The sequence below is a fragment of the Hippocampus guttulatus genome, chromosome 5 (genome assembly GCF_054856545.1).
Source record: "Hippocampus guttulatus isolate MCC_2025c chromosome 5, RoL_Hgut_1.0, whole genome shotgun sequence".
Classification (NCBI taxonomy): Eukaryota; Metazoa; Chordata; class Actinopteri; order Syngnathiformes; family Syngnathidae; genus Hippocampus; species Hippocampus guttulatus.
This window is the reverse complement of record NC_141265.1, coordinates 22,425,825-22,714,182: the sequence shown is the minus strand read 5'-3', so window position 1 is coordinate 22,714,182 and position 288,358 is coordinate 22,425,825. Positions and strand designations below refer to the sequence as shown.

The following is a 288,358-nucleotide window of genomic DNA, read 5'->3' as shown; positions in this document are numbered from 1 at the left end:
GCCGTTGTTTTTTTTTTTTTTAATGCAGGGCCTCCTGAGGGATTAAATGTCATGGGCATTTAATGGGGGGTTATTTTCGGCCTTTCCTCTTACATTTTCTTCAGATTCTGTGAACTTTTTGATGACATTATGAGCCATAGATGATGAAATCCGTATATTCCTTGCAATTGTATGCGGAGGAATATTGTCGTGAAACTCTTTTTTCTTTGCTACCTCTCCCAGCTTTTTCGGTTAATAATTATTTGCTAGGGCAGTTAGGAAAAATCGTGTGTTGGTTCATCCAATACAACAGCAGGTCTCGACTGCGTACAATATTCCCCTCTGCCAGGTACCGCTGGACCTCAGATAGAGCATCTGCTGTTGCACTTCTTCCCAGTCTCCCCACCTCATCATCCAAATGCTGCCACAGGTCATCGAAAAAACAAAACCCAACAAAATTGGCATTTAGTACAATTTCCAAAAACAAACTAATAATGAGTAACATGCCAGATGTAGTTGCAGAGGGCTGCGATGATGGTGCGGGCTGTGCCTCAATTGTGCACCCAATGACACACGCAGTCAGACCGTAGTCTGGATATGGCCTCCGTGCACCTGGGGGGAGCTGCGGAATCCAAGTGATTTGAATCTGGGGTCTAGAACTAATAAACTCCAGCCTGGAAGCAGTGTCTGTGACTCGACGCTTTCAGTGTTTGTGGAGTTGTATGGCCGCCTGTGTGTGCAAGGTTGAAGCGTGGAGCTCAAGTGCATGTTAAAGCATTTTCATCATCGGGATGACCTTTGAACCAGACACTCGCCTCTCTTCAGACAACTCCGCTGTAGCTTGATGGAATGGAGAAAGCACCAGTTTCTCTTATGATGGTGAACTCATCAGCTGTTAGTGGAGTCAAATCTATCTTTAAGGAGGCCAAAGATACCCACACTGGTTCCCTCTCATCATGCGGCCTTGACAGCATTTCTTAAGTACTGCTCCAGCGTGTTGGCACCTTGTTGAGGAGTTTCAGGGTTGGCCGTCCCATCTGTTGCTGCACCTGAGCGAGCTTCTCCTCGGCTGTAGTGCTTGAATGGAAATATGTGACAAGGTGTCGAGCTTTTCTTCATATGTCTGTAAGTGCAGGGACCTGATCGCATGATTTTCTAACTAATAAATTAAGACTGCGTGCAATGCAAATTGAGTGGCGAATTTGGAGGTGTCTAATGGATGCGATCATTATTTGGTGCTGCGTCACTCACAAGACACTTTACTTGTTGGTTATAGCCCAGTCCTCCATCATGCCCCTTTTGACCTGGGCCAAATTGTCAGCAGGGTGATTCTGTGGAAAGTATTGTACTCCCAACACTGATGAACACAACTGCAGATTCGCATTAATGTAGTGACAGGTAAATGCCAAGTAAGCCTCCATGTTCACAGAGGTCCACGTCAGTTGTTATACTCACTGCCACAGCTTGCTGTACTTCCATTTTCACTTTTTCCCATTCCTCTGGGTATTTGTTGGACACCATTTTTTGATGGTCTGAAAATTAAACCAAAAGCAAATAATACATTTAAATTATAGGCGATTCAGCTCATCTACATCAACTACAACTTTATGGAACTTTCACACAGACCTTTCTTGTTGGCAAAACATATGAGCAAGCTTTCTGCTGTCTCCAGTTCAAGCAACTGATTCAGGTCCTTGAACCCTTCACTCTCCACAATGCTGAGGGGCTGGCATTCCTTGACAATGAAGTTCAGCAGTGCCTGATCGAGCAACTGCTTCCTGGAAGCTTGATTGTCAAACATGAAGTGGAGAGTAAACCAACAATAATTATTGATTGCCAATTAATCATCATCAAAGCAAATGTGAAAAGGTAAGAGAATGGCTCTATACCTGAAATTGTCCTGGGTGTAACGGGAACTTCATTCTCATGCTTGGCAAGATAATGCCTCACCATGGAGGAGGTGCTTTTGTTGGTAAATGATAATTCTGTATGGCAAATTCAACATTTCACCTTTAATAAAATATGTGAATAGTAATCTAAAAGTGACCTTGAAATTGATTTTACCGTAATTAGAATGGAACAAGGCATGTCAAAAATCTGAGAGGCACTTTGTGAGACAAGGAGATTTGAATAAATACGTTATTCTACAAAAGCAGATCAAAATGGTCCCACACAGCGGACAATTTGCGTTTCCCCGGGAGCTGCTCCATGATATGTATGTACTTCCACAAGCAAGGGTGAGGTTTGGATCGCGTCGACAGACGCACTTCCTTACAAACACAGTTTGGCGGGCTTTTGCGGCGCCAACGCCCCCTGGACTGTATCGACGCAGTTCATGCATCGGTCATGTGATTGTCTTGAAGCAGTAAGCGCAACGATGCGGGGATTGCTCTGTGAGCTCGACACCGGCGTCGACGCATCGGTGTTGCTGGACCCATCACTAATATATATATATACACTGTATATACATACAGTACATATAACTATATTTGAAAAGTTAATTCAACAAAATGTCAGTATCATAAGCCTCTGAATGTATTCTTTTAAATAATTTTGTTGTAATACTCACCATTAATGTGAATGTTTTTCAGTTCCTCACGATTGCTAAAGATCCAGCAAAGCGAGAAGGATAGTCAGCTTGCCGGATCCATACGCGGAATTGCTGCTGGCTAGCTTGCACCCTGCTCAGTAGCTTGCACGCTTCCTTTCTGCTGTCTCCAGCAGGGTATTTTGATGCAAAAGTAGCATAGCGCGTGTCAAAGTGCCGCTTTACATTCGACCGTTTCATCGATGGTATTTTGTCATTGCAAATTAGACACCACAGAACCTGTTCTCTCCACAAAGACGAATGCTTCGGATTAGCTTTGAAATGACCGAGGGGACTGATTCAAAAGGGGGCGTTGACCTGTTACAGACCTTTGTTACAGCTGCAGCTGTTGTGAAAATACTATATAAATCAGGATGTATTATATTTTTCATGGAGGCCAGTGCTTCTGCCCAGCATGGAAGGCCTTGACTGCATGCCATTGGTCTAATTCTAAAAATCATTGTGCCAGAATGAAAATGTTTATGTAGTTTTGGCTTCATAATTGGGAAAAAATATAAGATGCTCTCACAAACTATTGTTTTATATTCTATTTGAAATTTACATACAGGTTTATTCATTTTTCTAAAACACACGCAAATGAGGTTCACACCAAAGAATCACACTGTTAGCATTTTTTCTGTTCCCAGGTGTCCTAATAAAGTGACTATAACATGCATCAGGCAATACATAGCAAGGCTCAAGAATTAGTTAACAGAAGATCCTCATTTGAAAGACCCGTGTTACTTTTTTCAATCAGCGTGATCAGCTCCGAACTGCAGTTCGTGGCGAACTGCGAACTTGATCCAGTGACTTCAAACAGATGAAATAAATGGGACATAGTCTTGCTCATTCAAACTGGGGCTTTATTTTTCCTTCTGAGCAGCAAACCGTTTTCAGTGACACTTCAAGTACTCATTGCGTCAGAACCTTTTCTACTCTTATGGACTTTTCACACCACCGGCCTACTCACATCGGTTGGAGGTCACACATCAACAAATAGATGTCTCAGCCGATGCCGGCAATATATGTTTGTGGGGATTTACCTGGCTACCCTTGCTGATGTAAAGTGAGTCGCTGCTCATCTACCCATCTCCACTTCTTGGTGTGTCAACGTAATCATGACTTTGCGACCAGGGCGACCGGAGGCGTAGCTAGGGGGTGGACACCTGTTCTCAATCGTCAAGTCTGTTGTACTTTCTAAGAAAAACATGAAAAAAAACCCGTCAATTTAATTTTCATGGATCCTTGCATGTAGCATATACAGCGGCCACATCACCGAAAATGTCAAAATGTATCGCTTTTGGATAACCCATCTCTACGAATGATCCCCACCTACAACTAATTCCTTGAGAAAACAGACAAAAAGATATCAATCATCACTCAAATGAAATAATTTACCAAGGCACAGCCATGGACAAGTTCACTGCTTTTGATTTCAGAGTTCAGTGTGATGAGCTGATTGGTGGAGTGGATCCTGGCTTGGCTGGATGAAGACACCTTCCATCACCTGCCACCAGTTATGCTGGTTTGGTGAGGTCATGCCGTGTACTTCCCATTGGCCACGGATGGGAGGGCCATACTGCTCACCCGTCACACTCAGGAAAACATTGGTACCGACATGCTTGAATCGCACGGCGTCATTGCGCTCCCAGTGGACACCATCACACTGCACTGTCCAAACGTCCAGGTCATCACCCTCGCCATTCTCTCCGAATGCACTGACCTCCTGCAGAGAGAGCAGTTACAAGAATTATCTAGCACAAAATGCAAATACTTATCAGTTAGCTACTTCACCACATTATAATGCCATTCGTAGCATATTTGCTACATGCATATTTATTAACTAACTCATTCTTTATATTACAATTAAATCGTCTGTATCAAATTTGATATGGCAGGTTTAAAATATGATTTCCCCAAATTGTCATTTCACATGTAATCTACATAATGCTTACTAAAATGCGACACCAAAAAAATCTCATAAACAACATGATATAGCAAAAATATTTTTGTGGATTTTGTTAGAAGGGTTAATAAACATCTCAGTTTCCAAAAATCGGAACTTTCTGGCTATTCTTTGATGGGTCAGGTCTTACAGAAAATCTCACGCTCTGAATATGCATGACTTTGTGAGTTTTTGTGTCGAAAAAGTAATGAGATGCTCTTTACATTGGACGCGACGATGACATTGTATCTACAGTGAATGAAGGTCTACAATACTGCAGCATGCGTACTTGAATTTGAATTAGACAACCAGATATTTTGAATACAGTCAAACCTCAACTTTTGGAACATCTCTGTTCCCGACCAAATCGGTTTTCGACCAAAAATTATAGATTTTTTATGCCTCGGATGACGACCGAATTTCGATTGTCGAACAAATTGAGCGCACTTGAATGCGTCACTTGACTCCTCTCGTCTTCCTTACACGAGGAAGTGACGCTTCCTCGGGTAGACGAGGAAGTGACGCTTCCTCATGTCGCGTTCCATTGTGAACAGACGTGTTCAATAAAGATTTATTTTTTAATAAAGAACGTGGTTTCGGTTTTCGAACAAATCGGTATTCGAACAGCCTTCTGGAACGGATTATGGTAGAAAACCGAGGTATGACTGTATTATTTTTCCACTGGTGATATATATATATATATATATATATAATTAGAGCTGTCAAACGATTAAAATATTTAATCTAATTAAAAATGCAACTGTCATAATTAACTCAAATTCACTACAAATTAATCGTGATTACTCACGCATTTTTTATCGTTTCTGAATTTCCTTTTATATTTTTTTACCTATTTCCCCCCCATTTTAATGCTCTCATCAATATGGAATCATGAATCAGTTTTCTATGTGCAAAATGCAAATATTTACTGAAATAACAATTTCGATTTTCAATTTTACATGAACATTTTTCACTTGGAGCAGTTATTCACACATAATCTCTCACACAATATTACTGTACATCAACAACAGTGAAAAAAATATTTTGTCACACAACAGCTGCTTTAACATCTCTTTATGGAATCAAAACAGAGCAATATAAAATTATAAAGTGCACATCTAAGGTAAACTAGTACTCAGCCTATAGTGGATTTAAGCCATGGTTGCATACTTCGTTTTTCTCAAGTTTGCTTTGAACACAGCAGTCAGGCTACGTTGATTGTGTTGGTCCTTCTTGCGCAGAAGTCTCTCTACGGTTTTGTGTAGACATCATTTCGGATGACTACACTTGGTTTGATGACAACACTGAAGACGTTTTATTTTCGCTAGGTCGCTACCACTGCCCCACTGAACTTCACCGTCACTGTCAGACGAACACAGGGAAGCTCCACCCGCTCTATTTATATGGACACGGAACACCGTAACCTTCCACACAAAATAGTTCCAAAGAAGTAACAATCGCGTCAGTGGCATACATCGTATACCGGTATGATCCAGGTAACTTTGGTCGTTAGTGGAACAATCTGGCAACTTTTTAAAAGTAAACTTTCCATTCATAAACTCCTTAAGTATCAGTTTTCGGTGTCTCGCGCTGCCGTGGCTGGCAAAACAAACGTACGTGGACCTATTCAGCGCGCTTGTTGTTTTGTTTCTGGTGTATTTATAGAGCAACGTAACAATTTATCCCGTTAAAATTCATTTAAATTAATGCCAATAAAAACGCGCTAAACTGACAGCTCTAATATAAATATATATACAGGTAAAAAAAAAAAATTCCTCGTCTCACCCCCCCCTCGGGTGGTGTCCGTCCCTCATTCAGCTCGGGTCCTCTACCAGAGGCCAGGAAGCTTGAGGGTTCTGCGCAGTATCCTTGCTGTTCCCAGCACTGCACATTTCTGGACTGAGATGTCCGATGTTGTTCCCGGGATCTGTTGCAACCACTCATCTAGTTTGGGGGTCACTGCCCCGAGTGCTCCGACCACCACAGGCACGACTGTCACCTTTACCTTCCAGGCTCTCTCCAGCTCCTCTCTGAGCCCTTGGTATTTCTCGAGTTTCTCGTGTTCCTTCTTTCTGATGTTTCCATCACTTGGGACCGCTACATCCACTACAACGGCTTTCCTCTGCCCTTTATCTATGATCACGATATCTGGTTGGTTCGCCATTACCATCTTGTCAGTCTGGATCTGGAAGTCCCACAGGATCTTCGCTCTGTCATTCTCCACCACCTTCGGAGGTGTTTCCCATTTTGACCTTGGGGTTTCCAGTCCATACTCCGCACAGATGTTTCGGTAGACAATGCCACCCACCTGGTTATGGCGTTCCATGTAGGCTTTCCCTGCCAGCATCTTACACCCTGTGTTGGATCGTCTCAGGTGCCTCTTTGCACAACCTACACCTTGGGTCTTGTCTGGTGTGGTATATCTGGGCCTCAATGGCTCTGGTGCTCAGGCCCTGCTCCTGAGCAGCCCGGATGAGTGCCTCTGTGCTGTCCTTCAGGCCAGCCCTCTCTAGCCACTGATAGGACTTCTTGAGATCAGCCACTTCAGTTATGGTCCGGTGGTACATCCCATGTAGGGGCTTGTCCTCCCATGATGGTCCCTCTTCCAGCGCCTCATCTTCTGTTCCCCATTGTCTGAGACATTCTCTGAGTACGTCATCCGTTGGAGCCTTCTCCTTGATGTATTCATGGAGCTTGGATGTTTCATCCTGGACAGTGGCTCTCACACTCACTAGTCCCCGGCCTCCTTCCTTTCGGCTTGCGTACAGTCTCAGGGTGCTGGATTTGGGATGGCACCCTCCATGCATGGTTAGGAGCTTTCGGGTCTTAACGTCCGTGGTCTGAATCTCTTCCTTTGGGCACCTTATTATTCCTGCAGGGTATCTGATCACTGGCAGGGCATAGCTGTTTATTGCCCGGGTCTTATTCTTGCCATTGAGCTGGCTTCTTAGGACTTGCCTCACTCGCTGGAGGTATTTGGCCGTAGCCGCTTTCCTTGTTGCCAGTTCGAGGTTGCCATTGGCTTGTGGTATACCGAGGTACTTGTAGCTGTCCTCAATGTCTGCTATTGTTCCTTCAGGGAGTGAGACCCCTTCAGTGCGGACAACCTTTCCTCTCTTAGTCACCATCCGACTACATTTCTCAAGCCCGAATGACATCCCGATGTCGCTGCTGTAGATCCTGGTTGTGTGGATCAGGTAGTCTATGTCCCTTTCGCTCTTAGCATACAGCTTTATGTCATCCATGTAGAGGAGGTGACTGATTGTAGCTCCATTTCTGAGGCGGTATCCATAGCCTGTCTTGGTGATTCCTTGGCTTAGGGGGTTCAGTCCTATGCAGAACAGCAGTGGGGAGAGTGCATCACCTTGGTATATGCCACATTTGATGGACACTTGGGTAAGTGGCTTGCCATATATATAGGTAATATAATATATATATATATATACATATATGTATATATATATATTAGAGCTGTGAGTTTAACGCGTTTTTATTGGCATTATATCAGAAACGATAAAAAATGTGTGAGTAATCACGATTAATTTTTTAGTTCATTTGAATTAATTATGAGGGTTGCATTTTTAATTAGATTAAATATTTTAATCGTTTGACAGCTCTAATATATATATATATATATATATATATATATATATATATATATATATATATATATAGCTAGATATAGATAGCTTGAAAAGACAAGATATACACACACACAAGACAGGGTGGCTTGGTTTGCATGTTCTCCCCGTGCCTGTGTGGGTTTTCTCCGGATACTCCAGTTTCCTCCCACATTCCAAAAACGTTTGGCAGTTTGATGGAACGTTCCAACTTTTGTCCCTCGGTGTGAGTGTGAGCGCGGCTGGTTGTTCGTCTATGTGTGCCCTGTGATTGGTTGGCCACCAGTTCAGGGTGTCCCCCTGCCTACTGCCCGAAGTCAGCTGGGATAAACTACAGCATACCCACGACCTTTGTGAGGGTAAGCGGATCAGAAAATGGATTGATGGATGGATATATATCTCACAGAGCACTGCTACTGACTTTGTGCACATTTTACAAACCTGATTATTAGATAAGGGGGAGCTGAAGTGGTGTGTGTGAAGGTTTCGGCCAGTCTTCATGTGTGTGAAGCGTATAGGCTGACCACACTTAATTGCTGTCCCACGCTGACACGGATGGTTGGCCTTTCCTCGTATCTGCCAATAACTGTTGCCATCATCTGCGTTCTCGACTCCAGTGACAGACTGCTGTCCGCTTCCTACACACACACACACACACACACACACACACACACACACACACACACACACACACACACACACACACACACACACACACACAAGCACAACTGTAATGACCATGGTGCAACACAAACTTCTACCAGAACTATGAAGCTACAGCATGTACTGGGGTCAGGCCAATCTCGAGTCCCACAAAGATTGTCAATTTAAAATTAAATGCCTAAACCATAAATATTTAGACATAAACACATTGGATTCAAAAGTATATCAATCATACTCCTGTTGTCAAGCAACCATTGCACTTCCGGGAGAAACTAAATTATCCCAGGATTGTACGCAGGAAGTTTCGTTCAAACCTGATATTAAATTTAAAAACAATGGATGGGTTAACATCTGATTAAAAAAAAAAAAGAACCCAAATAATCCACCATTGCACAACCAGTGTTATTTCGAGACTATCTCAGATTCCACCCATGAAGTTTCATAAAGAACCACAGTTGAACTTCAAAATGAAAGTTATTTGAAATCTGCTCATTTCATTGTCGTTACATTTACTGTCATTTCAAGAACAAAATTGAAACATAATATAAATAAGCCCTTATCTTTATTCACACAACCAGTCCATGTCTGGCAGACACTACATACACTATCCCAGTTTTGCACCTATGAGGTTTCATGAAGATGTGATGTTGCATTTCAAAATAACGGCCCTCTAAAATGTGCTTAATTGATTATTTTTTACACTTCATAAAAAAAAAAAAAAATCACAAAAAATAATACCTTTCTTATCACACAGTCTTTCAATCCCTTAGAGAAACTTGTCTACTGCAGGACACCACATGGGACGTTTCATTCAAATCTTATCTTGCATTTCAAAATGAAAACACTTTAAAATTGTTGTACTTCGAACTGGTATCATTCCATCAACGTGCAGATAGTCCAGTCATTTCCACTGTATAGCTTCAAATTGTAATATCACCATTCACCACTAGACAGTAGTCATGATTATGGCTTAGTTGTGATTGCAACGGGTTTTATATTTCCCTATACTACTGTACATTATAAGTAAGCCTAAATTTTTTTTTGGCAGATGTAGAGGTTTGGAACGACATTCAGGACCTCTTTTACCTTGTACCACAATAATATAATTTTGAGTGAGCTCATTTTTGTAAGAGAAAAATGAAACACAAAATGAGTTCTGACACTTAAATGGTTTGCTGTTCAGCAGTTTTGTGCCAACCTTGAACTGTAATTGTTGTTAATAAGAGCCCTTTGCATTGGACGTTAAAAAAAATCCACAGTATGTGGCCACTTTTGCTTGTTTAAACCCCTTTCTATTATGCACGCATTGAGAAATTGATACCCTGCCTACTGCCCAAAGACAGCTGGGATAGCACTCCAGCAAACCTTAGTGAGGATGGGCAGATTGGGAAATGGATGGATGGATGACACATGCATTATGAATATTGAAATATATCAAGAACACATATTTGCATATATTTTACACACATTTTTAAAATGGCATTTGTCTCATACATTTAGTTAGGAAGTCCATGGTCCGATGTAGAGGCCCACCCATCCCCTTACCCGCATTCTAAGCATCGATGTTTAAGTTGTGTGTGTGTATGCATGCATACATATATATATATATATATATATATCAGTGGCGTTCCGTCAGGGCCAGAATAACATAAATTTAATTTGTTATTTTATTTTCATAAATGTCAACAAAACTATTCTCCGTGTTCTTTACGTCATATTATTTCCACTTAGTCGAGTGGCTTTCAATGTTATTTAAAATAACATTGAAAGCCACTCGGATAAATTACTTATTTATTATGGTAGAGTTTTTAACCAATCATATTTCAGATAGCTTGTGTTGCTAGGTAAACTAAACTTGCTCGGGGCCTTCAGATTAAACAGAGCAGGCCCCTGTGCGCTGTAAATGAACGGGCGCAGTCAGCTTGCAATAGCCAATCAGATCACGAGTCTGCGTACCAGGGCCAGCTAGAAGGCCTTACATTGACACTGGATGTGCGCGTTCGGTGATTGGATTAGCGCCTGCTAGAGGGAGCTGTTGCTGCATTTTGACCCAAAATGGCCGAAGGAGAAGACGTTGATCTGGTTGCAGGACTACTTTCCACATAATTTTCATTTTTCAAGACGGACCTTCCACTGGATTTACCAATTTAAGTTGTTTTACCAAGGCAGCAAGGAATCATCAGAGCACGGCTGGGCACTTCCAAGCTACGGTGCGTTTAAAAACGTTTGGGGACACTCGCGTAGATCTGCAGCTCAGTGAACAGGCACTACATTGGTGAGTAAATGAATTTTATTTTACATTTCTTCTTATTTTATTTCGTTAGTATTCATGGTCACGAAATAAAATGACAAAGATACAAAAATGTATCAAATAAATCAGCTCACCTGCAATTTATAATGGCGCATTGTAGTCAGCTTCGTGCACTAAAATTCGTTCAATCTCAGCTGCTCAACATTTTCAGTTATTTGCCGTTGTATAGCCTATTCTCAAAATGCAAATGATCTGTTAATTTTATTTTCAAAGAATAGTTTGTTTTGTTATTGTGTGGTTGGTGTCTTATATGAAACTGCAACATTGCGCAATTTATTAGACAGACTTGTTTATGATCACACAGCGTAATTTGGGTGCCATTTTATTTAATATTTTTTAAATCTTTTTATTTTTGACAATATCTGTAAATTTAGTTTCCTGCTCTTCATTGTGAATGCATACTTGATGGTTTTAAATGCTCCTGAAATTAAGTGCTGACTGACGAGCCTATATTGTGTTAATGTATGTGCATGTTAAATTGCTCCATGTACAGCACTTTGTATGCAGCGATGGCTGTTTGAAAGTGCTCTATAAATACTGTTGACTTGACTTGAATGTATGTGACGTCACTGAAGGCCTAAGATTGAAATGCACGGCCCGCCACTGGTATATATACACACACACACACACACACACTCACACACACACACATTCGAAAAGAGTCAAGCCAGCGTCAGCAAAGGTTTTTAATAACTCTATACTGTGTGTGAGTAGATAGATGGATAGACAGATAGATATAGTTTTATGCCATTCACCGCCAAATTATGCATTTGCGCCGTGTTACAGTAATACAGGGGGAGAGATATCAACCTTTGCTGAGCCTGGCTTGACTCTTTTCGAGTGGACGGCTGGCCTAACTGCAGGAAGTAGGCTATGATATATCGTATTTTCTTCCAGCGTCATATGTAACATTCAATACACCTCGTCAATGTACCTATTTATGATCTCCACTCGTGACACTGAACGTAGAATGGGTGGTGGATGTAATTCTATTATCGATACATTGTAGAATTGATACGGTACGGAAGAGTTGATATACACAACATAATCTTGGTTACACTGATCATGAACTATCGTAATCTTAAAATGACAACCGGTCATTTAAATAATAAAAAAACATGTTAAACGCAGGGTTAACTGCAATTCAACCATATACTTTCACGTGTAATATGTTTTAATTTTTAAATTTACTTTAACTCAATAAAGAAGAACAATTACCTGACCCGTATTTGACATCGTGGGAATGGAGACGAACGCTATGTCTGGTGTTCATCAGTTTTACCAGTGAACCGCAGGTGACATCTTTATACTCAGTCTCTCTTCCCTCAAAATGTGACCACAACACAAAAAATACCAGTAGTTTAAGAAGAACTGCGTAACTACTCTCCATCTTCATGCGACAGTCGAATGCCCAATGCCAAGAAAGCGTAAACCAACCAAGTTAAAACATCATAGCTCGGTTTAGCCAATCCTGGCGTGACATGCAACAACAAGGAAGTAAGCGCTACATTACAGCAACACAGGACGCCTTCGGAAATTCTGGCCCAATCCCAATACTCTGCCCACCTCACAATTACGTGTTCCCGTCGAAGCTGTGACGAGAGGTGTCCCAATTCTCCGAAGTGTTTGTCGCCCAGCCCCTTTGAGCCCATGTTCCACACTTGGGCTGTGTCCAAATTCACAAGATTAGTCGTGTGAAGGCGGCAGTTCAACCAGATGATGTCACTTCTGTAGCGACTCGACCGCACATGGTGTCCAAATTCACATTAATTCGCCACGGTTTATGCGATGTATGGAGGCTACACGATAAGGAGCCATTTTAGGTATGGAAGGACCCCGCGTCGCGCGGCCGAAAATGTGGCCTGCGGAGGACACATCCGGTGAATTTTGGACGTCCTCATTCACGATTCCTTCAAACGCAGTGTTTTACCCACAACTCAATGCGGATTTGACCCAAATATAGGGAAACTGACGACGTTTGGTGGAATTCCTTTAAATGCACCAAACGCCTTTTCGAATAAATAGCAAATTTAACATACTTTTTATTTTTTTAAATATTTTTTTTATAAAATATTATATAAAATATAATATAAAATATTTTTAATTGCAATTCCAGCTTTGTTTTCAAGTCTCCTGCATAATTAACCTGGTGTAATTGCCTTGCGAAGTGAACCTATGCGCATATGACACAGAATGTGCACGGGATGCAAATAATGGGGCAAGAAGCCGGAGTGGGGATCATAGGCTGTCTGTGTGGGTATTTGGATTATTTCATCAAACTCTGACGCCCGTGCATTTCGTGTGTGTGTGTGTCTGGGGTGGGTCGCTGTTCGGAGAGGCAGAGTGGGTTCCCAGTAATTTCCGAGCGCAGGCTATGGTCTCAACCAGTCAGCAGCTCTTGCTTAAAATGGTTCCATCTTCTTGACGCACTGGCGCAACATGTCCGGGGTCGAAGCGCCTAGTGCGCGCACAGGCACTATGAATTTCCGAACGGCAAATTTGAGCAATACACTGACTTTCCTCACGGTCGGAGTGAACCTGGAGCGTAATTTCGAATGCAGCCAGATGATGGACGTTTTGAGAGTTCGTGGATGGAAATTCTGCTAAAACACTCCAATTGAAATTGTTATTGCTAGGTGAAAGGATTGTTTTAATAACTCCTAGGTGCATGGGGTTGAATTGCTCCTCGTAAATAATCAATACATCACGACAGATGGACATTTGTTATAATTATTTTCAGTATTATTTTTCGATGATGATAATAATAATAATAATAACAAGAATGTACCATACTTCCAGACCACCAGATGGAAGTAATGCATCTTTAAGGAAACTGCCAACTGCCAGTGAAGTTAGAGGAAGAACCGGACGAAGAAGAGCCGTCAATTCAATGTAATGACTTGTAACCAGTAACTATTTGTATCGCACTTATTTTAATTTGTGCTGAGTACAACAAAATGAAGACGGTTTTGATGGTGGCAGAAAAACCTTCCCTGGCTCAGTCAATTGCCAAAATTCTTTCTAAAGGTCGGTACGTATTCATAATTTGTCCCCTACTACAAAGTTAGACGTTTCATATTGAGTGAACACAAGTGTACAATTCTGTACCATGCGCCTTATCGCCATGTGACAAAAATCTGAAAATACGGGTTTTCTGTTCTCTCGACACTTAATTTCAAACGTACGATTGTAACGTGTTCTCGATCGAAGACTTCATTTTGAAGCATCAACGTTATCTATCATACTTGCATCATCCACCGAATCAGAGGGGTTTTGTTTATGGTGCAATTGTGTTCATGGTGCAAGTGCACTTGCATGCATCACATTTAGTCGCAAACCTGCCTTCCGAGCTTTTGTACCAAGTTGTTTTTTGCAGGAATGGCTTCATTTTTTTCCAGGCGTGGGCCTACATATTTTAATCACGTGTAACATACCTTAAAAGGACACTAGAATGGACTGAACATTGGCATTTAAAATCGGTCTGTGTGTAAAAATTATGTCAACACTAAAATTCAACCCCCTACAACAATCCGTCATGATTTCAGAGCTTTTTTGTGATGACACCCCTTCCCCCCAATCTCGGCTCACTCACTGTCTGAAATGGTCATTCATTGCCACCAAAATTCATCTGCACATTCCTCTTCTTGTTCTTTTAAACCTGTGAAAATATAAATGGGATCTGCACAATATTTTGGATTTTAAATGTGAGCTCGACCCTGGCCAAGCTTTGTGACATTTCTTTGACATCAGCTTTGTGACAGGACATTTCTCTCTTGAATACTTTGATATTTTTTAGATTTCATTGTACCCTGGGCAGATAAAAGACACAATGTGCCAGATTTAGCAAAGCAGCCCCAGAACATGACAGAGCCTCTTTCATGTTTCACTGTTGGAACCGTGCTCTTTTCTTGATAAGTATGAAACGTATGCCTCATTTTTATGTCTGTGAAAATGTGTTTTGCCAAATAGTTCTAGTTTTGGCTCATCAATAAGACATTATCCCAAAGGATTTGTGTCTTGTCAACATGGGGAACATGCAGATTGTAATATATTTTTTTAAATATAACTTATTTTCAACATTCATCATTCATCTCCCATAATCTCCTCTTTGGCTCGAATGACAAATGGTGCAATCTGATACTGATGTACCTTGATTTCATAGTTTACCTTTAATATATTTGGAGGTTCTTCTGGGATCTTTGTTAATATTCACATTTTCGGTCTCTTCAATTTTGTTACGTTCAAGGATGTTGGCTCCATTCATGAGAATCCTACATTTCTGAATAATATGTGCAACTGCAGTCACAGGAACATAATGCTGCCTGGAGATTGTCATGTAGTATTTACTTTTAAGGCCTCTGTCTATACTTTTCTTTTGATCTACCGAGACAACCGTCTCCTTTGCGCCCCGTGGTCATAAATACGCTATCTAATTGCTTACAATTTTGAAGAAACCTGTGATGCTAATTAGAAGACACACCTTTGTTGAATTCTTTTCAATCTTTTCTCAGAGTACCAACCTTTTTTTATCCAGGTTGTTTAAAAAAAAAAATCAATTGAACCACAATTAATGAATTTTCATTATATTTTTATTAATTATTATGTTGTCAGATTCATGTTATTTCTGTGGGGTTTTCTTCCATTAGGTAAGGGGACAATAATTTTGCCCCAGTGTGCAATAAGAACCAAGTATACACAGATTTTTGCTATTTGCAGACTAGCCCAGCAGGGGTCCACTGTGCTTGGAGCGCTCTCTCTCTCTCTCCCCCCCCCCCCCCTCCCAACATGCAGTGATACAGTAATTTTGTCTTTGTTAATCGATTATGGTATTATAATTGTATAATTTTATTGATTAATTGTGATAATGTACCAGTGTCATGAAATGTTTCATCCATTTTCTATACTTCTCGGCGCTTATCCTGTTCAGGGTTGTGAGCCTGTCCTAGTTGATTTTAGGGCGGAAGCCACGCCGTACCGTGGATTAGGCACCTGTCAATCACAGGTCACAGAGACAGACAACCATTCACACACACTCACATTCACATCGTCACTGAGTGAGAACTGAACCTGCGTGGCCTGCACAGAAGTTGGGTGAATCTACTGTACCACTACACCATCAGCGACCGGGAGATTGTTGTTTTCGTAATGACTGAATCAAGATTTTAAACACTATCACCATGTTTATTGTGCCTTGACCAAGGCTGTAATGTGACCATGTTAATTTATGTGTATTTCACAAATAGCTCCGTAATGACAGTTTTTCGCAAACGGATTCCAAGATGCAAACTCTCCCAATTTTGCCAGGAGCATCCATGATAACTCAAGACATCACAGGGATCTGTGAGGTCATTGTGATCCTCCAGAACAAATGTACCATGGCCCACCATGTGATGAATTACTGAGCCTTAAAATTAATGTTGAACGATGTTTTAAAAAATGGTTGCTCGGGGATTAGCCAAAGTTAAATACTGGATCGAAAAAATGATTGACAGCAGGAATAATGACATTTGCCGCAACCCATTGCGGAATCATTGTTTTGAGGGAGAGAAAAGTGAGACGTTTGAGCGAGATTTTTATTTCTTTTTGTGGTTGACACCAGACATTAGGCATGGACTAAAGTGTGAGAAAATGATGAAGAACTTACAGTAATTGATATTTTCAGTGTCAATTGGAATGTCTTAATGAATATAAATTCAATCTAAGTCAATTTCATACCTTGCATGTGTCCTCTCAGCAGACACATGCGTCACAATACAATATCGTTAGATGACAATGGCACTTCCATCCCTGTTTAGCTGTGCCTGGAAATAGCACATATACATGCTATGGTGATGAGTTCAAATTCTAAGGAGTAGCTTGCCGTCGGGAAACAGTTGGGGTTCTTCTTGAGGACGGGCATTCTCAGGGCTACGGGTATGGTCTCAAGACCAAAAGCGTTGTCCAGCCCTCTGCAGGAGTGGCTCGTGTGGCAACTGGCTTCATGTATCACTTGAGGTACCCGGTTCAAGTCAATGTTTTCACTATGTATAGGGAGCAGAGTAAGACCAGAAATAGGTAGTGAGCATTCGCATACTCACAGGCATGCCTCTGTCAGCCACTTAATTAGGCACACCCGCAAAGCCAAAAATTAAATACAGGTGTGTTTACTTATGCAACACGACAGACCTCTAAGTAAGAACGAAGAGACTAACACTGAAACCAGAACAAAAGTAAGCATCTTCTTTGGCAGGGTTCTAGATGCAAATGCCACATCACATCTCATTCGATTGTGTTGCTGTATACCATTGCATGTTGCACACACTGTCGTTAATTACACTGGTCAACAGCAAAATTGAATCAGTTGGCTTTGTGCGTCTTTAATGGCTTTCAATGTATTTTTGACGCTGATTTAAAATAACTGTCTTGACGAGCGCCCATTCGGAATTTGCGCAAAAACAGAGGAAAAAAAAAAGTTTGTTGACCAATGTTAGAAATCAGTTTAGTCTTTCATGCTGAGACCAATACTCACATATAATTCCAGGGGGCAAGACTGCGCTCATTGATGTGACTGGGCATATTGACCAACTGGCTGTGGTAATCATGTAAGCTATATGTGCAGAATGATTCATCGATACATTGGCTCTGCAGTGGCATAGCCAGGCACCAGTGGACAGACAGCAGGCAGAGCAAAAATGCTCGCAGCAGCTGGACACAGAAAAAAATAGAAGCGAGATTTGGTTTTGCCGTTTGTCGATTAGTAATACGGTATTAGCTGTAGTGTCCGACAAGCCTGCACAGAATAAAATTTATAGATGAAAACATGAATGTAAACGTCACATACCTGAATCCTTTCCATTTGTGTTTTCCAGGGGCAGGACAGGGCACTCTAAGATTAAGCCTTGTTGAAGATGTTGAAAACTGCTTTTATTTTGTTCCTTATGCTGTTGTTTCTTTGGTCTTCACTGCATCCTTTGGCTGGAGTTTTGACAACCGTTCTTGTTGTTGCCCTTTTTATTTGTCTGTGTGTGTGCGTGCGTGCGCACATGTGTGCAACCCGCACGAATTTTTAAAACGTATTTGTCTTCAGTAAGTTAGAAATTGCGGTGAAGTGGACACGTAGGCCACTCTATTTTATCTTCGCTTCCTTTGTCAATTAATAGTCAACCTTGAGGGAATAATTTGATTCGCAGAGGATGCAACAATTCAGCAAATGAAAGAGCACTTTCAACTGCTCCCTCACAACCCAGGAAACGAGTATACGCGCATGCAGTATCTATTGAATAACTTCTAAAACAGCCTTGGTTCATCATAATGAGGGACGATGGAGTCACTTCATTTGTGTATGTGTGCGTGTGTGTATCTCAGGGTTTCTCCTGGCATCAGCAAATCTAATACTTCTTAATGCAATTTAAAATTAATGACCACGTCATGCTGCGCACACACACACACACACACACACACACACACACACACACAATGAATCACCCATTTTATATCTGTTCTTAATATACAGGTACAATAAAATATTTTTTTCATTCCGTTGTTAAAAGTCAACAAATGTTTACCAAATAGAAATGTGGTTGTGTCGTTTAGTTCATAGATTTCTATTGAGGTAATTTTTCTGTGACGAGGTGGCAGTTACTTTTCATGTTGGATGATGATTTAAATTGAAAGCCAATCCGTGTTGATGGGAAGATTGATACTTGGAACCTGAAACAACTTCTGGACTGTGGACTCTATCTATCCATCCACCCATCTATCTTTTTCTTGCTAAATTGTGTTATGGCGACTCCTTTACAGTGTTGTATGACAGGGCTGTCAAACTCATTTTTGTCACGGCCCACTTTGGATTTACATCTTCCCTTGGAGGCCCGTTACAACAGTGAAACCGAATAAATGTTTAATTATCTTATCACATTATTTCTTGTACACAACAATTTGACGGGTTACTCGTTTTGAAATCACTCAAGTCAACTGTTTGTTGTTTGCTCAATTGTTGTTCAAGTGTGTGGAAATCACAAAATGATTGCAGAAATCCAACATAATTTTTTTTACACATGACAATTTTAGCTTTCGGGACAGATTTTAACTAGATCATAGAGGTTGACACGCATGATTTGCTTTGTGTGTTTGCTCAAATCTAAAGGCCATAAAAATGTCACATTGAGAATGCATGTTTCAGATGATAGATGATCAAGAATGTGCAATGTGAATCAAACAACACCTCAATGCATGCCCGTCCATAAAATGAGGATGCTTATGCTACATACATTGCAAATTTTTGCGACCAAATAGAATCCCGACACTGTATGAATGTAATTCGTAAAAACAATAGCCTGTAGTTGCCCTTTAACTTCATTTACTGTCCTGTCTGAAACGGGGGTTTTAAGTGCACCATGTCAATATACTTTATATGGTCGTCATTATAAAATCATGCATTTTTTGATTAATAGACCAACGCCTGTTCTTTCTCTTTTTCTCTATTCAGGTACTTGTACAAGCCGAAAGGGGCTCAATGCATCATGCTTTGTGCATGAGTTCACTGGCAGCTTCCAAGGCCAAACAGCACGTTATAAGATGACTTCTGTTTGTGGACACGTGATGAGTCTGGATTTCATTGGTGGGTAATTATTCTTATTGTATCGTGCCAAATCCGTTTATTATTTCAAATTGATGCCTTTTATTTATTGTTAGTGGATAATCAATGAACAAATTTAAACACCCATCTGTTTCAAACACGTTTGTGAGTGTACATGTATCACTGACTCATTCATTAGAGGCATAAGCAACATTGTCGAGTCCAGCATCAGAAGAGACGCTATACTTTTATTTATGTCAAACAGTTAGAGACACCGTTAAGTTGTGCCCTTTGACCTGATAATCTTCTTGTAGAAGTGTTAAGGGCACACTTTGGGACAGTGTTTACAGAGTCCCAGTTACTGGAGCCTAAAAATTGCCATTATTGACTCAACATTGGTAGCATCAGATGGCTCCTACCAACTACAAAAGTCATGCTGGCATTTGACAAGAAGTCTGGAAAAATGAAGGTGAAATATGGATGCTGGTCACTGATGTTGCTACTTCATCAAACGTTTAAAAAAAAAAAAAAGCTATTCGTTGTGATATCATCACAAATCTGTCATTATTTTGCACGTTGAATGTTTTAAATTTTATTAGTTACCGTCTATTTTAATGGAGACGATTTCAATCTAGTTGACATTTTCTTTTTGTCACCACAGAAGAAAACAAAATGGCATCATTTTGGAATGGTACAATAACTCCAAATGGTAGCAGGTGACTCCCATTCAGTGTGTAGAAATGTAATTGTTTGATTATAAAGACACAGCTACATCCCCATTTAGAAGCTGGGAGGGATTGCACCCTTGGGCGACCACATTTTTGAAGTTGTTTATTTTTACTTTCCCTCTCGAAAAGGTGTCCCTTTTCTTCCCATTTGAAGTTGTCCAAGTGTAGATCGCAAAAATGATGAAAGACGTGTTCAAATAATTTATCTCTATTGTTTTATACTACAACAATGTGGCTCCTGGAGAGGGGTTTTCTGACTTTTTATATCAACTCTCTAAAATAAACCGCAAAGTGACAAAGTTCAAAACTAAAAATTTAGTTGTCACTGAGACTCAACTTGGGTTGACTCTGATTCAAACATTCTGTATTTGGCAGGAGTGCCGCACATAGAGCCATTTTTCTCCCAGGACGTAAGATCAGTCATTGTCATAGTTACACAAACCCATGCTCATATTGGGATCACATGGGTGATGCATTTGCTGCAATTTGTGATCTCGGCTGTATTTTGACGTTTTAATGCAGCATCTGCAAACTCTGTTTTGGACTGCTGCGCCCAACTTTGAGTGTCAGATGAAAGACTTCTTTACCATCTCAGCCGTGTTTCTGGAGAAGAGTGCAGCTCTATCCGGCATCGTCACAACGCATTCAATTGAGCAGACTTGCAACATGTATTCTCATTGTAATGAAGACTCTCTTTATTTTATTTCCAAGTAGTGAGAATACGTTCCCTCTTTTCAAATAGCTCCAATTTGTTTGAAGGTCATGGTGCTTCCCAAGTATGTTTTGCTTCTGGCAATGCATTGGATTTTACAAGTTTGCCTAATACATTATGATTGACAGGCCCTAGTATGAAAGATTATAGGTTTAACTCCTTCGGTCAGCTCTTTAGCGTGCAGTTAATGCATGGGTGCTCAAACTATGTATGGCTCAGGAGCAGCCCGTGGCATATACTATGATTGACATTTGACGTGCCCCGCAAGACTAGATAAGAAATTAAATGTCGGGAGATGGTCAAAGTGAGAAAGGAGCGTGTCAATGGATGTCAATGCAAGGGTGGATCTAGTCTCGTGGGGTCCCCCAGAATCGTGGGGAAACTATTCGCCTTATAACCTTCAACAGAAGGCTGTTGTGTGGCACTTTATCAAATTAACATAAAATACACACTTGCATGATTGATTAATAAATTAAAGGTGAATAATATGAAAGTGGGACAGCCCAGTGGTCCAGTGGTTAGCACGTCGACTTCACAGTGCAGAGGTCGTGGATTCGATCCCGGCTCCGGCCTTCCTGTGTGAAGTTTTCATGTTCTCCCCATGCCTGCTTGGGTTTTCTTCGAATATTCCGGTTTCCTCCCACATTCCCAAAAACATGCATGGTAGGCTGATTGAACACTCCAAATTGTCTCTAGGTGTGAGTGTGAGCGTGGATGGTTGTTCGTCCTGTGTGCCCTGCGATTGGCTGACAACCGGTTCAGGGTGTCCCCCGCATACTGCTTGAAGACAGCTGGGATAGGCTCCAGCACCCCCCGCAACCCTTGTGAGAATCAAGCGGATCGGAAAATGAATGAATGAATAACATTAAAGTGGTCTTTGTGTCCATCCACTTTTGTGCATGTGGCCCTCAAACGAAAACATTTGGACACCGCTGGGTTAACAGGAATGACCGTGTTTTAGGGAGAAGGATAACATCTACTGAAAATAAAATCCTTGTTTTTACAGCTAAATACAACAACTGGGATAAAGTGGACCCCGCAGAACTTTTCAGCAAAGCCCCAACAGAAAAAAAGGAGGTCAACCCCAAGCTCAACATGGTGAAATTCCTCCAGGTATGTTCAATGTGGGATCCTGCTCTTAAACTCGAGAGTGTGTATTGCACTTTGTGTCTTTGACGCTTTGCCATATTCTCCTGTTGTTAGGTTGAGGCCAGAGGCTGTGACTACTTGGTTTTATGGCTGGACTGCGATAAAGAAGGCGAGAACATCTGTTTTGAGGTCAGAACATCTTCATCCCACAACCTCTTTTGCGACAGTTCAGTTTTTGTGTGCTCTTTCACATCGTATGCTCGGAGCGGTAGAGAAAAACATATGCGTTCGTGGCTGACACAAGGACAGGGGTCACCAATCTGTTTGAAAATGAGAGCTACTTCTTGGGGACGATTAATGCAAAGGGCTACCAGTTCGATGAACAAATTTGCTCAAATTACCTTTATTAATGTTATTGTGCGATAATGTTAAATATGAATGACATTCGTTCATGTGAAGACACTATCAGAACGCTAGGAAACAGACAACACAACACTTCGTTTCTATAAACCTCTGCCAGTGTTTACATTATCAAATAATCCATTCTAAAACATTCCTACACAGTCACTGTCCGACTACCTTTACCTGCAGTCAGTATACGGGTCAGTTCTGATTTCTGACACATTCGCATAAACGAGCAGACGGAGTTACTCCCGCATTTGAATAAATTTGAACGGCGACGTACGAGGGTCGTGACGCATATGGACGCCATTTCCGCTTGCTACTTTCTGTGGCAAGGATGACGCGTGAACATGTTTGCATTTTCATATTCCAATATTCGGGTTTGAAAAGGGGTAATCCGGGTGTCTTATTCAGGTTTTCAGAAACCATAATAAGAGCATATTTGGGTTTTGCACGCATTTACATGGCCTTTATGCCTGAATACTGCCAGTATTATAGTTTTAAAAGGGTTATCGACTGCATGTAAAGTAATCACTGATAAGATAGTTTAGAATGGGCTACCCATGCGGTCCCTGGAGCCTGCAGCCGTGGTGATGGTAACCTCTGTACTAGATGAACCTCAGCCCTGTTCAAAAGTGAATTTTTAATATTCTACTCAATGTAGATTTGCATTTAGAATTTTAGGTACGGGAATAATGCGTCTCAACTGGCGACAGTACCGTATTGGCCCGAATATAAGACGTCCCTGATTATAAGATGACCCCCTCTTTTTCAAGACTCAAGTTTGAAGAAAGACTTTTTGAACACCAAATCAATTTTTATACAGAAAATAATTACAGAACATCTGAAACAAATGATTATAACAATATATTGGAGAGAAAACGCATGTTATTTTGCCTCATTCAAATCTAAAGTGCAATCACATTCGTAAATGAATAGCTTCTGGTTTTTGAAATGTAAATTACATCATAACATCTCCTCAGCTGCCGGTTAACCTGGCCGATCTTCGACCCACTTTTCTCCAGATTGTTGCTACGTTTCTCCATTTTCTGTTAACTCTTCTATTACCGCTATTTTTGTATTTTTCTTCTTTGTGCTACCGCTAGTTTTATTTTTATTCTTCGTGACAGGGGTTCGCTTTGGCCTGGGGAGTCAAGTTCAGCATTGGCTTCATTGATATCTGGCGCCATCTAGCGTCGTCAATGGGTATAATGTCTAGACCCCGAATACAAGACGACCCCCACTTTTTCAGTCTTATTTCAATGCAAAAAAACACAGTCTTATATTCGGGCCAGTACGGTAAATGCACACTTTTGTTGCAGACACTTTCTTAAGTTGATGGGATCAAGTGGCACTGACTCCGGAGCCTTGTTGTCTGCTATTCATACATGAACGAAATTGTTGGTACCCCTCTGCTAAGGAAGGGGGGGGGAAAACACTACAAAAGCAAAACTTTAAAAAAACTAATGTGATGAATATTAATCTCTGAAAACCAAACTTGTTTTTTTAAATTGTGGATGAACAGAATTATTATGCAAAAACAAACAAACAAATGGCGTCACAGAATGAATTAAGTTGGTAACCTGGACAAAAATGCTTGTTGCATATCCTTTTGAGATCACTGCAATCAAATGATTTTTTTTAAACTTTCATTGATATTAATGGAACCTCTCAGCAGGTATTTTGGCCGACCCTTCATGAGCTAGCTGCTCCTGTTATCTCGGGTTTGAAGGTTCCTTCTCCAGTTGGCATGTGTTTCAGCTCCTCCGACAGATGTTCAATAGAATTTAGATCAAGGCTCACACTTTGTAGAAGGCCGCATTAGAATAGGCCAATGTTTTGCTTGAGCCACTCCCGAGGTGTGTTTTTATTCTGTTGTAAAACCATGACCCGTGACTGAGACCGCACACATAGTTTTCTGTCATTGTTGAATAACTTGAACAAAGTTAACTTTTGAAAATCTATTTCAAGGTTATGGAGGCTGTACAGTCAGTGATGAAGGGGGTCGTTCGGGAGCAGACCGTTTACCGTGCCAAATTCAGTTCCATTACTGACACTGATATCTGGAAAGCTATGAATCACCTTGGAGAGCCCAACCGCAATGAAGCCCTTTCAGTGGATGCACGCCAGGAACTGGATTTACGCATTGGTTGCGCCTTCACTCGGTACACTTTTCCAATAGAGCTTTGCTTTGTGTGCCTCCATCTTCTGTTTAAACAAATCATCAGTCGTAAACGCATGTTGTCCACCTTAGTGGACGTGGCATAAACTGCTCGAAAAATATATGGTGAAGAATTTTGTTGTTCAACATTTTTTTTCGCCATGCCTGAAGAGTGACAATAACAAAAATCCTGACCTACACTGTCTTATTTCATGCATGAAAGGGTTAACACATGAACTATAACACAAATCTGACATGAAATTTGTTTTAACTACATGACTTATTATGCATTTAAAAACACTATGTGCTGATGAATGCAGCTGTTTTTGTGCTTTCACTCTTTTGAGGATAGTAATTGAATATATGAGGCTTAAGCCTACCTTCTGCATACCAAATTGTTTTTAGGTTCCAAACCAAATATTTCCAAGGAAAGTATGGAAATCTGGACTCTTCTTTAGTATCATTTGGACCCTGCCAAACCCCAACTCTTGGCTTCTGTGTGGAACGTCATGACAAAATCCAGTCCTTCAAACCAGAGAACTACTGGGTTATACATGCAAAGGTACAGCACCTGCAAACGTTGAACATTATTAAATGTGGTGGTGGTATATTGAGAAGCATTTTCTGTTGTCAGGTGTTCAAAGGGAAGGACAACCCATTGACCCTTGATTGGAATCGGGTAAAGGTCTTCGACAAAGAGGTGGCCCAAATGTTTGTGAACCTGGCCAAAACATCCAAGGAAGCCCGGGCAAGTATAAACACACATAGTCCATTTAAATTTGGCGCTTTATGGTCACTGTTTGCCACTTTTCTAAACCTACAACATATTCTAGGTGATTTATAATTTATGTTTCCTGTAATAGTATGCATTATATTGTGTTTCTTGCTCTCAATGTACCTCTTAAGGTTGAGCTAAATTATGGTAGAACTTTGTACAGGTCTGCATACCTCCTTTGAAACACCATAATCTTCACTCCCAATACAGGTGGAGTCAGTGACTAAGAAGGAGAAGACTAAGCAGAGACCTCTGGCTTTAAATACCGTCGAGATGTTGAGAGTGGCAAGCTCTTCCCTAGGTATGTTTACACTTTTTTAGAGGGTTCCCACTGGTCCTTAAAGTTCATAAAAATCCATAGAAAAAGAAGCTGTAAAATTATGTTCTTAATTTTCAGGGAAAGCTTTTCTAAAATCAATAAAAATCCTTAAATTACTTTATTCGAAAATAAATTGAAGTTTTGTATTTTCTAAATTAAATTTTTTCTTAGTGTACTTTATTTGAGAATGAATTCAGTTTTTTTTTCCATTTTCCTACCTGTGGTACAGTTAGGAAAATGAAAATTTGACATACAGTATGTCAAATAAAGGGTTAGCTGATTGCCCCTAAAAATAAAGATGTTTATTGCTACCTTTGGTAGCAATGATTTGAACACCAGCTCAGTGATATATGCTTTCTGTTCAGCCCGCATATTGCTGAGCGTGCATTAAATCCACCGTGAATCCCCTGTTGAATGGAGAAAAGTCCTTATAAAAATGGCTAAATTAGCCCTCAAAAGTCCTTAAAAGGTCCAGAAATAAAAAGCAAGTGAAAGAGTGGGAACCCTGATTTAGCTCAGAATCAGAATACCGTATTTTCACAACCATTCGACGCACCGTATGGTTGGGCGCAGTCTCATTAATGGGTGCTATTTCTGTATTTTACACATAGACAAAACGCACTGTATTATTGGGCGCAATTTTAAAGTGGTAAAACATACGCCAGCTTAAACATACGGCATGCATGCGCGCACGCTAAAAACACGTTAGCTTGTAGCATACGGTAGCATGCCAAGACATACAGATACAAGCTACAAACACGTTTTTAAAAAGGCAACGGAAAACTGAGTTCCGTTGTATTTTATTTAGCCATCGTACAATGTACTCACGTTTTTCGATCAATCATCACCCAGAAATCCATCAAAGTCCTCATCCTCTGTATCAGAATTGAACAATTGTGCAAGTACCGGTAATCCATCAAAAACGCCGTGTTCCCTCTCGTTGTCAGTCACTCTCATTGCCATGTGGCTCCACAGAAATGATGCCGGCCGGCTTTGCCAAAAACTCGAACAACAGTGCAAGCAGACACGTTCGTCCAAGCAGCCACAATCCATTCGCAAATTGTGGCGTAACTCGCTGCCTCTCACTCTTTGTAAAGTTGTGTTTGCCATCGATCATTCATTGTTCCCATGCCGTTCGCAACTTTACTTTGAACGCCCGGTTGATGCCGATGTCCAGCGGTTGGAGTTCTTTAGTCAAGCCTCTGGGAATAACGGCAAGCTCAGAGTTCATTTGCTTGACTTGGTTTTTCACTGCTGCTGTGAGATGGGCACGCATGCCAAAAGCATAACCGATGGCTTGAAGTTTGAACTGAGCTTCGTAGGCGTGTCTCTTTGTAGAATTTATTTTCGGGGGTTCTTAGAAACCAAAACCGAAGTTGTTTTGCAACAATGCACATAGCCACACTCTATACAGGTGTTGGTACCTGCTTGTGGCGTCCCTTTAGCGTCCACTTACACGCCCACCCTTCACTGATTGGCGGACTTCTTCCCCGCATGCCTGTCACTCACGTCTGCCTTTTCTCGCTCTTTCTCTCCATATATGTATATATACACGCCCACCCTTCACTGATTGGCCGACTTCTTTGCCGCATGCCTGTCCACAGTCACTTCCGCCTTTTCTCTATATAAACAGCGTGTCGGCTGTCAGTCAGGTTTTGGAACTCAGCGCATAGACAAGACGCTCCGCATCATAAGGCGTCCTGTCCATTTTGGAGAAAATTTTAGACTTTTAATGGTGCCTTATAGTCGTGAAAATACGGTAATCTTTATTGGCCAAGTATGTAGAACACACAAGGAATTTGGCACCGGTATAACACGCTGCATTATTATCATCATAAACAAGGACATGACAAATAGGTATGGAAGGACATTTCGTAATATAAGTGAACCGTAGTGCGGTGGTACCACCCAGTGACAACTGTGAGACAGCTTGTAAACAAAGTAGCTTGGTTTAAAAGAAAAAAAGTGAAGATGTATGGTCTTAGATACATATACTGTATATCTTTCTTTTTAATTTCTCAGGCATGGGTCCTCAGTACACGATGCAGATTGCTGAGCGTTTATACACACAGGGCTACATCAGCTATCCTCGGACGGAAACGACCCACTATCCAGAAAACTTTGACCTGAAGGAAACCCTTAAGCAGCAGACCAACTGTCGTTTATGGGGAGAGGAGGTGAAAGATCAAGTTTGTCCGACTACAAGGGTTTCTAAACATGTTCATTTCAAGGCCACATACAGACAGAGGTGGGCATTCCGTCAGTACTGGCAGAAGGTCCGTCAGTCCGTCATTGACGGATGGCCATTTTGCTGATGAATGACAATTGAAGACAAACTTCCAAGCAATGATGGAAGTGAATTTTCGGCCGTTGGTGTAATTGTCACTAACCCAGTCAAGTATTGACAGACCTCTCTGTCTGTCACTGACGGATGCCTGTTTCGTTGACGACTGATGGAAACATGCATAGTGTGTCTCCAGCGTGTTTGTTGGTGGAGGGGAATAAACAGCCCCCAAAATACCTATAGTAACAAAGTACTGTAAATTCCGGATTACGAGCCGCTACTTTTTTTCCACACTTTCAACACTGCGGCGTGTAATATGAAGCGGCTTTTTAATATTTTTTTTCCATCATGGGAAAAACATGGACCAATAAAATGAATGAGTCTTTCACTGAGGTCCAATGAGATTGTATGACGAATCATACTTCCGGTCTTTTTGCCATAGCGGGGGAAAAATGCGTTACAATGCAACAGTCGACCAATAAAATGAATGAGTAGAACACAGGGGTCCAATGAAATTGCATGATTACCGGTAATCACAACTTCCTTTTTTCAATCTTTCTTCTAACCCTGATCAACATGGAGAATACTAGACGAAAAGCATATGATGCAGCTTTTAAACTAAAAGCGATCACTCTGGCAGTTAAAGAAGGAAATCGAGCTGCTGCCCGTAATCTTGGCAAAGACGAGTCGATGGTGCGAAGGTGGAGGCTCCGGCATGAAGAACTGAGCCAGTGTAAAAAGACACCCAAAGCTTTGAAAGGTTTTAAAGGTGGGCCGTCATGGTGTTATAGATTCATGAAATGGAAGCCTGTCTATTAGGGCACGCACGACGTTGTGTCAGCAGCTCCCTCCCAATTACGAGGACAAACTTGCTTCGTTCCGCACATTCACACAAACAAAGATAGCGGAGAATTCCATCAGCCCAGATGAAATAATAAATATGGACGAAGACCCTCTGACATTTGATTTGCCTCTCACTCGGACTGTAAATAAAAAAGGTGACTCCCCCGTCATACTGAAAACAAGCGGCCACAAGAGAACACATTTTACCTGTGTTTTGAGCCGTGCAGCATCGGGCCAAAAGCTGCCAACGATGATCATTTTTAAGCGGCTGACTATAGAAATAATTTCATACATCTTTTCCCATTTATATGATTTGCATTATTCTATTTAAAGCCTAGTGGGCTGCAGTATTTCTCCTCGTAATTACGCAAATGCACATCAAGTTCTCTCTTTGTCTGGCCTCTTATTATGTGTCTCAGCGTAATTTCGTTGTGCAAATGCATTTATCATGCTCATAAAAATATGGAGATTATTTTAACCTCAAGAAATTTTGCGTTTTTTTCCTGCGGGGGACCGCGTCAGCCGCCTCACCCGGAGGTGCTCCACGGCGCCAGGGACGCAGAAGCGAACCGCCGCCTTCTCATTGGCCAGCGGTTTATAGTACGGTGCGGCGCATATAATGACAAAATTGATTTTTCTTCATAAATCTGAGCATGCGGCTCTTAACTCATTCAGTACCAGCCAATTCTAGACCAAGTCTGAAAAGACGTTTAAAAACGTCTTTGGGAGTGAATGAGTTAATCAGGTGCGGTCTGTAGCCCGGAATTTACGGTAATAAGTACTCCATTCTCGAATGAAAGCAAAGATCAAAACTTTTTTTCAGGCTGAAATATTTATGTATGAAATTAAACTATGTCCAGTAATCCATTTTTTCAGCTTTATCTGGGCTGGGTATCAATGTTTTCCTATAAAACAAACAAAAAATATGTATATGAGAGCTTTTTAGAAATAAATGTAATTTTAATGATCAATCTACAAGTATGCATATACGCAACTCAAACGAGATAGCGTAAGAAGCTCAGTCATTCAGAAGTAGAGCCGCTGCTTCGTCTGATTAGGATGCCCCTGGACGGAGGTGTCCAGGGGCATCCTGGGGAAGTTTTCCGGGCACATCTCATTAGTAGGAAGCTCTGGGGACAATGCTGGGCACGCCGGAGAGACAACTGTATATCTTCCGGCTGACCAAGAAGTGTCTTGGGATTTTCACAGAAGAGCTGGATGAAGTGGCTGGGGAGAGGAAGTCTGCTGCCTCGCGACCCAACTGAGCGGAAGAAAATCTGTTTTTAGTGTTTGTTCCAAATACGTTTGCTCAGCTAAAATGCTTTGAACTGTTCTGTCTCAGATCCACACACAAAGACCTAAATATCGCATTGCATAGCTGTCATGTCTCGATCATTTGTGTCAAATAAAAATGTCTACAGAAAATATAAAGGAATTACCTATGCTTCTGGCGGGAATGTGAAATGTGTATGTTATTTTTCATATGACTGTACATGATAACTGTGTCATCCAAATTGATTGAGGCTGCGTTTTTAATCACCAGGTGAAAAGTCTTCTATCAAATGGAATAAACCATCCCAAGAAAGGAGTTGATGTTGGCGATCATCCACCTATAACTCCCATGCGTGCTGCCTCAGAAGAAGAATTGGGTGAGTCTCAGAGCTAATGAAAATATGTGGGACCCACATACCCATTCGAACCAAAATTTAAACTCAAATCAATTCATGCACTTAATTGTTTGATTGATTTACAGGTTTTTAAATTCTTAAAAAGCTACAGAATATTGTGGTATTTTTGGATCAATATACAAAACAATTACTTATTGGAGTCTTTCTGGGTACTCAGGGACACTGGACAAAGCATAAAAAACAAAATAATAATAATAATAATAATAATAATACATTTTATTTGTGGGCGCCTTTCTAGAAACTCAAGGACACCTTACAACAAGCAGTTAAAATCACAAACACAATGTTAAAAACAGCATCAAATAAAATAAGAAAAAATACAACAAAAAATAAATGAATAAAAATAATGGCTTTATGGTCCGAGTGAGTAGGCTTGTCTAAACAGATGTGTTTTGAGGCTGGATTTGAAATGTGTTAATGAGTCCGTATTACGAAGGTCAGCGGGGAGTGTGTTCCAGAGTTGGGGAGCAGAGCGACTGAAGGCTCTGTTTCCCATGGTGACGAGGCGAGCAGGGGGGACAGAGAGGAGGAGAGAGGAGGAAGAACGAAGAGAGCGGACAGGTGTAGGAATATGGATGAGGTCAGATAGGTATGGAGGGGCTAGGTTATGGATGGATTTGAATGTGAGGAGCAGGATTTTATATTGAATGCGGTGTAAAATGGGAAGCCAGTGGAGATGTTGGAGGACAGGTGTAATATGGTTTATGTATGGTGTGAGTGTGATAATGCGGGCGGCTGAATTTTGGACCAGCTGAAGCTTATGGAGGGTTTTTTGAGGGAGACCGAGCAGGAGGGAATTACAGTAATCGAGTCGCGAGGTGACGAGGGTATGAACAAGTATAGCAGTGGACTGAGGAGTGAGAGAAGAGCGGAGCCGGTGGATGTTTCTAAGATGATAATATGCAGAACGAGTGATGTGGTTGATATGTGAAGTGAAGGAGAGGGTGCTATCAAGGATGACACCCAGACTATTGACCTGAGGGGAGGGGGAGATGGAGGAGCTGTGAAAGGGAATGGAGAAATTGTTTATTTTGTTTAGGGTGGATTTGGTGCCAACTAGGAGGAGTTCAGTTTTATTGCTGTTCAGTTTGAGGAAGTTTGAGGTGAACCATGACTTTAATTTCTGCAGACAGTTGGTTAGGGAGGATGGTGGGAGTATGGTATTAGGTTTGGTAGAGATGTAGAGCTGGGTGTCATCCGCGTAGCAGTGAAAGTGAATGTGATGTTTCCTGAAGATATTACCAAGGGGGAGAAGATAGATTAGAAACAGCAAGGGACCAAGGACAGAACCCTGAGGAACACCTGAAGTGAGGGGAAAGGGGTGAGATCTAAAACATTTGAGCTGGATAAGCTGGGTGCGGTCAGAAAGATAGGAGCGGAACCAGGAGAGGGGGATGCTGGTGATGCCAATGGAGGAGAGTCTGTCGAGGAGGATGGAGTGAGAGATGGTGTCAAAGGCTGCACTGAGGTCAAGCAGGAGGAGGATGGCGAGTGAACCAGAGTCGACAGAGAGAAGAAGGTCATTGCATATTTTGAGGAGGGCAGTTTCGGTACTATGGAGGGGACGGAAGCCAGATTGAAATTGTTCGTAGAGGTTATTGGAGGAAAGATGGGTGTGAAGTTGAGCAGCTACTGTTTTTTCTAGAAGTTTGGAGATGAACGGGAGGTTTGATATGGGACGAAAGTTATTCAAGTCGGAGGGATCAGAGCCAGGTTTCTTCAGTATGGGAGTGACAGCAGCAGTTTTGAGATGGGAGGGTACAATGCCAGTAGAGAGGGAAGTTTGAATAATGTTAGTGATGAGAGGGGAGAGGGCCGGGATAGAAGCTTTGACTAGAACAGTAGGGAGAGGGTCAAGTTGACAAGTAGAGGATTTGGACTTCTGGATTAAGATGGAGATTTGGTGGACAGATGGGGAGGTGAATGCAGAGAACAGGTGTGTAGGAACCGGGGAGAATGGAGAAGGAGGGTTGGGAGCAGATGAAGGGATGGATAAATTGGATTTTGGATGTAAAAAATGAGGCCAGAGTATTACAAAAGTCAGTGGAATAGAGATGTGAGGGAAGAGTGTCAGCAGGTTTGGTGAGTTTAGAAATGAGTGAAAAGAGTGATAAATGCCTGTGAAAAAGATAAAATTAGCAATAGGATGAAGTGAGCAAAGCTAAGCTACAATAAACGGATGAGGTAAAATGGACTAAACTTTTCTCAATAGTAGGTATTGGGTCTGCATCTGTAAAGAGTAATTCACATTGCTTACATTAGGTGGTAAGGGTTCCATCGGCGGTGGCAGATCACCCGAGAGCTCTGTCCCCCATGTTCGGCTTTCAACAGTTTCCCCCCCGCGAATCAGCTCTGTTCTTTTTTTTTTTTCTTCTCCAAAGGAAGTGATGGCTGGCGCCTTTATGAGTACATCACAAGACATTTTATTGCCACAGTCAGCCAGGACTGCAAGTATTTGCAGACAACCATTGTTTTCAGCATTGGAACTGAAGGTTTCACCTGTAGTGGAAAAACCCTGATCTCACCAGGTAACTGATTCAACACAGACAATTGTTTTCACCAATGACAGCTTGACTCTTGGACTCTCAAACACTTGGCATTTGGGTCTCTTAGTTTGAAAAATCTACCGGAAACACAAAAATTGTTTTATCCCCAGGTTACACAGCTTTGATGCCATGGCAGGGCATCCCCCTTGAAGAAGCCCTGCCCGTCTGTGAAAGTGGAGACATTTTTACAGTCGATGAGATCAAGTTGGTAGAAAAGCAGACGAGTCCTCCAGACTACTTGACCGAGGCTGAACTCATCACTCTTATGGAGAAACACGGCATTGGTACATCCCAGAACCACCTGTGTGCGATAAATGTTGTTTTCATTCATTTGTGTGACGTTGCTAATAATTACAATTTGTTGCAGAAGCATGACAATAATCTAGTCGCAAAAAGCCAACAAATATTACCACTGGGATACTTATTTGACAATCTATTGAACTGTGGAGCATGCAGGTGGCTGCCTGCCACCGTTTTAACTCCTAAAATGCAGACAAGTTTACTTTAAAGTTTTGTTTACCTTAACCATAATCCCGTATTGCATTGTTGCCAACGGGACAATCCTGGTGGTTTAAAGTGCATCCTAAATCATTGCGCAAACCGAAACCAAGTTGCCATGACAGTGCTTTTTCTCTGATGTCTTTGTGGTCTTCTTTTTGGCCGTCGGCAAATAACGTTTGGTGCCTTACCGCCACCTCGTGAAACGGAGTGTGGGTCGAGCAATCCATACATTTTCTGATCCGCTTATCCTCATAAGGGTCGCGGGGCATGCTGGAGCCTATCCCAGCTGTTTTTGGGTAGTAGGCGCGGTACACCCTGAACTGGTTGCCAGCCAATCGTAGAGCACACATAGACAACCTTTCGCCATCACAATTGAATTTTTTTTTTTTTTGTATGCGTGTGTGTGTACTCACCTCACTAAAATTGAGTCGTTGTAAATGAAGGCGTGACAAGTGACTCCCCTTTTTTGCTCTTGCAGGTACGGATGCCAGTATTCCTGTCCACATAAACAACATCTGTCAAAGAAACTATGTGACAGTCGAGAATGGACGCAAGTTGAAGCCGACCAGCCTGGGAATTGTCCTCGTACATGGCTATTACAAGATAGGTATCTGGCCTCAGTTTATTGAGAGCCTTTTCATGATTGGTTGTCTCATTGCATGGGCTCTGCGTTGAATTTTTAATGAATGTTGTAGTTTATTTTGAAAACCAAATACAAAAGTAGGTGAAAAATTACAGCTGCTCGCAGCTGGCAAGGGCCCTTGCAGTCCTAGCAACATTGGAGTACTGGCACATTAGGATACTGGCACACTGGAATTGGAATGTTTCGAAAATGTACGTCAAAAAGTACATCCGATTAAAAGCCACTTCGCTAAGAAATTACCTTTTATAAAAGACCAGAATTGAATCAAAATTTGGAAGGCAATTAAAAATCTCTGACTTCTTATGGTGAAATAATCAACCAGGGCTGTTTCGTTAAAAATTTGTCGTGGACACAAAAGATTGATTGGTGTGCCAAGTTACGTATGTTTTCACAAATGTTAAGGCCACCAAATCGGCATAATTTTTCTGAGCTCAAATCACCACTGCAGCAGAAATAAAAGGATTTGCTTTTATTTCATATCTTGAACGTCTTCTGACAAAGAACCCACAGTTTCAAGACCAACCAATGAAATCACTAGAAGGAGTGCGTTAAAATGTGAAAAATGTATTAAAGGCCAAAAATGGGGCAAAATTTGGTGGTGCTACAGAGCCATTTTGTTTTTACTTTAAAATATCACATTTTTCACCACCGACAATAAATGTGGAGAAGTTTATTGAGTTTTCATGCATGTTTAGGGTCTCAAAAATGTGATCCATTGCAGAGAAAAAAAAATTATACAATTTAAAAAAAACAATAGGAACTTGGCAGCAGTCGTTGTTTGGGCTCTAGCAAATACTAAAATTACCCAAGTAGCAGTGGTCAAAAAGGAGGAGAAAGAAGTAGCTTGTTTATTCCTACTTCCATTTAACATTTTTTCAAATAAGCAATTTATTGCATTACAATTTTTAGCGGCACTGTATTTTTTGTTGTTTGTTTTGTTTTTTGAAGTCTCTTTCGCAGATTAAGAGTCTAGTCAAATATTGTCACTCATCATTACATACCATTCAAACTGCACAGAGGCTCATATCCATCATGATAGACGTGAAACATTGCATCTATGTCGTTCATTGAATAGTTCAAAACAGCAACTGTGACGGTCGTCATTCATTTGCATCTCATTCATAGATGCGGAGCTAGTACTACCAACCATTCGCAGTGCTGTTGAAAAGCAACTCAGTCTAATCGCACTTGGTAAAGCCCACTTCCAGCAAGTGCTCCAGCATGCATTGGATATCTTCAAGAGGAAGTTTCACTATTTTGTGGATTCCATCTGTGGTAAGTTTGCCACAATGAACACCCTGTATTAACGAGCAGAACCAGAGGTTTTGGTGCTCCCTAATGTCATGCCAGTGGTCTCCCTTTTTGGGCCATTAGTCCAAACTGACGACATTTAGCACACGCAAGACACAAGCGTGTTTAAGTGCTTTTCTGCAGAAGTGAATGATATTGTGGCAATTTCAAATGGCCGGCGCAAACATGATGCTGTCACTCACATTTGTAGAAACCAGGTTAAGTAAACCGATGCGGTTGTTCAATTAGGAATTTAACCAGTACTGATTTGACATAACATAAAACTTTTCACGGTAGAAAATTGCTCTCAGATTCCAGACTTCGGGCAGTTGATGAGTGCAAAGAATTGTCATTCACGTGTTAAAAATGATGGTGCTTCCATACATGTGGTCTGATCTGAACAAAATATACAGCAAGTGTAAAAATCAGTATCCATTCATGTACTCATTCTTGGTAGAGCGCTTTTGTTTAACGCTTAATTTAATACTCAAAATCCAAATTTAAAAGGAACCGTGACTGTTGTTTTTTTGCTCTCTATATGATTTGTTTGGTTGTAACTATATGATCACATTTTGTCAAATCATTTCCATATAGACAACCATCCGTGCTCATTTTGAAGTGTGTGTGTGTGTGTGTGTGTGTGTGTGTGTGTGTGTGTGTGTGTGCGTGTGTGTGTGCACACGCAGTCGACGAGTTTGCACATCCGCCTCACAGTACAGAGGTGCAGGGTTCAATTCCTCCACATTCCTATGCGACGTTTGCATGTTCTCCCTGTGGCTGCATGAATTTTCTCCGGGTACTCTGGTTTCCTCCCACATGCCAAAAACAACGTGTATGGCATATTAATGGAATGCTCTCAATTGTCCCGAGGTGTGAGTGTGAGCGCAAATGGTCGTTTGTCTATCTGTGCTCTGCAATTGGCTGGCAACCACTTCAGGGTGTCCCCCGCCTACTGCCTAAAGACAGCTGGGATAGGCTCCAGCATGCCCGCGACCCTTGTGAGGCTAAGCGGATCAGAAAATGGATGGATAGTTATGTTATCAACAACCAAATAGATCATACAGAACAAACATGTCATTCCCATCAGGGATGCTTTTTAGTCACGTCTTGATTTAATTTAAAATCCATTGTAGTTGCACATGGAAGCAAAAAAAAAAAAGTCCAAATTTTTGAACCAACCATGACTGACTTTACATGAAAAAAATGATCCACATTGTATTGTTTTCTCATTGTCATTTAATCAATAGTATGATAAATTTTTGCTCATGGGATGAGAACTTTTACTGTATCTGTCACCTATCTATCGAGTGACAAATGTCATAAAGTGAAATGCTTAAAGCCATTGGTGACAATTCATCTTCGTGTTATGGCTTTTTTATTAAATTTGAGACTTGCTGTGTTAAAGTGTTTCCCTAAGCCCGCATCCAAAATATTTATAATAGTCTATGGATGCCACAATGTGGCAAAGCACTACTTTTGGCTCAGTGAAACTCCTCACAGCACCTCAATAATGTTTATTGACTCCAAGATGCCACAAGCGCCAAAATACAATAAATCGTTTTTGTCATCTTGCCTCTGCTATGGCCGGGTCACAAAAACAGCACAGAAACAACCAGGAGGTGATTTTAATGGACGATCGTTTTAAAGGAAAGTCAGTGATTGGCAAATTCACGCATCCCGAATCATGACTGTCTTGGTTCACTGTATTATTTAATGTTAACAGTGGTTAACTTAATTTGTACACTTTTATCATAGATATTAATATGCCATGAAGTTCATTTATTTTGTATCCATTGGAGTTTGAAACTTTTTAAAAATTTATTTATATTCTTTATGGGTGGAAAACGTAACAAATGTGAACAAGAGCAACGGAGAGAGGAGAATACAAGAATTCATGTTTTTTTTTATCCCCTTAAGTACAAGTTTTGTATAATAATTAGAGCTGTCAAACGATTAAAATATTTAATCTAATTAAAAATGCAACTGTCATAATTAACTCAAATTCACGAAAAATTAATCATGATTACTCACGCATTTTTTATCGTTTCTGAATTTGCTTTTATATTTTTTGTCCTATTTTTCCCCATTTTAATGCTCTCATCAATATGGAATCATGAAACAGTTTTCTATGTGCAAAATGCAAATATTTACTGAAATAACAATTTCGATTTTCAATTTTCAATGAACATTTTTCACTTGGAGCAGTTATTCACACATAATCTCTCACACAATATTCCTGTCCATCAACAACAGTGAAAAAAATATTTTAAGATATCCTTTATTTGTCCCGCAATGGGGAAATTACGGGACAAATTATTGTTTGTCACACAACAGCTGCTTTAACAGCTCTTTTTATGGAACCAAAACAGAGCAATATAAATTGCATTACAATATAAATACATTATAAAGTGCACATCTAAGGTAAACTAGTACTTAGCCTATAGTGGATTTAAGCCATTGTTGCATCCTTCGTTTTTCTCAAGTTTGCTTTGAGCACAGCAGTCAGGCTATGTTGATTCTGTTGGTCCTTCTTGCGCGGAAGTCTCTACGGTTTTGTGTAGACATCATTTCGGATGACTACACTTGCTTCGATGACAACACTGAAGACGTTTTATTTTCGCTAGGTCGCTACCACTGCACCGCTGAACTTCACCGTCACTGTCAGTCGAACACAGAGAAGCCCCACCCGCTCTATTTATATAGACACGGAACACTGTAACCTTCCACACAAAATAGTTCCAAACAAGTAACAATCGCGTCAGTGGCATACATCGTATAGCTGTATGATCCAGGTAACTTTGGTCTTGTCAGTGGAACAATCTGGCAACTTTTTAAAAGTAAACTTTTTTAAAAAATTTAATCCCGTTAAAATTCATTTAAATTAATGCCAATAAAAACGCGCTAAACTGACAGCTCTAATAATAATCTATGTTTATACTTGAAGAAAAATACGCAAAAAGCCAATTATTTACCATGCAACAAACTGTAAGGTGATGGGATATTGGTGGTATTTAAAGGTTTGGCCATGCCAAAGATTAGCAACAAGATTGTTTGAACTAAATTCATGTTATTTCAATGTGGTTCCAAATACTCCCTCTTGGACACCTTCGTAGCCAAAAATGCTACATTGACTGCCATGAAACCACAGTTTCTATTGCTATATAAAACCACGCATTTCATTAAAAAAAAAAAAAAACAAACAGTGATATTGGAATTTTTTTGTGCTTTTCATCAAATTCAAACATTTTGTCACTGTAGACAGGCTCATGAAGGCGACTGACGCAGAATAATTTTATTGCAATTTGTGTGTTCACATTTGCACTGATGTACCAAGGCAAACTCCTATTTCTAAATCAATAAAGTCCTCTTGATTTGCAGGCATGGATGAATTGATGGAAGTCTCCTTTTCACCAATCGCGGACGCAGGCAAGCCAATGTCTCGCTGTGGCAAGTGCCGTCGATTCATGAAATTCATCCAGGTAAGCAAAATACAGTGAGCCCTAGCTATATTGCATTTCATTTATCATGGCTTCACTACATCGCATTTTTTCCCCAAAAAGTACTACAGTGAAACTCCTCTAGAACGAAACCTACATGGGCGAAAATACCCCTAATGTGAAAAAATCTTCATGCATTAACACCATTCGCATTCTACTGCCCCCCATACGACGAAAAAATCCAACAGCGACCTCTACTGCTTCGTTCGGAAACAGCAACAGCAACCACCACACTGGTTTACATAGTGAACGATGTTTATTTCGGTCACAGCTGCAAGTTTCCTGAACGCAACATACTCATTGCTGCTCTGCCATTGGCTTACCGAGCATCATCCTGGCCTCCGATTGGCCAAGAGGGACCTCACTGTCTATGTGTGTAGATACTGAAGCTAGATCCGTAGAAGATAGAGTGGAATGCATCCGATTCGCTGCTCAGAGTGAATTACTTATGGCTCGACGGACATTCAAATAAACGAACGTTTCCTCGTATTACAAGTAAAGCATTTTCCCCAAAAATGCTTTATTTGTTATCATGCTAAAAACCTTTCGCTAACTGGAGCGCTAATGAGAGAGAAGCGCTCCAGTTAGCGTAAGGTTTTTAGCCTTCGAGAGCTAACTATGGCCATCGAGGACTACGAAGCGTCCCGTGGCTGGCTTAAAAGTTCATTGCATGACATCAGCTGAGCAACGCTGTCTTGGGTGCCGATCGAGGGTCAGTCGAGTTAGAGACAGTGAGATGGTGGAAAGAAAAGCCACCGGGTCCAGGAAGTATTTGTTATTGTTCGATTCAGACGAGTATGGACGTTGCATTGCTAAAATGGCTACAAAACGGACCTTTGGATGTCAAGCGGCTAAGACAAGAAGCGCTCCTACGCTGGAAGAGAGGGTAAAAGTGATTAAAAGGAAAGACGGAGCAAGCAAAATAAAAGACATCCAAGAAATTGATGTAAGTGAAAGTGAATACTGATCGTATATTTCGCAATTTCTTTCCCTTTTTTCTTTCTACACTGACAATATGAAGTGTCAAATAAGTGTGTGCTCATACTTATGCACTATTGAAATAAAAATAAAGAGTACACATACGTGTGTGTGTGTGTTTACATCTGAGGTCAAATTTGCTACAGTGAAAAACCCCGTTGTAAAAAAATTTCTTGCTGCAAACATGATTTCACTGTATATTCAGAAAAAAATGCAGAATGACTCAGAGGTTTTGTACATGACTGTACCCATGATTGGTTCCCGGTGCAACGTCGACCAATGACAGCACGAGTGGATTCATCCCGTGAGCTGATTGGCTGCGCATCTTTGCAGCCCCATCCAGCACATTCCCTTGTGTCTCGTCACGTTGTTGACTCTCTGATCAATGTCTCGTCACGCTGTTGTTTGCTACATGCGCGGCGGGGAGAGAGAGGCTGAGCGCGAGCACACGTGCACGCGCGAGCGAGAGAAAGAGAGGGTGATTGGGTTTGTCTGAAAAAGGCAGCACATCTCTCTTCTCTTCCTCCTCATCAATGCTGATTAATAGTCTTATCATAAACACATAGGCTGTGCGGGGATAGCTGGCCAGGAGCTAACTGGACGCTAACAGCGGCTCCACCGTCAGAGCGCACCTTTGGCGCCACAAACACAAGCCTCTTTGTCTCTCTCAGACGGCCATGCTGTTGAATGTTAATTTCTGTATCAGGTTTTATAATTAAAAATTGAAGTAAATATGTAACTGCTGTAGTCTTTGTCTAAAATGTGTAAAATATAAAGACTGTTTACATATTTTAAACATGCTGGTACCCGCATACACTTAGACCAAAATTCATCGGGGGGGGGGGGCAACCCTCCTTCGCAGTTTTTCACTTATTGCAGCAGATCCCAGTCCCCAACAACCGTGATAAGTGAGGGAACACTGTGTATGTGTTTTATAGATAGATAGATACTGTACGCGCAGATTGATACTATACCGCAAGGGTGCCCATTACGTCAATCGCGATCGACCGGTAGCTTGCGAACTGGAAAATACAGTATATGTATATAGGCATTACCAAAAAAAAACAACAACAACAACAACAAAACACAGATCAATCTCTATTTTGATCTGTGATAGAACCATTGTAAGACAAATTTATTCAATCAAATTCCATACTTTTCTGTACTTTCCATACTTGCATACACAAACCATGTCAAATCAAATGTGGGACCTCTGACAGTAATTTTAACTGAGAGCTATTTCAAAACATAAATTCATGGTCATTTATTTATTTCAAACACAACTGGACATTTGACTGAGTTTGTGTCCCTGACCTGGTTAGAGATTGATTCTGTGCCACTTGCATTTGAATTTAAAGTACCTTTAGTCCTTATTGACTGACTAGGACATGTCCGGTCTGAATAGTCATTTGTAGTCATTGTCAAGTACCTTAAAAGCTTCGTGAAAGACATGGGGGAAAAAAAACTGGAACTGACTCAGTCATTTATTTACGTATTTTTGGCACATTGCACAAGCAAATGAAACAAATATTTCTGATACTAAATTGTTGATTTGAATGTGCTTTTTAGTGGGAGTTTGACGACTTGCTTTCATTGTGAGAAATAGTTTGTATATTAGACATGCTTGCATGCCAAGAGGATGCTGTCTCTCTTATTTGTAGGGACCAGGTAAAGTGAGAAGCCCACTAATGTTTTTAATTCCACAGAAATGTAATTCAGGAACCAGTGTTATTTCTTGAAGTAACAATTTCACCAGGTTAAATACTTAGAAAGTAGTGTTTGATTCACATTAATCCAGAGTAATTTGTACTGGTAGTTCTTTTAATCATCTTCTGATCATATTGTGGTGATATAAATATATATATATATATAAACAATTTGGTATCAGAAATATTTGTTTAATTTGCTTGTGCAATGTGCCGACAATACGTAAATAAGTGACTGTGAGTCACTTTCAGTTTTTTTATTCTGGATTTAATCTGCTGTTTAGGATTATCACCAACAAACTGTAAAACCGATCTCCACCCATACACAGATCATCTATTGCTTTCATTCAATGTTAACCTGTCCTTTTTCAAATCCAACCCACAACGCATTATACATTTCCATAAAATCAAGGATATTAACCCAGACAATTTAGTATCACTTATCAACATCCTTCCCAGTACTGATTGTCTTTCTACAACAGATGAGTTTTTGACATACTACAATTCAAACCTCCATAAAATTTTCAATACCCTGGACCCACTCAAAACCCGAACTGTCTCCTTCAACCAAACAGCACCCTGGTTTACCCCTGCCCTCAGACAACTTAAATCAAAAGGCCGTCAACTTGAAAGATTATACAGAAAAACCGGACTCGCTATTCATAAAGAAATGTACACTACCCACTTCCTCCATTACAAGGACTCAATTTCCAAAGCCAAATCAGTCTTCTACTCTGGTTTGATCAGTTCCAATGAAGGTAACACCAAAACACTCTATTCACTCATTTCTAAATTCACTAAACCTACTGACACTCTTCCATCACATCTCCATTCCAGCGATTTCTGTAATACTCTGGCCTCATTTTTTTACATCCAAAATCCAATTTATCCACCAGCAACTCACCCCCTCACCTGCTCCCAACCCTCCTTCTCCACTCTCCCTGGCTCCTACCCAGCTGTTCTCTGCATTCACCTCCCCATCTGTCCACCACATCTCCATCTTAATTCAGAAGTCCAAAACCTCTACTTGTCAACTTGACCCTCTCCCGACTGTTCTCGTCAAAGCCTCTATCCCGGCCCTCTCCCCTCTCATCATTAACATTATTCAAACTTCCCTTCCTACCGGCAATGTACCCTCCCATCTCAAAACTGCTGCTGTCACTCCCATACTTAAGAAACCTGGCTCTGATCCCTCCGACCTGAACAATTTCTGTCCCATATCAAACCTCCCCTTCATTTCCAAACCTCTAGAAAAAACAGTGGCTGCTCAACTTCACACCCATCTTTCCTCCAATAACCTCTATGAACAATTTCAATCTGGCTTCCGTCCCCTCCATAGTACTGAAACTGCCCTCCTCAAAATATCCAATGACCTTCTCTCTGCTGACTCCGGTTCACTTGCCATCCTCCTCCTGCTTGACCTCAGTGCAGCCTTTGACACCATCTCTCACTCCATCCTCCTCGACAGACTCTCCTCCATTGGCATCACCAGCATCCCCCTCTCCTGGTTCCGCTCCTATCTCTCTGACCGCACCCAGTTTATCCAGCTCAAATGTTTTAGATCTCACTCCTTTCCCCTCACTTCAGGTGTTCCTCAGGGTTCTGTCCTTGGCCCCTTGCTGTTTCTAATCTATCTTCTCCCCCTGGGTAATATCTTCAGGAAACATCACATTCACTTTAACTGCTACGCGGATGACACCAGCTCTACATTCCTACCAAACCAAATACCATACTTCCACCATCCTCCATAACCAACTGTCTGCAGGAATTAAAGTCATGGTTCACCTCAAACTTCCTCAAACTGAACAGCAATAAAACTGAACTCCTCCTAGTTGGCACCAAATCCACCCTAAACAAAATAAACAATTTCTCCATTCCCTTTCACAGCTCCTCCATCTCCCCCTCCCCTCAGGTCAATAGTCTGGGTGTCATCCTTGATAGCACCCTCTCCTTCACCTCACATATCAACCACATCACTCGTTCTGCATATTATCATCTTAGAAACATTCACCGGCTCCGCTCTTCTCTCACCCCTCACTCCACTGCTATACTTGTTCATACCCTCGTCACCTCCCGACTTGACTACTGTAACTCCCTCCTGCTCGGTCTCCCTCAAAAAACCCTCCATAAGCTTCAGCTGGTCCAAAATTCAGCCGCTCGCATTATCACGCTCACACCATCCACAAACCATATTACACCTGTCCTCCAACATCTCCACTGGCTTCCCATTTTACACCGCATTCAATATAAAATCCTGCTCCTTACATTCAAAGCCATCCATAACCTTGCCCCTCCATACCTGTCTGACCTCATCCATATTCCTACACCTGTCCTCTCTTTGCTCTTCCTCCTCACTGTCCCCCCTGCTCGCCTCGTAACCATGGGAAACAGAGCCTTCAGTCGCTCTGCTCCCCAACTCTGGAACACACTCTCCGCTGACCTTCGTAACACAGACTCATGAACACATTTCAAATCCAGCCTCAAAACACATCTGTTTAGACAAGCTTATTCACTCTAACCATAAATCCATTGTCTCTATTTTGTTTTATTTTATCTTAACTGCTTGTTCTAAGGCAGGGGTGTCAAACTCATTTCACATGGTGGGCCATGTACGGCCTCGGGAGATGTCAAGTGGGCCGGACCATTAAAATGATACCGCACTTTGCTATAAGTAACCAAAACAATATGTCTTTGTTTTGGTATAAAGAAGCACAAGAGCATTAGGAAAATGTTGAAATTTAATGAACATATCTTTTACAAAACATTTCATGAAGCACCTTGCAATTCCTTCGACAATTTACTTTTATCGTTCACGTATATGCATTGCAACTGATTGTACAAACTTTAACAAGTAATTGGTATTGGAAAATATAGTCATGCACTTGAAGATTAAACGAGATTTATAAAGAAAGGAAGTTTTAAACCATTTACACGTGCATATAAAATCGAAATGCAATCCCTGCCTACACCTTGCAAACTAAGGAGAGTGCTATTAAATGTGTAAATGTGAGAGTGCTATTGATAGCGTCTGCTGCCATGGGTCTGTCTCAGTGACGGACTGAGGCTGCTGTTGTCTTCTTCTCTGATCAAAACCGTGTCCCCTAGCGGATACTCAATGAATTGCACCTTATTAAAAATATTAATTCAGTGTTTTATGCTTTTTTTCCCACTTTTAAATGATCCCGCGGGCCCGATTGAACCCCCTTGCGGGCCGGTTCCGGCCCGCGGGCCGTACGTTTGACACCCCCGTTCTAAGGTGTCCTTGAGTTCTTAGAAAGGCGCCCACAAATAAAATGTATTATTATTATTATTTTATTATTATTTGATCCTCTCCTCTTTCATCTATAACTGCTTCAGAGAACAAAGTGTATGCAGAAAAGTGGTGAAGATTGCACGACTGTCTGTGTCCTATGTGTTGTGTTGTGTTATTTTGACTTCAAAATGGCGCCGCATGAGTGGCTGCCTTTCCAGCAGCTCCTATATTTTGTTGTTCTACTTCTTCCTTTCATAACTTTGCTGCTGTGAATCTGGAATTTCTCCATTGCGAGACTAATAAAGGTTTATCTTATCTTATCTTATTATATCTGATTTTGTTTCTGAATTGTATAGGTTAACCATGATAAGACTGAACTCTAAAAAGCTCATAATGCTCAATTTTGATTGACACTGTTCAAGAGGTAGTCATTTAAAAATGTTTGTTGAGGTTGTACGAATCCCAATTTCTGTTAAAGACGTGTTTAACATAAAAACATGAATCAAGGATTTGCAAATCCTTTTCAACCTATATCCAAGTGAATGCACTACAAAGACAAATTACTTAATGTTCAAATTGATGACTGTTGTTTTATTTATTTGCAAATATACTTCATTTTGTTGATTCTTGCAACACATTTCCAAAAAGCTAGGGCTGTGGCAAAGGCTCAGTTGCAGAGGTTTATGTTTCCAATTCCAACACTCGTCCATGAGTGAGATTGACCAATATCAATGGTATGGATTAGCCACACATTTGAATAATCTATTGATCTGTCGCTTATTTTTTTCATTCATTGATGAATCAGATTACAAAAACATTCGATCCGAACTTAATTGTTATTATTATTGTTACTTTTATTCACCTCCCAGAAGACCCTTCCCAATACAGTGCTGAAGGCAACTAGTTACACAGTAGCATCCCAGAACCTTTCTCAATCTCTCAGACGAGCTTGTACAGTCTTCTTCACTTGTCTTCTTTGTTACGTATTTGGATGTCACTCTGTGGCCGTAGTTGCTGTCCCCCTGGAGATAGCATGTCCGTTGCCAGCAAGGTTGGGAGTCGTTCACCAAACAAACAACAGAGAGATGGGTGTTGCAGTGCAGAGATGGCTGTATTTATAGCACTCATTCCCGATGCTCATGAAACTAAACTCAAGATGATTCTCTTTGCTATCAATTGCTCCTTACGCAGCCGCGTACCGCTTCGCACAAGCACTTCTGCATTTCTCTGACAGGCAGCTTGCCCCTACCTTACGCGTGTGCACTCCAACCACAAATGGTGGATGACTATTCAATGTCAGGGCGGACTCGGACGCTTTCATTGGTCAGCTGTGACAAGCCACAGGGTTCATAGCGTGGGAAAAGTAGCGGTTTATACTTCAGAGAGTATAGCAAATCCCTGGTTGCGAAGACATTGCCCATTTTGCTCCAACGGTCATAAGTGAGCTGGTATGATCATGATCATGAACATCATGATGCTATAACAACTGCAAAGGTCACAGCTTTGCTGGGAATATCTGTAATTTGTGTAATTTGAATATGTGGTGAATTATTTAGACCAGGCGTGGTCAACTTAAATGATGCAGGGTGCCACATAGGACTCGGCACTTCCTAAACAGACATAAGACAATAAAAATGCCATTTTAAATAAATATATGTGTGTCAACAGAATTGTAGATACACCTATTTTATTGAGAAAAAATCCAGTAATATGTGTGTGTGTGTGTGTGTGTGTGTGTGCGTGCGCGCGCGCGTGCACATGCACATGTGTGTGTAAAAACTGCATGCTCCGTTTTTAGGCACACCAGTGTCATCTTGATGATGATGACAGAAGTGTTGAGGCGACTAGCGAAAGTCATGATATAAGTAAAATGTATTATGATTGATTATTGCTCTAACATGTTTGCAGGCCAAGCCCAGTCGACTGCACTGCTCCCACTGTGATGAGACATATAGTCTACCTCAGAATGGAGCCATCAAGCTCTACAAGGAGCTTCGCTGTCCGCTGGATGACTTTGAGCTCGTACTGTGGACCTCTGGCACCCGAGGCAAAAGTTACCCTCTGTGCCCCTACTGCTTTAGCAACCCGCCTTTCAGGGACATGAAAAAAAGTAAGAATACTGCATTGCTTATTCTGTGGAGTTAATGAAGTTGATTGTTTTCCTTTTCTATAAGTAATAGCTGTCCTTCTCCGGGTCGATAGCTCCAGACATGGACATACATGTTATTTATGGCTAAAATTGGAATCAATTTCATATTGGGTTGAATCACTTTTTTCTCGCTCTTGTACCAAATCACGCAACAGGATAACAACTTTACAAATCCTCCATGAAATACCCCTTGGCACATGGGAGAAGAATGATGTCTCCACGCCGGGCGGCCCCAAAACAAATTGGAGCCCCGAGCAAGATTTTATTTGGAGCCCACTCCCATGCTGCCCCACCTTTCCTTATTCCTAATGAATCATAGATACAAGACCAGACTACAACATGCCATTTGACAATCTTTATGCGCAGTAAACAGTTAACAGCTATAACAAAAATATATATATAGAAATAATAGGAATAAAAATCATCCTGAATTATATAAATACTCAACAAAGGTAACTTCAAAACCGAACACAATAAAAAATTTAATAAAATCTAATCTGACATAGCCTTGTCTGACCACTTTATGTATTTTGTTTGAATTACTGATCTCTCTGAGTATTCAAACAGCCTCTTCCCTGCTGGTTAAGAAGTACTGTACATTAATGAGGGAACAAGTGCTCAGTTTAAAGAAGCTATTGGTTACGTCACCAACAGTGAGTGCGGACTCACTTGATGGACTCCTGTATCATTTCAGTTTGTAATGGATGCTGTTGCGCTGCAAAAATCAAAAGCACTTTGACCCAACACAAAACACCATTACAGTAGCACTGGTCTTTCTCAAATTATGTTCACCGTGTACACCCCTGACATCCATCACGGTATAGATCATGACACCTGAAGAATTTTCTGAGGGCTTAGGTCAGGGGTGGCCAACCCGCGGCTCACGAGCCACATGCGGCTCTTTGGCTGGTTCAATGCGGCTCCCGGGCTCTCACACGACAAGCGTCGAAAACGCCTCAGCAGCGGCGATGCCATTCAAACAAGGCGCCAACTTCACAGAACGTACTCGGTCAGCCTATCATCAATCCCGTTACTTGATTGACATAGAGAGCAACCAATCAGATGAGTGCATCATCGCTCATGCGTAAACAACGGCGCGAAGTGCGAAGCTATTCAGCATATCATCAATCCCGTTACTTGATTGACATAGAGAGCAACCAATCAGATGACTGCATCACCGCTCATGCGCAAACAACGGCGCTAAGTGCTAAGCTAGTCAGCGAATTACCTCTGATTTTAAGGCAGCGCTGCCCAATACGTCGATCAGAATCGCCCGGGAGCCAGCGAACTGGTCCCAAGTCGACCGCAAGGGGTGGGAGGAGGAAATGCGTGGGGGGAAAAAAAAGATTAAAATAAAAAAAGTCTGACATGGCATCTAACATCGGTAACACACACTTCCGGGTTGAGTGAACGCTGGCGCGTCTGGCTGCCGCTGCTCGCCCGCAATTATTCTTTTTTTTTTAGCCTTTTATTTATTTATTTTTTGTTGCAATTATTCATTTTTAGCGTTTTTTAGCGGTTTGCTGTCGCTTCTGCGGTTTGCTCTCGTCATGGGGGAGTCACTCCTGTCGCGGTTCGTTGTGGTTTTGGACCGTCGGTCGTCGCACGGTTGTCCTCGATCGGGCTCCTCGCCTGCGCTGCACCGCTTCCCGGGCATCGCTCCTCGTCCTTTTGGTCGTGTATGTGTGTACACACACGCACACACACACACACGCACGCACACACCTGGCTGATCACGCATTAATTAGTTTACAAAAACGCTATTCAAATACTCAACATTCAATGATTAATCTTCCTTTTGTGTACACACGTGCACCCTTTGTGGCTTCCGTTCTCGCCGAAATCTTCGAGATATGGCGAGGCCATGAGAATGTGAGGCGAGGGTATTACTGTTGTGGCGACGCCGCTCGAGCGAAGCGCGCCTCAGCAGTAGATAGTCCGCTGCTCTCTGTTGTGCGTGCGTCAGCGCGAACATGTACGCAAGCGCGTCTTTTGATTTCAACCAATCAGCGCCGACGCAACCGACGACACACACGACAACAGCTAAGCTAAGCTAGCCGAGACGACACTCGAAGTCGGACGGACACGTTTTTCTGCCAATATGTGTATTTCCCTTTTTGTCCAAATATATATTTTTACGACAACAACTGTCTTGTCCACGGCGTCTTTTATTCGTTCGACTGGGGTTTAGCAAGTGTGTTTATAAAGAGACGAAAATCTCTTTACTGTTACTAGTGTTCGTGCCTCAACTAACATGAAAGCTCCGCTCGTGAAAGCAAAACAACGAACTCAGACGCGTGTTCGTTCAATGTTGTCAACTAATATCCGGATTAATTGTCGGCAATTTTTCCACAACTCTCAGAAATTTTCATTAAAATTTGAAAATCTGGAATTTCGGTAAAATCCGGAGGAATTTCATTTATGATTCTTAAATATTCACATTTGAGGTTTTATATATGTATATAAAACCCTAGTGAGGATAAAGCGGTTCGGAAGATGAATGAATGAATATTCATGTTTGATCAATATATATATTCTACTCTGTATGACATATTTGGAGGGTGGCCCGGTGATCCAGTGGTTAGCCGGTCGACCTTACAGTGCAGAGGTACCGGGTTCAATTCCAGCTCCGGCCTCCCTGTGTGGAGTTTGCATGTTCTCCCCGGGCCTGCGTGGGTTTTCTCCGGGTACTCCGGTTTCCTCCCACATTCCAAAAACATGCATGACAGGCTGATCGAACACTCTAAATTGTCCCTAGGTGTGAGTGTGGGCGCGGATGGTTGTTCGTCTCTGTGTGCCCTGCGATTGGCTGGCAACCTTTTCAGGGTGTCCCCCGCCTACTGCTGGGATACGCTCCAACGCGACCCGTGTGAGGATAAGTGGATCGGAAAATGGATGGATGGATATATATATTTGGAACATTGTCCCTAATTCATGTTATCTTCTGTATTCCTACCCCATTCGCCTAGATGTAGGATGCAATGAATGCACCCATCCTTCCTGCCAGCACTCTCTCAACTCTTTGGGTATTGGACAGTGTGTGGAGTGTGACAGTGGAGTTTTGGTGCTGGATCCAACTTCTGGGCCGAAATGGAAGATGTCCTGTAATAGATGCAACGTCGTCGTACATTTCTTTGAACATGCACATAGAGTGCAGGTAATATACTTCATAAGTGTTTATATTGTCTTGTCCTGTGAATCGTCTTTTCTTCTCTATATCCAGAGATATAGAGAAGAAATAGCCTATTTTGCCTGTATGTCCTCCGCCCGCGACCTGGGCACCCTTCCATCGTCGTCCCTTCGTTTTTATTCAGAAAATAATCATCCGCCGTCCTGGTCCACCCTTTTAAAGTGCTTCTGTCCTGACATTTCACCAGTCTGTCCCCCTGCCACACCCCCAAAAAAGTATGGTGAGAGACTAACGGCAGAGGTTTCATAATTCATATTTAAAGCTCATTCACTGGCTAATTTCCTATTCACATCCACTTGACTTACGGGCACCCACTTCTGGGTTACCAGTTTCACAAATCACTTCCCACCACATACCTTTTGTATGTATTTTTCCCCAGACGCTGGGCTCCACTCCCACAAGTTTATTCCATACGCTTCCTGGGTACTCGTGGTTTAAAAAAAAGCAACAAAAAAACTCTACTTGCCATTGATGGGGGTTAAGTGGCACTCACTTTTATTAAGACAGGACAGGATGGTCCTTAAAGGTTTTGTTCTGTAAGGCTTTATAAACGGGGTGGAACATTTTATTTTGACAAAAACATGTCCGACGTGTTATTGAAAACATCTAGGAAGTGTTTTAAATTGTTAAATAAAAAAAGAGAACGATACCTTGTTGAATAGAGACAACTACAATCATAACATTTGCTCACTACAGCACCTGGGGCTTTATTTATCAAGAGTGTGTATGCAGAGAAGCGTGCATACAAAATATTCCCATGCCAAGTATGCGATTTATCAATATGGACTTGTGTGTATGATTGAGGATATCCATAAATTTGCACACAACTGACCATGCGTCCACACAAAACCTTGTGATTGAACAGTAAAACTAGAGATGAGGCCCCCAAGGAATCAAAAGAGAAGAAGTGTTGATTCCGCGGAGGACAATCCTGATTCTGCAGAGAGCAAATCGAATAGATTTTTTTTCATTTTTATTTTCACTTAAAACGTGCAAAATTTTTCACCAAACTATGGGTTTGAGGCTGAATAAGGGATATGGAAGCAAAGATCTGAAGTGTAAACTCGTTACTTGACCTGGATATTATAAATATAGGGCATACACTCTGATAAATGTCATTCAACTACACCAGGGGAGCCCAAACTTTTTGGACCTCAGATCGACTTTTCGATCAACCAACCTCCCGGGATCGCCCCTTTCCACGCACGCAATGATGAGAAACAGCCTGGCACGGAGGCATGCAATGCACCTTTGCAGCCTATTTACTATTTAGCTAGCTCACACGTACCGTTTTAAAGTGCTTCCCTGGGCCCTCTAGATTCCTATTCTTTGCCGGTGCCCTCGGTGAATTGTACACGAAGCAAACTCTGAATGAGAATAATGACGATAAAAGATTGTAGCGTAACAGCTCTTATCACAAGCTGCAATTGCAGACTGCTGAGTGCAAACAACTTCCGGTGACGTAATCACGCGCCATCGTAAATTCAAGATTTACCTGCTTTATTTTATTTATTATTTTTTTTGTGAAAATGAGACTGATAGGATGATTAGGGTGCTGCGTACATTAACACAAAAATATATTACTAACATGTACAAAGACACACAAATGGTTGTTTTTTTTTCTTCTCTACACCTCTCGGATACACTTGGGGCCTGTCCTAGATCTCCCGGTCGATCAGGATCGAACTACACAGACGGTTCATTTATAACGCACGGCAGTGACGTCACGTCATCTTTATTAGCCGTCATTTTGCTGAACTTCTCCATGATATGATGAGAAAATAAAGCGTCACCTGATTTCCCCAGAAAAATTGCACCACCTGCCGCATTGCTCCTCTGTCGATATAAGATGATAAAAAAAAAAGAGCCCCTACATGTTTGATCATGTTCACTTCCGTCAACACTGCCGCATATCGAATCTTTTGCATGTGTCACTCGACGTCATACTTTTCCCTTCAAGGACAGGTTCAGTTAACATTACCATCAGGAATTGTTTTTGTCATATGCATGAGAACAGAAAAAGAGGGAATTCTAAAATAGTATTGGGCATCACGCCATGCGATGTGAACATAGCCTGCCTGACTGCGACATCTAGCGGTCGAGAGATGAAGACTAAATGTAAATGTAGTATTGGACCGCTTGTTTTTCGCGGACTATACAGTATCCTAAGAACAGTGGCATAGAGCAACAAAAATGATGCCTTTTTTATTCTAAAACTTGATCATAAATCTCCTCTTGCTCAAAGAAGCACTTATTTTCCTCCCTGGTGCCGAGTGAGCTCATCCCTGTGATTTGATGAAAACTGCATTTCTTATTTGCGCAGGTTGCTCAAGAGAATTGCAATGCCTGCGATGCCTCCTTGGTCACTGTAGACTTCAATAAAGCCCGCACTCCACTGCCTGCTGGTGAGACCCAACACACCGGCTGTGTTTTCTGTGATTCAGTCTTCCAGGGTCTTGTGGAACTTAAACACGCTACCATGAGGCACCCCATGCACCGAGGTGGAGGTGCGAGACGAGGACGAGGGCGAGGCAGGGGACGTCGTGGACCCCCAAAAAAGCCTAAAGACAAAATGGCTGAATTAGCAGCGTACTTTGTATAGCAGTGTATTATGTTATTGTATCATCTTTTTTTTTTTTTTTTTTTTGTACTGAACATAATTTTGCACACTGTGGGTGTGTTGCCTTTGCAACACACTAACTCAGTGATTTTCATCTGGCTTGTTGAGACCAAAAAGTGGCTCAGTTACCGCTGTATTTACTGTTTTTTATTTGATTGTTTTATATTCATGTCTTAGGTGTGTTTTTCCTACAAATATTTACTGTAATTATGAGGGCCCGACTGAGAGATTTTTTTGAGACAGATGCTGATTAATTAATTGCTATTTAATTAAATATTAAAAAAATAGAAAATGCATAAAATCACTTCTTTTTTTGGTCCCTTGTATGTCCCTATACAGCATTTTGAGATAATTGCCATCTTAATATCCTAAGGCCCAAAAAGTCCCAATCAGACTATGTATGCGGTTGTACACCTTCTTTTTAAGGAATAAAAGTGAAGTTCAAAGAGTTCAATTTAATGTAACAGTGCTTTTTTGGGGGGGGGGATTGGATCAACTTTATTGTCAAATGTACTGTATGTGTAACATACAGCACAGATGAAATTTCTTCCCTCTCAACATAAAACGAGGAGCCGGTGCGGGTGTCCGTGCCACTATCAAAAGAAAAGTTAACAATAAAATGACAAAATAATACAAAACAACACATGAGACACAGACAATCGTGCACTCTTAACCACTTTCCTGCATACACTTTGTTGACTTTTCATGTAACATTTAGGAATATTGAATGTTAAACCAGGCTTGTACTATCCAAGGTTTGTCATTTACAGGTAGTTCTAAATCAGGGGTCACCAACGTGGTGCCAGCAGGCACCAGGTAGCTGCAAGGACCACATGAGTAGCCTGTGGGCTTGTTCTGAAACTAGCTCATCAGTGATGGGACATTGTGATTTCTTCGGAATGTTCTTCAACTGAGTAGTTTACAATGTCAACATTTGGCGCAGATTTCTAGACAGCGTTGCATTGCAATGTTCATCTGTTTTTCCCAGTTAGTGTGAAAACCCAATAACATGATCAATGTCATCATATAAATTATGATTCATTGTTAATATAGCAGTGACATTAAAGATAAATTCATCAAATGTGTTATTTCAGAAGTGTGTATCAAACTGGTAACCCTTGACAGTAGCCAAGAAGTAGCCCCTGTGCCCCTGTAGGAAAGGCACCTTTTTATCCGACTGTGGTGTCTCAGTCTGGACACTTGGGGGCACCATGTAAAACTGTGATTTGAAAAGAAGAATTCAAAAGACAGATATCAAGCATAATGTCTGATGGATACGGTGTGCTGAGCTGTCAATAACGTGAATTAAAAGAGAAATACAAGACCCTTCTTGAGAATACTACAGCGACCAAACTCAAATGTTTGGTCCAGGCCCAGACCATGACCACGTCCATTGTGAACCCCCACACTGATCGATGACGCAACAAAGTCTGCTGCTAATGCTAATGTGAATGCGCTCGTAATTCACTTTTTTTTTAAATCATGACAGTGATCAGCAACCTATCATCTATCATCCAGAAAGTGCCCTGCGTCCACAAGACCTCTCGCATTTTCCTCACCAAATTCCCCGCTAAGAGATGCCCTCCAAAACAAAATGGTGATCGGGACATGCTGGAGAACTTGTCCAAGAACTATCATAAATTCTGTATGGCTTTGGTGAATCACTGCGGCAACCGAAGGGTTGCAGTCAGCAAAGTCAAGAAAAAGAACTTCATGGAGGTAACCGATGTGCTGGTGTTCACGTTCACCGAGGCCAAAGCTTCCAGCCATTACCTCTGAACTGCTGAAGTCCATCAAGAAGGCCAAAGAGCTTGATGCCCAGATCGCCAAACTGTTCCCGAAGTCATCTACAAGCAAAGCAGGAGCAACAGTAGCAGGCAAAGCTGGATCTGAGGGTGACACTACGTGCTCCAGCTCAAACTAGCCAGATGTCAATGCTATTTTTGCCTTATTTTATACTTGTTCCATATTTTTTCCTACTTGTTCTGTGTGTGAATAAGTATACAGTGATCCCTCGCTATTTCGCGGTTCGTTTATCGCAGCTTCAGTGCATCGCGGATTTTTTTCAAACATATTCATAATTTTTTTTTCATATACATGGAGTACAGTACTGTATATGTTGCTCTATGTGGCTCGCTGTTGTTTTGCAGCTTCTCGCAGACCGTTTGCGGACTTTTTTTTTTACCTGTGTATGTTCTTTGGTCGCTACTTCGCGGATTTTCGTTTATCGTGGGTGGTTTTGGTCCCCATTAACTGCGATAAACGAGGGATTATTGTATTTGTGTACATATTGATCGATAGACCGGCACATGAGACATTCTCACAGTATTTTTGTCATATTAGTATTATTTTGTTTTCCTATTTTTTTCCAGAACAAATCTAAATTATTCTACTATCAGTTAGTAATGTATTTTTTCATGAGACCGTTTGTCAGTGTTTGTGTATTGCCAGTTAATATATGAGTTTTTCTAGATGGCGCTGTAGTGGCAGCAGTCGGCAAGAGCTCTGCAAAAGCTTAGATTTTTTGTTGTTTTCGTCTTGTTTTGTCATATTGTGTTGGTTATCCTTTATGTGGGCCCAATGTGGACTGTTTTTCAGCGTTTTGGCCACGACATTCGTAATACGAGGAAACGTTCGTTTATTTGAATGTCCGTCGAGCCATAAGCAATTCACTTTGAGCAGCTAATCGGATGCATTCCACTCTATCTTTTACGGATCTAGCTTCAGTATCTACACACATAGACGGTGAGGTCCCTCTTGGCCAATTGGAGGCCAGGATGATGCTCGGTAAGCCAATGGCAGAGCAGCTATGAGTATGCTGCGTTCAGGAAACTAGCAGCAGTGACCGAATTAAACATTGTTCACGATATAAACCAGTGTGGTGGTTGCTGTTGCCGATTCCGAATGAAGCAGAAGTCGCTGTTGGATTAGACTTTGTTGTCGTGAATGTCTTTGCGAGGCTGGAGCAGAGAAAATGATTTCTATAGGCAACAGGGTTTTTTTTCGTTGTATGGGGGGCAGTAGAATGGGAATGGTGTTAATGCATGAAGATTTTTTCACATTAGGGGGTATTTTCGCCCATGCAGGTTTCGTTCTAGAGGAGTTTCCCTGTATTTATATATAAACACATAACACGGGGTAGGACTAGATAAGTTTTTTACTTCTCCCTACTCCCTTGAACATAATAATTGTGTTGAATGATGACTGATTTCTCTTTCCTTTTTACTATTTTACTTACCTTAGTTTCTGTCAAATTATTACTGTGTATGTTTTATGTTCAATAAACAAACGAAACAAAATGAAAAACTAAACCGTGGCGGCCCGATGCTAACGGGCTAATGTGGCAAACTTGCTCGTGAACACGAGTCGCAACTGATTAAATAGGACAAGTACACTTCATTATACTCACGTTTTGTCATATATAGGGTGACCCAAAAAAAACGGGCCCCAACTCTAATTAGGCCCCGTTTCTTAGTGTTTTGTCCGAATGAAATGAAACTTTGGCCATAACTAGTTGATTATATTCAAAACATCACATCAAAACACTTGGGTCTTTGGCCTTTTTTCTCCGTTCTACAGCATATGTTCTAGATGGCCTCCATTTAGCTCCGTGCATTTCTTGAGGCGCAGCACGAAGTTGTCCATGACGTTCTTACAGACTGAATTGGTAATGGCTCTCATCTCCTCCCTGTTGGCTTTCTTGAGTTCCGTGATGGTTCTGGGTTTCCCTGCGTAGACTCTGTCCTTAAAATAGCCCCAAAGAAAAAAATCTGGGGGGTTTAGGTCCGGGCTATGGGGTGCCCACTCAAAATCAGTCTTGAGACTGATCACTCGGCCTCCGAAGTTCTCTTTCAGCCAATCTCGGGACAGGTTTGAGGTGTGAGAACTTGCTCCGTCTGATGAGATGAGATGATTACCATTATGAATATAATAAACTAGTTATGGCCAAAGTTTCATTTCATTCTGACAAAACACTAAGAAACGGGGCCTAATTAGAGTTGGGGCCCGTTTTTTTTTGGGTCACCCTGTACTCGAGGGCTTAAGGAATCGCCGATGAGGTAAACTGTACAAAGGAGTTTAAAGGACAAGGTTGACATCGAACAGAACGGAATGACCTTGAGCAGAACGCAAACCCGGAAACGGGCAGGTGCTGTCCTAACGCAATACCTAAATGCGTGAAGGTGAATGTCTCGCGGTAACTAAAGAAACGGGCTGAGCATTTGCTAAATTGCTACAACTGTCATAATGCAACTACGCATGGTAGCTGCCCACCCCAGTGACTTTGGTGGCGGCAACGTTACCATCAAATGCATTGCATTGCATTGAAATTTTCAGTCCTCATTTGTCAAGCAATTTTCGTGAAGCTTACCTTTTTGTCAACCATCAGAGCAGGCAGAGACATCAACACTGTCATTAAAACCTGCCACTATAGATGCACAATTGTCGTGAGTTTTACTTCTAGTGACTTCTTTGAGGGAAGTATTTAACAAATTTGATTTTCTTTCATTGATTGATTAAATTTTCAATTTCAAACGACACTATTCCATGGCACTAAAATCTATTGAATAGTCCCATTTTACCAATCTTTTGAAAAGTGCCGCCACTTTGTAATGATTTTAGTTGCATTTGAATAATCTATGTATTGTAATTTTACGTGATGTTTATAAGCTTGGTCCCGAATCCTCTGCCCCTTGAAAAATCCCCTCTGCGCCCCTGAAATGAAACTTATGGGAAAAAATGAAAATAGTAGATAAAATATGACATGCAATTAAAAGCAAATATTTCCAAGACAACAAAAATATATTCGGTAAATTGTGCTGTAAAGGCCAAATATAGTTTAAAGTAGTTGTGAAGTCTTGAGATTTGGCTTTGAATGTAAATCAGCTACATTTAATCAGCAAATGAAAGAAGTATCTTCACTATCGCTCCGCTTTGCCACATCCAATTAGATGGCGAGATTGACGTACAAAATGGCCTTCTCAGCGGTATCTAGATTTTTATGTCTATGTTTCTAATTCGGTCCGTTTTTTTTCTGTTAGCCACAACCCCGCGAAGAGGTAGGTGGACGCGCATCCGAAATCAGCCATGGCACCTTTTGGATTAAAAGGCGTTGTTGGAGAAAGTAAGGAGTGTTTTTATTGTTACTTCTCTGTTTGTTACAGTATTTGATCAACACCGATGGTGCATCTCCATGCATGATCAACCTAAGTTAAATATTATAGTAAATATCAATCTAGAACCATACGAAAACATAATATTATTCTAAAATGATATATAAAATTTAATTTGACACATTTTCCATTTTCATTTCATGTGTTCACATTTTTTAATGCTTGTTTTATGGTGATACTACCTCAAAATGCTTTAAATACTGGACTGTAATGCAATATTATGTATTTCAAAACAAGCAATATCTTGTTTTTTGTACTGTATCGGTAAAGTGGATTTCTTTTACAGGGTAACATAAGTGCAATTGTGTATTCTTTGTGAATTCTATTCTAGTTCAATACACCAAACAAACATGCCTCCAAATCATCGGTTGAGATGTTGACAACTATTAGGGAAGGAATTGTTATTGGGAAAAGAAAATTATATTTAAGTCACTTTAAAATGGATAGGTCATCTTCAAGAACCCTCTTCGTGACTGATTCATGATTCCTTTTAATTTAATTTCTGGTTCATAGATCCATTTTTTATACCGTTGAAGCTGTTCAGGGTTATGGGGAGATGAAAGGTTAACGGCAGACTTCACAATGGACTTGTTGTTCGTGAAACACTTTGAATTTAATTCAATTTATTCAATACTAAAAATGTAATGAAAGCAAGTACACAAAGTTCCAGTGTGATATCATTTATTTATGAAATAAAACATTGGTTTAAATATTTGGGGAAAATATCTACTCGGAAAATATTTTGTTACATCCCTGCACACCTGATCTTTGTTTGTCCCCCCCCCCTAAAAATGTTTCTATGAGACGGTCATTGCAAATGTTGTTTTGTTTGGCAATGACTAAGTCGTCAGCCATCAATGAATTGCCACTGTCACTGGTGCATTTTTGAATTGACAAAAAGTCTCTTTTAGACGATTTTTGCGGACCAAATCAAGCATTGTTGCTGATATTGTCTTCATTAAAGTCATGCCAGAATCTTACTCCTCTCCAAATGTCACTCCAAACATTACAAACAAAAACAGGATGTATAGAATTCCTTCAGAGGTTTCGTGTGTCTCTCTGTTTCTGAGGGCTGTTGCTTTCCTGTGACGTTGTCAGATGATACACAGCCACCCTGAAATAGTGATTGTGAGGGTTGTATACTAAGAGGATTTCAAGCAGATTAGAGGCAGGGATTGCGTTTACCCTCCAGAGAGGACAGACTGGATTGTTAAACCCCAGTGATGGAAACTGGGACACTCTTTATCTGTATGCCCATCCACCCAAGAAAAACAAATTGTGAAACATCAGCTATATTTCAATGTTTTGATTCATTTATTTTTTGGTCATTTGCTTGTTGTTTCAAGTTCAATTCTATTGCTGCCCAAATAGTGGTTGGTCAAGTGCAAATTTGTGAATAAAGTTTTTGCTACACTATATCAACTAGGATTTTTATAAGGGGTAGATATTATTCCAAGGATGTTTAAAAATACAGTACCGGTACTGCATAAATACTGCTATGGACGTCAAAGATCCCTTTTAACTAGGAGTTAATTTTTATTGAGAAAATAATTTGTTGCGTGTTTCTCACATTATAGAGATAATGAATGGTGTCATCAAGAAGGCGAGAGAAAAAGGAAAATGGAAAGTAAGTGCACATTCGACTTCTAGATTCACAGAGGATTCGAACAATAAATTCCCTGCTAAAAAGAGTCTCACTTGTCTGTAGGTGCTTGTGGTGGACAAGCTGAGTATGAGGATGATTTCCTCCTGCTGCAAGATGACAGACATCATGTCAGAGGGAATCACCAGTGAGTACCCCTGTTTTTACCAGTGCAAATTCATCTGAAAGACAACACATATCGTTTTATGGTTTACTTCAGGACTGATGGGGTCGAAGTATTGTATTTCTTTCTCTTCAGATGTCTGACCAAGGCTGCTGCTCCTGGGCCTTGGGCACCTTCATTCATTAATGTAGCTTGAAATGGAAAGTTCCCAGCTCTTCAAGACAAATTATGTGCATGTTTTGTTTTTGTTTTTGTTTTTTGGCGGGGGTTCCACCCTGGCGGAAGAGACATATCAAGCATGTTGTACATTATCAGATCATTGGCCCTTCTTCTGCATTAACTGCAGACGAATCAGCATGTCTGACACAGGTGTTAGTTTTGGGAATGGAAATTAAGAGGGTGATTCCACAATTTTAGTCAATAATGATGTAGTGGTACACTCGCCTGACTTGTGTGCAGGCAGCGTTGGATCGGTTCCCAATCAGTGACGGTGTGAAAGGTTGTTTTCCTCGACACGTGCTCTGTGACTGACTGGCGAGGAGTTCAAGCTGCAGTCCGCCTTCTACCTAAAGTTAGCTGGGATAGGCACCAGTAGCCCTCGTGACCATTGTTCAGGATAAGCGGCGTGGAAAATGGATGGATTCCATAATTCTTTCTTCTGAATTGATATGTTGCCACCCTCTGCTTGGTCTGAAAATGGAACTGTAACTGAGTACCGAAATTTTAAGAACTGACTGAACATCCTCTGAGAATGGTGATTACATAATTTTTGTCAGAAGGTATAGTTGCATGAGGCAATTCTTGCCGCAAGGCAAACCAGGCAGCTGCTTTATGCCCCCAAACCAGTGACCTGAATTGGGCGCTATCTACTGTAAGGCCTTACGACGGTATAGTGCAGGGGTGCCAAACTCATTTTTGTCGCGGGCCACACTGTAGTTACGGTTTCCCTGAGAGGGCCATTATGACTGTGAATTTTGTAAAACCGTACAAGTGTTTAATCACCTCCACATATTACAAATTCAGTGCACAACAAATTGGTGGATAACTAGTTTAGAAATCAGAAGTCAAGAATAATGGTTTGTTCAGCCATTGTTTACGTTAATGTACGAAGTACATAATGAGATAATTCTTGCAATCTCTCTGTGTTATGATGGATTACATATGGCAATTTGAAATTTTGGTTCAGACTTCAGCAAGTATCATGGAAAAGTTGACATGCTTGATTTGCTCTTGCGGGCCAGACAAAATGATATGGCGGGCCAGATCTGGCCCCCGAGCCATGAGTTTGACACGTGCGATATCATGGTAATCGTGATTTGAAAGTGCAAATGTTGATGGGCAGTCACTTCATGACGTGGTTTAAGGTTTCGTCTGATATAATTAAGTGACGATACAGCTTCTCATGTTGCACTATGGGTATTTTTATGTGATACTGCAATTGAGTGTGCAGTTTGGTAATGTGCCAACTTTCTGACTAAAATATTTTAAAAATTGCTCGTGTGAAGACTTGCCTTTTTTTGGACAGAACAATTTCCAAAATTAAACAAGCGAGAATATTTAGATTTATCTGTGAGCCAGATGCAATCATCAAACGAGCCACAGGTTCCTGACCCCAGCTCTAGAGTCTGGTTCATCTCCACATAGGTCGATTTGTCGCAACAAAGTTTGGCAAGGTGTCCATCCATCCATCCATTCATTTTCCGATCCGCTTATCCTCACAAGGGTCGCAGTGAGGTGCTGGAGCCTACCCCAGCTGTCTTCGGGCAGTAGGCCGGACACCCTGAACCGGTTGCCAGCCAAGCGCAGAGTTTGGCAAGGTGTTGCCGTTAAAAATAACCAATCAAATGAAATGAGAACAAAACATTTTATTTTTAATAACAAACGACAAAAATGCCAGCGAAGTTGAAAGTTCCACCGGCCACTGGCATTGCCAGCAAAAAGTGTCCAGCAACTTGACACATGTCTTAATAACTGATGATTAATAAGAGTTTGGTAATTAAAACATTGCTCTTTTTCACAGTTGTAGAGGACGTATCCAAGGGACGGGAGCCTCTGCCCAGCATGGAGGCCATCTATCTCATAACGCCCTCTGACGAGGTAAGAAAAAAAATCTGTGAAATACAACAAGCACAAATGTAATGAAACCACAGTTTCAAAAGATTTAACAAAGACTTTTGCATTTGTAAGCAAGAAAGGCAATCCTTGAGTAATTACTACATTGACATGTGCAGTTTGTACAGTAAGTTTTCTGATGTGATAATGGTTATTGTCAAACCTATATGTCATTGGATAGTGGTATACTCTATCCATATTTTTTATATATAGGTACCTAACCCTAACCCTACCGTTCAAAAGTTTGGGGTCACCCAAACAATTTTGTGTTTTCCATGAAAAGTCACACTTATTCACCACCAAACGTAGTGAAATGAATAGAAAATAGAGTCAAGACATTGACAAGGTTAGAAATAATGATTTGTATTTGAAATAAGATTTTTTTTACATCAAACTTTGCTTTCGTCAAAGAATCCTCCATTTGCAGCAATTACGGCATTGCAGACCTTTGGCATTCTATCTGTTAATTTGTTGAGGTAATCTGGAGATATTGCACCCCACGCTTCCAGAAGCAGCTCCCACAAGTTGGATTGGTTGGATGGGCACTTCTTGCGTACCATACGGTCAAGCTGCTCCCGCAACAGCTCAATGGGGTTCAGATCTGGTGACTGCGCTGGCCACTCCATTACCGATAGAATACCAGCTGCCTGCTTCTGCTCTAAATAGTTCTCGCACAATTTGGAGGTGTGTTTGGGGTCATTGTCCTGTTGTAGGATGAAATTGGCTCCAATCAAGCGCTGTCCACTGGGTATGGCATGGCGTTGCAAAATGGAGTGATAGCCTTCCTTATTCAGAATCCCTTTTACCCTGTAAAAATCTCCCACCTTACCAGCACCAAAGCAACCCCAGACCATCACATTACCTCCTCCATGCTTAACAGATGGCGTCAGGCATTCTTCCAGCATCTTTTCATTTGTTCTGCGTCTCACAAACGTTCTTCTTTGTGATCCAAACACCTCAAACTTGGATTCATCCGTCCACAACACTTTTTTCCAGTCTTCCTCTGTCCAATGTCTGTGTTCTTTTGCCCATCTTAATCTTTTTCTTTTGTTGGCCAGTCTCAGATATGGCTTTTTCTTTGCCACTCTGCCCTGAAGCCCAGAATCCCGCAGCCGCCTCTTCACTGTAGATGTTGACACTGGTGTTTTGCGGGTACTATTTAATGAAGATGCCAGTTGGGGACCTGTGAGGCGTCTGTTTCTCAAACTAGAGACTCCAATGTACTTATCTTCTTGCTCAATTGTGCAACGCGGCCTCCCACTTCTTTTTCGACTCTGGTTAGAGCCTGTTTGTGCTGTCCTCTGAAGGGAGTAGTGCACACCGTTGTAGGAAATCTTCAATTTCTTAGCAATTTCTCGCATGGAATAGCCTTCATTTCTAAGAACAAGAATAGACTGTCGAGTTTCGGATGAAAGTTCTCTTTTTCTGGCCATTTTGAGCGTTTAATTGACCCCACAAATGTGATGCTCCAGAAACTCAATCTGCTCACAGGAAGGTCAGTTTTGTAGCTTCTGTAACGAGCTAAACTGTTTTCAGATGTGTGAACATGATTGCACAAGGGTTTTCTAATCATCAATTAGCCTTCTGAGCCAATGAGCAAACACATTGTACCATTAGCACACTGGAGTGATAGTTAGTTGCTGGAAATGGGCCTCTCTCTATACACCTATATAGATATTGCACCAAAAACCAGACATTTGCAGCTAGAATAGTCATTTACCACATTAGCAATGTATAAAGTGTATTTCTTTAAAGTTAAGACTAGTTTAAAATTATCTTCATTGAAAAGTACAGTGCTTTTCCTTCAAAAATAACGACATTTCAATGTGACCCCAAACGTTTGAATGGTAGTGTGTGTGTGTGTGTGTGTGTGTACACATACCAAATTCCAAAGAAGTGGGTGTTTAACACAAATAAAAACAGAATACAATGATTTGCAACTCCTGTTCAAACTACATTTAATTGAATACTCTAAACAAGATATTTCATGTTCAAACTAACAAACATTATTGTTTTGAGCAAATTATCAACTTATTGATAAATTAACTTTCAATCATTTTATGGCTCCAACACGTTCCAAAAAATCTGGGACTGGAGGCAAAAAAGACTGAGATATTTGAGGAATGCTCATCAAACACCTGTTTGGAACATCCCACAAGTGAACAGGCTAACTAGGAACAGGTGGGTGCCATGATTGGATATGAAATGAGCTTCCCTGAATTGCAAGCAAATCATTCACAAGCAAATCTCCGGTAAGGGTCACCTCTTTGTGAATAACTAGGTGAGACAATAGTTTCAGGACAATGTCCCTTAACTTACTATTGCAAAGAATTTAGGCTTCTCTGGGCCCGAGCTCATCATAAGATGGACTGATGCAAAGTGGAACAGTGTTCTTTGGTCTGACATGTCCACATTTCAAATTCATTTTCGAAATTGCAGACATCATGTCCTTTGAACGAAAGAGGTAAAGAAGCAATCGTACTGCCATGGACGTAACGTTCAAAAGCTAGCATGTGATGGTATGGGGCTGTGTTAGTGCCAATGGCATCGGTGATGAACACCATTAATGCTGAAAGGTACATTGAGGTTTTGGAGAAACATATGCTGCCATCCAAGCCAGTGTCTTTCATTGTGACATTGTCAGGTGTGCCGCGGGAAAATATCCAACTTGTATGCCTGTGCGGTCTATCGCCCAGAAAGTAATCGTGTAGTACCTTCTCATACCGCTAGGGAGCAGCAAAAGCTAGCCAATTGCCTTGTGTTTCGACCACAAGAGAGACAAGCGAATTTGTGCCGCATGAATTCAGGACGACAATGAAACAATAAATATGAAAGATGATAAAATACTTTTTTTTCTTTGTGCTCATTTGATTACAATTCAAGCTGTTATAATGTCATTTTTCAATGTTAAAAACTGTTATAGTAACACTATAACACGTTTTTTCATGACCCTTTTTCTGAACATCCCATCTTATTTCAGCAAGACAATGCCAAAACACATTCTTACAACGGTGTGGCTTCGTAGTAAAGTTTAAAAGTGTGAGGGTACGAGACTGGCCTGCCTGCAGTCCAGACCTGTCTCCCATTGAAAATATGTGGTGTGTGATGAAGTGTAAAATGCAATAACGGAGACCCTGCACTGAAGCTGTACATCAAGCAATAGGAAGGAATTCCACCGACAAAGCTTCAACAATTTGGGTCCTCACTTCTTAAACGTTTTTTTGAATGCTGTTCAAAGAAAACACAGTGTGAAACAAGACGCTGTCCCAGCCTGCGAGTGACCCATATTTTAGCTACAGCTGGAAACCTGCCTATAACTGTGGCACTCATGGTGCCTGCTTGATTTGATGGGAAACGCAGGGATGCAAATACTGTAGTTCTTGTATTATTTCATTGTTATACTGTTTTCCAAACAGTCACCAATGGATTTCCTTATGTAAAGAAGTGTGTCTTTGCTCACAGTCATGGATCATTCCAGAATTAACTACTTTTTACACAAGATCATGAGAAATCGTATTATTTTCTGTTGACAGTCCGTTGAGGGTCTGATTGATGACTTCAGAGATCCACGGTCTCCGAGGTATAGGGCAGCCCATGTCTTCTTCACCGACAGTGAGTAACACAAAGCTATTTGTAGATTCATCTTGAAATAAACACATGCAATGGGTGGTTATAATATTTTAAAATAACAATACACTGGACATGTAATGTTCGAAAATATTTTACAAAAATGCTTGCACACGAGTGGTCGACTGGTTAGCACGTCCGCCTCACAGTGCATGCAGAGCTACAGCGTTCGATTCCAGCTCCGGCCTTCCTGTGTGGAGTTTGCATATTCTCCCCGTGCCTGCGTGGGTTTTCTCCGGGTTCTCCGGTTTCCTCCCACATTCCAAAAGCATGCGTGGCAGGTTAATGGAACACTCTAAATCATCCCAAGATTGAGTGTGAGCGTGCGTGGTTGTTTGTCTGCATGTTCCTTGCAATTGGGTGGCAACCAGTTCAGGTTGTCCCCCGCCTATCGCCCGAAGACAGCTGGGTTAGGCTACAGCACGCCCGCGACCCTCGTGAGGAGAAGCAGATCAGAAAATGGATGGATGGATGGCTTGCTCACTGCTGAGGGACACAGTTACTATAAGAATAAACTGCAAACTTCAGGTTATATGAGGCTTAATATCTGTGCACATCTCTTAAAATGAAACACAATCTAATGTTAGCATTTATTGCTTCACTGAGGGAATGTTTAGGGATTTAAATAACACATTTGTGTTTGATTTACTGCAGCAATTCCAGACTCCATGTTTGGTCTCTTGACCAATTCTCGCGCCTCCAAAGCCATGAAGGCCTTGACTGAAATCCATGTAGCCTTTCTGCCCTATGAATCTCAGGTAAGGAAATGCATTTTACAAAGTCCTGCGAATGCATGGATTAGTTTATTAATAATAGTATTGTTACGTGATCAAGTGTAAATCATACCGGGTATTATATTTTCATGAATATTTATATGTACGGTATCTAGTGTATCTACTCTAAATGAATTTATATTTGCATTTGACCAGCCGAGCAAATACATTAATAATTATCCAAACATTGTCGAAAAATAGAAACCATTAAATTTTTGTTTCAAATCCAAAGAGCTGATCCTGAAATGTTCAGGCAAAGGTAAAATGTTCAGCAATATTCTGATGGATTCACATAATTTTTAAATGATATGTCTTCAGCTCATTTTCACAAAAACCTGCAATTTGAACATTGGTGTGTAGACTTTTTCATTCATTGGAAAGTAGTTTTTTTTTGGGGGGGGGGGGGGTTAATGATCCACTGGGAGTCACTGAAAGGCCAGTCATGAGCAATCTTACCCTTCAAGTTCCTAGCAAGTCAAGTTACTGTGGCAGAAATCAAACAAGTCAAGAAGAGTTCCTCCGAAATTTCATGCATCATAAATAAAGTCATGCAATCTTGCTTACTCACACGTATTTACGCATTAACCACTATGCACTCAGGATCTCTACTTGCGTTAGTTAGCTGTACTAGCACACATACACACCATATATCTAGATAACCCAAACCCTAAGATTGAAAAATGTCTTTAATCATGACTCAAAAGACTTGAACCTTTTATAAATATACGGTGTATGTGTGTGTGTGTGTGCGCGCGCGCACATGTGTACGTGTTTATTTTATTGATGTGTGTATCTACCGGTATGTATGTATGTTATGTACACTGTATTCACAGTAGTTTGTGTAAACACACGTTTCCCCATCTTTTCTATATACTGTACCTTGTCTTGTCTTTTTAAATTTTTTTCCCAAGATGGCGCCCGAGTAGGCAGCCTTCGGCAAGTGCTCTTCAAGAGCCTTGCTTTTTTGTTCTTTTTTGTTGTTTTTGTCTTTTGTTTTGTCACATGTTGTTTCATCATGTGGACCTGATATGGACTGTTTTCAGCGTTTTTTTGGCCACGACATTCGTCAAAGGATAAGTATCTGTGCTTGGTGGTTGCGCCTTCTCGGCAGCACGCCTGTACCAGCACAGACTTTGTTGGCGCAATTGACTGTCGGTGCTGGACAGACCTGGGGCGCTTGTGTTTTTTGCACCTGTAATGGGCAGCATTTTTCACAACCCCGTTTTGTTCAGTGGAGATGTCAGCGCTGTTGGACAGTCGGCGTTGGTGCGGCTGGATGGATGGCTGCTGAAGTTGAGGATGAGGAGAGAGGAGCGTTGGCACAGAGCGCCGATGTGTATTTGGAACCGAGAGTCGCCGCTTGGAATTGAAATGGATTTCCATGGGACAGGAGAAGTGAACCAATCTCTTTTTTCGTCAATGGATGCTACAGCTTCTTGTTGACTTTGAAACTTGGCTTGTAGCCGACGTGTGCACATTTTGAGCATGACGTCTCTGATCCACTGGTTAAAGGACACTTTGATTCTCTCCTCTTTCATCTCAAACTGCTTCAAACAACAAAGCGTGTGACGGAAAAGTGGTTAGGACTGCACGACTGTCCGTGTTTTGTGTTATGTGTTGTGTTTATTATTGTACTTTATGTTAACTGTTTTGTTCAGCGCTTTGTTACAGCTGCCGCTGTTGTGAAAGCGCTATATAAATCAGCATGTATTGTATTGTATTGTCTAATTGGACGTATACCATAGCAACAACCTAAAATTAATCATAAACACATTACATGACCCCACAAAATCGAATGATGGTGTTTTAATTTCAGTGGTTATTCCCATACAGACACTGTTGCAAGACTGCAAAAAAGCCATGACACATCGTCTACGTGCAAGTCACGGTGTTGGCCAGCAGGGGGGTTGTGTGCACATAAAACCTCGATGAACGGACCTTTCTTTGTGAACCAATTGTAATGCTGGTTAAACCACGTTTCCCTTTGGTGCAGGTCTTTTCGCTGGATAAAGTAGACGCCTTTCAGGACTTCTACAGCCCCTTCAAAGCTGACGTGAAGAACAACATGCTGGAAGGTTGCGCTGAACAAATTGCAACCCTCTGTGCCACTCTCAAAGAATACCCTGGAATTCGATACAGAGGGTGAGACCAACAATTCATTCAGCCATTGTTTTTTTTTTCTTTATTTCATTTATTTATTCATCCATGCATTTTCTGATCCACTGGAGCCAATCCCAACCGACTTCGGGCAATAGGTGGGGTACATCCTCAATTGGTTGCCAGCCAATCGCAGCGGACACATAGACGAACAACCATCCGTGCTCACACTCGCACCTTGGGACAATTTAGAGTGTTCCATTAACTTGCCCCACATGTTTTTAGAATGTGGGAAGAAACCGGAATACCTGAAGAAAACCCACACAAGCACAGGGAGAACATGCAAACTCCACACAGGAAGGCCGGCACTGGAATCAAACCTGGTCTGTGAGGTCGACAGGTTAACCACCTGACCGCCGGGCCGCTACATTTATTTATTTGTTTGTTTGTTTATTTCTTTATTTAAAACAATATTCATCCTGACAAGCTTATACATATTTGTGGTCAGAAGCTTACATACATTCATCATGGGCGTACAATAAAAGTCATATAATTTCTGGGTTTGATGATTTATTGCAATGGGTCTTTTCCAAGGATAGAATAATTCTACAAATCTACAGAGGGTCAAAATCAACAGGCTCGAATATATTGTACTGAGATTGGCTGGCAATCAATCTTCACGGAGTGGCCAAGTTGAACTCCAGGGGTTGTGCTCAAGTTTGAGTGTATTATTATTGTTTATCATGACCACATAGCCCTGAGTGCATTATAGCGCCGAATGGCTATAACTGTTTACTTTTTTATTTATTTTTGTGTGTTTTTGGGGCGGGGGGTGTCAGGATTACAACAGTTTGGAAAAAAACCCCAACCCACCTCTCTCAAAATTGTACTGTATTTGTTTTTTGTGTTATTCAGAGAGTACAAAGACTGCGCTGTTCTGGCCCAAATGCTACAGGACAAGCTGGATGGCTACAAGGCTGATGACCCCAGCATGGGGGAGGTGGGAGATAGACAGTAGATGAAAAAAAAAAGGCAATAGGTAGCCATTCATTTACAGTACCCATACATTCGAACTGTAGGAACAGTTGTAAGTTGACAACATTTTTTGTTGATCTGCTACACTGTGGACAATGTGTGCAGCAATTCATTCCTCTGTGCATGATGCATGATGTTTGGAAAAGACCAGGCTGTTGTAAGGTTCTTACAGACTAGTCTGTTGTGAACCCAAATCATTCGTCCACTACTTCAAAAAAAAAAAAGAATATTGTGAATTGGTGAATACAATGTCTTCATGTCTGGCAATTGTGCTGAGAGTCCATATTATGTATTACATTCTGTACACATACTGTATATATTGAGTATATTCACAGGATTTTTGAAGTGCAGACATGGTTCTGCAAAGTTATTGGTGATCACATTGTTTTGATATGATTTTACTCTGCTAATGAAGCAAAATCTCCGTATAATGTGAACAGTCTTTTGTTTCCGTGTTGGATTCCTCCAGGGACCGGATAAGTGCCGGAGTCAACTAATCATCCTGGACCGAGGATTTGATCCTGTGTCACCTCTTCTACATGAGCTCACTCTTCAGGCAATGGCCTACGACCTGTTAGGCATTGAGAATGATGTCTACAGGTATATATAGCCACACACGCATCCATGACCACATACATGCACACATAATATTCAGATCCAAGAATACAGATCACCTAAAGCAGGGGTGTCAAACTCGTTTTTGTCGCGGGCCACATTCTCGTAACTGTTTCCCTCGTAGGGCTGTTATGAATTTTGGGAAACCATATAAATGTTTAATCCCCTCCACATATTACATACACAGCGCACATCAAATTGATGAACAACTAGTTTTACAATCAGAAGTCAAGAATAATCACTGTTATTGTGGATTGCATATGACAATTTGAAATTTTGGTTCAGACTTTAGCAAGCATCATGGAACTTGACATGCTTCATTTGCTTTCACGAGCCACATAAAATGGTGTGGTGGGCCAGATCTGGCCCCTAGGCCTTGACTTTGACACCTGTGCCCGAAAGGTTTGCATATTTTATCAAATCAAAAAAAGAAAAATCAACAAACCAACCACAATTAATAATTAAGAACTGCTTATCCTCACAAGGGTCACGGGCACCCTGAACTGGTTGCCAGCCAACACAGTGCACACATCGTCGAACAACCATTCATGTTCACAATCACACAATAGGGACAATTGAGAGTTCCATGAACCCATTTAATCCCAGATTTTCCCCAGACATTTAAAAGTCAAAATCAGGTGTCATTGGTAGCCCTTTTAAGTAATCAATAATAACCCTGTAAATTAAATCATTGTTGTCCTTCACAAATGTGACTGTTGGGATTAAATGGGTTAACCTGCCATGCATGTTTTTTGGAATGTGGGAGAAAACCAGAGTACCTGGAGAAAACCCACGCAGGCAAGGAGAGAGGGAATTTGCAATTTTTGGGGTCACATATACAACATTCAGCAAAATGGTTCTTTGCATTTCAAGATGTTTATTTATTTGTCAAATGCACCAGTAAAAACACAATGGTAGCAATGAGCAATTAAATTCTTATTTGAACCCCTCCCTTGGTTACCAGGCCTGATCTTGTGTCAGCACCCTGGTCGAGGGAATTGATTGATGATGTACCTTGTAGGAGAAACTGGAGAATTCCAATCCAGAAATACTTATGTACATGTAATACTCATGTTTTTGCTCTCTGTATTCTTTCTATCCATCGCGTGTTTTTCTTTTCCAGTTACACTCATTGTATATGTACTGGAGCTGTCAGTTTAGCGCGTTATTATCGGCATTAATTTAAATGAATTTTAATGGGATTACATTTTTTCTCGCGAGATTAACGCGGCCCACGTCACAGTGGATGTTACATTGCTCTATAAATAAACCAGGAGCAAAACAACAAGCGCGCTGCACAGGTTCACGCACGTCTGTTTTGCCAGCCACGGCAGCGGGAGACACCGAAAACGGATACTTAAAGAGTTTATGAATGGAAAGTTTACTTTTAAAAAGTTGCCAGATAGTTCCACTGACAAGACCAAAGTTACCTGGATGTTTTGCAGTCGTAAACTGAGCTATCATCATAGCACGTCGAGTCTGAAATACCACTTAATGGCCAAGCACACAGCTGATGTGAGTACTCCGGCCCCTCGTCTAAGACAGACAGCTATGGATCATTTCAAAGCGAAGAAAATGGATGACACGACGAAGAACAAATTTGCTGAAGCCATAGTATGCTAAATGTATGGCTACTGCATGCAAGCCTGTCAACATTGTCCACAGCCAGACTCAAGCTGAAATCATTCGCATTGCATCGAACGACACCACTACGGATTGCCAGCGAGAGCCTCCATTACAAGCTATGAACAGAAATTGTACGTAGCAGAGAAGGCTAAGGTACACCAAGCGGGAGAAGACAGTTTCGTGAGAGAAATAAGAGACTAGGTTGATGAGCCTCGGGTAAATAAAGAGCAGGCATTCTGTTGAGTTCGATGTATGCCACTGACACGATTGTTACTTGTTTGGAACTATTTTGTGTGGAAGGTTACCGTGTTCAGCGTCCATATAAATGGGGTGGAGCTTCTCTGTGTTCGTCTGACAGCGACGGTGCGCTGAGGCACGTCGAGAGTTCAGCGGTGCAGTCGTAGCGACCACACTGAAAATAAAACGTCTCCAGTGTTGTGCCTCGAACCAAGTGTAGTCATCCGAAATGATGTCTACACAAAACCAAAGAGAGACTCCCGCGCAAGAAGGACCAACAGAATCAACATAGCCTGACTGCTGTGTTCAAAGCAAACTTGAGAAAAACGAAGGATGCAACCATGGCTTAAATCCATTATAGGCTGAGTACTAGTTTACCTTAGACGTGCACTTTATAATTTTATATTGCTCTGTTTTGATTCCTTAAAAAGAGCTGTTCAAGGAGCTGTTGTGTGACAAAATATTTTTTTCACTGTTGTTGATGGACAGTAATATTGTGTGAGAGATCCAAGTGAAAAATGTTCATGTAAAATTGAAAATCTAAATTGTTGTTTCAGCAAATATTTGCATTTTGCATGTAGAAAATTGATCCATGATTCCATGTTGATGAGAGCATTAAAATGGGGAAAATAGGACCAAAAAAAGGAAATTTACAAACGATAAAAAATGTGTGTGTATTCACGATTAATTATAAGTTAATTATGACAGTTGCATTTTTAATCATGATTAAATACAGTATTTTAATCGTTTGACAGCTCTAATATGTACATTTCTGTGTCAGGTTTGAGACCAGTGGCATGGGGGAGACTCGGACAAAAGATGTGTTGCTGGATGAGGATGATGACCTGTGGTTGACTCTGAGACATAAACACATTGCTGAAGTTTCAACGTGAGTACTTGTGTTACATACGCCTTGTTTCGACATGGTAATGTGGAATATTTAAAAGAAACAAACACAACAGCAGACTACCTAACACAGGGGTGGGCAAACTTTTTGGCTCGGGGGCCGCATTGACTTTTAAAATTTGACAGAAGGGCCAGGTCAGCACGAGCTATGGTACATTAAAAAAAATAAACTGCATTTGTTGACAGTCCATATCAAACATCAACAGAACAAAAGCATGAAAGTACTGTATTAATATACTTTTTTAAAATGACGACAGTGTTGTTGATGACCTATTTTAGCCTGTGCATTTCTGCAGATGGGTTGTGATCAGACCAGTAGAAGTAGAGCGATACAGAGGTCCTAGGTGGTCGAAAAGATCCCCCCCCCCCCCTCCCTGTGTTCTGCAACTTCAAGTCAATGCACCATCTGGCGGTGAAATTCCTGTCATTACAAGTTCAATTGAAATGAATGCAATCATTTACATCGAACCTTAATTGTGGACCGACCTTCGGCGGGCCGGATTAAAAGGACCAACGGGCCGGATTCGGCCCACCGCTGACCTAACACTACACTTGAACTTTTGAAGAGTGTACAAAAGGCTTACTTTTTTACTATATGTCAAAACTGATTTTGTGACATGATTTATGTTGTCTTTCTTTTGTTTGCATAGGGCTGTGACTCGCTCTCTGAAAGAATTTTCTGCCAGCAAAAAAATGAACACAGGGGAAAAGGTAGAGGAAAAACATCCACATTACGCTGAACAATCTTTTTTTGTCATAAGACCGCATTGAAGAGAATGAGAAATTAGGAAATTGGTACACAATGTGGCTAGAAGAATTTCGATGAAACTTTGAAATGCCAGTGTGCCACAAATGAAATATACTTTACTGAAGGTGAAAATCTATTCAGGTCAAAAGTCACTCTCTTAACATTTATACACAACCACCTTGCTGAACAGGTTCAAACGAAATATGTTATGCTATATTTTGTCCAATACAGATGTTACTTGGAAATAAAATATGAAATATTGATCTCTTATCTTTTGATGGGAAACCTGGATTTTTTTTGTGTACGGCAAAAAATAAAAAAATCTGGCTCCCTTTTCCGCAATCAGCAAAATATGCTAAATAGTTATTTTCAGCAATCCAAAGTATAGTGTGGTCACCGCCGATATCAGATTCCACAGCCGTCCACATACCAACAAGGAAAAAAGAAGAGAATAATAATATAATAATAATAATACATCACATTTGCAAGCGCCTTTCATAACACTCAAGGACACTGTACAACCAAGAGCAATAGTAAAACACAGATAAAAGAATAAACAAAGAAAGAAGGATTTAAGGCGGGTAGGCAAGTCTGAATAGGTGGGTTTTGAGCTGGGTTTTGAATATGGAAAGAGAGTCAATATTACGAATGTTGGGAGGAAGTGAGTTCCAGAGTTTGGGGGCAGAGCGACTGAAGGCTCTGCACCCCATTGTACTGAGACGGGCAGAGGGTAGAAAAAGGTGGAGGGAGGATGAGGACCTGAGTGAGCGAGAGGGAATGGAGATTTGAAGAAGATCTGACAGATAGGGGGGCGCAAGGTTATGGATGGCTTTGAATGTATAGAGAAGTCATTTGAAGTTGATTCTAAGTTTGACAGGAAGCCAGTGGAGCTGTCGGAGGATGGGGGTGATATGATGGAAGGAGGGGGTTCTTGTGATGATCCGGGCTGCTGAATTCTGAACAAGTTGAAGTTTATGGAGGAATTTTTGATGGACACCGAAGAGGAGTAAGTTACAGTAGTCAATACGGGAAGTGACGAGACTGTGAACAAGGATAGCAGTGGTGTGAGGAGTGAGTGAGGGACGGAGGCGGTTTATATTGCGAAGGTGGAAATGAGCAGGATTTATACTTTATACCAGGGACCCCAACCTTTTTTGCCCCACGGACCGGTTTATGTCAGTAAATATTTTCAGGGACCGACCTTTAAGGTGTGGCGGAAATAATACTACAAAATAATATGGTATGAGCTGCATGAAAACTGTGGTGTTTTCGAAATATAATAATAAAAACAAGGAGCGTCTAATCTGGCCGCAACACTCTGATCGCTATGGTAATGTTTAATGCCTTCAAAATACGATACAACGCAAATTCAAAGTGCATGAAAATGACGACTCACCACAGCCCCGAGCTTGATTTTCTGCAACCAGACGGTCCCATCTCGGGGTAATAGGAGACAATGACACCTCAAGTGTGTGGTTTATGTCCAGTCGACTTCGTAATTTTGTTTTAGTCGCCGTTGCTGCACAAAACCCCCGCCTCACACAGGTAGCATGTCGGAAATAGCAACAGTGCTAATGTGGCGATCTCAAAGTATTCAGCCATAATTTTAATCCAGTTGTCTCGAACGTACTTTTAAGGCCGCCGTCATTTGCGATCTCCGGCAGTTTTTTTTTCACTCATTTTGTGAGCTCCGGCGTTTTGTTTTAGCGTAATCGGTCACGTGACGGAGATCCGTGGCTTGACGTGTGTCAAGCGTAACACAGACGGATGTAACGGAGAATCCGGTGATTTTTCAAAACAAAACATCTTTCGTATTCCGAAATAAATAAAACGGAATTAAGGCGAAGTTCTTTCTGTGCGGCCCGGTACCAAATGCCCTTCGGACCGGTACCTGCTTTATACTACAATTTATACAGTATTGTACTGAATCACTCATGACTGTCACCATTGTCTTTCAGACCACAATGAAGGAACTGTCTCAGATGCTGAAGAAAATGCCTCAGTATCAAAAGGAGCTAAGCAAAGTAAGAACAGCAAGTGTATTCTTGTTCACAGTCTTCACATTTGCTCGTAGCTTGTCACTGCCTGCACATAAGAGATATACTTTTTTTTTAAATACATTTGAACGTGCGAATGTTTGTAACTCCTGGATATTTTCCTCAAATAGCTAAACTCATCTACTTATCTTTTCTTGTTAGTATTCAACCCACCTTCACCTGGCTGAAGATTGTATGAACCGCTACCAGGGCACGGTTGACAAACTCTGCCGTGTGGAGCAGGTAATTAAAAAAGCTTAAATAAAAAATTGAAACAGTCGCGGGTATTGTGTGTTGTGATGAATTTGAACCGTCCTCAGAGGTGTGTAGAGTGGCCAAAAATTATACTCAAGAGTACTCTTAGGTTATAATAATATAAAAAATTCCCCCGAATAATGACTTAAGTAAGAGTAAGTAGTCAGTGAAATATAATTCAAGTACTAACTGATGAGTAACTTTTGATTTCATGTTATTCACTTGAAATAAAACCAAAATAAATTGCATTTTCATCAAGTCGGTGACGTGGTGCAAGACTGGTTGGCACATCCGCCTCAGAACACAGAGGTTCAGTGTTCGATTCTGGGGTCCGGCCTTCCTGTGTGGAGTTTGTATGTTCTGCCTGTGCCTGCGTGGGTTTTCTCCGGGTACTCTGGTTTCCTCCCACATTCCAAAAACATGCATGGCAGGCTGATTGACCACTCTAAATTTTCCCTAGTTATGAGTGTGAGCACGAATGGTTGTTTTTCTCTGTTTTGCCCGGCTGGCAACCATTTCATGGTGTACCCCGCCTACTGCCCAAAGATGGCTGGGATTGCCCAGGGGGATTGTCAGCACATTGTTTTAGGGAATACCAGGTGAGACAAAGATGAACACCAGATATTTCTCAAACTTTGCTTCCCTCATCAATACCTCAAAATGGGCTAGCGGAGGTACACTTTATAAGAAACAAACTCCCCTAAATAACCTGACCCTTTTCTTCACCTTTCGCTTCCATTCTGAAAGGATCTTGCAATGGGTACCGATGCAGAGGGCGAGAAAATAAAAGATCCCATGAGGCTTATTGTACCAATCTTACTGGATACCAATGTCAGCGTCTCTGACAAGATTCGCATCATTCTGCTTTACATCTTCCTCAAGAATGGTGAGATATGTGGATTGTTTTTATCCTTTTTGTACAATTGTCATTACTATGTTACAGAGACTGAAACTCAGACATATGTCACCCAACATACATTTTATACCTTTTGTAATGTATATTTAGTATGCTATATTCTATCATTAGCACAATTTGATTAAAAAAATACACCATATAAATTGGAGACTATTATTTTTATGATGAAGCTAACTTACAAATGTAACAGGGGACGAAATAATGACTCTCACCTATGTATGTATTCATATGTTATAGAAAGTCTGGACCTCTTTTGCGATCGTAATTTCCAGATTTTCTCCTACTCACAAATACACACCACTGCATAATTGTGAAGGTTTGCACTCTTGTACAGTATATGTCAGTTATCAACTGTGTGTGTGTGTGTGTGTGTGTGTGTGTGTGTGTGTGTGTGTGTGTGTGTGTGTGTGTGTGTGTGTGTGTGTGTGTGTGTGTGTGTGTGTGTGTGTGTCAGGTGTGACCGAGGAAAACCTATGTAAGTTGCTCCAGCATGCCAACATCCCACCGGAAGACAGTGACATCATTTCCAACATGGCACACATGGGTGTGCCGATCATCTCTGAGGTATGTTGTGTTCTGAAATCCTCAAGTCAAGTATGAAACCGGTGATCCTTATGTATTTTACCTCTGATACCCTTATTTGGCTACAGCAGGCGTAGCTAAATATAGGCTCAACGTGTGATTAAAATAATAAAAAATAAACAAATAAATAAAATCATAAATTGTCACTTAACCTGAAAAAATCGAAGTTAATTGTTTTTGGCACAAGACCAATCAAACATCAAGCTAAAATTAAGGTAAACTCAATTGAGATAGAAAGAGCGTATGAAACCAAGTTTCTCGGATTAGTAATAGACTCAAAACTATGTTGGAAGCCACATATCGATAACGTAAAAAGAAAAATAGCCAAAACCGTAGGGATCCTCTACAAGACCAAGGAAGTGCTAAATAAGAGATCTTTGTACACATTATACACTTACTAAATACTATTATTACCATATATGACCTACTGTGTGGAAATATGGGGAAATGCCTGCAAAACAAACACACTCCCTATTCTAAAACTACAAAAAAAAGCTATTCGATTTATTAATAGATCAAAATATACGGAACCCACAAATCCACTATTTATCAAATTAAATACGATGAAATTTTATGACCTGGTTGACTTTAAAATCGCCCAATTAATGTACAAAGCACACAATAACCTGCTCTGCCAAAACATTCAGAAGTTTTTCGAAATTCAAAAAAGCAGCTATGATTTAAGAGATACCAACTTATTCAAAAAACTCAAAACAAGAACAAACATCAAGCAAAGAAGTGTATCTATCAAAGGTGTTAATCTGTGGAATAATCTCGAAACGGACCTGAAAATGAGTAAATCGCTTGCTGAGTTCAAAAACAAATTCAAAAAAATAGTACAAACAACCTACATCAATCAGAGTTAAAATGATAAATTCTAAACATTAAATATAATGATAAATCAGAACTAAGTTGATAAATAGAGAAAGGTATTGAAATAGCCCTTATGAATACAAGAGAATGAGAGTGCCAGGGTGTGGATGTATATAATCCCGATACAAACCAAAAGTTGTAAAAATATCACGGTTAAGGGTAAAGTATGAGCCTTAATGGAGACTTCTCTCTTTTCTGATTGATATAAAAATGATTTATTAGATATAAACACATAACGGGGTAGGACTAGATACGTTTTTTACTTTTCCTACTCCCTTGAACATAACTGTTGAATGAAGACTGATTTCTTTCTTTTTACTACTTTATCTACCTTATTTTCTGTCAAATTATTACTGTATATGTTTTATGTTCAATAAACAAACCAAAAACCTTGCAACAATTTAGACAGACTTTGCATGCGGTAGTTGGAGCAGCCTCCTAACAGGAAGTAAATGTAAGCAGAGGAAAATTCAGAGTCTGTGAGCATATGTCTCAATGAAGAGATAAACACAAGAAGATAAAAAGGAATATATCGATAATACAAGCCCCAATTACAATGAAATGCTATATATATATATATATATATATATATATATATATATATATAATATATTTATATTTCAAATCTTTTTCCACCTATATTCAGTTGAATACACTTTATGGGGTTTTTTGGGCAAATGTTATCACAGGCGGCCGATGGTGGACTGGTTAGCGTGTCGGCCTGACAGTGCAGAGGTGCAGGGTTCAATCCCGGCTCCGGCCTTTCTGTGTGGAGTTTGCATGTTCTCCCCGTGCCTGTTTGGGTTTTGTCCAGGTACTCCGGTTTCCTCCCACATTCCAAAAAAAAACATGCGTGGCTGGTTCATGGAACACTCTAAATAAGGGGTGTCAAACATACGGCCCCCAAGGAGATTCGATCATGCCCGCAGGATAATTAAAAAGTGAAAAAATGCATAAAAGAAACGGAATGAAGATTTTTAATAAGGTGCAATTCGAGTATCCGCTAGGGGACACACTGTTTTGATCAGAGTCGAAGACAACAGCAGCCTCAGTCTGTCACTGAGACAGACCCAACACAACAGACGCTATCAAGGACATGTGAATACTGTATTCTTTACACATTTAATAGCACTCTCCTTAGTTTGTAAGGTGTAGGCAGGGATTAAATTTAGATTTTATATGCACTTGTGTATATGGTTTAAAAATTCCTTTCTTTATAAATCTCGTTTAATCTTAAAGTGCATTACTATATTTTTCAACACCAATTACTTGTTTTAAAGTTTTGTGCCTTTGTACAATCAGTGGAATCAGTTGCAATGCATAAATGTGAATGATAAAAGTAAATTGCACATTTGTCGAAGGAAGTCTAAGGTGCTTCATGAAATGTTTTGTAAAAGATATGTTCATTAAATGTCAACATTTTCCTAATGTTCTTGTGCTTCTTTAAACCAAAACAAAGGAAAGACATATTATTTGGGTTATTTATAGCACAGTATAGTATAATTTTAATGGTCTGGCCCACTTGACATCTACCGAGGCCGTATGTGCCCCACAATGTGAAATGAGTTTGACACCCCTGCTCTAAATTGTCCCTTGGTGTGAGTGTGAGCGTGGATGGTTGTATGTCTATGTGTGCCCTGCGATTGGCTGGCAACCAGTTCAGGGTGTCCCCTGCCTGCTGCCTAAAGACAGCTGGGATAGGCTCCAGCACGCCCCGCGATCCTTGTGAGGATAAGCGGATCAGAATATGGATGGATGGATGGATCTGATCACATTTTGAATTTTATGGCTGCAACATGATCCAAATAAAGCTAGGATAGGGCCAACAGCAGAAGAGTAAGGTTGAGGAATGCTCATCAAACACCTGTTTGGAACATCCCACAGATGAACAGGATAAGTGGGAACAGGTTTGGGTATAAAAATCGCTTCCCTGAATTGCTGAGTCATTCACAAACCAAGATGGGGCGAAATTCACCACTTTGGGAACAACTGCATGAGAATATAGTCCAAACAGTTTAAGGATGATATTCCTCCATGTGCAATTGCAAGAAATTCAGGGATTTCATCATCTACTGTCCATACTATCATCAAAAGATTCAGAGAAACTGGAGAAATATCTGCATGTAAGCAGCAAGGCCGAAAACCAACGTTGAATGCGTGGGGCCTTTGATCCCTCATAACCACTTGAAAAAATCATTATAGGTTAGGACAGTTCATTGCCACATCAACAAATGCAAGTTAGTCTACCATGCAAAGCAAAGGCCAGAAATGACACCGGCTTCTCTGGGTCAAAGCTCATGAAATGGGCTGATCCAAAGTGGAAAAGTGTGCTATGGTTTGATGAGACCACATTTCAAACAGTTTTGGTAAATGGTTGACTTTGTCTCCAAAAAAAAAGGACCATAGAGATTTTTATTGCCGCAAGTTCAAAAGCCAGCATCTGTGATCGTATGGGTGTTTATTGTTAGCGCCCATGGCATGGGTAACTCGCACAACTGTTTGGGCACCAATAATCCTGACAGGTACAGCAGATGCAGATTTTCTTTTTCAGGTACTTCCCTGCCTGCTTTTTTCAGCAAGACAATGAATGCCAAGCCACATTCTTCACATGTAAAAATAGTGTGGTTTTGACCACATTGAGAATTGGGTGAGACTATAGAATGGCCTATCAGAAATCCAGAGCTGTCTCCCATCCAAAATATAAAGTGCAAAATACGAAAAGAACAAGTAAATCAGTTTGAACATGAAATATATTGTATTCAATTGAATATAGGTTGAAAAGGATTTGCAAATCATCGTATTCTGTTTTTATTTACGTTTGACAAAACGTCCCAACCCCATTGGATGTGCGGTTGCTATTAACGATCATCCCAATAAAATAAAATGTTTCCATTGCAGGCCACTGCCAAGAAAACCAAAAAGCCTGACCGGAAGGAGCGAATTAGTGAGCATACCTACCAACTCTCAAGATGGACTCCTCTCGTCAAGGATCTCATCGAGGTGCGTGCGCTATTTAGTCAAGTCAAGTCAAGTCAACAGTATTTATAGAGCACTTTCAAACAGCCATCGCTGCATACAAAGTGCTGTACATGGAGCAATTTAACATGCACAATAAACAGTAAGACAAATCGGTAATAAAGGAGGTAGAAAGCACCAAACAGTAAAACCAAGAACAAATCTAAGTCATGCTGAGTCGAATGCCAAAGAATACAAGTGAGTTTTGAGGAGGGTTTTGAAGATGGGCAGCGAGGAGGCTTGCCGAATGTTCAGTGGGAGGTCATTCCAGAGAGAGGGACCAGCAACAGAAAAGGCTCGATCCTCGATATTTAGTGCAATATGATTCTGTCCGCAACAAAAAGAGACACATTATCCATGAGGATATCTGAACCTAGTTTGATATTCTACCTAATGCTAAATTCGTACATAAAACATGTTTTCCTTTATGAAAATTACAATGGGTGCGTCCATTGAGATATTGAGTCCTAGATCTAATTCAAATGCAAATGACAATGCACTTCGTTTCCATTGACTATTGTAAGGAAGCAAAGTTTTAGGAAAGAGTTTTAGTTGTGGCTGCCTGGGCTGCTCTGCTCTTGACTGGGGGATATCAATAATAAACCACAGGCAAAATCAGTTACTTTGTCATCAAAATGAAAATAATAATAGTGGGAGTCATAACAATAATATTTAGCCGCTCTCCATAGTAATTATCAAGTTGAGCTGTCATAATAGCCTGTTGGCATTTCTATTCAGACAAATGAAACAGAACTATCGTTAAACATGAATCAAAGTGCTTGAAATGACGACATGATGTGTAATTCAATGGAAACACGCTGGGAAAAAAAAAACATTTCTCCAGATGATGTTACGATACAGGCTAGTCATCCATTTCATGATAAAGGCCACATAGGCATAATTTGACCTGTTGGCACAGGAAAAGGTCCAACAGTTGCTTTGGGTGGGGCCACCCCTCGCTTCTGGGAGGCAAAGTCAAAATGCTTACCTTGAAGAACTTGTCTTCTTGCAGGATGCCATTGAGGATAAACTTGACGTGAAGCAATACCCATACATTTCCCAGAGACAAGCATCAGCCAAAGCCAGCGCTCCGTCAAGGTTAGTAGTTCACAGTAATCCATATTCCGTAATCGGTGATTGTAGTCCATTTGAACAAATATCTGATATGTGTCATGAATTATTATTATTTTCTGTTTCCCCATAACTGCTTTGATTGACCCCTAGAAATTGACTCAGACAAGTCAGACAACACGAAAATATCATTGAGTCATAATCGTATTTCCTCAATGTATGGATTTTGTCAGATTTAAGTTCATGCTTTTATTCGCTAAGAAAAAAAGAACTCATTTTTCCTTAAGCAGTTTATGCAGCTTAGTATTTCATGTCATGGAAAAAAAGACTGTTTCATTTGAGTTACATTTGGGCGTAGTGTGCATTTTGTCGGGTAGCAGGTCATGAATGCAAATGATGAGCTGAATTGCATCATACGAAATTTTGTTTCTGTAAGTAACTGTAAACTGTGACAGACTGCTAATTTACGCTGATGGCTGCAAAGAGCCTTCAAGAGGAAATATTATATTTTGAATACACAGTTCAATCTGTAGGCACTTAGTATTGGCGAAGGTTCGAATACCGACTAGGTTCCACTCTCTTTTCCTGCATGTGTGTGCTGTGATTCTTTGTATGATGTCATGGATGCAGTATCAATATAAATACAAAAGATGTGTGTCGTGTTTCTTGTTTCTCTTCTCATTTAGCAGTGCCCGCTATGGTAACTGGCACAAAAACAGGGGCCCCACAGAGGTGAAGACGGGTCCGAGGGTCATTGTCTTCATTATTGGAGGCATGACCTACAGTGAGATGCGCTGTGTGTATGAGGTCACCCAAGCCAATGGCAAATGGGAGGCACTCATTGGTATGTTCTCATTTTCATCCATGTTCATTACTTTTGGTTATGGTGTTCTTAGATGTCAAAATTCCTCAGAGTCCTCAAACAAGGACAACTTTACACCTAATAATTTCAAAAACGGTGAGATTTTTTTCCCCTAAACCTTATGCTTTGAATTGTACAAAAACAGGGGTGCCCACACTTTTTGGACCGAAGATCTACTTTTCGATCAACTAACCTGCCAGGATCTACCCTGACCGGCACGCGCGCGCACACACACACACGCCATGATGAGAAACAGCCTGAAACTGAGGCATGCGATGCACTTTTGCAGCCTGTTAACTATCGTAGCTCACACGTACCGTTTTAAAGTGCTTCCCTGGGCCCTCCTAGATTCCTATTCTTTGCCCGTGCCCTCAGTGAATTGTACACGAAGCAAACTCTGAATGAGAATAATGACGATAAAAGATAGACCGCAACAGCTCTGATCACAAGTTGCAATTGCAGACTGCTGAGCGCTAACAACTTCCGGTGACGTAATCACGCGCCATCGTAAATTCAAGATTTATCTGCTTTATTTTATTTTTAAAACATTTTTTTGTGAAAATGAGACTGATAGGATGATTAGGGTGCAGCGTACATAAAAATACACAAAAAAATATATTACTAACATGTACAAAGACACACAACTGGTTGTTTTGTTTTTTTCTCCTCGACACTCCTCGGATCTACTTGGGACCTGTCTTAGATCTACTGGTAGATCAGGATCGACGTAATGGGCACCCCTGTACTAAAACATTGTGTAACTATGACAAGCATATTTCATTAAATCTACAAATTAAATAAAGGTACCGATAAATAAACCTAATTTATCAGTTTATTGAAGAGAAGAAAAGTAAGACAAATTCCCCCCAGTGTTTGTCTCTTCGGAAGTTGTCCATTTCCAAGGCAACAGATTAAACAAAGATCATAAAATTCTTTTCCATCTTGACAGACTTGACTGTGCTTTTAAAGAGCTGCAGTATGTTGTATACTCTTTGACAAGGAACAATGAGCCAGGCATGCATTTTTTTACTGTACATTGTTCACTTTCATCACAGTTTTGCAGTGTACACTCAGCATTGATTTTGAGCAAAGGTGTTGGTCTCCTGCAGGTGCCACCCACATCCTGACGCCTCCCAAATACCTGAAAGAACTGCAGCACCCAGATTTCCTGGACCCCAATGCACCACCTGAGGCCACAGAGGAGCAGTCAGCACAGTGATATACGGGGGTGAAAGCCCTCTCGTTGGTGGATTGTTTTATTGACATTTCTACATGCAGCACACATCTAGTGTTTATAGAAAATCAACAACGGTTATTCTTGTTCTTCTCTGGGCATACAGTAGTCTGGTACTGTAGATTCAAATGTGAGATCATCTTTCAAACAGCTAAGGGTTGATCAGAATCATCTTTATTGGCCAAATATGTAGAACACACAAGGAATTTGTCTCCGGTAGTTTAGGCTGCAGCACTAGTATTGCAAAAACAAGCAACTACGAAAAACAAGGACATAACATAAGTTTCGAAAGAGTTTCCGTCATGTAAGGGTGCAGTAGTACCACCCAATGACAGCTGTGCGACAATGTGCATAGTCATCGAGCAGAGATAAAGTGATCAGTGGAGCAATACAATACTCTGATAGTTGTGCATTTTGAAGTGACCAGTAGCAGTAATTGTAGGACCACTTTAGGTGTGCAATTATACAGGAAGTCCTTGAGCGCTTAGAGTGTCTGGTGCTGTGGAATATTGATGAACGACAATTGTTCAATTATGTAGAGAACTGGATGTACAATGATCAGTGTGGTAATACTGTTCCAGAGGGGTGTGCAAAAATGCAAAGAGCAACTACAGATTTGAATTACTGTTTAGGGTGTCAATGGCGAGAGGGAAGAAGCTAGTTGAATGTCTCCTGGTTTTGGTGCGCATGGTTCGATAGTACTTACCCGAAGGGAGCAGCTGGAAGAGGTGGTGGGCAGGGTGTGGGGGGTCCTGTAGGATTTTTCCGTGCCCTTGTCGTGGTTCTTGTTGTATGTAAGTCCTCAAGAGTGGGTAGGTGATCAAATCCAGAATGTTTGACGGTTTTCCAAGATGTTGTTGGCCAGTGCAGACTTCAATCTGCCTGAAATGCTGTGTCAGACCCTTTAGAGAGCCGCACAAGAGCAAATGCCTACAAACAATGGGCACTTGGTTCATATTGAAACTACCGTGGTTCTTAAAGCTGCTTCAAGCACCGAAGCAGCCCTTAAAAAAAACAAAAACAAAAAAAAACACTCCGAAAACTTTAGAGATACATTATACTATACTTTTCACCTGTGCGTTGTTTTTTAACAAGCTAGACAATTGGGGAAAAAAACATACAGTAAAAAATTGAAATATTTTAATGAGAAAAATAGATTTTTCCCCTTTTTGCTTTAAAACAATGGTTTGATTCAGCTCGCTCATCCCACCCTGCTTTGGAGCTCCGAGCAGCGAGACCTAGTGGTGCCTGATTGCTTTCTGGTCTTGTAGAGCGAACGTAGAAGTGTACTGTAGCGGGCTTTAACCAGGATATCTGACAAATTCCTTCCCTTCCACTCAACACCAACACATTAACATTAGTAGACTGCTTTTTGTTAGCTGCATTTACTCTTTGATCAAGTTGCTGGATCGGAGTTGCTGATATTTATTTGAGGTTTCAGGATCAACTGAAATGATCACCCTTTGCTCATTTTAAAAACTTCCAAAAGACTTGAGGAACAAAGAAAACACTGAAAAGAATTTCACGTAGCGCCCCAAAGCACACAAACAGATGGTCTGCCTGCCTACACCCTCCCCTCACAGGATGATTCTTCAAATACAATATTTTGTACAAGGCACTTTTTTTTCTGTGTCAAAAGTATCGTAAATTGTGTTTGGTCAATGTTATGAGCAAGACTATTTTTGGAAGATCTTCTTTATTGTGCAGTGTGTTTATTTCTTATGTGAAATAGTTTTGATGTAGGAATGAAGTTCAATTGACACGGATTTCCTCCATCTTATCATCTGAAGATTTATGCAATCACATGTACCGTATTGGCCCGAATATAAGATGGCCCTGATTATAAGACGACCCCCTCTTTTTCAAGACTCAAGTATGAAAAAATACTTTTTGAACACCAAATAAATTTTTATACAGAAAATAATTACAGTACATCTGAAACAGATGATTATAACAATATATTTGAGAAAAGGAGCATGTTATTTTGCCTAATTCAAATCTAAAGTGCAATCACATTCGTAAATGAATGGCTTCTGGTTTTCGAAATGTAAATTACATTATAACTTCTCAGCTGCCGGTTAACCTGGCCTATCTTCGACCCACTTTTCTCCAGATTGTCACTATGTTTCTCCATTTTCTGTTATCTCTTCTATTATTTTCTTCTCTCTTCTTTTACATTCGCTTCAATGATATCTGCCGCCATCTAGCGTCGTGAATGGGTATAATGTCTAGACCCCGAATACTGTATAAAAATAATAATAATAATATTAATACATTTTATTTAAAAGCGCCTTTCATGCCACCCAAGGACACTGTACAGACAATAAGGGATACAATGTAAAATAGATAAGAGAAATATTATATAAAAACAGGACATAAAATCACAAAAACATAGGAAACGGAAGAATTATGTGTTGTAGGCAGTCCTGAACAGGTGTGTTTTTAGACGGGACTTGAAAGTGGAGAGAGGTGTGCAGGTTTGGATGTCCGGAGGTAGATTGTTCCAGAGCTTTGGAGCAGCGCGACTGAAGGCTCTGGCTCCCATGGTGCTCAGGCGGGCAGGGGGCACTGACAGGCGGAGGGAGGACGAGGATCTGAGGGAGCGAGTGGGGGTATGCACCTGGAGAAGGTTGGACAGGTAAGGAGGGGCCAGGTTGTGGATGGCCATATATGTATATAGGAGCAGTTTGTAATTGATGCGGTATTGGAATATAAGACAACCCCCACTTTTTCAGTCTTGTTTCAATGAAAAAAACACTGTCTTATATTCGGGCCAATACGGTACTCTGTTGGGGGGAAAAAATACAGGTGAACAATTCTTCTCGAGGTAAATGCTCGAGTTGACATACTGAGAACAACAGGAACATTTGACAGTTTGAACATGAATCTGAAAAACATTTCAGTAAAATGTTATGTTGATTGAAAACCCATGTTTGGCACATTTGGCTGGGCAGTGTGTATTTTCTAACACTGATACTAACGGCTGCTGATATTTATTTGATAATTTTTGAGAAGGTTTGTGTAGGGCTTTGTGTTTGTCCACTGATATGGTGTCTCCCTTGATTTTCTCTGTGTTTGGCTGTTTCCTTGGAATACGTTTTAGTGCTTTATGTAGTGCTTCTGATTGAATTGTCAATACTGTCTGTTCATTCTTGATGTACAGTAGATACAAAAGTACCTGATGAAAAATTGAGTTGACAAAAAAATTGTGTCATAAAATAAATATTATTTTGCTGTAACATCGCTCCCATTTGATGTGCATATGAAATGTGACCCGTTGTGTATGAACCGACAAAGGTTTTTAGGTGAACCGTGTGAATTAAATACTGGAAACTGTAGGCATCATTTTTGTGTGTGCTTTTTTAAATTCTCTTTATTCATATTTTATAGTCAAACAAAACAAGTAAACTTCGACCCCAGTGAGAAGCACCACTTATCAGTTGAGTCTAGAAGGAATCATCATTCATACTAGCTGCAATGTTTTAAAATTCCTGCACGAGCATCCTCCGACGGATGCTGATGAAATAATTTACTTGAACAGCTAAAACTACAATGGCCAGGAAAATACAGCAAAACTGCAAGCACACAGTGCAAGTTGTTGTTGGTCTTCTGTCAGCCTTGAATATGTCTTCAACCACCAGGACCATTTCTCTTCTTCACTTCTTTCTTTCCTCACATGATAAAAACCTCAAAGGTCAAAGTTTGCATCTACACAAATATAAATCTTCATCTCTTAAAGGTCATGTGTGAAGTAAACCTGGCCAAACATCTTTTGAGTCATACTTAGGGGCTAAAAGTATTTCAAAACATCCTTTCGTGAGGTTTTTTTGAACACAACTCACCCAGGTTCATAGACCCAGAGCAATGTGCTCAACAATGAAAATGTTTTTTTTTGTTGTTGTTTTTTTCGGAAATCTCTAGCGTGTGATGTCATTTACGGCCACTCAGCCATTGTAATGCATTGTTGATTGTTCTGTTAACTGCTCTTTGCTATTGTTATCGAATTATTTGGCAAAATGCCTCGGCGCTGTGTGGGGATGCACTGTTCACATTCAAGCAAACAGTTCTTTGAGTAGCCAAAAGAACAGGATAGGGCACAGAAATGGAGCAGAAAATTGGAAGGATACAGTTTTGTTCTCCCAAACTGAATGAGTTTCATGCCGGTGGCGACGAGCATTCTTTGTCACAAGCACTGAGAAGACCTGTTTTCTGAACCGATTTGAAAAAAGGTAGATGTGCAAATCAATTAATAACTCTGGTTGTTGTTCAATTCAAAATATTATACATGTATATGGATATAATTCTGTACGAAAACATTCGAAGTATATGAGTGCATGAATGGAGTTCTCTGTAATGATGATTTACAACTAACATTGCTGGCGATAAAATGCGAGAAGGGGCCGACAACGCAACAGAACTACCTCAGCAATGATTATACAGGACAGCAACCCACTATGACGGTAGCTCTCAGTGCTCACGGGAATACATGGACCAAATAGGTAATCCCATTGTGCGCAATTTACAGCACAGCACAGCACAGCACCATTGCAAACAATAACGCTAGGCTAATAACCGCAGCCTGTACTGTATATCTTCCCGTTCTTCCAGTCCCGATGGGTCTCCTCTCCAGTCCATGTCTGGCCATTCAGGCACATTTTATGCATCCTGAGCAAATGGCTCATACATGTATGGTCCAAAATACAGTACATCTTGCCAACAACCTCCTCCTCCTCCTCCAACTCTTCAAACACCTGGATCCCGGTAAATAAGTTTGAAACGTCATTTTTCGAATTGATTTCTGACTGACTTTGTACACTTTCCATAGTGAGCCCCGCTATTGTTGTCTTCAAGTGACGTCACACTTCCTGGTTTGACGCTGGTCAAGATCTCACTCTGGGGGTCCAAGGGCCGTAAGGGGCACAGGTGGCCAGCGTAGGGGTTGAACACCTGTTGAGTGCGACGCGTCTCCACGCACCAACATCCTGCTATGGCCAAGCCATTCCAGCCAGACCTGCAGCTCGTTCCGGTGCACCGGGGTGTGAGAGGTGGAGCCAGTGGAGGGTTTGACCACCCCACCGCCGCGGCCGCGACTGTCCGGGACCAAATGGCCGCTTGGCTTTGCAGGCAACACACCCTCCACAGCGGCTCCGGTGGGGAGGGTGGTGGGGGAGCCGGGAAGGGCGCGAGTTGCTAGCGGAGGGGCTGACCGACCCGCCAACGCCCATGCGACTGTCCGGGTCAAACTGCAGTTGGGCACTTGGCCCTGGAGGAGTTGCGCAGGACACCTGCCACAGTAGCAGCACAGGGGAGGGACGGCAAGGGGTTGGCATTGGAGGGAGGAGCATGACCACGCCGCTGCCCTTCGGGACAGAGCCGTTGCTGCCCTCTAGGCTCCGCTGGAGCTGCGCAGCGGTGGAGACCACATCTTCTAACGGGACGGGAGTCAGATCCTGCGGGCCCATCGCACCGGCCAGTTTGAATCCCCCGCGCAAAATGTGCGACTGCGCCCCACACCCGTTTACCTGCTGTACTCACCTGATTTATTTGGTGGAGAGGGAGCATTGACAACAAGTATGCATTGAAAATGGCTCACTGTTAATAACCTGCTGTACCGCTGACATTTTGGAGACTCCTTTGTTGAGAGAGGCACTGCTGGAGAATCGGTAATTCATAATTTGCTCTTATCTATTTGGCATACAACATCCATCTATCCATCCATTTTCCGATCCGCCTTCCCCTCACAAGGGTCGCGGGGGGTGGTGGTGCCTATCCCAGCTGTCTTCGGGCAGTAGGCGGGGGACACCCTGAACTGGCTGCCAGCCAATCGCAGGACACACAGAGACGAACAACCATCCGCGCTCACACTCACACCTAAGGAAACCCTCGCAGATACTCCATGAATTGCAGCTTTTTAAAAATATTCATTCTGTGTCTTTTATGCATTTTTTCACTTTTAAATTATCCTGCGAGCCTGATCGAACCTCCTTGGGTGCCGTATGTTTGACACCTCTGATTTAGAGTGTTGCATTAACCTGCCACGCATGTTTTCGGAATGTGGGAGGAAACCGGACTACCCGGAGAAAACCCACGCAGGCACGGGGAGAACATGCAAACTCCACACAGAAAGGCCGGAGCCAGGATCCAGGATCGCGCGAACCACCGGTCCGCCCGGCATACAGTATAACCAAATAACACAAATATATATCCACAACACACACAGTCCTTCATTAAAAAAGAAAACTGCCTACTAGCATATACAGTAATCCCTCGTTTATCGCGGTTAATGGGGACAAAAACCACCCGCGATAAACGAAAATCCGCGAAGTAGCGACCAATTAACATATAAAAAGAAAATTGCCCCACGTGGGCCTTTGCGCTTGAGCAGAGCGCACTAACACACACACACACACACACACACAGGCCAGCATCCCGCTGGCGTGCAGCAGACGTGTTTATGATTAGTCAATTAAGGTTGTTTAGACAATTAAGGATAGGCTTTTGTTCTTATAAGTTTCTCTCTCTCTCTCTCTTTCTCTCAGCAACACACATACACTCACCTGTGCGCCCATGCGTGCACGCGCACACACACGTGCCCCACGTGGACCTTCAGCGCCTGAGCAGAGTGCCACACACGAGCACGCATAGTAAACAACCTTAGACACTGATTTTTGCGGACATCAAAAAAAAATAAATTATGATTGTTTGAAAAAATTCGCCATCCACCGAAGCCGCGATAAACGAACCGCGAAATAGCGAGGATCACTGTACCGTATTGGCCCAAATATAACATGGCCCTGATTGTAAGAAGACCCCCTCTTTTTCAAGACTCAAGTTTGAAAAAAGACTTTTTGAACACCAAATTAATTTTTATACAGAAAATAATTATAGTACATCTGAAACAAATGATTATAACAATATATTTGAGAGAAAAAGCATGTTATTTTGCCTCATTTCAATCTTAATATCTGAACATTTAAATATGTAAACTAAAGTGCAATCACATTCATAAATGAATGGCTTCTGGTTTTTGAAATGTAAATTACATCATAACTTCTCCTCAGCTGCCGGTTAACCTGGCCGATCTTCGACCCACTTTTCTCCAAATTGTCGCTACGTTTCTTCATTTTCTGTTTTCTCTTCTATTATTTTCTTCTCTTTTCTTTCTTACCGAATTATATTTCTTCTTCCTGACAAGGGTTCACTTTGGCCTCGGGAGTCAAGTTCAGCATTCGCTCCAATGATATCTGACGCCATCTATTGTCGTGAATGGGTATAGAGGGTTCCATCCTTTTTGCTAAAAATGGTAACAGTATCCCACAATTCCGTGCGGCGCGCCATATTGGAGGGATTGCGCTGATTGCGCAAGCATTTTTCACGACGCAGACTTCGACACGAAGGAGTTGTTTACTGACTAATTTGTGAATGCACACGACATGGAGAAGTATGTTGAAACATTGGATAAGCAAGCACATAGCCGGTATTTAGAAAACATTGCTGTTATTGGCAAGGATCCTTATCAGATTGAGAAATCTGAATGGAGTGAAGATTACAATTTTTTCCCCGAAATCACCTATCCAGATCTTGTGAACTATTTAATCTGTCAGCCAAGCCCTTTTTTCAAAATGAAGGACTTTCAGAATTACAAGAGTTTGGAGAGCTACGACCGTTTTGTTTGTGGATGGATACGAGATGTTCGTGTTTACAGCAAGTTCGAGTGGACATCGGATTGTCAGAGCTAGAGTTATGCACTCTCAGAAGTTATCGGATCCAAGTCTAAACCCATGTATTATCACAGATGGTCAGTCAAAAGTGATTTCAGCACATTGTGATTGCAAGGCTGGACTTGGAGAGAGTTGTTCACATGTAGCATCAGTCTTGTTTTATGTGGAAGCCACAGTCAGACTGAGGGAAGCCAGTACAGTTACTCAGGTACCTGCTTACTGGATGCTGCCTGCTTCTAAAACATCTGTGAGTTATGCCCCATTGCACAAGATTGACTTTACTTCGTCAAAGACACTTAAAAGAGAGTTAAATAAAAAAATCAACAGTGTTTCCAATACACAGGATTCAGATAGTAAACTAACTGATGAAACACCTGTGAAAAAGATGGCTAGAACTGTGTCCCAGTCAAGGTACGACACTTTCTTCAAGCAGTTAAAGGATGATAAACCAGTATGTTTGTCAGTCAACAGACATTATAATGAACATTATATCACGAGCAGTCTACAGGCCAAATACCCAGGAGTACTTAGTGAGCTGTTTGATGAAAGCTGTGTAGGAATGTCCCGTGAAGATCTCTTAGAACACTGTAACTCTTTGCTTCCTTTGATACAGTTAGTGATGAAGAGGCCCAAAATGTTGAGAGGGATACAACAGAACAAGCCGACAGCAGGCTATGGTTCAGGTTGCGAACTGGTAGAATAACAGCATCCAGAATGAAAGCAGCCTGTTCAACAGCTTGTGAAAATCCCTCATTAAGTTTGCTGAAGCAAATATGTTACCCCTATGAATACAGATTTACAAATGATGCAGTCAAATGGGGGTGTGCGCTCCGCAGATCATTCCACGTCGCGGGGGAAAAGAAGAGGAACGATGAAGGCGGTGAGTATGAGGATGTGTATGCGCGTGTGATTGTCTGGTTGTGTATGCGTGAACAGGCCGCAGCTGCTTCATCAAGGTCCGCTGATGAAGACAATCCTGGCTTATCAGTCCATGGCCGAGAAGGAGGGGGTGATGGTGGGGCACTAGCTTCCGTGCATACCTTCCATCCAGGGGAAAGGGGTCCAAATAGCGTTGTTTGTTTTGGAGGGACGGCCGCCAACAATTTCAGGTGGCTTGAGTCCGTGTCTGTATCCCTTCACTGGCGCCGATCAGCAAAATCCTCAATTCCTTTTCGAAGCGAGAATTCCAACTTCTCCATGTTGTTGTCGATCGTACGGAGACGCTCCAGAACCGAAATTGCGGTTGAGCTCAGTCACCGCTTGAGTCTGAGTGTTGGACATTCGCGCTAGACCATCGAGAATCACCGGCAGCTTCTTCACTTCCAATAAAGCTGCTCCCGTCGGTTGGATTTTGCGATAGAACAGGAAACTGCTAACACCAAACTGCAGCATACCTGCTATCAGAAGGCCGATAATGTAGATGTCTTCCTCCTCCTCAACGGACAGTATTTACAGGCACACCATTCTCCGCTTCCTCCATGGATCTAGGGCAGGGGTGGGCAAACTACGGCCCGTGGGCCGGATGCCGGCCCGTTGGTCTTTTTAATCCGGCCCGCCGAAGATTGGTGCACAATTAAGGTTTGATTGGATTAATTTCGTTTGGACTTGTAATGACAGGTATTTCAACACCAGGTGGCGCAGTTACCTCAAGTTGCAGAGCACAGGGAGGGAGGGGAAGACAAAGAAAGAGGGAGAGAGTAATGACCATGGAAGGGAAAGTGATATGTATCTGATTAAACAAAGCAGGTAACAAAGTACGAAACCTTCAGGAGATGCCTGGAGTCGGAAAGACTCAAATCTACGAGACTTTGAAAAACAAGGAAGCGATTCTTACTCAGTCCGATTCTGGCAATTTCCATGCTCAGAGTGAATTGCTTGTGGCTCGAGTAAATGAAAATTTCCTAGAATGGTTTGATTGTTATCATGTTAAAAACTTTCCGCAAACTGGACCGCTAATAAGAGTCGGAGAGCAGTCAAATGTGTAGAGCGTGAACAACAGGGGGCTCAGTACACATCCTTGAAGAGAACCGGTGCTGAGTGTGATGGTGGAGGAGAATGTTACATTATTACTGGCATACAAAGACATTGCGCTATCTTCTTTATTTTCTATTTCTATTTCTAACTTTTGGCCCGGCCCTCCACAATATTTTCTGCTTCTCATTTGGCCCCTCCGGGAAAATAATTGCCCACCCCTGATGTAGGGTGTGCCCAGCAGCAAATGTCCCGAGGGGCAAGCAGGCTCCCCACTGCCTGCTCTTCTCGTCGAGAAAATCTTGTCGATTGCATCAAGAGACCAGCCAACCAATTCCATGGTTTGTTTTTTAGGATGAAAAATACGGCGGAGGCTAGGAGAAGACAGCACAAGGACAGCACATAGACTGAGTGGCGAGCAAGCGGGGGGGGGGGGGGGGGCAGGAGGGGGGGCAGAGCAAAAAAGCGTCCGCCTTTGTCGAGAGCCAAGCAGAGCCAAGAAGTTATGCATTTCGATCGGAATACGTGCCATAGCACTCTTTGTTTTTCATGTTAACATTATCTATCATTGCCTGATACATTAACTCTATAACTATGACGAAGTTTTGTTTACATGCCCGATATGAAGTGATCGGAACACACACGAAGTTGGTCGTAATTTTTCACATCAGAACGGTTGATACCAGCAAGCCACTGTCGTCTACGTCGCTCACTTTTCTTTTCTGCCGCCTCTCCTTGGCCTTTCGTAACCCTAGGAATGCGATAAAAACTCTTTTTATCCCTCCCAACTCGGTTGTGACAGTTGACACATGTCAGCGGCATATTCTTGGATGAATGAACATTCACAATAGACTTCATGTATGGCTTGTTTATAACAGCCCTCCAATATGGCTGCCGGTAGTGCATTGTGGGTAATTGCGAAAAGGACGGAGCCCTCTATAATGTCTAGACCCCGAATATAAGACGACTCCCACTTTTTCAGTCTTATTTCAATGCAAAAAAACACCGTCTTATATTCGGGCCAATACGGTAATATACTTGTGAATAATTATCATTTGTGCCAGAAAAAACATGTAAGGACAAGGACATTCAATCAACATCTTTGTGAGAAGATGTCGTAAACCTCTTACCAAATTATGAGACATGTTTTGCGTGACTTTTCCAATTATCAAGTGGGTTGGTGGGGCGATGAGAGGTGGCTCGCCCAGGACGCAAGTCAAACCAGGACTACCTCTGTCATAGTCCCATGCGGTGAGGTTTTTGGCCTGTGTGGTACTTCTTCCCTGGTGTCTGATATAAAAATATGAAGCCAAAATACTGTACAAGATTGGCCTGTCTTTCAAGTTTTACCTTCATTAAAACATGTGTCAAATAAGGACAAAATTGAATTTGGCAGTACAGTATTTGTTTTCAATGCTTTTAATTATGTTTCAGTTGATTCCATACTGTTCAACAATGTGATAGGAAGAAAAGCAAAACAAATCTTATTCTTAAATTGTTCTTATGAATCAACATCATTATATGATGCTCACATTTAGGCCCCTGATAGTTCTGTGCATGCGTGAGTTACTCTAATGATTAACTTTCTACATTTGTCATTTTAATTCCACTTTCAACAGCACATGGGAACGTTCCTTCAACTTTCCTGTTATTGTCTAACAAAACTATGACAACTCTTCAGAAACAATGTCAATCCTTTTTATATACAGCACATACTGTAGCATAAACATCCATGACAACAAACACACGTACAAGGCCTCGCCCAAAATGTTGATGCATCCGTCCATCCATCCATCATCTGAGCTGCTTTTCCTCACGGGTGTGCTGGAGCCAATCGCAACTGTCTTTGCGTAGAATCCACTTTTGACAAAATCACATCCAACACGATGTTTTTAATCACTTAAATGTTGCAAACACATTAATTGTCATACTAAAGGACAAATAGAGCATGTACATTATTTAATGTTAAACTATTAAGTTAAAACAACAGTCACAACCCGATTTGTTGTGCAGAAACGTAACGTGAGTAAATCACAAATGTGTGTGTTATGTTTCTCTTTCGACTTACACTTTATAGTAACATATTTTATTTTTATGGATATTGGGATATTTTGGAGAAGTCAGAAATCGAATTTAAAATCAAATGCACTTCATGTATCGCATTGCCATTGATGAATGTTCGAAATTAAACTTCTTGATGAGCTGTGAAACTACCAAATGTTCAAACAAACTGTAGACAAACCCTTGCTTGACCATTGAAGAAAACGTCGAAAACAAATTGTCTGTGGATGAAAAAAAATCTATTTCAAGTGAGGAGTTTTCACAGGTTTCTACAATAACTTGACAACTAACTGACATGGAACAGCCTCCAAAGATGACAATTAAAACCAATGCCAAATTAATATTAATATCAACGAAAATACTAAATACTCCATGCCTTTGGCTAATTGGTTTTCTGCTCACTCTCTGTGGAGAAAGGGACCAACTTGTCTATGTAACCCCAGAGAAAAAGTCAAAATGATCAAAACTATCCAGAGCACAGGGAAGAAAATAAGAGGATGGAAATGACAGAAAGAGAGATCAAGTTGTTACTCTTTTAAATTTGTCCAATTAGACTAGTCCATCCATTCATCCATCCATCCATCCATTTTCAGAACTACTCACATGACTTCTTTATTGGGAACGAAACCATCGGAAAATGAAGAAAATGTGCCGTTATACAGTATATTTTAAATTTTCTGGGGATATTTAAAAAAATTAAGGGCGATATTAAAAATGTGTCTTCTTTTGGAAGCGTATGTAAATGGCCAATGGAGGGGAGCGCCACATATGTAAAATGTCACCTCAGCCGCCACATTTTCTGACCTACAGAATATTGAATTGGTTTTAGTATGCTTCATAAATTTGCTTCATAAGTTGAAGTGAGACCCTCCTCTTCCTTTCACTTTTCTGTCTGTGGCTCTCGGTAAAAAAGTTTTAGGTATAGCTGCTGATTGTGAGCCAATCGAGTCGACAGGCCACTGGCTCAGATCATGAAAAGTCTACACCGGGGGTGTCAAACTCATTTTTATCGTGGGCCACATTTTAGCTACCGTTTCCCTTGGAGGGCCGTTATGACTGAAAGCAAATAAAAGGAGTCAATCATAATGGTTTCGTCAACTATTGTTTAAGTTGATGTAATGAGGGGTTTGGTTCCAAGAAAATGCTTACAATATGTCTCTTATTTGTTACATATGAGAATGTTAAATTTTTGGCTGAGATTTTAGCAAGCATCATGGAAGTTGACATGTTTGATTTTCTTTCACGGGCCACATAAAATGATGTGGTGGGCCAGATCTGGCCCCCAGGCCTTGAGTTTGAAACCTGTGGTCTACACAATACTGTTCAAAGGCCTTTAAAATGTGATTTTTTAAATTTGTATTTTTATGAGTAATGAATGCCCTTTCAGGTAAGAGTAACAATGGGGAAGCTCAATCACATGCGAGATTTGAGTATTTGAGTTGTTAACATGGTTCGGGAGTAACGGAATAAATGTACCGGCGTCATATCACCCATTGGCCAGCTTGCCTCCCTCTTCTACGGCGTCTCACTCTGCTAAGAAAAAATTGGCAAGGTCCGCAGGAGTAGTAATCTTTCAGAGCCCTTCATGAGTGTAAGAGTCCAGTTTTGTGTGTGATTAACATACAAAAACAGAAGGAACAGAACTCACTTAAGGACTGCCGTACACAGCGCCATGTTGTCAACGCCATCAAGTAAAACAAGAGATAAAAGATGTTGTTTAACAATTTGCAAGGTTGACGTGAAGGTTGTATTGAAACTAGAGCTGTCAGTTTAGCGCGTTTTTATTGGCATTAATTTAAATGAATTTTAACGGGATTAAATTTTTTCTCGCAGATTAACGCGGCACACTCACAAGCGGATGTTACGTTGCTCTATAAATACACCAGAAACAAAACAACATGCGCGCTGCAGAAGTCCACCCCCATATCTGTTTTGCCAGCCACGGCAGCGCGAGACACCGAAAACGGATACTTAAAGAGTTTATGAATGGAAAGTTTACTTTTAAAAAGTTGCCAGATTGCTCCATTGACAAGACCAAAGTTACCTGTTCTTCTCTCTCTCTGTATCATACAGGTGTACGATGTATGCCACTGACGCGATTGTTACTTGTTTGGAACTATTTTGTGTGGAAGGTTACAGTGTTCTGTGTCCATATAAATAAAGCGGGTGGAGCTTCTCTGTGTTCGTCTGACAGTGACAGTGCGCTTCAGTGGTAGCGACCTAGCGAAAATAAAACGTCTCCAGTGTTGTCATCGAACCAAGTGTAGTCATCCGAAATGAGGTCTACACAAAACCGTAGAGAGACTTCCGCGCAAGAAGGACCAACACAATCAACATAGCGTGACTGTGTTAGGGGGAGTGAAACCCCTCTCTTTCAGAATGGTTTGCCCCAGCAGCACGTGCGCTTGTTTGTACGGCCGGCAGTTTTGAATACAGCGGCACATAACGAACACTGGTGTCCGGTGTCTCGTTATTCTTCAACAAACATACAGAAATAGACTGCTGTGTTCAAAGCAAACTTGAGAAAAACGAAGTATACAACCATGGTTTAAATCCACTATAAGCTGAGTACTAGTTTACTTTAGATGTGCACTTTATAATGTTATATTGCTCCGTTTTGATTTCATAAAAAAAGCTGTTAAAGCAGCTGTTGTGTGACAAAATGTTTTTTTCACTGTTGTTGATGGACAGTAATATTGTGTGAGAGATTATGTGTGAATAACTGCTCCAAGTGAAAAATGTTCATGTAAAATTGAAAATCGAAATTGTTATTTCAGTAAATATTTGCATTTGGCACATAGAAAACTGCTTCATGATTCCACGTTGATGAGAGCATTAAAATGTGGGAAAAATAGGACAAAAATGTAAAAGGAAATTCAGAAACGATAAAAAATGTGAGTAATCAAGATTCATTTTTAGTTCATTCGAGTTAATTATGACAGTTGCATTTTTAATTAGATTAAATATTTTAATCGTTTGACAGCTCAATTTGAAACAGATCTGACCTCAGAGAAAGTATTGTTCATTATGGTTCAGTTTGAAAACTCAGACAACGGCATCAAGTTTTCATTTTCCCTCATGGCAAAGCTGCTGGGGAAGATGCCGATATTCCCTGCGCAGTGTCCCTCCAGCCACTCCTCGTTCACTGTAAAGAACAAAGAAACATACAAACTTAAGATGATGCAGCGATACACTCCGGGGACAAAAGTATTATGGCAGGATCTTTTTAAGAACCAATCAGGTAGTTGACTTGACCCCATGGTTTCCCCTGTGGCGAAAATAGCTTGGAAGCCCTGGTGGACTGCATGGCTGGCACTTACTTTTGATCCGTGGAGTCTCACATGATGAGCAGGTGGACGGACCTTCAACTTGTTTGCAAGATACAAAAGAAGGAAAGTAAAAGAGAGGGAAAAGGAAGGCAGCAGAGCAGGAAAAAACAACGTTTGGTAGAGTTCTCATGGCTTGGCGGTTTTCGGAGCTCTGTCAGGGCCACACCGGGTGGCTTTTGTGGCCTTCAGATGAGGAGCTGGGCCAGTTTATGCTTCAGCTTGTGTTCTGAGCTGCTGGTTTGTTGCGGCGAACCTGCCATGTGGTGGTTTCAAACCCCCAAACCAAGAGAATTGGAAGTCTCACTGCTTGTGGTTGAAGTGGAATGTTTGCAGTCTGTGGAGACTTAGCGAGAGCGTAAGCAAAAAACAAGACAAAAAAAAGGAAAAAAAGGCAAAGGAAAAACAAAAATAAATATTGCCAGGAAGTCTCCGGTTGCATGTTTTTCTTTTAAGAGAGAGACTTTCAAGAGAAATGTGTTTCTAAAAGCGAGAGTTTCAGGAAAGTGTGTTTTCAGAGAGCAACTTCCAGTCCAGAAGTTCAAGAGAACGTCAAGAGAGAGACTCCAAGAGAGCATCAAGAAAGTGAGGAGATAAAAGGGGAGCCCTTTCATTTATTCAGACAGGCAGATGTGCGAAATAGCCACCCCTCAGTTCAAGTTTCATGTGAGACTCAATCACGGGCGTGCTGGCCAACAGGAATTTGGGAATTTTGGCCGCTCTATTTAAGGAACCACGTGACGGCTGCCCCCCGACCCCCATTGGCGATTAACTTTCATAGTGTGATGTCATCATGAGATATTTTTTTTGGGGGTCAATTCCTGAAGGTTACAATGTCGACACAAAGTACAATGTCCTTATGTCAAAATATTTTTGTCCATGAAATGTTGACCTGCTGTATCATACCTTCACCCAGGATGTCAATAGTATCCCCTTCGCTGAACTCCAAATCCTCTGGGCCTTGAGCAGAATAATCATATAGCGCCACCATCTGGTAAAGGATGGTGTTGTTTTTCAGAGAATCTTCTGCCTGAATAAGAAGAGTGCAAATACGGTTAAGATTCATACTCTCTCCATTTCATTTAGCTGTTGTCTGTTTTTTGGAAAGTTTGGAAGGTGACCAGCGTATCTCAACTCACTTAGAAGGCATCACTGAGTGTGGGTATTTTGTTTTTTGTTTTTTTTGCCACATTTAAGGCCCATACATAGTATGAAAAAACATGGACATTTATTCTCACTCCGAGGCTGCAAGATCAGTTTTTTTTTTCTTGCAACTTTGTTTTGGAAGTTGTTTCAACTTGAGAATGTCTGAAGTATTTTTGCACACATGACATGTGCTGCAGTGGGCGGGAGACAAGACATGAACATGACAGAACAACTCAGGACACTACATAGTCTGTAGACAATGCGAAACATTTCGAATGTCAAAGCACCAACAGTACAGATTATTTCCAGAGAAGTACAGAATGAATTTTGACAAGGGAAAAAAATGAGAGTGACAAGGTGCGGAGAGTACTGTATAAAGATGTCTTTAAAATGGTCGGGATCTTGGCTGAAATGATCTTCGATGCTTTAAATCGGAAGGCAACATCAGAGGGAAGTGAAAGAAAACTGAAGACGACTATTTGAATGGATCAAGGAAGATCCATAAACGGCAAAGACTTGGCAATGATCAGCTCCAGGCAGGGGCGGAGCTTAGCAGAGCAAATGGCCACGGGGTCATTGACAGACAAGCCCACTGCATGTGTGCCGTTATATCTACGGGTATTGGGCACCTGGCAACCAAAATAGGGCCAAAAGCATTCTGATATGGAAATGGTAATCTTACTACGTTGTCAAAGGTACAGTATATAGATAGAGTAGACTGCATACCAGGGATCATGATTTACTTGCATTTATCAATATACTGGAAGAGACGATGCTGGTTAAAAATGTGTTTCAACAACGACCCAAAGGCACCAGTAAATGAATAGCATCTCGAATCCAGACCAATAAAAATAAAAGTTATGCTGTGGCCAACCCAATATCTTAATCCGATTGTGGAATGTTGTCAGTAATGAATCGACACATTTTCCGTCATGTTTTGATTTCGAATGGAATGTGTAAGCGATAAAAGTGATAGTAAAAGGATTTTGTGATTTACCTACTCAAGTTTTCCAAACATATTGCTATTACTTTGAACACAAATGTACGCTCAGGCCTTTATTCAAAACAATGGGCCGGTCCCCACAAAGGAGTATGTTTAGATAAGCGGAAGGTGAGGAAAGGGAAAAAAAAACATCCCCGGCAACAAGGACGAAAAGAAAAATGACAGTGAAGGGAAACGGAAAAAGACCTTTTCCATTCTGGGTATGTTGTGCATTTTTTGTGGCAATTTGATGACTGGCTGTTAGAATAGAAAAAGACAATGTTGTCATCTTTTAAAGTTTCATCTTTTTACATGCTTGATTGACCTCGAAATGCTTGTGTTCAGAGCATCTTGCACACAATGGAAGCATAGAGAGATCAAGGGACCCAAGCAGATGGTACCTCAGAGAGAAAGATTTAACCTTGGATGGAAGGGAGTACTCAACACTCCATAATCAGAAAGGGTCACGAGCCAGATTACAGACACCGCTCGTTAAAATGTACACGTGTCTGTTAGTTTTTGGATGTTGGTGCTGGTACCAAGAGAATGCTTTGTCTGAAGGGCGACCCAATGGGGCCGTCCAGAGGTGTGTCATGTTAATGAAGATGGCAGTGTTTTTCTGATATATTCCTTGTAATTTGCATATACAGTCAATAAAAAGGCCGGCAGAGGTTGTAGAGGTCGGGTGACAGTGGGAAGTGCACAATGAGTGGCTTCATGGAGAACTGCACCTCCTGCCGGCAGGGAAAGTCGATCTGTTCCTGCGTTGAGCCTTTGTCAACCGTCCGAGTGAAAATCTCTGACACTGGCCTATAACCGGGGTGGCCAACCAGTCAGAGACTAAGAGCCAATTTTTTACTGTGTTACTGTAAAGAGACACACACACACACGCACACACGCATGCACACGCACACGCACACACATACACACACACACACACACACACACACACACACACACACACACTTTTTTTTGCCTCAACATCGACTTTTGGAGCGACCAAGCTCCCACGATCGACGCGATAGCGCACGTGCAAGCATACTCAACTCAACTGAATTTATAGAGCACTTTCAAACAGCCATCGCTGCGCACAAAGTGCTGTACATAGTGCTGTACATGGAGCAACTAACATATACATACGAACACACACACACACAACTCGCGCACATATGCATGCACGCCACGACGAGCCCCCGAACATAAATGGAACCTTAAGACACAAACACACAAATAATCCCCCCCCCATTTCCTCCTCCCACCGCTCACGGTCGACTTGGGACCAGTCTGCTGGCTCCTGGTCGATTGCGATCGATGTGGGCACCCCTGCCTTTAAAACAGAGGTAATTCGTTGACTAGCTTAGCACTTAGCGCCGTTGTCTGTGCATGAGCGGTGATTCAGTCATCTGATTGGTTGCCCTCTATGTCAATCAAGTAACGGGATTGGTGATAGGCTGATGTAGTACGTTCTATGTATTAAGCACCATTGTTTTATTGGCAGCGCCATAGCCAAGGCGTTTTCGACAATTGTCGTGTGAAAACCTGGGAGCCGCATTTAACCAGCCAAAGAGCCACATGCGGCTCGCGAGCCACGGGTTGACCACCCCTGGCCTATAAGTGGAGCACAACCATTGTGCCCAAAACCAAGGAACATTTTGCACATATGCCAGTCACAGCTATCACAAAAAGAATGGCAAACATTGGTCTGGCAGACTTGCACTCAGTCAAACCATCCACTGAATAGGATGTAAATGAAACCAAAAAAACCCCAAAACAAAACCAAACAGAATTAAACAATGAATTATTTGGTGAGGAACGGTCTCATCCAAAGTTGCTCCTGGTGATCTCTTTTTTTTCCCATTTGTGTTACTGAGTGTAAAACAAGATAGGAAAGAGCTTTTCAGAACATCAGTGTACAGTGATCCCTCGCTATTTCACGGTTCGTTTATCGCGGCTTCGGTGCATCGCGGATGTTTTCAAACATTCATTAAAAAAAAATTTTTTTTTTGAAGTCTGCAAAAATCAGTGTCTAAGTGTTGTTTACTATGCGTGCTAGTGTGTGCGCACTCTGCTCAAGCGCGAGGTCCACGTGCGGCACGTGTGTGAGCGCATGGGCGAGCAGGTGAGTGTATGTGTGTTGCTGAGAGAAAGAGAGACAGACAGAGAGATAGAGGAGGCTTATAAGAACAAAAGCAGGTCTCTTTCATCCTTAATTGTCTTAATTGACGAATCATAAACACGTCTGCTGCTTGCTGCGGGGATCGCTGGCCTGTGTGTGTGTGTGTGTGTGTGTGTTTTAGTGCCTCTGCTCAAGCGCAAAGGCCCACGTGGGTCAAATATATATATATATATATATATATATATATATATATATATATATATATATATATATGTGTGTGTGTGTGTGTGTGTGTGTGTGTGTGTTAATTGGTCGCTACTTGGCGGATTTTCGTTTATCGCGGCTGGTTTTGGTCCCCATTAACCGCGATAAACGAGGGATTACTGCAGTTGAATCGAAATCCCCACCTGGCACCACACTGTCGTTCTGCCGGCCTCTGAGACGTCTTGTATGGTCCTCCCTGCCTCTAATTCCCATTCAAGAGGTACCAGTACCCGAGAACCGTGCTTCCTCTGTCTAATGAGAGAAAGAGCAGATTTCAAGGGATTGCGCGTGTCCTTGTGATGCTGACTGATTTTGTTGGACTTTTTTTCCCAAAAGACACGGACAGTTCAAGGGAACAAACAGAAGAGTTACCTGAGGCGCAGAGACGATGCTGGTTGATCCAGTTGCTGTGCAATTTCCTCCTTCAGTTTATGGTATGATGTATTTGAAGGGACTGACAGTGCCACGGTGTACATGTAATGAACTTTTACGACCACAGAGTCTGTTTCTGCTTCTTGGACCGAGGTGACATCCTGGGCAAAAAAATGAAAGAAGTCCTTCAAAACAGAAAACACATTATCCACAAAAGTAGACTATGAATACTGTCAGAAATTCTCTGTCGTATTTATTTCACACGTCTGCAATTTCCGTGCCTAAATATTGACTTTAGTTTTGGCTCGAACAAAAGAGCAAGTCTAAAATGTTTTGTACCATTGTTTGATGAGTTTGTGAGAGCTTATTTTGTTTGTTTGTTGGTTTAATCACTCAAAACTAGATTTAAAAGTCAAGAAGTGTAGCTTTTCAGTTTTGAATGAAGCGGATTTAAAAATGCTTGGCATTTACTACTCAGAAAGGACTGCCATTTATTTTTAATACCTACAATTGTCCAAACGTATAGTACAATTTACTAGGCCAATTGGTCGGGCGTTCCAGTTGAATTGTTATGACAATTTAAGACATGATAAGTTATGACAATCCATCTCCATCCATGTGTAGGAGACTGGACTGTTTCTGAATTCTTTATGTAATTTATTCCTTTGTTGTGTGTTCACAAACCCCCCATAGAATTTATTTTGTGATTTCCTCGCTTGATTTTCTGTTTTGGTGCATTACATTTATGCTTTTCTTAGTGTCTTTGAAGTATTCGTTCATTAACGTTTTTTCGGAGGCGGTTTTTGAACGCCTCTGGAGCGGAACAAGAAGAGAAGGCACGGAGACGGAGGACGTTCCAGTGTTTGTTGAGACTGTGAAAAGCATTAATAAAGTATACGTTTTAACAACCAACACCACAGCTCTCCTTTTTCGGAGCTGCAACACATGAATTATTTTTTTTAGACGGCTGGTCATGTGAGTGCTGGAGCCGAGCTCAACTCACCTCAAAGCGGAAGGCAGACTCCACCCTGGACTGGTTTTGAACTCAGGTCATTTTCTTGATTCGTGAGAGTCATTATACGTGACCAAAAAAAAACAAGCCCCCAAAAAATCACCACACATTATTGCTCTACGACTGTCCGTGTTTTATGTTATGTGTTGTGTTTATTATTTTACTTTATGTTAACTGTTTTGTTAAGCGCTTTGTTACAGCTGCCGCTGTTGTGAAAGCGCTATATAAATCAGCATGTATTGTATTGTATTGTACTCCTCCGCTGTATTTTCCAGTGGTCTAAATGGCCTGAATTTGCCCCCTTGGTGTCTCCCAGAGCTCAGTTGAGGATTTATGGCAGACCTCTGGTGCGTGAGGAATGAAGCTCTTGTCCAAACATTGTTTTTAGCTTGTTACTGTTAATTTTAGTTTGATATGAGCTGCCGATCATAGGAATGAAAAGGTTTGATGTTTTTACTTTGAATAGGGTTACTTTTCTTACACAAAACATGCTGATATAAATTTTCTTTTTAGATTAAAAATAGAAAAAAAATCTTCGAATATATTTTTTGTTTGTTTTGTTTTCTTGCTTTTTGCAGTGTCCTGGAAGTACAAGAAGCGAGGCTGGCTGTTACCTTATTTGATTACTGCATTGTCATGATAATGGTCAATAACTTTGAGAACACATGATACCAACATTCAAACATTCTCCATTTCTGAAGACCTACAGCCCTGATTAATTTAACCTTTACTGAGTCAGGTTCGGCAATTGAGAACAGATTGTCACTGAGCATACCTGACCGCTGGCTGAACTGGCTGCGTAGTTGGGAGGCTCTGGGAGTGGCAGTTCAGTATAGGCGGCGGTTGAGTAGGACGGCGGTGGTGTGTCTGAAGAAAGTTGTCCTCCTGCAAAATGCAATGTACAGCAAGAGTGGGAAGGAACACGACGGGAATCTGCTCAGAGCAGGGCAGATGACATTCAAATTCACAATAACACCAATGAACTGAAGGTAATTCAGGCTTGAATATTTATAAACATGAGCCTGTCCCAGCCATCAAATCCTAAATTAACGTTGATTTACTAAAAACGATGAAGTTGATCAGTTTGAACTTATCTGGTCTTTGTAGTGTGTTCAATTCAATATGGGTTGAAAATGATTCGTAAATCATTGTATTGTTTTTATTTACCGTATGTTTAACCCAATGTCCCAACTTCATAGTAACTGGGTTTGAAATTTTGAGACCTATTATTGTGTAGGTCTCAAAACTCATTACTCATTGGTGCAAAAGAGTGAAAACAAACACAAATAACCTCGCTGATAGATAGATAAGATTTAATGTACTTTTGACCTTACAAGCTCCTCGTCATAGCTGCAGTCAACCGTAAGCGATTCATTTCCAGTTTTCAGGCAGGTGCTATGTAGCTGTTGTCTTAGTTTATCTGTAGATCAGGGGTCACAAACCTTTTTTAACCTTTTCATGAACAAACAATGACAACCTGTAACCCGATAATCTGAGAAGATGGCCATTTCCCTGAAAGGGTTCAACTAAGAGCTCCTTCTTGGCGACTGATTAATGCGGAGGGCTACCAGTTTGATAGGATGCACTTTTGAAATAAATTGACTCAAGCTACCGTCATCATGTTATAATTAATGGTGAATTATTCTCATTTTGGAGCACCGATCACATTATCGATTTCTCACTTTATTATAAATATCTGCCAGTGTTCACATTTTGAAATGATGGCTTGTACAATATTCCTGGAGAATCACAGTGTCCAATCACTGGTGGGCTATTTTTGGAATAGGCCCGCGGGCTACTCATGTAATCCTTGAGGGCTCCCTGGTGCCTGCGGGCACCATGTTGGTGACCTCTGCTCTCCATACTTGCTTTTCTACCTATCTTGTAGGCAGAAAAGCATTGTACAAGTGAAAGCCCATATTAATGGTAATACTAATTTTTTCTTCATCACTGCTTGCTCTCAGCCAGACTTCTGTGAAGAGTGTACTGGACAACTATGCACATACTCAGGTTTTTTTTCTTCATTTCCCCTTTAGTTTAGCGATTAACATTAGCCTGTCCATCTTATGTTCTCTCATCGCTCACTGTGTTGCATGCTTATGTTACTCCTCGTCTGCCTTTATTGATAACCCTACTTATTAAAAGTGTAGCTTCTTTGCAGTCATGTCGGCGCGGATTTGTTCCTTAGAGCGCTTTAAAAAGACACCGCTTTGAATTCACCAAGCCGTGTTGTCTGAGATTTCCATCCAAAAACACAAAATCATTCAGCCCTAATCGTGACAGTAAAACAATAACATAATAGAAGGTCTAGCACCAGATGAAATTCGTTTTTACCCCAAGAAGGAGTTTCTGAACGCGACCAGTTCTGTGGACGAGAGGGCGGGTTGAGACCTGGAGGGAGGGGAATCCCAGTAGCAAATGTCTGAAAGACAAATAACGTGAAGCAAGTGAATTATTTTTCTTTCATCTGACAAAAAAACAACAACTCAATGATGGTGTATTTGTCCAACTAAGACCTATTTCTACAAATCCAGTGACCTGTGATCCATGATGACGTTGATGCAATTTCTGTGGAATGCAGGAAGCAACCAGGTGCCCGTCTGAATCTTGAATCAATCATATATAACAGCCATTGTGGCAATTTTGTTTTGTGACTTTCTATGACTTGTGACTGCAGTGTTTTGGTACCGCTTCCAGACACAACAATTTTTGTTATCCTGTATAACAGGGGTCGCCAACATGGGCACCAGGTAGCCCGTCAGGACCACACCAATAGCCCGCCAGTGCTAGGATTGTAATTTGCTCGTAGAAATGATGATTTAAAAATGCAAACACTGGCAGGATTGTGAGACATCGTTAAGATGATCAGAGCCTGAAAATTAAAATCATTAAGTATTAAAAATAACACATTCGAATATTATTAAATGTAATTTGTAGAGATGTTGTTTCAGACGTGTATCAATTTGGTAGCCCTTCACACAGTCAGTACACATGAAGTAGCTCTCACTCTCAAAAAGGTTGGTGACCCCTGCTGTATACAGTAGTGCATTTTTATTTGCCACTCAGTTTCAGCCTCTGTTAATTTGCTATAATTAGAGGTGTCGGTGAGTGTGCTATTCAGTTCTGTTTGGCAGGGCACTTGAATGTCCTGTAGTAATCCCAATTTCAAGTTGGAACAAAAAGTTTAGAAAAAAGAGAAGAATGTTTGTTCATGGAAGCGAGAACCTATCCAGAGTCATTAGGGACCACAAATTACTTTATTGATCTCTACAATTGAAATGCTCACCTGAGTACCACACTGTGGAACCTCTTAAAGTACAACAGTCACAAAAATCTGTCTATTATTACAGAACAAAAGTATTTACACTTTCAGTTTTGCCTTTGGTCATCTTGACATTTACTGGCTTCAGCAGAGACATTGGCACAAGTCCTCTCTGAAAACAAAAAAATTAAAACAGTAAGTGAAAGGCTTTAGCACTTTTACTTTTAGATTGTACTGTTTTTGTCTTTTTCCTCTTACCTGTCCATCATATATGACAGTTGCCATCCCATCCTTGTCCTGATCTTCAAATAAAAATACCTTGGAACCACCGGGCACTGTCAAATGGCCTGGACCTCGAGCCATGTAAGGGACTGACATGCACATGTAGCGAGACTCCCTGTCAAGTAGTGACATTATGTTGTCTTCAAGAAACATTTGACTTAAACAGGCACTCATTTTTCAAAACTGCTTAGACATTTTGTCTTCCAAATTATACATGTTCATACAGGGGCTGGAGGACCATCGGAATATTTAAGAAACACACACACACACACACGGACGCACGCGCACACACACACTTGTTTTTGCCTCAACATCGACTTTTGGAGCGACCAAGCTCCCACGATCGACCCGATAGCGCATGTGCAAGCATTCTCAACTCAACTGAATTTATAGAGCACTTTTAAACAGCCATCGCTGCACACAAAGTGCTGTACATAGTGCTGTACATGGAGCAACTAACATATACATACGAACACACACACACACGCGCGCGCACACACACACACACACACACACACACACACACACACACACACATACATATACCTCCATCCATCCATTCATCCATACATCCATTTTCTGATCCACTTTATCCTCACAAGGGGTGCTGGAACCTATCCTAGCTGTCTTCGGGCAGTCGGCGGGGTGCACCCTAACTGGTTCCCAGCCAATTGAAGGGCACAGATAGACAAACATCCATTTGCACTCACGCTCACACCTAGGGACAATTAAGAGTGTTCCATTAACCTGCCACTTGGAATGTGGGAGGCAACCGGAGTACCCGGAGAAAACCCACACAGGCATGGGGAGAACATGCAAACTCCACATAGGAAATCTGGAGCCGGAATGGAACCCTGCACCTCTACACTGTGAGGCTGACGCGCTAACCAGTCAACACCCGGCCACCCGCCCATACATACTAGAAACATATTAACAACAAAAATACAGTACTCCCCCCCCCCCCCTGCTGAAAAATATTTGATTCTTCCCATCCAGTGAGTGAGTCCCCACAGTATATGAAGCTAAACGTTTTTAAATTTGTGATAAACCATCTATAATTAACCTTTGATATGAAGTAGATATAAATGTGTGTCACCATCTGAGTCACACTCAGGTTTCAATGAACAGGTTTCAATGTCAGGCTTCTGCAGTTTGCTGATGATCTGATCATTTGAATCAGGTGTGTTGCAACAGGGAGACTTGGAAAACATGCAGGACATCGGCCCTCCAGGACCTGAGTTTGACACCTATGTTTTAGGGGGATCTACCCCTACCTCTGTGTTTTTGCCGGCTGTGCCAATCCAGAGTACAGGATGAAGATGATTTAAAATAACTACATATTGTTTTTCCATTACAGTTTGTGAAGAAGTAGATGGAAGAGAAGCTTGTGGGTTTGCATCAAGCATGACACTTCCATCCTATGTGGGTGCAAGTGAGAGAATATCAATACATCTCAAATTCATACGCCACTGTGCCCAACACAGAGGTATGTCCCAAAAGCTCTGTCAATAAAACATAGTACTCACTGAGCACCATCCACCTTGGGCTGATAATAACCAGGTTTCTGTGGAGAGGACATGACAACAGCCAGTAGTGAGAGTGGATGATATTGGAAAAAAAATGAAAATGACAAAAAATGTCATGAGTAACTCCATTCTTACCTGTAACCTGAGAGGTTCAAATCCACCAAAATCATCATTGGGAATCATGGAAGAAATCACCTTTAGATAGCAAGCAAAATAAACGATATAGCGTTTACATACTGCAAGATTTTTCATTTTTATTCTGTTCAGGCACTCCCAGCTGTGTGTGTGTATATGTACATTACACTTTTTTTTCAGACCGCAATGAGTACTCTTGAGTAGTTACCGATACAAAATATCGAAACCACTAGCAGTTTTGTTAGATAAAATGTATATTAAACCAATTACATAAATTTCATGAATATGAACAAGATAATGAATGTATCCCAATGTAGCATTTTTACTTAAAAATTGCATGAAATGAATGGCAATTTTCTAAAATCTTTTTTCAATGTCTTCATAAAATAATATTTACAATTACAGTTGTATAGAAGAATGTATAGAAGAATGAATTGAATGAATATTATATACAATATATATATATAAATTTCCTCGTCTCACCCCTCGGGTGGTGTCCGTCCCTCATTCAGCTCGGGTCCTCTACCAGAGGCCAGGAAGCTTGAGGGTTCTGCGCAGTATCCTTGCTGTTCCCAGCACTGCACATTTCTGGACTGAGATGTCCGATGTTGTTCCCGGGATCTGTTGCAACCACTCATCTAGTTTGGGGGTCACTGCCCCGAGTGCTCCGACCACCACAGGCACGATTGTGACCTTTACCTTCCAAGCTCTCTCCAGCTCCTCTCTGAGCCCTTGGTATTTCTCGAGTTTCTCGTGTTCCTTCTTTCTGATGTTTCCATCACTTGGTACCGCTACATCCACTACAACGGCTTTCCTCTGCCCTTTATCTATGATCACGATATCTGGTTGGTTCGCCATTACCATCTTGTCAGTCTGGATCTGGAAGTCCCACAGGATCTTCGCTCTGTCATTCTCCACCACCTTCGGAGGTGTTTCCCATTTTGACCTTGGGGTTTCCAGTCCATACTCCGCACAGATGTTTCGGTAGACTATGCCAGCCACCTGGTTATGGCGTTCCATGTAGGCTTTCCCTGCCAGCATCTTACACCCTGTGTTGGATCGTCTCAGGTGCCTCTTTGCACAACCTACACCTTGGGTCTTGTCTGGTGTGGTATATCTGGGCCTCAATGGCTCTGGTGCTCAGGGCCTGCTCCTGAGCAGCCAGGATGAGTGCCTCTGTGCTGTCCTTCAGGCCAGCCCTCTCTAGCCACTGATAGGACTTCTTGAGATCAGCCACTTCAGTTATGGTCCGGTGGTACACCCCGTGTAGGGGCTTGTCCTCCCATGATGGTCCCTCTTCCAGCGCCTCATCCTCTGTTCCCCATTGTCTGAGACATTCTCTGAGTACGTCATCCGTTGGAGCCTTCTCCTTGATGTATTCATGGAGCTTGGATGTTTCATCCTGGACAGTAGCTCTCACACACTAGTCCCCGGCCTCCTTCCTTTCGGCTTGCGTACAGTCTCAGGGTGCTGGATTTGGGATGGAACCCTCCATGCATGGTTAGGAGCTTTCGGGTCTTAACGTCCGTGGTCTGAATCTCTTCCTTTGGCCACCTTATTATTCCTGCAGGGTATCTGATCACTGGCAGGGCATAGCTGTTTATTGCCCGGGTCTTATTCTTGCCATTGAGCTGGCTCCTTAGGACTTGCCTCACTCGCTGGAGGTATTTGGCCGGAGCCGCTTTCCTTGTTGCCAGTTCGAGGTTGCCATTGGCTTGTGGTATACCGAGGTACTTGTAGCTGTCCTCAATGTCTGCTATTGTTCCTTCAGGGTGTGAGACCCCTTCAGTGCGGACTACCTTTCCTCTCTTAGTCACCATCCGACTACATTTCTCAAGCCCGAATGACATCCCGATGTCGCTGCTGTAGATCCTGGTTGTGACACCACCCGAGGGGTGAGACGAGGATTTTTATATATATAAAGTTAATTAACTCATAATTAATCATGATTACACACACATTTTTATCGTTTCTAAATTTCCTTTTTTTTTTTTGTCCTATTTTGTCCTATTTTTTCCCCGTTTGCTTTGAACACAGCAGTCAGGCTCTGTTGATTGTGTTGGTCCTTCTTGCGCCGAAGTCTCTCTATGGTTTTGTGTAGACATCATTTCGGCTGACTACACTTGGTTCGAGGCACAACACTGGAGATGTTTTATTTTCAGTGTGGTCGCTACGACTGCACTGCTGAACTCTCGACATGCCTCAGCGCATCGTCACTGTCAGACGAACACAGGGAAGCTCCACCCCCTTTATTTATATGGGCACGGAACACTGTCTCCTTCCACACAAAATATTTCCAAACAAGTAACAATCGTATCAGTGGCATACATCGTACTCAACAGGCTACCTGCTCTTTATTCACCAGAGGCTCATCAACCTAGTCTCTTTTTTCTCTCCCGAAACAGTGTCTTCTTCCGCTTGGTGTACCTTAGCCTTCTCCGCTATGTACAATTTCTGTACATGGCTCCTCTTGTTTTATGTTGAGAGGGAAGAAATTTCATCTGTGCTGTATGTGTACAGCACAGTCCTGGTGGCACTGGGCAGTCTCTGCTGACCAAACAGTAAGCAACCAACACTGTGGCTTTGTTTCCTTCAGGACCGATTTGTATGGGGGGAACTAAATAAACATCATTATGGTCAGACGCACAGAGAGGAGCTACACAAGGATTTATAGGAGCCGACGATGAGAAGAAAGGAGCGTTAGCGCGGAGCGCCGATGCGGATTTTGGAGCTGGGAGTCGCGGCTTGGAGTTTGAAGCGGATTACATGAGACAGGAGATAATCTCTTTTCGTCAATGGACGCTACAGCTTCGTGTTTGCTTTCAAAACTTAGCTTGTAGCAGACGTGTGCACATTTTCAGCATGACGTCTCTGATCCACTGGAGAAAGGACACTTTGATCCTCTCCTCTTTCATCTATAACTGCTTCAGACAACAAAGTGTATGCAGAAAATTGGTGAAGATTGCACGACTGTCTGTGTCCTATGTGTTGTGTTGTATTATTTTTGCTATTTTGACTTCAAAATGGCGCCGCGAGAGTGGCTGCCTTTCCAGCAGCTCCTATATTTTGTTGTTCTACTTCTTCCTTTCATAACTTTGCTGCTGTGAATTGGGAATTTCTCCATTGCGAGACTAATAAAGGTTTTCTTATCTTATCTTATCTTATAAGCTCTCTTGATGGAGCCGTTACAAAGGTGCAGGCCTTATAAGAGTTTAAGTTCGTGGTAAGAACAGTCACGTACTGGTAAAAGTTATAAAGGGGCTTCCCAGGCTTACTCTGGTTAAAATCAATCAATTTAGCTCCTCGGATCATTGGTACTCACAAAAGCCTCCACAATGATGAGCTGTTCACCCAAGGGAAGCTCAAAGTCTCTCTGCTCCAATACTTTTGCTCCCAAATATATTTTCTTTTGCTACAATAACACTTTTAACATTCTTAGTGGTGTATCAGATCCAAATGTAAATAATGCAACTGGACATACAAGCATATATGTTAATCTCTTGCCTCAAATTCATGTTTTGAAGTCAACCCCAGATGTTTTAAGTCTGCAGAAAAAAGAGAGCAACTGACCAAAAATGTTCCAAAATATTTGAAAGGGAGTGTCTGCAAAACTAAGAAAGGCATCAAATACAGTACTTTTTGCTCTTTTTGAGTGATGAATTCAATCTCTCTACATACCTTTGCTTTTCCTAAGAAGTCTCTCTGCTTGAGCTGTTCCACATCTTTTTTCCTGGGACGAAACACCACATCCTCGGGTACCATGAGAGGCGCGAGGATTTCCTTTCTCTGTGTCAAAAAAAGTAAACATCCTTTCTTCAATTGACTTTGTTTTTTTAGTTCGGGAATAACTAATATTTTGATGAAAGAATAGCACAGCAATAGTAGTAGCATGTAAGATGGAGTAGCAATAGCAGCAGCAATCGGAGTGGCATTTATTTATTTGTTTTTGCTACGGCTGCAAAAACAAAACGAAACAAAAAAGGGAAAGCAATACTTGTGCGGTTCTGTGCAGACATCACGTTGTGAGATTCTTTGAATCATGATAGCAGACTCAGTTCAAACGAAAAGGCCTGTCCATCAAAAAAAAAACAACAAAAAACGCGCCCAAAAAAAACCCACCATCAAAAGCAAAATCGAGCAACCAAGAAAGAAATAATCCTTAACACGGGATTGGATAATGTTACACAGTAACTATTCTAAGTTAAGAAAAAAAATATCTTGTAACTGGTTCCGACTATTATGGTAGATGACAGTATTTTGAATTTTAGATTTTACTTGAAAATGGGGATAGAAGTGTGCATGCTGAATAAAAAACTTTCTTTATTTGTTTTCTATCATAAATTTACTTCTCTAGTTTATTCCATGAACTGGTGTGAACTGCATTAAAAAGAGCAGGGCATGTGACAGGGCCAGCAAAGGAGGCACATCGGGGGGCTAAGAGACTCTCGAGGGGGCGGGGGGACACTCCACATCGAAACCCAATTAGGCGAACCACCCCCAGATTGATGAATATGATTAATTTCAACAAGAGAAGGTTCCCAAAATAAACATGTTAAGACAGGAAGAACATATTTACGTACATATAATAATCATGGTGGAATAATCATCAAGAAATCCATCCATCCATTTTTGATCTGCTTTATCCTCACAAGAGTCGTAGGGCATGCTGGAGCCTATCCCAGCCGTCTTCGGGCAGTAGGCCGGGGACACCCTGAACCGATTGCCAGCCAATCGTAGGGCACACAGACGAACAACAATCCTCACTTACATTCACACCTCGGGAAAATTTAGAGTGTTTCATTAACCTGCCATGCATGTTTTTGGAATGTGCGAGTTAACTGGAGTACCTGGAGAAACCCCACACAGGCACAGGGAGAATATGCAAACTCCACACAGGATTGCCAGAGCCCAGAATCAAACCCATGAGCTCTGGACAGTGAGGCAGAAATGCTAACTAGCCAACCACTGTGACACCTCGGTTGTTAAATTCATCCATCCATTTTTAAAATCCGTTTATCCTCACAAGGGTCGCGGATGTGCTGGGGCCCTCCCCCAGCTGACTTTGGGTTGTAGGTGAGGTACACCTTGAACTGGTTGTCAGCCAATCACAAAGCACACAGAGACAAACAACCATTCACACTCACACTCACACTATAATCTACAATCTAGAATGGTTCATTAACCTGCCATGCATGTTTTTGTAATGTGGGAGGAAACCAGCGTACCCTGACAAACCCCATTTGATTTGATTTGAGTGTCAAGGCAATACACCATGAAGTATCACATAGATCAAGATTATGTTTCTGGTGTCATCATGCATGGTGCAGTAGCTGATTCCTATTGATCTGCATTTTCTTTTGCCGGTTTGTTGACCACTTTGGCGTGGTTCCTAGCTGAACTACTAGATATTTGTAGCACTGCAAGTTCTTGGTTCTCGGGTTAAGTTCGCTGCGTATTCACATGAAAATGAATGACACTCACCAGGACGCTATCCAAAGCCATCTCTAAATTCCCTCCTTGATTTTGTGACATGAGAATATCTCTGGCTTGTTCCCACTGGTCCATTCGGCAGTACACAGCTGCTGCATTATGTAACACCTAGGAGAGATTTCATGATTAGGCTGATGCCTTTCCGTGCTCAGTTTTTCGAAGCTGTAAGCAATAATTAATTGATTCCAAAATGCTATTTGAACACTTTCTCTGTTGTAGGGACTGGTATAATTAATAAAATGGTAAATCAAAAATTTGGGGGGTTTTCTGTGGTTTGGGACAAGAATGTAAACATGACTATTTGACATGATAAAGTCATTGCGACAGTCGTTTTCTTCAGGTTGTTTACTTGTTTGGTGTACACCAGTTTTCGGTGATGATAAACAGAGGAATTAGGTTTGTTTTAACCCTTTCATGCACCTGTAACCTGATAACATGATAATACGTCCACTGAAAGGGTTAATCATATCAAACCAGCTTTAAAAAGTCCATTTATGCTGTTAACGGACATAAAATTATAGCAAAAAAATTACAGGTTTCTCATCTTTACCATGAAAACATGTTTTTTAATGTAATCATTTGGTTCGACCGGGGGTCGGTAACACGCGGCTCTCGAGACACATGCGGTTCTTTAGCGCCCCCAGTGGCTCCCTACAGCTTTTTCAAAAATGTTTGAAAATGGAAAAAGATGGGAGGGAAATAATTTTTTTTGTTTTAATATGGTTTCTGTCAGAGGACAAACATTATTAACGTTTTCTGATGCTGTAGAAATGTGTCTAATAAATATTAAATGTCAACATTTCGTCAACGAACATTTGCGTCATAGCCTGCGGCACACGTTTCTATTACCAGGGCCGGATGTCAGTCAGGGGGCTGTCTTTCATGTACAATTCACCGAGGCTACTTGCTGATAATGGGAACCTGGGCGGCCAAGAGAAGCATTTTTAAACTGTACACGTGAGCGACGATAGTTAGCACGCTGCGAAAGTGCGTCTCGTGCCTGGTTCATCTTAGCGGCTGATCTGGCTGTTGCTCATTACGGCATGCGTGTGTAAGTGTGTGCGTATGCACGCGTGTGCGGTAACGGGTTGTTGTTCGAAAAGTAGATCTTCTGTCAAAAAGGTTTAGGCACCCCTCCTCTATAGGATGAACTGCAGGGGGGAAAAAAACTTTTAATCATGAATGCTCGTTGTGTATTTGTAGCCAACTTAGTCATGTTGATAGCAGGCTAATATAGCTCAAATAGATACATATAGCATGTGTTGCCTTCATTATAAGGCTTTTTATTTTTTGCGGCTCCAGACATATTTGTTTTTGGTTTATTTTGTTCCAATATGGCTCTTTCAACATTTTGGGTTACTGACCCCTGGGTTCGACCTTCTTGACAGGTTTATAACAATAAATGTGTCTCAATGCAGCAAGTCATCTCAAGAAGCTGTGACCTTGGTAACAAATTTTACAACAGTCTTTGCGAATTGAGTACAAATTTAAGACATTCAAAATAAGCATGCATTGAGATGTGGATTTGGAAAACTTGGGAGGATTGTGTGTGCAGGCCAGTGTCACACCTGCCAGCTGTAGAGCTTATAACGCAGCCCAAGTTGCCGATAGTCAATGACCATATTTCCTCTCAAGTGTTTCTGTGCCCAGACACAGTCAGACAGAGCTTCGTTCAACCTGCAGAAGAACAGAGAATAGATTCATGAACCACACAAAGCATTTCAAATAGAGTAATGTAAACAATGTACAGTGATCCCTCGCTATTTCTCGGTTCGTTTATCGGCGGTGTTTACCCTGAAGTGATTGCCAACCAATCGCAGGGCACACAAAGACACATTGCAACACTGTCCAGAGCCGTACTGTATATCAGGAGTTTTTATTTTTATTTATTTTTTGCTATCTCAGTATCCTTGGCCTCGCCATATTCTCGTTGTTTATCTTGGGCTTTAACAAAGCTGCAGCTGTAACAAAACGCTTTACAGAACACAGAACTCTGCTTACTAATTGAAATATATACACTGAGGAGATCATTGATGTATGCCTTCATTCACAATGCTCTTGCAGAAAAGGAAACTGTGCAAAATATTCTCATGGTAATTACACCAGTGCACTCAGTGGAGAGTTTCATTTTGAGGAGTTAATCATGAAATAAAATGACAGTTGCCTCTTGGAAATAAAATCAACTGACAAAACACCCGCACATACATTTAATCACCGAACCCAACAAAGTGAAATATCCTGTAATTGTCGTCTTTGTACTACCTGTCAAGCTGCATCATTACAGCTGCTCTCTGGAAGAATGCAACTGCGAGACGTTGATCCTTGACAATTGTGAGATCTAAAGCCTAAACAGACAAAACAGGACATGGGTGAAAATATGTTATTTGTCAATTCCTGTAAAATGAACTCCTGACATTTGTAAGATGAGTAGGCTTTGAATGCTCAGTAAAAAGTAACATGATGTACCTCATTTAAACACTGACATACTTTTTGGAACTATTTGGAACAAATATGTGTCCTAATGATGTGCAGGACATTACAAAACTTTGATGTGCTTGTACTGCTCTGGGCAGTCCACCAAGAAGTTGTATGAGGCAGGTACAATGAAATTTAGAGCGTATTGTTTTCACATCTATAAAAGGTGCACCATTGTTATAGTCCAGTGGTTCTTAACCTTGTTCGAGGTACCAAACCCAACCAGTTCATATGCACATTCACCGAACCCTTCTTGAGTGAAAACTAAAAATATGATTTTTTTTTACAAATTCATGACATTAAAAAATCACATTTATTAAAAACAGAAAAAAGTAAACTAAATTACACTAAGTATAGTTATATAAAAATAGTATGACGTACTATCACAACAGTCACATGGTGACTACTGAGCGAACTAAATTTCCCGCAGCACTGATTGGACAAGCAATGTAATGTGATCATCCGTAGTCAGCGATGGCCAAGCGGGCGTGTCATAACAAATTGACATGTTGAGTCGGGTATGTCTTAACATCCGTGGCAGAGGCTCCGTCGAACCCGTGAGACCGATTCACTGAATGCCTAGGGCTCCATTGAACCCAGGTCAAGGCCCACCGTTATAGTTGTAATCAGCTGTTTCACCAAAAACACTTGTTTTTAACCAAAAACCAGAGAAATGTAGCTATTTGATAAAAGAAACACCCCAGTGACATTGACGCAAATATTTTTCGCTTTGTGACACCACGAACTATAAAACAAGACGGAAAAAGGACTTTTGATGCAAAAGAATGTATTTACAGATCTACAGTACAACTAAAAAGTAAGCTAACACCAACTTTGTCATGATTCTGTTTGTGACCAACAGGTGGCACTGTAGGGCTCTCCCTGCAGCTGCACACCTGTTGGTCGTTATGTAATTATTGCTTTAAAAGGACTCCCGGCACGACCACTCCAAGTCGGGTCGTTGTTTGTTGGTTCCTGTCATGTTTGTTCTGTAATGATGTTTAGGTCATGTTTCTGTTACTACTGTATTAGTTTTGAGCTTCAGTCATGGTTTTTGTTTGATACTTTGGCTTCGTTTTGTTTTTATGACTTTGTTTTGGATTTAGTTTTCTGTGTTTTTATCAATACAATTCTTCAAGTACAACCTGCTCCTCCCTCCTGCCTGCTTTTTGGGGTCCACCACCACCACGCAACGTGACAAACTTTCTACGTGGCTCAAATTGAATATTGTAGTGATGGGTCCATGAGGCCTCATGAGGCGTGTCGACACAATGACACGCTGTGTTGATACTGTGCTGATACTGTGTCGCTGACCACTGCCACCTGTTGGACCTTCAAAATCCCTGCAGCCAACCCACTTGACAGGCTGAACAAACTGATTTGATGGTGAAGTGTATACAATGCACTACCTCACTCTACCCACAATAGCCACAAGCGCCATTGTTTATGTTGTTGTTTATGCTGTTTATATTGTCTATACTGTTCAGATTACATGTCTTTTTTATACAGTGTAGCTGCTATCCTTTCTTAGTTGTGTGTGTTTAATGCACAGCATGTTTGCATGCATATATGCACTGAGGATTGAGAGGAAGAAATTTCATCTATGCTGCATGTCATACATAAAGCATATTTGACAATAAAGATGACATTGACCCTTGACAATATCATTCACATCCATGCATTCATATTGTATCATTCAATGTGTTTCAATCATGTGAAAATCATGTGAATGAGGATGCTTGTGGGCTTTGTCTTCACAAATTTTGATTTAGAAAAATAAGATGCTCCAGTGTTTTAAATTTCAGTCTGTTGCGTTTAATGCATGCTATTTCCCCTGTTGTGGAGAACACACAACAACACAATGGAATAAAACATGTCAAAAATCCGAGAGGCACTTGGTGAGACAAGGAGATTTTAATAAATACCTTATTCTCCAAAAGGAGATCAAAATGGCTCTACACGGCGGACAATTTATGTTTGTCCGGAAGCTGCTTCATAATATGCACGTACTGTAGCAACGTCACTCGAGTGAAGCTTGTCTCAGCAGTCGAAAGTCTGCTGCTCTCAGCTGTGCGCGGGTGAGCGCGAGCACGTATTCGCGGCGCCGACCCAAAACACGCCACATATTAAGCTTTGAACTACGACAACAGCTAAGCTAGCCTAGCCGATGTAATGATGGTCAGCAGACAAGGTTTACGTTTTATCCATCCATCCATTTTCCGAACCGCTTGATCCTCACTAGGGTCGCGGGGGGTGCTGGAGCCTATCCCAGCCATCTCCGGGCAGTAGGCGGGGGACACCCTGAATCAGTTGCCAGCCAATCGCAGGGCACACAGAGACGAACAACCATCCACGCCCACACTCACACCTAGGGACAATGTAGAGCGTCCAATCAGCCTGACATGCATGTCTTTGGAATGTGGGAGGAAACCGGAGCACCCGGAGAAAACCCACGCAGGCCCGGGGAGAACATGCAAACTCCACACAGGGAGGCCGGAGCTGGAATCGAACCCGGTACCTCTGCACTGTGAAGCCGACGTGCTAACCACTGGACTACCGGGCCGCCCGGTTTACGTTTTATATGACTTTTAATAACAACGTGGCAGAGTCATCAAGCATGCGGTGTGCTCACTCGCAGTCACTTTCTGGAACTCCCCCTTATAGGCGGGACCTCTCAATCAACTAGAGTATGACGTACAGTACAAACGTTCATAAAGCACTTCTCATATAATAATAGCCTATTATATGACAGCCGACATGACGCTCGAAGTCAGACGGACACATTTTTTCTGATAATCAGTGTGTTTTCCGTATTGCCCAAACATATGTTTTTATTCGAGCGAGGGTGAGGTCTGGCTTGTTTCGGCAGTCGGCATCGTGTCGCCAGACGCACTTCCTATTTAGAGACACTGTGCGGGCTTTTGCTGCGTCAACACCCCCTGCACTGAGTCGACGCCCCCTGGACTAAGTGGCGCAAACTGGACTGTGCCAAGCAGCCGATGCAGTCTAAACTGCGCCGGTGCAGTTCATGTGTCAATCACGTGACGTAATGAAACAGCACATGCACCGACACGTGGTTTGCTCTGTGAGCCCGGCGCATGCGTCAACGCATCGGTGTCGGTGGACCCATCACTAGAATATTGTATGACATGACTTACATGATGGCAATTCTCTCGTATAATCAACATGACAAGCCAAGATTCACCGCCTAAATTTTTATTCTCTACTGCAATGCAACGCCTCCATCTACAGGGATTTGTTAGACATAAAAGTGGGTTCCAAATCTGAATTTCACAGAAAAGCTGGGTGAGAAACTCTTCCACTCCTACTCACTGGGTTCCAGTTGGTTCGATTTCTTTGAAGATAGAAGGGTGTGATTCGTGCCAATAACCCAGACCGCCAGCTGGTGAGTACTGTTGATGTGTCTGGTTGTCTGGTTCACAAAAATGTCTATTTTGCAAAGTTTTGTGAAGTCACCTCCGAAATTATCCATTCATCCATCCATTATCTGAACAGATCTATGCTCTATCCTTGGTGCTTTGTGTGTTTTACTGTACCTCTGTAAAGTGAGTTTCAGTATCTACAAAAGTGCCATACAGAAAAATGATCATGATTATTATTATTAGTGAGATTTTCCTCTCGTCAGGTCTTGCCACAGTGATGATATGTTTTTACATTAGATGTCCTTTCCTGATGCATCCCACTTATTTTTTATAGGGATTTGGTACCTGATAACACAAGCAGTGGCTTGGAATTAGGGTCGCGCATACCAATTAGGATGTTGGTGTTCCTGACTTTGATTTGAACCATGTGTCAAAGGCAGCAATCCGCCACATTGCTCAGCTCCACGTGCAGGTGCTTTTAATCATCCACCACTAGTTAGAACCACAGCTTGGAGAGCTCTGCATGACGTTTGTAGACAAGATTTCATGTTAAGATAGGTGACAGTTGGAAATGGAAACAAATTGTGTGAAACTGCAAGACTGTTAAAATTAGCTTCACAAAGATTGAAACACGTCTGTTTTCGACACCTCAATAAGCAGAGAACTAGTGTGATTGTAAGTGATGTGAATTATTGTAGAAAAATGTGTACAAGAAATAAATCAAAATAAACATTGTGCCAATGTGATCAATACCCATGGTTCCAGGGGGTTGTGGGTTCACTCACGGCTGCTGAGATGTGCTCTCTGCAGCAGGGGAGCAATGATGCACCCCTTCATTGGGGTTTTTTTTCCTTCTAGTTTTTGGACAAATTAATTTAGATGAAAGATTTTACAATTATGTGACTTCCAAACGTAACATGACTAAACTCAGAAAACAGGTCGGCGGTGATTGGATGATAAAATGAGCCCTGCGCAACTGTGATGTCATTTTAAATGGACAGCAAGTGGCAAAATGGCCGGTCCCTGAATGGGTGGCTTTTGTTGCTTGATTCACTTTCCACAAAATCAGAATGCCATGTGTAGACTAGTGGGAGAAGACATTTAAATTTGGAGTTGACGAGCCCTTTAAAATAGAACTGTTTTTTTTCTCACTGACATGAAATCAGACTAAACTTTTTAGAAGCTAATGAAAGACTATCTATTGCTTTTACCCAAAACATACAGTTTAAAAGTATTGTTAACAAATTATAAACTGTATCTAAACTTCTGACTTTGAAGAAAGTAATGAAACAAATATTCTCTGATGATTATGGCATTTCACGAATATAAATACTTTTGGTAGCTAATCCTAATTGACCTAGAACAGGTCAAGTCAGCCAGTAAGAAGTCTGATTTCAACAGTAACTCCAGTGTATACTGTATGTATACAGCAGTGGTTCTCAATTATTTTCTGTCATGCCCCCCCCCAAGGAAGAGGAAAACATCTCGCACCCCCCTCCCCGCACGACTATAAATACAGAAGTATCATTTGTCTATAAAATTGTTATAAGTACACCTTTGCATAACACTGTATCCTTATTAATGTATAAGAGAATAAAAAAAGAAAGAAATATGGACCAACTTACAACACGGAATAGCTTTAGTAACTGGAACAGAAAAGATTTAAAGTGCATCTGAAATTCTAAAATAACATTAAATCCTTAGTTCAACAATAAATATTTTTTGACTGACCATGTCAAACCATACGGTACTGAAAAATAAAATGACATAAAATCAATAACTAATAATGCATTCAAACTAATCACCAACATGATCTCAGAGCACAATATAAAAAATAAACTTTAACCAGCAAAAAATATATAAAAGAATTTGTGCTTTTTTAATTTATTTTTTATCAAAGATGACGTCTGGATTAATGGCTACAATGAGCACGTTTTGCAATGCACAGCTTTTCGAAGCGAGGTTTGAAGCAGGACACAGCAACTCTCGGCTCCTGCTCAATGTGTAGCGGGGATTTTAGTTTACTGAAGTAGCAGTCACAAAGCGGCATGATTGTGGGCAATATTCGGCACGTTTTCGCTGAAAAAAAATTCAAGCAGCTTATCAGCGTGATTGGGGTGTAGTCTTTAAGTGACGCCTTAATTGATTTGGCTTCATGCTGTCCACGACCAAAACGTTTAGCCAAAGTAGGCACATCGATCTTCCCTCGTCTGCCACCACAGGCACATTGAAGCCAAGCTCTCCATACGCCTCGTCATATTTCCTCCCTTCGAATGCTTCCTGCCCCCTCCGTGAGTCGTCACCTTACCGTGGTGGAGGGGTTTGTGTGTCCCAATGATCCTAGGAGCTAAGTTGTCTGGGGCTTTATGCCCCTGGCAGGGTCACCCATGGCAAACAGGTTCTAGGTGAGGGGCCAGACAAAGCAAGGCTCAAAGACCCCTTATGATGAGAAAAATATATGGACCAAGGTTTCCCTTGCCCGGACGCGGGTCACCGGGGCCCCCCCTCTGGAGCCAGGCCTGGAGGTGGGGCTCGTTGGCAAGCGCCTGGTGGCCGGGCCTACACCCATGGGGCCCGGCCGGGCACAGCCCGAAGAGGCAACGTGGGTCCCCCTTCCCATGGGCTCACCACCCATGAGAGGGGCCAAAGGGGTCGGGTGCAATGTGAGCTGGGCGGCAGCCAAAGGCGGGGACCCTGGCGGTCCGATCCTCGGCTGCAGTAGCTAGCTCTTGGGACATGGAATGTCACCTCTCTGGCAGGGAAGGAGCCCGAGCTGGTGTGTGAGGCAGAGAATTTCCGACTGGATATAGTCGGACTTGCCTCCACACACAGCCTGGGTTCTGGTACCAGTTCTCTCAAGAGGGTTTGAACTCTCTTCCACTCTGGAGTTGCTCATGGTGAGAGGCGCAGAGCAGGTGTGGGCATGCTCATTGCCCCCCGGCTCAGTGCCTGTACATTGGGGTTCACACCGGTAGACGAGAGGGTTGCCTCCCTCCGCCTTCGGGTGGGAGGACGGGTCCTGACTGTTGTTTGTGCATATGCACCAAACAGCAGCTCAGCATACCCACCCTTTTTGGAGTCCTTGGAGGGTGTGCTGGAGAGTACTCCTGCTGGGGACTCCCTTGTTCTGCTGGGGGACTTCAATGCTCACGTGGGCAATGACAGTGAGACCTGGAGGGGTGTGATTGGGAGGAACGGCCCCCCCAATCAGAACTCGAGTGGTGTTTTGTTATTGGACTTCTGTGCGCGTGTCCATAACGAACACCTTGTTCAAACATAAGGGTGTCCATATCTGCACTTGGCACCAGGACACCCTAGGCCGCAGTTTGATGATCGACTTTGTAGTTGTATCATCGGATTTGCGGCCGCATGTTCTGGACACTCGGGTGAAGAGAGGGGCGGAGCTGTCAACTGATCACCACCTGGTGGTGAGTAGGCTCCGATGGTGGGGGAAGATGCCGGTCCGTCCTGGCAGACCCAAACGTATTGTGAGGGTTTGTTGGGAGCGTCTGGCGGAATCCCCTGTCAGAAGGAGTTTCAACTCCCACCTCCGACAGAGCTTTTCCCATGTTCCGGGGGAGGCGGGGGACATTGAGCCCGAGTGGACCATGTTCCGTGCCTCTATTGTTGAGGCGGCCAATCTGAGTTGTGGCCGTAAGGTGGTTGGTGCCTGTCGTGGCGGCAACCCCCGTACTCGCTGGTGGACACCAGCAGTAAGGGATGCCGTCAAGCTGAAGAAGGAGTCCTATCGAGCCTTTATGGCCTGTGGGACCCCAGAGGCAGCTGACGGGTATTGACTGGCCCAGCGGAACGCAGCTTCGGTGGTCGCCGAGGCAAAAACCCGAGCGTGGGAAGAGTTCGGTGAGGCCATGGAAGCCGACTTCCGCACGGCTTCGAGGAAATTCTGGTCCACCATCCGACGTCTCACGTCTCACCACTAACACTGTGTACAGTGGGGATGGGACGCTGCTGACTTCGACTCGGGACGTTGTGAACCGGTGGGCAGAGTACTTCGAAGACCTCCTCAACTACACCAACACGCCTTCCTTGGAGGAAGCAGAGCCTGGGGACTCTGAGGTGGGCTCTCCTATCTCTGTGGTTGAAGTCACCGATGTGGTTAAAAAGCTCCTCGGTGGCAAGGCCCCAGGGGTGGATGAGATCCGCCCGGAGTTCCTCAAGGCTCTGGATGTTGTGGGGCTGTCCTGGTTGACACGCCTCTGCAACATCGCGTGGTCAACAGGGAGAGTGCCTCTGGATTGGCAGACCGGGGTGGTAGTCCCTCTTTTTAAAAAGGGGGACCGGAGGGTGTGTTCCAACTACAGAGGGATCACACTCCTCAGCCTCCCTGGTAAGGTCTATTCAGGGGTGCTGGAGAGGAGGGTCCGTCAGGAAGTCGAGCCTCAGATTGAGGAGGAGCAGTGTGGTTTTCGTCCCGGCCGTGGAACAGTGGACCAGATCTACACCCTTAGCAGGGTCCTCGAGGGTATGTGGGAATTCGCCCAACCAGTCTACATGTGTTTTGTGGACTTGGAGAAGGCGTTTGACCGTGTCCCTTGGGGAGTTTTGTGGGGGGTGCTTCGTGGGTATGGGGTACCGAACCCCCTGATACGGGCTGTTCGGTCACTATACCACCGATGTCAGAGTTTGGTTCGCATTGCCGGCAGTAAGTCGGAATCGTTTCCAGTGGGGGTAGGACTCCGCCAAGGCTGCCCTTTGTCGCCGATTCTGTTCATAACCTTTATGGACAGAATTTCTAGGCGCAGCCGAAGCGTTGAGGGGATCCGTTTTGGGGGCCTCAGTATTGCATCCCTGCTTTTTGCAGATGATGTGGTGCTGTTGGCTCCTTCAAACAGGGCTCTCCAACTCTCACTGGAGCGTTTCGCAGCCGAGTGTGAAGCGGTTGGGATGAAGATCAGCACCTCCAAATCTGAAACCATGGTCCTCAGTCGGAAAAGGGTGGAGTGTCCCCTCCGGGTCGGGGAGGAGATCTTCCTCCAAGTGTCTTGGGGTCTTGTTCACGAGTGGGGGCAGGAGGGAGCAGGAGATCGACAGGCGGATCGGTGCAGCGTCTGCTGTGATGCGGACGTTGTATCGGTCTGTCGTGGTGAAGAAGGAGCTGAGCCAAAGGGCGAAGCTCTCAATTTACCGGTCGATCTACGTTCCAACCCTCATCTATGGTCACGAGCTATGGGTCGTGACCGAAAGAACGAGATCCCGGTTACAAGCGGCCGAAATGAGTTTTCTCCGCAGGGTGTCCGGGCTCTCCCTTAGAGATAAGGTGAGAAGCTCGGTCATCCGGGAGGGGCTCAGAGTCGAGCCGCTTCTCCTCCACATCGAGAGGAGCCAGATGAGGTGGCTTGGGCATCTGATTCGGATGCCCCCTGAGCGCCTCCCTGGTGAGGTGTTCCGGGCATGTCCCACCGGGAGGAGACCCCGAGGAAGACCCAGGACACGCTGGAGAGACTATGTCACCCAGCTGGCCTGGGAACGTCTTGGGATCCCCCGGGGAGAGCTGGAAGAAGTAGCTAGGGAGAGGGAAGTCTGGGCTTCCCTGCTAAAGCTGTTGCCCCCGCGACCCGGCCCCGGATAAGCGGTAGATGATGGATGGATGGATGGATGGATGAATGCTTCCTGCGCAAACTCTGCCAATGCGAGCGCCACTGCCCCCTAAGGTAGTGGAGGTTCAACTGCAAGTTATTTCAGGACAGTAAAAAAATAAAAAAGCATGTTCCCCGAGGTCAAACGCGCCCCCCCTGACGGAGCCTCGCCCCCCCCCAGGGGGCGCGCCCCACTAATTGAGAAGCACTGGTTTACAGTATATGTGTATGTTAATCAAGTTTCCTCTTACAAGATCCTACTGTATACCAAAGTATCCAATTCACCTCAAGGGCAGACTCCAGCTGTCCCAGACACAGATGTGCTGATGCAGCATTGAAGAGAGTGCGAGATGTCGGTTCGGTGATCTGTTCCAGCTTTTGCAGAGCTCCTTGCCAGTCCTTCTTATCCATGGCATGCACCGACTCATTCCACAATTGCAGTAACTCCGTATAGAGCATTCTGACTGTTGAGGGCAAAAAGAGCGCTTGATCCATCTTTTATGTCTTTGTACTCATGTACAGTGAAGGGCACTGGTGTAAAACGGAATGAGTGGCGAAATTAAGGGAGCAGTTTCACAATGTATTTCATCGATCAAGGACATTTTGGCAGCAAACAGGAAATAATATTCTTTTGCCTTAGTCTATTCTATAGAGACGCTCTAACCATCTGTCAGAAAAAATACACCACTAAATTCAGAGACAAACTTGGCCGTCCAAGTTATTTTGGTACGCTTTAAACTCAACAACATGCTGCCCGTAATGCACCAAATGCAACATTGTCATTTCTAAGGAATGTTATAGAATTTTGAAAGTGCAAAATAAAATGCCGCATATCGTTGGCCACATAGCATGATTGTCGAAAATAAATTATAATGTTTTTGAAAGACAAGAAAAACTATTTTTTAGAAAACACAATGGTATTTTTTATTGATATTGTAACAAAACACTTGACCAGATGTGTAAACAGGTAAGCATTAATTGCTTTCTAAAGAAAAGTGACATTTCTTTCTCTTTCAAATAAATGCAGGTATAACCAAAACTAAATTATTTCCATCCATCCATTTTCTGATCCGCTTTATCCTCACGAAGGCCGCAGGTGGTGCTGGAGCCGATCCCAGCTGTCTTTGGGCAGTAGGCGGGGGACACCCTGAACCGGTTGCCAGCCAATCGCAGGGCACACAAAGACGAACAACCATCCTCGCTCATAATCATGTCTAGGGACAATTTAGCGTGTTCAGTCAGCCTGTCATGCATGTTTTTGGAATGTGGGAGGAAACCGGAGTACCCGGAGGAAACCCACGCAGACCCGCGGAGAACATGCAAACTCCACACATGGAGGCCTGAGCTGGAATTGAACCTCTGGTACCTCTGCACGACGTGCTAACCACTCAGCCACTTGGGCGCCTGTTGTTAAATCGTTAATTAAAATTATTATGAGAAATTATCATGATAAGTGTCTCCACGTAGATGAGATTACTTAACAACAATAAAATTACAGCAAAGGAACTAAACCGGACATGAACGCTTAGTGGGAACAGCTGGATCAAACAATTACCGGTATATCTGCATTTAATATTAGGATGGAAAAAAACAATAACATCGAAAAAAGAGACACAATAAAGACAATCCAAATACAGGAGCAATGGAAAACGATTGGAGCTGTGTTGGAGTTTATATATTTATACCAATACATCATATGGCAAAGTGAGCTACCCAAGGGATGCACACACTTTCCTTCTTCACGTTTGAACATTACATAACTTACATCTACAATAATAATTATCGAAAACATACACATCACAGCACCGACAGCAATTGCTTCTTTTCAGAATCAACAAGAGAATAGTCTTTGCCTCACTGTGTGCATAATTGACATGTCATCTCGGCGATTGAAAAACTGAACACATTAATCAAAGATTTTTACCTTCTTGTGTGAAGAGCTGACTTCCGAATCAAAATTTCTTGCTGCCTTGTGCTTTCTTTCCGCGTAAACAGGGAAGTGAGAATTACTGAAACAGGTCTCCAGCTCAGTCTCCACCCTCCTGCAACAAGGAAGTTATTTAACCACATTCCTGTAAGAGCACTTGAAGAGGAAAAAAAAAAAGCTCTGGAATTCACCTGTCCACATGACTCCTGCCAAAGACAATTACAACGTATTAGTACTACGAGAGAGTAGAACCTGTTCATCCTGAACACCTGCATGCTTATCGGTGCTGTGTTGTCACCTCCACCATGGTAACACAACGTCATTCACTGAAGACTCTAAATTGTCCTTGGGTGTGAATTTGGGAGTGTATGGATAGCTGTTTCCATGTGCCCCGAGATTGGCTGATGTCTCTTTTCCCAATGGGATAGGCTTCAGCTCACGCACAGCCTTTGCCAGTTGCGGTGAGCAATACTGCATATTTTCATTTTGAGCCGATACCAAGCCACTCCAGAGCCGATATCGCAGATAGTGACACTTTATATTAAGGTCGATGCAGCATCAAATTGCTAGATTTTCTTTTCCTAGATTAAAGAGTACAAAGCCAGTCCATGATTCAGTTAAAGTTTATTGGTAAATGGATGTATACCGGTATTCCTTTTTCTTTCAGTTAAAATGATTACTGGGAAAAAAATACAACACCTTCATTGTGCTCGTTTTCTGGATATTTTTTTTAACTTAAATATGTTGTTCAATATTACAACTCAAAAATAATTAATAAAACAAACAATTCTTTTTCAAGTACAATGTACAATGTACTCTGAGGCTCAGAGAGGATCGAGCCTTTTCTGTTGCTGGTCCCTCTCTCTGGAATGACCTCCCACTGAACATTCGGCAAGCCTCCTCGCTGCCCATCTTCAAAACCCTCCTCAAAACTCACTTGTATTCTTTGGCATTCGACTCAGCATGACTTAAATTTGGTCTTGGTTTTACTGTTTGGTGCTTTCTACCGTCTTTATTACCGATTTATCTTACTGTTTATTGTGCATGTTATATTGCTCCATGTTCAGCACTTTGTATGCAGCGATGGCTGTTTGAAAGTGCTCTATAAATACAGTTGACTTGACTTGACAATGTGTGTCCAGGGAATCCAATACAACATAAAATAAAATTTCTCTGCTCCAATGCACCTCTTCCCTCTTTCTGGAAAAAAACCCAAACAAAACCCCCCCCCCAAACAAACAGGGGGAAATATAGTAAATTTAATGCAAACGAAAGCCTTTCGTTGAAAGTGAAGCTTGTGCAGAAAGTGCTTGGTTGTGCTGCTAAATCACAAGGCAGACGGTGCAACAGTGCAAAGGATATATCACTGTAAGAAGGGAAAACCTGACATTTTTAGTACCGGGTGTAATTAAAAATGCACAAATAATAAACAATGTCAATATTTAATGTGGTTGCAACACACCTAGAAAACATCAAGCTTTACTTTGGATGACACTCTGCCAGTGATGTGTTCCTCGAGCCGGTCCTTGGCCTCGAGGACCGGCTCGAAGACCGGCTCGAGGACCGGAGGTCGGTCCTTGGTCCTTGGCGTTGGCCTCAGAGTCAAGTCCTTGGCCTTGGCCTTGGGTTGCCGGTTCTCGGACACAACGAGGGATTTGAGCCTCTAATCCTTCGTCCACAGGTATAAAGTGGGCCAGAGAACCGCAAAAATCATGAAGAAATCAAAACAAAATCCATCCAGGGAAACCCATGTTGATGAATTTATCTGGCACTTTAAGAGGGGCGGGGCTGTCGCTGACAGGTGACAGTTAGTGCAACGTGTAAAGAGCGGCATCACAGTTAGTTTCAATCACGGTTCGTTCCGTTCGCGATCGGCAGTTTAAATAGCGTGTAAAGCCTTTCTGTAACAGTGGTGTCTTTTATTTAGTTATTTTTGCACAGTCGTCACGTTTGTGCGGTCGCATTATAATGTTTGTTTGAACCAAGTAATGTGCGTTACAGCTGGAGTCAATAATGCCGGCACTTCACTTTCGGGTATGGCCGTTGGGATTTGGAGTCCTTTTGCCCGATTCCAGTTATGTTTGCTGAATGCTTTCTCATGTTTGGAATAATTCATTCATTCATTCATCTTCCGAACCGCTTTATCCTCACTAGGGTCACGGGGAGTCCTGGGGTGCTGTCCCCTGCCTATCCCAGCTGTCTTCGGGCAGTAGGCAGGGGACACCCCGAACTGGTTACCAGCCAATCACAGGGCACACAGAGACGAACAACCATGCACGCCCACACCCACACCTCGGGACAATTTAGAGTCATGCATGTTTTTGGAATGTGGGAGGAAACCGGAGTACCCGGAGAAAACCCACGCAGGCCCGGGGAGAACATGCAAACTCCACACAGGGAGGCCGGAGCTGGAATTGAACCCGGTACCCCTGCACTGTGAAGTCGACGTGCTAACTGCTGGGCGACCGGGCCGCCCATTTGGAATAATGAATATTGATAATATATAGTTTAAAATCATGGTCGATTTATTTATTTATTATTATTGTGAAGTTGAAGGTATTACATTAATTAATGTAGTATTAGTGGTAATAATAGTAGTACTCAGAGAATGGTCGTCAGTCTTCATTCAACACAGTAATTATGTTCAAGGGAGTAGGAAGAAGTAAAAAACGTATCTAGTCCTACCCCGTTATGTGATTGTATCTAATAAATAATTTTTATATCAATCAGAAAAGAAAAAAGTAAGAAGAAAGAAGTCTCCATTAAGGCTCATACTTTACCCTTAACCGTGATATTTTTACAACTTTTGGTTTGTATCGGGATTATATACATCCACACCCTGGCACTCTTGTGTCAATTTTCTCTTGTATTCATAATGGCTATTTCTATACCTTTCTCTATTTATCAACTTAGTTCTGATTTATCATTATATTTAATGTTTTGAATTTATCATTTTAACTCTGATTGATGTAGGTTGTTTGTACTATTTTTTTGAATTTGTTTTTGAACTCAGCAAGCGATTTACTCATTTTCAGGTCCGTTTCGAGATTATTCCACAGATTAACACCTTTGATAGATACACTTCTTTGCTTGATGTTTGTTCTTGTTTTGAGTTTTTTGAATAAGTTGGTATCTCTTAAATCATAGCTGCTTTTTTGAATTTCGAAAAACTTCTGAATGTTTTGGCAGAGCAGGTTATTGTGTGCTTTGTACATTAATTGGGCGATTTTAAAGTCAACCAGGTCATAAAATTTCATCGTATTTAATTTGATAAATAGTGGATTTGTGGGTTCCGTATATTTTGATCTATTAATAATTCGAATTGCTTTTTTTTGTAGTTTTAGAATAGGGAGTGTGTTTGTTTTGCAGGCATTTCCCCATATTTCCACACAGTAGGTCATATATGGTAATAATAATGAAGTGTATAATGTGTACAAAGATCTCTTATTTAGCACTTCCTTGGTTTTGTAGAGGATCCCTACGGTTTTGGCTATTTTTCTTTTTACGTTATCGATATGTGGCTTCCAACATAGTTTTGAGTCTATTACTAATCCGAGAAACTTGGTTTCATACGCTCTTTCTATCTCAATTGAGTTTACCATAATTTTAGCTTGGTGTTTGATTGGTCTTGTGCCAAAAACAATTAACTTTGATTTTTTTTCAGGTTAAGTGACAATTTATGTCTGTCAAATCAGTTTTTTAATTTGTTTAATTCGTTTTCTACGGTTGTCAGGAGCTGTTTCAGATTTATTCCAGAACAGTAGAAAGTTGTATCATCAGCAAATAGGACACATTTAAATTGTTCTGAGACCTTGCAGATATCATTTATATTCAAGATGAATAGTTTTGGACCAAGCACTGACCCCTGAGGAACTCCATGAGTGATTTTCAGTTGATTCGTTTTTTTATTGTTGAGCTGCACGTACTGATCTCTGTTTTCTAAATAACTTTTTATCAATTTATAAGCTACACCTCTAATGCCATATCTTTCTATTTTTTTCAATAATATACTGTGATCTATTGTGTCAAAAGCTTTTTTTAGATCTAGGAAAACCCCAACAGTAAATTCTTTGTTGTCTATATTAGTGGCTATTGCTTCCACAAACTCCATAACTGCCATTGAGGTGGTCCGTTTTTCCCTGAAGCCATATTGATTCTCACTTAACAGCGCATGCTTTTGTATAAAGCTATCAAGTCTGCGAGAAAATAGTTTTTCTAATATTTTTGAAAATTGTGGGAGTAGTGATATTGGTCTATAATTTGTAAACCGATGTCTTTCTCCACTTTTATAGATTGGAATAACTTTAGCAATTTTTATTTTTGATGGAAAGATACCAGCTTTGAATGACAGGTTGCATATGTGCGTGAAAGGTCGCACTACATATTCTATAATCTGCTTTATTATTGTCATATCAATATTAAAGCAATCAGTTGACTTTTTATTTTTAAAAGTTTTTATAATATTTGATACTTCTTGTTTTACAGCAGTAAGGAACATCGTGGAGTTTTTTTCTACATATCTATCTATTTCAAACAAGTTTGTTGGATCAGGAATTTGTTTTGCTAGGTTACTGCCGATGTTGACAAAATACTCCTTAAATTCAGTTGCTATTTCTGCAGTTTTTTTCCAAAATAGTATTTTTGCCTTTGATAAAATACTCTGGATAATCAATTTTTTTAGGACTATTTCTGATTACTTGGTTAAGTATCTTCCATATTTCTTGTGTGTTACTTTTATTCTGCTCTAATAGTGCATGATAATGATCTCTTTTACTGGTTCTTATAATATTTACTAGTTTATTTTATTATTTACTAGGTCTTATATATTTTTTCTGCTTCTTCAGTTCTCAATTTTAAAAACAATTTATATAAATTGTTTTTCTTTTTACATGCGTTTTCTATGCCTTTCGTTATCCATGGCTTACTTGGGTCTTTATACTTTTTGGAGACTTTAGTTAATGGAAAATGTTTATCATATAAGGAGATTATGGTAGACTGAAATACTTCAAACGCTGTATTTGGGTCTTCGTTTGAGTAGACCTCGGTCCAGTTTTGTTTTTCTAGGTCTTGCTTAAAGGCATCGATGGAGCGTTGGGTTCCTTAGTCTTATTTCTGTTATTTGAGTTGTTGACTTAGCTTTTCTATCAAAATAATTATGAAAAACTGCAAAGACAGGTAGGTGGTCACTTATGTCATTAATGAGAAGTCCACTTTCCATTTTATGATCAATCTTATTTATAAATATGTTATCTATTAATGTGGCCGTGTCAACTGTTATTCTGCTAGGTTTCAGGATTACTGGGAAATCCTCATACCTGCTCCTGAATTATTTAAATTTTTGCAGCATTTGTTTATCATTGTATGTATATGTTGTTGTTTGTGTTATTCATATGCAATTGAATAAGTAGACCGTTTCAGAATTCGAAATTTGGGACTCTCTCAATGCATAATGGGACTCATACTTTTCTGATCAGCGAGTCCCAGGGACTCGCTGCCAGTAAACTGTAAAATTATCACTGCAGAGATTACCGCTTCTTCTGCACTCAGTGATTGACTTCTATGCAAAGTCATTTCTCAACTTGTCTTCCGTGCCATGTCATGCCTGTTGAGTGTTGAATTACTTCATATTAAGAAACTACTGCACTAAAACATTAATTCATAAATGTATATCATACGCTTTTATTTTTGTTTTTCTCAGTATAAATAACGCGTACCCTGACTGTTCTACTCTTTGAATAAAAACACTTCATTCAAGCGTTAGGGAGTGCAAGGGGTTATGATGGAGGGGTGTTGCAAATCATGAAGACCTGCCAAGTGGTATGATAGCTTTGTTTTATACATGTCCTCAGCTAGGCCTCAGCTTCAAAATCAGTCCTTGGTCCTTGGCCTTGGACAATTTCTCAAGTCCTTGGCCTTGGCCTTGCCTCAGAAAATGTTCCAAGTCCTTGGCCCTGGCCTTGGAGTCAAGTGCTTGGCCTTGGCCTCGGGTTGCCGGTCCTTGGACACAACAAGCGTTCTGCGTTGATCCACACTGTCTGTTCTCTCCTCCCTCCCAAAAATGTGGACACACTTAGACGTTAAGTCCACCAGGTACAGGGGCATTTGTAAAACCCCACAACGCTTCGAGGAAATTGAACAGTTGATGGTTCGATGCTGGCCACACTCTTTGCTTCGTAAATTCACACCTGTCACCGCTGTTTACACCGCTTCCAGAGCTCATGCTAAAGCTAACATGAACAAGGTGCTACATGAGTGTCAGGTTGGTCCAATTTGACACTCAGGAATAAAACACAAGGAGGAGACAGGAGACTCAATTCTGGTACCAGGAGGGAACAAGGAGAAGCGTTCGGATTCAGTTCTCCGCACGTAACCCTAACGATCTCCCCCTTCACCCCCTCATTTATTGGGAAATCTACTACATAGGTGTGTCCAACCTAAAGGGTGGGGGCTGTTGAACACACACTGAACTTGTTTGACTATGTGCGTGTATGTGAGTGTAAATTACGTACATGTGTGCAATTGTTACAAAAACATCACGTTGCAGCTGGTGTTGATGGCTCCATTCACTGTTCACCCTTGCTCACTGTTTAGTCTTTACACTTATCTCTTCCCAACCACGTCCTCGGAAAGGTGGTTGCGTCCCTAAACTTCCACACAGTGCACCAAGCATTCTTGAGTATAAATGTGAGTATATAATGGATAAAATGTGAGTACATAATAAAGAGGGTATCTTTATTAAAAGCAGAGGCGTTCTTCATTGCAGGCATAATCAATTTATCATGTCAGGCATAAGCATGGATGCTGACTAAAAATAATCAATCCAACAATGAGTTTAATGACACTATTAGCTCTGTGCAATCCAAGCACCTGAGGAATTATATATGGTTGTAGGTGATTTTTAACCACGTCAAATTGACAGACACTCTGCCAAGTTTTCACTTGGATGTCGCCATAGCAACACTGGGGGATAACACGCTGGACTGTGTGCATACATTTAGGGAAGCGGACCTGGAGGATTACACTTCATCCGTTCTGGGCTTTATCTCAAACTGTGTTGATGATGTCACGGCCACCAAGACCATTTCAATCTACCAGAACCAGAAGCCCTATCTGAACGCAGAGGTGAGGACACTGTTGAAGTGCTAGAGATGCTGCCTTAAGGGCACACAAGGTATCAGCACTTCAGGAGTGCCAAGAATACTCCTATGCTCAGAAAATCCAGCACCACTTCACCTCCTATGACTTTTGAAGCATGTGGAAAAAAAATGAGTGCATCACAAAGTACAACACAAAGGATGCACAACGCTTAAAAAAAAAAAAAACCCTCCCTGCCATGTCCTCAACAGGTTCTTCGTCCAATTTGAGGATCCCAACAACACCCTGCAACATCAGACTCACACCGCCAGCCGGTAATACAGGGGTGGGCAATTATTTTCCCGGGGGGCCAAATGAGAAGCAGAAAATATTGTGGAGGGCCGGGCCAAAAGTTAGAAATCTACTCCCGATTTCAATTTTATTTCTACGTTGAAGTAAGTTAATGACATTATTTACAGAAGCTGATAAGAGTATGTATTATTGCTAGATAACGAAAGTGCAGTTATTTTACAGAAAAACGATTTCTTCAGTGAAATTATGCAAAACAATTCTAATTGGGCAACATTTGTAACTCTTTTTCAGCAAGATGAACACTACAACGCTTTCTGATTTTAACTTTCACGTGAAGATAGCACAATGTCTTTGTATGCCAGTAATAATGTAACAGAACTCACATTTTTTTGTCCCAGCTGCCAAACAATGTCGAAAAAATACAAGCAAGCACGTTTCAGTGTTTTGTTTTTTTTCTTGTTCAGTAGAGGTCAATCTAGCCCAGGGGTGGGCAAACTTTTTGGCTTGGAGGCCACATTGATTTCTAAATTTGACAGGTGGACCGGGTCGGCGCAAGATACGGTACATATAAAAAACTGTATATGTTGATAGTCCATACCAAACATCAACAGAACAAAAGCATTAAAGTATTACCATACTTTTTTTTTTTAATGAGAACAGTGAAACAACTGTGGTATATGTCCTGTATGAACGTCCAAGTGTGTTAACAACATACATGTTGTAACAACATAAGCAACAAAGTGCAACAATATATTGCCCAAAAACTGCAGCATACAGTACAGGTATATGACAAAATATAACAAAGTTAGGACCATTTGCTACAAAATGAGACAAATAAAAGACCTGGTAGCTTTCTTTCCACTCACTCACTGTCTCGAACTTGAACTCCCCTCGATAGCGTTGCTCAGCTGATGTCGTGCAACAAACTTTTTAACCCAGCCACGGGACGCTTCGAAGTCTTCGATGCCCATAGTGCGATGGAATTCGATTGCTTTCTTATTAGCGGTCCAGTTTGCGGAAAGGTTTTAGCACGATAACAGTCAAACCATTGCAGGAAACGTTTATTTACACGACTGTCCGTTGAGCTGCATGCAATTCACTCTGAGCATAGAAACAGCCAGAATCGGACCGAGTAAGAATCGCTTCCTCGTTTTTCAAAGTCTCGTAGATTTGAGTCTTTCAGACTCCAAGTGTCTCCTGAATGTTTCGTACTTTGTAACACGCTTCGTTTAATTAAATACACTTCACTTTCTCTTCCGCGGCCATTACTGTTCCTCTTCGTTTGGATGCCATCATGATCTACAGGACGTAAAAATGTTTGCAGTTCCAGTAAAACTCACTGCAATAAAGAGTCACTTGCATGTCGTCGTTTTGGATCCAATGATTGAAAATAGCGGCGCGGACACACTTATTCCGTCGTATCGAGCGGAGTTACTTGAGTTAGCGCTACTGCGGGCTTCTGTATCGTCTCTCCTTCCTTCCCTGTGCTCTGCAACTTCAAGTAACTGCGCCACCTAGCGTTGAAATGCCTGTCATTACAAGTCCAAATAAAATGAATGCAATCATTTACATTGGACCTTAATTGTGTACTGGACCAACCTTCGGCGGGCCAGATTAAAGAGACCAACGGGCGGGATCCGGGCTGTAGTTTGCCCAAGGCTGTCCTAAACCGTCACTTCAGAAAACAATACGGCATATACAGTTTGTTGAGCAATGAGCATTGCATCGTGTAACTGGCGCCAATACAGTAAATATTCTCTAGTACGGACTCGTGTTTGCGCTGTCCAATTTGTCCTGATAACAGAAATTCCTCATGGTACATGTCCTTTATGAACCTGCAAGTATGTTGACAAAATGCACGTGTAACAACACAATCAATAAAATACAAAAATATACTGTCCAAAAACTCTTTATATAACAAAAAGTGCAATACATTTGTATCCCAAAAAAATCACAACAGTAAAATACATACAGTATTTTAATGTTTATTTTTTTCTGTCTTGGGGAAAAAAAATGTGTATTTTTGATTTTTTTGTTGGATGCATTCTTTGGTTTATGACAATGTTTGCCTGCGTGTCATACAGTTTTCTTGCTAGTTGCAAGTAACTGTCCCGTTGATCACTGATGTCTGGTCATTCTTGTGCATACTGAAGGATTTTTGTTGCCATTTGCATTGCTTCCTTGCTGGATGGTGGCTTGTCATCAGGAGTTGGATCGATGCCTTGTTTTTTAAAGTTTCGTAGATTTGCGTCTTTCCGACTCCAAGTGTCTGCTGGATCTTTTTAACTTTGTGTCCAGCCTGCTCAAACGGATGCATTTCACTCGCTCCGCTCCAGTCGTTAGAGTTCTTCTACGTTTCGATGCGATGATCTACACGACGTAAGTGAATAAAGTTAAAATCATTCACAATTACAGTAAAACGCACGGCAATAAAAACTCACTTACACGTCGTCGTTTAGAATCTGATGATCGAAAAACGCGAAGTGAAAACTTGTTTCAGCGTTGTGTCTTTTCCGTCGCATCGGGTGGGCGTTGCGTGTATTTAAGCTCCGGCGGCATTACACCTCCATCCGGGTTACGGGTAGTGGAATTTCCGCTTACGCAAGTTCCGGTAACACGTAATATCGTAGTCAAAATGTTAATGCATAGGTTTTTATTCCGGGTGAAGGATATTCCTTTCCATAGAATTCCGGGGATGGGAATATTTACTGTATTGAGTCGTTGGTTGCCATGACAACGAAAAAAATTTATTTAGGCTTGTTGTTTTGTAAAAGTACTTTATATTTCTATGTGAACTTTCATATTTGTTTTTTTTTCTTTAAATTCTCTTCATATGTTATTTGGAATGTTTTGTTAAGAATCACTTCCGGGTCACGTGCCGTGGATAGCGAGGAATTAGAGGGAAAGATCGAGAAGACAACTTGAGAGACAGACAGAGACATTGCTACGATACCGTGATTTAATTTGATCTACTTTCGGTTTACCAGGGTGCACACGGTATGTCCTTGTGTGTTCATTTATTTAATGTCTTGTTCAAGATACTGTAATTGTGATTGTTGTTGTTTGAAATGTGTTTTAGTTTTCACGATGTTCCACGAGTAAACGTTTTTTGGACATCAGTACGAGGCGTCATCCTTGACCGGGGTAGATACACATCGCAAAAGAAAACAAGACAATACGAACACTTTAGATTGGTCAATAATATGTAAAAATAAAAGACCCAAGGGGAGACTGACAAGTAAAAGAGTTGTGAAAAAATATGAAATTGACCAAATTTAGACAAAAGAGGTTTTCGACTGACAGTGATGATATGCAGAATTTATTTCTTTGAATCAAATGCGGATCAGAATTCGATCAAACTCCCTGATTCAGGTAGTGCAGGGGTGTCAACCTCATTTTTGTCGCGGGCCAGATTTTAGTTTCCCTTGGAGGGCTGTTATGACTGAAACCATAAAAAGAAGTCAAGAATAACGGTTTATTCACCTATTGTTTAAGTTCTTGTAATGAGGGGTTTGGCAACAAGAAAATGCTTACAGTATCACTCTTATTTATTACAAAATGAGAATTTGAAATTTTGGTAGCGATTTTAGCAAGCATCATGAAAGCTGACATCTTTGATTTGCTTTTGCGGGCCACATAAAATGATGTGGCGGGCCAGATCTGGCCCCCGGGCCTTGAGTTTTTCACCTGTGATGTTGTGAAATAATATGATAATGAGGGAATAATTTCATCTAATGAATATCGTCATGTAATTAAAATCAAAGGCATCAATGTCCACTTATTTATATTTTAGAGGCTTTTATTTTGAAACAGGCCCTTGCAACACTTTTAGCCAAACCATTTCAGGGCGTATTCATAATGCAATCCATAAACACATGTTAAAAATCCAACCAGAGGTAAAAAATGTGTCCAAAAAAAAAAAAAGCAAGACACTAACTATCAAGGCAGCCGTTGTATTCTGGTCCTCTCCAACTCCACCCACTGTGCGATAAGGTCTGCCTCAGTCTTCCGGGCTTCAATAACCGATGCTGGATCAGCAACATTGGACCCTCTGTATGATTAATGAAAAATGTGACATTTAGCTTTTGGTTTTTTTTTTTTGTTTGTTTTTGTAGGCTCCAGGACACCAGCGACCCTCGTGAGGATAAGCGGCTTGGATCATGGCAGGATGGATGGATAACCGCTTCTTGATTGTAAAGTGTCCTTGAATGTTTTGAAAGGTGCTTATACATAACATTTATTATTATTATTATAACTTTCTGAGAAGGTAGCAGCTTGCCCTACCTTAAATCCAGATGATGGGCTCCCCCAGCAATGTTGATAGCGATCAATGATGAACTTAAAGACTTCCGCACCTTAAAGAAAACAAAAAATGTTCGTTTTTAAATTCACTTAAGTCTCTCATATTTCTAATTTCTTACCCCTCCATTTGCCCATGGGTCCAGGTCACCATTGGAGAAAATTATGTTGCTTGCACTGGAAAGAGCTAAACAAAGGCACGCACTAGATCACAAATACATCCATGTCTTTTAAAAATAAAAATAACACTCATACTGTGTATGGCACATTCAGAGCGCTTCACTTTTACTACATTGTCCAGAATTACATATTTTTCCTCCCCATCAAAAATTGGTACGATAGATTTTGTGCGTGCGTGTGTTGTGTGTGCAAGTTATTTAACAGTAATGCTGAAAAAATGATCAGGCACCTTTTCCAAAATGTAAAAGGATTTGCCATTTTTGAAATGCCTGACTTTTCTAATAGCATGAAGAGACTGGAACATTCTCCATACAAAATGGATAGATTATTTGATCATATCACCATGGGTATCGATGCTAATAGTTATTCAGTTTTGCTGCTGTTAAAATCCTAACAAATACAAGTCCCGGGAACTTGTGCGAGTGAGGCAGAAGACAGAATGTCAAGGTCGCAACTATGTTGCAGGTTAGAGTAAAGAGCCCAGAGAAACAAACTACTGCCATGTTGGAGCACATTGACAACTTGAAAAATTGTGGGCGTAGAGGCAACATTCGCGTGGTTATTGAAGATAGCGAAGGAGCTGATCCTCTGAGTTACTGTATTGAAATTGGATCACTGATTATCTCAAAATAGAAATCAAAGCAGGGCAGACTATATGATGGCCTGCACACACACCGTCTTGTCTTGCCATCAAACACACATCTCCAATCAGTGGTCCACAACTATCATCATTTAACTCCACAACTACAGTGAAATTGGAGTGCTAAAGTTTCATGGTTATATTTTTCAGGAGTTGATTGTCATTTCATTTGACTATTTAAGTGTTAAATGGTATCCAAAGTAAGTGTTATTTCAAAGAGTTGATCACACAGTGCTGGATTATGGAAGTGTTCGGAAATTCACTCTGTCCCTGTGCACGACTCTGAGAGTGTGTGTTCACAGAGGCATAGTGTGCTTCTCCCAATATTTCCGAATGCATTCAGCACCATGGCCCCAATCGGAGAGCCTAGTCACCAGAGATGGCTATTCCGTCACTGGCAACGAACGGTTCGTCCATTTTGGGTCGGAGGATGTGAAGTTTTATTAAAAAGGATGGACTAAGCAAGGACAGAAGCGCCTTCCCCTCAACTTCTACTTGGTCTGCAGCATGATCCTGGTTGATCGCTTACACCCGTTGGCACCTGCTGGACAAATTTCAAATGATTTACAAGGCAGACAGGCCTGATCCTAAGTCAGAAGCGGCGTCAGACGCTTCTGCACGCTATGGCCAAAAAAAAGGAAATATGTGTAAATACGTCATGGGAAGGCGGCCGTAGTGGCTTACAGCCGGGCTTTTGTGACAGTTGTGCCTCTGCCATTAGCCTCTTACCCACGGCATCATGAATGGATGCTTTTTTATTTTTATTTTTTTGGGGGAGGTGGGGGGGGGGGGCAAGGACAGAAGGGGATGGAGGATGTTTGTCATGTGAATAAGGACGGGCGTATGGTGACAGAAAGGTACCCAGGTCACGGACGCAGGACAGAGGACAGAGGACGGACGACGGAACGGCAAAGTAAAGTGCCCATCTCTGTGAGTCACCGGCTTGCACCAGCACTGTTTTTGGTGCACTTTGAATAATCGATAATTGTCCCTGTTGATTATGTTTTTCATTTTGGTTTAAAATTTGACCTATGTTGAAGTACTCTCTAGTTACCTTGATTTTAAAACGGGCTATCTAAAAAAACAATGTAAAGTAAAAGTGTAAAATTTTCCCCCAAGCCTTTCCCCCACCTTTCGTTTGTGAATGGTTGTCGGTCCACGAAAAGCATAAATTTGTATGAACCAAGTATTGGCGACCACTGATTGACTGATCGTTGAATCTAGAATCGTTGCCTTTTTTTTTAATAATAAGGCTGTAACATAAAATATGAAACAAGTGAAGCGCTTTGAATACTTTGTAGATGCACCATATAGGTAATGACTAAAACAACAGGGAAGAAATGTCATCTGCTCTGTATGTTATATGTTACACATACAGTACATTTGACAATAAAGTTTTATCCAATCCAATCCAACAGCTTCATGTCTTTAGCATCGATATATTATTTTACGTTTAATTGTAAAGAATGTTCATCACTTGCCGAAGTGCTGCTGAAGAGTTGTCAGGATGCAGACTAGTATCTTTCAAGCCACTAGTTAGCAATTATTTATTTATTTTTTGTCTGTGGGGCTCAAAACGTGAACCTCAAGTTTCAAAGGCAGAGTGCTTATGAATGGGCGACCGCAGCTTTTTTTATTTTGATGCATAAATTATGGAACGTAATGAACCTCACTCTTTACTTATAGGCCACATTGTATATTTTTTCAGTCCTCACCATCACCCCAGAACTGGATTTTGAGCCATCCTGGTCGCGGGATCACACCCCAGCGTTTGGAGCAGTACCGCAAGCGTTCTTCCTCAGTGAAGGTCATTGCTGGAAACATGTCTGTGATGTTGTTGCTCTCATAGCAGAGATTTATTTCCGTGCATGCCTACAACACAGTAGAAAACTGTAATTTAAGATTTCACTTGAAACAAATAAAACATCAGTTGGATCCAGGAGCGCATGTGTTCACAACCACCACCAATGGTTCGGTTGCTGATGGAAATTGGGTGACTATTGGTCAAGCCGAAGGGGGTCGGGGGGGACGTAATGCAGAAGAGAAGGATTGACAATGTTTCAGGGTTTTGCAGAGCAGGAGATAATATGGAAGTGCAATGCTAGAAACAATGGAAGAGGGTTCAGAGTGTCATCATAGTCTGAATTAAGAAGAGGAATGACATGGGGTGATTCTGAAGATACAGCCTGCAAAGAATGGTATGAAGGATAAAACAAGATTCAGACAAGGCGATGGTTGTGAAACTAGAAATTGAAGGTTTGATGAGAAGCGTCAGCGGTTATTAACCACAAATGGGATGCGAGTTGGTGGGGAAGGTCTGGAGTGAGTTGGATGACATTTTAGAAAGTAGTCGCTACTGGAGGTGAAGGAGCGATGATTCGAGTGGACCTCGTTGGGCCTGTTGGTGTAGGTAAGAAAGGTGAAGAGGAAGTGATGGGCAAGTATGGTGTGAAGGAAAGAACTTTGGAATGATGGTTGATTTTGAAAAGGAAGAAAATGGCAGTGGTGAACCCCAGAGGCAGGTGCACACAGACTATATTCTACGTGATGTAATTCACTAGATGGAACTAGAAAAGGACACAGCCATTGTGAACTGGTTTGGAGAAATGGGAGCAGGTGGAAGAGAACTCAGAAAAGTGGAAGTCCGTCACTGCAAAACAGTAAGTCTGTGAATGAAAGCGTGGCCAGTGAAATCACGAAATCTACAGATGGAGAAAGTCCAGACATTCAAGTACCTGTGGGATCAGCTGTTGAGAGCTGGAGATGACAAATTATCATGTTGGCCCGAATATAATATGGTGTTTTTTGCATTGAAACAAGACTGAAAAAGTGGGGGTCTTCTTATATTCGGGGTCTAGACATTATACCCATTCACGACGCTAGATGGCGCCAGATAGCATTGAAGAGAATGCTGACTTGACTCTGCAGGCCAAAGTGAACCCCTGTCACGAAGAATAAAAATAAAAATAGCGGTAAGAAAGAAAAGAGAAGAAAATAATAGAAGAGAAAACAGAAAATGGAGACAATCTGGAGAAAAGTGGGTCGAAGATCGGCCAGGTTAACCGGCAGCTGAGGAGAAGTTATGATGTAATTTACATTTCAAAAACCAGAAGCCATTCATTTACGAATGTGATTGCACTTTAGATGTGAATGAGGCAAAATAACATGCTTTTTCTCTTCAATATATTGTTATAATCATTTGTTTCAGATGTACCGTATTTTCCGCACTATTGGGCGCACAAAAAAGTCTTCCATTTTCTTAAAAGCTCACGGAGCACCTTAAAATCCGGTGCGTCTTTTGTATGGTCATTACGGGAATACGTCGACTCCAAGATGGCTCCTTCCTTGAGACATGCTTCCAATATTATAACTTGCTGTTGGTTCAGTGAACTGTGTCGCTGCTTTATGAAATAAGTATGTGTTGCAGCTCCGAAAAAAGGAGAGCTGTGGTGTTAATTTTTCAAAACAGTCTCAACAAATACAGGTACGTTTCTGTCTATCTCCGTGCTTTCTTCCGTTCGACTCGAGAGGCGCCACCGAAAAACGTAAACTAACGATTACTTCAATGAAACTACAAAAATTGAAAACAATACATCAAAACTGAAAAGCAAGCGAGGATATAACAAAATAAATTCTATCGCCCCCCCTACAGAATTTATATTGTGATTTCATCATTTGTGAATACACAACAAAGGAATAAATAACTACGACTGACAGATGTCATGTTGTGTTATTTTGACTTCAAGATGGCGCCGCGAGAGTGGCTGCCTTTCCAGCAGCTCCTATTTATTTTGTTCTCCTACATCTTCCTCTCATAACTTTGCTGCTGTGAAGTGGGAATTTCTCCATTGTGAGACTATTAAAGGTTTTCTTATTTTATCTTATCTGATTGTACTCTGGGCGGCCCGGTAGTCCAGTGGTTAGCACGTCGGCTTCACAGTGCAGAGGTACCGGGTTCGATTCCAGCTCCGGCCTCCCTGTGTGGAGTTTGCATGTTCTCCCCGGGGCCTGCGTGGGTTTTCTCCGGGTGCTCCGGTTTCCTCCCACATTCCAAAAAAAACATGCATGGCAGGCTGATTGGACGCTCTAAATTGTCCCTAGGTGTGAGTGTGGGCGTGGATGGTTGTTCGTCTCTGTGTGCCCTGCGATTGGCTGGCAACTGATTCAGGCTGTCCCCCGCCTACTGCCCGAAGACGGCTGGGATAGGCTCCAGCACCCCCCGCGACCCTAGTGAGGATCAAGCGGTTCGGAAAATGGATGGATGGATGATTGTACTCTTGGAGCTACGATAAAGGAAATGCCAATGGGTTTTTCGGAGGCGTTCATGAACGGCTCCTGAGTTGACCGGAAGAAAAGAAGGGAAGGAGACGGGCAAAGACACACCTGAGTTTGTTGAAAAAATGAGAGTTGTGGTTGTGGTTTTATTTATTTTTTTAAACGCAGACTTTATTAATGGTTTTCACAGTCTCAGCAAGTACAGGTACTGTACGTCTTTGTCTATCTCCGTGCTTTCTTCCGTTCCACTCGAGAGGCGTTCATGGCCGCCTACGAAAAACTTACATTAATTCTTTCTTCAATGAAACCACGAAGAAAATCAAGCGAGGAAATCACAAAATAAATTCTGTAGGGGGATATATAATTTATTTTGTGATTTCCTCGCTTGATTTTCTGTTTTGATGCATTATCTTCAATTTTCGTAGTTTAAGTACAGTAATAGTTAATTTACATTTTTCAGAGGCGGTCTTGAATGCCTCTCAATTGAACGGACGGCTCTCGAGTTGAATGGAAGGAGCGTAGCATCATCTAGTGGACGCATTGTAGATTGCGCCTTTTAGTGCGAAGCGTCTAATATATGAAAAAAAATTACAAAATAGCCATTCATTGAAGGTGCGCCTCATAATCCAGTGCGTCTTTTCGTGCGGAAAATACGTTACTGTAATTATTTTCTGTATAAAAATTAATTTGGTGTTCAAAAAGTCTTTTTTCAAACTTGAGTCTTGAAAAAGAGGGGGTCGTCTTATAATCAGGGCCGTCTTATATTCGGGCCAATACGGTAGATGTTGAGATGAAGGTTGAGAGTTAAAGATGGAGAGGCCAGATTGAGATTGTTTGGAGAGATGCAGAGGAGGGTCAGCGGATATATAGGAAGAAGCTGGAAAGGCAGAAACTAGCTAAATTAAGAAAGAAAGATTCTGAATTAAGCTAATAAAGTCACTTTTCATCTTGTCTAGTTGTTTCCAGACTCAAGTAATCGGTCAAATAATTTTTCAAGGTACTCTGGCATTACTGTTGGTGTTCTATTCTTGCAGTGTCCACCCAATCGGGGGATCGAAGTCGCGCCGCCCTTATGTTTCTGGTTTGAGAGCACACAGTGCTGACCAAAAGAGCAAATGTTCTGGGCTGTATTATTATTGAAGTGGCTATTTTTAACTTTTCCATATTTATGTTATGTACAGTACACGTAAATCCTCAAGATAATGTTCAAATTATGTTACAATGGCTTATGTAGTTTTGGGAAAAGAAGTGCCTAATATTTAATTAACAAACACTTAAGCCTACTGCGCTACTGTATTTTAATGCTGTATTTTTTTAATGTGGTACTTGGCAAACAAGTTTGAGAACCACTGCCGCTGAAAATGGCTGGATGGAAAATTGGGTCTCTGCAACCCAAATCCAAATGCGGTGCATAAATTGATTGTATGACCTGATAGTCCCAAGCCATGCTGTCAAAGCCGAGACCACAGCCAGTGGGGTCGGCGCACTCCACATACAAACTGGAGACATCGAAACAGGTCAGCAAGCCAGTGGAGTTGTACACAATGGCTGGAAAGTGAAACATACAGAGGTCTGAATGAAAGCAGTTTCAATACAATACAAGAATATGTCTTTCTTTATCGAGCACTTTCACAACAGCTGCTATATCCGCCACATGCTATCCATAGTACTGGAAATGTAATACACTTTAGGTCAACGAGCCTCTCCAAGATACCTGCAGTATCCCTCAGGCTAGTAAGTAGATCAGAGCCACGGAGCATGGTTTCACAAGCAACCTGACAAAAAATAAAATAAAATAAAAAAGGAAATCATTAATATACGAGATGACAACCCTAACACGATGTAAAATAATGTCAAGCCTGTACCTTCACAGGATTGGCAGGCATGTTGCCGATGAAATGAGTGCTGTAAGGGTAATCTAACATGGCCATCGTCGTGAAAGCATTCCTCAGAAAGGCATTTAGCTGGTGGATGTCCTGAACAGATGATGGACGCTTACACAGGGCGAACGCCGACTGAATTTTACTGTAATCTAACAGAATTAACAAGAGGAAAAATGAAGAGGAAAAATTATCCATTTTTATATTTAAAGTCTAAACTACCATATATTACTCACAAAACATTAGGCATATTTGGCTTCCGGGTGAAATTTATCCAAATGTACAAAGTTCACGCTGCAGTGATATCATATCATGAAAGTAGGACATTTAAGAAGAGAGATCTACTGGTGATTTCCTCAATCCAAACAATTCATTGAAACAAAAGGTAACAACAACAGTGGGTACGCCACAACAAAAAATGTTAACATCTCAATGACTTGTCGTGTGCCCCTAAGCAGTGGCGGTTCTGGGGGCGGGGAGGCCAACGGGGGCCAGTGCCCCTGTAGCACCGATTCTGGCCCCCCTGTGGCCCCCCCCCCCCCCCCCCCTCCGAGCGCAGATTACGCAGTCGTGCCGAGTCGCCGACGCGAAAGGTGGAACTAAAGTGCGTGATTTAACATTCTAGTCAGACCCTTTAGTGCGCTGCGCCATTTAAAAATGAGCGGGAAAATGAGAAGCAGTCCGCAGAGAAGGAAATTACCACGACACGAGTGCTATTTGCGCGTGTGTGTGCGTGTGTGCGCGGTGTGTGAGTGTGTGTGTGTGCGTGTGTATGTGTGTGTGTGCGCGCGTGTGTGTGTGTGTAACTTTTTTAGTCTCCCTTTTTATTTAAATTTTTATTTAACAGGATCAATATATAAGACATTGCCTTTTAAAATTTGGATGATTATATGCATGTAAAACATCTAGCTTCAGTGTATTTGCAATTTTTGTCCCCGGCAGGCTGGTACCATATCATCCCCTGGCTTGAATATTCTCAACAGACGTATTGTTACGCTTGCAGACATTTTAGCCCTCCTGATACTGTTTTTTTCTCATCACTGTAATGTTATGACTACAATTTCAAAGTCTGAAGAAATAAAAAGTCAAATAAGATTTCGAATGTGTCTTTTTAGCCCTGGGTTGAATGTGCCCCCCCATCAAAACCCCTGGCCCCAGCCCAGCCCCCTCAGTGAAATTGATCCAGAACCGCCCCTGCCCCTAAGCATCCATTACAGCTTGACGACGACATCTCATGCTGTTCACAAGTCGACGTATTGTCAGCTGAGGCATGTCATCCCACTCCACTTGAAGGGCAGCCCTCAGGTCACTGAGGTTCTGGGGTGTGGAGTTTTGAGCCTCTACACGGCAACTCGGTTGATCCCACAGTTTTCAATAAGATTCAGGCCTGGAGAATGTGCAGGCCATTCCATCTCAAGTACACCAGTCTCCCACAGCTGCTCCCTGATGATGCAACCTCGCTGAGCTGGAGCATTGTCGTCCATGAAGATAAAATTAGGCCCGCGTTGTTCTTGAAGGGGGCGGCCGGGTAGTTCAGTGGTTAGCGCTTCGACCTCACAGTGCAGAGGTTGTGGGTTCGATCCCGGATCCGGCCTTCCTGTGTGGAGTTTGCATGTTCTCCCGGTGCCGTATTGACAGCCATCGTTTCTGCTCAACGTGAATTGACTTTAAATCAGAGAACAGCACTGGTCACTCGTCCAGCGTAAACGCTCCCTGGCCCATGCAAGACGATGACGCCTGTGCCCGGTGGTGTGGTCAGGTACCCTTGCAGGTCATCTAGCACGCAGGCCACGCTGATGTAAACGGTTTTGAATGGTCTGACGTGACATGTGGGTGCCTCGCCCTTAAACGTGCCTGGAATTGAATCGGATTCATCACCCGGTTTCTCAGGGCATTGTTCACAATGTAGCGGTCATCAGCATGGGATGTGGCCAAGGGACGTCCACTTCTACATCTTTCTGTGACTTTTCCAGTCTCTCGGTTTCTCTGTTGCAACCTGCTGATTACACTCGGGATATTCTAAGATCAGTGGCCACGTCCGTCTGAGAACATCCTGTTGAAGCATCACAATGGCAAGGTCCCGTTGTTCCATCGTTAGGGCATAATCAAAATCTGCATAATGAGGACGACTGTTTAAACTCCATCTCTAACTGAATCAGGACATTTATATGTTCGATTGAAGGATCAAACCCCTGTTGTGAATTTTTCCGTTAAGCTCCTCATTAGAGATCAGCAACTTGTGCAAAAACTAAACTGAAACAATTAACAGTTGCGTATGCACATCAAAGGTTTGAATACATTTTAGGCCCGTCCTGAAATTTTTCCTGAGAGCCAACACACAGAGAGAGAGAGAGAGAGAGATACACATTTTTTGAGTAGACAGGGAAACAAATCACATAATTTACCTTGTCGTTCACCTAATTCTTTCAGATGATGAAAAGCTCCTTTTATAGCATATTTGCACTCTGAAGAAATGGTCTCAAAATCCTGTTTAAGAAAAATAGATTAAACAAAAGCAATGTTTAAAAAATACTGCAAGTTGCATGCAATATTAAAGGAGTCTGCAAATAGAGTTCTCTTTGCAAATTTTATAGCTATTTTCAATACAAATGAGCCTTCATTTACTAAAGATTTATGTGTGCAAAAGTGGGGGCAAACTTGCTTGTTGGCGCAAACAGATGATGAAGCTGGTCAAACCTGAGATGAAATTGTGATGGCTAATTTTGCTTCTTCAAATACCGTGTCTGAAAGGCAGGTGCAAACCAGCACCGTGTGTAACCATCATGAGAAGGCAGAAATGAAAAAAAAAAAAAATCACATAACAAATGAATACACTATGTAGATTTTTTTCATTGGTGTGCTTGACTTGCACATTAGTGGAATATGTTTTTGAACTTCAGCATGTTTCAACTGTAATAAATAATTAAATATGACCCCAAAACCCAGTCAAACGATTTGTGGGTCAGCATTTTCTGTGGACAGAAAAGGCGAACCACTGTCTCTGTAGTCCAAAACTAAATTAAAAACTGCTGTAATTTCTAAATTACTTAGTTACTTCTCTGACCAGATGCCAGCACCCCATCGCACCTCCCCAAATTCTACATTAGAGCCACGGCAAAATTATCAAACTAGTTTTTTGTGGAAAAGGTGAAGATGAAAAAAAAAGGAACTTGGGCTCTTCAACAATTGCAACAATGTTTTTTTTTCAAACTGGAAAAACATGTTTTGTTTGTTTAAGATCACTGAAATAATATTCAATTGGATAACTGTCATTTCTGAGAATAGCTTCATATTTGTGTTATATTGAGTTTACCAACATCTGGCACCTGTGAACCAATATTCCAAACCAGGATGAACAAAATACTGTATTAAAAATATATTAGTAGTTAAGTGAGTCACAGGATATATTTTCTATTTTTACACAAAATGTTTGATTTTTTTAAAAGGAAAATGCAGACAAGGCAGCACGGTTAGCACGTGCGCCTCACAGGGCAGATTTCAGGGGTTCGATTCCGGGCACCATGCCTTCCTTTGCGGAGTTTGCATGTTCTCCCTGTGCCTGCGTAGGTTTTCTCCGGGTACTCCGGTTTCCTCCCACATACATGGGAGGCTGATTTAACACTCTAAATTGTCCCTCGGTGTGAGTGTGAGCGCGAATGGTTGTTCGTCTCTGTGTGCCCTGCGATTGGCTGGCAACCGGTTCAGGGTGTCCCCCGCCTACTGCCTGAAGACAGCTGGGATGGGCTCCAGCATACCCCGCGCCCCTTGTGAGGATAAGCAGATCGAAAAATGGATGGATGAAAATGCACACAAGGACCCCAGTGTCCACAATTCATGTGTGCATCAAAATGAAAGTTGTTATTGTTGTAGTTTTTCTTTTGTTTGTTTTCTTTTCTTTTTTTTACCTTGACTCATTTATTCAACGACATTATTCTGTAGCAAAATCTGTGTCGGAATTAATTCACAGGTCAATGCCACTGCCCACTAGATGGGATACAATGATTCTTACCCTATAATGAATATAAAATTATGTGGAAAACATGTTAGGTCATTGTGAATTCACTGCATCTAAATACTACTACTTCTACGACTAATGTTACAAATAATAATAATAACAATAACACAGAACATCCATCCAACTTACAGCAGTGACATCTCCGAAAAACTGCCTAGAGTCCCCCAGCCCGGCAGTTGACAGGATAGGCGCACTGGCAGCGAGAGCTCCAGCCACAACATTTGGATACTTTATTCTCATATAGACAGACAGCATTCCACCGTAACTGGAGAGAATGATGAAACAGATGTGCATGTTAGATTAAACTCTGAGGCTTCTGAAATGGTAGGATAGAAAATGGCATGTAAAATTAGGGTTGCGCTTGCAGTTACTGGAGACAGTGACTACAGGACTTTGTTGTTCCACGTTTCTAATAAAACGCCTTCTTTTCCTATATGGAGGTAGCTTTTCATCTCTGCCAAAGTTAATTTTAAACTGAATTGCGAGAACTGAATTTGGTTTAAATTAACCAAAAGTGAAAAAATTCAGACTGGTATTTTGAGTGAGGATCAAACACAGTTTCAGAGAAAGAAAAATAAATGTGATCATTTTACATTCAGTTGAATGTTTATTGGACTTCAGTTCCAAATAAATTCTGATTCAGTTTTTCAGCGCAATGATTCAAATGAAACAATAAGAATCCAATTTCTGTCATTCAAATTAATTTTTTTGAGGCAATTATTCAAGTTTAGCAATTCAAATTCAAATAGAAACGATTCAAACTCAGTTTCTGGTGGCACATATTTCAGCCCAGGCTCTAGTTGAATCATTTAAGTAATCAATTAAAAAGATTAGACCTGTAATTAAAAGAATTCAACATAGATGACTGACATAGATTAAATGTCAGTTTAAAAAAAAAAATCTTCCACAAGATCTATGGAGATTCATGTAAGCCGACACTTACCTTCCACCAAAAACAATAACAGGGCAATCTGCGGCTGACATCTGACGCTTCAATGCACTGATCATGACAGCATAATCTGCAATTGCCTGTTCCACTGTCAAAAGGCCAATCTGAGGGATGTTGAAGGACTCGTTGCCAAAAGGGAGAGACTTGCCATAATACCTCTGTGAGAAAGAGAGAACAACCTTAAAAGATTCATTGTACAAGAAGCGCTCTGACACTGGAAGAGAAGGTAAAAGTGATCAAAATGAAAGACGGAGGAACCAAAATAAAAGACATTATCCAAGAAATTGATGTAAGTGAAAGTGAATGCCTATCGTAAATTTTGCAATTTCTTTCCCTTTTTTTCTCTCTTCACTGACTATATGAAGTGTCAAATAAGTGTGTGCTCATACTTATGCACTATTGGAATAAAAATAAAGAGTACACATACGTTTGTGTGTGTGTGTGTGTGTGTGTGTGTGTGTGAGTGTGTTTACATCGGAGATCAAATTTGCTACAGTGAAGCCCCTTTATGAAAATTTTCTTGCTGCAAACAAGATTTTGTTGGAGAGGACTTTCACTGTACTGCAGGTACTGCACACCTGACACACAGCCAAATACAAATAATAATAATCATCATCATCATCATCAAAATAAAACAACATATAGCTTTCAGTCCCACAGCCCTCAATGACATGTGTCCCATTGTTTTTATCTCACCAGTCAATCACCACACTCTGTGTGTGTGTATGCGTGTGTGTGTGTGTGTGTGCGTGCGTGCGCGCGTGTGTGTGTATGTGTGTGTTTGTTGTCTATATTTATTTCTTTTTTTTTCTTTATTTGGTTGCACGTTAACTTTTGTGTGTGAGACACTGAAATTACATTCCCTACGCCAAATGGCTTTCGCCGATGGGGCGTTCTGGGCCCACGTGGGTCAGCCTAAAATACTGATGGTAACAGTGATGGACTGACAGACCTTCCATCGGTCTGACAAAATGCTCCATCCATCCATCCATTCCGGGGGTGCTGGAGCCTATCCCCGCTGACTTTGAGCAGAAGGCAGACCACACCCTAAATTGGTCGCCAGTCGGTCGCAAGGCACATACAGTATCAAGACAAACAACCCTTCACATCCACAACGTCACAGAGTGAAAACCGATCCCACACTGCCCGCAACCAAGTCAGGCTAGTGTACCACTACATTATCAGTGATGACAGAATGCTCATCTCACGAAATTATCCTTCGATTGTATATTTTTTTGTAAAGGGTAGACTATGGGCACATCAATAATACTGTTTGACAGTGTAAAAGCAGGTTACACACATGCTGATAATCGTGCCTAATATGAGCATTTTTTTCCTCTCATAAGACCTAAGTGTCGGATGTCTCCAAATGATTATTGTTGCAGCTCCGAAATAAAGAGCGCTGTCGTGTTGGTTTTTTAAAACATACACTTTATTAATTCATTTAACACTCAAGCAAATACAGGCGCATCTCTCTCGACTTACGTGCCTGCTCTCACGTTCGGCTTGAGAGGCGTTCAAGGACCGCCTCCGAAAACGTAAATTACCGTATTTTCACGACCATTCGGCGCACCGTGTTGTTGGGCGCAGTCTCAGTAAGGGGTGCTATTTCTGTATTTGACACATACACAAAACGCACTGCATTGTTTTTGACTGGGAGGAATGTCTGCGCCATTTGACTGTCGTTGCTGGACAGTCCCGGTGCGCTTGTGTCTTGCGCCTGTAATGGGCAGCATTTTTCACAGCCCCACTTTGTTCAGCGGAGAGATCGGTGCTGTTTAACGGTCTGCGGCTGGATGGATGTAAGGCTTGAGGAGCCGACGATGAGAAGAAAGGAGTGTTAGCGTGCAGCGTCGATGCGGATGTGGAACTGGGAGTCGCGGCTTGGAATTGAAGTGGATTTACATGGGACAGGAGATGTGAGCCAATCTCTTTTTCGTCAATGGACGCTACAGCTTCGCGTTTGCTTTCAAAACTTAGCTTGTAGCAGACGTGTGCACATTTTCAGCATGACGTCTCTGATCCACTGGTGAAAGGACACTTTGATCCTCTCCTCTTTCATGTAGAACTGCTTCAGACAACAAAGTGTATGCAGAAAAGTGGTGAAGATTGCACGACTGTCTGTGTCCTATGTGTTGTGTTGTGTTATTTTTGTTATTTTGACTTCAAAATGGCGCCGCGTGAGTGGCTCCCTTTCCAGCAGCTCCTATATTTTGTTGTTCTACTTCTTCCTTTCATAACTTTGCTGCTGTGAATCGGGAATTTCTCCATTGCGAGACTAATAAAGGGTTTCTTATCTTATCTTATTGGGCGCAGCCAGGCATGGTAAAACATACGCCAGCTTAAACATACGGCATGCATGCACGCACGCTAAAAACACGTTTTTAAAAAGGCAATGGAAGCAAAACTGAGTTCGGTTGTACTTTATTTCGCCATTTTACAATGTACTCACTCGACTGGTACCTGCTAGGGACGTGCCTTTAGCGTCCTCTTACACGCCCACCCTTCACTCAATGGCGGACTTCCACATGCCTGTCGTCACTCACTCCGCCTTTTCTCTATATAAACAGCGTGTCGGCCAAAGGGGCTCTCAGTCAGGCTTTGGAACTCGGCGCATACACTAAACGCTCTGCATTATAAGGCGTCCTGTCCATTCTGGAGAAAATTTAAGACTTTTAATGGCGCCTTATAGTCGTGAAAATACGGTAATGATAACTTCAATGACACGAAGGAAATCAAAAATAATCCACCAGAACAGAAAGTCAAGACAGGAAATCACAAAATAAATTCTATGGCGGGGGTGAACACACAACAATAAATAAATAACAAACAATTCTGAGACCACCCAGTCTCCTACATCATCCTGACCAACTATCTTATAAGATTACTTTTTGGAGTGATTTTTATTCCCTCCTTGTTGTGCTCAAAAAACAGACAGGTTTGACAATCGTCAATGCTTATCCTTATATGTATTTACAATCGTAAATCTTATACAATGGAACTTTGTTCAGGAACACCCTTGTTCATTAACAAATATGTGTTTGGTGAATCTACTATGCTTCAATTCTTACCAGGCGTAAAAATCATTTGCTCCATGCAGTTGCATACATTTTTTGGTGGTCTGTAAATCAGCCCTCACTATACTTCTAAAAACTGCAATGCTAATTTAGCTCTAAATCGACACTTTGTAGTGGTGTCGCACTCTAGGGGGCGTAGTCTTGTCCTTGTTATTACATATTCAAAAACTCAGCCACTAGCTGTGTCACGTTACGCACGAAGCAGGAAAAGGGAACTGCTTCGTACGTAACGGAGAAAACGAAAACAAGCGGATACCCGAAATAGCAGACACCGACAAGGACTTTGTAAAACAATAATATTTATTATAAACAAAAATCCCGCCTAATAAAACAACAGAAAACGCTGGTCTCAGAACGATAGCCAGGAAATAAGGAACGCGACAACAGAAAGCGCTTGCAAAACAACGGCAAGGAAAAATATGTTAAACGAGTACTGATTTACGTACGCTAAGATAATGCTTCCCGTGGGACGACGATAATATAACCAACCGCGAATGGTGTCGAACAATATGTGTAATCATAGGCAATAGCAGTGGCACGGCATGCAATACTCCGGCAATGGGTCGACCGCCGGAGCGCCTAGATATAGCAGGTGCAATCTCTGGCAAATAGGCAGCAGGTGTGCAGGCGGCAGAAGTGAACGCGTGCCACCTGCTGCCGAATACGGATCATGACAAGCTCTGCACAGCCAATAATAGTCAGCGGCCTAGTTAAAGCCTTTGTGACATCCTGAAATCCCATGCTCCACTGAATACAAGAGTAGTCTCTTTGTGTAAAATTGCCTCGGGGAGTGAAGATATCACCTATGTTATATGTTTAGCTTAAAACTTTGTATCATAGACAGGTCGACCTTGACTATTAGGTCTCTGTCCTGAACATCCGCTACTTAAAACAAAGAATGTAGTGTGAAGCTGGGCTCCTATTTCCCCTTGAGTGATTAACAGCCCCCCAAGTGTTTTCTTTTGCGTCTCCCACCTTGGGAAAGTCCCTGAAGGCTGTCAAGTGCCTTCGAAGAGGAACCCTAATCTCAAGATTTGTGGACCAACAGATATGGTCTGTACTTTGTCAAAATGCCAAAATCGAACTTTGCTTGACTTTCTTTGTTTCAGATTTTTACATGAGGGGAAGGACTGCCCGCCCCTAATTAATATAATTAACATACTATGCCTATATGTACGTGTGACTGTAGTTGCTCGGGGCTTCCTGATGAAATCTTAGACTCACAGGAGCCCGAATCGATTCGTGTTGTGCCCTGAACGTTCAGTAAAACATCTTGCAAGAACTTCTCCATTTCCAGCCTCTGACTTTTGCACATCAACTCAGCCCGAATCAAACGAACACGCGGAGGACCTGGGGAAGTGGAGAACGGTCAAGGGATCCCGCCGTGTCGACAACAACACACTTCCCCCTGTTTGATCATCCTCCAACAGGAGCTACGTTCTATGAAGAGAGCTGGCCGGGCCCTTGAACCTCGATTTGTTGCTTCTGGCTTGGTTGTACACAAGCCGGTCTGTAGGAATCACCAATAAGCCTCTGATGAGGCGCAAGTTGAATCCAGTAACAAATTCTACTCCAACAAAATTAACAACTGCTCTGCAAACACGAAACTGTTGTTTTCCATTATTGAACACCAACTGAAACCCTGGATTTGAGGAGCAGTGTACAACACTGAGGAGCAGTAAAACACAGCTTTTGTTTTTAAACTTGCTTAGAGTAAGCCTATAAGCTTCTTCATCTTTTTCAATTTTTTTATTTCTTCTTTTCATTTCATTTTAACCAACTGTTTGCTGCAACCTTCCAGTTTCTAAAATGTTGCTTAGTTTTGAATGTTGTTTTTAAACTCTCTGTAGCACTTTGAGATTTCTTTGAAATGTAAAGTGCATTACGCATAAAATATCTAATTAGAATTAGGAAGCCATGTTATTGTTTAAAAAAGGTCATAATAACCATGAAAATAGTCTTTGTATTTCTCTTTCTCATCTTGCTCCGCAGTCCAATTTGGTTAAAATGCAGTACTGAACTGTTATCATGAGTTATTTTCATGTATCCCGCTCAAGGAGACCTGTGATCAAAAATTAATTCATCTGAGAACTTTGCGCTCAATCAACACCTTGCAGATATGAACAAAATTACTTCATGGTCTTCATTCCTCTGACTCTGAGAGTGTTGAGCCTATTGCTGTGGTAAGGGTCAACTGGTTAGTGTGTCGGTTTCACAGTGCAGAGGTGCAGGGTTCGATTCCAGCTCCAGCCTTCCTGTGTGGAGTTTGCGTGTCGTCCCTGTGCCTGTGTGGGTTTTCTCCGGGTACTCCGGTTTCCTCCCACATTCCAAAAACATGCATGGCAGGCTGATTGAACACTCTAAATTGTCTCTAGGTGTGAGTGGGAGCACAAATGGTTGTATGTCTATGTGTGCCCTGCGATTGGCTGGCAACCAGTTCACGGTGTACCCCACCTACAGCCCGAAGTCAGCTGGGATAGGCTCCATTACCCACCGCGACCCTTGTGAGGATAAAAGCGGATTGGAAAATGGATGGATGGATGATATTAGAAGTCATTCAGTGGTTTTAGGATATATGTAATCAAATAAGATTTCCCCCCTCAAATTGGTGAAATCTCCCACATGCTGTTGTCATATATGGATGGGAAACATGAGTAAGGTTGGTTGGATGTTCCAAGTTTTCATCACACAAGTAATGTACCATTTCTTACATGTTCAGCAAATACGACCAAGGCTTCCTGCTGAGCAGCCAATTCTGTAAGAAATCCAGAGTTCAGGGCAAATTCCCAGATGTCCCCTTCATTGCCGGTGTAGAAGAAAATCGGACCATATCCAGTATTCCAGTATTTATCTGTGGAAGGAAGCAAAACAGAAATTAAGGTCAAATCTTTCTTGGTTGTTTGAAAAGTAACAAAGGTCAATGGTCAAAAGTCACCAGTGATCAGGTATCGCTGAAGGAATGTCCCATTCCCCATGGCATTAAAGTTGAAGTGGTCAAGACTCTGGGTGAAATACTTTTCTTTGAAAAGGGGTTGTGTCTGGGATTCATGTATTCCTGTCTAACAAAACACAATACATTTCTTCATTGTAATGCACCAATTTCAATAAACGAGTATAAAATGTTGTTTTGTTAATTCACTGGATATTGGGTTTGGATTATTACATACAGTTCTAAACTAAATGAAAATATTGAATCGGAACAGATTTGTCTATCCACGCACACCAAAACAACAGCAACATGTCCAGTCCAAACAAACAGCTAGTGGAGACACTGTTTAATCAGTATACTCATTCATTCATCATTCATCTTCCGAACCGCTTCATCTTCACCAGGGTCGCGGGGGGTGCTGGAGCCTATCCCAGCCGTCTTCGGGCAGTAGGCGGGGGACACCCTGAACCGGTTGCCAGCCAATCGCAGGGCACACAGAGACAAACACCCATGCACGCCCACACTCACACCTAGGGACAATTTAGAGTGTTCAATCAGCCTGCCACGCATGTTTTTGGAATGTGGGAGGAAACCGGAGTACCCGGAGAAAACCCACGCAGGCCCGGGGAGAACATGCAAACTCCACACAGGGAGGCCGGAGCTGGAATCGAACCCGGTACCTCTGCACTGTGAAGTCAACGTGCTAACCACCGGACTAATTATTTATTGCCGTGAAATATAAATAAATATTAATTGAAAGGGGAATCAACTGCAACTTGGGAAAATGTCATTTCAAAATGAGGAGGATACGAACAACGCAAAAGAGTTTTTATTTCTATTTGTGGAAAAACACTCTGAAATAGTTTGTGTTGGAGGCGTTGAAACAGCGTACAAATATATCCATCCACCCTTCCATTTTCTAATCTGTTTAGCATCACAAGGCTGTACAAATATAATCCAATTTCAAAGGAGGTATAGAGAAGATTTTCAATATATACAGGAATACACGTGATAATCACAAGGTCATTATTGATCATTTGATTACTTCATTACTGACTTATCATTGGGTTGTTCATTTAGAGCAGTGGTCCCCAAACTTTTTCCTGTGAGGGCCACATAACTTTTCACTTCTCTGATGGGGGGGCCGGAGTCAGTTTGTAACAGCAAAAGTGTGACTGCAAGAGTACCTAGACGTAAAAATGTATTGTTTCCCAGAAACCCACACAAAATCAAATAACTTTTTTTGATACACTCGCGGCATTAAAGACGTCTTTCTTCTCGGGACACACCGCCTCCGCGACAGCATTCATGCATTTCTTGACAAACTCTCCTTACCGCTGCTTGCTATCAGTTGAGCAAACCGAAAGCTAGCCCGAACAGATGGCTGGTTCAGCTGAGCTTGGCGTACAAATGTATTTTGCTGAGCTAACGTTCCTCTTTTTAGCGTTGACAGTTTGTCTGCTCTCATTTGCCCATGCAAAAAATCGTACTTGTTGTCGTGACGGGATTCGTAGTGTCTCCGCAGATTGTATTCTTTGAATACTGCCGCCGACAGATGAGACAGACAATCTTTTCTTGTCCATTTTGGGTTAAATTCCCTGTATTCTGAATAATTTTTTTCTCTTACCTCACCTTTTCTCCATGATTACGTTCTCTTTGAGAGGGACGGGTTTAGGATTTTTTTTTTCTGGGGTTGCCAGATAACGGCACAGACCGCAGAAGGATGGAACAAATGTCACGTTATATGTGTTTATGAAATTGTTACCAGCTAATAGTTAATTATGAAAATAGTTCATAACTAAGGAATATTTTATTGCAAAAGCCGAATTTTATGATAAAATACAAATATACATAGATGAAAAATAAATCAAAAGACTCTCTGGTATTGTTCAGGGGGGCCGGACCAAATGTGGAGGCGGGCCGTAGTTTGGTGACCACTGATTTAGCGCAAACCTGGGCATTGTACGGCCCCCGGGCCGCATACGGCCCTTTGATTGACTCTGACCGGCCCGTGTAACGTTAATTGGAAATTACAAAATAAACGTATTTTCTTATTTTACCTGATGCATGGACTGATGCTGCATTGCTTTTATTTTGAAGTTGTTTTTTATTTACGTACATGATGACGCAAAACGTATATTGAGGCATGGGCGTGATTTGATCGTTGTCACTAGCAAGTCACAAGACCACTTTCGCCCTCAGAAATGTCTGCTCATGCTAAAAAAAGAAAGGTAGATGCCGAATGCAGGGTTTTCAACAAAAATTGGACTGCTCAGTATTTATTTACTGAAGTGAGAGGTAAAGCCGCGTGTTTAGTTTGCGGGGAGAGAATCGCCGTGTTTAAGGACTCCAATTTGAGTCGGCATTACGAGACGAAACACGGAGAGAAATACAAGAACGTGACTGATGCTGAAAGGGCGTGGACATCGGAAGCTTTGCTCGCTAAACTGCAAAAGCAGCAAGGCTTTTTTACCAAGCTTCACACATCAAGGGATGCAGCAGCCGAGACCAGCTTTGTGATAGCTTACAAAATCGCTAAAACCAGTAAGCCATTCTCGGAGGGGGAGTTTATCAAAGAGTGCTTGGTGGACTCTGCAGCTTTAATATGCCCTGAAAAAAAAGAAGAGTTTGAGAAAGTCCCGCTCTCCAGGCGAACCGTGACGAGAAGGGTCGAAAACATATCGTGCAATCTGGAGCTTCAGCTGCAACGTGAAGTGGCAAATTTTGACTTTTTCTCCTTGGCTTTGGATGAAAGCTCTGATGTCCGTGACACAGCCCAGTTACTTGTATTTGTGCGCGGGATAACGCCGGACTTCAAGATTACGGAGGAGCTGGCAGCAATGCGATCATCAGTCAGCTGTGCTTCGCATCTCCACCTCAGACATGCAACCTGATTTTGATGCACTCGTTAAAGCCCAGCAGAGACTAGATTTCTCTCACTGAACAAGAAAAAATAACTTAAAAATGTAAAAGGCTTTAAATGGTTGAGTTGTGCATGATTTTAGTTGTATTGTGGTTATTTTTATTTGCATGTTTAGCGTGTTTTTATGATGCCGTTTTAGTGATTAATTGCCTTTCCCATTGTTTTGTGAAATTCGCTTGAATAAATTACATTTTTTGGAAGGCAACCTCATGTTTTCATTGCTTAATTATAACATATACTCTTACCAGCTTGTCAAAACAATGCTATTTACTGCTTTTTACCAAAAAGTACAGTTAATATTATGCAGAATTGAGATCAGCCTTTTGGCCGGCCCTCCACAATATTTTCTGTTTCTCATGTGGCCCCCTGGAAAAAATAATTGCCCACCCCTGATTTAGAGTCACACTGTATGCATGTCGTATAAAAAAACAATACTTTTTTTCCAATTCATTTGTGTTGTAAGGTAAAGATGGTTGATAACGTATTAGAATAAATTAGGTAATTTCCTGCATTGATGATGGTAATATGGAGGTTAGAATAATGAGGTACGGTGGAGGTAAACACGTTTCGCTTCTTCCCAGTCCTATTCAGATATGTAATTCAACTGTTTTCGTTTTCATGTGTTTGTAATTATTTCTGTTTGTCTATTATTGCATCTTACTACTATTATTATTGTTGTTGTTATTATTAACATAGTTATTATTGTTATTGGTCTTGTACATGTTTGAAACAAAAGTTGATACAGTATCTGCGCAATGAAGGGGGTTGTGGGGCATTTTTTCCCCCCTAAAACATGCATACAATACAGCAAACATAATTTGAACAAACAAGAGAGATGTCGTGTGTATGCGTTTGTTTGGTTCATTTTTGTGACGTTATGCACTTTGTCAGGGGATTGACGGAAAAGAACTCATTGCACTTCAAACGTGGTAAATCAGTCAGATTTCTGAGCAAAGTTCACAATGGCATCTTGAGTTCATGCTTAATGTTTAACAAGACAGGTTTTCAAAAGAAGGGATGACAGTCATGGCTAGTAGCAGTCAAGCTTAATAACCAACCTGAACGATCTTGATTCATGTTTGATTGGTTGTACCTATCTTAAAATTACTGATACGCAAATGTGTTTTTTTAGCTTTGTTTGGGTGTGGAGCGCAATATTTATCTGATTTTACGAAGCAACAACTCCGATAGCGCTTGCTTAAAGTTTCAAAAACATTTGATCCAACCATTGACTGTATGAATGATCCGGCCTGGTGACCAGCAAAAGGGGAAAAAAAGTTACATTCCCCCAAAATAAAAAAGCACATCTCTTGGCTTGTTATTCCTTCTTCAGAGTCTTTGTTGTCGGGGTTTTATTTGTATATTTTTTTATTGCAATTCATTATCCATCCATCCATTTTCCGAACCGCTTGATCCTCACTAGGGTCGCGGGGGTTGCTGGAGCCTATCCCAGCCGTCTCCGGGCAGTAGGCGGGGGACACCCTGAATCAGTTGCCAGCCAATCGCAGGGCACACAGAGATGAACAACCATCCACGCCCACACTCACACGTAGGGACAATTTTAGTGCGTCCAATCAGCCTGCCACATTATTATTTCGGGTAAATAATTGAACAAGCTATGATTAATATATTGGTGCCAAACAAAGTAACCTCAACACAAGTGAATGCAAGAAATGACATCGAGATGGCCGGGGTGTCAAGGGGTGTAGTGGGCGTGTTACGCGGGGGTACACCGTCCACCCACTTCTCCCGACACCACATTCAATTTCAATCACGCTGTCTGCGGGTTATTTAAATGTTTGTTGATCATTGTTCTAATACGAGTTATGCTTAATAACGTTGGCCTGTGATTATTTTGGAGTAGTAAAACATTACATTTAACGTTAGTTCAACTGGTGTTGTAGCCTATGATTGATGTTCTGTATGTATATATAGAACATCCCAGAATCGCGTACACCCACTTAAAAAAACCCCCACTACACCACTAGGGGTGTCCCAGTTAAAGTTGGAGGCAGGCTCTGCATGTGCTCAACCATTGAGGGTCCCTCTAGTGGTTATGTATCACTATGGTTGAAGTATGTCAAATAGAACCACAAAACGTTGTTCTAGCTCGACTTCATAATACCAGGGATCTAGCTTTGAGTGTAAAACGCACGCTCCAGCTCCAAGCATCAAATGAATGAAGCGATCACAGAAACAGCTCTACTTTTACATGCAATACAGCAATCGGTGGCAAACTTTGTAAGCAGAAACGACCAAATAAAGCATTAGGCCAGTGCGAAAAGTGGCATAAAAACGAATGCGAAACTCATATTACCTTGACATTGCTGTATGACAACGTTTGCAGAAGCTCTGCAGTTAACAACGTCAACCTTAGCGCTCCGAAAACGGACTTCATGTTCGCGACTCGGTGTTCTTCAGTCTGTCTCACGTCTTTCTTTCTTTCTTTCTTTTTTTTTTGCATACCGATCGAGATGGGTCGAGGCGGAGTCGTCTGCATCGTCACTGCTCGGCCGTCTTCGGACAGGGACCTGGTCTGGTTCGCCGTGCGGTTGTCGGAGGTCAGCCGGATGATTTAGTTACTAAATACTCGTAATTCGAATTCCTCACGGATTTACTATCAGATTGGTAATGTGGCTATGATGCAGGTTGAATGTTTAAATAGTTGCAGCTGGTGTAAGTTTATGTTAAATTGTTAATGTTTTTCATTTTATATTTGAGCATTATATTCTTTTGTGTTACAGTTGCCTAGGTTATATTCCGTTAAATAATTGCTGAAACAAGTTTATGTTGATATTGTCTGATTGGCTGAAAGAAACCAGGAAGTGTTTGAGTTACCGGAAAGAGGGGTGTTCTCGTTCGTTCGAGAGTTGCGGTGCAGACGTCTTTTTTTCCATTTTAATAAAACCGCATTGAAAGGATTCAATTTCTTCTTTTGCCGTTCGTAAAGGAGAGTTATCCACCAAAAACAGCGAACCCCTTAATTTACACTTGTTTGTATCATTGCTGCGAGGCAACTCAAGGACGAGGAGTTCCCAATCACGATTTTCGGTTATCATTAGATTTTCCTGAGACCAATAATATTTCTCGACCACCTAATCTTTTGTTGACGCAACTTTTTTACGTTGACGTGGTTGTGTTTATTTGCTTGTTTAGAAGCTTTGAGTAAGTCCTTAAACTGATAACAAAGTTGACTCAGCACCTTTACATTGGAGAGGCAGAATTAATCTCTTGTTTTCACATAAATTACACATAATTTGTGTTAAATTTGTTAGCAATACCACATAATTTAAAAGTATCTGATTTTAGTGCTCGCTGGGCTGCTCCAATGAACGTTAGTCCCCAAACAAGAACCCGTGGTATCACATTCCGCTAAAATTAGGATGCTCGTTGTGTAGAATACACGTTCTGTTACAGTTTCTTAAAAGCAGGGAGCACGGGAGGTAGTAGGAATTTGCCTCAATAAGGGATAGTTTCATTTCAAACGATAAGTCATTGCTTTGCAATCAACACTTTCAAAGTGAGGATTTTGACAGAACGCGGCAGAATGTCAAGTCTTACAGCTGATGCTGTGCCAAACATCTTCAACTTACCTGTTCATCTTGAAAGGGTATGTGCACCATTGGCCATAGGAAATTAAGATATTAAAGTTGGATAAATCAATATTTAGATATGTAATTTAATGCCACCCCTTCTGCAAGTTTACACATATTGTGTTATGTACTCCAGAACATGTATGAATATGTAACTGTTCATTTTAGCTCAACTGCTTCGAGTAGAGCAGAGGGAAAACTGCCATTGAGCCTTCTTCAGCATGAGCCTTCCCCTGATGATGTTTTTGCATTCATGCGGAATGTCACTCACAAATAAATGTGTCCTATGATTTGTCATTAAACAGTTTACCTCAGCGGTACCCAGGAAGGGTTATGATGGTGTTATTATAAGAGCCCAATTTTTTTTCAGGTAGCATTCTGTGTAAATGAATTGAGAAATAACAGTTAGGTCACTTGATTTACAGTACTCATACACATCGATGAAGAAATATTTACAAAGTCACCAGGGGTTAGGAAACATTTTCAATCAAGAGACATTTTTTATCAAAACATATAAAAAATATATGTTTTTGCTGTATAAACCATCTGATTAAGATCCATGTATTAAAAGAACACAGATTTGGCTTCTCTGTTGTAGATTCAGAGAAGCTCTAGAGAAGCTGTCCTTTGATGTCTGCTGGGCCAGCCTTGGAATGGACGCTGAATCTGCCAGAAAAGATCAGAGCTACCACCTGCTGACCCTCACAAACAACGGCAATCTCATTATTCCAACCGTGGAGATTGCCACGGTAGCAGAGTGGGTTGTTCGTCAGGCAGCAGCAGAATACAGAGGCCCATCAAAATGTTGGAGGTCCTCTTCATGGTGTGGAGGAGAATCGGCTCAAAAGATGTTTTTTTTTTAACTTGGGCACTACAACGACACATGCTATGACATCGACAGGCATCACCATACACGGTTGGCCTTACTCGTGTCTCTGTTCTTTACGGAGCCCCTAACTTGATTTGCTTCAATCTGAGGCTACACCACATAGCAAAAATCACAACACTTAGGTTACAGATAGATGCTCTACAAAATAGTCCTTTTTAAAGGACATTGGCTCCAAATGTGTGTCCACATACTGGTATTATTTTCTGCCACTCCTGTTGGTGTCAGGCGGACGTGGGGGGGTTTGACTTATGTTCCCATTATCTTATGTAACCAGGTGAACCATACTTAGACTTTTGAAGTGAAGGCTGCCTTTTTTAACAAATGTAGCACTGTCACTTTAAGAGCACGCTTGATAAAAACACGCGGGAACATAAAGCGCGACCGAGAATTAGACCAGGAAGTGAGGGGAGGAGGACACTCATGTGAAGGAAGATAGTCACTGACGTGTGTATGCCGCTCGTCCCCACTTGATAGACCCATGATTGTCGTTGTAACCCTGGCGATATTCAGGTAATTGGTAGCTATTTTACCATGAAGCTTGTAAGGTGTTATATTTGGACGGGTGAATAATTATTTGAATGGTATTTGTAGAGCAAAATATCGTGGTTTGGAGTTTGAAATCTCCCGCAAGCAAGGATGAGATTTTTCCGCGTTTTGGCGGAATTCCGCTTTTTTCCAGTCAAAATTGACCTATTTTACATTGTTCCAAATCCGTAAAAAAATTCTGGAGGGGGGGGGGGGGGGGGGGGGGGGGGCTCCGGACTTGTCTTATGCAGATTCGGGGCTCGTAATGTTTACACGTAACGTTTGCAAGCATCCATTTTTATAGCGAAGCGTTAGTTTGTCGTTACTTCCTATATGGGCTAAAACGAATGTCTTACTTGTTGTGATTGGTCGCTATATCGGCAAATCCAAATCACAACTGTTGTGTCTTGAAAAGACGAGGCACACACACGCGTTTTCTATTATGTATTCGACCGTCGAGTTCCGCCATTAACAACGTGGGGAAAGAGACTTAAACATTGAAGGTATTACATTACCTCCCCCCTTAGTTTAAAGGTACATAACAAATTCACATTTCCTTATCCATCATACTGCATAACATTTCTTCAATAATAAACAAATTCAATTTGAACGTCTTTCAAATTACGACATCACAATCAATCCCTGTAACGTAAAGGGCGTTGTGCTTTACATCCTGAACGCTTTACGTCTCTGGCACAAGTGGTTCAGGCGGGTCTGGTGCAAAAGCTGGTGATGCAGGAGTTGTGGACTCCGGCTCGTCAAAGTCTTTCTCCTGCTCAGCTGACTGAGTCGCACTTTCAGGTCCCGGATCTAAAATGTCAGGTGGGTATCGAAAGCTCAGCTGGTCTCCATGGAACCTGTATACCTTTCACCTTGCACATGGTATGACACTGGTCTAGTCAGTTGTGTCACTACTCCAGGGATCCATTTGGGATGTTCTCCTGCTGTGTTGCGTAGATAGACGGGGTCATCCACATCAAACTGTCTTTCGGCAGCCTGACGATCATGTTCCTCCTTCTGTTGATACAGTATTGTCTTTGTTCCATCGTCTATCGTCTCAGGCAGGGGGACACGGGATAGTCCATCTGCATGACCGTGCTCCTCTGATTGCCTGTAGGTTATGTGATAATAGCAGACAATATGATTGCCCATCTCTGTATGCGTGCTGCTGCCATTGTTGGTAGTCCCTTGCATTCTCCGAACAGCGCGGGCAGAGGCTTGTGGTTGGTTACCAATTCGAACTTCCGCCCCCAAAGGTATTGGTGGAATTTCTTAAATCCGTACACCAGACTCAAAGCCTCCTTTTCTATTTGTGAGTAGTTCTTTTCTGCTTGGGAGAGCATTCGAGAAGTGTATGTGTGTGTTTGTTGTCTATATTTATTTCTTTTTTTTTCTTTATTTGGTTGCACGTTAACTTTTGTGTGTGAGACACTGAAATTACATTCCCTACGCCAAATGGCTTTCGCCGATGGGGTGTTCTGGGCCCACGTGGGTCAGCCTAAAATACTGATGGTAACAGTGATGGACTGACAGACCTTCCATCGGTCTGACAAAATGCTCCATCCATCCATCCATTCCGGGGGTGCTGGAGCCTATCCCAGCTGACTTTGAGCAGAAGGCAGACCACACCCTAAATTGGTCGCCAGTCGGTCGCAAGGCACATACAGTATCAAGACAAACAACCCTTCACATCCACAACGTCACAGAGTGAAAACCGATCCCACACTGCCCGCAACCAAGTCAGGCTAGTGTACCACTACATTATCAGTGATGACAGAATGCTCATCTCACGAAATTATCCTTCGATTGTATATTTTTTTGTAAAGGGTAGACTATGGGCACATCAATAATACTGTTTGACAGTGTAAAAGCAGGTTACACACATGCTGATAATCGTGCCTAATATGAGCATTTTTTTCCTCTCATAAGACCTAAGTGTCGGATGTCTCCAAATGATTATTGTTGCAGCTCCGAAATAAAGAGCGCTGTCGTGTTGGTTTTTTAAAACATACACTTTATTAATTCATTTAACACTCAAGCAAATACAGGCGCATCTCTCTCGACTTACGTGCCTGCTCTCACGTTCGGCTTGAGAGGCGTTCAAGGACCGCCTCCGAAAACGTAAATTACCGTATTTTCACGACCATTCGGCGCACCGTGTTGTTGGGCGCAGTCTCAGTAAGGGGTGCTATTTCTGTATTTGACACATACACAAAACGCACTGTATTGTTTTTGACTGGGAGGAATGTCTGCGCCATTTGACTGTCGTTGCTGGACAGTCCCGGTGCGCTTGTGTCTTGCGCCTGTAATGGGCAGCATTTTTCACAGCCCCACTTTGTTCAGCGGAGAGATCGGTGCTGTTTAACGGTCTGCGGCTGGATGGATGTAAGGCTTGAGGAGCCGACGATGAGAAGAAAGGAGTGTTAGCGTGCAGCGTCGATGCGGATGTGGAACTGGGAGTCGCGGCTTGGAATTGAAGTGGATTTACATGGGACAGGAGATGTGAGCCAATCTCTTTTTCGTCAATGGACGCTACAGCTTCGCGTTTGCTTTCAAAACTTAGCTTGGAGCAGACGTGTGCACATTTTCAGCATGACGTCTCTGATCCACTGGTGAAAGGACACTTTGATCCTCTCCTCTTTCATCTAGAACTGCTTCAGACAACAAAGTGTATGCAGAAAAGTGGTGAAGATTGCACGACTGTCTGTGTCCTATGTGTTGTGTTGTGTTATTTTTGTTATTTTGACTTCAAAATGGCGCCGCGTGAGTGGCTCCCTTTCCAGCAGCTCCTATATTTTGTTGTTCTACTTCTTCCTTTCATAACTTTGCTGCTGTGAATCGGGAATTTCTCCATTGCGAGACTAATAAAGGGTTTCTTATCTTATCTTATTGGGCGCAGCCAGGCATGGTAAAACATACGCCAGCTTAAACATACGGCATGCATGCACGCACGCTAAAAACACGTTTTTAAAAAGGCAATGGAAGCAAAACTGAGTTCGGTTGTACTTTATTTCGCCATTTTACAATGTACTCACTCGACTGGTACCTGCTAGGGACGTGCCTTTAGCGTCCTCTTACACGCCCACCCTTCACTCAATGGCGGAGTTCCGCATGCCTGTCGTCACTCACTCCGCCTTTTCTCTATATAAACAGCGTGTCGGCCAAAGGGGCTCTCAGTCAGGCTTTGGAACTCGGCGCATACACTAAACGCTCTGCATTATAAGGCGTCCTGTCCATTCTGGAGAAAATTTAAGACTTTTAATGGCGCCTTATAGTCGTGAAAATACGGTAATGATAACTTCAATGACACGAAGGAAATCAAAAATAATCCACCAGAACAGAAAGTCAAGACAGGAAATCACAAAATAAATTCTATGGCGGGGGTGAACACACAACAATAAATAAATAACAAACAATTCTGAGACCACCCAGTCTCCTACATCATCCTGACCAACTATCTTATAAGATTACTTTTTGGAGTGATTTTTATTCCCTCCTTGTTGTGCTCAAAAAACAGACAGGTTTGACAATCGTCAATGCTTATCCTTATATGTATTTACAATCGTAAATCTTATACAATGGAACTTTGTTCAGGAACACCCTTGTTCATTAACAAATATGTGTTTGGTGAATCTACTATGCTTCAATTCTTACCAGGCGTAAAAATCATTTGCTCCATGCAGTTGCATACATTTTTTGGTGGTCTGTAAATCAGCCCTCACTATACTTCTAAAAACTGCAATGCTAATTTAGCTCTAAATCGACACTTTGTAGTGGTGTCGCACTCTAGGGGGCGTAGTCTTGTCCTTGTTATTACATATTCAAAAACTCAGCCACTAGCTGTGTCACGTTACGCACGAAGCAGGAAAAGGGAACTGCTTCGTACGTAACGGAGAAAACGAAAACAAGCGGATACCCGAAATAGCAGACACCGACAAGGACTTTGTAAAACAATAATATTTATTATAAACAAAAATCCCGCCTAATAAAACAACAGAAAACGCTGGTCTCAGAACGATAGCCAGGAAATAAGGAACGCGACAACAGAAAGCGCTTGCAAAACAACGGCAAGGAAAAATATGTTAAACGAGTACTGATTTACGTACGCTAAGATAATGCTTCCCGTGGGACGACGATAATATAACCAACCGCGAATGGTGTCGAACAATATGTGTAATCATAGGCAATAGCAGTGGCACGGCATGCAATACTCCGGCAATGGGTCGACCGCCGGAGCGCCTAGATATAGCAGGTGCAATCTCTGGCAAATAGGCAGCAGGTGTGCAGGCGGCAGAAGTGAACGCGTGCCACCTGCTGCCGAATACGGATCATGACAAGCTCTGCACAGCCAATAATAGTCAGCGGCCTAGTTAAAGCCTTTGTGACATCCTGAAATCCCATGCTCCACTGAATACAAGAGTAGTCTCTTTGTGTAAAATTGCCTCGGGGAGTGAAGATATCACCTATGTTATATGTTTAGCTTAAAACTTTGTATCATAGACAGGTCGACCTTGACTATTAGGTCTCTGTCCTGAACATCCGCTACTTAAAACAAAGAATGTAGTGTGAAGCTGGGCTCCTATTTCCCCTTGAGTGATTAACAGCCCCCCAAGTGTTTTCTTTTGCGTCTCCCACCTTGGGAAAGTCCCTGAAGGCTGTCAAGTGCCTTCGAAGAGGAACCCTAATCTCAAGATTTGTGGACCAACAGATATGGTCTGTACTTTGTCAAAATGCCAAAATCGAACTTTGCTTGACTTTCTTTGTTTCAGATTTTTACATGAGGGGAAGGACTGCCCGCCCCTAATTAATATAATTAACATACTATGCCTATATGTACGTGTGACTGTAGTTGCTCGGGGCTTCCTGATGAAATCTTAGACTCACAGGAGCCCGAATCGATTCGTGTTGTGCCCTGAACGTTCAGTAAAACATCTTGCAAGAACTTCTCCATTTCCAGCCTCTGACTTTTGCACATCAACTCAGCCCGAATCAAACGAACACGCGGAGGACCTGGGGAAGTGGAGAACGGTCAAGGGATCCCGCCGTGTCGACAACAACACACTTCCCCCTGTTTGATCATCCTCCAACAGGAGCTACGTTCTATGAAGAGAGCTGGCCGGGCCCTTGAACCTCGATTTGTTGCTTCTGGCTTGGTTGTACACAAGCCGGTCTGTAGGAATCACCAATAAGCCTCTGATGAGGCGCAAGTTGAATCCAGTAACAAATTCTACTCCAACAAAATTAACAACTGCTCTGCAAACACGAAACTGTTGTTTTCCATTATTGAACACCAACTGAAACCCTGGATTTGAGGAGCAGTGTACAACACTGAGGAGCAGTAAAACACAGCTTTTGTTTTTAAACTTGCTTAGAGTAAGCCTATAAGCTTCTTCATCTTTTTCAATTTTTTTATTTCTTCTTTTCATTTCATTTTAACCAACTGTTTGCTGCAACCTTCCAGTTTCTAAAATGTTGCTTAGTTTTGAATGTTGTTTTTAAACTCTCTGTAGCACTTTGAGATTTCTTTGAAATGTAAAGTGCATTACGCATAAAATATCTAATTAGAATTAGGAAGCCATGTTATTGTTTAAAAAAGGTCATAATAACCATGAAAATAGTCTTTGTATTTCTCTTTCTCATCTTGCTCCGCAGTCCAATTTGGTTAAAATGCAGTACTGAACTGTTATCATGAGTTATTTTCATGTATCCCGCTCAAGGAGACCTGTGATCAAAAATTAATTCATCTGAGAACTTTGCGCTCAATCAACACCTTGCAGATATGAACAAAATTACTTCATGGTCTTCATTCCTCTGACTCTGAGAGTGTTGAGCCTATTGCTGTGGTAAGGGTCAACTGGTTAGTGTGTCGGTTTCACAGTGCAGAGGTGCAGGGTTCGATTCCAGCTCCAGCCTTCCTGTGTGGAGTTTGCGTGTCGTCCCTGTGCCTGTGTGGGTTTTCTCCGGGTACTCCGGTTTCCTCCCACATTCCAAAAACATGCATGGCAGGCTGATTGAACACTCTAAATTGTCTCTAGGTGTGAGTGGGAGCACAAATGGTTGTATGTCTATGTGTGCCCTGCGATTGGCTGGCAACCAGTTCACGGTGTACCCCACCTACAGCCCGAAGTCAGCTGGGATAGGCTCCATTACCCACCGCGACCCTTGTGAGGATAAAAGCGGATTGGAAAATGGATGGATGGATGATATTAGAAGTCATTCAGTGGTTTTAGGATATATGTAATCAAATAAGATTTCCCCCCTCAAATTGGTGAAATCTCCCACATGCTGTTGTCATATATGGATGGGAAACATGAGTAAGGTTGGTTGGATGTTCCAAGTTTTCATCACACAAGTAATGTACCATTTCTTACATGTTCAGCAAATACGACCAAGGCTTCCTGCTGAGCAGCCAATTCTGTAAGAAATCCAGAGTTCAGGGCAAATTCCCAGATGTCCCCTTCATTGCCGGTGTAGAAGAAAATCGGACCATATCCAGTATTCCAGTATTTATCTGTGGAAGGAAGCAAAACAGAAATTAAGGTCAAATCTTTCTTGGTTGTTTGAAAAGTAACAAAGGTCAATGGTCAAAAGTCACCAGTGATCAGGTATCGCTGAAGGAATGTCCCATTCCCCATGGCATTAAAGTTGAAGTGGTCAAGACTCTGGGTGAAATACTTTTCTTTGAAAAGGGGTTGTGTCTGGGATTCATGTATTCCTGTCTAACAAAACACAATACATTTCTTCATTGTAATGCACCAATTTCAATAAACGAGTATAAAATGTTGTTTTGTTAATTCACTGGATATTGGGTTTGGATTATTACATACAGTTCTAAACTAAATGAAAATATTGAATCGGAACAGATTTGTCTATCCACGCACACCAAAACAACAGCAACATGTCCAGTCCAAACAAACAGCTAGTGGAGACACTGTTTAATCAGTATACTCATTCATTCATCATTCATCTTCCGAACCGCTTCATCTTCACCAGGGTCGCGGGGGGTGCTGGAGCCTATCCCAGCCGTCTTCGGGCAGTAGGCGGGGGACACCCTGAACCGGTTGCCAGCCAATCGCAGGGCACACAGAGACAAACACCCATGCACGCCCACACTCACACCTAGGGACAATTTAGAGTGTTCAATCAGCCTGCCACGCATGTTTTTGGAATGTGGGAGGAAACCGGAGTACCCGGAGAAAACCCACGCAGGCCCGGGGAGAACATGCAAACTCCACACAGGGAGGCCGGAGCTGGAATCGAACCCGGTACCTCTGCACTGTGAAGTCAACGTGCTAACCACCGGACTAATTATTTATTGCCGTGAAATATAAATAAATATTAATTGAAAGGGGAATCAACTGCAACTTGGGAAAATGTCATTTCAAAATGAGGAGGATACGAACAACGCAAAAGAGTTTTTATTTCTATTTGTGGAAAAACACTCTGAAATAGTTTGTGTTGGAGGCGTTGAAACAGCGTACAAATATATCCATCCACCCTTCCATTTTCTAATCTGTTTAGCATCACAAGGCTGTACAAATATAATCCAATTTCAAAGGAGGTATAGAGAAGATTTTCAATATATACAGGAATACACGTGATAATCACAAGGTCATTATTGATCATTTGATTACTTCATTACTGACTTATCATTGGGTTGTTCATTTAGAGCAGTGGTCCCCAAACTTTTTCCTGTGAGGGCCACATAACTTTTCACTTCTCTGATGGGGGGGCCGGAGTCAGTTTGTAACAGCAAAAGTGTGACTGCAAGAGTACCTAGACGTAAAAATGTATTGTTTCCCAGAAACCCACACAAAATCAAATAACTTTTTTTGATACACTCGCGGCATTAAAGACGTCTTTCTTCTCGGGACACACCGCCTCCGCGACAGCATTCATGCATTTCTTGACAAACTCTCCTTACCGCTGCTTGCTATCAGTTGAGCAAACCGAAAGCTAGCCCGAACAGATGGCTGGTTCAGCTGAGCTTGGCGTACAAATGTATTTTGCTGAGCTAACGTTCCTCTTTTTAGCGTTGACAGTTTGTCTGCTCTCATTTGCCCATGCAAAAAATCGTACTTGTTGTCGTGACGGGATTCGTAGTGTCTCCGCAGATTGTATTCTTTGAATACTGCCGCCGACAGATGAGACAGACAATCTTTTCTTGTCCATTTTGGGTTAAATTCCCTGTATTCTGAATAATTTTTTTCTCTTACCTCACCTTTTCTCCATGATTACGTTCTCTTTGAGAGGGACGGGTTTAGGATTTTTTTTTTCTGGGGTTGCCAGATAACGGCACAGACCGCAGAAGGATGGAACAAATGTCACGTTATATGTGTTTATGAAATTGTTACCAGCTAATAGTTAATTATGAAAATAGTTCATAACTAAGGAATATTTTATTGCAAAAGCCGAATTTTATGATAAAATACAAATATACATAGATGAAAAATAAATCAAAAGACTCTCTGGTATTGTTCAGGGGGGCCGGACCAAATGTGGAGGCGGGCCGTAGTTTGGTGACCACTGATTTAGCGCAAACCTGGGCATTGTACGGCCCCCGGGCCGCATACGGCCCTTTGATTGACTCTGACCGGCCCGTGTAACGTTAATTGGAAATTACAAAATAAACGTATTTTCTTATTTTACCTGATGCATGGACTGATGCTGCATTGCTTTTATTTTGAAGTTGTTTTTTATTTACGTACATGATGACGCAAAACGTATATTGAGGCATGGGCGTGATTTGATCGTTGTCACTAGCAAGTCACAAGACCACTTTCGCCCTCAGAAATGTCTGCTCATGCTAAAAAAAGAAAGGTAGATGCCGAATGCAGGGTTTTCAACAAAAATTGGACTGCTCAGTATTTATTTACTGAAGTGAGAGGTAAAGCCGCGTGTTTAGTTTGCGGGGAGAGAATCGCCGTGTTTAAGGACTCCAATTTGAGTCGGCATTACGAGACGAAACACGGAGAGAAATACAAGAACGTGACTGATGCTGAAAGGGCGTGGACATCGGAAGCTTTGCTCGCTAAACTGCAAAAGCAGCAAGGCTTTTTTACCAAGCTTCACACATCAAGGGATGCAGCAGCCGAGACCAGCTTTGTGATAGCTTACAAAATCGCTAAAACCAGTAAGCCATTCTCGGAGGGGGAGTTTATCAAAGAGTGCTTGGTGGACTCTGCAGCTTTAATATGCCCTGAAAAAAAAGAAGAGTTTGAGAAAGTCCCGCTCTCCAGGCGAACCGTGACGAGAAGGGTCGAAAACATATCGTGCAATCTGGAGCTTCAGCTGCAACGTGAAGTGGCAAATTTTGACTTTTTCTCCTTGGCTTTGGATGAAAGCTCTGATGTCCGTGACACAGCCCAGTTACTTGTATTTGTGCGCGGGATAACGCCGGACTTCAAGATTACGGAGGAGCTGGCAGCAATGCGATCATCAGTCAGCTGTGCTTCGCATCTCCACCTCAGACATGCAACCTGATTTTGATGCACTCGTTAAAGCCCAGCAGAGACTAGATTTCTCTCACTGAACAAGAAAAAATAACTTAAAAATGTAAAAGGCTTTAAATGGTTGAGTTGTGCATGATTTTAGTTGTATTGTGGTTATTTTTATTTGCATGTTTAGCGTGTTTTTATGATGCCGTTTTAGTGATTAATTGCCTTTCCCATTGTTTTGTGAAATTCGCTTGAATAAATTACATTTTTTGGAAGGCAACCTCATGTTTTCATTGCTTAATTATAACATATACTCTTACCAGCTTGTCAAAACAATGCTATTTACTGCTTTTTACCAAAAAGTACAGTTAATATTATGCAGAATTGAGATCAGCCTTTTGGCCGGCCCTCCACAATATTTTCTGTTTCTCATGTGGCCCCCTGGAAAAAATAATTGCCCACCCCTGATTTAGAGTCACACTGTATGCATGTCGTATAAAAAAACAATACTTTTTTTCCAATTCATTTGTGTTGTAAGGTAAAGATGGTTGATAACGTATTAGAATAAATTAGGTAATTTCCTGCATTGATGATGGTAATATGGAGGTTAGAATAATGAGGTACGGTGGAGGTAAACACGTTTCGCTTCTTCCCAGTCCTATTCAGATATGTAATTCAACTGTTTTCGTTTTCATGTGTTTGTAATTATTTCTGTTTGTCTATTATTGCATCTTACTACTATTATTATTGTTGTTGTTATTATTAACATAGTTATTATTGTTATTGGTCTTGTACATGTTTGAAACAAAAGTTGATACAGTATCTGCGCAATGAAGGGGGTTGTGGGGCATTTTTTCCCCCCTAAAACATGCATACAATACAGCAAACATAATTTGAACAAACAAGAGAGATGTCGTGTGTATGCGTTTGTTTGGTTCATTTTTGTGACGTTATGCACTTTGTCAGGGGATTGACGGAAAAGAACTCATTGCACTTCAAACGTGGTAAATCAGTCAGATTTCTGAGCAAAGTTCACAATGGCATCTTGAGTTCATGCTTAATGTTTAACAAGACAGGTTTTCAAAAGAAGGGATGACAGTCATGGCTAGTAGCAGTCAAGCTTAATAACCAACCTGAACGATCTTGATTCATGTTTGATTGGTTGTACCTATCTTAAAATTACTGATACGCAAATGTGTTTTTTTAGCTTTGTTTGGGTGTGGAGCGCAATATTTATCTGATTTTACGAAGCAACAACTCCGATAGCGCTTGCTTAAAGTTTCAAAAACATTTGATCCAACCATTGACTGTATGAATGATCCGGCCTGGTGACCAGCAAAAGGGGAAAAAAAGTTACATTCCCCCAAAATAAAAAAGCACATCTCTTGGCTTGTTATTCCTTCTTCAGAGTCTTTGTTGTCGGGGTTTTATTTGTATATTTTTTTATTGCAATTCATTATCCATCCATCCATTTTCCGAACCGCTTGATCCTCACTAGGGTCGCGGGGGTTGCTGGAGCCTATCCCAGCCGTCTCCGGGCAGTAGGCGGGGGACACCCTGAATCAGTTGCCAGCCAATCGCAGGGCACACAGAGATGAACAACCATCCACGCCCACACTCACACGTAGGGACAATTTTAGTGCGTCCAATCAGCCTGCCACATTATTATTTCGGGTAAATAATTGAACAAGCTATGATTAATATATTGGTGCCAAACAAAGTAACCTCAACACAAGTGAATGCAAGAAATGACATCGAGATGGCCGGGGTGTCAAGGGGTGTAGTGGGCGTGTTACGCGGGGGTACACCGTCCACCCACTTCTCCCGACACCACATTCAATTTCAATCACGCTGTCTGCGGGTTATTTAAATGTTTGTTGATCATTGTTCTAATACGAGTTATGCTTAATAACGTTGGCCTGTGATTATTTTGGAGTAGTAAAACATTACATTTAACGTTAGTTCAACTGGTGTTGTAGCCTATGATTGATGTTCTGTATGTATATATAGAACATCCCAGAATCGCGTACACCCACTTAAAAAAACCCCCACTACACCACTAGGGGTGTCCCAGTTAAAGTTGGAGGCAGGCTCTGCATGTGCTCAACCATTGAGGGTCCCTCTAGTGGTTATGTATCACTATGGTTGAAGTATGTCAAATAGAACCACAAAACGTTGTTCTAGCTCGACTTCATAATACCAGGGATCTAGCTTTGAGTGTAAAACGCACGCTCCAGCTCCAAGCATCAAATGAATGAAGCGATCACAGAAACAGCTCTACTTTTACATGCAATACAGCAATCGGTGGCAAACTTTGTAAGCAGAAACGACCAAATAAAGCATTAGGCCAGTGCGAAAAGTGGCATAAAAACGAATGCGAAACTCATATTACCTTGACATTGCTGTATGACAACGTTTGCAGAAGCTCTGCAGTTAACAACGTCAACCTTAGCGCTCCGAAAACGGACTTCATGTTCGCGACTCGGTGTTCTTCAGTCTGTCTCACGTCTTTCTTTCTTTCTTTCTTTTTTTTTTGCATACCGATCGAGATGGGTCGAGGCGGAGTCGTCTGCATCGTCACTGCTCGGCCGTCTTCGGACAGGGACCTGGTCTGGTTCGCCGTGCGGTTGTCGGAGGTCAGCCGGATGATTTAGTTACTAAATACTCGTAATTCGAATTCCTCACGGATTTACTATCAGATTGGTAATGTGGCTATGATGCAGGTTGAATGTTTAAATAGTTGCAGCTGGTGTAAGTTTATGTTAAATTGTTAATGTTTTTCATTTTATATTTGAGCATTATATTCTTTTGTGTTACAGTTGCCTAGGTTATATTCCGTTAAATAATTGCTGAAACAAGTTTATGTTGATATTGTCTGATTGGCTGAAAGAAACCAGGAAGTGTTTGAGTTACCGGAAAGAGGGGTGTTCTCGTTCGTTCGAGAGTTGCGGTGCAGACGTCTTTTTTTCCATTTTAATAAAACCGCATTGAAAGGATTCAATTTCTTCTTTTGCCGTTCGTAAAGGAGAGTTATCCACCAAAAACAGCGAACCCCTTAATTTACACTTGTTTGTATCATTGCTGCGAGGCAACTCAAGGACGAGGAGTTCCCAATCACGATTTTCGGTTATCATTAGATTTTCCTGAGACCAATAATATTTCTCGACCACCTAATCTTTTGTTGACGCAACTTTTTTACGTTGACGTGGTTGTGTTTATTTGCTTGTTTAGAAGCTTTGAGTAAGTCCTTAAACTGATAACAAAGTTGACTCAGCACCTTTACATTGGAGAGGCAGAATTAATCTCTTGTTTTCACATAAATTACACATAATTTGTGTTAAATTTGTTAGCAATACCACATAATTTAAAAGTATCTGATTTTAGTGCTCGCTGGGCTGCTCCAATGAACGTTAGTCCCCAAACAAGAACCCGTGGTATCACATTCCGCTAAAATTAGGATGCTCGTTGTGTAGAATACACGTTCTGTTACAGTTTCTTAAAAGCAGGGAGCACGGGAGGTAGTAGGAATTTGCCTCAATAAGGGATAGTTTCATTTCAAACGATAAGTCATTGCTTTGCAATCAACACTTTCAAAGTGAGGATTTTGACAGAACGCGGCAGAATGTCAAGTCTTACAGCTGATGCTGTGCCAAACATCTTCAACTTACCTGTTCATCTTGAAAGGGTATGTGCACCATTGGCCATAGGAAATTAAGATATTAAAGTTGGATAAATCAATATTTAGATATGTAATTTAATGCCACCCCTTCTGCAAGTTTACACATATTGTGTTATGTACTCCAGAACATGTATGAATATGTAACTGTTCATTTTAGCTCAACTGCTTCGAGTAGAGCAGAGGGAAAACTGCCATTGAGCCTTCTTCAGCATGAGCCTTCCCCTGATGATGTTTTTGCATTCATGCGGAATGTCACTCACAAATAAATGTGTCCTATGATTTGTCATTAAACAGTTTACCTCAGCGGTACCCAGGAAGGGTTATGATGGTGTTATTATAAGAGCCCAATTTTTTTTCAGGTAGCATTCTGTGTAAATGAATTGAGAAATAACAGTTAGGTCACTTGATTTACAGTACTCATACACATCGATGAAGAAATATTTACAAAGTCACCAGGGGTTAGGAAACATTTTCAATCAAGAGACATTTTTTATCAAAACATATAAAAAATATATGTTTTTGCTGTATAAACCATCTGATTAAGATCCATGTATTAAAAGAACACAGATTTGGCTTCTCTGTTGTAGATTCAGAGAAGCTCTAGAGAAGCTGTCCTTTGATGTCTGCTGGGCCAGCCTTGGAATGGACGCTGAATCTGCCAGAAAAGATCAGAGCTACCACCTGCTGACCCTCACAAACAACGGCAATCTCATTATTCCAACCGTGGAGATTGCCACGGTAGCAGAGTGGGTTGTTCGTCAGGCAGCAGCAGAATACAGAGGCCCATCAAAATGTTGGAGGTCCTCTTCATGGTGTGGAGGAGAATCGGCTCAAAAGATGTTTTTTTTTTAACTTGGGCACTACAACGACACATGCTATGACATCGACAGGCATCACCATACACGGTTGGCCTTACTCGTGTCTCTGTTCTTTACGGAGCCCCTAACTTGATTTGCTTCAATCTGAGGCTACACCACATAGCAAAAATCACAACACTTAGGTTACAGATAGATGCTCTACAAAATAGTCCTTTTTAAAGGACATTGGCTCCAAATGTGTGTCCACATACTGGTATTATTTTCTGCCACTCCTGTTGGTGTCAGGCGGACGTGGGGGGGTTTGACTTATGTTCCCATTATCTTATGTAACCAGGTGAACCATACTTAGACTTTTGAAGTGAAGGCTGCCTTTTTTAACAAATGTAGCACTGTCACTTTAAGAGCACGCTTGATAAAAACACGCGGGAACATAAAGCGCGACCGAGAATTAGACCAGGAAGTGAGGGGAGGAGGACACTCATGTGAAGGAAGATAGTCACTGACGTGTGTATGCCGCTCGTCCCCACTTGATAGACCCATGATTGTCGTTGTAACCCTGGCGATATTCAGGTAATTGGTAGCTATTTTACCATGAAGCTTGTAAGGTGTTATATTTGGACGGGTGAATAATTATTTGAATGGTATTTGTAGAGCAAAATATCGTGGTTTGGAGTTTGAAATCTCCCGCAAGCAAGGATGAGATTTTTCCGCGTTTTGGCGGAATTCCGCTTTTTTCCAGTCAAAATTGACCTATTTTACATTGTTCCAAATCCGTAAAAAAATTCTGGAGGGGGGGGGGGGGGGGGGGGGGGGGGCTCCGGACTTGTCTTATGCAGATTCGGGGCTCGTAATGTTTACACGTAACGTTTGCAAGCATCCATTTTTATAGCGAAGCGTTAGTTTGTCGTTACTTCCTATATGGGCTAAAACGAATGTCTTACTTGTTGTGATTGGTCGCTATATCGGCAAATCCAAATCACAACTGTTGTGTCTTGAAAAGACGAGGCACACACACGCGTTTTCTATTATGTATTCGACCGTCGAGTTCCGCCATTAACAACGTGGGGAAAGAGACTTAAACATTGAAGGTATTACATTACCTCCCCCCTTAGTTTAAAGGTACATAACAAATTCACATTTCCTTATCCATCATACTGCATAACATTTCTTCAATAATAAACAAATTCAATTTGAACGTCTTTCAAATTACGACATCACAATCAATCCCTGTAACGTAAAGGGCGTTGTGCTTTACATCCTGAACGCTTTACGTCTCTGGCACAAGTGGTTCAGGCGGGTCTGGTGCAAAAGCTGGTGATGCAGGAGTTGTGGACTCCGGCTCGTCAAAGTCTTTCTCCTGCTCAGCTGACTGAGTCGCACTTTCAGGTCCCGGATCTAAAATGTCAGGTGGGTATCGAAAGCTCAGCTGGTCTCCATGGAACCTGTATACCTTTCACCTTGCACATGGTATGACACTGGTCTAGTCAGTTGTGTCACTACTCCAGGGATCCATTTGGGATGTTCTCCTGCTGTGTTGCGTAGATAGACGGGGTCATCCACATCAAACTGTCTTTCGGCAGCCTGACGATCATGTTCCTCCTTCTGTTGATACAGTATTGTCTTTGTTCCATCGTCTATCGTCTCAGGCAGGGGGACACGGGATAGTCCATCTGCATGACCGTGCTCCTCTGATTGCCTGTAGGTTATGTGATAATAGCAGACAATATGATTGCCCATCTCTGTATGCGTGCTGCTGCCATTGTTGGTAGTCCCTTGCATTCTCCGAACAGCGCGGGCAGAGGCTTGTGGTTGGTTACCAATTCGAACTTCCGCCCCCAAAGGTATTGGTGGAATTTCTTAAATCCGTACACCAGACTCAAAGCCTCCTTTTCTATTTGTGAGTAGTTCTTTTCTGCTTGGGAGAGCATTCGAGAAGCAAAAGCAATGGGATGTTCTTTCCCATCAGGTGTCGGGTGCTGAATGACAGCTCCGATCCCATAAGCAGAAGCATCACATGCGAGTGTAAGTGGCAGGCGCGGGTTGTAATGGGTTCATATATTTTCACTTGTCAACAGTTCTTTACAGTTGTCAAATGCGCTCTCCTCATCTTTACTCCATTTCCATTTTGTTTTCTCCTTCAGCAGTCTGTAAAGTAGAGCTAAAACTGTACTTTGGCATGGTACAAAGCGTCCTTAGTAGTTCATGAGACCTAAGAAGGCTCTTAGCTCTTTAGTGTTTGTGGGTGCTGGAGCATCATGAATGGCCCTGACCTTATCTTTGGACGGGTAGACTCCTTTTCCATCCAGCACGTGCCCCAGGTACTCTATTTGCGTCTTACCAAAGTCACATTTTGTCCTCTTCACTGTCAGACCATTCTCTTTCAGCCGCTGAAGAACTCTGTCCAGGTTCGTTAGGTGCTCGGATTCGTCTCGGCCCATCACGAGCAAGTCATCGAGGTAGACCACCACGTTGAGGTCTTTCATTAGATTCTCCATTATCATCTGTAAAATACTGACAGCAGAGTTGACACCAAAACACAGTCTATTGTACACAAACAGTCCTTTGTGTGTATTGATTGTAGTATACTTCTTTGAGTCGTCATCGAGAAGAATTTGTTGATAAGCTGCAGCCAAATCTATTTTTGAGAATATTTTCCCACCACATAGAGTGGCTAACACCTCCTCGATGCGTCGTAGTGGATATGTCTCTGTGTTAATAGCTTGGTTCACCGTTATCTTGTAATCACCACACAAGCGAAGTCCACCATCCCGCTTGGGTACTGAAACCACTGGAGCAGCCCACTGTACTTGACAGGGGTGATCTTTCTCAAGGCGCTCCAGTTCTTTTTCAACTTTTTCTTTCATGGCAAAGGGCAAAACATGGGCTTTGTGGAATTTACGGACTGCATCAGGCTTGACGGATATTGTTGCCTTTATGTCCTTTAATGTCCCCAACTCATCTGTGAAAACATCATGTTTTGCGAGTACATCTTGGATTGACTTGGCTCTTGGACAGGGGTGGGCAATTATTTTCCCGGGGGGGCCAAATGAGAAGCAGAAAATATTGTGAAGGGCCGGGCCTAAAGTTAGAAATAGAAAAAAAAAAAGAGGATAGCTCAATGTCTTTGTATGCCAGTAATAATGTAACATTCTCCTCCACCATCACACTCAGCACCGGTTCTCTTCAAGGATGTGTACTGAGCCCCCTGTTGTTCACACTCTACACATTTGACTGCTCTCCGACTCTTATTAGCGGTCCAGTTTGCGGAAAGTTTTTAACATGATAACAATCAAACCATTCTAGGAAATGTTCATTTACTCGAGCCTCAAGCAATTCACTCTGAGCATGGAAATTGCCAGAATCGGACTGAGTAAGAATCGCTTCCTTGTTTTTCAAAGTCTCGTAGATTTGAGTCTTTCCGACTCCAGGCGTCTCCTGAATGTTTCGTACTTTGTTACCCGCTTTGTTTAATCAGATACATATCACTTTCTCTTCTATGGTCATTACTCTCTCCCTCTTTCTTCGTCTTCCCCTCCCTCTCTGTGCTCTGCAACTTGAAGTAACTGCGCCACCTTGTGTTGAAATACCTGTCATTACAAGTCCAAACGAAATTAATCCAATCAAACCTTAATTGTGCACCAATCTTCGGCGGGCCGGATTAAAAAGACCAACGGGCCGGATTTTGTTTTCTGTGACTGTTTTGATCATTTCCCAGTTTAACTTTATTTTATCTAGCCACTCTCGTCCGCAGAGTGACTCCCACAACTATCAGCGGCAAGTCAACAGTCTGATTTTCATACTTCACTTTAGCCAGGAACTGTCCTTTTACAGGAATTGTCTCTCCTAAGTAGCCTTTTAGTGCTACACTACTTCCCTCTCGTGGTATACGAGAGAATGACCGTTCATACACGTTTTCAGAGATAATGCTGACTCCTGCTCCCGTGTCAATTTCCATTGGAACCTTCCTTCCATTTACATCAAAAATGGCCCTATATGGTCTACGGTCGTCATTAGCTATACACGTGGACATGGAACATGGGAACATCATCATCTTTCTTTTCATCAGTTTGCACATAGCCAGTCATTTTACTCTCATTGCTTATCTTCTTCCCCCTTTTCTTGCTCTTATCGTCAGATACAGGTGCCCGAGCCCGACATGCTTTCTGAATGTGACCAACTTTACCACACTGATGGCATTTTGAAGTCTTGTAGAAGCAGCCATTTGCACTATGATTCATGCCTTTACATCGGTAGCATCCATTTTGGTGTGTGGGTGAGCATCCTCTCCTTTGGTTTTCCTTAACCTTGTGTACAGGTGCGGTGACATCTTCACCTTTCCTCAACTGCTGTGCATCCCGGTTGGCAGTTTCCATGTTGACAGCAAACGAAAGGCCATCCTCTGAGAGTAACTTGCGTTGCAAAGCCTCCGAAGCAACACCGCTGACGAAGCCATCACGGAGAGCCTCATCCAGTCTGTCCCCGAAATCACACCTTGTAGCGAGTTGACGTAGCTCAGCGGCATATTCTCTAACCGTCTGGCTGTTCTTCTGCACACATTTTCGGTATCTGAAACGCTCCGATATCACCAACGGCTTGGGCTCATAGTAATTCCTCAATGTGGATACAATTTCCGCAAAAGTCTTGTCTCTGGGCTTGGCAGGTTGCACTAAATTACGGAGAAGTCCATACGCTGATGCGCCCAAGGAGCTCAGTAAAACGGCAACTTTCTTGTCGTCGCTGACATCATGCGCCTCGAACAGCAGTTCCATGCGTTCCACATAGGCAGACCACGATTCATTGTCGGGTTTAAACTCGTCCGGTCTTTGAGAAAAGTAGGCCATCTTACCTCACTAAACTTTAGAGTATTGCCTCCTACCCTAAAATCGACTTTTACTCGTCGCCAGATGTTGTGTCTTGAAATGACGAGGCACACACACGCGTTTTCTATTATGTCGAGTTCCGTCATTAACAACGTGGGGAAAGAGACTTAGACATTGAAGGTAACATTTCACACATGCACAGTAGATGGCAATACAAAGTATGGGAAGTCAATGTGTCCAAACAACATACAAATAACTATGATGGTTAATACACCACAACAACAAATCCGTGTTAGCCTTCCTAAATGCCGAATGTTATCGAGACTCGCGACGAAGCTAAACTGCGTCAGATAGATGCGGACCTGAAAAACACGTTTCGATGGGACTGGTTGGATAGAAAGCTGACGGTGTCCCCAGTAGGAAACGGTAAAGAGGAACCATTGTGCTTGTGTCGGATTTCGTGAAAAAGCTCGATGTCGCCGGTAAAGCTCTGAGTACAATGTGTGACGATGTCATTCTATACGGATCGAGAGGATGGAAAGCTGTACAGAGTCACGCAACCTCGGTGAAACACCGAAAACAGACATTTCTACTGAAAAGTAACTACTTGATCTCAAGCGCTTTTAGACAGCCTGGAGCATGTGTAAAAACAAGAGGAGTTGGCTAAAAAGAGTGGAAAAAGACAGAGAAGACCAATAAGCGTTTAGCACTTGCTAAAAAGCTTAAAATGAAGAGAAAATACAGTATTCTAGTATGAAACTGTATATTGTTGTATATACTGTAAATAGACATCCACTCTATATAATACAATTAGAGCTGTCAAACGATTAAAATATTTAATCTAATTAAAAATGCAACTGTCATAATTAACTCGAATGAACTAAAAAATTAATCGTGATTACTCACATTTTTTAATCGTTTCTGAATTTCCTTTTACATTTTTGTCCTATTTTTCCCACATTTTAATGCTCTCATCAACATGGAATCATGAAGCAGTTTTCTATGTGCCAAATGCAAATATTTACTGAAATAACAATTTCGATTTTCAATTTTACATGAACATTTTTCACTTGGAGCAGTTATTCACACATAATCTCTCACACAATATTACTGTCCATCAACAACAGTGAAAAAAACATTTTGTCACACAACAGCTGCTTTAACAGCTTTTTTTATGAAATCAAAACGGAGCAATATAACATTATAAAGTGCACATCTAAAGTAAACTAGTACTCAGCTTATAGTGGATTTAAACCATGGTTGTATACTTAGTTTTTCTCAAGTTTGCTTTGAACACAGCAGTCTATTTCTGTATGTTTGTTGAAGAATAACGAGACACCGGACACCAGTGTTCGTTATGTGCCCCTGTATTCAAAACTGCCGGCCGTACAAACAAGCGCATGCACTTCCCCTGTGCTGCTGGGGCAAACCGTTCTGAAAGAGAGGGGTTTCACTCCCCCTAACACAGTCAGGCTATGTTGATTGTGTTGGTCCTTCTTGCGCGGAAGTCTCTCTACGGTTTTGTGTAGACCTCATTTCGGAAGACTACACTTGGTTCGATGACAACACTGGAGACGTTTTATTTTCGCTAGGTCGCTACCACTGAAGCGCACTGTCACTGTCAGACGAACACAGAGAAGCTCCACCCGCTCTATTTATATGGACACAGAACACTGTAACCTTCCACACAAAATAGCTCTAAATAAAATACATTCATAACCCATACACAGTATAGTAAACAGTGTGGGACTTCACTATCACTGTATGAGGTAAGAATCAACAGCTTTTTTTTTTTAATCACATTTACACAACACTTTATGAATACAAGTAATGAACAAATCTTAAATATGGCAGGGAATGTGTTTCCTTTTTAAGTTTTGATTTTGAGCAGCAAATTTGAAGTTACATATTGGTGCTCACCAGGAATGCATAAGCAAAATTGCACATTTTCACTTGAAAGAATAGTGAACAATCTTGGGATTTTTTTCTGTTAAAGTTTCAAATAGTATGTAAATTGAATATACTTCCTCATCAGCATGTTTAGAGCCACTTCTGTAAGTGGCCCCGCCCCCGTCCCTTTCCGCTTTTTTCATCACTAGCCACTCTCATCCCTTCGCAAGTGAGTCATGTGAACAGCTGTATAGCGCAAGTGTTCGCAATGTTACAAGATGTATATATGGGTTTTTTTTGACTGAAATGATATGAACTGTGTATCGGTGCAAACTATCGCGATATTCAAGTTGAGCGCGTGCGTCGTTTGCCCTGTCGTCTGTCAACAACATTGAAACATGGCAGCGGCCGAGATCTGCGGCGACAGTTTAAACCGCGTTTTCTGTGTTTCAGTTGCATGCTCGCACCGTAATGTTAAGATAATAGTATCCATTGATGTGTCGAAAAAAATCAGCGAACTATTTGATGAACACCACGGGCCGAGTAAACACCGAGGGCGGAGGAGGACGTCGGCGGAGGCGGCGGCGCGCCCCGCCCCCCTGAGTCCGGAGCGGGGAAAAAACTAAATAGGTGGCGGCGGCACCGGCCGCGGAGCGGCGGGTTCAATGTCTTCTTGTTTTATGTTTTATGGGTTATTTTGTTTGTTTTTGATGGAAAAAAAAAAGATTAAAAAAAACTTTGTCCGACCTACCGACCCTATGCTGATATTTCATGTTACCTGAAACACACTATCTTTTTTTGTTTGGCCATATTATGATATGATTGTCTTATATCTGTTAGATAATTTTTATTGATCTCTTAGATCCTTTTTCAAACTCTTTCAAAATTCAATTTACATCGCAGTCTTTCCTCTGAATGCTGTACAATTTTTTATTGTTCAGTCGGTAATAAAGCCCACATAAAAATTATTTTGTGTTCAGTCTTTCCAAAGACTACACTTATTTATTTGATTTACTATTTTCTCTATAATGATTACCAGTAAATTAATCTTTGCAGTGTGAGATTGGAAAAAATACTCTGATTTTGTGGTATGCTGTACAGGGTTCGTACGGGTCCATAAAGTTCCTAAAAATCAATTTTAAAAGTTGTAAAATTATGTTCTTAATTGTCCATAATTTTCAGGGAAATCTATAAAAATACATAAAAATTAACATGCGGTGTTCATTTCATTTGTGTATGTCGTTTTCCCCACCCTTCCAATTCATAGTTTTGTCGGAACATGCAGGACCTGGTACCCGCTCTGCTTTTTCGCCGTCTCCGATTAGTTCCGACGATGATCACGTGATCACTTCGGGTCATTCCGGGAAACAATCGATTGACGCCATCCTGGGGCAGTGAATGGATGGTTTGGTTAGAAAAATCTATTCATCGAATTTAACGATCTCAACAAGTGACAGACGAATATGTTGCGACGCCACTCGAGCGAAGCGCGCCTCAGCAGTCGATAGTCCGCTGCTTTCTGCTGTGTGTGCTTCAGCTAAGCTTAGCTGTTGTTTCAGCTAGGCTAGCTTTTTGTTGTAGATTTGTGACGTCAGTTGCTTGGTTGAAACCAAAAGACGTGCGCGTAAAGTAGAGGTAAAACTTGTCATAGCCTCCTGGTCAAGTCAAATGTATTGAGGCACACAGCAAAACAAGAAAATTGATCGCCAAGAACTTGCAAAAGAGATTGAGGAGAAAACTAAGTCACTGTCTACTATTCCCTAATTGTCATATCAGTTCAAACATGTCTGATCATTGAAGGTGATATGAGGGAAAATAATAGGGTTGGACCATTTGGGATTTAGACTTCTGACATGCATTTCAGCTGTTCAGGTATACTGGATACTGCTAAGATGGGCAATCAGTACTACTGTTAGTGAAACCAGATTTTTCTAAACCCTGTCCAGGTGACCCATATGACCATTTGCTCTGGTCTGCTCTGCTGCTCTGTTCTAAGAGTTGTGTTTATTCGAATATAAATTGAAGTTTTATATTTTCTCAATTTAAATTTTTCTTTGTGTGTTTTATTTGAGAATTAATTAAAAAGGTTTTTTTTTTCATTTTCCTACCTGTGATACAGGTAGCAAAGTGAAAATTTTACATACAGTATGTCAGATAAAGGGTTAAGTGATTGCCCCTAAAAATAAAGATGTGCCCTTCCTTTGGCAGCAATGATTTGAACACCAGCTCAGTGATATGTGGCTTTCTGTTCAGCCCGTGTATTGCTGAGTGGGCATTAAATCCACCGTGAATCCCCCGCTGAATGGAGAAAAGGTCCTTAAAAATGGCTAAATTGGTCCACAAAAGTCATTAAAAGGTCCATAAATAAAAAGCAAGTGGAAGAGTGGGAACCCTGCTGTATTCATGATGACGTATGAGTACAGTACAACATATTTTGATCCACTTATTTAGTTCAATAAACCTGGAGTACACAGCTGCTGATGTAATGTTTATTGTTAATTCATAGTTTTCAAACATTTACAATTGAAACATTATACTTTTGAGTATCAGAATTCTTGATTATGAATATCAGTCAAAATAGAAAAATGGGTTTCCACGATGAACGTTTACGGAACCCAAAAGTATTCAAAGTCAGTCCTTGATCCTTGGCCTTGGCCTCGGGTTGCCGGTCCTCGGACACAACACTCCTAAATACATGTTACAATTAGATTATTGCACAATAAATGAGAGTTTTTGCATAATGTAAACAAAACAAAGAATAAAAATGGTCATTTAACTTTTAACTGCGTCGTTTTTTTTTTGCCCTCTTTAGTTCATGTTCTCTCAGAAGTGGCTTCTGCTTGGCGTTTTGTAAAGAGCTGATCCAAGGACGTTTGCTTTTGTCGGCTTTTAACAATCCTTCTAAAAGGTCCAAGGCAACACATCTGGTAGAGGTCCCTCTTAGCCAATGGGATGCCAGGAAGATGCTCGGTAATAGCCAATGGCAGAGCAGCTATAAGTACGTTACTGTTACTAAAATACAGTATGGGCTGTTGCTCGGAGCTGCGAGTAACAGCCCATACTGTATTTTTACCTTTCGTATCTTGACATTTCTTTCGGAACAAGAGGCAATATTTTTCCTGTTGAGGCGTTTCGTAGCTTGAAAATTTCGTATGAAGAGACGTTCATAAGTAGAGGTACCGCTGTAGTGCATTAGTAAGTGTCCGCAAAAACTAGCGTTTTTTTTCCCCTAATGTCATGTGCATACCTGTCAACTTTTCGGAGCGCCAACCTGTATAAACTACCAAAAAAATCCTTATAACATACCAAAGCATTTTATATGTCAAAATAACGGCAGAAAAACCCCCACGAAATTTTCAATATTTATTGTAGATCTCCATAATACAATGTCTGGTTAATGTGTAATCATCATTCTACTTCGTGGCATTACTGTGTTCAGAGTTGTATTCCTGCGTTATGTTTTCACCAACTCCAAATGCTGACCCATCGGCTCGAAGTTACAGCATCCATTCATATGGATACCTGTTAGCAGGGGGGGGGGCGGACGGAAATTTTCAGAATCTGTATGATTTGTGCGATACGGCCATATACGTGAGATTCACCACAAAATCCGTATGAACTATGGCTAAACCGTATGAGTTGACAGGTATGCATGTGTGAGGCTCCGTAGCTTTGGCTACACGGCTGTCATGTAATTTTGAATTTTACGGATTCCCAGGCATGACATTTGAAAGAAAAAAAAACCTACTCTATGTGCATGAACTACTAATTTGTGCACACAAAGTACTTATTTGTGCACATTAATTACTATTTAGTGTACACCAGTTACTACTTCATGTGTACGAACTATTACTTCGTGCGCATGAACTAGTTACAGCATGCTCACAAAATAGTTGCACCGTGCACATGAAGTAGCGCTGATCCTTTATTGGACAGAAGGGTAAACAAATCGAGCGCACATTCACCTACCCGCTTCTGACTGACCTAATCGTGAAAATCGCATATGTATTTGTGTGAATCATTTTTACTCCCCTCGGGTTGACTTCATATTTGCGTGTGGAGGCTGGCCTGACCACAATGTATATTTGGAGTGACTTGGCAGTCTCGATATGTGGCTTACGTTGTATGCAAAACAGCGTGGACTACAACCATACAATTTTTATGATCAAAATGTTTTTATTTTCTTGAAGTGGCTAAATGCATTTGACAAAATTAAAGCCCAATTACTGCAGACCTTAAGAATAGGTGATGGGCGTGTCGTAATCATGAGACGGTGCAAAGAAAGTTACAGTATCAAACGCTGTCCAAAATATGACATGTGCAAGGAGTACAAAGTCGTCTACTGCTCACATTCTTGCCTATATGTTTCTGCCAGTCTTTGTCTTGTTTTGCTGAACATATGGGCGCATGGTGTATTACGCTCTTTCAAGACAGCTATTTGCCTCAAATAAATTTTTTTTGAAGTGCCTGTTTTTTAGTCATTATTTTTGTTTATTTTTTTCATCCATTATTGGCTTGTCTTTGGGCTTCAGAGACTTCAGTTGTAGGTTACGACACACACATTTGACAATTAACTTGGACTTGACATACACAGTATACAGTCATAAAATGTGTATGCTGCAAGATGACTAAAGATATACATGATCTGTGGTGGTTTTCCACCACTTTTGGCATAAACCGTATACAGGGTGACCCAAAAAAAACAGGACCCGTGTACACTTTATGTGATATCTCCTTTATTTATTCACCGATTGCCCTTATTTTACAGGACATGGCAGAATCAACGACCGTGAGTACACCAAGACCTCAGTGGGAGCTGGAACAAAGAATACACTGTTAAATTTTACTACAAGACAGGCTCGTTTAAGAAAACCCAGGACAGTTTCATGCGTCAGTTCGAATGTGAAAAGGCTCCATCCAAAAGCAGAATTCAGAACTGGGTGGACCACTTCGAGAAGTATGGGACCGTGGAGAACCTCGACGCTGCCAGTGAGAACCGTCCAAGACACTCGGGACGTCCCAAGAAGCGAACAGCCGAGCTGGTTGAAAGAGTGAGAGAGTCTCTCCAGTAGAGTGTGAAACACTCTGTGCGTAAGCGAAGTCAGTCCCTCGGTATGTCCCTTGAGACTTGCAGGAAAGTGCTGGTGAACGATATCAGGGCTTACCCATACAGAATACAGACGCTGCAGACCCTTACAGCCTCAGACAAGAAGCAGAGGAGGGCTATGGCAGTCAAGATGCCGTAGAACGGAGAAAAAAAGGCCAAATACCCGAGTGTTTTGAATAAAATAAACTAGTTATGGCCAAAGTTTCATTTCATTCGGACAAAACACTAAGAAACGGGGCCTAATTAGAGGCCCGTTATTTTTTTTTTTGGGTCACCCTGTATACATATGGGAAGTTATCACAGCATTTCACTTTTTCTAGATTTTATGTTACAGCCTCATACCAAAGCAGAATAAATCATTTTTTATGCCTCAAAATTCTACACACAACACCCTGGAACAGGGGTGTTAGTCATTTTTATGGCGGGCCCCAATGTAGTTCCGGCTACCCTCAGAGGGCTGTTATTTGAAACCAAATAAATGTTTAATCATCTCATCGTATTATTACATGTACAATTGATGGATCACTAGTTTTGAAAACTAAAGTCAGAGATAATACTTTGTTCAAGCTACTGTTAAAAATATAACAAAAAATATAAGACCTCAATATCATTTATTTATATGAGTCACCCATTTTTCCCACTTTCAGTCTTCTCGAGACCTGAAATGAGATAAAATAAACTCATCGAAATTCTAGATCGGAGCCAAAAGACCCAAATCAGCAATTGGAATTGCGCTCTCTTTTTATCTCATTTTCTCTCTTTGGGAGGGGTTAAGGTCAGGCCGTGCAGCACAATCAGCATTTTGAGCAGCTACACAGAATGCAGTCTAGTGCATGAGCGAGCAACTTTGCTTCTCTGCAAAATAACTGGTCGGCATTCAATGGTACGAACAGTTAACTCACATTTCAGCACTGTTAGATGTCAAATTCCCATTACAGCCCTTATTCCCTAATTGTTCCGTTTAAACTGGTGACACGCTCTCAGAAGAGTCCTGGTGCTTAATGTTGTTTTATTTTTAGTAATAACCTTCACAATACCACACTGCTAGGGGGCAGTGTTGCCTCAACGAGGGGTAATGTGAGCACAGGTTTTGGGGGGTGAGTTCAGTTATGGTACTGTTGGTCAAGGTTGCTGCGAAATAAAGAGTTCTTCAATCATCATACAAGTGGAGTTATATTCAAGTTAACACTTCAGAACGTCTTCCATTTACAGATGATGGAGGCCACTATGCTCATTGGAACCTTCAAAGAATCAAAGATTTTTGTGTACCCATACCCAAATTTGTTGCTCAAGACAATTCCTTTGGCTTTCATGCTTGATTGTGCTCTGACATATACCGTCACCCATATAGAGGTGTGTGCCTTTCCAAATCATGTCCAAGCAACTGAATTTAGCAAAGGCGGACTCCAATTAAACTGTTGGAACCTCTCAAAGATAATCAACGGAACCAAGATGGACCCGAATTCAATTTTGTACTTTGTGGCAAACACTATGAGTACTTATGCTCATGTGATTTTTTTTTTTTAAATAAACTAGAGAAAAATTGGTAAGTAATTGGGTTGCGTGTAGAATACTGGCAGGAATTGACTCAATTTTGGGATGAGGCTGTAACAAAATGTGGAAAAAGTAAAGCACTGAATACTTTCAAGATGCACAAGATGTCACATTTACTGTAACCGTGATAAGTTTGCAAGACAATTCATGTGTCTTTAACTATACAGAAAAATCTAATACACACAAAAAATGTGAACAAAAATGCATTGAATAGCTTAAACATCACTGGCGTCTGGCGGAATCCTGGCACCTCCAAGATCATCACTTCACAAGATCAAATAAACAGGTTGCACAGCCACAAACATTGCATCGTCAAAGAGAGCAAGCCACATCAACACTAAACTGCTCAATCATTTGTAAAAAAAATAACCCAACGCACTCGCGTGGACTGACCAAGAGTGTAGATTTGTGCTTTGCCAACTTTTGACAGGATGTTTGGGCCCAACGCCAGCGATATGGCACGTAATACGTCACAGGAAGAAACACTCCAGCTGTACTATGATGTGGTCCTCGATGTCGAGCTTGAAAAATCGTAGCGACACTTGGGTGAGCCACACTCGCAGCTGAAGTATTTACTCTTCACCATCCAGTAGTGATCGCCATAGTCAAACCTGATGAACAGAGATCATGAAATATGTGATGCTCTCTTAATTTCAACAGTTTGAAAAGCAAGCCACACAAAATTCCTTACAAAGATTTTACATGGTTAATTTCAGTACTGTGTAGAGCATTGAGGTCAGTTGGGTTCAACGGACGGTTCGATCACTGACCCGATCTGGTCACCGGCTTTAATGGCTCTGCTGGAGAAGAAAGCAATCCGAGGGAATCGCAAATCCTGATGCATGGTGAATACCTTCACGGGCAATAGGTTGGGCTCACACAGATGGTTAATGAAGCGGCCAATGTTCCCAAAAAGTCTTGCATCGATGCAATGTATGTCATCTACCTGCACGGGATGACAAAGACAACTATCTTTACTTGATCTCAATGTCGATCGTGTTCTTAACATGATCAGAGAACACCGTAAAGCTGTCAAATGAAGTCAAGTGCTCACCAACTAAAAGACTCGGGATGTGGTTGCGATTACTCTGCAAATGGCTACGACATTGATGGGTTACCGGCGACGCGCCGGCTACCCACACTCAAAGTAGTCCTCGATTAATTTTGGAAATTAAGAATGTTCTAGCAGTTTGAAATGGCGACATGTGTTTGCTCACCACAACATGTCAGACATTGCTTAGTAGCGCTTCCAACGCAAAGACCGTACTGGGACGAAAAACCAAATTTGATCAAGAAGATTTTTGTGTCTTTAAGGTAAATGGGAAGCAATAATTGCCCACCAGAAAATTCTGCAGGGAAATGTCCGATCTCAGTTTGCGCCTTCAAACTTCAAGCTGACTTGTGTTATGCAGAGGTGCAACGAAACCCAAAATTGCCAGCAAATACACGCTGGAATGGCTAAAAAAAAAAACATCTGGAATGAAATCAAATTGCAAAGGCTATTCATGCTTGAGGCCATTCCAATATGAATGGCTTCAAGCATCCATCCATTCTCCGCAACGCTGATCCTCACAAAAGCCAGTATCTCTACTGGAGCTTTATCAATGCGGGGAACGTTCTGCAATGTGCTTAAGTAAAAAATATGCGCGCTCGGCTGCGCAAATTCTCCTATCGACTTAATTGTATCACTTAACACACCATCATAGCTTTGAAGTGAAGATGGCGCCCGAGTAGGCAGCCGTCAGCAAGTGCTCTCATGAGCCTTGCTTTTTTTGTTGTTTTTTGGTTTGTTTTGTCACTTTGTGTTTGTTGTTACGTCGTGTGGACCTTATGTGGACTTTTTTCAGCATTTTTAGGCCACGACATTCATCAAGGAGGAGACTCTGTGCTTGGTGGTTGCGCCCTCTCGGCAGCATGGGTATACCAGCACTGTTTTTGACTGGGAGGAATGTCGGCGCCATTTGACTGTCGTTGCTGGACAGTCCCGGGGCGCTTGTGTCTTGCGCCTGTAATGGGCAGCATTTTTCACAGCCCCGCTTTGTGCAGCGCAAAGGTTGATGCTGTTGGACTGTATGCGGCTGGATGGATGCATGACTTGAGAAGCCGACGATGAGAAGAAAGGAGCGTTAGCGCGGAGCGCCGATACGGATTTGCAACTGGGAGTCGCGGCTTGGAGTTTGAAGCGGATTACGTGGGACAGGAGAAGTGAACTCATCTCTTTTCGTTAATGGACGCTACAGCTTCGTGTTTGCTTTCAAAACTTAGCTTGTAGCCGACGTGTGCACATTTTCAGCATGACGTCTCTGATCCACTGGTGAAAGGACACTTTGATCCTCTCCTCTTTCATCTATAACTGCTTCAGACAACAAAGTGTATGCAGAAAAGTGGTGAAGATTGCACGACTGTCTGTGTCCTATGTGTTGTGTTGTGTTATTTTTGTTATTTTGACTTCAAAATGGCGCCGCGAAAGTGGCTCCCTTTCCAGCAGCTCCTATATTTTGTTGTTCTACTTCTTCCTTTCATAACTTTGATGCTGTGAATTGGGAATTTCTCCATTGCAAGACTAATAAAGGTTTTCGTATAAGAAGTACAGCCTCTGGGTGGAGTGATGTTTAAATGTCGGCACCGCCTGTCAAATCTAGAGGTGTTCTCTTAAGCAGCTTTCCTCTCGTTTAGGAGGCCGTAATAAGGACCAGCAACTCTTGAAGGTGAAACGGAATGTTGCAAGTTGTGATTCAATTCAGCGCTTCTGTGCTCGGCGAGCGGCGGCTGCTGACTTGAGCAAGTGGCAAAGGACCAATCACTTCAACTGCAGTCATGCTCATGGTGGCAATGGCAAGTTTGATTTTGAAATCGCTTGTTTTGTTTTTTGATAGATGCTGGTGGTAAGCTCAAAGAAGTGCCACATTGTTGTGTGCGGCGGCAAGCTTTGCTAAGCAACGCTTGAACAGCATTCGGCTCACTTGCTTTTCAACTAATAGAACAGCCCCAAATATGCATTCAGTCACAAGTCCTAGAAACCTCGATGGGAGAATTGCTCCGCCTTGAAGTCCATCTCTCCAACTTAGTCATGTTAATAGTAGGCTGATATAGCTCATAGAGATACATACAGAATGTGTTTCCTTCATTATACGGCGTTTAATTTTTTGCGGCTCCAGACATATTTGTTTTTTGTTTATTTTGGTCCAATATGGCTCTTTCAACATTTTGGGTTGCCGACCCCTGAGCTAGAGCATGCTTTTGTGATCTGACAGGGGAATATTCTGGTGGACATTCTGCAAGCAGGTTGCTGCAGCAAGTCTCCAATCTCCAGTTGGTCCACTATGCTGTGGCCCACTGCAGACTAAAACAAGGAGGAGAAGGCGCTCCCACTTCCAGTGCCTCAGACGATACTGACCTGATCGCAGGCCACTGACCGCAAGCTGCCCATGCCCGATTTAAAGCAACAAAAGACTTTTGTGCATTTGATCTTCCCCAGATCAGTGTGTAGCTGGAAGTGCAACCACAGTCAACCCACCTTATCGTTAAGTGTAAAGAGGAAAGAATCATTCTCTCTTGTGTTAGCCTCCATGTCGGTTATGATCTCACCAACATACCTGCAAAAATTGGAAAGGAAAACTTATATCTCTGTTCAAACATAAGAACCAAATTCATTGTGTAAATTAGAGACATTCTTCTCACTCGCAAATAAATGCCCCCTGAGGGACATCCTGCATGACTCTCACTCCCCAGCCCATTTTCTCTGTTTTGAAGAGCTGAAGACGGACTCTAGGAACAAAAAGTTACATAATTATCAGAAAACCTTTTAAAAAAATATCATCAGATAGACGTCACATACAAAAATCCATAATGCAGATTATTCCATATGCTATGAGGCATTTTATTAGATAACCAAAAGGATATACAGTATATAACTCGATAACGCTGACAAAAAGTCAAATTTAACAAAATATCAACATAGGCCATCTTGCCCTGCAGTGCGAGCGCAGCAGGGCTCTACTCTGCTTCCGACTTTTTCAGCTGGTCGCACCAACACAGATTTGGTACCACCCTGAAAGAACATGACCATATTTACTGATGTAGTCATCTCAATTGGCATACCATAATTTTATATGATGTAAAGATTGACCCCGATTCAAGATATGATTTCCCACAGTGCTTAATAGGCCAGTCTCTGGAGCATCCCCTACAATTTTTTTATTTTTACTAAACAGGCCAGGTTGTATGTTTCACCAAGACCTACAAAAGAAAAAAGTCTCTTGGGGGTATATGCTAAACATGACAGGCCAGTTTGAATTTTCTTTCAAATGTGACCTTAATTTTGGCCTTTATGGCTGCTTGCAGCTCTAGTTGAGTTTTGCCATTTAATAAGATTGCTTGACTGATCATCAAAACTGCAATTTGTCGTTGACGGAGATCAAGGTGAACCAGGAAATTATGTTAAAAGTTTGCATAGATTCTTGAATAGCTTTTTAGAAAGCTGTTTCAATGTCCTGCCTGACATCAAAGCTCCTGAGTTTCCACAGTAGGAACAGATGTTGTACTGCTTCTAAAAAGAGTCTGTATGCTGGCTGAGGTGCAGGTGGATGTGTCTTTGTGACCACGTCTCTCGGTTATTTCTTCCGACAACTTTGCCTCTGTGAAGCGAAAGAGACTGGTCTGACGGAAGTCAACTTTGAGCATTGAAAGTTCCGTTATTGTGTTGCATCATGACCACATTGCAGGAAAAGGCAGCCTTACACCTGTTTCATCATCCCCTTGTGTAGGGCTGGGATAAAAAAAGACAACTGAGGCGGATAGGTCAACTGCAAAACAAAGACCAACACAAGACTTTTGCCCCAAAGCTTCACAGGCACCCTATCACGGAAATGCAGTCAACACATCCTTAAAACTGTCTTCTCGCACCATCAATTTAAGTTGACACTGCAGTCAAGCAACCAAATACTGTTCAGTCAGACAGTTTTTTTCCTGTCAGTGATGATACGGTGGGCGCTTTTTACATCACGTTGGGCATTTACATCCTGACACAACCTAATCACTTTTATTGGGGCTGGGCTCATGGCTGTAAATCAACATAAACCGTAAAGAACCTTGCCTAGCGGGCCACCCGGATTTTGACCGTTCCCTGAACATGATTTGAAATTCATCTCATTAGTCGATTATTCCATGGAATAATGTGATAATGACATCATATGACGATAATCGATTCTAAAATAGGATTGGATGGTGGCAGCCCTGCACCTCTGGATCGCCTTTCCCTAAAAATCCATCTGTAATGATTCCTCAGTAGATACGAAGGAATTCCATTCAGGGAAGGTGTCGCTTATTGAACCAATGAATTAGGCCTCAAATCCAGCCGAGTCTCCTGTCAGTAAGTGATTCTCCCTCCATGGAATGCCAGTTTCATGCAAATACTTGACACCAGCTCTCGGACTTGTCATGGTGATTCAATGACATGTCATTGAAAACTACAATGTTGCTCAAAAAATACAAACATGAATCCAAAAAAAAACCTATCCAAACACAAAAGAGCATGAAGACGCAAGTTATTACAGAGTAGAGGCCAAAAATGTTGTTCGAAAGGTTACAAGCAGTCTACGTTAGGAAAAAAACAATGCATGCAGAGAAAACAATCAAAGCCATCTGATGTGTACCGGTCATCAATTCAAATCATGAGGTGGCGGGCATTACACACGATAAGATATTCAGGAAGATATCCTGTTGGATTGAATGGGGGTCGTACACTTAGAACCATTAAAAACAGTCACAGTTTTAGACCCCCACATTTAGACCCCTACATTTTGGATGGTCTCACCTCAGTCCATTTTGAACAACTCGATTCTTGCAGGTCCTCCAACATGAACAGGCGTGGTTACACTCAAAGAGCACTGGAGGATCCTGCTGACAAAAGTCCAGCAACAGGCGCCCCTCCTACATGCACACAAGCTTTGTATGATTGCTACCGATGACAGAATTGTACAGTTGTAGGATGTTGCTGCAAGTGCACTCCAGAAAACGGAGGCCACATTTGTCAAACTTACACTGTCATACCAACATTGCAGACTGAGCTGACCACAAGTGCAGGTACTGGATGAGCAGTCATCTGTGCAACTGCAATGCTAAATGAGACAGTTAAATGGATATTTATGTGAACGATGGAAATGATCAAATTGAATTTCTGTTTACTCCGTTTCATGGGCTCTAGCAGGTCATTCGAAAACGGCACTTAACATCGTAATCCATAATTATAAAGCAACATTTTAAATTTTAAAATAATGTAACAAGTATGCATGCTTGTACTGCACAGAATACTCCGTTTGGTAAAATATGGATTGACGAGATGAGTTGTATCAGAATTGACTTGCAATCGCCTACATCCATTTTCCTCTGCTTATCCAGAAGCGGGTTGTGGGAGAAGCAGTTACATTAGGGATGGCCGTGACTTCAAGGTTGCTGGCCACCTGTTCCAGAGGGGCACCAAGGCATATCAAGGCCAAATGTGAGACATCCTTCCTCCAGGGGTGTCCTACATCTCCTCCTGGTTGAATATGCGTGGAACACTTCACCAAGTTGAAATCCAGAAGCCATCCGAGATAGATGTCCATTACTCATCCTTCTCTCTCCATCCCTCCCTCTATTTCAGCCCTGCCCTCCTTGTCTCTCCATCTCAAACCCATCGAGGCAGGCATCCAGCCAACCCCGTGTTCTTGTTCTGTTCAATGTTTCTCCATTCTTATTATTATTATTCCTCCTCCATTATTGAGTGCCGAAATCTTACCTGCAGGTGAGTTATGTCCTTGTTGATGTTCACCAGGGAAGTGACACAGTTGTCTGGTATGTATTTAAAGTTTCCAGGATATGGCTCGTTGTCAACACCATTGACGCAGTTTATGGGAACTTTTTCATACCCCCGAGAAATATCTCTAAAAGTGGGCAAAGATATCGAGAGATCAGACACCCGAAATGGTCATATTCAATCTGTATCAAAACGGAATCCACAACTTCAGCCAAACATACAATCCATAGTCTAAACCAGGGGTGCCCATTACGTCGATCGCGATCGACCAGTAGATCAAGGACTGGTCCCAAGTCGATCCGAGGGGTGTAGAGGGAAAAAAACGTTTGTGTCTCTGCATGTTAGTAATATATTTTTTGTGTTAATGCACACCACCCTAATCATTCTATCAGTCTCACTTTCACAAATAGTATTTAAAAAATAAAGCGGGTCATCTTTAACCTACGCTGATGTGTGACTGCGTCCCCAGAAGTTGTTAGCGCTCAGCAGTCTGCAGTTGCAGCTTGTGATCGGAGCTGTTGCACTATATCTTTTATCGTTATCATTATCATTATTCTCATTCAGTTTGTTTTGTACAATTCATCGAGGGGACGGGTAAAGAATGGGAATCTGGAGGGCCTAGAGACGCATTTTAAACCGGTACGCGTGAGCTACGATCGTTAACAGGCTGCCTAAGTGTGTCGCATGCCTCGGCGTCATATGCTCATATGGCATGCGCAGTCGATCGGGTCGATCACGGGAGGTTGGTTGATTGAAAAGTAGATTTTCGGTCCAAAAAGTTTGGGCACCCCTGGTGTAAACTGTATCTGTATGGGACATTGTCATAATGTATATCATTTAAAAATGGATTGATCACCTGCTAATTTAGTTAGTTTGCCCACTTACCAAGCCACAGTGAGTGTGAAGGTACTTATATGGTGAATAATGTGAACTCCTGCCAGCCTGTCTAATTGCAGTTCACCATAAACCAAGTAAGGTTTTTTCCTGTGGAACTCATCCTCAACAGTTTGCTGAGAAACTTACCTATTTGCAGTATTTTTGCATTCTCTCTATCAAGCCCTACGTTGGTACAAGATGACACCAAAGCATGGCTAATAGGAAAATAGTAATTGATGTGAAGTAAGTACTGTATGTTGAAGTGATGCATCTTCACTGAGAGACAAAGACCTTTGTATGTTGGGGACGAGCTAAGTTTAGTGAAAGTCTGCATGTTTTTGGCAACCATTGACAAGTTTTTGTTTGTTTGTTTTTTTTAAAACCAATCCTCTCAAATCTTCAGAAAACGTTGATGAATAAATAATTTGGGGCATGGGTGGTAGATAGAAAAATGTAAATGTGTGCGTGCGTTATTTCTCAGAGTACGACACAATTATTCATCAAACAGTTGCAATTCACAGCCTACAAATGGCAGCAATGAGAATGAGTTGGCAAGAGTGAAGCAAACAGTACACAGGAAGGGAAACCGGTATTTACAGGTTGAACATGGTGAAAGGCACTGTGGGAGTACCAGTCTTCAAATTCTCATTACCGTCAGAGGGAGTGACATCATTTTTAGCACACAGACTGATCACGTGCTCATAAACAGTAATGGAGGAAAGAGAGACTTGTGTTTTCAAGATGGAAGTACAGTCACTATTTTCAGCTAAGTTTATTGCACACACTGTGTTGTCTACACAGGTTTTGTAGCTTCAAAGACAGAAATACAGATATTTAAAACAACAACAACAACATGGATCACAGTGCAGTATTCATTCAGGCTTTAAAGCACGGGTGTCAAACTCATTTCACGTTGTGGGCCACTTACGACCTCGGTAGATGTCAAGTGGGCTGGACCGTTAAAATTATACTATACTCTGCTATAATTTAACCAAAATAACATGTCTTTCCTTTGTTTTGGTTTAAAGAAGCACAAGAACATTAGGAAAATGTTGACATTTAATGAACATATCTTTTACAAAACATTTCATGAAGCACCTTAGATTTCCTTCGACAAATGTGCAATTTACTTTTATCATTCACATATATGCATTGCAACCGATCCCACTGATTGTACAAAGGCACAAAACTTTAACAAGTAATTGCTATTGAAAAATATAGTAAGGCACTTTGAAATTAAACGAGATCTCGAACGAAAGGAATTTTTAAACTATTTACACATCTGCATATCAAATCTCAATTTAATCCCTGCTTACACCTTACAAACTAAGGAGAAATGACTTGACTCTGTTTCAAATGGCTGTCTGCCTTCATCATGCATCATTAAACAAAGTCACTGTCAGAATACAGCTTTGATGATAATGCCATTTCGCTTGCAATTAGGTAGCTGGCTTCCCTGACTTGTCACCTCTCTATGAAAGTTGACTGCTTTTTCCTCAGACCTGCCTGCAATTCGTTGATCTTATCTCTTCTCAAGCCGTCATATTTTTTACTGGTGTGAGTAAGTGGGGTCGAATATTTGATTCCTTCAAAACCGAAACTTGTTGCAAACACACCTAGCACATAGGTTTTCCGTGCATGTCTATAAATAAATAGAACGTGGTCCATTATTCATTGAAAATTCTACACTCCGTATCTACCTTTCTCTGTTTGGAAATGACACTTTGGTGAATGAGGGTGTAGGGCATAGGTGTCAAACTCAGGTCCTGGAGGGCCGCCGCCCTGCATGTTTTCCAAGTCTCCCTGTTGCAACACACCTGATACAAATGATCAGATCATCAGCAAACTGCGGAAGCCTGACATTGAAACCCGTTCATTTGAATCCGGTGTGTTGCAACAGGGAGACTTGGAAAACATGCAGGACGGCGGCCCTCCAGGACCTGAGTTTGACACCTATGGTGTAGGGGATGGGTCAAGACCATGGTAGAAACAACGTCATAACAAGAAACAGCATTGACACGAGCGTTTTCTGTGTTGGGTCTGTCTCAGTGACAGACTGAGACTGCTGTTGCCTTCTTCTCTGATCAAAACAATGTTGTCTTATACTCTGATCAAAACAGTTTGCCCCTTAGCGGGTTAATCCATGAATTGCATCTTATTAAAAATATTCATTCCGTGTCTTTTATGCATTTTTTTCACTTTGTTTGACACCCTGCTTTAAAGAGAAGGTCACACCAGATTGAGCGAGTGCAGGAGGATTTAACCGTGCAGGGTTCGATTCTGGCTCCGTCGTTCCTGTGTGGAGTTTGCATATTCTCCCTGTGCCTGCGTGGGTTTTCTCCAGGTAATTCGGTTAACTCCCACATTCCCAAAACATGCATGGCAGGTTAACGGAACACTCTAAATTGCCCCGAGGTGTGATTGTGAGCGCAAATGGTTGTTTGTCTCTGTGTGCTCTGTGATTGGCTGGAAACAGGTTTGGGGTGTATACTGCCTACTGCCCGAAGACAGGCTCCAGCCCACCCGTGACCCTTATGGAGGATAAGCGGATTTGAAAATATATTATACACATTTATTTATGTTGTATTTAAAATTTTAAAAAACTATTTTTAAATGTCACTTCTAATGAAGAGGCAAATCCGGGTGTCATTTTTATGTTCTGCATCTGCTAAATGTAACTACTACAGTATAGTAACAACTAGTAATCTAACTTTGTATAAAATCATGTCGTCAGTAAAGTAACTAAGAGAATGTCAATAATTAACATATAGTTCTGTCACCTTGATGTTTGTAGCGTACGCACACATCAACCTACCTTATGAGCACCTGCTCACCAAGAGAGTCTCGGCTCCTCCTGGTATCAGTCAGTTTTTTGCTTGCGTTAAGGGCCATCCAAACGTTTGAGCCATTGATGCAACAGTCCAAGGCAGTTTGTCCTTCTCTGTTTCTCAGATTGAGGTTAACTCCATTCGACAAAAACAACCTGCAAATTTTTCACACTTTCTATGAGAGCCCCAAAGTGCCAGCTTGAAAATATGACAAACGATCTACTTTGTACTCCAAAGTTGGTCCTCTCTGTTGTAATCACCCAAAAGTAAGGTGTACAATGATCCCTCGCTATTTCACGGTTCGTTTATCGCGGCCTCAGTACATCGCAGATTTTTTCAAACAAATCCATAAAACAAAAAAATATATATACTGTATATATATATATATATATTTATTTCATCATGGAGTACAGTACTGTATATGTTGCTCGATGTGACTCGCTATTGTTTTGCTGACTTTTGCAGCTTCTCGCGGACCTTTTGCGGACTTAATTTGTTATATATATATGTATATATATATATTTTTTAAAATATGTTTATTGGTCGCTACTTCGCGGATTTTCGTTTATCGTGGGTGGTTTTGGTCCCCATTTACCGCGATAAACGAGAGATTACTGTACAGTATTTCTGAAATATGAAATATTCCCCATACAGTATTCACCAGTGTTGGGAATGACTGTGTTTCAGTGTAATGGCATTACTATTGGGCTTGTTCATCACATTTATGGTAAAGGTGGAAACAACCTTAAATTAACTAAGCTGTGTTTTTGAATTGTGCAGAATTAATACATTTTTGTGTCATGGTAGATGTGATTTGAATGGATAAGCCAATCTTAGTATGCAAAGTGGTGTCTGTGACACATTCATTCTGATTGGCTGTTAGGCAGGAAATGTAAATCAGTGCATGAGATACAAGTCAAGTTAATGGCACAAAAAAATGCATTATCTAGTAAATTAAGATCAGCAAAACCTTGCTTTTTACTTAGACTTGGTCCTGCCTTTGTTCTCATGTATTGTGTGTTGGTTCCGGATATGTGTGGATTTTGTTCTATGGAACTGTGAGTGAGGTAGGCACTGAGGAAAAACGACTTCTTAACGCATGCTCATGTGAATTTATACAGCAAATAATAGCTTGTGAGTAAGCGTACATAGTTGCAGACTTGGTGGTGTGCATGTGAGTTTGTAGCATACACTCATCCCGGCTTATACTAGATTGTCAGTACCTGTTTATAGCGAAGGCATACCTGTAAGTCGTAACACGTAAATGTCAAAGGCCCTTTACTCCTACAAGCTGCACGTGAACGCCATTTAACAGTATATTAATCTAGTTTAACATGTTTGCCCTCACTGAATGGTTAATAGTTGGATGAAGCTCGCTTTACGGTGTAATAATGTACAGGGAGCACTAGCTAATGGCCAGATTTTCCTTTATTTTTTTTCACATTTAAGTTTACATGTGTGTGTCCGAGTTTTACACTTAAATGCAGTGTGTCAATAATATTTGTATCATTGAATTTTTATTTAGATGAAAAAAAACTGGTTAGCAAGTCGACCTCACAATGCAGAAGTGCAGGGTTCGATTCTGGCTCCGGCATGACTCTATGGAGTTTCTATTTTCTCCCTGAGCCCATGGATTTTCTCAAGGTACTCTGGTTTCCTCCCACATTCCAAAAACATGCGTGGCAGGCTGATTGAACACTCGAAATTGTCCCTAGGTCTGGGTGTGAGCACACATGGTTGTTCGTCTCTGTGTGCCCTGCGATTGGCTGGCAACAGGTTCAGGGGGTAAGCCGCCTACTGCCTGAAGACGGCTTGGATAGGCTACAGCACGCCCCGCGACCCTTGTGAGGATAAGCGGATCGGAAAATGGATGGATGGATGGAAGAAAAACTATAACTAACTACTTATTTAAAGTAACATGCCCAACACTGATGCTCACATAGGCCTACTTATTTCCTGCTTAACCTAAAAGTCAATTGCAGTTTTGGTCATGCATACCCAAAAGAAGCTCTAACTGTATACTCACATGACACATTCCAGGTGGTTTTCTCTGGCAGCCACATGAACTGGCAGGTCCCCGTGAATATTGACAGCATTTCGGTCACACTGTGCATCCAGCAAAGCCTGAGTGACATCAGCACACCCCGATAAAGCTGCCCAGTGCAGGCAGATGTTCTGTTCCTATAAAAGGGACACCATTCACATCGATCACATCATCTTTAAGTAATAACCAAGAAAAGAATATAAATTGTTTTATCGTTGAAGTGAAATCTACAAAGTGTGTCGGAAAAGATCCTGCTTCAAGCAGTCCACCATCATCCCAGTCACCAAGAAACCTGCAACATCAGGACCAAACAACTACAGGCCTGTTGCTCTGACATCTGTGTTCATGAAGTTCTAACACCTCGTCCTGGACCACCTAAAGAGCATCACTGGACCCCTCCTGGACCACCTGAGGTTTGCCTAGCAGGCAAACAGGTCGGTGAATGACGCAGTCCACATGGGGCTGCACTAGATCCTGGCCCAGAGACCTACGCGAGGATCCTGCTTGTGGACTTCAGCTCTGTGTTCCATACTATCATCCACAAACTCCTCTCCTCCAATTCTCTCCAGCATAGTGTGTCTCCTGCCATCTGCCAGTGGATACACAGCTTCCTGACAGGCAGGAAACAAAAGGTGAGGCTGGGGGAGGGAACGTTATCCCCATAAGTAGTGGAGCCCCAAGTACCCTTCCTCTCTCCACTGCTCTTCTCCCTCACATCAGAGGTGCCCAAACCTTTTTGACCGAAGATCTACTTTTTGATCAACCAACTTTCCGTAATCGGCCGCTGAACGCACACGCGCGCATACGCACGCACATACACACACGTCATGATGAGCAACACCCTGGCGCGGAGGCATGCGACTCACTTTTGCAGGCTGTTACGCGTCCAGTTTTAAAATGCTTCTTTCGGCCCTCCATAATTCCCATTCTTTGCGAGTGCCATTGGTGAATTGTACACGAAATGCACTTTGCCTGATAATAATAATAATAAAGGCTACATCGCAACAGCTCTGATCGCAAGCTGCCATTGCAGACAACTGAGCGCTTACAACTTCCGGTGACGCAGTTCACGCGCCACTGTACGATAATGTGACATGCTTTATTTTATTTTGTTTTTTTAAATACATTTTGTGAAAGTAAGACTGATAGGATGATTTGGGTTCAGTGTGCATTGACACAAAAAGTATATGACTAACATGCACAAATGTTTGTTAGTTTTGTTTTCCTCTCCACCCCTTGCGATTGACTTGAGACGAGTACGCGAGCTACCTGTCGATCGCGATCGACATAATGAGCACCGCTGCTCTACACGAACAACTGCACCTCAACACACCCAGCTGTCAAACTCCTGAAGTTGGCAGACGACACCACACAGTCATCGGCCTCATCAAAGTTGGTGACGATTATGCGTAACAACAGGTGGTGAAGCAGCTTGCACTCTCGTGCAGTCAACACAGCCTGAAGCTGAACAAGGTCAAGACTGTAGAGATGATCACGGACTTCAGGAAACATCCATTCCCAAAACTGCCCCTCACATTGACACCTTCAGGTTCCTGGGAATGTACAGTTAGGACTACAGAAAAAAATCATGGTAACCATCTAGCCACTTTTGAGGACCTGCACATTGCAAGAACCAAGACAAAGGGCATGGAAAATTCTCCTGGAACCCCCATCACCCTGCCCACTGCCTCTTCCAGCTCCTCCCCTCAGGTAGGCGCTATCGAACCATGCACACGAAAACCAGCAGACATTTAAACAGGTTCTTTCTTCTTGCCATCGCCTCCCTAAACAGCTGTCTCAAATACCATAAGATCCCATAGAGGCACTTTGCAAACGTTTGCCTATTTTCCACACCCCTGTGGGAGAGTATAACCGCACAAATCCTTGGAGCTTCAGCTCTTTACATACTTGAACAACTGTCATTGATGTATATTCCAAAGCACTAGACAACTGCTCCTGCTCACTGCAAATGGTGCAACGATTATCTGCATCATCTGCACAACCATCAGAGTATTGCAAGAACCACACAACTGATCACTTATCTCTGCTCGATGACTCTCCACATTTTTGCACAGCTGTCATTGGGTGGTACTATTGCACAATGTTACGCTCATATTACAGAAAGACTTTCAATACCTATATGTCATGTCTCTGTCTCTGCTGCTTTTTACTTTTACAGGAGACACATTTGTGTGTTTTACATTCTTGGCCAATAAAGTTGATAATAATTCTTCTGTCTGTACCTTCAACATCTGAAAGTTTCAGTAAGAATAAATCACTGGGGTTGGGACAGCGTGTGTGTGCAGAAGGAAGGGCTTCTCATAGGGCAGTGGGCCCCAACCTTTTGTCCACCACACTGTGGTTCATGGTCAGATTGTTATTTCATGGACCAGCAATGATCAGTTACATTTCTGCCGTGGAGATAACAAACATTTAGGGCCTCAAAAACTTTACTATGTCTGTGGCCCAGTAGAGCTTTACTCATAGCAACACTCCTGGCCATGGACCATACAGTGAAACTCCTCTGCAACGAAACCTACATGTGCGAAAATACCCCCTTGTGTGAAAAAAATCTTCATGCATTCAAGCCATTCCCTCTTTTCTGCGTCCCGCTCCAACGAGAAGGCTCCCTGGTGCGTAATACGAAATCCTTTTCTCTATCCTTGCCTCACAATGGGGTTCACGACAATGAAAACAAGCCTTCCGCAAAAGTCTAATCCAACCTCAGCCTACCACAGCCACCGCTACTGCTTAGCTCGGAAACGGCAACAGCAACCACCACACCGATTTACACATGCGCAGTAGTACAGGAAATATTTGTTATTGTTAATTTCAGACACAGCACGAACGTTGCATTGCTAAAATGGCTACAAAACGGAGCTTTGCATGCCAAGGAGTTAAGAAAAGAAGAGCTCTGTCATTTGAAGACAGGGTAAAAGTGATCAAAATGAAAGATGGAGGAAGCAAAGTAAAAGACATTATGCAAGAAATTGATGTAAGTGAAAGTAAATGCTGATGGTAAATTTCGCAATTTCTTTCCCTTTTTTCTTTCTACACTGACTATATACATACATGCTGATTTATATAGCGCTTTCACAACAGCGGCAGCTGTAACAAAGCGCTTAACAAAACAGTTAACATAAAGTACAATAATAAACACAACACATAACATAAAACACGGACAGTCGTGCAGTCCTAACCACTTTTCCGTCACACGCTTTGTTGTTTGAAGCAGTTTGAGATGAAAGAGGAGAGAATCAAAGTGTCCTTTAACCAGTGGATCAGAGACGTCATGCTCAAAATGTGCACACGTCGGCTACAAGCTAAGTTTCAAAGTCAACAAGAAGCTGTAGCATCCATTGACGAAAAAAGAGATTGGTTCACTTCTCCTGCCCCATGGAAATCCATTTCAATTCCAAGCGGTAGTGATGGGTCCATGAGGCCTCATGAGGCGTGTCGACACAATGACACACTGTGTTGATACTGTGTCGCTGACCACTGCCAACTGCTGGACCTTCAAAATCCCTGCAGCCAACCCACTTGACAGGCTGAACAAACTGATTTGATGATGAAGTGTATACAGTGCACTACCTCACTCTACCCACAATAGCCACAAGCGCCACTGTTTATGTTGTTGTTTATGCTGTTTATATTGTCTATACTGTTCAGATTACATGTCTTTTTGATACAGTGTAGCTGCTATCCTTTCTTAGTTGTGTGTGTTTAATGCACAGCATGTTTGCATGCATATATGCACTGAGGATTGAGAGGAAGAAATTTCATCTATGCTGCATGTCATACATAAAGCATATTTGACAATAAAGATGACATTGACCCGTGACAATATCATTCACATCCATGCATTCATATTGTATCATTCAATGTGTTTCAATAATGTGAAAATCATGTGAATGAGGATGCTTGTGGGCTTTGTCTTCACAAATTTTGATTTAGAAAAATAAGATGCTCTAGTGTTTTACATTTCAGTCTGTTGCGTTTAATGCATGCTATTTCCCCTGTTGTGGAGAACACACACAATGGAATAAGACATGTCAAAAATCCAAGAGGCACTTGGTGAGACAAGGAGATTTTAATAAATACCTTATTCTCCAAAAGGAGATCAAAATGGCTCTACACGGCGGACAATTTGTGTTTGTCCGGAAGCTGCTCCATAATATGCACGTACTGTAGTAACGTCACTCGAGTGAAGCTCGTCTCAGCAGTCGATAGTCTGCTGCTCTCTGCTGTGAGCGCGAGCACGTACTCGCGGCGCCGACCCAACCCACGCCACATATTAAGCTTTGAACTACGACAACAGCTAAACTAGCCTAGCCGATGTAATGATGGTCAGCAGACAAGGTTTACGTTTTATGTGACTTTTAATAGCAACGTGGCAGAGTCATCAAACATGCGGTGTGCTCACTCGCAGTCACTTTCTGGAACTCCCCCTTATAGGCGGGACCTCTCAATCAACTGGAGCAGTGGTCCTCAACTAGAAATGCTGTCGGTCCACTTTTTTTTTTTTTTCTAAGACCAAGGTCCGGTCCCATGCACGGCGGTCATGGGGAGCAGGGCTATATGCCAATTTAGTATGGTCAAGCCAAGCTTATACAAATCAACACTCCTCACAACCAACCAATAATGGGGTGCATGAAAATAACAATTATTCACTTTGCCAGTACACAGCAAATAATAAGAGGTATTGTGTTGAGGCAGAGGAACTCTTTTATTTTGTTAAGTTGTGCCTGCTTAATAATAGAAATAGCCCTTTTAGGGAAATAAGACATTTTTACTTTAACTTTGTTAAACAGTAGTTGTCTTTTTTCCCTTAATTTAACAAAAGCAAAACAAAATACTCATTTTACCAAAATAAATACTAAACATGAAAACAAAAATATTTTCATTTGTACAATTCCCATTTTCACATCCCCTCTGAAATCACTGAAAAATATATCAGAAGAGGAGTTCAGAACCATTTTAAATACTGACCCAAGGGAGCACAGGAATGTGCAGTGCTGTTCTTCCACTAAAGGTGAATGCAATGTCTGAGGCATGCAAATATTATTTGAGGACGCCATTGTGATGTTCATTTACCATGTTGCGGTGTTCTGCTGTTAAACAGCTGCAAAGATCCCCGTGTAGACGGGAGCAAAACTGCACACGATCGAAACCTCCCGCCATTCGTCCTGTGTAATTGTCTGTGTGCGGCTCTCCTGCGCTGAAGCTGTGAGCACACTGTGGCGTCGCGCATGCGTCTGTTTCCTGACACAATCACCCATTTTGAATGCGTGACGCTTATGTATGGGCACACCTTAAGTTCAGAGGAGCCAATCAGCGCATCGTTATCGCCGACATGCCCTGCTCAGCCTGCTCGTCTCCAGTTCGTCAAACATTATCCACACACAGTCGCGCTGCTGCGTCCTCTGCAATACATCTGTTCGTGCACGCAAATAATACAACGGATAATTTTAACAAGCGATCGCGGTAATGCGCAGATTATAGTCCAAAAATATAAAATGTATAACGTAAAAATCACTTTATAATTTATTATTTTATACAATTTGCCGAGGGTCCGGACAGATGAGGTCGGCGGCCCGGTCGTGGATCGCGGTCCGCCAGTTGAGGAAGACGGAACTAGAGTATGACGTACAGTACAAACGTTCATAAAGCACTTCTCATATAATAATAGCCTATTATATGACAGCCGACATGACGCTCGAAGTCAGACGGACACATTTTTTCTGATAATCAGTGTGTTTTCCGTATTGCCCAAACATATATTTTTATTCGAGCGAGGGTGAGGTCTGGCTTGTTTCGGCAGTCGGCATCGTGTCGCCAGACGCACTTCCTTAGATACACTGTGCGGGCTTTTGCTGCGTCAACGCCCCCTGCACTGAGTCGACGCCCCCTGGACTAAGTGGCGCAGCCTGGACTGTGCCAAGCAGCCGATGCAGTCTAAACTGCACCGGTGCAGTTCACGTGTCAATTAGCAGCCTGGACTGTGCCAAGCAGCCGATGCAGTCTAAACTGCGCCTGTGCAGTTCATGTGTCAATCACGTGACGTAATGAAGCAGCACATGCACCGACACGTGGTTTGCTCTGTGAGCCTGGCGCATGCGTCAACGCATCGGTGTCGCTGGACCCATCACTACCAAGCGGCGACTCTCGGTTCCAAATACGCATCGGCGCTCTGCGCCAACGCTCCTCTCTCCTCATCCTCAACTTCAGCAGCCATCCATCCAGCCGCACCAATGCCGACTGTCCCACAGCGCCAACATATCCACTGAACAAAACGGGGTTGTGAAAAATGCTGCCCATTACAGGCGCAAAAAACACAAGCGCCCCAGGTCTGTCCAGCACCGACAGTCAATGGCGCCGACATTCCTCCCAATCAAAATCTGTGCTGGTACAGGCGTGCTGCCGAGAAGGCGCAACCACCAAGCACAGATACTTATCCTTTGACGAATGTCGTGGCCAAAAAACGCTGAAAACAGTCCATATCAGGTCCACACGATGAAACAACAAACAACATGTGACAAAACAAAAGACAAAAACAACAAAAAAGAACAAAAAAGCAAGGCTCTTGAAGAGCACTTGCCGAAGGCTGCCTACTCGGGCGCCATCTTGGGAAAAAAAAAAATGAAGTGTCAAATAAGTGTATGCTCATATTTATGCACTATTGGAATAAAAATAAAGAGTACCCATATACTTTGTGTGTGTGTGTGTGTGTATGTGTGTGTGTGTGAGAGAGTGTTTACATCCGAGATAAAATTTGCTATAGTGAAGAGTCCCGTTGTGAAAAATTTCTTGCTGCAAACATGATTTCGTTGTAGAGGAGTTTCACTGTATTATAATAAAGGATCAGTCTCCAGTGTTATTTAATTATGACTGGCGACTGCACTTCACTAATAAACACACACTTGGCATACTGTCAGATGTGTGTGATTTTGTACAGGTGAGGTTGTAATTGTGCTTAACTAGACCTTGAATGCGCAAAGAAGGCAATGTGTCGCTCAAACTCAAAATTTCTGAACCCACAAGGAAACAAAATGTAAAATAAGGGAGGAAAAAAAGAAAAAAGTGTGATGTCTCACTGCAAAGTTAAACAGTGTCTGAAACTACCTTGTCTCTGATGTTAACGTCTGCCCCATTGGCCAGCAACAGGTAGAACACCTTCTTGTGCTTGTGCTCGATTGCCCAGGTGATGGGTGTCCATCCGCCGTAATCCTGCTCAAGCACAAGTTACACTATGAAGGTAAAACTGACACACACACTCACAAAAATATTTCACTATTAGTGACTAATTACTATTGCAAAGAATGATTGTAAGCATTTTAAGTGGTTACTGGGAGCAGCTATTACAGGAAATGTAGTGCAATGCGTCTACCTGACAGTTAATGTACTTGGATGTCCTTGAGAGAAGATGTTGCACAATGTCATAATGTCCCAGTTTAGAAGCCAGATGCAGACAGGTGAAACCCATTACATCCTGATGTGAGAATATGATGAAACAAAATGGGAAAAGTGAAAGGACATGTGATCATATCAGAGACAAATTCAGTGAAAAAGGTCGCAACAAAACCAACCCGAGCTACTTGAAAAATCTGGGAACGTTTTTTTTTTTTTTAATAGACAATCAAACACAGATTTTGCATTCACAAAGTGTGTCCCTCGCTCGTTTTGCATTTGTCCCTTCTCCCTTTCGCCCTCCACAAGACAACGGTTTAAGTAAGGGGTCTCCAAACTTTTTCGTTTGAGGGCCACATACATAAAAATGAAGAGAGTCAGTCAAGACAGCAACTATATTTCTACTTTGGCTCTCGGTGAAGGTGGATGCTTTTTGCATGTGCGTGCGGGTGTGCAATGTAAGAACTTACCTTGTGGTTAATAGCTGCTCCAGCTCTAACCAGGTACTTCACTGTATCTAAATGGTTATTTTCACAAGCTGCCATCAGGGGTGTTCTCTGCTCTTCATCAAACATCTCCAGGTTGGCTCCAGCCTAAAAACGCAAACATAGCTCATAAGCCAAACAACAGGTGTGAAACTTCAAAACCACAGCATAATGATTAACAAGTATGGGTTGATGAGGTGGATGAAATATGTAGGCGAAATCAACGTACATTCTTGACTCATCATGCAATCATGTCGTTTGGAGACCGAATGAACACAAAATAATGTGTTTTGTATCACACAATTTTGGGGGGTTATTCAAAACAACTAAATTTTGCAGGGGAGTTGTACAAAAACAAATGTTGAGGTTGTTTTGTAGGTTAATCATTTGACCCACGTTTGTGGTTAAATGAATAATCCAAAAAGTTCGGTCAGTCTTTTTTTGACAACAGTTGTTTGAATGAAAGTAAAGAAAAAGTCAATTGTGTTGTGAAGCTTCTACTAAAGGTTGTTTGGTATCCAGCATAATTTGACAAGCTACATAAACATAGCCCAAAAGGTCAGAAGTTTGTGTTTTTTAGATTATTTCTTGGTTGCAACAATGCTTCCCCGCAATACATCTCATGTCATTGAAAAGCTTGTTCATTACCTTGTTAATGGTGCCAACATTTGTAAGGAACATGCGTTTGTGGGATGAACAAAAGAGCAAAATATGTGGGCTGTGCCCATGAAGAATTTGCCAAATCTCTGCCAATGGCATACTGCTTATTTCACTGTTACCATTGACGCTTGTTTGATGGTTGGCGCATTGGATAACAGACGTTTGAAGATGCAAGACATATTTGCAATTTAAAGGGATACATACCTCCTTTTTTCACTGTGATTTTTGTCTTTACAGCAGTGAAAAGTTCTTACTTTTGCTGTAATGAATTTGAAAATATGGTGAATTCTCAGGCACATTTAGTAACTTGAAAAAAAAACCTTTTTTTCTTTTTTTAATTGTATGGTGAGCCGTCATATTTATTGAACATGTGACTGGATAAGCCGCATAAAGATGGCACATGTGTGGCACAAGCACAGTCTAGTCTTGAGCATGCCAGTGCAAACGCCTCTAGCCTCGATCCTGGGTGGATTGAGCCGCCCTATGGAATGGACACAACCAAAGAAGCCAACAGAAAGATATCCTCCTGATGGGCAAACAAGACTTGGCATAATCATCTGGAGATGAAGCTATTTTGACAAGAGAGGTTCCCTCACAGCGGTTGCGTGGCGGCATGTCCAGAGCGAAGTGGAGGGAGCCATTGTGCAAGTTTTGGCATCAAAAACAATGCAATTCAACAAACCTGTTGGATCATTCGAACAAGTAGTAGCCAAGTGATGAAGGGGAAACCATGAAAATGTGAGCAGATCTGGCACAGTCTGCCCACATAAACATTCGCAGTTTAGCTGCTAATAACTAGCCGGCAGCGACTGGATGAAAGCGCATCAACCATGTCATCTTTTAATCATGCACATTGGCATGGAGTACTGATGTCAACACTGGATATAGGATCATAACTTCAAAAAATTATATTTACATTTTAAGGCGTATTCGTTATTCTCGAGGCGTCCATTTTTAGTACGTAGTTCACAGAAGTATTTTGTATTGTTCTAGATTTGTTGAGCTGTTGAATAAAAATGTTTGAAGTAAAAAAAAAAAAAATCTTTGTTCTAAGAAGCCAATGCTTTAAAACAGGAAAAAATTTGGGGACCACTGACATAAATGATTCCACTTGGTCCTGTGGCTGAGTTTGATCACTTAGTGGATGTTCTTTTAGCTGCGCTCTTCCTATTGAACTCTAGAATTGGTGCATGTAGGTGTCGCTGAGTCGGCAGTCGGCCTCACCTTTGGAGCAAGCAAGCTGGCCAAACCACTTTGTCCCAAGCGTGTGTCCTGTAAGGTCAAAGGGATTCGCCATGAAGGCAAATCCCTTCCTGGCCGGCATTTCTTCCTCCAGTGCTATTCCACTATCCTCAGAGTCATGGGTTTCTTGTAGAGGTTATTGTACGGTCCTGCTACCGTTCTTCTCTCCTCCTCCCTTGCCTTCTTGAAGTTCCTCCTTAGGCTTTTCAGCTCTTGACTAAAATGGTGGCTTTTTTTTTTGGCCTTGTTGTTCATGCTGTAGGGTAGGTCCAGATAAGAGCGGATGCACAGCCATTTTTAATGTAGCTGGCCTCCAAAATGGGAGTGTTAGGGGAGTGGAAGTCATTCTGAACGGGAGCAAGGCTGGGGTTGTATTCACCGGGACTGGACAGGAGTATTTATTTAATTATTTATTTATTACTATAGTCCGGACTGGGATTTATTTTTTTCTGTGGGAGTGAGATGGGAAGGGGGGTGAAAATCCAATGCCGTGTCACCCTCCAGTGACCTACTGTCTTCTCCTCCAAGCCAAATCTCTGAGCGTCTCGGCCAATGATGATGGCGATCATTGTCTGGAAAAGTCTATCCTGCCCTAGGCTGCTGTTTCCAAGATGGCGTGAGTGTCTTCATCCAACTCGAGTCACTCCCTCTCCTTGTTGCCTTCCCGTAAGGTTGGAGGTCTATTTTTTCGAATGATTAAAGGTAACTTCTTCAGAATATGCTCAGGAATGTTAATTTATGATTCTGTATCTTAGTTTTCGTCTTCGGTCTTTGCAATTATGAGAACCATTAATTGGCTTTTATTACTTTTGTTTACTATTTTTAGTCATTACATTATAGAAAAAAACTGTTTATAAAAATGACGCCTCATTTAAGATCAATCAATAATCAATTTGTAACCTTTTTAATCGTAACACTATCAAATTGTGAGATTGATAGACATCGCCAGTGTCCTGAACTAACAATAAAACATTCATACAATACTCAACATACTGGAAAACGAGAAGTTCTGAAGATGCCCAAATTAGTAATCCAAAGGAAAAAAAAATGAAATTAACTTGATCAATTTGCGCACTGACAGATTTAACAAACTGAGGAAAGCACAGAAACTCCTCCTCACCTGGATTAGCATGTGGCAAATTTCCTCATGCCCTTCCGCAGCAGCAGCATGTAGGGGTGTTCGCTTGTTTTGCGAATCTATCAGAATGTTGGGATCCTTTCCATCAACTGCAGTAGACAAAGTTGGTAGCTGACGCCATGCATAAAGGCACTAAAACAATCTGTGAAGGCAAACCATTGATGCCTCTTGGAAGACTATGGAAAAATAAATATTTCAGGTACCTAACAGATGAATGACCCTCTGGAGCTCTCCTCCTTCTGCAGAAATGTAGAGCTGTCCAGTAGGGTATGTGACTTTTGTTGGTGTCAGGCTACAAAAACATGAAGCGCTATAAATGATTTATGCTGAAAAGCAAACTACTTTCTAAAGCAGTGCATGTTTCCAAAATGATGAACCGTTTCAAATGTGAACTTACTTTTCATCATCTAGTCCCATCAGTATACTCTCTAGAGATTCGTTCGGACATGTGCCTGCAGTGCCACTGTAGCAATTGAACAAATTCAAAGGAAATAAAATCTTAATGGGTTTCATATTTTGTTTTCCAATTCAATGATTAAAAAGGAATTCCATTTTACCTGCTGAAGTACGGCTCTCTATTCCTTTGTGGCTCGCAAGACTTTTTCGCCCTGAGTATCTGTGTAGCAGGTTTTGGCAGAGGAGATGGAAGTGATGGTCCTCCGTTTGATCTTTGGAGGGGGGGTGAGGGCACTGTGATCTCTTTTGCCCCACTGGCATCCTCTCCACAGTGGGGACAAAACCTGTGATCCTTTAAAACGGAGGCACAGTCCTTGTGAAAGCGGTGGGAAATGTTACCATGGGGCTGGCACTCCATGAAGGTGCCCTAAGGGAAAACCAGCATAATGAATGAAGAACAATCAATCAGCAGGATCAACATCAAAATATCCATGTTAAATACTGTCTATTCAATATTCATGCGCTAAGAGGGAAGGCAACTACAGCATGCGTGCGACGCTCACCACACTACAGAAGAGTCCGCAGCCAGGGCAGCATTGGTGTTTAACCATGCTGGCCCGGTGATTCTCACACAGAATCAGCAAACTGACGACATTGGAAGGTCTCATCATTTCATGCTTCATCGCGCGTCTCTGACAGCGATTCGGCTGAGAAGAGAAAACAAGATGTGACCCATGATCCAAACTGTTAAACGTTAAAATACATTTGATTATTAGCATATTGATCTTGAAAAATAAAGTGGTGCTCTGTTATTGGACTTCTGTGCTCATCGAGGATTGAGCTGAACAAAGAGTCCCTCTCAAGAAGGAGCACTGGAGAGTAGATTCCATTGGGATGACAATCAGCACATCCAAATCTAAGAACCCGAGCCTCAGTCAGAGGACTAAGGCGACCCAACTCTGGACAAGTGTGTGTGTGTGTGTGCGAGACACAGTCACCCTATGATGTAAATACACTGATATATACAGGTAGTGCACTTTTGGGTGAATGGTGGACAGCCTGTGTGCATATACATGGATTTCCATTGTCATAAGTATTATTGTTGAACATGACCCCTTCATCAAAATGCAGTTTCTTGATGACAAAAGAAAAATGATATAATCCCATTTTTGGAAAAAAACGACAACATTAACAAATATTGTCTGACCAAATATAGGGCTCTTGCTCATTTAAATGCACAATGAGCTGAATTACAGTAGGGAATGTGGCTTAGCACACCCCTGAATTTGACCCATGATAGTCTGGCAGTCTGAGTAGCAGAGTGTCACAATTTAATAAAAGGCAGAATATAAATCCATTTGAATTATTTCATATACAAGGTGCTTAAGTATACACAAAAGTAATCGTTAGAGAATTAGTTTAAGACAAGGTGGAAATGTCACCCCGAGTTTCCAAAGGGTTTCGCTCACGCTGTGTTTTTACCATTCCATCTGCGCTCTCCATGGCCATACAGGTCTGAACCTTTTCAGACAATCTGCCTTTATAGGGAGGAGTCTCCATACGGCAGCAGCACAATGGTAACTCCTCAGTCAGGTTTGATTCTGTCGCCTGAGCAAGTTCTGGTCAAAACACAGCGATACAGTTTACATTTGTACAAAAGTGTAATGAACACAGTCAGTCAGTGAGCTCTCGTGGTTACCTGTTGAGTGTGGCAGAAGTAGTAGCTCTTCCTGACTTTTCAGATCAAGGCAGGCTAAATTCAACTCTGTGTATTCAACATGGTTTGGTTCTCCAGATTGTGCTTCAATGAAAGATTCACTTCGCATACTTGAGGCACTTCCTGATTTTGTAATCACAGATATCTCATCTCCTCCAACATGGCTCATCTGCACTATGTTGTGAGAATCATACTTCTGATTGAAAACAGAAACGTTGTGTTGATCAGCATATTGGGGGGGGGGGGGGCAACATTTACCGGGTAATCTTCATCCATCCAAGTGTGTATTTTCTATTACGCTTATCCTAATTAGGGTCACCTGTAGTTGGAGCCTATCCCAGTTGAAACTGAGCAAAAAGCAAGACACATACATCTAGACCAGTGGTTCTTAATCTTGTTAGAGGTACCGAACCCAACCAGTTCATCTGCACGTTCACTGAAACTTCATTAGTGAAAAATAAAAATATGACGTTTTACAAATTCAAGACATAAAAAACACATTTATTAAAAATGGAAAAAAGTAAACACAATTAGCATGAAGTATATATTTTTTAAAATTGTGCATAAAATGAATCAGCCAGTGATGGCCAAGCGGGCTTATCATAACGAATTGACATGTTGAGTTAGGTGCGTCTGAACCTCCATGGCAGAGTCTCTGTCGAACCCCTGAAACTGATTCACCGAACCCCTAGGGTTTGATCAAACCCAGGTTAAGAACCACTGATCCAGACAGACAACCATTTTTATTCACATTCACAGTTACTGAGTGGGAATGCTGCCTGCATCAAAGTACACCAAGCGAACGTCTATACCACCGAAGCTAGAAAGTAGCACGCGAACATGATGTCTAGTTGTGTCACGACGCCCGTTCCCCGCCATTCAAATCGGGTTATTCAAATGCAAGGAAAAACTGTCTGCTCATTCATGGAGATTCCGAATGTTTCAGAAATCTGAATTTTGATATTTGACTATGCGTAAACGTAGTTAATGATATTAAGTATTCCTATTTAATGTATTTGTACGGTCTCTGATCATGTCTGTCCAGGTTTCTGGTAATGTAAAGTTTAACTTGCCTTACCTCCATGCGAGCAGTGTTACTTCAGTTCCCACTCAGTGATGTTATGAACCTGAGGTGTAAATGGCTGTATGTCTCTATAATATATGTATGTGCCCTATGATTGACTGTCAAACAGTCACGATGTCTGGGAGCAGCACCTGCCCCCCGTGACTGAATAAAAGTGTCGTTGAGTGCCCTTTTGCATCGAGCAGTTAAGGCTTGACACCAACTTGTGAAAGAAACAGCTAAATCTGGTTATGTTAAATTACTTTTTATCTTCTTAGTCGGAATTAAGAAAAAAGAATACAATTATCAAAGTGTAGGGATGAGTATAATAAATCTATACAAATTAAAGAATGCATGTGTATAAATTGTGTGTGGTTTGATCGATCACAATGCAAAATAATGCAAATATTCTTGGCAATACAGTATACTAGTCGTGTACTGTAGTTTTGATCTTGTGAAAAAAAAAAGCTTGAGAAGAATAGCATTTTTAGTACACAAAAACCTTCTTACTATTTACCCGTGTACGCAAACTTACTTTTTGCGGGTGTTTCAGAGGCTTTGCCTTCTTTTTGGGGGCAAAGTTGTAGAGTCCCATCTTTCGTTTCTTCTTCTTCACAGCTACGAATAAAAATCAGACACAAAGGCAGCTAATGAGAAAAAAAATTGTGATTTATTACCTGAAATGCTCAATCGGCTTCTATGATTGCATAAACGCTGCTATGGACTTGTGCCCAGCTCGATAGTGGGTACAATTAGCAAGTAAAAACATTTGCTAGGAAACCATGTCTAATAGGAAACAATATGACTATAAATCAGAAGATTTCTTGCTTAAATAGAGAAATAATATTGAATGAATGTTTTAAGACTATTGGATGGCACTAACAAGGAATACATGTACTTGTGACACACAGCGGTGCCTTGAGTTCAAAGTGACCCGAATTACGACTTTTTATAATACATCGTCATTCAGCCATTTTATGTTGTTGTTTTGACTTGTAAGCACAGACTTGACATAGAAGTGCTGGCAGCGAACAAAACTCAACACACTTTATAATAACCAACATTTTGGCAAATAATGAAAAATTGATCAAAAAAGGCGCTCCAAGGCTGAGCTGTTCTGTTTTTTGTTTTTTTTTAAATACACGAAAAACAGCAACAACCTGAGTGTGGTTTAGTGGAAATGAAGGGAAATCTCTCTTCACCATCTTTAAGACAAATCTCTGTGGCCTCAGGTGCGGCAGAAGGCTGCTTGTCTGCCAGGTCCAACTTTATTTTGCTCTCAGCAGGCTTTAGACAGAAGACAACAAAGAACAGACATTACTGTATATCACAACCCCCCCCCCCCAAAAAAAATACCCAGTACTAAGACAAGATTAAGCTTAATACATTCAAGGAAAGAAGATGAAAATTAAAAATTTTGGCTCTATAGGTGAGGTTACAGGGAGCAGAGGTGGCGAAGTTACAGGAATTTCAGTACCTAGGATCAACAGTGCAGAGCAGCGGAGACTGTGGAAGAGAAGTGAAGAATGTGAAGTGAAGAACAGCTGGAGAAAAGTGTCAGGAGTGATTTGTGATAGAAGGGTGTCAGCTAAGGTGAAGGGAAAGGTTTACAGAACAGTTGTGAGACCAGCCATGAGGTACGGTCTAGAGACACTAGCAATTGGCAAAAGACAGGAGGCAGAGTTAGAGGTGGCTGAGTTAAAGATGCTGAAATTCTCCTTAGGTGTGACAAGGGTGGACAGGATCAGAAATGAGGTCATCAGGGGGACAACTCAGACAGGAAAGTTTGGAGAAAAAGTTAGAGAGGCCAGACTGAGATGGTTTGGACATGTACAGAGGAGGGACAGTGGATACTTTGGTAGGAGAATGTTAGATATGGAGCTACCAGGTAGGAGACAGGGAGGAAAGCCAAAGAGGAGATTCATGGATGCCGTGAGGGAAGACATGCAGGTAGTTGGAGTCAGAGTAGAGGATGCAGAGAACAAGGAAAGATGGAAATTAATGACTCGCTGTGGCAACCCCTGAAAGGGGACAAGCCGAAAGGAGAAGAAGATAGCATTAAAAAAAAAGAACAAAAATCAAAAGTCAAATGCCCCTAAAAGGAGGTGTATTTTATAATCAACCAAATCGTTCTGGTTAAAACATGCCTCGAATTTGGGAATATCTGAGTGTGGTTAGCTTTTTTATGTTTTTAGCATTCATCAAAACACAGAAAGGATAAACAGCGCAGCTAATATACTCGTCATGCCGTGGTTGAATTTAAGGATGTAACACTAACCAAACGTCACAATACGATATCATATGAACCTCACGATATGATAATTATCACGATTGGGAGGTAGCGATGTAAAAAAAAAAAGATCACGGTACTGAATAAAAACTCACGATATTGTAAGAAGAATACATTTAAAAAGCTAATGATATTGAACCCAAAAAAAAGCACAATAGTGTGATTTTGTACAAGAAAAACAGTCTTGGCCAATCTTTTAATTGTCATGTGTTCCTATTGGCTCAGTGGCACAACGTTGCTGGTCCCAGTCTTTGGAATGACCTCCCGCGGAACGCTAGGCAAGGCCCCTCGCTGCCTATCTTTAAAACCTTTAAAATCTTAAAACTCGTTTTTATTCTGTGGCTTTTGACTCGGCATGAGACTTGATTTTTAGTTTTACTGATTTTGTGTTGGGCGGCCCGGTCGGTGGTTGAGTGGTTAGGCGCATCGACCTCACAGTGCAGCTTCCACCTCTGGCCTTCCTGTGCGGAGTTTGTATGTTCTCCTGTGCCCGCGTGGGTTTTCTCCGGGTACTCCGGTTTCCTCCCACATTCCAAAAACATACCAACATGCTGATTCAATTGTGTTAAACATGAATTTAATGGGGTTTTTTGTTTTTTTTTTAAATAAAGCAGGACATTGTACGTAATTAATGTAATTAGAAAACCAAATCTCAAAACTAGTGAAAAATCATTACATCACTATTTAATAAACCTTCGCACATAGAAAAACATGTCTACATGTCTACAGTGCCCATATTTTTTTCTATATTTATGAAAGCGTGTTTTTTCTATATTTATGAAAGCGTGTTCCCCTCCGTGAGTCGTCACCTTACCGTGGTGGAGGGGTTTGTGTGTCCCAATGATCCTAGGAGCTAAGTTGTCTGGGGCTTTATGCCCCTGGCAGGGTCACCCATGGCAAACAGGTTCTAGGTGAGGGGCCAGACAAAGCACGGCTCAAAGACCCCTTATGATGACAAAAATATATGGACCAAGGTTTCCCTTGCCCGGACGCGGGTCACCGGGGCCCCCCCTCTGGAGCCAGGCCTGGAGGTGGGGCTCGTTGGCAAGCGCCTGGCCTACACCCATGGGGCCCGGCCGGGCACAGCCCGAAGAGGCAACGTGGGTCCCCCTTCCCATGGGCTCACCACCCATGAGAGGGGCCAAAGGGGTCGGGTGCAATGTGAGCTGGGCGGCAGCCAAAGGCGGGGACCCTGGCGGTCCGATCCTCGGCTGCAGAAGCTAGCTCTTGGGACATGGAATGTCACCTCTCTGGCAGGGAAGGAGCCCGAGCTGGTGAGTGAGGCAGAGAATTTCCGACTGGATATAGTCGGACTTGCCTCCACACACAGCCTGGGTTCTGGTACCAGTTCTCTCGAGAGGGGTTGGACTCTCTTCCACTCTGGAGTTGCTCAAGGTGAGAGGCGCAGAGCAGGTGTGGGCATACTCATTGCCCCCCGGCTCAGTGCCTGTACATTGGGGTTCACACCGGTAGACGAGAGGGTTGCCTCCCTCCGCCTTCGGGTGGGTGGACGGGTCCTGACTGTTGTTTGTGCATATGCACCAAACAGCAGCTCAGCATACCCACCCTTTTTGGAGTCCTTGGAGGGTGTGCTGGAGAGTACTCCTGCTGGGGACTCCCTTGTTCTGCTGGGGGACTTCAATGCTCACGTGGGCAATGACAGTGAGACCTGGAGGGGCGTGATTGGGAGGAACGGCCCCCCCGATCAGAACTCGAGTGGCGTTTTGTTATTGCACTTATGTGCTCGCCACGGATTGTCCATAACGAACACCTTGTTCAAACATAAGGGTGTCCATATGTGCACTTGGCACCAGGACACCCTAGGCCGCAGTTCGATGATCGACTTTGTAGTTGTATCATCGGATTTGCGGCCGCATGTTCTGGACACTTGGGTGAAGAGAGGGGCGGAGCTGTCAACTGATCACCACCTGGTGGTGAGTAGGCTCCGATGGTGGGGGAAGATGCCGGTCCGTCCTGGCAGACCCAAACGTATTGTGAGGGTTTGTTGGGAGCGTCTGGCGGAATCCCCTGTCAGAAGGAGTTTCAACTCCCACCTCCGACAGAGCTTTTCCCATGTTCCGGGGGAGGCGGGGGACATTGAGCCCGAGTGGACCATGTTCCGTGCCTCTATTGTTGAGGCGGCCAATCTGAGTTGTGGCCGTAAGGTGGTTGGTGCCTGTCGTGGCGGCAACCCCCGTACTCGCTGGTGGACACCAGCAGTAAGGGATGCCGTCAAGCTGAAGAAGGAGTCCTATCGAGCCTTTATGGCCTGTGGGACCCCAGAGGCAGCTGACGGGTATCGACTGGCCAAGCGGAACGCAGCTTCGGTGGTCGCCGAGGCAAAAACCCGAGCGTGGGAAGAGTTCGGTGAGGCCATGGAAGCCGACTTCCGGACGGCTTCGAGGAAATTCTGGTCCACCATCCGACGTCTCAGGAGGGGGAAGCAGTGCACCACTAACACTGTGTACAGTGGGGATGGGGCGCTGCTGACTTCGACTCGGGACGTTGTGAATCGGTGGGCAGAGTACTTCGAAGACCTCCTCAACTCCACCAACACGCCTTCCTTGGAGGAAGCAGAGCCTGGGGACTCTGAGGTGGGCTCTCCTATATCTGTGGTTGAAGTCACCGATGTGGTTAAAAAGCTCCTCGGTGGCAAGGCCCCAGGGGTGGATGAGATCCGCCCGGAGTTCCTCAAGGCTCTGGATGTTGTGGGGCTGTCCTGGTTGACACGCCTCTGCAACATCGCGTGGTCAACAGGGAGAGTGCCTCTGGATTGGCAGACCGGGGTGGTAGTCCCTCTTTTTAAAAAGGGGGACCGGAGGGTGTGTTCCAACTACAGAGGGATCACACTCCTCAGCCTCCCTGGTAAGGTCTATTCAGGGGTGCTGGAGAGGAGGGTCCGTCAGGAAGTCGAGCCTCAGATTGAGGAGGAGCAGTGTGGTTTTCGTCCCGGCCGTGGAACAGTAGACCAGCTCTACACCCTTAGCAGGGTCCTCGAGGGTATGTGGGAATTCGCCCAACCAGTCTACATGTGTTTTGTGGACTTGGAGAAGGCGTTTGACCGTGTCCCTCTGGGAGTTCTGTGGGGGGTGCTTCGTGGGTATGGGGTACCGAACCCCCTGATACGGGCTGTTCGGTCACTATACCACCGATGTCAGAGTTTGGTTCGCATTGCCGGCAGTAAGTCGGAATCGTTTCCAGTGGGGGTAGGACTCCGCCAAGGCTGCCCTTTGTCGCCGATTCTGTTCATAACCTTTATGGACAGAATTTCTAGGCGCAGCCGAAGCGTTGAGGGCGTCCGTTTTGGGGGCCTCAGTATTGCATCCCTGCTTTTTGCAGATGATGTGGTGCTGTTGGCTCCTTCAAACAGGGCTCTCCAACTCTCACTGGAGCGTTTCGCAGCCGAGTGTGAAGCGGTTGGGATGAAGATCAGCACCTCCAAATATGAAACCATGGTCCTCAGTCGGAAAAGGGTGGAGTGTCCCCTCCGGGTCGGGGAGGAGATCTTGCCCCAAGTGGAGGAGTTCAAGTATCTTGGGGTCTTGTTCACGAGTGGGGGCAGGAGGGAGCGGGAGATCGACAGGCGGATCGGTGCAGCGTCTGCTGTGATGCGGACGTTGTATCGGTCTGTCGTGGTGAAGAAGGAGCTGAGCCAAAGGGCGAAGCTCTTAATTTACCGGTCGATCTACGTTCCAACCCTCATCTATGGTCACGAGCTATGGGTCGTGACCGAAAGAACGAGATCCCGGTTACAAGCGGCCGAAATGAGTTTTCTCCGCAGGGTGTCCGGGCTCTCCCTTAGAGATAAAGTGAGAAGCTCGGTCATCCGGGAGGGGCTCAGAGTCGAGCCGCTTCTCCTCCACATCAAGAGGAGCCAGATGAGGTGGCTTGGGCATCTGATTCGGATGCCCCCTGAGCGCCTCCCTGGTGAGGTGTTCCGGGCATGTCCCACCGGGAGGAGACCCCGAGGAAGACCCAGGACACGCTGGAGAGACTATGTCACCCAGCTGGCCTGGGAACGTCTCGGGATCCCCCGGGGAGAGCTGGAAGAAGTAGCTAGGGAGAGGGAAGTCTGGGCTTCCCTGCTAAAGCTGTTGCCCCCGCGACCCGGCCCCGGATAAGCGGTAGATGATGGATGGATGGATGAAAGCGTGTTGACATTATGAGCACTGCTGACACACATCCACATAAAAATAAAGGTAGCCCATTCTTGATGTTTTAGTTTGACTTTCTAAAGGCTGCAGGGACTGTGGACAAACCGAATGTGGCTCACAGTCCCTACATTGCCCCGAATGGCTGTAAATCATTACATTTATCCATGAGGTTGGCCGGTCGCGATGGGGGGAGCAAAACAACAACCTCTGGCGCTCATTTGAGAACCTCACCAACATTTTTATGTGCACTCCTATAAAAAGCCCTTCATCACAAAAGCGTCTCAAGGGCTTTACATGTCCGCAGTTGACAAATATTAACATCTCCTGATGTGAACCCCATAGGAGGGTAACGAAAAACTCAAAAGCAAGGAAAAACACTATCAAAAAAAAAAAAAAAAGCATCTGGGGAAAAATAAGAAACCTTGAGGAGGGGGCGGGAGATGGGGGAATCCCCCATCAGGATGACCAGGCTACAATGGATGTGTGGGCAACACAGAGTGAAACTCCTCTGCAACAAAATCATGTTTGCAGCAAGAAATTTTTCACAACAGGGGGTTTTTCACTGGAGCAAATTTGATCTCAGTTGTAAACACACACACACACACACAAACATATGTGTACTCTTTATTTTTATTCCAATAGTGCATAATTATGAGCACACACTGATTTGACACTTCATATAGTCAGTGTAGAAAGAAAAAAAAGGGAAAGCAATTGCGAAATTTACGATCAGCATTCACTTTCACTTACATCAATTTCTTGGATAATGTATTTTATTTTGCTTCCTCCGTCTTTCATTTTGATCACTTTTCCCCTCTCTTCCAGCATCAGAGCTCTTCTTGTCTTAGCTGCTTGACATCCAAAGGTCCGTTTTGTAGCCATTTTAGCAATGCAACGTTCATGCTGCGTCTGAATCTAACAATAACAAATACTTCCTGGACCCGGTGGCTTTTCTTTCCACTATCTCACTGTCCAACTCAACCTCCCCTTGATCGCCACCCAAGGCAGCGTTGCTCAGTTGATGTCATGCAATGAACTTTTAAGCCAGCCATGGGATGCTTCGTAGTCCTCGATGGCCATAGTTAGCGTGATGGAACTCGCCTTCTCTCTAATTAGCGCTCCAGTTAGCGCCAGGTTTTTAGCATGATAACAAGTAAAGCATTCCAGGAAACTTTCGTTTATTTGACTGTCCGTCAAGCCACAAGCAATTTACTCTGAGCAGCTAATCAGATGCATTCCACTCTATCTTCCACGGATCTCGCTACAGTATCTACACACATAGATAGCGAGGTCCCTCTTGGCCAATCGGAGGCCAGGATGATGCTCGGTAAGCCATTGGTAGAGCAGCTATGAGTATGTTGCATTCAGGAAACTCGGAGCTGTGACCGAAATAAAAATCGTTCACTATGTAAACCAGTGTGGTGGTTGCTGTTGCCGTTTCCGAACGAAGCAGTAGAGGTCGCTGTTGGATTAGACTTCGTTGTAGTGAATCACTTCGCGAGGCAAGAGCAGAGAAAAAGATTTCGTATAACGCAACAGGGTTTTTTTTCATTGTATGGGGGGCAGGAGAGTGGGAATGGTGTTAATGCATGAAGATTTTTTTCACACTACAGGGTGTTTTCGTCCATGTAGGTGTCGTTGTAGAGGAGTTTCACTGTAACACAATACGATTCTATATAATGTCAGTTATTGAAAGATAAACACTGAAGGACACAGTATTGTCAAAGAGTCAAATGTTCTGCCTGTAATTCCCATTTGTATTGTTGTACAGAGTAAGGGAGCAAAAGGGAAGTTATTTTATTGAATATATATTATTTTTATCATTTGGTCTACAGTGAAACTCCTCTGGAACGAAACATACATGGGCGAAAATACCCTCTAATGTGAAAAAATCTTCATGCATTAACACCATTCCCATTCTACAGCCCCCCATACGACGAAAAAAAACCCCTGTTGTGTTATACTAAATCATTTTCTCTGCTCCAGCCTCGCGAAGACATTCACTACAACGAAGTCTAATCCAACAGGGACCTCTACTGTTTCGTTCGGAAACGGCAACAGCAACTATTCCCCCCCCCCCCCCCCCTCGTTCTAGTTGAGATGGTATACCCCAAGAGGTGTTTGCTACTGTTACCAGCCAAGTCTTGTGTCGTTATTAAACAAACATATGACGGAAGTCCGACAGAGCACGAAAGCAACGCATTCTCGCCGTACATAATCAACTCTTCTCGAGCATTTGCTCCGGAGCAAATTGGAGAGTTCACACGTGCTGCTCCGCAAACAAGCATTTGCTCTGGAGCAAATTTTTAAACCACCTCCCTGAGGTGGATCAAATTTGCTCCGTTGTAAGCCGTTTTCTGGGGCTACCCTGGAGCAAATTTGCACGTGTGACCGCTCCACTGGCGCAGCGCCGGCGAGCACCGGAGCAAATGTTGCCGTGTGAACACCCCTATAGTGAACGATGTTTATTTTGGTCACAGTTGCGAGTTTCCTGAACGCAACATACTCATAGCTGCTCTGCCATTGGCTTACCGAGCATCATCCTGGCCTCCGATTGGCCAAGAGGGACCTCACTGTCTATGTGTGTAGATACGAAGCTAGATCCGTAGAAGATAGAGTGGAATGCATCCGATTAGCTGCTCAGAGTAAATTGCTTATGGCGCGACGGACATTCAAATAAACAAACATCTCCTCGTTTTACAAGTAAAGCATTTATCATGCTAAAAACCTTACGCTAACTGGAGCGCTAATGAGAGCGAAGCGCTCCAGTTAGCGTAAAGATTTTAGCCTTCGAGAGCTAACTATGGCCATCGAGGACTACGAAGCGTCCCGAAAGTGAATGCTGATCATAAATTTCGCAATTCTTTCCCTTTTTTTCTTTCTACACTGACAATATAAAGTGTCAAATAAGTGTGTGCTCATCAGTGTTGTGTCCAAGGACCGGCAACCCGAGGCCAAGGCCAAGGACTTGACTCCGAGGCCAAGGCCAAGGCCAAGGACTTGAAAATTTTCCGGGGCAAGGCCAAGGCCAAAGACTTGGAAATTTTTCCAGGGCAAGGCCAAGGCCAAGGACTTGCCTCCGAGGCCAAGGCCAAGGACCAAGGACTGATTTTGAAACTGAGGCCTCGCCGAGGATATGTATAAAACAATGCTATCATCATACCACTTGGCAGGTCTTCATGATTTGTAACACTCCTCCATCATAACCCCTTGCACTCCCTAACGCTTGAATGAAGTGTTTTTATTCAAAGAGTAGAACAGTCAGGGTACGTGTTATTTATACTGAGAAAAAAAAATCATATGGTAAACATTTATGAATGAATAGTGCAGTAGTTTCTTAATATGAAGTAAATCAACACTCAACAGGCATGACATGGCACGGAACACAAGTTGAGAAATGACTTTGCATAGAAGTCAATCACTGACTGCAGAAAAAGCGGTAATCTCTCAGTGATAATTTTACAGTTTACCGGCAGCGAGTCTCAGGGACTCGCTGATCAGAAAAGTATGAGTGCCATTATGGATTGAGAGAGTCCCAAATTTCGAATTCTGAAAGGGTCTACTTATTCAATTGAATATGATAATAACACAAACAACAACATATACATACAATGATAAACAAATGCTGCAAAAATTTAAATAATTCAGGAGCAGGCCTGAGGATTTCGGAAATTCATGGTAACCATTTTTCGGTTCCGTCGGATTACCCAATGGGAAACCACAATAACAAATGTTGGGTTCCATAAACGTTCATCATGGGAACCCATTTTTCTATTTTGACTGATATTGATCATCAAGAATTCCGAAACTCAAAAGTATAATGTTTCAAGGGTCAATGTTTGAAAACAATGCATGAACAATGAACATTACATCAGCAGCCGTGTACTCCAGGTTTATTCCAAAAAATAAATGGATCAAAAACTGGTGTACTCATGTGGCATCATCAGAGTATTTTTTCCAATCTCACACGGCAAAGATTAATTTACTGGTAATCATTAATACAGGTAAGTATTGATGTGGCTTGACATCCTCTTCCCAAGACGATGCATGTGTAATCTACGATCAATTTGACGAAAGAATTTAACACACGTCATCATTAGTTCTACCAACAGTTAACATTAGCATTACTACACCTTGTGACGAATGTTTTATTCGTAAAGTTACCATGTTACAACCAGTAAATTATAGAATAACCAATACTGTTTCATAATATTTTTCACAGCGATTAGCCTACAAATCTAATGACCAATTTGCCTCGTAATCGTGCCTCGCGTCGTATTTCGCTCTCGCGTTCTGTGCATACGTCACAGGTGAGTTTAGTGATACGCCCTTTGGATGATTCATACGAAAAATCAGACAAGCATTCCCATTTCTTAAATATCGTAATTAGTAGACCTTGGTGAGTTTTTTTCGCCGCCATCTCAAACTTTCATCCGCGCGATTCCTCAGTTTGCGGACTAAAATAACAACCCACATGCGCACATAACGTCATCTGTTGTGTCCCCCACCCCAACACTGAAAACAAAAAGAAAGTAAATTAGAAGAAACACACTCACACACCACACCACACCACATCACAAACACACATACAGGCGCAGTGAAATCGCGTGGATCACACAGTCAATTCAAGTGCGGTGACTTTTATAATTAAACTATTTTTCGGTACCGTGAAAATGACGCCACGGAAACGACACGCTACCGGTAACGATTGTTACTGTGAAATTCTCAGGCTTGCCATAGTTTTTTTGTTTGTTTGTTTGTTTTGACTGAGAAATTTCTTTGCATCCCAAAAACGCACATTGTTTGGAACTGTGCGTCCCGTGGGAAAATTATGCGTCTAGGACGCGGGACGCAGAGGTAACGGGGTGGCTGAATCTCTAACCATTCTCTGAGTACTACTATTATTACCACTACCACTAATACTACATTAATTAACTTCACAATAATTATAATAAATAATTAAATCAACCATGATTTTAAACTATGTATTGTCAATATTCATTATTCCAAACATGAGAAAGCATTCAGCAAACATAACTGGAATCGAGCAAAAGGACTCCAAATCCCAACGGCCATACCCGAAAGTGAACTGCCGACATTATTGACTCCAGCTGTAACGCACATTACTTGGTTCAAACAAACATTCTAGTGCGACCGCACAAACGTGACGACTGAGCAAAAATAACTAAATAAAAGACACCACTGTTACAGAAAGGCTTTACACGCTATTTAAACTGCCGATCGCGAACGCAACAAACCGTGACTGAAACTAACTGTGATGCCGCTCTTTATACGTTGCGCTTACTGTTACCCGTCAGTGGCAGACCAGCCCATCTTAAAGCGCCAGAGTTAATCCATCAATATGGGTTTCCTTGGATGGAATTTAATAGATTCCTTCGTGATTTTTGCGGTCCTTATACAAGTGATCCGAGGCTCTAATCCCTCATTGTGTCCGAGGACCGGCAATCTGAGGCCAAGGCCAAGGCCAAAGACTTGACTCCCGAGGCCAAGGCCAAGGACCAAGGACTTGACTCCGAGGCCAAGGCCGAGGACCAAGGACCGCCCCTCAGTCCTCGAGGCCAAGGACCGGCTCGAGGAACACATCTCTGGTGCTCATACTTATGCACTATTGAAATAAAAATAAAGAGTACACATACGATTCTGTGTGCGTTTACACATACGTTTGTGTGTGTTTACATCTGAGATCAAATTTGCTCCAGTGAAAACCCCCGTTGTGAAAAATTTCTTGGTGCAAACATGATTTCGTTGTAGAGGAGTTTCACTGTATTAACGGAATTTTACTCTGCCAAATATCAGAATCAGCTCAAATTTTTTTTCCATATGGTCGGGCCCTTGAAGGCACGTTAGCTAAAATATATCGCTGAGCATTTTATCACTGCGGCAAGTGAGTCAAGTGAGCCGCCACTGTGATTGTCAATACTGTGCATTACGGCAATCTGCTGTCAGCGAGCGGGTTTGCCACCTTCAAAATAAAAGCGTTCCAACTAATGCATGGTTTGGATTAAAATAGATTAAAATATAAAATAAGTAATTGCTTGGATGCCGGGCAATGATAAGTTCACCCAGGAAGAATAAGAACTCTCAGAACAGTGCCAAGAAGCGTTCTCAACCACTCTCAAGTGATTCTACATTAATTCATTCATTCATCTTCCGAACCACTTCATCCTCACTAGGGCCGCGCGCCTATCCCAGCTGTGTTCGGGCAGTAGGCGGGGGACACCACGAATAGGTAGCCAGCCAATCGCAGGGCACACAGAGATGAACAACCATGCACGCTCTCACTCACACCTAGGGACAATTTAGAATAATCAATCAGCCTGCCATGCATGTTTTTAGAATGTGGGAGGAAACCGGAGTACCCGGAGAAAACCCACGCAGGCCCGGGAGAACATGCAAACTCCACACAGGGAGGCCGGAGCTGGAATTGAACCCGTTACCTCTGCACTGTGAAGTCGACGTGCTAACCACTGGACTACCGGGCCGCCCATGATTCTACATTAATTTCACCAGATATTTAATAAATCATTCAAAAATGAATCTTAGTTATCTTACAACCACACCAGGTTTTCGACACATGAGGGCACCCGAGGTATCCAACCACAGTATAAAAATTCAGGCATTCAGATCTGATGTTACATTTCAAAATAAAAGGCCTCTGAAATATGACATTTTGACCTCCTCGCCTTGTGAAAGCGTGATATAAATCAAGATGTATTGTAAAGTATTAATCCCAAAAATAATTAAAAATGAATTTTAGTTATCCCTCAATCAGACCAGGTCTGGGGGACACCAGAGCACCCCAGGTATCCAACCAGACCACCCTCGTTCAGATCTGAAGTCGCATTTCAAAATAAAAGGCCTCTGAAAACCGACATGTTAACCTGGATTCTCACATGAAGACCTTATTGCCCATTTTTTTAAAAAATCTTGAAAAAAAGGAATTTCAGTCATCCCTCAACCAGACGACGTCGAGGTTATAGTAGGGTACCTCAGGTATCTAACCAGACTAGCTTCATTCAGATCTGATGTCGCATTTCAAAATAAAAGGTCTATGGAAACTGACATTTGGACCTGAATTCTGACATGCTGACCTTTTCGCCCATATAAAAAAATGTTTTAAAAAGAATTCTAGGTTTGCCCTAGTGTGTCGAAAACCTGGTTTTGTTGCGGGATAACCAATATTAATTTTTTCATGATTTCAATATTTAGTATTAAAGATCAGGTGAAATTGATGTAGAATAACCATTTGCTCTATTTTCTATCTCCACTTGAGAACGCTTCTTGTCGCATTTCTGAGAGTTTATATTCTCCCTGGGTGACCTTATAGTTGTTCGACAGCCAAGAAATGACTTTATAACATTTTTTTAATCCGAACCACTGACGCACATGTATTTGTTGAGGCGCTTTTGGATTGGATTGGATAATTTATTGTCAAATGTACTGTATGTGTAACATACAGCACAGATTAAATGTCTTCCCTCTCAACATAAAACAAGAGGAGCCGCTGCGGGTGTCCGCGCCGCCATCAAAAGAAAAGTTAACAAAAAAATGACAAAATAATACAAAACAACACATGAGACACAGACAATCGTGCACTCTTAACCACTTTCCTGCATACACTTTGTTGTCTGAAGCAGTTATAGATGAAAGAGGAGCGAATCAAAGTGTCCTTTTCACCAGTGGATCAAAGACGTCATGCTGCAATGTGCACACGTCTGCTACAAGCTAAGCTTGAAAGCAACAAGAAGTTGTAGCATCCATTAACGAAAGAGAGAGACTGGCTCTCTTCTCCTGTCCCATGTAAGTCTGCCTCAATTCCAAGCCCCGACTCCCGGTTCCACCTACACATCGGCGCTCTGCACTGACGCTCCTTTCTTCTCATCGGCCGCTCCTCAATCCATGCATCAATCCAGCCGCAGACTGTCCATCAGCACCGACCTTTTCACTGAACAAAGCGGGGCTGTGAAAATGCTGCCTACTTCAGGCGCAAGACACAAGCACCCCGGGGATGTCCAGCAACGACAGTCAAATGGCGCCGACATTCCTCCCAATCAAGAAATCAGTGCTGGTACACGTGTGCTGCCGAGAAGGCGCAACCACCATGCACAGACTCTTCTTCTTTGACGAATACCATGGCCAAAAATGCTGAAAACAGTCCACATCAGGTTTTATTTTGAAGGTGGCCAACGCCGCTCGCTGGCGGCAGATTACCTAATGCACAGTATTGACAATCGCAGTGGTGGCTCACTTGACTTCAATTTTGCGAGCGGAGGCTGGCTTGACTGCAGTATTTTATCGGTGTGATGGTACCAGTATAACTTTTTATCATGTCAACATATATGAAATTCACTCATGCAGTTAAGTGTTTATTTATTGAACAACGTACATCCTCTCTGCAGAACTTACTGTAGTTGTTTGAAATGATCACTTATGGGACACAACGTGCATGGAGAGATCCATTAATCAGATATTTGTGGGAATTAGAATTTTGCTATGCTTTCTACGAAAGCACATGAGTCGGTTCTTACCTCCTCTCCACGTGTACTTGTTTGGGTATTTTCACTTGACGTGGCGCAGTCATTCCTTGTATCAGACGCTTGGGCGTCTGTGCTTTCGACTGATGTTGCAACATGTACATCCTTCTGAAGAAGCCGAGCATTTAGCTGTCCAATTGTGCCAAAGAGCAGGGTGCCAGGAGATTCCAACCTTAGCGGAGAAACACGAGGTCGTGTGCTGACTAGGTGGAACGGAGTTTCTTTTACTCTTGACCTGTCATTATGCTTGACCCTGGTTTCCACAACTGTCCTTAAATTATTGAAGAGTCCCCCATCTGGCCTAGGACCCTTTGTGGCTCCATTTGGGTCCATGAGTTTTCCCAGGAAACTCAACTGTTGGTCATGTAAGGCTCACTCTAGTATTTTACATTAATTATGCAATCATTAAACCACAACGATTAGCAGACTGGCGCATTCAAGCCCGATGTTTGAATTTGAGGATGCTCACGAAGTGAACTGTTTCGAAAGTTGGACTGCGCGTCAACGAAGACAACTACTAGTGTAACACTTAAACGTTGTTCTCATCGGTCTGCGGAGTTACCGTTACGGTTTTGTTGTGATATATTTCCTGGTGCCCTCCTTACTTCATAAAATAAAGTTTTAAAGTTTTGAGTTGCAGAAGCTCTTTAACACATGCGCAGTTTCCGCTTTATATCGCCTTCTTCTTCTTCTTCTTCTTCTTCTTCTTCTTCTTCTTAGCCTTCTTCTTCGGCTTCTTCTTCGGCTTCTTCTTCTTCTGTTATTTATATAGTGGGTGGAAAATCAGCGTTTAGGCACGTTACCGTTATCTACCGGACTGGAGGGTGAAACGGTGGGAGTAAATACGTAAATAAAACTGTAAATGAATAAATAAGGTAAATCATTCCATTCTGTGATCCACCCGTATATCACACACACATCACAATTACTATTAGGGTGCGTTTCTATTTTATATTGTGTGGAATTCAATGCCGTAGGCTCACTCCAAAGACAAGTGGAATTGGATTCTACTTTACATTTTTCGCACCCATTTTATGCCCCAAACCGACCTGTTTCTGGAAGTTACAAAATAGATCATTTAAATATTTATGTGAATGTACGTATATATTTATGTCTGTATTCCAGTTTCATGTTTATCCCTGTTCTGCCAAACGTTCTATCCCAACTTTTTCTTTTCAATTATTAGCTTGTATTCAGTTTTACTTTACAGAATTTCTAGGAATATTGATTTCCGTTTAAGAGCTTGTTTGGCCAAAAAAATTCATTACTGTACCTTCTGCTTCTACATGTGCAGGAATCAAATCAAACATCTCAATCCTTCATTGTTGATCCTGTATAATTTATGATGTATTTTGTAAATGAAATCCCAACAGCATGAGTCAATGCTTGTGAGCACTACCAGACTGCTTGATTCAACTAGTACGTTGACATGATGCTCTTGTATACAATTTTGCGAATATTTTAACAGTATATAGCTGATAAATATAGAATCAACTGTAGGATCCCACCCCCAACTCTATCAACTCTAGTATCCCACCCCCAACTCTATCAGAGATGCTCTACGAATTTTTCAACATTGACAAACAGATCAGCACAAATATTTATGCTTTTCATCAATTTTAATCAATTTAATAGAAAACAACTCGAAAAGTTCAAACACTATACTTCGTATGAACCAAAACTGCATTTTGTTCAATCAGTTCTGTGAATAATAAATATATATTTCATAGTATTGCACTAATATATTGAACAAATACACTTGACCAAATTAGCACACGTAGTACACTTTTGTGCCTACAATATCTGCTCAGGTCAAAATAGGATTCAAAAAGTAATAAATAAAATAAGTGAAGTAAAAATGCACAAAATGTAACAGAGCTTTGAATACTGACGACACGCATCCCAGAATGCACTGTTCCAAATGGAAACATCGGCATTTTGGCAGGGTCAGTAAAATTGTTCATTTGAGGAAAAATCAGTTTGCATATGGTAGACAACTGTTGTGCACAAGGGTGTCTGCAACTAGTAATTTGTCCTCTGTGTCTAGTTTTCAATGCGTGTACCGAGTAAACTGGGGGCGAGGATTTGAAGTGCGCACTAAGAAACGCTCCACTGATGTAGTTGATGACCGAACCGAATATTTTACCGTTTATTAATCTGAACAAATATTTTACGTCCCACGTATTATAGGACCACTTTGCTTCAAAAAGTAAATAAATAAAAATCGAATTTTCTCTGACAAGCTCACTTGATGTACAGTTTTTCCTCAAGAAAAAGACTGGCATTTAGAGTACCAATCAGTTTTGGTGCAACCTGTAAATAATTGCCCCATGAATGCCTCTTTTTTGTCACCAAAATCGATATGCTCCCATATTTTGGGGTACACGTCAATGACAGAACCTGACGCCAAATTTGCTGCGCAGCTGGTATAGACAAAAGCTTGTACTATACTTGGAGGTGGATCGGGCATGTAGTTTGTGTCAGAGATTTTCTCGGACATAGTTAAAGAAATGACTCAGCACACAGGAAAATTGTCTTCAATATCGGCGGAAGCAAATCTCTGAGAGCAAACGACGGTTAGTTGCTCCGCGATCACACTCAAACTCCCTCCCCGCCAATTCAGACTTTTATTGTAACATACAAGGAAAACACTGCCCCCGATATTTGCAGAACGCACCCCCGGTCCGGCCCCTCGGTAGTGATTGGTTACCTGTTTTTCAAACTTGAACCACCAGTACATTGGCGCCTTTTCTGTCTGGTCTACATCGAATTAACATGTTGCAGACTTTGCGGATGGCCAATGTCGTCTGGGCGCGACGGGTGTTCTCAACTCGTCTTTTGTTGTTCAACTGCTGTTCCCGAATTATTCATTCCCCTTTTGTGACCGAGTTTCGCCCTCTCCCCCGTGATCGCCCACCTGCATTGACGTGCTAATTGTGGACTTCAACAGCCCTCCGGCCAGGTAGCCGGCGCCTTTATGCACAGGCATTTGGGGGTGCGGGATACGCACCCAAACGTTTCGATGTGCCCAAATTAAAATGAAACTTTAAACATGATACAATTTTGCTCATAGATTCCTCTAACAGTTTGATAGCTACACTTGGAAGCAAGTGGTTTCCATTTTTTTTCTCGTCAAATTATGGCATTTCACTGAAGATTGCACTTTGAAAAAAATGGTGCATTATTGAAATTTATACTTCAGTTGCCATTTCTGCACTGTGTACATTGTGTGTATTTAATTCTTTCTGGTTTTCTTCCAAATTTGTATTTTTCACAAAGGTACCCAGTGCGACTTAATTTACCACCAAATTTGTTTTAAAAAAAAATAGAGGCCACAAAAACTTGTTTTTGTTCACAGTGCAACATGTTTTTATGTTTTTTGTTGTTTTTGTCTTTGTTTTGTCACATGGTGTTTGTTGTTACGTCATGTGGCCCAGATGTGGATTGTTTTCAGTGTTTTTTTTGGCCACAACATGCGTCAAAGGAGAAGAATCTTGTGCTTGGTGGTTGCGCCTTCTCGGCAGTACGCGTGTGCCAGCACTGATTTTGATTGGGAGGAATGTGTGCGCCATTTGACTGTCGGTGCTGGACAGCACTGGGGCGCTTGTGTGCCTGTAATGGGCAGCATTTTTTTCACAGCCCCGTTTTGTTCAGTGCAGATGTCTGCGCTGTTGGACAGCCTGCGTTGGTGCAGCTGGATGGATGGTTTGTGGAGCAGAGGATGAGGAGAGGAGCGATTGCGCAGAGCGCTGATACGTATTTGGAAACAAGAGTCGCTGCTTGGAATTGAAACGGATTTACATGGGACAGGAGAAGTGAACCAATCTCTTGTATCGTCAATGGACGCTCCAGCTTCTGGTTTACTTTCAAATTTAGCTTGTAGCCGACGTGTGCACAATTTGAACATGACGTCTCTGATCCACTGGTTAAAGGACACTTTGATTCTCTCCGCTTTCATCGATAACTGCTTGAAAACACAAAGCATATGAGGGAAAAGAGGCTCAGATTGCACGACTGTCCGTGTTTTTATGTTATGCATTGTGTTTATTCTTTTACTTTGTTAACTGATTCGTAAAGCGCTTTGTTACAACTGCATTTGTTGTGAAAGCGCGATATGAATCAGGATGTATTGTATTGTATTCTGTACAGAAATGCATTCATAAGAAAGTGCTCACAGCTATGAGTAAAAAAAAAGTGACAGTGTTTGTCGAGGAATGTTTTATTGAGTTAGTGCAAATTCTAAGTGAAAACAATTGGTTGTCATTACACAATGATTTAACCGTTACACATTCTGCTCAGCTATGAATCACCTTTCCTACGCTGAGCATTAATGAGTTGAGAACAATAACAGGTGATTAAAAAGACATTTTCTAAGACGGTGAGCAAGGTCAAATCTTGACATCACAGGCAAACAAACCATCTCACTTTTTAGAGTTTTATTCCAATTGAAAATGTGATGATTTGTTCTCAATTAAAATTGACGTGTTAGTAATAAAAGCAAAGTACATTCAAAACACGAATTTCTCTTGATGAAAACGAATCCGATCCAATTGTAAGCATGTGTTGCCACAGCATCCACCAATGAATGACGGTGTCATGCTCGGACGGTTCCTGTTCGCCCACGCATTTTATGAGTTACAGCTTTCATCATAGGAAGGAGGAGCTTCTGAAAAAAAAAAAACATTAAGCAGTTAATTGGTGAAAAACATTGTGAAGCCCACTACGAGATACCACTCGCTCAAAGTAACAAGGACACAATCCCAAACAACCTTGCAATCTGAATGGCATTTCGCATTGATTTCATCAAACTGCAAATGTCTTAGGTTATGTCTCATTTGTCACGGAGCATCTTTGCAAATGGTTATGTCCAAGCTGCCTACAGTTAGGACAATGTGACCGCATTTAGCACATTTCCCAAATCAACAAATCTTTCTGATCTGAACTAATTGTGCTCTCTGAACCACGTCAGCCTGATTTCATGGTACAAGTCATCAAATGTGTGCTCAATGGTCAAAATCAGTCATATCATAATACTATGAACACCATATACGAATTCCTTGGAACATCTGATAAATGTTCATGGAAAGGAGCTACTTTCACTGTACTCAAATCAGTTTTCATTGCACCCCAAGTAAATATCCAGTTTTCTACTTCTGTTGCTCCGTGGCATGGAGGGGATTTAAGCAAAACATTTTTTGTGGGGATTAAACCCACTCAGTCAGTGCCTAATTTATGATGTCCATCCATCCATCCATTTTCCGAACCGCTTGATCCTCACTAGGGTTGCGGGGGGTGCTGGAGCCTATCCCAGCCGTCTTCGGGCAGTAGGCGGGGGACACCCTGAATCAGTTGCCAGCCAATCGCAGGGCACACAGAGACGAACAAACATCCACGCCCACACTCACGCCTAGGGACAATTTAGAGCTTCCAATCAACCTGCCACGCATGTTTTTGGAATGTGGGAGGAAACCGGAGCACCCGGAGAAAACCCACGCAGGCCCGGGGAGAACATGCAAACTCCACACAGGGAGGCCGGAGCTGGAATCGAACCCGGTACCTCTGCACTGTGAAGCCGACGTGCTAACCACTGGACTACCGGGCCGCCCTAATTTATGATGTAAAAATGCATATTAAAAAATAATATCTTATACTTTCAGAGCAGACAACATGTATCAATTAGGTTTTACATTTTTATATATTAAATTGCAATCAATTACATCATTTTTTAATGATGTTACTTTATGAATGAAAGACTATTGGTGTGCGGGTCCACAACTGAACGATGTTCGAAGCCTTTTCATCGGTCAGTTCGGAATGGTGCCGCGACAACTTTCATTGGTCCGCTTGAAATTAGGTTTTTTGTTTACATTTGCCACAGTAGGCTATCAGGCTATTAGCATTCACAGCATGAGGTCACTGGGGCAGTTTGTTAACTAATGAATGACATGATGGGGGGGGGAAAAAACATGCTCAGAGTGTTCTGAAAGACCTCTGTGGTCCCAATCTTCACCATCTTTGGTCTTCTTGGGTATTATCTCCAACCCATGTTTCTACTTCCTCCCACCCTCTCTCAAGTCTGCTATGCCTTTGTCATTTCTGATTGTCTATATTCTCCCTCGATTGAACTACAGATGATTATGTTTAATTTGATGTCCATTTTAATTTGATTACCTTATTTACATGTTTGAAATAAAGACAATCAGCAAATTGAGGATCTAAATCCATGCAACCACTCCACTTATTCCAGTGAGCACAGTATGAACGAGAAGATGCCAGCTAACCTTGTGGGAAGGCTGAGCTCCTGTAGTCTGGAGGCAGGCTAACTGGAGTTAACACTGAGCTCGCAGTGTGATCATTAGAAGGAAGAGTCGAGGTCCTTGTGGAACCACTAATTGGAGTTCTGCCGTGGTCTGTGCCTGACCGATTCTGATGACTGTTTGGGAAAGAGAGGCCGGGAGCATAACTAAATCCACTTGGCGACACAAGTTGGGAGTGCCGATGGTTTGCGAGGCTGCCACTCATAGGCGCACCACCATCGGCACCAAGGTGGTATTCAGTGGGTGGAGCGGTTGGAGTATTGGAGGATGAAAGTCTGGACCGAGGAGCGGGACGCGGAGTCGGTTTTGGGGCAAGGGGAGGTGACAACGATGTAGCAGCTGAAGCTGAGTCAGATGATGTGTCTTCAACATGGGCAGAAGAGAGACGAGCTTCATTTTGGGATGGGTGAAACTTCTTGTCCAAAGCGACATTCCCTATGTGGAGCGGTAACGTCAAGAGGACATTCGGGGACTTAAGGCTGACCTGGTTGAACGGAGATGAAAAGTTTCAACAGTTTCAACAGACCCATATTACACTCTCAATTCACCTCAAATTACTTTTCTGTGCCTAAATTATATGGAGTAAAACAACTTGGACAGCAGGTCATGGAAAACGCAATTTAATAATAATGCATCAGATTTATCTCTCTCTCCAGACACGATATATCGCATCGTCCAGCGTGTCACATGCTTTTGTTGTTGTATGACGACACCGTAGTTGCTTCGAGTGGATGAAAGAAAAGAAAAAAGTTTGAACATTGCTCGTCATCGTCAATGTGGTAACAAGTGGACAACCCTAAACGATTCAATACACTCACTAGATCAGCCAGCTCCTCATTCTACAAGCCTGCTCCTTTTTGACTCCCGACCGTTAATGGACGCCGTCTGTGTTGTATACTTACTGGTCCCACAGACCGCAATTATATTGCCCCACATACTGTTTTTATTTTACTACACTGTAATTTTGTTTTGTTTTTAATGTTATTTGCCTGCGGGTCTGTGCGTGTGCAATTGTTGCTGCGTGTGACGTGTGAAGTACATTCTGGATGTCACAATTAACTGTCGGTGACACGCCTCTGCCGAAAGTTCACTTCCGCGACAAAATGGGAAAAGGAGCAAAAATGTTCACGTCAGCCGGCACACTATCGTGCCTGACCGCACGAACTGCATCGATTAGAAATAGTAACGCGTCGCTTAGAAACGCTCAGCTCGCGTTCGGTTTGAACGCAGCATTTCAAAATGGCTCACACCGAATTGGAAATATTGCAGCAAACAAGACTTTCTTGTTTGTGTAATTTTACGCAGATGGGCTGCCAAACCAAAGACCCAACTATGTATATACAAGTAGAAAGTGCATTTATTTTAATATGCCACATAACTGTCAACTTCGAAAGCCATAGTGATGGAAGTTGGAAAAACAAGCAACTTACTGATATAGCACAGAAACGCTTTACATTTTATTACCGGTACACTACATTAACATTTGCTTGTAGAAAAAGTTTGCGTTCAACAGAGGTACTCTGTGTGAGGACAGAGGTGATTTTAGTGTGTCCTTGCCTTCTTTTGCCTAATTTAGCAAGTGGCGGCCCCCAGTACACTTCAAAAAGTGAAGTGTCTTTTATAAAAAAAAATTCAATGATAAAATTATGCAACGACTTTGTGTTGATCGATCCCATAAAATCTCAACAAAATAAATATGTTTGGGGCTGTACTGTGACAAAATGTAGAAAAAGTTTGAGGAGTAATAAAAGTACTTTTGAAAGTCACCGTATGAAGTTGTCGGGTGGGGGGTGGGGTTATAAAAAAAAAAAAGAACTAATATCGACTAAACTAGTGGCTTTGTAGGTAGGTCAAATACAAATGTGTTTTCTTACTTTAACGTAGTATTCAACCCTTATAAGGTCACAGCCAACAAGGGATGATTGAGGAAGAGGAGGAACAATAATCTGCTCCTTCCACTCCATCTGCCTGCCGGGCTTAACTCGACCTCCCTCCAACTCTGCAATGACCCTCACATCATGGGTGGGTTTTCTTGTCTGATAGGTTACTCTCTGAAACAAAAGGACACAATTATTTACAAGCATAACTCATTGCATTACAGTCACTTCAAACCATCGATATGTTTAATTTTGCCAACACATTACTGAAATTTTCTATTCTTGACAGACATTGACTTTTTTTAACTGAAATGAGCTCAAAAAGTCTTTAATTTTATTTTTCATCAACATTTAAAGATTGTCTTGTGGCAGCAAGTTTTGACATATCTGCCCACGAGAAAGTATATCGCTGGCGTCAGGCCAAAATCTTTTCACAAATCTGTACTATAAGTCACACAATTGTGTTGTTGTTTTTTGAGTGATCTAAAGCGTTGAAATCTGCTTGCCCTCTCTGACAATGCGGTGTTAATGGTTGTACAAATATGCTTCTTTTTTTTTTATCCTGAAAAGTGATGATTTTGGAGGTACAAATGTTCTGCCCTACGCCAGCGCATGCTGCAAGATGAGACGTTTCTTTTTGAAGGAATATAACCACACTTGAGCATCTCATTCCATTTGCCATGGATTGTCAATCACTCAGGGAACAGTCACGGTCATCAGCTATGTGCTAAATGCCAGAGAATCGTGAATGAGCTCGTCGTCTCTGTTATCCAGAGAGAAAAAAAAAATCTTGCAGTCACGTTCACTTGTTATGGCAAGAAGTAGTCATGAAAATCTTGATCAACCAAACCATAAACAAACGAACTTTTACATTAATGTAACGGTTGGATAGAGTGTAAATCAATTAGTCATGCCTGATGTGTATGACAAAATGCTCACGTCCGGTGTGTTGAGCCGAGCTGTTGATGATGCAGCAGTCGTGTCGCAATTGATCTAAGCAAATACACTCCACCAGAGTTAGATGGCACAGTAGATGTTTTTAAATATAATATTACATATCAGGTGCGGCACGGTGAACAACCGGTTAGCACGTCTGCCTCACAGTGCAGAGGTGCAGGGTTAGATTCCCGCCTTCGTGTGTGGAATTTGCATGTTCTCCCCGTGCCTGCGTGGGTTTTCTCTGGATACTCCGGTTTCCTCCCACATTCCAAAAACATACATGGCAGGTTAATGGAACACTATACATTGTCCCACGGTGTGAGAGTGAGCGCAGATGGTTGTTCTTCTATGTGTGCCCTGTGATTGGCTGGCAACCAGTTCAGGGTGTCCCACGCCCATGCCTCGTGAGGATAAGCGGATTAGAAAATGGATGGATGCTACATATCATGTCATAATACGATTGCACATGACATGCCTTTCGCACATGCATGGAAGTGTACTGGGGTGAGAGAGCTTCGGCTTATGACATGCTTTTACGGCGAATGCCTTCATTTTATTTTTATTAAGTCAGAGAAAAGATTGAAAAGAAAAGTTTTTAAAAAATCATTCTTAGAGAGTTAAAAAAAAAAAAATGGGAAATACATTCAATTTCTCCAGTACCGTTAACAGAACTGTGATAGGTAGCTAACTACAATTCAGGCCTTCAATAATTTTACCTCTGGCCTGGTTTAATGCTGGGGCTTGGTACCCACCTTGGACAGACAAATTTGAACTTGTTAGACACAGATTAAATATTTACTCTTTCAGTATATATCATTACAACAACAGGTTTACAGTACATAGTCAACCGCAGGCGTTTGTGAAAATAATAGAAAACCACAAACAATCTGCTGTATGTCCGACCTAAACCAAAGGAGTAAACTGAACTCTATCGAGAGCACTTTAAAATAAATCATTGTTGAGTGATCCCTCACTTATCGTGGTTAATGGGGACCGGGACCCTGCCGCGATAAGTGAAAAACCGTGAAGGAGGGTTTGCTCCCCACTAGGAATTTTAGTGTAAGTGTATGTGGGTGGCAGCATGTTTAAAATATGTAAACAGTGCTTATACTTTACATATTTGAGACAAAGACTACAGCAGTACACGTATTTACTTCAATCTTTAATTATAAAACCATATACAGTAATTAACATTCAGCAGCATTGCCTTCTGAATGAGGCGAAGAGACTTGTGTTGGTGGCGTAGAAGGCGGCTCTCACTTTACGTTCTGACGGTGTAGCCTGCAGATTACTAGGATTGACATATACTAGAAATGGTTTTGTTTTTTGTTTTTTGTTTTGCCAAGTAGCGGCGTACTTTCGGTGATGAAGTGATGAGTTCTATTGACGTGCTGTGTTATCATCACTTTTCAGGACACCTTTAAAACAGCATGTTTGTTCAATCATTAACATTCACCACTCAAAATTGGTGAACAATTTGTACAAATCGCAAAGATATATGGGGACCGAATAATAGTACAGATTTTTGAAAGGATATTAAATTGCCCTATTTGGTAGGTGTTGGCCCAACGTCAGCAAAATACAGGGCCAGTGCTGGTTCTGCCTGGGCTACCAACGGAAAAGGCTTAACCCAGAAAGCTGTTAGGTGTTTATTTGCATTTTATTTTGACCACTCATTGTAGTTGCAGTTTAACTTCTTGGCTGCCTGAATGACTATTTTTACATGCAGTCAATATTCGGGTTAAGGTCAACGTTCTGGTTTCTGAAAAACTCAGGACAACTTCCGTGTAGATGGTAATTGTGATAATTGTGGAATCTCCCATTCTAAGCTTGCGATTTACAAATAACGTTATGACGCAAATAGACGTTATTTCCGCTTCTTTCTTTTTACCGTCAATAAAACACATATTGATGTTACTCACAACAGGACTAAGGCTTTTTTTTCCTCCTCGCTCCAAAAGTGTGTTTTTGTGTTGCGTCTTAATTTCGGAGTCATATTTGTTGACCTCTGGCGGTGTATTGCCGGCGAGTTGCGGGCCAAACGCATGGAGGCCTATTGACATGCATATACTGTACGTGTCCATACACATTTTCATCGGAGAGACAGAAAACGATGTGAAAAAGCTGTGGCGAAATCAATGTATTCAATTTCCACTGTATTGTACATGTTTATGGCAACCTCCCATTGTCAATGTCAGGTGGAGCGGAACTTGATTGACTGGACATTGGATGAATTGAATTGAGAAAAGTTCAACTGATTCTCAGTCTCTCCCTCGTTAACCGAAAGTCAATCAGAGATTTGAATACAGCCAAACAAGTGAGAACCTTGTAAATCTTGTTAGCTAAAAATTCAGCTTGAAATTGTACATGTTTCAGATTGTGAATTTTGGGGGGGGATTGTTTACAGTCCTATGGTAATGCAGATTTATGATAATTTTGGCCATGGCAATCGTGAAAGTAAATGTTCATGTCATTTCATCTTAACTCACACTGGTAATATCATATTATTGACAGACAGGAATGGAAACACTTGTGTAACGAATATATACTCATCCAAATATTTTCAGGACAAGTAGAAACAAACTTCACTGATCGGTGAATATTTGGAGTAATTACAGGAAGGTTTACCTGCACAAGGGAAGCGTTGATGTTGCTTGTAGTTTTTTCCGATTTATTGTGGATGACAGTTGACAGCTGAATGACCTGGCCTGGTATGTAACCCTTCTTGTCAATCTGGGCTCTCAGCATCACTGTGCCACTTTTTAATAGCATGTAGCTGAATTCCTGGATCACTGAAGAGGAGCAGGGACCCTGCACAGAGATAGGCAGTTACAGGACATTGCTGACCTATTTGTTAAATTAAGCTTGATCTCTCTTCAAAACCAGATTTTAATTTCAATGAGACTTTATTTTTATCCTGGTTAAATAAAAGATAAAAAAAGTCTCTCAACTGCCCTGTGTGAATGCGTGTGTGAAAGTGTCTTGGATAAAAAAGTCCAGGAAAGTAAAGTTATTTTCTTACAGGGTGATTTCAACATGAATCTGTTAAAGTGTCCCTCTCAGTTATTCACCGCTAAATTTTTTTAACACTATCTATGCACCTCCCTGTGCCTGCGTGGGTTTTCTCCGGGTGCTCCGGTTTCCTCCCACGTTCCAAAAACATGCATGGCAGGCTGATTGAACACTCTAAATTGTCCCTAGATGTGAGTGTGAGCGAGGATGGTTGTTTGTCTCTGTGTGCCCTGCGATTGGCTGGCAACCAGTTCAGGGTCTCCTCCGCCTAGTGCCCGAAGACAGCTGGGATAGGCTCTAGCACCCCCCGGGACCCTTGTGAGAATTACACATTCAAAGCTATCCATAACCTTGCCCCCCACCCCCCATCTATCAGATCTTCTTCAGATCTCCATTCCTTCTCGCTCACTCAGGTCTTCATCCTCCCTCCACCTCTCTCTACCCTCTGCCCGTCTCAGCACAATGGGGTGCAGAGCCTTCAGCTGCTCTGCCCCCAAATTCTGGAACTCACTTCCACCCAATATTCGTAACATTGATTCTCTTCCCACATTCAAAACCCAGCTCAAAACCCACCTATTCAGACTTGCTTATTCCACTTAAATGTATCTCTTTTTTTATTTATAATTTTATCTGTGGTTTTATTGTTTGCTCTTGCCTGTTAAGTGTCCTTGAGTGTTGTGAAAGGCGCTTACAAATAAAATGTATTATTATTATTATGATTATAAAGCGGATCAGAAAATGGATATCTATGCTCACTTTTTTGACCCCTAATCACTAAACCTACTTGAATAAATAACATCACCATCTGCGACCCTTTTGGAAAACATATTTTCAACAGATTATTTCAATCTTTTACGTTTCTCTATCTGATCGGGCAACTTCACTAAGTAAGTTTAAAACCAAACTTCAAACATATTTGATAAGTCAAAGTCACTGAACCTCATTGCACACCTTCTCAATCACAGATATGTTGTAACACAAACACACCTCTTATTTTAATTTATGTTGATTGTTTGTCTAGGTGTGCCTTGTGATTGACGGGAAAACAGTTCATGGTGCACCCTGCCGACTGCCCGAACACATCTGGGAAAACCCCTTTCCAATCTCACATGCACAAGTTATTATATTGTTGTGTTATCCATGTGCAAAATAAATAAATACAAATATGTATATTTACAGCGGTTGTGAATATGTCTCAACCCTGTGATTCAAGGTTGATCAGTGGGGGGAGTGCGGGGGGTTACCTAGCTGCATGTCTGCAGTCATCTGAAAGAAAGGCAAATGCCACAATACCTTTGTCCAACCAATGTATTCCTCAAGCAAAACAAATACAGTGCATGGCTCACCCATATGTCTGGAATTTTGTTTAAGTTGAGGGGGTCCAAGAGGTAGAATGCTTTCTCTGTGCTGTAATCTTTGGTAAAGCGCGGTGTGTCAACGAAAGCTCTTAATCTGTACACTATTTTACCATAGTTGCCCTCAAACGATGTTGGAGCAGAGCCTGGAAAAAAACAAAAAAACATGTGCTTTAGTACTGTAGTTATTCAAACTACAAGCAAAAAAAATTCAAACTACTAGCAATAACTTCAATGATTGTGTTAACTCATTCTCAATTACCAAGCACAACAAAATGAAATGGCAAATGGCTTGAGGGGTTGGAGGGGTAAACATTTGTCGCTCTGACTGCATCTGGGCCAAAGTCTTAAGAGTCTCCAAAAGAGTCCAACGCCAGTTGCAAGTCAGACTAGTTGCTAATTACTAGAGCACCGAAGTCGCTAATTCTGGCACATTGGTCGATTGCACTGGCTGTGTTCAGAATCATAAACACATTCTCTACTCACTGCTCAGTATTGGAATCTTTACGTAGTGGACTACATACATCATTCACTGGTCAAACAGTGTTTGAAAACTAATTGGGTGCATTGCTAATTATATCACTTTCAATTGTAACCCTTCCATGCACCCTGTTACCTACACTGTACAGTGTAGGTTACAGGGTTACTACAGCTGTCCACTGTAGTAACCGTTGTCCCGGAAAGGGTTGAATTGTTTTTAGAAATCATGGACATGGTTGTTCTCTGGGCCAAAATGGACGATCTGCACTGTTTCTAGTGTAAAGTTAAAAAAGGCCAACGTGAGTGCCTATGGCATGGGTAGCTTGCTCATTTGTGAAGGGACCATTAATGCTGGAAGGGACATAGACGGTTTGGAGCAACATATGCTGCCGTCCAAGCAACTTCTTTTTCAGAGATGTCCCTGCTTATTGCAGCTAGACACTGTCAAACTACATTCTACACGTGTTACAAGTTAGCACAGCATCATAATAGAAGAATACATGGACTAGAATCACCTGCCAGCAGTCCAGACCTGTCGCCCATTGAAAATATGTGGCGCATTATAAGGCACAACAACAGAGACCCGATCTCTTGAATAACTGAAGGTGTACATCAAGCAAGAATGGGAAAGCATTTCAGCAACAAAGCTTCAACAATCAATGTCCTCAGCTCCCAAAAACTTAGTGAGTGTTGTTTAAAGGAAAGATGTAAAACGGTGATTAACATGCCCCCGCCCCAACTGTTTTGGAACATGTTGCACCCCTCCAATTCAAAATGAGTGAATATTTGCAAAAAAAGAAATCTCTTCAGTTTAAACATTCATTATCTTGTTTTTGTAGCGTTTTCAATTGACATAGCATTTGCAAATCACTGTATTCTGTTTTATATTTTACATGATATAAATAAATAAATAGGTGGGGATTACATGACTAACGGGTGATAAATTACTCCACCTCCAATTTCTCATTAAATTACATATGATTTATTTATTTATTTATTTATTTTTGCTGCTGTTGTTTTTGCGCTATCAGTGATGCCAGCAAGACCAGCACAAAACCATGTTGGTCTATGCCGTTTCTTTTTAGCAGGGAGTCGCTTACCATCTCTTGCTCCATGTACTGGGCCGCAGCGCCACAGCATATTGGTTGCTGCCTAGCTGCCTCCTCATGCGGATCGCGATATTCTGTTTTTGCCAGATGGCGGTTGCCACCCCAGTGTGGTTATTTATTTTTTGAGAGCATCCTTTCCAATGGCCTAAAAGTGTGGTCATCCTTGTTTACCTCATGTATAACTAATCAAAGCGACATGGTTCTTACTCGGAGAGTACAGGAGTGTATATGTCAGGCTGCTCAGATGGCATCATGTGGAGGATCTGAACATTTTTATGCATACCGAGTACTGTGAAGACTCAGAATATCAGCAGAGATACTGGTATCGATGCATCCCAAATTGTGTTTGACGCCAAAAGATGAACATGAGACAAGAAATAGTTCCATTTACATTTCCAAGTACAGCTGGATCAGACACACAATTCAGAAGATTGGAAACAACACAACATGTTAGGAAGGAACATCAGGTTTAAAATAGACTGAAGTGGATGAGAGTTTTTTTTAAATTGCTTGCATCAATTCTGTGAGCCATTAACACCCCCAAACATTATTGCACTTGTCTCGGTGATGCTTTTCCAGGCTTTCACTGCAGCCTCTTTTAGATATTTCGTTTAGATGCTGTATATGTTCTGTTAGGTTACTCCCTTCATTCTCCCCATCAGCATATAAAATGCACAATCGACATGAGGTAGACATGGCCACTATAACAGTAGTTTCCAAAGATGTGTGGAGCTGTTGTATTGTATAAAACAGCCAGAAACTGCTACACCCGCGCTGCAAGAAGGAGAGATTGTCAGGCTGCTGAATAAACATACAGGTACATGAAAACCTGCAACCATTGTAAATAGCACAGCCACCTTATGCTGTGATTTCTATGCTATTGCTAATTTATTATATTTATTCTACAAATATATTGCTAATGCTACATTTTATATTGCACTTTTGAACTGTGTACAGTTCTTTTCTGAAACATTTATTTTGTGCAATGAAATACTTTGGGGGGTTTTTTTCTTCCCCCCCAATTTTGCTGCTGTCGACTGCAAATTTCCCCAGTGTGGGACAAATCAAGTTTATCTTATAACAAGCTATATTGATAAGGAGCAAGCACTATTGAAATAAATGTTATGCATTTAAATGCTTTGAAAACCATGCACTACAAAACAGTTCAGACAGCTCCTCAGCAAGAACAGTCGCCGAAGGCCGTAAAAAACAACAAAACAAAACAACAACATTCGCTAGGTGTCAACACACTTGCAAACATTTGCCGTTCAGTAAGATATAGCCTTTAGTGGTTCTAAAATCCATTTGATTTTGTCAAGGGATTGGAGGGTTGATCGAAAAACAAATAAGGGAGACTTAATTTCCTGTAAAGGTTGTCTTTTTGAAGCTGGAGAACACAGACCACAAGAACCTACATTAGTGGCAGACAGAGACAAGTTGCGGCTCTGACCTGGAATAAGAAACTTGAAGGGAAAAGTGTGATGTCCTTGTTTCAGAGTTCCTGTATGAAACGGAAAGAAATAGGAAACAGCATCAAAACAAAAACTCAATGTTAATAGGTTGCTTCTGTGTCTGGAGATTGGGAAAACTATAGACCGCAATTGTATAGATTTAAATCTTCATTTGTACATAGCATTTCATTACATATTTTATTTCTTTTTGTTCAATCCTGTGGACTGGTTTACCCACAAATGTCATCTACATAAACTATAAATAAATGTGTTTGGGGTGGGGATGGGGCGGGTGACCAACCTTTGTCTGAAACAGACACGGTATTGTTGAAGTACTGTTCCTCCGCTGTCCATGTTGTTTCATTTACTTTGTTGGTGATGCCACAGAAACCATTGCAGTTCACCTTAATAGCTGAAAATGACAGATTGCAATATTGGTGTGACTGTACTGGATACATCGCATTAGAGAATAGAGTGGCTAAACCCATGACAAACAATGCAATCACAGTGAGCATTAAGAAAAAGACGAATTGTCAACAATGCTGATAAAAGATGGACCGGCATGACCTTATCCCAAAGACATTGGTAACACAAAATTCAATGAGATGAATTGTTATGTATTTCAGATAGTTTATCCACAAATCTTACAACAACTTCTAGTAAAATGTAAAGTAAAACAAGAGGGGAAAAAAAAGCAAAATGGCTGATGCTATGTAATAGGTTGGGTATCGAGAAACAAGTGGAAGCGGGACAAACATTACGGTTCTCCCGGACTCGTTGGGATTTTAAAATGTTCGTACGAAATACCGATGTCTAGTTCGCCATGCGAAAGCTTCCAAATACGAACAAAGGAGCGATTAGAAATGTATGCATTCGACGAGCAACAATGCACACCTCACCAGACACGACCGAAGAAGAACTAGCAGGAAGTGTGTGTCATGAAAAGGAGGTTGCGATTCACATATGATAAAACAACTTCAAGTACATGGAATGTCTCTCTCTCTCTCTCTCTCTCTACACACACACACACACACACACACACACACACACACACATACATACATAAATGTACTGGTTTCATTAAAGTTCATTTTCCTTTAGCCCCCCTTAGATGCAACTTTTGTAGAAACCCAAATCTTTACAGAATGGTTTACAGAATATGGAACTCAGTTTCCTTCGCCCCAACATGGGTCGCCAGGGCCTCACTCTGGAGCAAGGCATGGAGATGGGGCTCAATGGCAAGCACCTGGTGGCCGGGCCGCCGCCAATGAGACCGAGCCAGGCACAATCCGAAGCAGTAATAAAGATCCCCCTTCCAATGGGCTTACCACATGTGGGAGGGGCCAAATGGATAAGGCGCAAAGTGCTCTTCGGTTGTGGCCAAAGGAGGGGATTTTGGCAGTTAGTGGTGTTGGGTGGAAACTCCCGCATTAATATTCCGTTCCGTTGTAAAAAAGGGAGTGGAGCTACCTCTGCAGTCAATGGGAATGGTGTTTTTGTTGTTTGTTGGAGGCAAAATCATTAAGTCTCTTAGGAATGGATGAAAGGACGGCATAGTATGTGGGTCGATAGGTGGTGTCAAAAGCGACCTCCTCTTTCAGAAAGATGGCCTCTCCACCACTTTTGCGTGGAGATGGCTGCTTTCAAACCATCCGTCTTCTATCTCAAGTACAATGTAAATACATTTTTGTTCTCAAAACATTGGTGCTTCTTTTTGAGGTGCAGGTGGACAGCTGAGTCGTGACCCTGAAGAGTTAGCCCGTCTGTTGTCCCATGCGCCTGCTCAATGGTTGTTTGGTTTCCCCAATACTGTATATATCTGTGTATTCCCCCCTGCACTTGACTGCATACACCAGATTGCTTTTCTGAGTATGGGGTGTCTTGTCCTTGGGGTGAGCCAGTCCTTTGTCTTAGGGTTGTTACTAGGTTTGAAATGTACCGTTAGGTCTTGTGTTTCAATGTTAAAAATCCTTGTGAGTTTCTCAGACAGACCTGATAAATATGGAATCAGAAGATTGTTGTGTCTGTCACTCTTTTCCCTCTCATTCACCTTGAGAAAGAAATGACCTGGCTGAATGTCCACAAACATTTGTGTGCTTATGTAAAGTACACCAGCTCAGAGAACGCACCCTTTTTAAGAGTCCTCGGACAAAGTGCTGGAGAGAGCGTCCGCTGAAGACTCCCCCATTCTGCTGAGAGAAGTAAATGCTCACATGGCAATGGCAGTGAGGCCTTAAAGGGCGGGCAGGGAGGAACTTTCGAGAAATAATCAATAACGTCTTTAAATGAGGTCAGGAAAAAGTTTTTTCCAATACCCCAATATCAGTCAAGCTCTCCCTTGGCCCCAGGCGAGAAACAACATCCTGATGCAGTGCCTCAGATTAGATAAATAGATAGAAGAATTTATCCGGTGTGGGAAATTAGATCATCACGGCATGTAGCTGAAATAATCTTAAAAGTAGGGTCACTCGTATCACAAGGCACCAATGTTTACTTTTTAAAATGTGAGAAAAGCTCAAAATCCTTAAAATAATTATTTCTGTGCATTGGTAACACATTATATATATATTTTAAATCAATCAAATTAAATTACAGAAAATAATGAAAAAACATTACATTAGGGCTGTTTAATAAGATTGCATCTGCAGAAGACAGTAGAAACTGGCTCACCTCTTTAGAGTTTCACATTGCTGCGAATCCCTAAACTAATATTTAACTGCTGCTTCTGAGAACTGCTTCACATATGGTATGTGTTGTGTGGAGTCAACCAACTTGACGCACAAGTGAATGGGTATGTGAGACCATGATTATTTGACAAGTTTTCAATCAGATTAACAGCCGGTTGGTCTGGCAGCAAGATCCTGTTTGTTAACTGTTGTGTTCAAGATCACTGTCTTGTTGAAACACCCATTTGAAGGGGATGTTCTCTTTAGTATAATGCACCATGATCTCTTCTTGCATTTTGATGTCTGTCAATAGGCCCAACACCAAAGCAAGAGAAACATTCATTCCTACAGTATATGATAACGCTTGCAAACACCATGCCTTACTGTCATATGTTCAACGTAATCAGCGTTTGGGGATTGACTGACAGATTTCCTCCAACATTAGACCCAAAAAGAACAATCTTACCCTTCATCAATCCACCAAATCCCCCCCCCCCCCGCCATTACTCTTTAGGTCAAGAACTGTGTTCTTTTGATCACACTTGAGCTGATTGCCAAAGTCTTTGTCATTGACTATTCTTTGATTCAAAAGCAAGGAAGTCTTCCATTTGCGGTTTTGCTTTCAGTGTAAATGTCCCATGCCACAACATTCCATCAATCCATTATCAATGTAACCTTTGATGTCCTTTCATCTGGTTTGCAACATAACATCCATCCATCCATTTTCTAATCCTCTTATCCTCACAAGGGCCGCGGGCGCGCTGGAGTCTATCCATAGCTATCTTCGGGCTGTAGGCGGGTGACACCGTGAACTGGTTGCCAGCCAATCAGCAGGCACGCACAGATGAACAACCATCTGCGCTCACACTCGCACCTAAGAACAACTTGGTGGGTTCCATTAACCTGCCAAGCAGGTTTTGGAATGTGGGAGGAAACTGGAGTACCCAGAGAAAACCCACGCAGGCACGAGGAGAACATGCAAACTCCTCACAGGAAGGCCAGAACCAGAATCGAACCCTGCACCTCTGCATTGCGAGGCTGGCGTGCTAACCAGTCAACCACCGTGCCGTTGCAAAATAACATGGGATATGTAATGAATCTTTGCTCTGCTTGGATCGTTGTTCTGAATTTACATGAAAAACAGCTTTGCTCTGATTGGTAGAACAGTACAGTATATCTTACCATCTTTCGTCAATTCCATTTCTGAAGAGTTCTTGCTGCCTGCTAATGCTAAAGGCTCTAGGATGCCTCGCTAGCTATCATGATCTCCATTTTTTATTTTTCAATAGAGCCTAAGACAGAGAACTGAGTATGTATAATGTGTGGCTAATGCTATTGCTCACTTCATCCACAGTAAATCACAACAGAGAGCTGGAAACAACCACTTACCAGATACACCAACTATCTCACTAACCATTCTCCTGGCCTGCTATTTTCCCGTAGTGTCCCAATAATGGTGGCAGGAGTTATCAAAAAGGTCTGAGTGGCACAGATAGCAACTATCGTTTAGTTTTGTTTCCCCACTCTTTTATATTCTCAACGCCAATTGGCTGTCGCAAAACAGTCTGACACAAGTTTGAGTTGAGCGAGTAGGTAGATGAATAATGAGTAGCTTATATGCATAACAACATCTGATTCAGATCCGCTTGTTTTCTATGACTTAAGCACTTCATAATTTCATTTATGGCATAAAATCACAAACTGTATACAGTATATGTCAAACTTTAAACCATGGTCACAGACTCATATGCATAGTGAAAAATGCTTTGTAATGATTTATATTCGTCTTATTTCTTTATATCACAAAATTGTTGGTACCCCTTCCGTTAAAGAAAAATAGTAAAACAAGTTAATAGCATTATAAATGAAAAATTGAATGAAATGACTTTTGAATTGTGGTTCAACAGAAGTATCATGAAATAGGCCTTGGCAAAAAACAATTGTACCTTTAACTTAGAATTTTGTTCCATAAGCGTTCAAGGCAATCACCACAATCAAACAATTATTGAAATTTTCAATAAAACTTCAGCACCTCTTTGCACACAGGTGTCATAGTCAAGGCCCGGTGGTCAGATCTGGCCCACCATATCATTTTATGTGGCCCGTGAAAGTAAATCAAGCATGTCAAGTTACATGATGCTTGCTAAAGTCTGAACCAAAACTTCAAATTGTCATATGTAATCCACAATAACAGTCATTATTCTTCACTTCAGATTTTAAAACTAGTTATTCATCAATTTGTTGTGCGCTGTGTAAGTAATATGTTGAGGGGATTAAACATTTATAAAGTTTCCCAAAATTCATAATGGCCCTCCAAGGGAAACCATAACTACAATGTGGCCCGCGACAAAAATGAGTTTGACACCCCTGTGTTTGCAGTTATAATTATTGCCTGCTGTTCATGAGCAAACTGCTCCAGTTGAACTAGGTTAAAGGCTGCTTTCTTCAGGCGGCATGTTTGAGATCCCTCCACAGATTATCAATAGGATTTAGATCAAGGCTCATAGAAGGACACTTCACGAGAGTCCAATGTTTTGCTCTTAGCCATTCTTGGGTGTTTTTAGTTGTGTTTTGGGTCAGTATCCTGTTGCAAGACCCATTTACTGCGACCGAGACCAATCTTTCTTAAACTGGCCAGCACATTTCTCTTTAGAATACCTTGATGATCTTGAGATTTAATTCTACCCTGCACAGATTAAAGACACCCTGTGCCAGATGTAGCAAAGCAGCCCCACAACATAACAGAGGCTCCTCTGTGTTTCACAGTGGGGACAGTACTCTCTTCTCCTTTTGGTATGCTTTTTTTTGTTTGTTCTTTGGGTTTTTTTGCATCCATGAACAGAACTGATGGGTCTTGCCAAAAAGTTCCATTCTACCCTGCACAGATTAAAGACACCCTGTGCCAGATGTAGCAAAGCAGCCCCACAACATAACAGAGGCTCCTCTGTGTTTCACAGTGGGGACAGTACTCTCTTCTCCTTTTGGTATGCTTTTTTTTGTTTGTTCTTTGGGTTTTTTTGCATCCATGAACAGAACTGATGGGTCTTGCCAAAAAGTTCCGGTTTTGTATTTTATTTCTATGGGACATTCTCACAGAAGCATTGTATCTTATCAACATGCAGTTTGGAAAGTGATTTTAATGATTTATATTTAACAGTGTTGTACTACTTTGTGAGGGTGGGTTGGGGGAACAGACTGACAATAGATGGACCGGTGAAAGTTACTGATGAAGCGGTTAAAAATAACATGATGGAATGACGGACAGACAATTAGAGTTTGGTGCGGCTCAAAGAAAAAGACGGACTGACAATAACAGACGAGTGACCGCCCTGCTGACGAATGACAGACTGGTAACACTTTATAACTTGACCACCTGTTAATTTGTTTCTGTAAGCTTCCATTAAAGGTTATCCAACCCATCCACGTCATATTTCAATTTTTTGGATTCGGGTTGGGTGCAGTAAAGAGTTAAAAATTAAGGCGTTCAGGCATGATTTGAGCTCGTTACTAAATAGATTCTGAAAATAGACACTTTAAGGAAAAGAAAAAAAAAGTGGCATGAAAAAATGTTGGGGGTGACCGTCAACCCCACTGTCCATCTAGACCAGTGGTTCTTAACCAGGGTTCGATCAAACCCGAGGGGTTTGGTGAATCAGTCTCAGGGGTTCGACAGAGCCTCTGCCATGGAGGCTAAGACACACCCAACTCAACATGTCAATTAGTCATGACATGCACACTTCACCATCACTGCCTGGTTCATTCTGTGCACAGTTAAAAAAACACGTATACTTTATTCATTCATTCATTCATTTTCTAAACCGCTTAATCCTCACTAGGGTCGCGGGGGGTGCTGGAGCCTATCCCAGCCGTCTTCGGGCAGTAGGCGGGGGACACCCTGAACCGGTTGCCAGCCAATCGCAGGGCACACAGAGACGAACAACCATGCACACTGACACTCACACCTAGGGACAATTTAGCGTGTTCAATCAGCCTGCCATGCATGTTTTTGGAACGTGGGAGGAAACCGGAGTACCCGGAGAAAACCCACGCAGGCCCGGGGAGAACATGCAAACTCCACACAGGGAGGCCGGAGCTGGAATTGAACCCGGTAGCTCTGCACTGTGAAGTCGACGTGCTAACCACTGGACTACCGGGCCGCCTACGTATACTTTATCCATCCATCCATTTTCCGAACCGCCTGATCCTCACTAGGGTCGCGGGGGGTGCTGGAGCCTATCCCAGCTGTCTTCGGGCAGTAGGCGGGGGACACCCTGAATCGGTTGCCAGCCAATCGCAGGGCACACAGAGACAAACAACCATCCTCGCTCACACTCACATCTAGGGACAATTTAGAGCGTTCAATCAGCCTGCCATGCATGTTTTTGGAATGTGGGAGGAAACCGGAGTACCCGGAGAAAACCCACGCAGGCCCGGGGAGAACATGCAAACTCCACACAGGGAGGCCGGAGCTGGAATTGAACCCGGTACCTCTGCACTGTGAAGTCGACGTGCTAACCACTGGACTACCGGGCCGCCTACGTATACTTTATATTTATACTAATTGTGTTTACTTTTTTCTGTTTTTAATAAATGTGTTTTTTTTGTCTTGAATTTGTTAAAAAAAAAAAAACCAAAAAAACATTTTTCTCTTGAAGGGTTTAGTGAATGTGGATATGAACTGGTTGTACTCTAACAAGGTTAAGAACCACTGATCTAAACTATAATAAAATCATCTCAAAACTGAAAACAATAATTCCCTGTAGGCCTAAATCTTTTTCAGCATTTTTTACACAAGTAAAAAATTGCAATACCTAAGTGCTCTCTCTCACCCGCTGGAAATAACTTTTCTTTTGGCCAAATGTAAAATAAATAAATAAATGTGGATATGAAGTATTTTGTAACCAATGTTTGGTAGCCATGCCCAACTTGCTAATATCGTCTCCTGCCACGATAGGGATCCCGGTCTAAGACCATCCACCTCCAGCATAATCTGGACACACAAGCTTGTCCACAGGGGCTGAAGTAGGCCCATGCCCCAGTGTGTGTTACAACTGTGCGTTTGCTGTGTCCACGACCAGAGATGGGCATTCTGTCAGGACTGACGGAAGCTTTGTCAGCCAGTCACTGACAAGTGATGACATTTTTATTATTTTTTTTAATGACAGACTAAGCACTGACAGAAGTGGTTTTTCGTCCGTCAGTGTAATCATCACTGACCCATCGATCGGTGGATTGTCGGGGTGGGAGCCCTGAAGATGCAGCCCAAATTGGCCCTCGCCCCATTGTCTTTGACCACTGTACGCCCCTAATCACCAGCCATGAACATCAGCACAAATCATCAGTGCCATGTAGAAATATTGTTTCTCCCAAAAATTGTGATTTATCGTTTTCGTCATATTTTACTGCTATTACTGTATTTTTAAAAAAGAGTCTATGCATCTACATTATTATGTCAAAGTATGCTTCTGTATCGCACTGGGTTTTGGCTATAGTGTATAGACATGTCCGATATGTACATATACAGGGTGTCCCATAAGCCTCCATAAATAGGAGAAATAATATGTTCCATACATATATGGTTCTAACATTTATTTATTTATATTTCAGATAACCCAGATAAAGTAATGCATTCGAATTAAGAGCAACGAGCTGAAATCATCCATATAGATCAGGGATGTCAAACTCAAGTTTGTCACAGGCCACTTTGGGGTTATGTCTTCCCTCGGAGGGCCGTCATGAGAGTGAAACTAAATGAATGTTTATATAGAATGACTAGTATGCAACAAATTGATGGATTACCAGCTTTGAAATTAGTCAACTACAATAGTTTTTTCAATTATTGTTTGAGTGAGTGTTAACAGGATAACAAAATTATTGCAAAATCTCAACGTTATTTATTACACATGACAATATGACATTTTGGTACAGATTTTAGCAAGGATCATGGAAGCTGACACACATGATTTGCTTTCACAGGACATATAAAATGATATGACAGGCCAAATCTGGGCCCCAGGCCTTGAGTTTGACACCTGTGATATAGACCATATCAAATAAATAAAAATGGTTTATATCAAGAAACGTTTATTTTTTTTCTATGTATCATGCTTGCTTGTATCTCAACAATTGTTCTCGTAATTGTCATAGAGTCTATGACAATGACTATAAAAATTATTAATCAAAATCATGAGTGGTCTTTATTCATTCAACCTGTAGTGTTTTTGTGCCAACGGGAAAATGATTAATCAAAATCATGAGTGGTCTTTATTCATTCAACCTGTAGTGTTTTTGTGCCAACAGGAAAATTCACATACTAAATTCACATGAAAAAAATACGTCCGTAATATAGAACTAATGAGAATAATTGTAAATAAATACCATAAAAATTAGCGCACATATATTAAAAGGACATCTCAGCATCAAAATAGTATGTTGTGGTTACTTCTGATAATTGTGGTTTCACTTCCTTGTTTGGCGACGCTACTGTTTCTCTCCCCCTCTAGATTACAAGAAAAACCAGAGTAATTGACCTTTTACGTCACTCTTACCTTTACATTGTAGCTTTTGGCCCACTTTGATCGTCACGGTTCCCGAGATACACTCGCCGGGGCTGTAAAGTTCTTTCCTGTTGTCAAATGTGATCTCCAAGGCCTCAATTTTGCCCATGTTTGTCCCGATTCAACAAGACTGCGACGGTCACCTGTGCGATCCAACCCTTTCCAAACCCGCCCCTTTGCTCGCGTCACCACATTCTCAAGGTGGCTCATGTCACTACTCCGATACCGACCGTCTTCGATTGTGTCTTTCTACACTTGCACACAGTCGCTAGATGGTGACAAAGCATGTCAATTGGATTCAATTTGTGGTAAAACTCGCTTGTCTTTCAGATTACTGTAGTCATTTTGGAACACAGTAGTTTGCATTTTCATTCAACACAACGGTTGCGTCCTTGTGACTCGTAGGAACGACAGAAAAACATCTGCGATGTCATTTCGCCTAAAACAAATTTTACTTTTGATATTGATGTGCATGGGGTTTTCTGGGATGTCTTTTTAACATTTTAGAGGTGTAAGCTTATGTTAAATTATCAATTATTTTCATTTTATATTTGAGCATTATATTATTTTATGTTAGTTACTTAAATTATATTCTGTTTAATACTTTCTGAAACATTCTTATATTGCTTGCGTCTGATTGGCTAAAGAGAAGCAGGAAGTGTTTTTGTGACTGAAAGGGGGTGTGTTCTCGTTCATCCGTTCGGAGGTGCAGACGGTCTTTTTTCTTTTTCTTTCTCCTTTTTAATAAACTGCATTAAAGGATTCCATCTCTCCATCTGTCATTCGTAAAGAAGAGCCATCCACTGAAAAACAACGAACCCCTCAATTTACAGAGGTAAATTTGACTATCCGGAATTAATCTTTGAGTAGTCATAATTTTGGAGAGTTGGAGTTTTCATTCAAGGTACGTGTCGTGGAGGCATGGTGCTTCAATCGCATGTCCGTCTCACAATGCAAAGGTCCAGGGTTTGATTCTGGGCCCCACCCTTCTTATGTGGGTTTTCTGCGGGTACTCTATTTTTTTTCCCCACAACCCAGAAACATGCATAGTCGGTTAATTGAACACTCTAAATTGTCCCTATGTATAATTGTGAGTGTGAATGGTCGTTTGTCTATGTGTGCCCTGCGATTGGCGGGGTATTCAGGGTGTACCCCGCCTACTGCCCGAAGACAGACTTCGGCTCGCCCAATTCAATCCTCAATATGACAAACGGTTCGGACAATGGATGGATGGCTGAATATGTCGGGTAAGTAAGACAAGTCGAAACAACAGCTGCAGTTCTGCAACGTCATTTGTTCAAGGACAAATGGTGTAACTTTTGTAATTCATATTTATGTGTTTCAAGGCAAAGCTTCTAAACATTTAAAAGCTGGCCTGACTATCTGGAATTAACATTGTAGATATTAATAACGACTTGTCGTAATTACATTTTAAAGAGTTGAAATGTTAGTTCAGATATGTATTTGTGACTAATCTTTAAATTCAGTTGTGTGTACAGTAATCCCTCGTTTATCGCGGTTAATAGGGACCAAAACCACCCACGATAAACGAAAATCCGCGAAGTAGCGACCAATTAACATATTATTAAAAAATTGCCCCACGTGGGACTTTGCGCTTGAGTAGAGGGCACTAACACACACACACACACACGCACACACACACACACACACAGGCCAGCATCCCACAGCGTGCAGCAGACTGTTTATGATTAGTCAATTAAGGTTGTTTGGAAATTAAGGATGGAGAGACCTGCTTTTGTTCTTATTAGCCTCCTCTCTCTCTTTCTCTCAGCAACACACATACACTCACCTGCTCGCCCATGCATGCACGCACACACACGTGCCCCACGTGGACCTTCCGCGCTTGAGCAGAGTGCGCACACACTAGCACGCATAGTAAACAACACTTAGACACAGATTTTTGCGGACTTCAAAAAATAATAATAATAAATACATTTTTAATGTTTGAAAAAATCCGCGATGCACCGAAGCCGTGATAAACGAACCGAGAAATAGCGAGGGATCACTGTATTCAAAACAGTTACATATTTCGCCTCGGACAAATTACTTTTTTTTTCATTAATGTGTATAGAATTACTCATTACAGACAATTCAGAGTTTTGCTGTTGGAAGCTTTATTTGATACACCTTGTTGGATTCCAGTAATTGAAATGAATGTGTTTGCCCTCTGAGTCGCACACAAAATATTTAATATTATGTTTTCTTGAAATGTTTTAATTCCTTAAGCGAGCAATTGGACAGTTTCACATTTTGCATGAACAGAAATACCGTTTTTCACCCCATCTTGCAAATCTGTGACTCACTTAATGTGGTATTTGAGGGAAAGACGAACACCAAAATGTACAGAGACATCCTAAAAACTAGCACGAGAGTATTCCTGACCTGAGACTCTGCATCTTTCAGCAGTGCCAACGCTATGACAGCTCCAGGAGCGTGACTCGAGATTTCCCATGATGTGAGGAGGAAAAGAGGCGATGTTGTCTGGGACAAAGCGTTGAGCAAGGAAGAGACATCAACCTGTCCTCCTTTCTGTTATCATGGGGAACGTTATAGCAATCCTCAATCCAATGGAAGAGCTACCGGTAGTTGAAGAGAGTTCTGGGAGGCGTGGTGGTTTCCATTCAGTGTCATAGCTGATGGAGTGAGGCATGTACTGTTTAAAAATGGGGAAATTCAATCACTCATTTTACGAGTTGCTTTATCCTCACAAGGGTCACGGGGGTGCGGGAGCCTATCCCAGCTGTCTTCGGGCAGTAGGCGGGGTACACCCTGAACCGGTTGCTCACCAATCGCAGGGCACACAAAGACGAACAACCATCCGTGCTCACACTTACACCCAGGGACAATTTAGAGTGTTCAATCAACCTGCCATGCATGTTTTTGGAATGTGGGAGGAAACCGGAGTACCCGGAGAAAACCCACAGAGGCACGGGGAGAACATGCAAACTCCACACAGGGAGGCCGGAACTGGGATCGAACCCACGACCTCTGCACTGTGAGGTTGATGCGCTACCCACTGGACTACCTAAAATGGGGGAAATTATGTACCGGTAATTTAATTTTGGAATAAAGCTTTAACATAACAGTTGGAAAAAGTGAAGTGCTGTGAATACTTCCTGGATGCATTGTATACGTAAAACAATTTGGAGCACAGCATAGTGTTCTCAGTGCTTTGCACTAAGAAAGTTCTTCCAGGGGCGTGATTAGTGTCTACTTTGGCAATGTAATCCTGTAAAGAACATACTACTGTAGTACCTCAAAATTCTTTGCACTTTATTCACATTTTTTGCATTGGTGACTCTACTGAAACATATAAACACAAAACAGTATCTTAGAATGAAAATACAGCATATTAAGACCATTTTATAGGGGGGAAGGGTGAATATGCAAAAGTTCTGGTTTCCACCTTAAATGCAAAAATAGCTGGAGACAACGGCAAAACAGAAATTCAAAAGCTGCAAAAACCCTCTGAGGCATTCATACAAAGAAATGTCAGTTGCAGTTAACGTACAAATAAACATTTAAAACACCCAGTAATATATTTATATTTCTAAGTCAACATAGCTATATTTACATTCAGTCTCAATTCAAATTGTTCCATGTGTCTTCTACGTCACAGAGTTGTCGTCGGGGTAGAGGCAGTGGTGGGAACATTCACAGGGTGCAGGCTGAGATCCATGGATGGCGTTTCCTCTGGCATAGGAGGACTCTTCTTCTGAGCCTCTAGCTTCTCGATGAGTTGGCTATGTAGCTCCTTCACAGGATCGCTGCTCTATAATTATCAAACATTGACACACCAAATGTTAGTCAATGCAATGGTTATTGTTTTGTGTCTCTACAGAATTATATTAAAAATACTTAAACCAAATAACACAGATGATGAACAAGCACGTTTCAGTGAAACAGTTGAGTTGAACACAGGAATGATGGACAGGCAGATGTTTGATAATGGGGTTTTTTGACGGTTCCTCAGGTAAGAAGATGACAAAGAAGAAGTAGTCATTGCCACCATGGCAACTGATGTGTAACGCAAGCAATCGCTAATTTCGCATGCTGGTTCCTTACGTCACAACAAGAATTTACAATACTCAAAGAGACAATAACCAACCGGGATTCTATTGTACCTTTGGCCACAATATGACACATGACCGAAGTTAATGTCGTTTAAACTGAAAAGAAAAACGTTTCTGTCGTTACAAGCAGAAGTTTCGAACGCAAGAGGAACTCATTCACAACTGAGTGTGTTGGGGAATTCACTCTGGCGGCCAAACACCATTCTGAGAGTATGTATGTCTGTCTTCGGTGAGGCTGAGTGCACTCCTTTCCGATTCATTTCCAAATGCAGGCTGGGTTTAGAAACCAGTCAGCCGTTCGTGCTTGAATCGTGTTATTTATTTGTTTTATTCACTTCATAATCCATTTTTGACTGCTGCAACATATTACGAAGCAACGCATAGCCCATAAAAAATACAGTACAGTGAAACTCCTCTAGAACGAAACCTAAATGGGCGAAATACCCCTTGATATGAAAAAATCTTCATGCATTAAGACCATTCCCATTCTCCTGCCCCCCATACGATGAAAAAAAAACACCCTGTTGCGTTATACTAAATAATTTTCTCTGCTCTCGACTTGCGAAGAGATTCACTACAATGAAGTCTAATCCAACAGCGACCTCTATTGCTTCGTTCGGAAACGGCAACAGCAACCACCACACTGGTTTACATAGTGAACGATTTTTATTTCGGTCACAGCTCCGAGTTTCCTGAACGCAACATACTCCTAGCTGCTCTGCCATTGGCTTACCGAGCATCATCCTGGCCTCCGATTGGCCAAGAGGGACCTCACTGTCTATGTGTGTAGATACTGTAGCTAGATCCGTGGAAGACACAGTGGAATGCATCCGATTAGCTGCTCAGAGTAAATTGCTTATGGCTCGACGCACATTCAAATAAACGAACGTTTCCTTTACTTGTTATCATGCTAAAAACCTTACGCTAACTGGAGCGCTAATTAGAGAGAAGGCGAGTTCCATCGCGCGAACTATGGCCATCAAGGACTACGAAGCGTCCCGTGGCTGGCTTAAAAGTTCATTGCATGACATCAGCTGAGCAACGCTGTCTTGGGTGGCGATCGAGGGGAGGTCGAGTTAGAGACAGTGAGATAGTGGAAAGAAAAGCCACCGGGTCCAGGAAGTATTTGTTACTGTTAGATTCAGATGCAGCATGAACGTTGCATTGCTAAAATGGCTACAAAACGGACCTTTGGATGTCAAGCAGCTAAGACAAGAAGAGCTCTGATGCTGGAAGAGGGGAAAAGTGATCAAAATGAAAGACGGAGGAAGCAAAATAAAATACATTATCCAAGAAATTGATGTAGGTGAAAGTGAATGCTGATCGTAAATTTCGCAATTGCTTTCCCTTTTTTTTCTTTCTACACTGACTATATGAAGTGTCAAATCAGTGTGTGCTCATAATTATGCACTATTGGAATAAAAATAAAGAGTACACATATGTTTGTGTGTGCGCGTACACATACGTTTGTGTGTGTGTGTGTGTTTACATCTGAGATCAAATTTGCTACAGTGAAAAACTCCCTGTTGTGAAAAATTTCTTGCTGCAAACATGATTTCGTTGTCGAGGAGTTTCACTGTCGTTGCTAAAGAGATGCCGCTCTCTGTCCAGTCGACTGTCGAAATGCGGTTAAGATAGTCACTGTCCCAATATTCGTGACTCAAGAGGTGCAGCAGTAATCGCACAATACTTTTCTCATCTCTCCATTGTATGCCTGCATGTGTGTGACTTGGTTCTGGGTGTTTGGTGTTATTGTTGTAACATTGAAGCTATCTCTAAAATGTTTACAGGTAGGGTTTTTATAATTTAGTTGTACAAACTGGTAGTTAGTTTGATGTTTGGGGCATAGTAACTATTTTTGAAGTTCAGGCCCGATACGGAGCTTTCTGCTGAGCCGTCGGCCGCTGTCTAATGACCCCCCCCCACCCCCACACCACAACCCTTTCAGCGTGGCAGCTGCTCCCCAACAGATGGTAGATTTTACTCAACCAACATGCATCAGCGAGATCAGAAACACAACACCATTCTCATCAATGGGTTTGTTAAGCATACTCTTACTTGCATTTTCTTGGGATCCATACTGAGGGCTAATTTCGAGCAAAATATAAAAAATAGAGTACTGTATTTTCACGACTATAAGGCGCCATTAAAAGTCTTATATTTTCTCCAAAATGGACAGGACGCCTTATGATGCAGAGCGTCTTGTGTATGCGTTGAGTTCCAAAACCTGACTGACAGCCGACACGCTGTTTATATAGAGAAAAGGCGGAAGTGACTGTGGACAGGCATGCGGCAAAGAAGTCGGCCAATGAGTGAAGGGTGGGCGTGTAAGTGGACGCTAAAGGGACGCCCCAAGCAGGTACCAACATCTGTATAGAGTGTGGCTATGTGCATTGTTGCAAAACAACTTCGGTTTTGGTTTCTAAGAACCCCTGAAAATAAATTCTACAAAGAGACACGCCTACGAAGCTTAGTTCATACTTCAAGCCATCGGTTATGCTTTTGGCATGTGTGCCCATCTCTCAGCAGCGGTGAAAAACCAAGTCAAGCAAATGAACTCTTGAGTTTGCCGTTATTCCCGGAGGCTTGACTAAAGAACTCCAACCGCTGGACATCGGCATCAACCGGGCATTCAAAGTAAAGTTGCGAGCGGCATGGGAACAATGGATGATCGATGGCAAACACAACTTTACAAAGAGTGAGAGGCAGCGATGGGCGAGTTACGCCACAATTTGCGAATGGATTGTGGCTGCTTGGACGAACGTGTCTGCTTGCACTGTTGTTCGAGCTTTTGGCAAAGCCGGCATCATTTCTGTGGAGCCACATGGCAATGAGAATGACTCTGACAACGAGAGGGAACACAGCGTTTTTGATGGATTACCGGTACTTGCACAATTGTTCAATTCTGATACAGAGGATGAGGACTTCGATGGATTTCTGGGTGATGATTGATCGAAAAACGTGAGTACATTGTACGATGGCTAAATAAAAAACAACGGAACTCAGTTTTGCTTCCGTTGCTTTTTTAAAAACTTGTATCTGTATGTCTTGGCATGCTACCAAGCTTCAAGCTAACGTGTTTTTAGGGTGCGCGCATGCATGCCGTATGTTTAAGCTGGCGTATGTTTTACCACTGTAAAACTGCGCCCAATAATACAGTGCGTTTTGTCTATGTGTCAAATACAGAAATAGCACCCATTAATGAGACTGCGCCCAACCATACGGTGCGCCGAATGGTCGTGAAAATATGGTACCTGTGTGAAATACGTGCTCTCAATTTTGCAGGTGTACAAGATGAGTTTGTGAAGCGCTTTCTAACTGCAGGTTTTAAAAAATACTATACAAAGAAAATCTTACTACTTGCTTGCAATCATGTTTGAATGTTTTCCTTATGTGGCAAGTAAAATGCATTTCTTGTGATTGGATTCATTTTCTACTGAATTTATGTTTATTCAATCACTCAACTCAATTCTTTTGGATTTTGATTCTTCACAATAACGTTAAAAGGTTAAGAAATATTGATGCCACAGTAAACATACATTTTATTGATTCAGGGTAATTGAAAGTACATCAATGTAAAGGGTGAACAGCTGGGGGGAGAGCACCCATCCCTGCAGCGAGCCAGTAGAGGTGTGTCTTATGTCAGAAAATTTGTTATTAATGTACACACCCAGTGAACTGTGGGTAAGAAAATCCAAGAGTCACAGGATAAGATGGTTGTCCAGATGGAATGAGGAGAATTTACGTGCCAGGATGTGAGGCTGGGGTGGGGTGTTGAATCATGAGGCGAAGTCAGCCAACAGGAGTCAGGCTGAGGTATTCGGCCAGTCCAAGTGTTCACGGAGGGTGTCTTTTTGGCATCATCGATACCTCTGCTTGTGAGATAAGCAAACTGCACAGGGTCCAACTGTGAATTTGTTCAACCCATAATGTAATGTTTCATCCTCCTCTCCATTGACTTCATGACAAGTGAGTTCAGAGCCACGGGTTTCAGGTCGATGAGACATTTGGGGATGCAGATAATCGTGGAGTGTTTCCACAGCTGGGGGATTGTCCCGGTAACAAAAGACCTCTGGAACAGGGTCTTACAAATACCCCCTGGTTATTCTGCGCAGTACCTTAGAGCACAACAGCGAATGTTATCTGGTCCTTTAGAGCCGGTCTCTTTGCTTCTCCTGAGGACTCTCACCACATCCTCTTTGTGATCTTGAGGGCAGAGTCCCTGGGCTGGATGTGTGGCTTCTACCGTCCATCTGAATGACGTTTGCCAAGGCATAGTGGTGGCAAGAGCTTGGCAAGGCCATGAAGAACGACTTCCAGATGGCTTCAAGGAAATTCTGGTCCACCATCCGACGTCTCATGAGGAGGAAGCAGTGTACAATTAACACTGTGTATAGTGGAAATGGGGCGCCGCTGACCTCGACTCGGGACGTTATGAGTAGGTGGGGAGAATGCTTTGAAGACCTCCTCTTCAATCTTCAATTCAGACACGCTTTCCATTGAGGAAACGGAGCCTGGAGACTCTGAGGTGGGCTCTTCTTTTGCTGGGGCTGAAGTAACTGAGGTGGACCAAAAGCTCCTCGGTGGCAAAGCCCCAGGGTGGATGAGATCAGCCCAGAGTTTCTAAAGGCTCTAGATGTTGTGGGGCTGTCCTGGTTGACATGCCTCTACAACATCGCATGGACATCGGAAACAGTGCCTCTGCATTGGCAGACTGGTGTGTTCCAATTACAGAAGAATCACGGTCTTTAGCCTCTCAGGTCTTTTCAGGGTCCCGGAGAGGAGAGTCTGTTGGGAGGTCGAATCTCAGAATCAAGAGGAGCAATGTGGTTTTCGTCCCGGTCATGGAACAGTGGACCAAGCTCTACACCCTCAGCAGGGTCCTCAAAAGGGCATAGGAGTTTGTCCAGCTAGTCTGCATTTTTTTGTTTACTTGGAGAAGGCATTCAACTGTGTCCTGTCCCTCGGGGAGTTCTGTGGGGGGCGCTTCGGGGGTATGGCGTACCAAGCCCCCTGATACGGGCTGTTCGGTCCCTCTACCACCGATGTCAGAGTTTGACCCGCATTGCTGGCAGTAAGTCGAAATCGTTTCAAATGAGTTTTGGACTCCCCCCAAGGCTGCCTTTTGTTCATAACCTTTATGGACAGAATGTTTCGCCGCAGCCAAGGCGGCAAGGTTTTCCCTTCTTCGGCGTGCCAGTACTGCATCTCTGCTTTTTATAGATGACAGGGTATTGACGGCTTCTTCAAGCCATGATCTCCAACTCTCACTGGAGTAGTTCGCAACCGAGTGTGAAGCGATGAAAATCAGCAACTCCAAATCTAAAACAATGGTCCTTAGTCGGAAAAGGGTGGAGTGCCTTCTCTAGGTCGGGGACGAGATCCTGTGGAGGAGTTTAAGTTACTTGGGGTCTTGTTCACGAGTGAGAGTAGAATGGCGCGTGAGATCGATAGGCGGATCGGTGCAGCGTCTATTGTGATGCGAACTCTGTAACAGGCGACCGTGGTGAAGAAGGAGCTGAGCCGAAAGATGAAGCTCTCAATTTACTGGTCAATCTGCATTCCTACTCTCACCGATGGTCATGAGCTTTGGTCGTGACCGAAAGAACAAGTTGGCCCTTAGAGATAGGGTGAGAAGCTCAGTCATCCGGGAGGGATTCAGAGTCAAGCCGCGACTTCTCCACATTGAGAGGAGCCAGATGAGGTGGTTTGGGCACAGGAGGCCCCAGGGATGACCCAGGGCAAGCTGGAGACACTATGTCTCCCGGCTGGCCTGGGAACGCCTTGGGATCCCTCCGGAAGAGTTGAAAGATGTGGCTGCGGAGAAGGGAAGTGTGGGTTTCCCCGCTAAAGCTTTTGCCTCTGCGACATGATCCCGGATAAGCGGTAGAAAATGCTATGGTATGGTATTACAAATGTATTGATATTGATACTTAGCCAATAAAGATGATTCTTATTCTAATTCTGATGTTTTTAGAATGTGTGAAGAAACCCGATACCCGGAGAAAACCCACGCGGGCACGGGAAAAACATACAAACTCCACACAGGATGGCCAGGGCCGAATTCGAACCCATGACCTTTCCACTGTGAGGTGGATGTGCTCACCAGCCGTGCCACCCACACAAACACTGCTAATTTATATAATCATGAATAATGTACCACAGTGCACACAACAAGATACTTGAAACCTTTTAAAAGCTAAAACCAACCATCTTATTGGTACAGTTTCATATTCATCTTTTGATCTGAAAGACTTCACTATACAACAAAAACAAAGGAATTTACCTTGCCGTTTCAATATTTTTGGAGGGGACTCCAATACATTTATAATGGACAAAATCATGACAAGAACGAACAAATCTGTGGATTTGTGGCATGTCTCCACAGGTGAAAAATGGTGCTTCATTCTCAGGAGTCGAGCTCAAACGGGCTCCCATATAACTCGTACCCACGCTGAAATTATTCAGAAATTGACTGAGAATGTAAACCCAACCTGTTTTGGAGGTTCCAGAGTTTTCATCAATGTTTCCATATAAGAAGGCAACACCTTGTGGTGCAAGTGCAGCAGCATCCGGAGAGTATGTCTGTGGACATTTTCTTTACTGTAAAATATAAGCATTAAAGAATCAAGGCTCAAGAAATGTCTGTTCATTTCAGAGCTGCCAGAACAGTTTAACAAGGTTTTGTTTGCTAGTGTTCAATGGGAAATTGATCTGCTCAAGACAGGACAACATTCCATCATCGGGGAAGAATAGCAAACCTGGAAAAAGTAGTCAATAGGAAGCCATCAAAAACAACTGAACAAAATTCTTCTCCTCCAAACTCATCAGAAAGCAGTGTGAGGTGTCCGGTAAGCAGGTGCAGGAAAATGTCACCAAAAGCCATGTCATTATAGGTCTCCACTGAAGGTAAAGAAGACATAGAAATGTTAGATTTTACTTCATTTCAAAAAGTGCAGTTGATATTAAACATTCACCTGTTCAAATTCCAATTTGGTGTGACAAATAAGACAAAGTTATATTATTTTAAAACATGAATATGGCCCACAACCTGTAAAACTCAGTTCAAGTTTATCTAGGGTGCTTTAAATGGTGGCAGGTATGTGCTGTTTCCAATTTACCAGGGGTTTGAATATGATGGTTTAATCTGAATAGAACACCTCCAGTTCTAAGAGGGTGTGCACACTTGTGAACCACATTATCTCTGTTTTTTTTATTTTTATTACTAATATACAGGTATATATTTTTTCTCAATTGAGTTATACAAGTTGTAGGCCACAATAATCTTGGAAAAAATTTGGAATTGATCAATTTTGGTCTCATTTTTATATCAACCTGGCATTTTAATAGGGATGTCTAGACTTTTGACTGTACATCCATTGAAGCATACACAGTAGCATAGCGAACCGCATTTCACAATTGTGGCGGTTAATTGCTGTTGATTGGCTGTGCATCTTCGCAGCCATGCCCAGCAACCTCCCTTGTGTCTTATCACGTGGTTACTCTTTGATCAGTGTCTCATCACGTGGTTGCCTAGATCAGTGTCTAGACTAGGAGTAGTCAAACCTTTTGGACCAAAGATCGACTTTTCGATCAACCAACCTCCTGCGATCGACCCGTTACCGCGCACGCACATGCACACGCACGTCATGATGGGCAACAGCCTGACACGGAGGCATGCGACGCACTTTTGCAGCCTGTTAACTATCGTAGCTCACACGTACCGTTTTAAAGTGCTTCCCTTGGCCCTCTTGATTCCTATTCTTTGCCCGTGCGCTCAGTAAATTGTACACGAAACTAACTCTGAATGAGAGTAATGATGATGATAAAAGATATAGCGCAACAGCTCTGATCACAAGCTGCAATTGCAGACTGCTGCGGGCTAACAACTTCCGGTGACACAGGTCACGCGCCACCGTAGGTTCAAGATTTACCTGTTTTATTTTTTTTTTTCATACTTTTTGTGAAAATGAGACTGATAGGATGATTAGGGTGCAGTGTACATTAACACAAAAAAATATTTTACAAACATGCACAAAGACACACAAATGGTTGGTTGGGTTTCCTTCTCCTTGACACCCCTCGCGATCGACCGGTAGATCGATCGCGATCAGCGTAATGGGCACCCCTGGTCTAGACACTGTTATGTTTACTATATGTGTTCGTGTGTGTGCGCGCACACTTGTGTTTGTGCACGCGTGTGTGTGGCTGGGGGCAGGGGTGCACGAGAGAGAGAGCGAGAGAGAGGGGGGGGGGGGGGGTGATTAGGCTTGTCTGAGAAAAGGAGCATGCGCGCCGCAGGATAGCTGGCCAGCAACTCGCTGGAGGCTAATGGAGGCGACACTGTCAGAGCGGCATAAAGGCAATGCTGATGAATGTTAATTACTCTATAAGGTTTTATAATTAAAGATTTAAGTAAATATGTGTCATGCCGAAGTCTTTGTCTCAAATATGTAAAGTATAAATACTGTTTACATATTTTAAACATGCTGGTACCCACAAACCCTTCCACACAAATTCCTACGGGGGCGGGGCAAACTCTACTTCGCAGATTTTCGTCTTCGCGGGAGGGGGGGGGGGGGGGGGTTCTGGTCCCCATTTACCATGGTAAGTGAGGGATCACTGTACTTCGAAAAAAGATGGTGGATTCTCACCTAAGGCAGGTAGCAACCTTTGTAAGGCATTCTTGTTTCTCAGCTTGGCAATGTGTAGAATGTAATAGAGACCCATTTCACAGGCCACTCTGTTCTCCTGCAGGTACCTGAGGCAAATCCAAACACAAATGTGACCAAGGCCCACATTTTAAAACAAACAATTCAGTCAAATTGGCTAGGGTACATACGTTAGCATTCATACAGCGAGACACATCATTTGCCCTCTTACAACAAAATTAACAATCTTGATTATTGTAAGAGATAAAATGAGTCAAAGCTGGATTCAAAACAGAATGTTAACAATGATGAAAATGTAAATACTGTGCATACACACACACATACACATTATATATATATATATATATATATATATATATACAGTAATCCCTCGTTTATCGCGGTTAATGGGGACCAAAACCACCCGCGATAAACGAAAATCCGTGAAGTAGCGACCCCCCCCCCATATAGGTACATGTACATAATATTTATAAGGCCAAATTTAATGGTATACGGTACATGCATGTAGACATAAATTTTGAAAAAGCGAAAGTCAGCAAAACAACAGCGAGTCACATTTTATTTTTTTGCAGATGCAAAGATTCTACCCAATATAGGCAATACAGGATTCAAATTGCTCGGCAAAGCACACTATCTGATTGAAAATCTACTGAAAGACACTCTCCAATCTGACTGAGCTTCAATAAATTCTGTCTTGACTGTGCAAACCTGAGTAGAGGCACACCTCAAAATAATTGTGAGTGGAAATTCAGCAAAAGGAAGCTCATGGGGCTTGACGACTTTCCAAAGCTGCACCTTTCTGATTTTTTTTTGAAAACAGTGTACCATTTTCCTTACAGTTCAAAATGATAAAAATACAATTAAACAAAATACATTTCCATTGTGGTTGTACACGAAGGGGAAAAATGTGCAATAGTTCAGGGGTATGTAAATGCTTTTGAAAAAAAGCACCATTACAGTATCTCAAATTAAATTATCGAAATAAATCACTGAATTTTGGAGAAGATGGGTGCATTTTTTATTCTATATGCTTTTACCTGGTAAAGGCATCTGGCAAAGTGGTAGGATAGGAGAGTGAGGTCTTCTCTTCAGTGGGAAGTTTCTGCTCCACACTGTAGGTGTGGTCATCCACAACCACAGACATCATGGCGGGCAGAAAGCGGGTCATGAGCTCCAAATCCTGAGTGCGAGTGTGTGCAGAGTAAGAAAATCTTTCACATTTACTGAAACGAAACCAAGCAAGTGTTGCACAAGTACGTGTAAGGTGACAATTGTACATACCAAACGAGGTTCTTTGAAAACTTGACTGTCGATCATATCCCACGCTCCTTGACCAAGAGACAGCATCCTTAGAAGCAACATCAGATCAGGACTATCCTGTTGACAAATAGGGCAACATGATTTCAGATGATTGTTAGTGTGTGTGTGTGTGTATAAATAAATTAATTGGCATTTAGAAACTGCATTTTGTATTTCCTTGGGTTGTCGCTGTGTGATATGGAAATTTGGCAGGCTGATTGAACGCTCTAAATTGTCCCTAGGTGTGAATGTGAGCGTGGATGGTTGTTCGTCTCTGTGTGCCCTGCGATTGGCTGGCAACCGATTCAGGGTGTCCCCCGCCTACTGCCCGAAGATGGCTGGGATAGGCTCCAGCACCCCCCGTGACCCTAATGAGGATCAAGCGGTTCGGAAAATGGATGGATGGATGTAATGAACTGAAATGTTGGTGTGTAATAACTGCAAAGAACGCAGAAATCAAGAAGAAGGCAAATACTTTTTCACGGCACTGTAGATATAATATTGTAAAACTGATGCATATTAATGCAGACTTGTGTACTTAAGGATAGAGGCATTATCAAAGGCTTTGTCATGACAAAAGCTTGCAAAGACTTATGTACACTGACTTTGCATCGAAGATATGTTTACAATGAGGTAGGATCAGGTTAGGGAACAATTGAGCAAAGTCACAACTATGTGACTTATTGCTCAAGCAACGATTTTCTTCCGTCTAAAAAGGTGTTGTTTGCTGCAAAAATGTAAACCTTTAATGTACATGATGTCAACTGAAGCGCTTCCAATTAAAGACTTAAAAAAATGTGTATTGGCTTGCTCACCCTGGGTAAAGCATCCTGGCTAAGAAGCTCTTGCAGGTTCCTCATGATGGTGAGCACCAGGGTGTTCGAAGCAAATGGGTCACACAAGATCATAGACAGGTCCCTGAAAAGTACAGAAGGCCACCAACAATACATACAACAAGAATCAGAAAAGCTTTGCTAAGCGAGTCCCACTTTTTTTTTTTTTTTACCCAAGGACTTGCTCTTGTCCTTTCTTGACTCCATCTAAGAACCCTTGCAACTCTCTGGCTCGCTTTCCATCCACGAATTTCTCTCGGATGCAAGCATCTAAGCACCATGTAAACTGCAAAATAATTAAAAACGCAATTCATTTAAATCATGAATCCCATTACTTAATTGCTTATAAAGACATTAGAAAAAAACAAAAAACAATGCTATCCCTTCTTACCTTGTGACAGGGGTCGACAGAACAGATCTCACTGATGTCCAAGTCATGGAGAGACATTAGCAGTTCCGCTCTAAGAGTGCAGTAGTGGACATTTCGTGTTCGTAGGAACAGCGTCCGCAAAAACTGCAATACCATGTCATAAAGCTTTACGTTCTTCCCAATCATCTGGGTCAGCTTCAGGACCACCTATCACGCACACACAAACAAACAAAATAGTTAGTAAACATCTTTGTAGAATAGTGTGCTCATGTTAATGTGTTTATTCAGTTTCGTGGTATTTACACCCACCTCGCCTTGACGTCGCATTTTTGGAGATGGACTGAAGAAATTATGCAGAATAGAGAGATCACTGCTGAAGAGAGCTGCTTCTTTTTCCACAATATACTGCTTCAGGAGAGGTGAAACCTCATCCCCAAATAGGGCCTGGTTGTCCTGCCAGATCTGCCTTTTCACCTCCACAGCACACACCTTATAGAGCTCCTTATCAGCCATGACCATCTTCAGTTTCTTTTCTGGTACCTGGAGGGGTTCACAGTAGTATGTAGATTGTGTAACCCTGTATCATGTCACCAACCTTTTTGAAACTGAAATCTACTTCTTGGATGCTGATTAATGCGAAGGGCTACCAGTTTGATATACATTTCTGAAATAATATATTTGCTGAACTTCCCATTTAAGTCAAGTCAACTGTATTTATAGAGCACTTTCAAACAGCCATCGCTGCATACAAAGTGCTGTACATGGAACAATTTAACATACACAATAAACAGTAAAACAAATCGGTAATAAAGACGGTAGAAAGCACCAAACAGCAAAACCAAGAACAAATCTAAGTCATGCTGAGTCGAATGCCAAAGAATACAAGTGAGTTTTGAGGAGGGTTTTGAAGATGGGCAGCGAGGAGGCTTGCCGAATGTTCAGTGGGAGGTCATTCCAGAGAGAGGGGCCAGCAACAGAAAATTTGCAGGTTTTATATTTGTGTTACTTTTTTACAAACCTCTGCTCTGCACTTCGGCCCATTTATAAGTACTACTGTAGTACTACTAGTGAAAATGAGTGGTAATGCCAATATTTACTTCATAAGTAAATTTGTGATTCATGTGCTCCCCTAAGATTTTTGGTTAAGCGCTACTCTGCTTGTTGTATTAAAAACAAAAGTATGTGGAAAGGTCACAAAAAAAAAATCTGACCTTTTTTTCCCCTTTATCTTCTCAACTCTCAACTCAACTGTATTTATAGAGCACTTCTTCTCAGAGGAACTCAAGACTCCCCCGATAACTACAAAGTACAAACATTTTCAATGAAGTAATTGAAATTGTGTTAAGCATAAATAAAAACAGAATACCGTGATTTGCAAATTATATTCGACATCCGTGTAATTGAATACACCACGAGGACAAGATATTTACTGGTAATGTTCAAACTGATAAAATTCATTCATTCATTCATTTTCCGAACCGCTTTATCCTCACTAGGGTCGCAGGGGGTGTTGAAGCCTATCCCAGCTGTCTTCGGGCAGTAGGTGGGGGACACCCTGAACTGGTTGCCAATCGCAGGGCACACAGAAATGAACAACCATTCGCACTCACACCTAGGGACAAATAGGAGGGGTCAATCAGCCTGCCATGCATGTTTTTGGAATGTGGGAGGAAACCGCAGGACCGAGAGAAAACCCACGCAGGCCCGGGGAGACTGATAAACTTGATAGTTGCACACATCTTAATGATGTTTTATCAAAGTAAAAACACCTAATATTTAGAATTTCTTTTCCAACACTTACCTTGGGCAAATGTTTCAACACCTGCATCACCACTGGTTGAATGGATGGCATCTTGACCAGTGGAAAGCTTTTCTCCAGTAATTCTTCAAGCTTCCCATATCTGTACATGTATGAAAAACAACAAACACATTGGGACTGGCATCTTCTGAAGCTGAAGTTAATTATGGTTTTTGAGTCCCGGATGAACACCAGGTGGTGCTGTATGCACTGGTTATTTCCACTCTGGATAGGATGTCAATTGTAATGTCACTTGTGACAAGGACTGGCAAGAAAGGTCGACCAGGTCAAATATATTGACCTCTAAAATATGGCTATACAAAATTCTTGCCCCGAGGCTTTGTCGGCACCATGTATACCATCCACACAGACATTTCCAGGCTACATAAACATGAGTCCAGCCTCTTTGTCCCTTCTTAGGATGGCGGCAGATACGGGTTTTCTCCGTTTGCTAGAGCTCGAGCCGCCGCACTGACAACAGGCACCGTACAATACGGCATCAGCGTAATTAAATCGTTTTTTAGCGCTCTGAGTAAGTGACTGAACTTTATTTCAGGACGGGGTCATGTTGTTGAAGTCGGTATCAACAGTTTGTTATGGCAAACAGCCCAAAACAGAGTCCCACAAGAAGTCAACTCAGCCGTTTGACACTGTGACGTGCTGCCGAGAACAACTTTGAATAAAAGCCTACCTAGGCAATGATGTCCATGTATTTATATTTGATAAAGTGAGGTTTATTTGGAAGTTGTAGTTTAAGTATTATTTTTAAAACACTCAGCATACATTTGTCAGAGCGGAAATGCATATAGCACCACCGAGCAGTCAAAAATGGAAGCGATAGATATCCAACTGTCATACCTGTCCTCCTCCTTGCCTTCAGCAATCATAGCCACTCGCTCCAACAGCTTTTCCCGGAGTTCATCAAAGACTGACTGGTGAAACTCCAATCGGGGTGTTCCGTGAAGATCCAGAAAAGGAAGGGCAGACTGGAGGGTTGGCAACAAGATGCCATTTTCCATCTACAGCCATAAGATGCATCAAAGTGTCACGATCAATATTGAGCATCGAAACCAACAACCACAAACTTAAAATTCCTTGACATTTTTTTTTGTCATTGAGGATGAATCATTTTTATTTATTATCATTTTTATTACATCTTTCCAAATATACTTTACTCTGAGAAATAATTGTTGATCTTTTATTTAGTATTTATTTATTTTTTATGAATTTTTACATGCGGTAACAGTCATTCCAAAATTAAATACGGCTCCAAATAAAAATAAAATCTGAATTATGCAAAGTATGCATATTTACAAAATAATTCACCTTTATGGTTTATGAAGCACTATTTAATTTGTGAAGTCCAGCTGTGATGACAATCCAGTAGGTATTCAGTTTTTCATCAGCAAGAAGCATGTATTTTGTCAACATACTTGCATGTTCTTAAAGGGCATGTACCATAGTCGTTTCCCACTTAAGGAAATTGTGTTGTCAAGATTGGACAATGCAAATATGATTCCTGACTAGAGAATGCTAACTGTACATGTAACAACACAAGCAATAAAATTAAAAAAGATATGGTCCAAAAATTGTTTCTAACACAAACACTGCAGCATACAGTACAGGTATATGAACAAAATACAGTAGAACAAGACTAGCCACAAAATTAGGACTATTTGCTACAAAATGAGACCAGTAACAAACCTGATAGCTTTTCTTTCGATTCACTCACTGTCTCTAACCTTTGCCTCCCCTCGATCACCACACAAGACAGCTAATCGTGCAAAGAACTTTTGAAGTCAGCCACGGGACGCTTCGAAGTCCTCGATGTGCCATAGTTTGCGCTATGGAACTCGCCTTGTGTCTAATTAGCGGTCCAGTTAGCGGAAGGATTTTAGCACAATAACAGGGAAAGCATTCCAGGAAACGATCATTTGTCCTGTCTTGTGCTGTCTTTCAAGCCACAAGCAATTTACTATGAGCAGGTAATCGGATGCATTCCACTCTCTCGTCCACGGTCATGAGCGTTCCTCTTCATTTGGATGCCTCGATGTACAGGACATAAATGTAAATTAATGAAATATTAATTTGCGATTCCAGTAAATCTCATGCCAATAGAGTCACTTACATGTCGCCGTTTTGGATCCAATGAGAGTAAATGGCGGCGCGGACACAGTTATTCTGTAGTATAGAGCGGGACCTGCTTGAGTTTGTGCTACTGCGGACTTCCATATGGCTTCCAGGTTCCGAGGACTGGAACTTCCATTGTTATAAATCAATCGTTAATGTAATATCATAGTCGAAATTTTAATGCACAGGTTTTTATTCCGGGTGGAGGAATTTTCGTTTGACAGAAGTCCATAGGTGGGAATACTTACTTACTGCAGTGCCCGAAATTGAAATTTTCATGTACCTGTGTTTTAATTATAGGCCTACATAAAAACACAATTAATTTAGAAAATGTTTATACCATGGTTCAAAACTATATTTCACTGTAGAATCCCTGGATATGTTGTCTTGTATTTCTAGTGCCATTCTTAGTGTTTTATAAAGGCTTAATTATTATTATTTATCTCTTACAGTGAAACTCCTCTACAACGAAACCTACATGGGCAAAAATTCCCCCTAGTGTGAAAAAAATCTTCAAGTATTAACACCATTCCCAGTGTCCTGACCCCCATTCAAACGAAAAAAAACCCCTGTTGCGTTATACGAAATCTTTTTCTCTGCTCTTGCCTTGCAACGAAATTCACTACAACGAAGTCTAATCCAACAGCGACCTCTACTGCTTCGTTCAGAAATGGCAACAGCAACCACCACACTGGTTTACACACGCGCAGTCGTCCAGGAAGTATTTGTTATTGTTAGTTTCAGACGCAGCAAGAACGTTGCATTGCTAAAATGGCTACAAAACGGACCTTTGGATGTCAAGCAGCTAAGACAAGAAGAGCTCTGATACTGGAAGATAGGGTAAAAGTGATCAAAATGAAAGACGGAGGGAGCAAGATAAAAGACATTATCCAAGAAATTGATGTAAGTGAAAGTGAATGCTGATCGGAAATTTCGCAATTTCTTTCCCTTTTTTCTTTCTACACTGACTATATGAAGTGTCAAATAAGTGTATGCTCATACTTATGCACTATTGGAATAAAAATAAAGAGTACACATACCTATTTGTGTGTGTGTGTGTGTGTGTTTACATCTGAGATCAAATTTGCAACAGTGATGTTGTGACAAATTTCTTGCTGCAAACAAGATTTCATTGGAGAGGAGTTTCACTGTATTTTTGTGAAGCTTTTTGAAACATTAATCCTGACATGTTATTTTGTAAAATAAGGCTAAATAAATAAGGCAAAACAAAACAAATACTCAGATATTGTTCATTTCTGTCAGGGTTGATGCGGGGAGTTGTGGGGGGGCACCACCAAGCATTTATAATTAGGGCACCAAAATGACTCGCGCCGGCCCCGACTGTAGTGTTTTTCAAAATAAATAGTAGGCGCGTCATAACAGGTACGGTGGTCACGTAATATGCGACCAGGGAAAAGTAGTGAGCTTTCTGTTCGCTGTCTGTCCGAATGGCCAAACAGAATGAGGGAACTCCTGAATAGTGCTACATGCATTGACAGGCTATATAGTGGATGGGCGGTGAGGGCATCAAGGTGCACATTCGCCCACAGCCATAGACAAGAGACACACGCTTGAGACCATATGCGTTTTGTGGAAACACGGCGTATAATAAATGCGTTTCCAAAATGCCGTCCGTATACCCATACACAACCTCGATTCGCAAAGCAATCGGACTACCACAAATCTGGATGTATAAACTGTTGTAAAACTGAGTGCGAACTGTTCTAGTACCTTCAAACAAAGTGCAGCGGTAAACGGTTATCATATAATCCAGACATAAACATTTAAGACCAATTGGCTTGATATCATCTTCCAAAAACAACCTTAAATGCACTGTGAAACACTGTGGTTACCTGAAACTGATCAATAGCTTTCAGTGGCTCAGTGCAGTTGGTGAGAGTTTCTTTCAAATCCTCGCCGTTCGATATCCCCAGTTCAGGCAAACCCCCGAAGGTTTTTGTTTCCATCTTTACATCGACTGTAGAATCAGAATAATTGCACGGACCTATTTATTGGTAGCCACCCGAGTACAGTCTTAACACACGACAACTTTCACCCAAAAGCGGGCATGAGTGGTCACTTCACTAAACGTTCGTCCGAAACACAGCTGAATATTGGTTCCGCTCCTCATTCAACTTTTAATTTAATTTGCATTCATTGCAAATCATAATATTTCAAGAATTTGTTTGGCCATCATTATTTGTGTGTGTGCTAAAACGAGAGCCAATGTAAACGTGTATTTATCCCCACTGTTAATTATTATTCTTTGTCTTGTTTATAACGCTATTCGTTCATTTTCGTCATATGTTAGAGTGCTTTAAAATCATGTAAGTTGAGGGGTTCGTTGTTTTTAATGAATGGCTCTACTTTACGCACGGCAAAAGGAGAGATGGATTCCGTTTGAACGCAGCTTGATTGAAGGGAGAAAAAAAGATCGTCTGCAGCGCAGCACGATCGAGAACAAACTTCGCAACTAAAATCACTTCTTCCTTTGACTTCAACAGCCAATCACAATCTATCAACATAAAAACATGCCTAAGCAATTATTAAACAACAGAATGCAATGTAGGTAATCTTAACATGAAATAATTTGATGCTCAAACATAAAATCATAATTACTAATATAACATATTTGCCGCCTTAAAACCACAAACTTCAATTGTTTTCTTTTTGAAACTTTATTTGATCGATCAACGCACCACATGATTGTGAAGTGGAATGGAAATGATACATTGAGTTTTCAAAATGTTAGGCAAATTAAATAAAAGTCTGAAAAATGTGGTGTGTGTTTGGTTATCATGTCCGACTCACAGTGCACAGGTAAAGGGTTCAATTCCGTGTTCCGGCCTTCCTGTCAGGAGTTCGGTTAGGTTAAGTTAGGTTAGGTTAATTGAATACTAAATTGTCCTTGGCTATGATTGTGAGTGACAATGGTTGTTCTTTGTCTATGAGTGCCCTAAGATTGGCTGGCTGGGAACTTTTTACTGCTGCAATATTTTCAGAGTTATGAAAAAAGTGCATCACTGCCACAGTGGCGAGGCATCGTCCTTTGGTGGCCTGCGCAGCTACCGAAAACATCACGCAATAGAAGTGATGGGTATGAATGACATGGAGTCCATCATGATTTTTTTTATTAGCTCCCCGAGAAGCTCATACAGCTCATCAAGGTCAGCAAAGTTTAAATGGCTCTCAGACAAGGATAATTAGCTGAGTTTCAGGGCCAAAACTTGCATCAAATTGAAATAGATCAAGATGGTGAGTGATTTTATTTGAATTATTACAATGTATTTGTTGTTTGTTCACATTCATAACATGTACTTGGAATTGTTTCCATAGGAAAGGTTCATGAAACCAGTGATGGGCGCATGGTGGATTGTGCCAGCGGGGGTAATTGAATGTTGAAGCTGAAGTTGGTGGATGGGTGTGATTACACAAACGGAACTTGGGGGTGAGTGGTCTGGCAAGTTGAGGGTTGTGGTGGGTGGTAGGGTGACACAAATGGCGGGGAGGTGAAGAGGTCGGTAACATATTTCGGAAATGCACAGATAAATCAGAAGGCTCTATACCCAGAAGTCCAACCAGCTTCTCCAAACAACATTTGCCCCTCCACCGATGAGCTCAAAGATACTGTAAAAAGTAAATGCCAAAATGTGCCATGCAGCGATGATGAGATTTCTGCTACTTCTACTTTATGCTGAGTCTACTTTTTGATTATGGAGACAATGATATTCATTGCTTAAACAATGCAATAGCGATAAACATCTCAGAAAACATTACAGTACCTTTTTCTTTCTTCCTGGTTCGTGACATCCAACCTTCCACTTACGAAAGAAATTACTTCCCATCCTCACTGATTTATGAGGTATTTGGTTACGGTTTTACTAAGTGGGCAAATGAGCTGATGAATTTAAATCCATTGGCGGCTGGCATTTAGTGGCATCACTTATTCTCGATACTTTAATATAATTTAGTCATCCCAACATTGTGTGCAAGTTTCTCCCAGACACCCAAAAATGCAGTGTAAAACTATCCACCGACTTTCCCATTGGCTCAGTCTGCATACTGAAAGTCCCAGGGCACACAGAGGCCATTCACACCTTGTTAAGTTTTACAACTGGTACATTTGTTCGTCCTACGCAGCGATTGCCGCAATAACGTGGTCTTAGCTTTGAAGTGACCTTCCCGCTCAAATGAGGTGTTGAAGAAAAGCATTTTTCTCCCTGATCAGTTGGAAGAGGAACACGACTCTGGATACATACTGACAGCATGTATGAGTTTTCAGCGATGAGAGAGTTAATATGAACAGAAAATAATTTAACTGTTTTCAGTTTACAAATTGCTTTTTAACTGGTGTTGCTGTTTTACAAGGATGGTGTTAAATCACAATTTAGGATTGTTCCAGAATTGTTCTTTTGCACATACCATATACATATATCAAGTTAAAATATGTAATAAATTACACGGCATTTTAACGATATTATTTCCAGAAGAGTAGAGACTTAGGTGGGAAAAGGAGACAAACTTCATATTGGCAGTTCTTATAGGTGAAAATATATGGCGTCCTCATGTTTTTATCCATACAATATACAATATCGTATATCAAGTGTTCTAGATTATCTCTTAATATGCACTTTATGGTGCAACTGTTACCCAACTACTAGTAAGTGTAATTCTCTCATAACAACAGGGTGATTTACCTTTGTCAATTGATTGCAAAATTAGGGCTAAATGGTTGCAGCTTTACAATTAACATAGCTTATTCATATTCCGAGTCACTTATATGACTCGGTTGCAATCCTAATTGGGGCAATTGGTTGTGGTGAGACAATTTTTAAAAAAGTGCAAATTTGATCTTAGGAACTGTGATAGATTCCCTACAGTTTGACACTACAGCATGAGGCACGTGACCAGAAATATTCAACTTCAGTTTGAAAATCACAACAAAAATGTGCTTATTGAATCATTTTCTAGTCGTTTAATAAACCTGCTACATTTACATTAAATAATTTGTACAAATGATCCAACAGAAACCCATATGAGCAGTAATTTAAGCAAAAATGGCAACAAAATAAATGTAAAATGGAGGACAGTTGCAACTTTTTTGATGGAGCAATTTACATTCACAATGCAGCATATTATTTTAAAATAGGATATACTACACTGAGTGACTGTTTTTTTAAATAACTGGCACATCATTGTGTGTTTTTCTTGATCACATCAGACAATTTGAGCTGGAGCACAGTTGGAGCAATTCTTGTGTAATAGGCAAAGCCGCATGACAGGCCAGGGGTGTTGCATTTCACAAGTAACACTGACTTCTCCCACCACTGTTGTTTGGGAAGCAATGTCGTTGCAAAGCACAGAAACAAATTAACTAAAGAGTGGTTTCACCCTTTGCGGACAAATGTTTTAGATCCTATCGGCGCATTGTGTGATGATATGCCTGTAAATTGACAAATTTGGAGCAGGGGAGTTGATATTGCTTGGTTTAGGTCTAACATGCTGATTCCTTCCCAAGTATTAATTGATATTGTACATTTAAATACGAGTGATAAAAGTACAAGGTGCTTGCAAATTATTTGACTGAATCATCTAGTAATAATAATAAACTGTACCGTTACAGTATGTTTTCATACTTTGTACATTAAATGTCTCATGAATGAAAATTCAATTCAATTTAGAACAGCCATGAGAAGCATGGATAAATCTAATTCGGAGGAGTGATGGTTTGTTCCTTCGGTAGAAAATTAAGGGCCAATTAAGAAGAAAAAAACAAGGTTGGCAAGATTCTCACTTTGACCTCAGAATTCTGACTTTAATGTGAAATTTTTGACTTTCAACTTTATTCTCTTTATTCTGACTTTATTCCCAGAATTATCTCTTCAGAATTCTGTATTCGGACTTTAAAGTCAGAATTTTGAGAATAAAGTCAGAATTCTGAGATAAAAGTGAAAAATCTTGCCAACCATGTTTTCTTCTTCATTGGGCCTAATCCTCTTCCGTATGTGCCACACACTGCTTCAGCATGGTCAATAAAATAAAGATGATTTTTTTTTTTTAATGATCAAAGGGGACATTAAGTACAGGTAAATGAGTAAAGTTTTTTCTGTCACACTTGTAAAACCTAGAAAATGTCAAGGATCCATTTGTTAGAATAATAGCCTTACTAATGACAACCATTGTAAGATGGTGCAGGTTTAGCTCGGGTCTAGGATCTCATGAATGTCAGTGGCACGCTTTTTTGCTCAGTGCTAGTGTGGTGCATTCATCCACAACAACTGCACATTGTCATCTAAATTTTGAAACATTCCTGGGGCTTTCATGGAAAAATATTAAGACCTGTTATCCCCTCGATTTCACAAATATTTGTTTGTGGAAGTATGTTCCAAGCCTTTCCAGGACAGCCTTTTTGGATAATGAGAATGAGGAACTGGGTACAAATTGACTGCCTGCATCAGTTGTGTCGAATTTGGCAAGCTCAAATGGCTAGCTTGCAAATGGTGTGTCGACACGTATTGCAGCAGTCTATAAAGTGTGTCGGTGAACAATTTACACATGGTAAATGTGTTACTTCCACACACAGCACAGGCAAAGTTGTGTTAAAGAAAGTAAAACCCATAATCGTCACTGAAATACTGTAACTGTGAACAAGTTCCAGTGAATATCATTTCATTGCCTTAAAATGTTGTGCAACAAAATATTACGTTAAGAGTAGCTTTATTTTTGTTTTGGTCAATTTCTTGGTACACAATAATAATAATAAATTGTTTCTATTTTAAAATTTTAACACTTTTTATTTTAACGATTAATTTGATCCGTTTGGAGGTATGTGAGTGCCATTGTGTTTAACGGAAGGGTGCCAACAGTTTTGTCTTCGTGTGTATCGTATTTTTACTCATCACGTCATGTATTTTGTCAAAAATGCCAAATCTTCATTTACAGACTGCTGTGCTTTATATTGTGTACTATGAGGTGCAGGTGTATTCCCACCTCAAGGTTCAGGTGACTTGAGAAGAGCCCATAGTGAATCCTCAAGTTCTTTACTTTTGGTTTGCTCATTCATAAAGTGGACCACCCAGTCCTCAATCTTTGCCTCTATTTTTGCAGGGTCAGAAAAGGGAGGCCAGTTGCTCTTTATGGTGGAGATTTTTACGACCAGGTCAGACCTGTTTGGAGACCACCACTTGTTACTGCAGTTGTAGAAGCCCTGTGCCATAAACTGGCCTTTCTATGTGGAGTTTC

The 288,358-nt window shown here is 41.9% G+C and overlaps 9 protein-coding genes and 3 long non-coding RNA genes across 21 annotated transcripts in view; 3 read left to right on the top strand and 9 right to left on the bottom strand.

Moving 5' to 3' along the window:
- Positions 1 to 1,967, bottom strand: part of LOC147205553 (uncharacterized) — a 3,742-nt gene extending 1,775 nt beyond the window's left edge. Inside the window, exons 1-3 of the long non-coding RNA XR_015100870.1 lie at positions 1,869 to 1,967; positions 1,606 to 1,764; positions 1 to 1,511 (exon numbers count right to left, since the gene is read on the bottom strand). The exon at positions 1 to 1,511 is cut by the window's left edge and continues 1,775 nt beyond it. This is a non-coding gene — a long non-coding RNA (uncharacterized LOC147205553). The remainder of the gene's footprint in view (positions 1,512 to 1,605; positions 1,765 to 1,868) is intronic.
- A 1,445-nt stretch (positions 1,968 to 3,412) lies between these two features.
- On the bottom strand, positions 3,413 to 12,626 carry sdf2l1 (stromal cell-derived factor 2-like 1). The gene is made up of 4 exons (XM_086111699.1): positions 12,324 to 12,626; positions 8,573 to 8,769; positions 3,965 to 4,292; positions 3,413 to 3,763 (listed from the first exon to the last, which is right to left on the bottom strand). The coding sequence occupies exons 1-3, from the start codon at positions 12,499 to 12,501 to the stop codon at positions 4,002 to 4,004; spliced, it is 666 nt and encodes a 221-aa protein (XP_085967825.1). The 5' UTR covers positions 12,502 to 12,626; the 3' UTR covers positions 3,413 to 3,763; positions 3,965 to 4,001.
- Positions 12,627 to 13,956: 1,330 nt separating this feature from the next.
- Positions 13,957 to 53,490, top strand: top3b (DNA topoisomerase III beta). 2 transcript variants are annotated; one of them, XM_086111751.1, is made up of 18 exons: positions 13,957 to 14,132; positions 19,573 to 19,704; positions 22,109 to 22,215; positions 22,306 to 22,380; positions 24,565 to 24,758; positions 25,160 to 25,316; positions 25,389 to 25,502; positions 25,740 to 25,830; positions 27,871 to 28,025; positions 30,519 to 30,624; positions 33,045 to 33,191; positions 33,320 to 33,493; positions 34,189 to 34,317; positions 35,479 to 35,628; positions 39,022 to 39,122; positions 46,986 to 47,187; positions 50,196 to 50,383; positions 52,740 to 53,490. In XM_086111751.1, the coding sequence occupies exons 1-18, from the start codon at positions 14,063 to 14,065 to the stop codon at positions 53,016 to 53,018; spliced, it is 2,571 nt and encodes an 856-aa protein (XP_085967877.1). In that variant the 5' UTR covers positions 13,957 to 14,062; the 3' UTR covers positions 53,019 to 53,490. The 2 variants fall into 2 exon arrangements, with proteins under 2 accessions (XP_085967877.1, XP_085967878.1); XM_086111752.1 differs by having other exon boundaries at positions 13,983 to 14,136.
- LOC147205551 (interleukin-25) lies at positions 16,773 to 18,157 on the bottom strand. The gene is made up of 3 exons (XM_086111831.1): positions 17,926 to 18,157; positions 17,614 to 17,789; positions 16,773 to 17,125 (listed from the first exon to the last, which is right to left on the bottom strand). The coding sequence occupies exons 1-3, from the start codon at positions 17,938 to 17,940 to the stop codon at positions 16,897 to 16,899; spliced, it is 420 nt and encodes a 139-aa protein (XP_085967957.1). The 5' UTR covers positions 17,941 to 18,157; the 3' UTR covers positions 16,773 to 16,896.
- Positions 53,491 to 58,085: 4,595 nt separating the features above from the next.
- On the top strand, positions 58,086 to 87,931 carry stxbp1b (syntaxin binding protein 1b). 2 transcript variants are annotated; one of them, XM_086111294.1, is made up of 19 exons: positions 58,086 to 58,158; positions 59,785 to 59,834; positions 59,916 to 59,997; positions 61,994 to 62,070; positions 65,619 to 65,697; positions 66,367 to 66,470; positions 68,479 to 68,627; positions 69,498 to 69,582; positions 70,087 to 70,217; positions 72,877 to 72,984; positions 73,652 to 73,712; positions 75,708 to 75,773; positions 75,948 to 76,028; positions 76,788 to 76,926; positions 77,411 to 77,520; positions 81,310 to 81,411; positions 82,439 to 82,524; positions 83,187 to 83,341; positions 84,469 to 87,931. In XM_086111294.1, exons 1-19 carry the CDS (start codon positions 58,122 to 58,124, stop codon positions 84,576 to 84,578), a joined length of 1,812 nt encoding a protein of 603 aa, XP_085967420.1. In that variant the 5' UTR covers positions 58,086 to 58,121; the 3' UTR covers positions 84,579 to 87,931. The 2 variants fall into 2 exon arrangements, with proteins under 2 accessions (XP_085967420.1, XP_085967419.1); XM_086111293.1 differs by having other exon boundaries at positions 83,184 to 83,341.
- Positions 87,932 to 99,239: 11,308 nt separating this feature from the next.
- Positions 99,240 to 129,744, bottom strand: noxa1 (NADPH oxidase activator 1). The gene is made up of 16 exons (XM_086110851.1): positions 129,639 to 129,744; positions 128,000 to 128,178; positions 118,522 to 118,604; positions 117,828 to 117,936; positions 116,251 to 116,367; positions 114,448 to 114,555; positions 110,770 to 110,829; positions 110,635 to 110,672; positions 109,085 to 109,223; positions 108,930 to 108,998; positions 107,899 to 107,986; positions 106,340 to 106,449; positions 104,553 to 104,713; positions 104,324 to 104,432; positions 100,579 to 100,702; positions 99,240 to 99,491 (listed from the first exon to the last, which is right to left on the bottom strand). The coding sequence occupies exons 2-16, from the start codon at positions 128,171 to 128,173 to the stop codon at positions 99,379 to 99,381; spliced, it is 1,602 nt and encodes a 533-aa protein (XP_085966977.1). The 5' UTR covers positions 128,174 to 128,178; positions 129,639 to 129,744; the 3' UTR covers positions 99,240 to 99,378.
- A 6,211-nt stretch (positions 129,745 to 135,955) lies between these two features.
- Positions 135,956 to 164,881, bottom strand: dpp7 (dipeptidyl-peptidase 7). Of its 4 annotated transcripts, none has more exons than XM_086111261.1 (14): positions 164,661 to 164,878; positions 159,278 to 159,401; positions 159,054 to 159,193; positions 153,260 to 153,423; positions 152,446 to 152,581; positions 150,707 to 150,788; positions 148,287 to 148,453; positions 148,136 to 148,196; positions 147,851 to 147,969; positions 143,862 to 144,018; positions 141,449 to 141,513; positions 141,312 to 141,382; positions 140,965 to 141,078; positions 135,956 to 139,397 (listed from the first exon to the last, which is right to left on the bottom strand). In XM_086111261.1, the coding sequence occupies exons 2-13, from the start codon at positions 159,315 to 159,317 to the stop codon at positions 140,967 to 140,969; spliced, it is 1,314 nt and encodes a 437-aa protein (XP_085967387.1). In that variant the 5' UTR covers positions 159,318 to 159,401; positions 164,661 to 164,878; the 3' UTR covers positions 135,956 to 139,397; positions 140,965 to 140,966. The 4 variants fall into 4 exon arrangements, 3 of the variants coding, with proteins under 3 accessions (XP_085967387.1, XP_085967386.1, XP_085967389.1); XM_086111260.1 differs by lacking the exon at positions 164,661 to 164,878 and adding an exon at positions 164,512 to 164,619; XR_015100920.1 differs by lacking the exons at positions 141,449 to 141,513; positions 164,661 to 164,878 and adding an exon at positions 164,512 to 164,619.
- A 2,752-nt stretch (positions 164,882 to 167,633) lies between these two features.
- Positions 167,634 to 179,144, bottom strand: LOC147205546 (uncharacterized). 2 transcript variants are annotated; one of them, XR_015101027.1, is made up of 4 exons: positions 179,031 to 179,144; positions 173,797 to 173,920; positions 173,573 to 173,712; positions 167,634 to 168,312 (listed from the first exon to the last, which is right to left on the bottom strand). It is a non-coding gene; the product is annotated as an uncharacterized LOC147205546 (long non-coding RNA). The 2 variants fall into 2 exon arrangements; XR_015101028.1 differs by lacking the exon at positions 167,634 to 168,312 and adding an exon at positions 169,195 to 173,486.
- A 3,688-nt stretch (positions 179,145 to 182,832) lies between these two features.
- On the top strand, positions 182,833 to 190,833 carry LOC147205545 (uncharacterized). The gene is made up of 3 exons (XR_015101033.1): positions 182,833 to 183,453; positions 183,520 to 183,591; positions 185,451 to 190,833. It is a non-coding gene; the product is annotated as an uncharacterized LOC147205545 (long non-coding RNA).
- Positions 190,834 to 192,564: 1,731 nt separating this feature from the next.
- LOC147205544 (histone-lysine N-methyltransferase EHMT1-like) lies at positions 192,565 to 236,831 on the bottom strand. Of its 4 annotated transcripts, XR_015101032.1 has the most exons (23): positions 236,152 to 236,831; positions 222,319 to 222,445; positions 221,694 to 221,776; positions 220,078 to 220,291; positions 219,861 to 219,997; positions 218,942 to 219,085; positions 218,540 to 218,805; positions 218,380 to 218,445; positions 218,186 to 218,274; positions 217,965 to 218,071; positions 214,928 to 215,050; positions 214,438 to 214,539; positions 214,173 to 214,277; positions 207,033 to 207,187; positions 204,994 to 205,161; positions 201,285 to 201,429; positions 200,548 to 200,625; positions 200,322 to 200,437; positions 198,188 to 198,274; positions 198,024 to 198,102; positions 195,277 to 195,452; positions 193,539 to 195,117; positions 192,565 to 193,508 (listed from the first exon to the last, which is right to left on the bottom strand). XR_015101032.1 is itself a non-coding variant. In XM_086112413.1 (22 exons), the coding sequence occupies exons 1-21, from the start codon at positions 236,488 to 236,490 to the stop codon at positions 195,243 to 195,245; spliced, it is 2,940 nt and encodes a 979-aa protein (XP_085968539.1). In that variant the 5' UTR covers positions 236,491 to 236,831; the 3' UTR covers positions 192,565 to 195,117; positions 195,198 to 195,242. The 4 variants fall into 4 exon arrangements, 3 of the variants coding, with proteins under 3 accessions (XP_085968539.1, XP_085968536.1, XP_085968537.1); XM_086112413.1 differs by having other exon boundaries at positions 192,565 to 195,117; positions 195,198 to 195,452; XM_086112410.1 differs by having other exon boundaries at positions 192,565 to 195,117.
- A 3,529-nt stretch (positions 236,832 to 240,360) lies between these two features.
- arrdc1a (arrestin domain containing 1a) lies at positions 240,361 to 262,082 on the bottom strand. Its single transcript, XM_086111360.1, has 8 exons — positions 261,912 to 262,082; positions 252,999 to 253,109; positions 252,697 to 252,747; positions 249,649 to 249,803; positions 247,919 to 248,101; positions 244,349 to 244,525; positions 242,439 to 242,958; positions 240,361 to 240,823 (listed from the first exon to the last, which is right to left on the bottom strand). The coding sequence occupies exons 1-8, from the start codon at positions 262,027 to 262,029 to the stop codon at positions 240,786 to 240,788; spliced, it is 1,353 nt and encodes a 450-aa protein (XP_085967486.1). The 5' UTR covers positions 262,030 to 262,082; the 3' UTR covers positions 240,361 to 240,785.
- Positions 262,083 to 265,193: 3,111 nt separating this feature from the next.
- On the bottom strand, positions 265,194 to 283,193 carry nelfb (negative elongation factor complex member B). The gene is made up of 13 exons (XM_086112052.1): positions 282,970 to 283,193; positions 279,845 to 280,005; positions 278,990 to 279,089; positions 277,498 to 277,728; positions 277,210 to 277,395; positions 276,992 to 277,104; positions 276,801 to 276,903; positions 275,968 to 276,063; positions 275,724 to 275,866; positions 274,669 to 274,775; positions 272,776 to 272,917; positions 272,509 to 272,617; positions 265,194 to 265,713 (listed from the first exon to the last, which is right to left on the bottom strand). Exons 1-13 carry the CDS (start codon positions 283,081 to 283,083, stop codon positions 265,555 to 265,557), a joined length of 1,764 nt encoding a protein of 587 aa, XP_085968178.1. The 5' UTR covers positions 283,084 to 283,193; the 3' UTR covers positions 265,194 to 265,554.
- Positions 283,194 to 288,358: the final 5,165 nt, after the last annotated feature.

Coding starts and splice junctions, on each gene's coding strand:
- noxa1 (XM_086110851.1), bottom strand. CDS start 128,173: ATGCTCTATACGGAGTTACTGCAATTGTGGAATGAGTCGGTGCATGCC. Junction 109,224..110,634: donor CCCAAGGTGGATGGTGCTCA/GTGAGTACTATG, acceptor ACTACTTGACAG/GGAGTCTCGCTACATGTGCA. Junction 104,433..104,552: donor GCATCGTCTCTGCGCCTCAG/GTAACTCTTCTG, acceptor TTCTCTCATTAG/ACAGAGGAAGCACGGTTCTC.
- sdf2l1 (XM_086111699.1), bottom strand. CDS start 12,501: ATGAAGATGGAGAGTAGTTACGCAGTTCTTCTTAAACTACTGGTATTT. Junction 8,770..12,323: donor CGATGTCAAATACGGGTCAG/GTAATTGTTCTT, acceptor GTGTGTGTGTAG/GAAGCGGACAGCAGTCTGTC. Junction 4,293..8,572: donor CCCCCTTATCTAATAATCAG/GTTTGTAAAATG, acceptor CTCTCTCTGCAG/GAGGTCAGTGCATTCGGAGA.
- dpp7 (XM_086111260.1), bottom strand. CDS start 164,592: ATGAAGTCCGTTTTCGGAGCGCTAAGGTTGACGTTGTTAACTGCAGAG. Junction 159,194..159,277: donor TCAGCGATACCTGATCACTG/GTGACTTTTGAC, acceptor TTCCTTCCACAG/ATAAATACTGGAATACTGGA. Junction 148,454..150,706: donor AGAATTAGGTGAACGACAAG/GTAAATTATGTG, acceptor TAATTCTGTTAG/ATTACAGTAAAATTCAGTCG.
- LOC147205544 (XM_086112410.1), bottom strand. CDS start 236,490: ATGGACCCAAATGGAGCCACAAAGGGTCCTAGGCCAGATGGGGGACTC. Junction 219,998..220,077: donor ACTTCTGCCACACTCAACAG/GTAACCACGAGA, acceptor TGTTTTGACCAG/AACTTGCTCAGGCGACAGAA. Junction 200,438..200,547: donor TGCAATGTTGGTATGACAGT/GTAAGTTTGACA, acceptor GTGTGCATGTAG/GAGGGGCGCCTGTTGCTGGA.
- arrdc1a (XM_086111360.1), bottom strand. CDS start 262,029: ATGGGCAAAATTGAGGCCTTGGAGATCACATTTGACAACAGGAAAGAA. Junction 249,804..252,696: donor CTTCAAGTTTCTTATTCCAG/GTCAGAGCCGCA, acceptor GTTTTTTTCCAG/GCTCTGCTCCAACATCGTTT. Junction 240,824..242,438: donor GAGCTCAGCCTTCCCACAAG/GTTAGCTGGCAT, acceptor TTTTTTTTTCAG/AAGCTCCTCCTTCCTATGAT.
- nelfb (XM_086112052.1), bottom strand. CDS start 283,083: ATGGAAACAAAAACCTTCGGGGGTTTGCCTGAACTGGGGATATCGAAC. Junction 277,105..277,209: donor CTGTCGACCCCTGTCACAAG/GTAAGAAGGGAT, acceptor ATTATTTTGCAG/TTTACATGGTGCTTAGATGC. Junction 275,867..275,967: donor TTTTCAAAGAACCTCGTTTG/GTATGTACAATT, acceptor ACTCGCACTCAG/GATTTGGAGCTCATGACCCG.
- stxbp1b (XM_086111293.1), top strand. CDS start 58,122: ATGGCACCTTTTGGATTAAAAGGCGTTGTTGGAGAAA. Junction 62,071..65,618: donor TCATAACGCCCTCTGACGAG/GTAAGAAAAAAA, acceptor TTCTGTTGACAG/TCCGTTGAGGGTCTGATTGA. Junction 83,342..84,468: donor CAAATGGGAGGCACTCATTG/GTATGTTCTCAT, acceptor GGTCTCCTGCAG/GTGCCACCCACATCCTGACG.
- LOC147205551 (XM_086111831.1), bottom strand. Junction 17,126..17,613: donor CTTGCCCCCTGGAATTATAT/GTGAGTATTGGT, acceptor CCCTATACATAG/TGAAAACATTGACTTGAACC.
- top3b (XM_086111751.1), top strand. CDS start 14,063: ATGAAGACGGTTTTGATGGTGGCAGAAAAACCTTCCCTGGCTCAGTCA. Junction 14,133..19,572: donor TGCCAAAATTCTTTCTAAAG/GTCGGTACGTAT, acceptor TTCTCTATTCAG/GTACTTGTACAAGCCGAAAG. Junction 33,192..33,319: donor AAAAACCCTGATCTCACCAG/GTAACTGATTCA, acceptor TTTTATCCCCAG/GTTACACAGCTTTGATGCCA.